A 233,228-nucleotide genomic window follows, 5' to 3' on the forward strand; every position below is an offset into this window, starting at 1 on the left:
CCTTGGGAGCGGGAGTGCCCCTGGCAACCGGGGCCAACATTCCATGCCCAGGGAACAGGTGTCCGCTTTGCTCACCCATGGAGTTCCAGCACGCCACGGAGGCACCTCAACCATCACCCGGTGCTGCTGCCACCCACTAGATCAGGGTGCTCAGGGCCCTGTCCAGCCTGGCCTGGAACGTTCCAGGCACGGGGCACCCACAGCTTCTCTGGGCAGCCCGTTCCAAGGTCTCCCCACCCTCACGGTGCTTCCGAACATCTGGTCCCAATCTCCCCCGTTCTGGTCCCAAACCCTTCCCCTTCCCCCGTGCCTCTCTGCCCCCTTCAGGCATCGGGAGGCCGCAGGGAGGCCTCCTCGGGCCCTGCTCCCCTCCAGGCTGCTCAGCCCCGGCTCTGCCAGCCTGGCTGCACAGGACAGGGGCTCCAGGCCTCCGCACATCCCCACGGCCCCTCCGGCCCTGCTCCACAGGCACATCCTGCTGCTGCTGGGCACTGCCAGGCACAGCTCTGCACATGGAGCCTCACGGGGCACAGAGGGCCAGAGCTGCACCTCCCGCCGCCTTCAGCCTTAGGAGTCTGAGCGCCACTGGAGCCTTCCTGTGCCTAAAGAAACCCCACCAGAACACTCCTCCCTAAGGATAAAGGAAATTTAAACCCTTCCTTCACCCCCCCGCCCCTCCAGGATGATTTGTCTACTGCTGTTTTAACACTTATGGGAGTGTTTAACTCTAGTAAACAGCAATTAAAACACAATCAAAGGTTGTTGGTTTTTTCCCAAACTGTTGAAACTCTAACAGTTCAGATCCTTAGTTCAAGTCTCCAAAGTCTTGGCATTTTCAGGTGTCCAACTACTGCTCTAGCAGGAATTCCCAACACAGGGTTGAGGAGGTTTGCTCTGCTCCTGGGGACAGCACCTTCCTCCTGAGGCCCTGCTCTGCTGTGAAAGTGACACAGCAGAAAAAGCAGCATTAATATTCCCTTTTCCTTCCAGCCAGTCTGCCATGGGGCCTGTGTCCACAGGGATGGTCTGGGGATCCTGAGAGCAGCAGGGAACCTGTCTCAGCCCTGCCACATCCAGGGATGCCCCTCAGGCCCTGTTCCCGTTGGGTGCTCTGCGGTGTCGGCAGAATGGTGGAAATCGATGCGGTGCTGTGGAGAGCACAAGCACATGTTCAGCTCACGCTCTGCATGAGGAGACTCATTTCTTACAGAAATTTCTCTGTTATCACAATTCATCCTTTTGAGTAATTGACAACATATTGAGTGTTGAAGAATGGGTGGGGATTACTTTTCCAATTTTTCCATTGTTTTGGAAAAACCTAAAGGAGATGTAACGCTTTGAATAAAAATACTAAGATGCTAAAGCAATTCCAAATATACATTTAATAGATGAATAATTAAGCACCTTGTATGAGACCCAAAGCACAGATTATGAGAAATGGACAATGCAAATAAGCTGTTTCTCTGGTCTGGGCTTCGAAAGCTCAAAAAACTCCAGTTCCTCTATGCCTACAGACCAATGATGGAATGAGCTGAAAATGTGCTTTTCTGTCTGCTGACAACTATGCACCAAGACCAAAACCTCTGCTTCAACCATTGCTACCTTTTGCTAATCAATGCTTTCCTAGATCAATACTTCTAAAAATTTTTTTATATATGTACCCATTGAGAGGGTTAATTACTAATCCTAAACCAAATTTTTAAAAGAAAATTGCCACAGCTGATGGTTTTGAGCCAAACTAAGTTTGGGTTAAATGTATTATAAAATCAGCTGACTGCCATTTTGTTGCAGGTTACTGAGGATCAAACTTACCTGACCATAAATGGTTTCTTTAAATGCTCTTCTCATTATTCAGAATACCTGGCATGGCATGTCACCTAGGAATACTGCCACTTAAAAAGACATTTCTGCTTAATGTCATTGCATCCACCAAGTATCTAGAAGTCTAGCAACAATCAGAAACAGAAAACATCGGTCTAATATTTATGGCCATCCTTTGCTAAATCATTTTATATGTGTCTATTAAAGGATTATCTTGGAGTAATTTTGTACATCTCAAGTAGATTTCATTAAAAACGAAAATCAGAAGATCTCTTTATCAGGCTAATACTAATGTTTTCATTTTTTTTATTAAGATCAAGCCACATAAAAATTAGAGGGTACCATTAACCTTTTTTATTACTACCTCTGCCTAAATATGGCAGTTCTAAGACACCTTGAACTATGACTGAGGAAGCAGATAAATAACACAATAAAGAAAAAAAAATGAAAAACCAAAAGTAAGGATATATATCCACACAGATGACAAACTTTAACACACAGAGGACCTCAGCTCAGTTTGGTCGTCTGAATTTTCTTTTTCATGGCACAATGAAGTTACTGTTGCATTGTATACCTGAGATCTGCCCTTGCCTCTTTATTACTTTCATAAAACAGAAGTAGTTTTCTTTCCTTTCTTACATCCAGTTATTATAATTCTGGATAATTGCATTTCTTTTCAAGGTAACTTAGGATTATAGTGCCGTAATTGAAGGCACTGGAGCTACCACACAGTTGTACTGCTAACAGCTCCAAGTCAGTAACCAACTCCATCCATTCAAAAGCCTCCAGACTGTAATTCTAATGAAACCTTACAACACTAAATGCAGCAGTTTGTTTATGTGCCAGTTATTCCCAAAACAAAATGCTTTCTTTGGACGTGTGCACAACCTGCTCCTCTTTCCACCTTCTGAGCAATGGAATCCCGACATTTTCACCAAAGCGTCCACCAGAGTCTGGCCTGAGAAATGGAACCCCTCACACCCCAAGCAGGGCCGGTTTCTTTTTCCCCGTACAACACACGCTGGCCACAAGAACTACAAAGCTTATGGCCTTAGCACCTTTCCCCCAAATCAATGACTACAGTGTGATGAAAAGAATGAGCTGCTGACTGCTCAAACCAAGAGCCTTACTTCCACCTCTCCAACATCTCTGTCTCTCAGCAGAGTCTGTCAGCACGGAAGAGCAGACCGACTGTATTTAAATCAACCAAAACTTTATTTCTAATTGAATTCAACAAAAAATGAAACTCTACACAGGAAGAACTATATACCTAAACAAACAAGTCTCTACATTGCCTATTGTCTAAGATCAGTATGAGTCTGTCCGGAGAAAGCAATGCACTCATAAATAAATGGGATGGTATTCATCTGGCCAGAGGTACTCCCTGCAGGTTGGGCACACATAAGTAATCTCCAGGGCATTAGGGAGGCATCCACTGCAGAACACATGGCCACACGTGGTTGCCACAAGCTGTCGTCCACGGTGCATAATCTGGAAGAAAGAAAACCACAACATGCATTGGGACGAAAGAATTTGAGTTTGCTGCTCCATTGGCACCAGGCAAATGAGACTGGGATCAGAATAATGAGGGCCCCACAGCTCTGCCAGTGCCATCTCGGCAAGGGCTTCTCCCTCTACGTTCATCACCAAGAGGTGACTTGGGGAGCTTCCCAGCAAGGGCTGTGCTTCCCGCCAGCTGCCCACAGCATCCCACGTCAGCCAGCTGACTTGTGCAGCTCCCCTTCCGGCTTCCTCCTCCTCCTCCCACAAGGCAGAAAGGATGACTACAGGTGGATCCTTACCTCTGAGTAAAAATCCCAGCAAATTGGACACCTAATGACAACTCCTTGCTGGGCACTAGAGGGAAGAGAACCAGAAGGAATGTGCAGCTGTTAGTATCACCACACTTCAATGTTTATTGATACATAAAATCTCACATAATCATGCAACTGCACCGACTAGATATGACAGGTTTCCTTTGAAGAACCCTGCTGTCTTCAACTCTGTGGCATGTAGTGAGGAGTTGGGGGGAAGAGTTTTCCTGGTTTTGACCAGAAGAAAGGTGCAGTCAGTCACCCGGCCATGGGATTTGAAGGAACAGCAGTGTCTAGCACGGACAGTTTGTGTGTGACAATACTGACTTCCAGCAGGTCACCAGTAACAGCTTGTAACTACCACATCCAGCTGGGATCCAGCCACATCCCAGTCCTCTGGGAACTATTCAGCCCAGAATATTCATTCCAGGACCCAGTTCTAAACGACAGAATTGTTGCCTGGCTCTGGCAAGATCCAGCCCCAGGAAGGAGCCTTTAGTCAGCGTTAATTGCTGCAGCCCTGAGCTCTTTCAGCCTTACCTATACAGAGCGGTTACATTCAGTAACTCAGAAGCTTGAGACTGCAAGAACAAAGTATTCCTTTTTTATATTAACCTAGTGGTGGGATTTGTTCACCTAGAGACTTAACAACCAAACTTAAACATCTACAAATTCACTGGCAAAATGCAGTATGGTTTAGAATAGTAGAAGCCCTTTAGGTGGCCTATTTAAGACCTGACACCTCAAAGTTCCATGCTCAGGTTCTCTCCTTCACTGCCTTTCCAAAAGGCTCAGAGCACACCAGCTTCATTAAAGCCTGTGTTTTCCCTCCGACCCCAAAAAACCACTTTAGAAAAGCTTCTACCATAATTGTCATGTCTTTGTCTTCCCTAGTGACACAGACCCCTTGTTTGATTGAATCAGTCTAATGCATTGCATTTTCCTTTTACTGATGAGTGCTCCTACAGCAGAGCTTTCCTGTTTCTCTGCAGAATGAGGATTTTATTGTGCAGGCACCCAACTTGAACTACAAGGTCTCCATCACAGAAGCAAAGGAATCACGGCTGGTGGCAACCAGCACTGGCCATAGAAGCGTGACCTCTACAACTGCCCGTGTGCAAGGCCACCCTGGGGAGAAGGGCTCCAGCTCCAGGAGAACAGCAGCCAGCTGGCACCATTCCAGCAGGGAATCTCTGCTGCAGTTTGCCTGGCTGCAGCCTGCTGGCCCCATGATGCCAAGCCTCATTGATAACAATGGCAGTATTTCCATATCTAAGATTGATACTAGAGCTTGTCAGAAAAAGCAAAGAAGTGCAAATGGTATCATTTGATCATCATGCAACTTGGGAGAAGACAGGAAATAAGCAGAGGATGGGGAGGCTTCAAAGATAAACCAGGCATAGCAGTATCACTTAGTCCTACGCAGAAAAGAAACAAAGGCACAAAGTTCCGTGTTTGGTAGGGCAAGAGCCGCACGTACTCCGAATCTGCAGTGTCCTCCTCCTCTGATCCCTGTCCTGCAGGGGCTGGGCCAGCCACAGGTGCATCGTTGGCTCCTGTTGGGTTACCAGAGCCATCCACCTGTTCCTGGTTGTTCAGCGGAACATTTCTCCTTTCTCGTCCACACACTGCAATTTAATTTTCAGAAGTTACATCTACTATTCTTTCTCTCCATAGAGCTATATTTTAACCGAGTTAAATAAATAGTCACTAATGGTTCCTATTTTCCTCTATTCAGCTGGGTTAAAGACCATCTTAAACTACTTTCCCTAATACTAAGGCTGAACCCTTCCACATATTGTGACAATTCTGCTATGAACCAACACAAAATATTTGCTCTATTGCTCTGTTAAAGCCCTGCCCTTTGCCTTTTGCTAAAGGCAGTTTCAATCTCTGCTGCTTGAGTTTCTAGAAAAATGAAAAAACTAAGAAGTAACATTACATTTAGGACAATTCCATGACCAACTGTAAAACATCAACTCACCTGCAGGAAGCTTCCATCATTGCACATGGGAAGGGAGAGAAAAGAAGATACAGTTAGCTTGGTTGAGCCCCCCTGTGCTGCATGCAACCCTCTGCTCAGAAAGCACTTAAAGCAGAGCAGGTGAAGAAGTGTTGGGTATCACCCTCTCAGTTTGGTTAAGAGCATTCAAAGCAGTAGCACAAAGAGCTGCTGCCCTGAAAACAAAGAAGTGGGAGCTGCTGATTGTGCACTCACTGCTGCAACTGGGTAGAAACAGAGGCAGCTTAACGAACCACAGGAACACCCTCTTCCCTCCTCCCCTGTTCCTGTCCCCTATTTCCATTTGACCTGGAGCTGTTTCTTTCCCTGGTTCTCCCTCAAACTGGCAAGTTCTGCTGTAATAACCCTAAACACTTCACGTTAGATGAACAGCTGCTGAAGAATGGAAACCACAACAGAGATTTGGGAGTAAATAATTCTATCAGTCATCATTAGATCTACAAGGAACACAGAGATGTGTCACAGCCATCCTGGCAATGGCTTCTCCCTCTACAGACGCCATCAAGAAAGGACTTGGAGGAACGTGCAAGTTGGAGCTTCCCAGCAAGGGCTGTGCTTCCAGCCAGCTGCCCGTAGCATCCACCTCAGACAACTGAGTTGTGCAGCTCCCCTTCTGTCCCCTCCCCTCCCACAAAACAGAAAGGATAACAACGTGTTGATCCTTACCTCTGCATTGTCATCCTCCCAATCTGGAGGACTAGGAAGGCCTCCTGCTGGTTCACTAGAGGGAGTAGAACCAGAACAACATGATGCCATCAATTTCACAGAGCACAGAGGGTAACCAAATCATATAATTGCAGAAATGGAAATAATCCCTTGTTCTGATTCAGCAACATCCCAGCCCAGAAACACAGTCTAGTGCAAGAGTTTTAGGTACTGCAAGCATTTCAGTATCTCACAATCCATAATATAAGAAACATTCAATATTGACTTCCTGACAGAGAGGAAATGTTTACTCCTGGATTTTACTAGGTTTTAGGGGCTTTTTTCTGTTACTTTTCTTCCTGACAGGCCACTATGTTTCAAGTCAGAATTTGCCAAACAGAATCAAGTAGAACCCAAAAGATTGGCAAAAACCTGTGTCTACAGTACAACAGAAATTACACTTTGGAGAGACATTTTATGTGTTACGTACAATTCAATATCTCTTGGTTCCTGTTGAAGGTTGCTCGCCAGTTCGAGTGAATTGTCTGCTGATCTGGAACCACATGAGTACTGCTGGCTCCCTTCCCAGTCCTGCATTGGGGTAAAAATGGAGACAGATTAGGAACTACTTGAAGCAACCCTGTCCCACTTCCGTGATTCAGTTCCTTGACTGGATTTGGGCTAGAAGCTTTCCCTTGTTAGCCCTAAACACTTCATGTTGGATGAAGAGCTGCTGAGAAACCCCAACCACAGGAATATGGGGCAAAATAGTTTGCTGCTCTATTGGTGCCAGGCAAACTGAACTTGGAGTCTGTGCAGTCTGTCACTCAATGCTAGAACTCCAAGGAACACACAGATCTGCTAGTGCCATCCCGGCAAGGGCTTCGCCCTCTACAGACACCATCAAGAAAGGACTTGGAGGGACGTGCAAGTTGGAGCTTCCCAGCAAGGGCTGTGCTTCCAGCCAGCTGCCCGTAGCAGCGGAGACAACTGAGTTGTGCAGTTTGTCCTCTGTCCCCTCCCCTCCCACAAAACAGAAAGTACAAAAACATGTGATAAGAGCATGATCCTCACATCTGTAATGTCATCCTGCGACGTCCGAGGGCTCTCAAAACAGTCTGGCCATTCACTAGAGCTAACAGAACTAAAAGAACATGCAGATTAATTTCACAGTGCACAGAGCGTTACCAAGACATAAAATCGCAGAAATTTAAACAACCTCTTATTCTAATTTAGAAACATCCCAGCCCACAAACACACTCAGTGTGGTCAGTCAGTGCACGAGCTTTTATGTACTGCAAGCATTTCAGTGTATTGCAATCCATAATGTAAGAAACATTCCATATTGACTTCCTCAATGGAGAAGAAAGGTTTCTCCTGGATTTTGCTGGTTTTTAGGGGTTTCATCCCCACTAGTTCCCTTCCAGACAGGCCACTATGTTTCAAGTCAGAGTTTGCCAAACAGAATCAAGTAGAACCCAAAAGACTGGCAAAAACCTGTGTCTACAGTACAACAGAAATTACACTTTGGAGAGATGCTTCATCTGTCACATACTCATTGTTATCTCTTGGTTCCTCTTCACTGTCACTCGTCCCTAGCTCAGCTGAATTCTCTGCCTCTCTGGAACCAAGTGGGTACTGCTGGCTCTGCTCGCTGTCCTGCACCTCTGTGTCCTCATCCTCGCTAGCTGGAGTACTAGCAGGACCTGCTGGCTGTGCACTAACAGAGTTCAGAAAGAACATGCAGCCATTTGAACTTGGAGCAAATAATTTCAATAGAGACAGCGAGTTACCAACACATAACATCTATTCTGATTAAGAAACATCTCAGTCCTACATCACACTTGTTCCCTGAGCTGCTATGTACTGCAAGCATTTCAGCATGTATCAAGCCACACTGTCTATAAATATTCAACCATGATTTCCTGAGAAGAGGAGAGGAGATTCGAGGAGAGGAGATTCGAGGAGAGGAGATTCGAGGAGAGGGGTACGGAAAGGAGACGGGAAAGAGGAGAGAGGAGGGGGACGGGGAGGGGGAGAGGGAAGGAGAAGAAGGAGAAGGAGAAGGAGAAGGAGAAGGAGAAGGAGAAGGAGAAGGAGAAGGAGAAGGAGAAGGAGAAGGAGAAGGAGAAGGAGAAGGAGAAGGAGAAGGAGAAGGAGAAGGAGAAGGAGAAGGAGAAGGAGAAGGAGAAGGAGAAGGAGAAGGAGAGAGGAGGACAGGAGAGAGGAGAGAGGAGAAGAGGAGAGTGGAGAGGAGAAGAGATTCGAGGAGAGAAGATCCGAGGAGAGGAGATTCGAGGAGAGGAGATCCGAGGAGAGGAGATTCGAGGAGATTTGAGGTTCGGTTCGGAGAGGAGAGGTTCAGAGAGGAGAGGTTCAGAGAAGAGAGGTTCGGAAAGGAAAGGAGAGGTTTGGAATAGAGAGGTTGGGAAAGGGGAAGGGGAGGGGGGGGTCAAATGAGGAGGGGAGGGGAGGGGAAAAGATAAAGATAAAGATAAAGATAAGATAAAGATAAAGATAAAGATAAAGATAAAGATAAAGATAAAGATAAAGATAAAGATAAAGATAAAGATAAAGATAAAGATAAAGATAAAGATAAAGGAAAAGGTAAAGAAAATAAAAAAAAGAAAAAGAAAAAGAAAAAGGAAAAGGAAAAGGAAAAAGGAAAAGATAAAGAAAAGGTTTCAGCTGGATTTGGCTACAAATTTTTTTGGATACTTTTACTTACTTGTCTGCCAGACAGGCCGCAATTTTCCCAGTCTAAAGTTTCTGCGCAGACTTTAGGAGAACGCAGAAGCTTGGCAAAAACCTGTTCCCACCATATATCAGAAATTAGAATCTAGAGAGACATTTTACTATTACATACCCATCATGTCTTGGTTCCTCTTCGTCAGGAGTTGTCAGTGGCCCAGCTGAATTCTCTGCTGATCTGGAAAGATGTGATGGCTGCTGGTTCTGCTCCCTGTCCTGCAGTGGGGTAAAGATAAAAACAGATTAGGAACCACTCAAAACAACTCTGCCCTATTTCACTGTTTCAGCTCCCTGACTGGATTTGGGCTAGAACCTTTTCTTTCCAATGTTTTTCCTGAAAAGTGAAACTTCTGCAGGCATAGCCCTAAACACTTCATGTTGGATGAACAGCTGAAAAACGGAAACTCCAACAGGCATTAAGAGCAAAGAATTCCAGTTTGCTGCTCTATTGGCGCCAGGCAAACTGAACTTGGAGAATGTGCAGTCTGTCACTCCGTGCTAGAACTCCAAGGAACACACAGATGTGCCACAGCCATCCTGCCAAGGGCTTCTCTCTCTATGGACACCGCCAAGGAAGGACTTAGAGGAATGTGCAAGCTGGAGCTTCCCAGCAAGGGCTGTGCTTCCAGACAGCTGCCTGTACCACCCCACTGGACACAGCTGAGATGTTCAGCTCCTCCTCTGTCCCCTCCCCTTCCACAAAGCAGAAAGGACAAGAACATGTGGATCCTCACCTCAGAGTCCTCAGCCTCACTGCTAGGAGGTCTAGCAGGACCTGCTGGCCATGGACTAGAGAGAACAGAACCAGAAAGAACATGCAGCCATTAATTTCACTGTGAACCAAGAGTTACCAGGACACAAACTGTCAGTAATTGCAGCATCCCTTACTCTGATTTTGCAATATCCCATCCCAACAACACAATCATTCCAAGAACTTTGATGTACTGCAAGCATTTCAGTGTGTATGAAGCCATTCTGATCAATGGCTTTATGAACAGAGGAGAAAGGTTTCTGCTGGATTTTGCAGGTTGGCTTTTTTGTGGTGTTCTTTTTTTGTTCCGTCATAGTTGTTGTTGTTTTTATTATTACTTTTCCAGACAGACCACTCTATTCCAATCCTGGAGTTCTGGCACAGAATCAAGCAGAACACAAAAGTTTGGTAAAAAACTCTTTCTGTTATGTATCAGAAATCCGAGTTTAGAGAGTCAATTTATCTGTCACATACCCATCCAAAACAATTAGCAAAAAATCTTCTTCATCATCCCTTGCCAGTGGCTCGGCTGAATTCTCTGATGCACTGGAAACAGGTGGCTGCTGGCTCTGCTCCCTGTCCTGCAATGGGGTAGAAATGGAAGCTCTTAGGAATCACCTGAACACACTACTTTCTGCTCCCCCATTCCATTTTCCCATTGCCTTTGGGCCTGCAGCTGTTTCTTTCCCTCTTTCTCCCCCAAACAAGAAAATTCACTGTGGTATCCAAAAATATTGTGTATTACATTAACAGTTGCTAAAGAGAGAACCCCAAACCTAAGCCCATTCTTGCTTTTGACGGAATTGGAGCTGGGTCATGAAGGCTCTGTTGTAAAGTTTGAGGCCTTTCCTTTGCAAAGGCTTAGGAATAGTGCTGTCAGGAGGTCCCCTTGATGCTACGCCTGCTGCATATTCTGCTTTGCTTGGCAGCAGTGGCATCCCCAAACTGACGGGATAAACTACACTTTGGGCTGGATGGAGAAGTATTCTTTCCCATTGGAGGGGAAATGAAAAGAAAAAACAGTGACTTTTTAAAGACTTCCTGGATTAACAAATATACAACTAGTTTGTGTGCCCGTCACTACTTACCACAGCAGACTCATCATCACTGATAATGATGACCTCAGGCTCAGAAGATTTGCCTGTGAGATCTATGACTTCATTGACTGTGAGATCTATGAATTCTGCACCAGGTGAAAAACAGAATGTTAGAATCAAGATCAGAGACTGCAGAGGAATGGAATGGGCTGCCACAGTGGAACAGGCTGTGGTTGGATGCACTATGCCCTAGGTCTCTCTGTTTCAGGAATGTGTCCAACATTCCAGTCAAGCTTTGGCCTCAGCCATCCAAAGGGAGCATTGCTAGCCCTGTCCTCAGAAGGGGCAGCACAAGAGGAAGAGCAGCTTAACTCCTCACAGTTTCTGCTGGATGAACCAGCTTATGGGAGGTTCACATCAATAGATGATGCATCTCACATAGGGGAATGTTTAACACACTGGAGAAAAAAAACAACCAACGACTACAGGGAATCCTAATTTTATAGTACCATGCTGTACATCTTCCCCTGAAGGATGGGCCACAGTTGATGACAAATTTTCTTTCTCTTTGTCCAGCTTGGCACATCCCACACTCAGCTTGCCACCCTTCACTGTGGTAACTGCAGTGACTGCCAGCTTATCAGAACACACATTCAGGTGTTTGAGCAGCACTTGAGGACCTTTGCTACACACCTCACCCCCCACTAGCAGCCAGTGTATCCAGCTCAGTAACAAAGCAAAACAGTTGTCACAAGGCTTGTTGTGTAGGGATGCCATACCAGGCTCTCCCTCAAGCCCAGGCTTTCCCTTCCTCCCTGCTAAAGGGCCTGGCAAGTGGCAAGAGCACATGGCCAGCAGGTCCTCACGCCCAGAAGCAGTTTCTGTTCTTACCAGGCTCCAGAGCAGCGGTGCCACTTGGCTCAAGGTCTCTTGGCCGTGTGTGCGAAGTTGCAGCCGCGCTGGAGGGCAGCAGCCTGCTCCGCTTCTGAGCTGGTCCGGAATCAACTGCTCCTCCAGGGCGCTTTCGCTGGCGCTGAGAGAGAGCAAAGCCTTAGCATTTCCTGTGGCAGTAAGATTAACACGGCCCTTGTTCTCTGCAACACCAGTGACAGCACACACGCATACAGGAAACACTCCTGCACAGGCTGCAATATGCATCCAATGCTGCTACAGGCCATTCCCACTTGAGCACACGACTGCAGGGAACAGACATCACCCCTGATCTCTGACAAGCCGCCTCACCAAGAAAGAGCCTGTCCCAGTGGCTTGAGAATCGGGACAGCAGTTCACAATTCTATCAGGTTGCGGCTCACACTGTAGGCATTTTTGGACTACTGCCAACACCCACAGAGATTCAAAACCTTCCCTATTCCAGAACATCAAGTTACATGAAGTTTTCAAAGGTTTCTGCTCATGTGCATTTGCTCCTAACTCTTGAAATCCCTTCTAGAAGTACGCTGGAAAACGTTTCAAGAATCAGATTTGTGGTAATCTGTTTAAATGGTTTATCCTTTTCCTCCCTGTTAATGGTTTTGTCCTGGTGTCACTCAGTTAAAAGCGTTACTTTACCCCACTCCCACTGTTTGTCCATCCCCCAGAACCAAGCCCAGCTTTCTAGAATGTTCTCCCCAGTTTGATGTTTCATAGGCTGGCTTGTCCCAGCCACTCCCCGGATTAGTTCATCCCTATGCCTGTTATTCCCTTCCTCCTCCCCTTATGTTATGTGATTGGCCCAAGAATGTATCCTCTTGTCTGTACCACCCCTGATCAAAAAGGCTGTGCAAGCCTCTGTCCCTGGCCTGTGTAGCCTGGTTCCCTTTGGATAATAAAGTTGGTCCGGAATTGCCAGCACACTGGTCCTGTGCAATCCTTTGCCAATCCTCAGCCGTGCAGCCACTGCCTGGAGATCTTAAGGACCTTATCACTCCCCGCCTTCTCCCTGGAGCTAGTCGGAATCAGAAGGAGAGGACAGTGATACAGATTTGTATTGAGTAGCAAAGTACTTACTGAGCTCATGGTGTTTTGTGATCAAAAACCAGCGCCAAAGTAAGTGGGACAAACACCCACAAAGGAATGTCAGGGATGTGATCAATCCCTTTGGTTCCTTTAGGTAGCCCACTGCAGAATTTTTGGAGATACAGAAAACTGCTCTTGCAAACCTATCAGAAAAGTAGAGGGGAAATTATCTATTTGGAGTGCCACTTTTCTTGAACACCCCCATGCCGTAAGGCTCCCCTTCCCAAGCCTCCAGTCCAAAGCTAGAGGGGGAGTCCACGCCTTTGGCACTTGAGCCCCCCTGCAGCCCATGCTGCAGCCCAGCCCAGCCGCTCAGCATCAGAAGCCTTTTCCAGAACAGTCTGCACTCACCTCTGCAGTCAGTCCAGAGTTTGGCTCGCAAGTGTCGCCAAATCGCTCTCTGTTCGCAAGCGGGACGGAGAAGACGGATGCTCCACGTCTGCTGCGCAGCAGAGAACCCGTCAACTGGCTCAACAGACTCCGTGCCAACAGAACCTTGGGAGCGGGAGTGCCCCTGGCAACCGGGGCCAACATTCCATGCCCAGGGAACAGGTGTCCGCTTTGCTCACCCATGGAGTTCCAGCACGCCACGGAGGCACCTCAACCATCACCCGGTGCTGCTGCCACCCACTAGATCAGGGTGCTCAGGGCCCTGTCCAGCCTGGCCTGGAACGTTCCAGGCACGGGGCACCCACAGCTTCTCTGGGCAGCCCGTTCCAAGGTCTCCCCACCCTCACGGTGCTTCCGAACATCTGGTCCCAATCTTCCCCGTTCTGGTCCCAAGCCCTTCCCCTTCCCCCGTGCCTCTCTGCCCCCTTCAGGCATCGGGAGGCCGCAGGGAGGCCTCCTCGGGCCCTGCTCCCCTCCAGGCTGCTCAGCCCCGGCTCTGCCAGCCTGGCTGCACAGGACAGGGGCTCCAGGCCTCCGCACATCCCCACGGCCCCTCCGGCCCTGCTCCACAGGCACATCCTGCTGCTGCTGGGCACTGCCAGGCACAGCTCTGCACATGGAGCCTCACGGGGCACAGAGGGCCAGAGCTGCACCTCCCGCCGCCTTCAGCCTTAGGAGTCTGAGCGCCACTGGAGCCTTCCTGTGCCTAAAGAAACCCCACCAGAACACTCCTCCCTAAGGATAAAGGAAATTTAAACCCTTCCTTCACCCCCCCGCCCCTCCAGGATGATTTGTCTACTGCTGTTTTAACACTTATGGGAGTGTTTAACTCTAGTAAACAGCAATTAAAACACAATCAAAGGTTGTTGGTTTTTTCCCAAACTGTTGAAACTCTAACAGTTCAGATCCTTAGTTCAAGTCTCCAAAGTCTTGGCATTTTCAGGTGTCCAACTACTGCTCTAGCAGGAATTCCCAACACAGGGTTGAGGAGGTTTGCTCTGCTCCTGGGGACAGCACCTTCCTCCTGAGGCCCTGCTCTGCTGTGAAAGTGACACAGCAGAAAAAGCAGCATTAATATTCCCTTTTCCTTCCAGCCAGTCTGCCATGGGGCCTGTGTCCACAGGGATGGTCTGGGGATCCTGAGAGCAGCAGGGAACCTGTCTCAGCCCTGCCACATCCAGGGATGCCCCTCAGGCCCTGTTCCCGTTGGGTGCTCTGCGGTGTCGGCAGAATGGTGGAAATCGATGCGGTGCTGTGGAGAGCACAAGCACATGTTCAGCTCACGCTCTGCATGAGGAGACTCATTTCTTACAGAAATTTCTCTGTTATCACAATTCATCCTTTTGAGTAATTGACAACATATTGAGTGTTGAAGAATGGGTGGGGATTACTTTTCCAATTTTTCCATTGTTTTGGAAAAACCTAAAGGAGATGTAACGCTTTGAATAAAAATACTAAGATGCTAAAGCAATTCCAAATATACATTTAATAGATGAATAATTAAGCACCTTGTATGAGACCCAAAGCACAGATTATGAGAAATGGACAATGCAAATAAGCTGTTTCTCTGGTCTGGGCTTCGAAAGCTCAAAAAACTCCAGTTCCTCTATGCCTACAGACCAATGATGGAATGAGCTGAAAATGTGCTTTTCTGTCTGCTGACAACTATGCACCAAGACCAAAACCTCTGCTTCAACCATTGCTACCTTTTGCTAATCAATGCTTTCCTAGATCAATACTTCTAAAAATTTTTTTATATATGTACCCATTGAGAGGGTTAATTACTAATCCTAAACCAAATTTTTAAAAGAAAATTGCCACAGCTGATGGTTTTGAGCCAAACTAAGTTTGGGTTAAATGTATTATAAAATCAGCTGACTGCCATTTTGTTGCAGGTTACTGAGGATCAAACTTACCTGACCATAAATGGTTTCTTTAAATGCTCTTCTCATTATTCAGAATACCTGGCATGGCATGTCACCTAGGAATACTGCCACTTAAAAAGACATTTCTGCTTAATGTCATTGCATCCACCAAGTATCTAGAAGTCTAGCAACAATCAGAAACAGAAAACATCGGTCTAATATTTATGGCCATCCTTTGCTAAATCATTTTATATGTGTCTATTAAAGGATTATCTTGGAGTAATTTTGTACATCTCAAGTAGATTTCATTAAAAACGAAAATCAGAAGATCTCTTTATCAGGCTAATACTAATGTTTTCATTTTTTTTATTAAGATCAAGCCACATAAAAATTAGAGGGTACCATTAACCTTTTTTATTACTACCTCTGCCTAAATATGGCAGTTCTAAGACACCTTGAACTATGACTGAGGAAGCAGATAAATAACACAATAAAGAAAAAAAAATGAAAAACCAAAAGTAAGGATATATATCCACACAGATGACAAACTTTAACACACAGAGGACCTCAGCTCAGTTTGGTCGTCTGAATTTTCTTTTTCATGGCACAATGAAGTTACTGTTGCATTGTATACCTGAGATCTGCCCTTGCCTCTTTATTACTTTCATAAAACAGAAGTAGTTTTCTTTCCTTTCTTACATCCAGTTATTATAATTCTGGATAATTGCATTTCTTTTCAAGGTAACTTAGGATTATAGTGCCGTAATTGAAGGCACTGGAGCTACCACACAGTTGTACTGCTAACAGCTCCAAGTCAGTAACCAACTCCATCCATTCAAAAGCCTCCAGACTGTAATTCTAATGAAACCTTACAACACTAAATGCAGCAGTTTGTTTATGTGCCAGTTATTCCCAAAACAAAATGCTTTCTTTGGACGTGTGCACAACCTGCTCCTCTTTCCACCTTCTGAGCAATGGAATCCCGACATTTTCACCAAAGCGTCCACCAGAGTCTGGCCTGAGAAATGGAACCCCTCACACCCCAAGCAGGGCCGGTTTCTTTTTCCCCGTACAACACACGCTGGCCACAAGAACTACAAAGCTTATGGCCTTAGCACCTTTCCCCCAAATCAATGACTACAGTGTGATGAAAAGAATGAGCTGCTGACTGCTCAAACCAAGAGCCTTACTTCCACCTCTCCAACATCTCTGTCTCTCAGCAGAGTCTGTCAGCACGGAAGAGCAGACCGACTGTATTTAAATCAACCAAAACTTTATTTCTAATTGAATTCAACAAAAAATGAAACTCTACACAGGAAGAACTATATACCTAAACAAACAAGTCTCTACATTGCCTATTGTCTAAGATCAGTATGAGTCTGTCCGGAGAAAGCAATGCACTCATAAATAAATGGGATGGTATTCATCTGGCCAGAGGTACTCCCTGCAGGTTGGGCACACATAAGTAGTCTCCAGGGCATTAGGGAGGCATCCACTGCAGAACACATGGCCACACGTGGTTGCCACAAGCTGTCGTCCACGGTGCATAATCTGGAAGAAAGAAAACCACAACATGCATTGGGACGAAAGAATTTGAGTTTGCTGCTCCATTGGCACCAGGCAAATGAGACTGGGATCAGAATAATGAGGGCCCCACAGCTCTGCCAGTGCCATCTCGGCAAGGGCTTCTCCCTCTACGTTCATCACCAAGAGGTGACTTGGGGAGCTTCCCAGCAAGGGCTGTGCTTCCAGCCAGCTGCCCACAGCATCCCACGTCAGCCAGCTGACTTGTGCAGCTCCCCTTCCGGCTTCCTCCTCCTCCTCCCACAAGGCAGAAAGGATGACTACAGGTGGATCCTTACCTCTGAGTAAAAATCCCAGCAAATTGGACACCTAATGACAACTCCTTGCTGGGCACTAGAGGGAAGAGAACCAGAAGGAATGTGCAGCTGTTAGTATCACCACACTTCAATGTTTATTGATACATAAAATCTCACATAATCATGCAACTGCACTGACTAGCCATGACAGGTTTCCTTTGAATAACCCTGCTGTCTTTAACTCTGCGGCATGTAGTGTGGAGTTGGGGGGAAGAGTTTTCCTGGTTTTGACCAGAAGAAAGGTGCAGTCAGTCACCCGGCCATGGGATTTGAAGGAACAGCAGTGTCTAGCATGGCCAGTTTGTGTGTGACAATACTGACTTCCAGCAGGTCACCAGTAACAGCTTGTAACTACCACATCCAGCTGGGATCCAGCCACATCCCAGTCCTCTGGGAACTATTCAGCCCAGAATATTCATTCCAGGACCCAGTTCTAAACGACAGAATTGTTGCCTGGCTCTGGCAAGATCCAGCCCCAGGAAGGAGCCTTTAGTCAGCGTTAATTGCTACAGCCCTGAGCTCTTTCAGCCTTACCTATACAGAGCGGTTACATTCAGTAACTCAGAAGCTTGAGACTGCAAGAACAAAGTATTCCTTTTTTATATTAACCTAGTGGTGGGATTTGTTCACCTAGAGACTTAACAACCAAACTTAAACATCTACAAATTCACTGGCAAAATGCAGTATGGTTTAGAATAGTAGAAGCCCTTTAGGTGGCCTATTTAAGACCTGACACCTCAAAGTTCCATGCTCAGGTTCTCTCCTTCACTGCCTTTCCAAAAGGCTCAGAGCACACCAGCTTCATTAAAGCCTGTGTTTTCCCTCCGACCCCAAAAAACCACTTTAGAAAAGCTTCTACCATAATTGTCATGTCTTTGTCTTCCCTAGTGACACAGACCCCTTGTTTGATTGAATCAGTCTAATGCATTGCATTTTCCTTTTACTGATGAGTGCTCCTACAGCAGAGCTTTCCTGTTTCTCTGCAGAATGAGGATTTTATTGTGCAGGCACCCAACTTGAACTACAAGGTCTCCATCACAGAAGCAAAGGAATCACGGCTGGTGGCATCCAGCACTGGCCATAGAAGCGTGACCTCTACAACTGCCCGTGTGCAAGGCCACCCTGGGGAGAAGGGCTCCAGCTCCAGGAGAACAGCAGCCAGCTGGCACCATTCCAGCAGGGAATCTCTGCTGCAGTTTGCCTGGCTGCAGCCTGCTGGCCCCATGATGCCAAGCCTCATTGATAACAATGGCAGTATTTCCATATCTAAGATTGATACTAGAGCTTGTCAGAAAAAGCAAAGAAGTGCAAATGGTATCATTTGATCATCATGCAACTTGGGAGAAGACAGGAAATAAGCAGAGGATGGGGAGGCTTCAAAGATAAACCAGGCATAGCAGTATCACTTAGTCCTACGCAGAAAAGAAACAAAGGCACAAAGTTCCGTGTTTGGTAGGGCAAGAGCCGCACGTACTCCGAATCTGCAGTGTCCTCCTCCTCTGATCCCTGTCCTGCAGGGGCTGGGCCAGCCACAGGTGCATCGTTGGCTCCTGTTGGGTTACCAGAGCCATCCACCTGTTCCTGGTTGTTCAGCGGAACATTTCTCCTTTCTCGTCCACACACTGCAATTTAATTTTCAGAAGTTACATCTACTATTCTTTCTCTCCATAGAGCTATATTTTAACCGAGTTAAATAAATAGTCACTAATGGTTCCTATTTTCCTCTATTCAGCTGGGTTAAAGACCATCTTAAACTACTTTCCCTAATACTAAGGCTGAACCCTTCCACATATTGTGACAATTCTGCTATGAACCAACACAAAATATTTGCTCTATTGCTCTGTTAAAGCCCTGCCCTTTGTCTTTTGCTAAAGGCAGTTTCAATCTCTGCTGCTTGAGTTTCTAGAAAAATGAAAAACCAAAGATGTAACATTACATTTAGGACAATTCCATTACCAACTGTAAAACATCAACTCACCTGCAGGAAGCTTCCATCATTGCACATGGGAAGGGAGAGAAAAGAAGATACAGTTAGCTTGGTTGAGCCCCCCTGTGCTGCATGCAACCCTCTGCCCAGAAAGCACTTAAAACAGAGCAGGTGAAGAAGTGTTGGGTATCACCCTCTCAGTTTGGTTAAGAGCATTCAAAGCAGTAGCACAAAGAGCTGCTGCCCTGAAAACAAAGAAGTGGGAGCTGCTGATTGTGCACTCACTGCTGCAACTGGGTAGAAACAGAGGCAGCTTAACGAACCACAGGAACACCCTCTTCCCTCCTCCCCTGTTCCTGTCCCCTATTTCCATTTGACCTGGAGCTGTTTCTTTCCCTGGTTCTCCCTCAAACTGGCAAGTTCTGCTGTAATAACCCTAAACACTTCACGTTAGATGAACAGCTGCTGAAGAATGGAAACCACAACAGAGATTTGGGAGTAAATAATTCTATCAGTCATCATTAGATCTACAAGGAACACAGAGATGTGTCACAGCCATCCTGGCAATGGCTTCTCCCTCTACAGACGCCATCAAGAAAGGACTTGGAGGAACGTGCAAGTTGGAGCTTCCCAGCAAGGGCTGTGCTTCCAGCCAGCTGCCCGTAGCATCCACCTCAGACAACTGAGTTGTGCAGCTCCCCTTCTGTCCCCTCCCCTCCCACAAAACAGAAAGGATAACAACGTGTTGATCCTTACCTCTGCATTGTCATCCTCCCAATCTGGAGGACTAGGAAGGCCTCCTGCTGGTTCACTAGAGGGAGTAGAACCAGAACAACATGATGCCATCAATTTCACAGAGCACAGAGGGTAACCAAATCATATAATTGCAGAAATGGAAATAATCCCTTGTTCTGATTCAGCAACATCCCAGCCCAGAAACACAGTCTAGTGCAAGAGTTTTAGGTACTGCAAGCATTTCAGTATCTCACAATCCATAATATAAGAAACATTCAATATTGACTTCCTGACAGAGAGGAAATGTTTACTCCTGGATTTTACTAGGTTTTAGGGGCTTTTTTCTGTTACTTTTCTTCCTGACAGGCCACTATGTTTCAAGTCAGAATTTGCCAAACAGAATCAAGTAGAACCCAAAAGATTGGCAAAAACCTGTGTCTACAGTACAACAGAAATTACACTTTGGAGAGACATTTTATGTGTTACGTACAATTCAATATCTCTTGGTTCCTGTTGAAGGTTGCTCGCCAGTTCGAGTGAATTGTCTGCTGATCTGGAACCACATGAGTACTGCTGGCTCCCTTCCCAGTCCTGCATTGGGGTAAAAATGGAGACAGATTAGGAACTACTTGAAGCAACCCTGTCCCACTTCCGTGATTCAGTTCCCTGACTGGATTTGGGCTAGAAGCTTTCCTTTCCCTTGTTAGCCCTAAACACTTCATGTTGGATGAAGAGCTGCTGAGAAACCCCAACCACAGGAATATGGGGCAAAATAGTTTGCTGCTCTATTGGTGCCAGGCAAACTGAACTTGGAGTCTGTGCAGTCTGTCACTCAATGCTAGAACTCCAAGGAACACACAGATCTGCTAGTGCCATCCCGGCAAGGGCTTCGCCCTCTACAGACACCATCAAGAAAGGACTTGGAGGGACGTGCAAGTTGGAGCTTCCCAGCAAGGGCTGTGCTTCCAGCCAGCTGCCCGTAGCAGCGGAGACAACTGAGTTGTGCAGTTTGTCCTCTGTCCCCTCCCCTCCCACAAAACAGAAAGTACAAAAACATGTGATAAGAGCATGATCCTCACATCTGTAATGTCATCCTGCGACGTCCGAGGGCTCTCAAAACGGTCTGGCCATTCACTAGAGCTAACAGAACTAAAAGAACATGCAGATTAATTTCACAGTGCACAGAGCGTTACCAAGACATAAAATCGCAGAAATTTAAACAACCTCTTATTCTAATTTAGAAACATCCCAGCCCACAAACACACTCAGTGTGGTCAGTCAGTGCACGAGCTTTTATGTACTGCAAGCATTTCAGTGTATTGCAATCCATAATGTAAGAAACATTCCATATTGACTTCCTCAATGGAGAAGAAAGCTTTCTCCTGGATTTTGCTGGTTCTTAGGGGTTTCATCCCCACTAGTTCCCTTCCAGACAGGCCACTATAGTTCAAGTCAGAGTTTGCCAAACAGAATCAAGTAGAACCCAAAAGATTGGCAAAAACCTGTGTCTACAGTACAACAGAAATTACACTTTGGAGAGATGCTTCATCTGTCACATACTCATTGTTATCTCTTGGTTCCTCTTCACTGTCACTCGTCCCTAGCTCAGCTGAATTCTCTGCCTCTCTGGAACCAAGTGGGTACTGCTGGCTCTGCTCGCTGTCCTGCACCTCTGTGTCCTCATCCTCGCTAGCTGGAGTACTAGCAGGACCTGCTGGCTGTGCACTAACAGAGATCAGAACCAGAAAGAACATGCAGCCATTTGAACTTGGAGCAAATAATTTCAATAGAGACAGCGAGTTACCAACACATAACATCTATTCTGATTAAGAAACATCTCAGTCCTACATCACACTTGTTCCCTGAGCTGCTATGTACTGCAAGCATTTCAGCATGTATCAAGCCACACTGTCTATAAATATTCAACCATGATTTCCTGAGAAGAGGAGAGGAGATTCGAGGAGAGGAGATTCGAGGAGAGGAGATTCGAGGAGAGGGGTACGGAAAGGAGACGGGAAAGAGGAGAGAGGAGGGGGACGGGGAGGGGGAGAGGGAAGGAGAAGAAGGAGAAGGAGAAGGAGAAGGAGAAGGAGAAGGAGAAGGAGAAGGAGAAGGAGAAGGAGAAGGAGAAGGAGAAGGAGAAGGAGAAGGAGAAGGAGAAGGAGAAGGAGAAGGAGAAGGAGAAGGAGAAGGAGAAGGAGAAGGAGAAGGAGAAGGAGAAGGAGAAGGAGAGAGGAGGACAGGAGAGAGGAGAGAGGAGAAGAGGAGAGTGGAGAGGAGAAGAGATTCGAGGAGAGAAGATCCGAGGAGAGGAGATTCGAGGAGAGGAGATCCGAGGAGAGGAGATTCGAGGAGAGGAGATCCGAGGAGATTTGAGGTTCGGAGAGGAGAGGAGAGGTTCAGAGAGGAGAGGTTCAGAGAAGAGAGGTTCGGAAAGGAAAGGAGAGGTTTGGAATAGAGAGGTTGGGAAAGGGGAAGGGGAGGGGGGGGTCAAATGAGGAGGGGAGGGGAGGGGAAAGGAAAAGATAAAGATTAAAGATAAAGATAAAGATAATGATAAGATAAAGATATAAGATAAAGATAAAGATCAAGATCAAGATAAAGATAAAGATAAAGGAAAAGGAAAAGGAAAAGGAAAAGGAAAAGGAAAAGGAAAAGGAAAAGGAAAAGGAAAAGGAAAAGGAAAAGGAAAAGGAAAAGGAAAAGGAAAAAGAAAAGGTTTCAGCTGGATTTGGCTACAAATTTTTCTGGATACTTTTACTTACTTGTCTGCCAGACAGGCCGCTATTTTCCCGGTCTAAAGTTTCTGCGCAGACTTTAGGAGAACGCAGAAGCTTGGCAAAAACCTGTTCCTACCATATATCAGAAATTAGAATCTAGAGAGACATTTTACTATTACATACCCATCATGTCTTGGTTCCTCTTTGTCAGGAGTTGTCAGTGGCCCAGCTGAATTCTCTGCTGATCTGGAAAGATGTGATGGCTGCTGGTTCTGCTCCCTGTCCTGCAGTGGGGTAAAGATAAAAACAGATTAGGAACCACTCAAAACAACTCTGCCCTATTTCACTGTTTCAGCTCCCTGACTGGATTTGGGCTAGAACCTTTTCTTTCCAATGTTTTTCCTGAAAAGTGAAACTTCTGCAGGCATAGCCCTAAACACTTCATGTTGGATGAACAGCTGAAAAACGGAAACTCCAACAGGCATTAAGAGCAAAGAATTCCAGTTTGCTGCTCTATTGGCGCCAGGCAAACTGAACTTGGAGAATGTGCAGTCTGTCACTCCGTGCTAGAACTCCAAGGAACACACAGATGTGCCACAGCCATCCTGCCAAGGGCTTCTCTCTCTATGGACACCGCCAAGGAAGGACTTAGAGGAATGTGCAAGCTGGAGCTTCCCAGCAAGGGCTGTGCTTCCAGACAGCTGCCTGTACCACCCCACTGGACACAGCTGAGATGTTCAGCTCCTCCTCTGTCCCCTCCCCTTCCACAAAGCAGAAAGGACAAGAACATGTGGATCCTCACCTCAGAGTCCTCAGCCTCACTGCTAGGAGGTCTAGCAGGACCTGCTGGCCATGGACTAGAGAGAACAGAACCAGAAAGAACATGCAGCCATTAATTTCACTGTGAACCAAGAGTTACCAGGACACAAACTGTCAGTAATTGCAGCATCCCTTACTCTGATTTTGCAATATCCCATCCCAACAACACAATCATTCCAAGAACTTTGATGTACTGCAAGCATTTCAGTGTGTATGAAGCCATTCTGATCAATGGCTTTATGAACAGAGGAGAAAGGTTTCTGCTGGATTTTGCAGGTTGGCTTTTTTGTGGTGTTCTTTTTTTGTTCCGTCATAGTTGTTGTTGTTTTTATTATTACTTTTCCAGACAGACCACTCTATTCCAATCCTGGAGTTCTGGCACAGAATCAAGCAGAACACAAAAGTTTGGTAAAAAACTCTTTCTGTTATGTATCAGAAATCCGAGTTTAGAGAGTCAATTTATCTGTCACATACCCATCCAAAACAATTAGCAAAAAATCTTCTTCATCATCCCTTGCCAGTGGCTCGGCTGAATTCTCTGATGCACTGGAAACAGGTGGCTGCTGGCTCTGCTCCCTGTCCTGCAATGGGGTAGAAATGGAAGCTCTTAGGAATCACCTGAACACACTACTTTCTGCTCCCCCATTCCATTTTCCCATTGCCTTTGGGCCTGCAGCTGTTTCTTTCCCTCTTTCTCCCCCAAACAAGAAAATTCACTGTGGTATCCAAAAATATTGTGTATTACATTAACAGTTGCTAAAGAGAGAACCCCAAACCTAAGCCCATTCTTGCTTTTGACGGAATTGGAGCTGGGTCATGAAGGCTCTGTTGTAAAGTTTGAGGCCTTTCCTTTGCAAAGGCTTAGGAATAGTGCTGTCAGGAGGTCCCCTTGATGCTACGCCTGCTGCATATTCTGCTTTGCTTGGCAGCAGTGGCATCCCCAAACTGACGGGATAAACTACACTTTGGGCTGGATGGAGAAGTATTCTTTCCCATTGGAGGGGAAATGAAAAGAAAAAACAGTGACTTTTTAAAGACTTCCTGGATTAACAAATATACAACTAGTTTGTGTGCCCGTCACTACTTACCACAGCAGACTCATCATCACTGATAATGATGACCTCAGGCTCAGAAGATTTGCCTGTGAGATCTATGACTTCATTGACTGTGAGATCTATGAATTCTGCACCAGGTGAAAAACAGAATGTTAGAATCAAGATCAGAGACTGCAGAGGAATGGAATGGGCTGCCACAGTGGAACAGGCTGTGGTTGGATGCACTATGCCCTAGGTCTCTCTGTTTCAGGAATGTGTCCAACATTCCAGTCAAGCTTTGGCCTCAGCCATCCAAAGGGAGCATTGCTAGCCCTGTCCTCAGAAGGGGCAGCACAAGAGGAAGAGCAGCTTAACTCCTCACAGTTTCTGCTGGATGAACCAGCTTATGGGAGGTTCACATCAATAGATGATGCATCTCACATAGGGGAATGTTTAACACACTGGAGAAAAAAAACAACCAACGACTACAGGGAATCCTAATTTTATAGTACCATGCTGTACATCTTCCCCTGAAGGATGGGCCACAGTTGATGACAAATTTTCTTTCTCTTTGTCCAGCTTGGCACATCCCACACTCAGCTTGCCACCCTTCACTGTGGTAACTGCAGTGACTGCCAGCTTATCAGAACACACATTCAGGTGTTTGAGCAGCACTTGAGGACCTTTGCTACACACCTCACCCCCCACTAGCAGCCAGTGTATCCAGCTCAGTAACAAAGCAAAACAGTTGTCACAAGGCTTGTTGTGTAGGGATGCCATACCAGGCTCTCCCTCAAGCCCAGGCTTTCCCTTCCTCCCTGCTAAAGGGCCTGGCAAGTGGCAAGAGCACATGGCCAGCAGGTCCTCACGCCCAGAAGCAGTTTCTGTTCTTACCAGGCTCCAGAGCAGCGGTGCCACTTGGCTCAAGGTCTCTTGGCCGTGTGTGCGAAGTTGCAGCCGCGCTGGAGGGCAGCAGCCTGCTCCGCTTCTGAGCTGGTCCGGAATCAACTGCTCCTCCAGGGCGCTTTCGCTGGCGCTGAGAGAGAGCAAAGCCTTAGCATTTCCTGTGGCAGTAAGATTAACACGGCCCTTGTTCTCTGCAACACCAGTGACAGCACACACGCATACAGGAAACACTCCTGCACAGGCTGCAATATGCATCCAATGCTGCTACAGGCCATTCCCACTTGAGCACACGACTGCAGGGAACAGACATCACCCCTGATCTCTGACAAGCCGCCTCACCAAGAAAGAGCCTGTCCCAGTGGCTTGAGAATCGGGACAGCAGTTCACAATTCTATCAGGTTGCGGCTCACACTGTAGGCATTTTTGGACTACTGCCAACACCCACAGAGATTCAAAACCTTCCCTATTCCAGAACATCAAGTTACATGAAGTTTTCAAAGGTTTCTGCTCATGTGCATTTGCTCCTAACTCTTGAAATCCCTTCTAGAAGTACGCTGGAAAACGTTTCAAGAATCAGATTTGTGGTAATCTGTTTAAATGGTTTATCCTTTTCCTCCCTGTTAATGGTTTTGTCCTGGTGTCACTCAGTTAAAAGCGTTACTTTACCCCACTCCCACTGTTTGTCCATCCCCCAGAACCAAGCCCAGCTTTCTAGAATGTTCTCCCCAGTTTGATGTTTCATAGGCTGGCTTGTCCCAGCCACTCCCCGGATTAGTTCATCCCTATGCCTGTTATTCCCTTCCTCCTCCCCTTATGTTATGTGATTGGCCCAAGAATGTATCCTCTTGTCTGTACCACCCCTGATCAAAAAGGCTGTGCAAGCCTCTGTCCCTGGCCTGTGTAGCCTGGTTCCCTTTGGATAATAAAGTTGGTCCGGAATTGCCAGCACACTGGTCCTGTGCAATCCTTTGCCAATCCTCAGCCGTGCAGCCACTGCCTGGAGATCTTAAGGACCTTATCACTCCCCGCCTTCTCCCTGGAGCTAGTCGGAATCAGAAGGAGAGGACAGTGATACAGATTTGTATTGAGTAGCAAAGTACTTACTGAGCTCATGGTGTTTTGTGATCAAAAACCAGCGCCAAAGTAAGTGGGACAAACACCCACAAAGGAATGTCAGGGATGTGATCAATCCCTTTGGTTCCTTTAGGTAGCCCACTGCAGAATTTTTGGAGATACAGAAAACTGCTCTTGCAAACCTATCAGAAAAGTAGAGGGGAAATTATCTATTTGGAGTGCCACTTTTCTTGAACACCCCCATGCCGTAAGGCTCCCCTTCCCAAGCCTCCAGTCCAAAGCTAGAGGGGGAGTCCACGCCTTTGGCACTTGAGCCCCCCTGCAGCCCATGCTGCAGCCCAGCCCAGCCGCTCAGCATCAGAAGCCTTTTCCAGAACAGTCTGCACTCACCTCTGCAGTCAGTCCAGAGTTTGGCTCGCAAGTGTCGCCAAATCGCTCTCTGTTCGCAAGCGGGACGGAGAAGACGGATGCTCCACGTCTGCTGCGCAGCAGAGAACCCGTCAACTGGCTCAACAGACTCCGTGCCAACAGAACCTTGGGAGCGGGAGTGCCCCTGGCAACCGGGGCCAACATTCCATGCCCAGGGAACAGGTGTCCGCTTTGCTCACCCATGGAGTTCCAGCACGCCACGGAGGCACCTCAACCATCACCCGGTGCTGCTGCCACCCACTAGATCAGGGTGCTCAGGGCCCTGTCCAGCCTGGCCTGGAACGTTCCAGGCACGGGGCACCCACAGCTTCTCTGGGCAGCCCGTTCCAAGGTCTCCCCACCCTCACGGTGCTTCCGAACATCTGGTCCCAATCTTCCCCGTTCTGGTCCCAAGCCCTTCCCCTTCCCCCGTGCCTCTCTGCCCCCTTCAGGCATCGGGAGGCCGCAGGGAGGCCTCCTCGGGCCCTGCTCCCCTCCAGGCTGCTCAGCCCCGGCTCTGCCAGCCTGGCTGCACAGGACAGGGGCTCCAGGCCTCCGCACATCCCCACGGCCCCTCCGGCCCTGCTCCACAGGCACATCCTGCTGCTGCTGGGCACTGCCAGGCACAGCTCTGCACATGGAGCCTCACGGGGCACAGAGGGCCAGAGCTGCACCTCCCGCCGCCTTCAGCCTTAGGAGTCTGAGCGCCACTGGAGCCTTCCTGTGCCTAAAGAAACCCCACCAGAACACTCCTCCCTAAGGATAAAGGAAATTTAAACCCTTCCTTCACCCCCCCGCCCCTCCAGGATGATTTGTCTACTGCTGTTTTAACACTTATGGGAGTGTTTAACTCTAGTAAACAGCAATTAAAACACAATCAAAGGTTGTTGGTTTTTTCCCAAACTGTTGAAACTCTAACAGTTCAGATCCTTAGTTCAAGTCTCCAAAGTCTTGGCATTTTCAGGTGTCCAACTACTGCTCTAGCAGGAATTCCCAACACAGGGTTGAGGAGGTTTGCTCTGCTCCTGGGGACAGCACCTTCCTCCTGAGGCCCTGCTCTGCTGTGAAAGTGACACAGCAGAAAAAGCAGCATTAATATTCCCTTTTCCTTCCAGCCAGTCTGCCATGGGGCCTGTGTCCACAGGGATGGTCTGGGGATCCTGAGAGCAGCAGGGAACCTGTCTCAGCCCTGCCACATCCAGGGATGCCCCTCAGGCCCTGTTCCCGTTGGGTGCTCTGCGGTGTCGGCAGAATGGTGGAAATCGATGCGGTGCTGTGGAGAGCACAAGCACATGTTCAGCTCACGCTCTGCATGAGGAGACTCATTTCTTACAGAAATTTCTCTGTTATCACAATTCATCCTTTTGAGTAATTGACAACATATTGAGTGTTGAAGAATGGGTGGGGATTACTTTTCCAATTTTTCCATTGTTTTGGAAAAACCTAAAGGAGATGTAACGCTTTGAATAAAAATACTAAGATGCTAAAGCAATTCCAAATATACATTTAATAGATGAATAATTAAGCACCTTGTATGAGACCCAAAGCACAGATTATGAGAAATGGACAATGCAAATAAGCTGTTTCTCTGGTCTGGGCTTCGAAAGCTCAAAAAACTCCAGTTCCTCTATGCCTACAGACCAATGATGGAATGAGCTGAAAATGTGCTTTTCTGTCTGCTGACAACTATGCACCAAGACCAAAACCTCTGCTTCAACCATTGCTACCTTTTGCTAATCAATGCTTTCCTAGATCAATACTTCTAAAAATTTTTTTATATATGTACCCATTGAGAGGGTTAATTACTAATCCTAAACCAAATTTTTAAAAGAAAATTGCCACAGCTGATGGTTTTGAGCCAAACTAAGTTTGGGTTAAATGTATTATAAAATCAGCTGACTGCCATTTTGTTGCAGGTTACTGAGGATCAAACTTACCTGACCATAAATGGTTTCTTTAAATGCTCTTCTCATTATTCAGAATACCTGGCATGGCATGTCACCTAGGAATACTGCCACTTAAAAAGACATTTCTGCTTAATGTCATTGCATCCACCAAGTATCTAGAAGTCTAGCAACAATCAGAAACAGAAAACATCGGTCTAATATTTATGGCCATCCTTTGCTAAATCATTTTATATGTGTCTATTAAAGGATTATCTTGGAGTAATTTTGTACATCTCAAGTAGATTTCATTAAAAACGAAAATCAGAAGATCTCTTTATCAGGCTAATACTAATGTTTTCATTTTTTTTATTAAGATCAAGCCACATAAAAATTAGAGGGTACCATTAACCTTTTTTATTACTACCTCTGCCTAAATATGGCAGTTCTAAGACACCTTGAACTATGACTGAGGAAGCAGATAAATAACACAATAAAGAAAAAAAAATGAAAAACCAAAAGTAAGGATATATATCCACACAGATGACAAACTTTAACACACAGAGGACCTCAGCTCAGTTTGGTCGTCTGAATTTTCTTTTTCATGGCACAATGAAGTTACTGTTGCATTGTATACCTGAGATCTGCCCTTGCCTCTTTATTACTTTCATAAAACAGAAGTAGTTTTCTTTCCTTTCTTACATCCAGTTATTATAATTCTGGATAATTGCATTTCTTTTCAAGGTAACTTAGGATTATAGTGCCGTAATTGAAGGCACTGGAGCTACCACACAGTTGTACTGCTAACAGCTCCAAGTCAGTAACCAACTCCATCCATTCAAAAGCCTCCAGACTGTAATTCTAATGAAACCTTACAACACTAAATGCAGCAGTTTGTTTATGTGCCAGTTATTCCCAAAACAAAATGCTTTCTTTGGACGTGTGCACAACCTGCTCCTCTTTCCACCTTCTGAGCAATGGAATCCCGACATTTTCACCAAAGCGTCCACCAGAGTCTGGCCTGAGAAATGGAACCCCTCACACCCCAAGCAGGGCCGGTTTCTTTTTCCCCGTACAACACACGCTGGCCACAAGAACTACAAAGCTTATGGCCTTAGCACCTTTCCCCCAAATCAATGACTACAGTGTGATGAAAAGAATGAGCTGCTGACTGCTCAAACCAAGAGCCTTACTTCCACCTCTCCAACATCTCTGTCTCTCAGCAGAGTCTGTCAGCACGGAAGAGCAGACCGACTGTATTTAAATCAACCAAAACTTTATTTCTAATTGAATTCAACAAAAAATGAAACTCTACACAGGAAGAACTATATACCTAAACAAACAAGTCTCTACATTGCCTATTGTCTAAGATCAGTATGAGTCTGTCCGGAGAAAGCAATGCACTCATAAATAAATGGGATGGTATTCATCTGGCCAGAGGTACTCCCTGCAGGTTGGGCACACATAAGTAGTCTCCAGGGCATTAGGGAGGCATCCACTGCAGAACACATGGCCACACGTGGTTGCCACAAGCTGTCGTCCACGGTGCATAATCTGGAAGAAAGAAAACCACAACATGCATTGGGACGAAAGAATTTGAGTTTGCTGCTCCATTGGCACCAGGCAAATGAGACTGGGATCAGAATAATGAGGGCCCCACAGCTCTGCCAGTGCCATCTCGGCAAGGGCTTCTCCCTCTACGTTCATCACCAAGAGGTGACTTGGGGAGCTTCCCAGCAAGGGCTGTGCTTCCAGCCAGCTGCCCACAGCATCCCACGTCAGCCAGCTGACTTGTGCAGCTCCCCTTCCGGCTTCCTCCTCCTCCTCCCACAAGGCAGAAAGGATGACTACAGGTGGATCCTTACCTCTGAGTAAAAATCCCAGCAAATTGGACACCTAATGACAACTCCTTGCTGGGCACTAGAGGGAAGAGAACCAGAAGGAATGTGCAGCTGTTAGTATCACCACACTTCAATGTTTATTGATACATAAAATCTCACATAATCATGCAACTGCACTGACTAGCCATGACAGGTTTCCTTTGAATAACCCTGCTGTCTTTAACTCTGCGGCATGTAGTGTGGAGTTGGGGGGAAGAGTTTTCCTGGTTTTGACCAGAAGAAAGGTGCAGTCAGTCACCCGGCCATGGGATTTGAAGGAACAGCAGTGTCTAGCATGGCCAGTTTGTGTGTGACAATACTGACTTCCAGCAGGTCACCAGTAACAGCTTGTAACTACCACATCCAGCTGGGATCCAGCCACATCCCAGTCCTCTGGGAACTATTCAGCCCAGAATATTCATTCCAGGACCCAGTTCTAAACGACAGAATTGTTGCCTGGCTCTGGCAAGATCCAGCCCCAGGAAGGAGCCTTTAGTCAGCGTTAATTGCTACAGCCCTGAGCTCTTTCAGCCTTACCTATACAGAGCGGTTACATTCAGTAACTCAGAAGCTTGAGACTGCAAGAACAAAGTATTCCTTTTTTATATTAACCTAGTGGTGGGATTTGTTCACCTAGAGACTTAACAACCAAACTTAAACATCTACAAATTCACTGGCAAAATGCAGTATGGTTTAGAATAGTAGAAGCCCTTTAGGTGGCCTATTTAAGACCTGACACCTCAAAGTTCCATGCTCAGGTTCTCTCCTTCACTGCCTTTCCAAAAGGCTCAGAGCACACCAGCTTCATTAAAGCCTGTGTTTTCCCTCCGACCCCAAAAAACCACTTTAGAAAAGCTTCTACCATAATTGTCATGTCTTTGTCTTCCCTAGTGACACAGACCCCTTGTTTGATTGAATCAGTCTAATGCATTGCATTTTCCTTTTACTGATGAGTGCTCCTACAGCAGAGCTTTCCTGTTTCTCTGCAGAATGAGGATTTTATTGTGCAGGCACCCAACTTGAACTACAAGGTCTCCATCACAGAAGCAAAGGAATCACGGCTGGTGGCATCCAGCACTGGCCATAGAAGCGTGACCTCTACAACTGCCCGTGTGCAAGGCCACCCTGGGGAGAAGGGCTCCAGCTCCAGGAGAACAGCAGCCAGCTGGCACCATTCCAGCAGGGAATCTCTGCTGCAGTTTGCCTGGCTGCAGCCTGCTGGCCCCATGATGCCAAGCCTCATTGATAACAATGGCAGTATTTCCATATCTAAGATTGATACTAGAGCTTGTCAGAAAAAGCAAAGAAGTGCAAATGGTATCATTTGATCATCATGCAACTTGGGAGAAGACAGGAAATAAGTAGAGGATGGGGAGGCTTCAAAGATAAACCAGGCATAGCAGTATCACTTAGTCCTACGCAGAAAAGAAACAAAGGCACAAAGTTCCGTGTTTGGTAGGGCAAGAGCCGCACGTACTCCGAATCTGCAGTGTCCTCCTCCTCTGATCCCTGTCCTGCAGGGGCTGGGCCAGCCACAGGTGCATCGTTGGCTCCTGTTGGGTTACCAGAGCCATCCACCTGTTCCTGGTTGTTCAGCGGAACATTTCTCCTTTCTCGTCCACACACTGCAATTTAATTTTCAGAAGTTACATCTACTATTCTTTCTCTCCATAGAGCTATATTTTAACTGAGTTAAATAAATAGTCACTAATGGTTCCTATTTTAAATGGACTCTATTCAGCTGGGTTAAAAACCATCTTAAACTACTTTCCCTAATACTAAGGCTGAACCCTTCCACATATTGTGACAATTCTGCTACGAACCAACACAAAATATTTGCTCTATTGCTCTGTTAAAGCCCTGCCCTTTGTCTTTTGCTAAAGGCAGTTTCAATCTCTGCTGCTTGAGTTTCTAGAAAAATGAAAAACCAAAGATGTAACATTACATTTAGGACAATTCCATTACCAACTGTAAAACATCAACTCACCTGCAGGAAGCTTCCATCATTGCACATGGGAAGGGAGAGAAAAGAAGATACAGTTAGCTTGGTTGAGCCCCCCTGTGCTGCATGCAACCCTCTGCCCAGAAAGCACTTAAAACAGAGCAGGTGAAGAAGTGTTGGGTATCACCCTCTCAGTTTGGTTAAGAGCATTCAAAGCAGTAGCACAAAGAGCTGCTGCCCTGAAAACAAAGAAGTGGGAGCTGCTGATTGTGCACTCACTGCTGCAACTGGGTAGAAACAGAGGCAGCTTAACGAACCACAGGAACACCCTCTTCCCTCCTCCCCTGTTCCTGTCCCCTATTTCCATTTGACCTGGAGCTGTTTCTTTCCCTGGTTCTCCCTCAAACTGGCAAGTTCTGCTGTAATAACCCTAAACACTTCACGTTAGATGAACAGCTGCTGAAGAATGGAAACCACAACAGAGATTTGGGAGTAAATAATTCTATCAGTCATCATTAGATCTACAAGGAACACAGAGATGTGTCACAGCCATCCTGGCAATGGCTTCTCCCTCTACAGACGCCATCAAGAAAGGACTTGGAGGAACGTGCAAGTTGGAGCTTCCCAGCAAGGGCTGTGCTTCCAGCCAGCTGCCCGTAGCATCCACCTCAGACAACTGAGTTGTGCAGCTCCCCTTCTGTCCCCTCCCCTCCCACAAAACAGAAAGGATAACAACGTGTTGATCCTTACCTCTGCATTGTCATCCTCCCAATCTGGAGGACTAGGAAGGCCTCCTGCTGGTTCACTAGAGGGAGTAGAACCAGAACAACATGATGCCATCAATTTCACAGAGCACAGAGGGTAACCAAATCATATAATTGCAGAAATGGAAATAATCCCTTGTTCTGATTCAGCAACATCCCAGCCCAGAAACACAGTCTAGTGCAAGAGTTTTAGGTACTGCAAGCATTTCAGTATCTCACAATCCATAATATAAGAAACATTCAATATTGACTTCCTGACAGAGAGGAAATGTTTACTCCTGGATTTTACTAGGTTTTAGGGGCTTTTTTCTGTTACTTTTCTTCCTGACAGGCCACTATGTTTCAAGTCAGAATTTGCCAAACAGAATCAAGTAGAACCCAAAAGATTGGCAAAAACCTGTGTCTACAGTACAACAGAAATTACACTTTGGAGAGACATTTTATGTGTTACGTACAATTCAATATCTCTTGGTTCCTGTTGAAGGTTGCTCGCCAGTTCGAGTGAATTGTCTGCTGATCTGGAACCACATGAGTACTGCTGGCTCCCTTCCCAGTCCTGCATTGGGGTAAAAATGGAGACAGATTAGGAACTACTTGAAGCAACCCTGTCCCACTTCCGTGATTCAGTTCCCTGACTGGATTTGGGCTAGAAGCTTTCCTTTCCCTTGTTAGCCCTAAACACTTCATGTTGGATGAAGAGCTGCTGAGAAACCCCAACCACAGGAATATGGGGCAAAATAGTTTGCTGCTCTATTGGTGCCAGGCAAACTGAACTTGGAGTCTGTGCAGTCTGTCACTCAATGCTAGAACTCCAAGGAACACACAGATCTGCTAGTGCCATCCCGGCAAGGGCTTCGCCCTCTACAGACACCATCAAGAAAGGACTTGGAGGGACGTGCAAGTTGGAGCTTCCCAGCAAGGGCTGTGCTTCCAGCCAGCTGCCCGTAGCAGCGGAGACAACTGAGTTGTGCAGTTTGTCCTCTGTCCCCTCCCCTCCCACAAAACAGAAAGTACAAAAACATGTGATAAGAGCATGATCCTCACATCTGTAATGTCATCCTGCGACGTCCGAGGGCTCTCAAAACGGTCTGGCCATTCACTAGAGCTAACAGAACTAAAAGAACATGCAGATTAATTTCACAGTGCACAGAGCGTTACCAAGACATAAAATTGCAGAAATTTAAACAACCTCTTATTCTAATTTAGAAACATCCCAGCCCACAAACACACTCAGTGTGGTCAGTCAGTGCACGAGCTTTTATGTACTGCAAGCATTTCAGTGTATTGCAATCCATAATGTAAGAAACATTCCATATTGACTTCCTCAATGGAGAAGAAAGCTTTCTCCTGGATTTTGCTGGTTCTTAGGGGTTTCATCCCCACTAGTTCCCTTCCAGACAGGCCACTATAGTTCAAGTCAGAGTTTGCCAAACAGAATCAAGTAGAACCCAAAAGATTGGCAAAAACCTGTGTCTACAGTACAACAGAAATTACACTTTGGAGAGATGCTTCATCTGTCACATACTCATTGTTATCTCTTGGTTCCTCTTCACTGTCACTCGTCCCTAGCTCAGCTGAATTCTCTGCCTCTCTGGAACCAAGTGGGTACTGCTGGCTCTGCTCGCTGTCCTGCACCTCTGTGTCCTCATCCTCGCTAGTTGGAGTACTAGCAGGACCTGCTGGCTGTGCACTAACAGAGATCAGAACCAGAAAGAACATGCAGCCATTTGAACTTGGAGCAAATAATTTCAATAGAGACAGCGAGTTACCAACACATAACATCTATTCTGATTAAGAAACATCTCAGTCCTACATCACACTTGTTCCCTGAGCTGCTATGTACTGCAAGCATTTCAGCATGTATCAAGCCACACTGTCTATAAATATTCAACCATGATTTCCTGAGAAGAGGAGAGGAGATTCGAGGAGAGGAGATTCGAGGAGAGGAGATTCGAGGAGAGGGGTACGGAAAGGAGACGGGAAAGAGGAGAGAGGAGGGGGACGGGGAGGGGGAGAGGGAAGGAGAAGAAGGAGAAGGAGAAGGAGAAGGAGAAGGAGAAGGAGAAGGAGAAGGAGAAGGAGAAGGAGAAGGAGAAGGAGAAGGAGAAGGAGAAGGAGAAGGAGAAGGAGAAGGAGAAGGAGAAGGAGAAGGAGAAGGAGAAGGAGAAGGAGAAGGAGAAGGAGAAGGAGAGAGGAGGACAGGAGAGAGGAGAGAGGAGAAGAGGAGAGTGGAGAGGAGAAGAGATTCGAGGAGAGAAGATCCGAGGAGAGGAGATTCGAGGAGAGGAGATCCGAGGAGAGGAGATTCGAGGAGAGGAGATCCGAGGAGATTTGAGGTTCGGAGAGGAGAGGAGAGGTTCAGAGAGGAGAGGTTCAGAGAAGAGAGGTTCGGAAAGGAAAGGAGAGGTTTGGAATAGAGAGGTTGGGAAAGGGGAAGGGGAGGGGGGGGTCAAATGAGGAGGGGAGGGGAGGGGAAAGGAAAAGATAAAGATTAAAGATAAAGATAAAGATAATGATAAGATAAAGATATAAGATAAAGATAAAGATCAAGATCAAGATAAAGATAAAGATAAAGGAAAAGGAAAAGGAAAAGGAAAAGGAAAAGGAAAAGGAAAAGGAAAAGGAAAAGGAAAAGGAAAAGGAAAAGGAAAAGGAAAAGGAAAAAGAAAAGGTTTCAGCTGGATTTGGCTACAAATTTTTCTGGATACTTTTACTTACTTGTCTGCCAGACAGGCCGCTATTTTCCCGGTCTAAAGTTTCTGCGCAGACTTTAGGAGAACGCAGAAGCTTGGCAAAAACCTGTTCCTACCATATATCAGAAATTAGAATCTAGAGAGACATTTTACTATTACATACCCATCATGTCTTGGTTCCTCTTTGTCAGGAGTTGTCAGTGGCCCAGCTGAATTCTCTGCTGATCTGGAAAGATGTGATGGCTGCTGGTTCTGCTCCCTGTCCTGCAGTGGGGTAAAGATAAAAACAGATTAGGAACCACTCAAAACAACTCTGCCCTATTTCACTGTTTCAGCTCCCTGACTGGATTTGGGCTAGAACCTTTTCTTTCCAATGTTTTTCCTGGAAAGTGAAACTTCTGCATGCATAGCCCTAAACATTTCATGTTGGATGAACAGCTGAAAAACGGAAACTCCAACAGGCATTAAGAGCAAAGAATTCCAGTTTGCTGCTCTATTGGCGCCAGGCAAACTGAACTTGGAGAATGTGCAGTCTGTCACTCCGTGCTAGAACTCCAAGGAACACACAGACGTGCCACAGACATCCTGCCAAGGGCTTCTCTCTCTATGGATACCGCCAAGGAGGGACTAAGTGGAATGTGCAAGCTGGAGCTTCCCAGCAAGGGCTGTGCTTCCAGACAGCTGCCTGTACCACCCCACTGGACACAGCTGAGATGTTCAGCTCCTCCTCTGTCCCCTCCCCTTCCACAAAGCAGAAAGGACAAGAAGATGTGGATCCTCACCTCAGAGTCCTCAGCCTCACTGCTAGGAGGTCTAGCAGGACCTGCTGGCCATGGACTAGAGAGAACAGAACCAGAAAGAACATGCAGCCATTAATTTCACTGTGAACCAAGAGTTACCAGGACACAAACTGTCAGTAATTGCAGCATCCCTTACTCTGATTTTGCAATATCCCATCCCAACAACACAATCATTCCAAGAACTTTGATGTACTGCAAGCATTTCAGTGTGTATGAAGCCATTCTGATCAATGGCTTTATGAACAGAGGAGAAAGGTTTCTGCTGGATTTTGCAGGTTGGCTTTTTTGTGGTGTTCTTTTTTTGTTCCGTCATAGTTGTTGTTGTTTTTATTATTACTTTTCCAGACAGACCACTCTATTCCAATCCTGGAGTTCTGGCACAGAATCAAGCAGAACACAAAAGTTTGGTAAAAAACTCTTTCTGTTATGTATCAGAAATCCGAGTTTAGAGAGTCAATTTATCTGTCACATACCCATCCAAAACAATTAGCAAAAAATCTTCTTCATCATCCCTTGCCAGTGGCTCGGCTGAATTCTCTGATGCACTGGAAACAGGTGGCTGCTGGCTCTGCTCCCTGTCCTGCAATGGGGTAGAAATGGAAGCTCTTAGGAATCACCTGAACACACTACTTTCTGCTCCCCCATTCCATTTTCCCATTGCCTTTGGGCCTGCAGCTGTTTCTTTCCCTCTTTCTCTCCCAAACAAGCAAATTCACTGTGGTATCCAAAAATATTGTGTATTACATTAACAGTTGCTAAAGAGAGAACCCCAAACCTAAGCCCATTCTTGCTTTTGACGGAATTGGAGCTGGGTCATGAAGGCTCTGTTGTAAAGTTTGAGGCCTTTCCTTTGCAAAGGCTCAGGAATAGTGCTGTCAGGAGGTCCCCTTGATGCTACGCCTGCTGCATATTCTGCTTTGCTTGGCAGCAGTGGCATCCCCAAACTGACGGGATAAACTACACTTTGGGCTGGATGGAGAAGTATTCTTTCCCATTGGAGGGGAAATGAAAAGAAAAAACAGTGACTTTTTAAAGACTTCCTGGATTAACAAATATACAACTAGTTTGTGTGCCCGTCACTACTTACCACAGCAGACTCATCATCACTGATAATGATGACCTCAGGCTCAGAAGATTTGCCTGTGAGATCTACGACATCTTCACCTGGGAGATCTATGAATTCTGCACCAGGTGAAAAACAGAATGTTAGAATCAAGATCAGAGACTGCAGAGGAATGGAATGGGCTGCCACAGTGGAACAGGCTGTGATTGGATGCACTATGCCCTAGGTCTCTCTGTTTCAGGAATGTGTCCAACATTCCAGTCAAGCTTTGGCCTCAGCCATCCAAAGGGAGCATTGCTAGCCCTGTCCTCAGAAGGGGCAGCACAAGAGGAAGAGCAGCTTAACTCCTCACAGATTCTGCTGGATGAACCAGCTTATGGGAGGTTCACATCAATAGATGATTCATCTCACATAGGGGAATGTTTAACACACTGGAGAAAAAAAAACAACCAACGACTACAGGGAATCCTAACTTTATAGTACCATGCTGTACATCTTCCCCTGAAGGATGGGCCACAGCTGATGACAAATTTTCCTTCTCTTTGTCCAGCTTGGCACATCCCCAACTCAGCTTGCCACCCTTCACTGTGGCAACTGCAGTGACTGCCAGCTTATCAGAACACACATTCAGGTGTTTGAGCAGCACTTGAGGACCTTTGCTACACACCTCACCCCCCACTAGCAGCCAGTGTATCCAGCTCAGTAACAAAGCAAAACAGTTGTCACAAGGCTTGTTGTGTAGGGATGCCATACCAGGCTCTCCCTCAAGCCCAGGCTTTCCCTTCCTCCCTGCTAAAGGGCCTGGCAAGTGGCAAGAGCACATGGCCAGCAGGTCCTCACGCCCAGAAGCAGTTTCTGTTCTTACCAGGCTCCAGAGCAGCGGTGCCACTTGGCTCAAGGTCTCTTGGCCGTGTGTGCGAAGTTGCAGCCGCGCTGGAGGGCAGCAGCCTGCTCCGCTTCTGAGCTGGTCCGGAATCAACTGCTCCTCCAGGGCGCTTTCGCTGGCGCTGAGAGAGAGCAAAGCCTTAGCATTTCCTGTGGCAGTAAGATTAACACGGCCCTTGTTCTCTGCAACACCAGTGACAGCACACACGCATACAGGAAACACTCCTGCACAGGCTGCAATATGCATCCAATGCTGCTACAGGCCATTCCCACCTGAGCACACGACTGCAGGGAACAGACATCACCCCTGATCTCTGACAAGCCGCCTCACCAAGAAAGAGCCTGTCCCAGTGGCTTGAGAATCGGGACAGCAGTTCACAATTCTATCAGGTTGCGGCTCACACTGTAGGCATTTTTGGACTACTGCCAACACCCACAGAGATTCAAAACCTTCCCTATTCCAGAACATCAAGTTACATGAAGTTTTCAAAGGTTTCTGCTCATGTGCATTTGCTCCTAACTCTTGAAATCCCTTCTAGAAGTACGCTGGAAAACGTTTCAAGAATCAGATTTGTGGTAATCTGTTTAAATGGTTTATCCTTTTCCTCCCTGTTAATGGTTTTGTCCTGGTGTCACTCAGTTAAAAGCGTTACTTTACCCCACTCCCACTGTTTGTCCATCACCCAGAACCAAGTCCAGCTTTCTAGAATGTTCTCCCCAGTTTGATGTTTCATAGGCTGGCTTGTCCCAGCCACTCCCCGGATTAGTTCATCCCTATGCCTGTTATTCCCTTCCTCCTCCCCTTATGTTATGTGATTGGCCCAAGAATGTATCCTCTTGTCTGTACCACCCCTGATCAAAAAGGCTGTGCAAGCCTCTGTCCCTGGCCTGTGTAGCCTGGTTCCCTTTGGATAATAAAGTTGGTCCGGAATTGCCAGCACGCTGGTCCTGTGCAATCCTTTGCCAATCCTCAGCCGTGCAGCCACTGCCTGGAGATCTTAAGGACCTTATCACTCCCCGCCTTCTCCCTGGAGCTAGTCGGAATCAGAAGGAGAGGACAGTGATACAGATTTGTATTGAGTAGCAAAGTACTTACTGAGCTCATGGTGTTTTGTGATCAAAAACCAGCGCCAAAGTAAGTGGGACAAACACCCACAAAGGAATGTCAGGGATGTGATCAATCCCTTTGGTTCCTTTAGGCAGCCCACTGCAGAATTTTTGGAGATACAGAAAACTGCTCTTGCAAACCTATCAGAAAAGTAGAGGGGAAATTATCTATTTGGAATGCCACTTTTCTTGAACACTCCCATGCCGTAAGGCTCCCCTTCCCAAGCCTCCAGTCCAAAGCTAGAGGGGGAGTCCACGCCTTTGGCACTTGAGCCCCCCTGCAGCCCATGCTGCAGCCCAGCCCAGCCGCTCAGCATCAGAAGCCTTTTCCAGAACAGTCTGCACTCACCTCTGCAGTCAGTCCAGAGTTTGGCTCGCAAGTGTCGCCAAATCGCTCTCTGTTCGCAAGCGGGACGGAGAAGACGGATGCTCCACGTCTGCTGCGCAGCAGAGAACCCGTCAACTGGCTCAACAGACTCCGTGCCAACAGAACCTTGGGAGCGGGAGTGCCCCTGGCAACCGGGGCCAACATTCCATGCCCAGGGAACAGGTGTCCGCTTTGCTCACCCATGGAGTTCCAGCACGCCACGGAGGCACCTCAACCATCACCCGGTGCTGCTGCCACCCACTAGATCAGGGTGCTCAGGGCCCTGTCCAGCCTGGCCTGGAACGTTCCAGGCACGGGGCACCCACAGCTTCTCTGGGCAGCCCGTTCCAAGGTCTCCCCACCCTCACGGTGCTTCCGAACATCTGGTCCCAATCTCCCCCGTTCTGGTCCCAAGCCCTTCCCCTTCCCCCGTGCCTCTCTGCCCCCTTCAGGCATCGGGAGGCTGCAGGGAGGCCTCCTCGGGCCCTGCTCCCCTCCAGGCTGCTCAGCCCCGGCTCTGCCAGCCTGGCTGCACAGGACAGGGGCTCCAGGCCTCCGCACATCCCCACGGCCCCTCCGGCCCTGCTCCACAGGCACATCCTGCTGCTGCTGGGCACTGCCAGGCACAGCTCTGCACATGGAGCCTCACGGGGCACAGAGGGCCAGAGCTGCACCTCCTGCCGCCTTCAGCCTGAGGAGTCTGAGCCTCACTGGAGCCTTCCTGTGCCTAAAGAAACCCCACCAGAACACTCCTCCCCAAGGATAAAGGAAATTTAAACCCTTCCTTCACCCCCCCGCCCCTCCAGGTTGATTTGTCTGCTGCTGTTTTAACACTTATGGGAGTGTTTAACTCTAGTAAACAGCAATTAAAACACAATCAAAGGTTGTTGGTTTTTTCCCAAACTGTTGAAACTCTAACAGTTCAGATCCTTAGTTCAAGTCTCCAAAGTCTTGGCATTTTCAGGTGTCCAACTACTGCTCTAGCAGGAATTCCCAACACAGGGTTGAGGAGGTTTGCTCTGCTCCTGGGGACAGCACCTTCCTCCTGAGGCCCTGCTCTGCTGTGAAAGTGACACAGCAGAAAAAGCAGCATTAATATTCCCTTTTCCTTCCAGCCAGTCTGCCATGGGGCCTGTGTCCACAGGGATGGTCTGGGGATCCTGAGAGCAGCAGGGAACCTGTCTCAGCCCTGCCACATCCAGGGATGCCCCTCAGGCCCTGTTCCCGTTGGGTGCTCTGCGGTGTCGGCAGAATGGTGGAAATCGATGTGGTGCTGTGGAGAGCACAAGCACATGTTCAGCTCACGCTCTGCATGAGGAGACTCATTTCTTACAGAAATTTCTCTGTTATCACAATTCATCCTTTTGAGTAATTGACAACATATTGAGTGTTGAAGAATGGGTGGGGATTACTTTTCCAATTTTTCCATTGTTTTGGAAAAACCTAAAGGAGATGTAACGCTTTGAATAAAAATACTAAGATGCTAAAGCAATTCCAAATATACATTTAATAGATGAATAATTAAGCACCTTGTATGAGACCCAAAGCACAGATTATGAGAAATGGACAATGCAAATAAGCTGTTTCTCTGGTCTGGGCTTCGAAAGCTCAAAAAACTCCAGTTCCTCTATGCCTACAGACCAATGATGGAATGAGCTGAAAATGTGCTTTTCTGTCTGCTGACAACTATGCACCAAGACCAAAACCTCTGCTTCAACCATTGCTACCTTTTGCTAATCAATGCTTTCCTAGATCAATACTTCTAAAAATTTTTTTATATATGTACCCATTGAGAGGGTTAATTACTAATCCTAAACCAAATTTTTAAAAGAAAATTGCCACAGCTGATGGTTTTGAGCCAAACTAAGTTTGGGTTAAATGTATTATAAAATCAGCTGACTGCCATTTTGTTGCAGGTTACTGAGGATCAAACTTACCTGACCATAAATGGTTTCTTTAAATGCTCTTCTCATTATTCAGAATACCTGGCATGGCATGTCACCTAGGAATACTGCCACTTAAAAAGACATTTCTGCTTAATGTCATTGCATCCACCAAGTATCTAGAAGTCTAGCAACAATCAGAAACAGAAAACATCGGTCTAATATTTATGGCCATCCTTTGCTAAATCATTTTATATGTGTCTATTAAAGGATTATCTTGGAGTAATTTTGTACATCTCAAGTAGATTTCATTAAAAACGAAAATCAGAAGATCTCTTTATCAGGCTAATACTAATGTTTTCATTTTTTTTATTAAGATCAAGCCACATAAAAATTAGAGGGTACCATTAACCTTTTTTATTACTACCTCTGCCTAAATATGGCAGTTCTAAGACACCTTGAACTATGACTGAGGAAGCAGATAAATAACACAATAAAGAAAAAAAAATGAAAAACCAAAAGTAAGGATATATATCCACACAGATGACAAACTTTAACACACAGAGGACCTCAGCTCAGTTTGGTCGTCTGAATTTTCTTTTTCATGGCACAATGAAGTTACTGTTGCATTGTATACCTGAGATCTGCCCTTGCCTCTTTATTACTTTCATAAAACAGAAGTAGTTTTCTTTCCTTTCTTACATCCAGTTATTATAATTCTGGATAATTGCATTTCTTTTCAAGGTAACTTAGGATTATAGTGCCGTAATTGAAGGCACTGGAGCTACCACACAGTTGTACTGCTAACAGCTCCAAGTCAGTAACCAACTCCATCCATTCAAAAGCCTCCAGACTGTAATTCTAATGAAACCTTACAACACTAAATGCAGCAGTTTGTTTATGTGCCAGTTATTCCCAAAACAAAATGCTTTCTTTGGACGTGTGCACAACCTGCTCCTCTTTCCACCTTCTGAGCAATGGAATCCCGACATTTTCACCAAAGCGTCCACCAGAGTCTGGCCTGAGAAATGGAACCCCTCACACCCCAAGCAGGGCCGGTTTCTTTTTCCCCGTACAACACACGCTGGCCACAAGAACTACAAAGCTTATGGCCTTAGCACCTTTCCCCCAAATCAATGACTACAGTGTGATGAAAAGAATGAGCTGCTGACTGCTCAAACCAAGAGCCTTACTTCCACCTCTCCAACATCTCTGTCTCTCAGCAGAGTCTGTCAGCACGGAAGAGCAGACCGACTGTATTTAAATCAACCAAAACTTTATTTCTAATTGAATTCAACAAAAAATGAAACTCTACACAGGAAGAACTATATACCTAAACAAACAAGTCTCTACATTGCCTATTGTCTAAGATCAGTATGAGTCTGTCCGGAGAAAGCAATGCACTCATAAATAAATGGGATGGTATTCATCTGGCCAGAGGTACTCCCTGCAGGTTGGGCACACATAAGTAGTCTCCAGGGCATTAGGGAGGCATCCACTGCAGAACACATGGCCACACGTGGTTGCCACAAGCTGTCGTCCACGGTGCATAATCTGGAAGAAAGAAAACCACAACATGCATTGGGACGAAAGAATTTGAGTTTGCTGCTCCATTGGCACCAGGCAAATGAGACTGGGATCAGAATAATGAGGGCCCCACAGCTCTGCCAGTGCCATCTCGGCAAGGGCTTCTCCCTCTACGTTCATCACCAAGAGGTGACTTGGGGAGCTTCCCAGCAAGGGCTGTGCTTCCAGCCAGCTGCCCACAGCATCCCACGTCAGCCAGCTGACTTGTGCAGCTCCCCTTCCGGCTTCCTCCTCCTCCTCCCACAAGGCAGAAAGGATGACTACAGGTGGATCCTTACCTCTGAGTAAAAATCCCAGCAAATTGGACACCTAATGACAACTCCTTGCTGGGCACTAGAGGGAAGAGAACCAGAAGGAATGTGCAGCTGTTAGTATCACCACACTTCAATGTTTATTGATACATAAAATCTCACATAATCATGCAACTGCACTGACTAGCCATGACAGGTTTCCTTTGAATAACCCTGCTGTCTTTAACTCTGCGGCATGTAGTGTGGAGTTGGGGGGAAGAGTTTTCCTGGTTTTGACCAGAAGAAAGGTGCAGTCAGTCACCCGGCCATGGGATTTGAAGGAACAGCAGTGTCTAGCATGGCCAGTTTGTGTGTGACAATACTGACTTCCAGCAGGTCACCAGTAACAGCTTGTAACTACCACATCCAGCTGGGATCCAGCCACATCCCAGTCCTCTGGGAACTATTCAGCCCAGAATATTCATTCCAGGACCCAGTTCTAAACGACAGAATTGTTGCCTGGCTCTGGCAAGATCCAGCCCCAGGAAGGAGCCTTTAGTCAGCGTTAATTGCTGCAGCCCTGAGCTCTTTCAGCCTTACCTATACAGAGCGGTTACATTCAGTAACTCAGAAGCTTGAGACTGCAAGAACAAAGTATTCCTTTTTTATATTAACCTAGTGGTGGGATTTGTTCACCTAGAGACTTAACAACCAAACTTAAACATCTACAAATTCACTGGCAAAATGCAGTATGGTTTAGAATAGTAGAAGCCCTTTAGGTGGCCTATTTAAGACCTGACACCTCAAAGTTCCATGCTCAGGTTCTCTCCTTCACTGCCTTTCCAAAAGGCTCAGAGCACACCAGCTTCATTAAAGCCTGTGTTTTCCCTCCGACCCCAAAAAACCACTTTAGAAAAGCTTCTACCATAATTGTCATGTCTTTGTCTTCCCTAGTGACACAGACCCCTTGTTTGATTGAATCAGTCTAATGCATTGCATTTTCCTTTTACTGATGAGTGCTCCTACAGCAGAGCTTTCCTGTTTCTCTGCAGAATGAGGATTTTATTGTGCAGGCACCCAACTTGAACTACAAGGTCTCCATCACAGAAGCAAAGGAATCACGGCTGGTGGCATCCAGCACTGGCCATAGAAGCGTGACCTCTACAACTGCCCGTGTGCAAGGCCACCCTGGGGAGAAGGGCTCCAGCTCCAGGAGAACAGCAGCCAGCTGGCACCATTCCAGCAGGGAATCTCTGCTGCAGTTTGCCTGGCTGCAGCCTGCTGGCCCCATGATGCCAAGCCTCATTGATAACAATGGCAGTATTTCCATATCTAAGATTGATACTAGAGCTTGTCAGAAAAAGCAAAGAAGTGCAAATGGTATCATTTGATCATCATGCAACTTGGGAGAAGACAGGAAATAAGTAGAGGATGGGGAGGCTTCAAAGATAAACCAGGCATAGCAGTATCACTTAGTCCTACGCAGAAAAGAAACAAAGGCACAAAGTTCCGTGTTTGGTAGGGCAAGAGCCGCACGTACTCCGAATCTGCAGTGTCCTCCTCCTCTGATCCCTGTCCTGCAGGGGCTGGGCCAGCCACAGGTGCATCGTTGGCTCCTGTTGGGTTACCAGAGCCATCCACCTGTTCCTGGTTGTTCAGCGGAACATTTCTCCTTTCTCGTCCACACACTGCAATTTAATTTTCAGAAGTTACATCTACTATTCTTTCTCTCCATAGAGCTATATTTTAACTGAGTTAAATAAATAGTCACTAATGGTTCCTATTTTAAATGGACTCTATTCAGCTGGGTTAAAAACCATCTTAAACTACTTTCCCTAATACTAAGGCTGAACCCTTCCACATATTGTGACAATTCTGCTACGAACCAACACAAAATATTTGCTCTATTGCTCTGTTAAAGCCCTGCCCTTTGTCTTTTGCTAAAGGCAGTTTCAATCTCTGCTGCTTGAGTTTCTAGAAAAATGAAAAACCAAAGATGTAACATTACATTTAGGACAATTCCATTACCAACTGTAAAACATCAACTCACCTGCAGGAAGCTTCCATCATTGCACATGGGAAGGGAGAGAAAAGAAGATACAGTTAGCTTGGTTGAGCCCCCCTGTGCTGCATGCAACCCTCTGCCCAGAAAGCACTTAAAACAGAGCAGGTGAAGAAGTGTTGGGTATCACCCTCTCAGTTTGGTTAAGAGCATTCAAAGCAGTAGCACAAAGAGCTGCTGCCCTGAAAACAAAGAAGTGGGAGCTGCTGATTGTGCACTCACTGCTGCAACTGGGTAGAAACAGAGGCAGCTTAACGAACCACAGGAACACCCTCTTCCCTCCTCCCCTGTTCCTGTCCCCTATTTCCATTTGACCTGGAGCTGTTTCTTTCCCTGGTTCTCCCTCAAACTGGCAAGTTCTGCTGTAATAACCCTAAACACTTCACGTTAGATGAACAGCTGCTGAAGAATGGAAACCACAACAGAGATTTGGGAGTAAATAATTCTATCAGTCATCATTAGATCTACAAGGAACACAGAGATGTGTCACAGCCATCCTGGCAATGGCTTCTCCCTCTACAGACGCCATCAAGAAAGGACTTGGAGGAACGTGCAAGTTGGAGCTTCCCAGCAAGGGCTGTGCTTCCAGCCAGCTGCCCGTAGCATCCACCTCAGACAACTGAGTTGTGCAGCTCCCCTTCTGTCCCCTCCCCTCCCACAAAACAGAAAGGATAACAACGTGTTGATCCTTACCTCTGCATTGTCATCCTCCCAATCTGGAGGACTAGGAAGGCCTCCTGCTGGTTCACTAGAGGGAGTAGAACCAGAACAACATGATGCCATCAATTTCACAGAGCACAGAGGGTAACCAAATCATATAATTGCAGAAATGGAAATAATCCCTTGTTCTGATTCAGCAACATCCCAGCCCAGAAACACAGTCTAGTGCAAGAGTTTTAGGTACTGCAAGCATTTCAGTATCTCACAATCCATAATATAAGAAACATTCAATATTGACTTCCTGACAGAGAGGAAATGTTTACTCCTGGATTTTACTAGGTTTTAGGGGCTTTTTTCTGTTACTTTTCTTCCTGACAGGCCACTATGTTTCAAGTCAGAATTTGCCAAACAGAATCAAGTAGAACCCAAAAGATTGGCAAAAACCTGTGTCTACAGTACAACAGAAATTACACTTTGGAGAGACATTTTATGTGTTACGTACAATTCAATATCTCTTGGTTCCTGTTGAAGGTTGCTCGCCAGTTCGAGTGAATTGTCTGCTGATCTGGAACCACATGAGTACTGCTGGCTCCCTTCCCAGTCCTGCATTGGGGTAAAAATGGAGACAGATTAGGAACTACTTGAAGCAACCCTGTCCCACTTCCGTGATTCAGTTCCCTGACTGGATTTGGGCTAGAAGCTTTCCTTTCCCTTGTTAGCCCTAAACACTTCATGTTGGATGAAGAGCTGCTGAGAAACCCCAACCACAGGAATATGGGGCAAAATAGTTTGCTGCTCTATTGGTGCCAGGCAAACTGAACTTGGAGTCTGTGCAGTCTGTCACTCAATGCTAGAACTCCAAGGAACACACAGATCTGCTAGTGCCATCCCGGCAAGGGCTTCGCCCTCTACAGACACCATCAAGAAAGGACTTGGAGGGACGTGCAAGTTGGAGCTTCCCAGCAAGGGCTGTGCTTCCAGCCAGCTGCCCGTAGCAGCGGAGACAACTGAGTTGTGCAGTTTGTCCTCTGTCCCCTCCCCTCCCACAAAACAGAAAGTACAAAAACATGTGATAAGAGCATGATCCTCACATCTGTAATGTCATCCTGCGACGTCCGAGGGCTCTCAAAACGGTCTGGCCATTCACTAGAGCTAACAGAACTAAAAGAACATGCAGATTAATTTCACAGTGCACAGAGCGTTACCAAGACATAAAATTGCAAAAATTTAAACAACCTCTTATTCTAATTTAGAAACATCCCAGCCCACAAACACACTCAGTGTGGTCAGTCAGTGCACGAGCTTTTATGTACTGCAAGCATTTCAGTGTATTGCAATCCATAATGTAAGAAACATTCCATATTGACTTCCTCAATGGAGAAGAAAGCTTTCTCCTGGATTTTGCTGGTTCTTAGGGGTTTCATCCCCACTAGTTCCCTTCCAGACAGGCCACTATAGTTCAAGTCAGAGTTTGCCAAACAGAATCAAGTAGAACCCAAAAGATTGGCAAAAACCTGTGTCTACAGTACAACAGAAATTACACTTTGGAGAGATGCTTCATCTGTCACATACTCATTGTTATCTCTTGGTTCCTCTTCACTGTCACTCGTCCCTAGCTCAGCTGAATTCTCTGCCTCTCTGGAACCAAGTGGGTACTGCTGGCTCTGCTCGCTGTCCTGCACCTCTGTGTCCTCATCCTCGCTAGTTGGAGTACTAGCAGGACCTGCTGGCTGTGCACTAACAGAGATCAGAACCAGAAAGAACATGCAGCCATTTGAACTTGGAGCAAATAATTTCAATAGAGACAGCGAGTTACCAACACATAACATCTATTCTGATTAAGAAACATCTCAGTCCTACATCACACTTGTTCCCTGAGCTGCTATGTACTGCAAGCATTTCAGCATGTATCAAGCCACACTGTCTATAAATATTCAACCATGATTTCCTGAGAAGAGGAGAGGAGATTCGAGGAGAGGAGATTCGAGGAGAGGAGATTCGAGGAGAGGGGTACGGAAAGGAGACGGGAAAGAGGAGAGAGGAGGGGGACGGGGAGGGGGAGAGGGAAGGAGAAGAAGGAGAAGGAGAAGGAGAAGGAGAAGGAGAAGGAGAAGGAGAAGGAGAAGGAGAAGGAGAAGGAGAAGGAGAAGGAGAAGGAGAAGGAGAAGGAGAAGGAGAAGGAGAAGGAGAAGGAGAAGGAGAAGGAGAAGGAGAAGGAGAAGGAGAAGGAGAAGGAGAAGGAGAAGGAGAAGGAGAAGGAGAAGGAGAAGGAGAAGGAGAAGGAGAGAGGAGGACAGGAGAGAGGAGAGAGGAGAAGAGGAGAGTGGAGAGGAGAAGAGATTCGAGGAGAGAAGATCCGAGGAGAGGAGATTCGAGGAGAGGAGATCCGAGGAGAGGAGATTCGAGGAGAGGAGATCCGAGGAGATTTGAGGTTCGGAGAGGAGAGGAGAGGTTCAGAGAGGAGAGGTTCAGAGAAGAGAGGTTCGGAAAGGAAAGGAGAGGTTTGGAATAGAGAGGTTGGGAAAGGGGAAGGGGAGGGGGGGGTCAAATGAGGAGGGGAGGGGAGGGGAAAGGAAAAGATAAAGATTAAAGATAAAGATAAAGATAATGATAAGATAAAGATATAAGATAAAGATAAAGATCAAGATCAAGATAAAGATAAAGATAAAGATAAAGGAAAAGGAAAAGGAAAAGGAAAAGGAAAAGGAAAAGGAAAAGGAAAAGGAAAAGGAAAAGGAAAAGGAAAAGGAAAAGGAAAAGGAAAAGGAAAAGGAAAAGGAAAAGGAAAAAGAAAAGGTTTCAGCTGGATTTGGCTACAAATTTTTCTGGATACTTTTACTTACTTGTCTGCCAGACAGGCCGCTATTTTCCCGGTCTAAAGTTTCTGCGCAGACTTTAGGAGAACGCAGAAGCTTGGCAAAAACCTGTTCCTACCATATATCAGAAATTAGAATCTAGAGAGACATTTTACTATTACATACCCATCATGTCTTGGTTCCTCTTTGTCAGGAGTTGTCAGTGGCCCAGCTGAATTCTCTGCTGATCTGGAAAGATGTGATGGCTGCTGGTTCTGCTCCCTGTCCTGCAGTGGGGTAAAGATAAAAACAGATTAGGAACCACTCAAAACAACTCTGCCCTATTTCACTGTTTCAGCTCCCTGACTGGATTTGGGCTAGAACCTTTTCTTTCCAATGTTTTTCCTGGAAAGTGAAACTTCTGCATGCATAGCCCTAAACATTTCATGTTGGATGAACAGCTGAAAAACGGAAACTCCAACAGGCATTAAGAGCAAAGAATTCCAGTTTGCTGCTCTATTGGCGCCAGGCAAACTGAACTTGGAGAATGTGCAGTCTGTCACTCCGTGCTAGAACTCCAAGGAACACACAGACGTGCCACAGACATCCTGCCAAGGGCTTCTCTCTCTATGGATACCGCCAAGGAGGGACTAAGTGGAATGTGCAAGCTGGAGCTTCCCAGCAAGGGCTGTGCTTCCAGACAGCTGCCTGTACCACCCCACTGGACACAACTGAGATGTTCAGCTCCTCCTCTGTCCCCTCCCCTTCCACAAAGCAGAAAGGACAAGAAGATGTGGATCCTCACCTCAGAGTCCTCAGCCTCACTGCTAGGAGGTCTAGCAGGACCTGCTGGCCATGGACTAGAGAGAACAGAACCAGAAAGAACATGCAGCCATTAATTTCACTGTGAACCAAGAGTTACCAGGACACAAACTGTCAGTAATTGCAGCATCCCTTACTCTGATTTTGCAATATCCCATCCCAACAACACAATCATTCCAAGAACTTTGATGTACTGCAAGCATTTCAGTGTGTATGAAGCCATTCTGATCAATGGCTTTATGAACAGAGGAGAAAGGTTTCTGCTGGATTTTGCAGGTTGGCTTTTTTGTGGTGTTCTTTTTTTGTTCCATCATAGTTGTTGTTGTTTTTATTATTACTTTTCCAGACAGACCACTCTATTCCAATCCTGGAGTTCTGGCACAGAATCAAGCAGAACACAAAAGTTTGGTAAAAAACTCTTTCTGTTATGTATCAGAAATCCAAGTTTAGAGAGTCAATTTATCTGTCACATACCCATCCAAAACAATTAGCAAAAAATCTTCTTCATCATCCCTTGCCAGTGGCTCGGCTGAATTCTCTGATGCACTGGAAACAGGTGGCTGCTGGCTCTGCTCCCTGTCCTGCAATGGGGTAGAAATGGAAGCTCTTAGGAATCACCTGAACACACTACTTTCTGCTCCCCCATTCCATTTTCCCATTGCCTTTGGGCCTGCAGCTGTTTCTTTCCCTCTTTCTCTCCCAAACAAGCAAATTCACTGTGGTATCCAAAAATATTGTGTATTACATTAACAGTTGCTAAAGAGAGAACCCCAAACCTAAGCCCATTCTTGCTTTTGACGGAATTGGAGCTGGGTCATGAAGGCTCTGTTGTAAAGTTTGAGGCCTTTCCTTTGCAAAGGCTCAGGAATAGTGCTGTCAGGAGGTCCCCTTGATGCTACGCCTGCTGCATATTCTGCTTTGCTTGGCAGCAGTGGCATCCCCAAACTGACGGGATAAACTACACTTTGGGCTGGATGGAGAAGTATTCTTTCCCATTGGAGGGGAAATGAAAAGAAAAAACAGTGACTTTTTAAAGACTTCCTGGATTAACAAATATACAACTAGTTTGTGTGCCCGTCACTACTTACCACAGCAGACTCATCATCACTGATAATGATGACCTCAGGCTCAGAAGATTTGCCTGTGAGATCTACGACATCTTCACCTGGGAGATCTATGAATTCTGCACCAGGTGAAAAACAGAATGTTAGAATCAAGATCAGAGACTGCAGAGGAATGGAATGGGCTGCCACAGTGGAACAGGCTGTGATTGGATGCACTATGCCCTAGGTCTCTCTGTTTCAGGAATGTGTCCAACATTCCAGTCAAGCTTTGGCCTCAGCCATCCAAAGGGAGCATTGCTAGCCCTGTCCTCAGAAGGGGCAGCACAAGAGGAAGAGCAGCTTAACTCCTCACAGATTCTGCTGGATGAACCAGCTTATGGGAGGTTCACATCAATAGATGATTCATCTCACATAGGGGAATGTTTAACACACTGGAGAAAAAAAAACAACCAACGACTACAGGGAATCCTAATTTTATAGTACCATGCTGTACATCTTCCCCTGAAGGATGGGCCACAGCTGATGACAAATTTTCCTTCTCTTTGTCCAGCTTGGCACATCCCCAACTCAGCTTGCCACCCTTCACTGTGGCAACTGCAGTGACTGCCAGCTTATCAGAACACACATTCAGGTGTTTGAGCAGCACTTGAGGACCTTTGCTACACACCTCACCCCCCACTAGCAGCCAGTGTATCCAGCTCAGTAACAAAGCAAAACAGTTGTCACAAGGCTTGTTGTGTAGGGATGCCATACCAGGCTCTCCCTCAAGCCCAGGCTTTCCCTTCCTCCCTGCTAAAGGGCCTGGCAAGTGGCAAGAGCACATGGCCAGCAGGTCCTCACGCCCAGAAGCAGTTTCTGTTCTTACCAGGCTCCAGAGCAGCGGTGCCACTTGGCTCAAGGTCTCTTGGCCGTGTGTGCGAAGTTGCAGCCGCGCTGGAGGGCAGCAGCCTGCTCCGCTTCTGAGCTGGTCCGGAATCAACTGCTCCTCCAGGGCGCTTTCGCTGGCGCTGAGAGAGAGCAAAGCCTTAGCATTTCCTGTGGCAGTAAGATTAACACGGCCCTTGTTCTCTGCAACACCAGTGACAGCACACACGCATACAGGAAACACTCCTGCACAGGCTGCAATATGCATCCAATGCTGCTACAGGCCATTCCCACCTGAGCACACGACTGCAGGGAACAGACATCACCCCTGATCTCTGACAAGCCGCCTCACCAAGAAAGAGCCTGTCCCAGTGGCTTGAGAATCAGGACAGCAGTTCACAATTCTATCAGGTTGCGGCTCACACTGTAGGCATTTTTGGACTACTGCCAACACCCACAGAGATTCAAAACCTTCCCTATTCCAGAACATCAAGTTACATGAAGTTTTCAAAGGTTTCTGCTCATGTGCATTTGCTCCTAACTCTTGAAATCCCTTCTAGAAGTACGCTGGAAAACGTTTCAAGAATCAGATTTGTGGTAATCTGTTTAAATGGTTTATCCTTTTCCTCCCTGTTAATGGTTTTGTCCTGGTGTCACTCAGTTAAAAGCGTTACTTTACCCCACTCCCACTGTTTGTCCATCACCCAGAACCAAGTCCAGCTTTCTAGAATGTTCTCCCCAGTTTGATGTTTCATAGGCTGGCTTGTCCCAGCCACTCCCCGGATTAGTTCATCCCTATGCCTGTTATTCCCTTCCTCCTCCCCTTATGTTATGTGATTGGCCCAAGAATGTATCCTCTTGTCTGTACCACCCCTGATCAAAAAGGCTGTGCAAGCCTCTGTCCCTGGCCTGTGTAGCCTGGTTCCCTTTGGATAATAAAGTTGGTCCGGAATTGCCAGCACGCTGGTCCTGTGCAATCCTTTGCCAATCCTCAGCCGTGCAGCCACTGCCTGGAGATCTTAAGGACCTTATCACTCCCCGCCTTCTCCCTGGAGCTAGTCGGAATCAGAAGGAGAGGACAGTGATACAGATTTGTATTGAGTAGCAAAGTACTTACTGAGCTCATGGTGTTTTGTGATCAAAAACCAGCGCCAAAGTAAGTGGGACAAACACCCACAAAGGAATGTCAGGGATGTGATCAATCCCTTTGGTTCCTTTAGGCAGCCCACTGCAGAATTTTTGGAGATACAGAAAACTGCTCTTGCAAACCTATCAGAAAAGTAGAGGGGAAATTATCTATTTGGAATGCCACTTTTCTTGAACACTCCCATGCCGTAAGGCTCCCCTTCCCAAGCCTCCAGTCCAAAGCTAGAGGGGGAGTCCACGCCTTTGGCACTTGAGCCCCCCTGCAGCCCATGCTGCAGCCCAGCCCAGCCGCTCAGCATCAGAAGCCTTTTCCAGAACAGTCTGCACTCACCTCTGCAGTCAGTCCAGAGTTTGGCTCGCAAGTGTCGCCAAATCGCTCTCTGTTCGCAAGCGGGACGGAGAAGACGGATGCTCCACGTCTGCTGCGCAGCAGAGAACCCGTCAACTGGCTCAACAGACTCCGTGCCAACAGAACCTTGGGAGCGGGAGTGCCCCTGGCAACCGGGGCCAACATTCCATGCCCAGGGAACAGGTGTCCGCTTTGCTCACCCATGGAGTTCCAGCACGCCACGGAGGCACCTCAACCATCACCCGGTGCTGCTGCCACCCACTAGATCAGGGTGCTCAGGGCCCTGTCCAGCCTGGCCTGGAACGTTCCAGGCACGGGGCACCCACAGCTTCTCTGGGCAGCCCGTTCCAAGGTCTCCCCACCCTCACGGTGCTTCCGAACATCTGGTCCCAATCTCCCCCGTTCTGGTCCCAAGCCCTTCCCCTTCCCCCGTGCCTCTCTGCCCCCTTCAGGCATCGGGAGGCCGCAGGGAGGCCTCCTCGGGCCCTGCTCCCCTCCAGGCTGCTCAGCCCCGGCTCTGCCAGCCTGGCTGCACAGGACAGGGGCTCCAGGCCTCCGCACATCCCCACGGCCCCTCCGGCCCTGCTCCACAGGCACATCCTGCTGCTGCTGGGCACTGCCAGGCACAGCTCTGCACATGGAGCCTCACGGGGCACAGAGGGCCAGAGCTGCACCTCCTGCCGCCTTCAGCCTGAGGAGTCTGAGCCTCACTGGAGCCTTCCTGTGCCTAAAGAAACCCCACCAGAACACTCCTCCCCAAGGATAAAGGAAATTTAAACCCTTCCTTCACCCCCCCGCCCCTCCAGGTTGATTTGTCTGCTGCTGTTTTAACACTTATGGGAGTGTTTAACTCTAGTAAACAGCAATTAAAACACAATCAAAGGTTGTTGGTTTTTTCCCAAACTGTTGAAACTCTAACAGTTCAGATCCTTAGTTCAAGTCTCCAAAGTCTTGGCATTTTCAGGTGTCCAACTACTGCTCTAGCAGGAATTCCCAACACAGGGTTGAGGAGGTTTGCTCTGCTCCTGGGGACAGCACCTTCCTCCTGAGGCCCTGCTCTGCTGTGAAAGTGACACAGCAGAAAAAGCAGCATTAATATTCCCTTTTCCTTCCAGCCAGTCTGCCATGGGGCCTGTGTCCACAGGGATGGTCTGGGGATCCTGAGAGCAGCAGGGAACCTGTCTCAGCCCTGCCACATCCAGGGATGCCCCTCAGGCCCTGTTCCCGTTGGGTGCTCTGCGGTGTCGGCAGAATGGTGGAAATCGATGCGGTGCTGTGGAGAGCACAAGCACATGTTCAGCTCACGCTCTGCATGAGGAGACTCATGCACTAACTTTAGCTGAGCCTCAGTCATTAGGCACATATGATTTTATTTTCCATAGCTGTGTCTGACATATTTAATTTTGTTATTTTGCCCCTGTGCGTTGGAAGCAGCAGGAATTAGTGTACAGTATAGGCATCATACCTGGTACAGCAAAATATGGAAAAGGTCTAAAATTACTACAGCAAGAATTTCAAGTATTCAAGGCTGGGAAGAAACCCTATTATGATAATAAACGAACATAGAAAACTATTATTAATCAAATAATCTCACAGCTGTCAGAGGTCTCTTTCCAACAGAGCACATAAATACTTAGAGACTGTGCTTTTTAATAGAAATTGAGTGACATTTTTCCCACATTACCCACGGGAAAAAACAAGAGTGAAAGAGCTTCAAGTTGCCAAGGCAGGGCACATGCCTGTGCTGGGGACAGGGACAGCAGCCATCCAAAGCTCACTCCTGTTTTGCTCTGCAGGTTTCATGCCCAGGAAAACACCTTTCAGGCCTGAAGTCCTTTGAGTGAGACAGAAAACAGGGAAAATTGTAATGTGTGATCATCTTTTTAGAGGCTAATATTAGGATAATGTTAATTCCTCTACTTCTATTATTTTAATTGACCTATATGATTTATTATAAAGCTGCGCTGAACATCCTTATCTATTTTGAAAATTGACGTATTTTCTTAAATTTACTTTGGGAAGACTGTTGAGAAGGGTACTTCTTTACTCATGTAATTTCTGATTACATAAAAGCTACAAGCAAAGAAAATTAAGTTGCTTTCAATTTTATTCTTTGTATAGAAACTTATTATTGACTTAGAAAATGGAATTTCTTTTAATGATAATTGTAGTAAGCTGAAACTTGCTAGGCACTAGCTACTGAACTGAAACCTTGATAACCAGGTAGTTTAACTGCAGGTCTGAGCATGGAAAGTTCAGAGGTTTTCTTCAAGCAACACTAGACATATAGATAGTTAAAAGCATGATAACTAGGTTTTAATTTTGTTTAAAAATGGTAGTAAAACCACAGGAACTTAGACTGAGAGTACAAGAGGAGTTTGTTATGACAGGCAAATGGTGCAAGGCAAAAGCACTGAAAGCAGTACTTGATTAGTATTAAAGGAAAGTGTGCTTTTCCTTCTGCCAACAACCCTGCACCAAGACCAAAACCAATGCTTCAATTTTTGTTACCTTTTGCTAATCAATGCTTTCTAAAAATTATATACATATATATACATATATACACATTGAAAGGGTTAATTACTAACCCTAAACCAAAATTTTAAAAGAAAAATTGCCACAGCTGATGGTTTTGTGCCAAACTTACACTGGTTTAAACCTATTATAAAATCAGCTGACTGCCATTTCATTGCAGGTTACTGAAGATCAGACATACCTGACCATAAATGATTCCTTTAAATGCTCCTTTCAAAGAGAACACCTGGCATGGCATGTCACCTAGGAATGCAGCTACTTAAAAAGACATTTCTGCTTAATGTCATTACATCCACCAAGTATCTAGAAGTCTAGCAATAATGGGAAACAGAAAAACATCAGTCAAAAATTTAGGGCCACCCTATACATAAATAATTTTATGTGTGTTTCTCTAGTTATTATCTTTAAGTAATTTTGACCCCTCACGTAATTTTCATTAATAGCAAAAATCAAAAGATGGCTTTATCAGAATAATAGTAACATTTAACCTTTTTTTGGTAAGAGCAAGCCACATAAAAATTAGGGGGCTATTACTGGGAATTACCAGGAATGTCCCTTATTTATTACTACCCCTGCCTAAATATGGTAATGCTAAGACCACTTGAAATATGGCTGAAGAAGCAGATAATTAACACAATAAAGACAAAAATGAAGAATCAAAATTAAAGATACATGTCCACACAGATGACCAACTTAATAACACACAGACCTCCAGCTTGGTCATCTGTTTCCTGCTATAAGGTTATTTTTTCCAGCGTTACAGGCTACAGGGAAAACAAGAAACTGTCAAGATAATGGAAAATCATGAGTATGCTAAGACAGCATTTTGTTCATCCTATAGCTGGTCCCAATGGGCCAGACAAATGAGCAACACAAAGAGTATTTAGATATGGACCTTGGACATCAGGATAGCTCCTTGCATAGCTAGCTGCTAGAAAAACAGTCCTTCATTCGCCAGGACCACACTGTCTAGTCATCTTGTTTAGGCAATTTTAGGCTCTATTAATTCCATACCATTTATGTATACAGAAACACAGGGCAAAGCAACATACCTAAAATTTAACACAATTGACTTAATATTTTTAGAGAAAACTACATGCTACAGATTAGTAATTTAATCTGTGGTGAATTAGCTATTATCTTTTGCTGCAAATCTTGATTTTTATGCTTTTTTTATCTGCTTCTTTTCCGTTTTCAATAAGCATCAATTCATCTCAAGTATAGTTCAGGCTTTACTATTCATAGTAACCTAACTCCATCCTTGAACATGAGAAAGATTCTGTTCTCCTGGGAAGAAACCAGAGCCCATTGATGCCAATAGCAACAAGCTCACACCAGTATCACAACTGGAATGCAGTCTCACTAATCCTGTAAGCCATTGTCTCGGGCTGAAAAATGTAACCAAAAATGTGTACTCTATACTCTATTTTCATCTGTTGAAATCAGTTGGGAGATATTGTTCTTTACCTCTTGTAACTCTAGGGGGGCGGGGGAAGAGGGCAGATACCCTATGTTAATGGGATACCTGATAACACCAGATAAGGCAGTGCCTTCTTATCTCCTCCTCCACCCATCCTCCTCTGAGGGACATCACCTGTGAATGGGCCATTTAAGGCCTCTCACATCACTGATAACATCACCTCATTCCACTGTGAGATGCTCCACCCAGTGGGAGGAGCCAAAGCCTTTCCAGCAGGATAAAACCAGCAGTCCCAAACACCAAGGGAGGCTGTTTCCACTGGATTCCCAGAGGATGACTGGACTCTCTCTTGAGGATCATCTCTGCTTCAACGGAGCCACAACTACCACTCCAGGAGGACTTATTCTGGACTGCTTCCAACACCCTAACCAACAGGGTGTCAGGTTTGCATTCTGACTCTGTCAGTGGTCTTTTGTACTACTGCATTTATTTTATTTTTATGTTTTTTGTTGTTTCTTCTCACTCTATTAAATTGTATTTCTGACTTGGAATCTCACTGGTTTTGCTTTCAAACCAGTACAGCCATCAAGATAATGGATATTGTGAGATGCCATTAAAATATTCCAGATTTTGGGAAGGAAAAGAATTTGTCATAAACTCACTTTGTATAGTTTGGCTCATCCAAGAAAAAATGGGATGTTCTCAATTATATAAACACAGCAGCACTTTTGCAAGTTTTCTCCCTTGCTTCTATAAACCTCTTCCTCCTCTGAAGCCTATTTCTTTGTGGGGTTGCAGATGCAAAATAATTTACTTAAGTCACAACTAAGCAACACCTGTGGGAAAACGTCATTCACATGAAAACAGGTACTTTTAATAAAATGAAAAAAAAATCAACAACTGAAACAGATATTGATATTTGGATTCTTGTGTGACTCCACCTGTTTTTCTTGACCATCTGAAGAACCTAATAAACTCTTGGACATCTGTCCAAACAAGGTTCCTTTCCCATCTCTCTTTTTAAAAAATCCTGGTTTTACTTGCTAAAAAAAAAAATCTTTTATTCCGTAGCATACATATTCCCTGTTGCACATGCCAAATCTATTCCTTCTTTTCAGGTAGATCCAAAAAACTATTACAGACTATTGATACAGATATTGTAAAAAATGTGAAGCATGTAAGTGCACAGTATTTTGCTCTACTGAAAGTTCTGTATTATTGCCCAGTATCACACCATTAAAACATTCACATTTCCACCCACTGCCTGGAGCACAGCAATGTGAAAACCCTTACTGTAAACAGCGTAACAGTGTCCAACAGGTGCCTCACCTTGACAAGGTGAGCTCTTCCTTCAGCACAAAAACGTCATGGAGAGACATTTGCTTGCTCCAGGAAAGTAATTTAACATGACTAATGTTGAGACTGACATACCGCTAATTTAGAAACTGAATTCCCGCTAGGCAAGTATTGCAGAAAACTCTGGAGGCATCTGGTATTGCCATATATTTTGTATTTGACATATATTCTTCAAAGCTCCACTTACTCCTGTAACCACAAACAGTTGCAGAAAAAGTATTCTATCATTATCTATGGAACAACTCAGGATAAAGGCAGGAATTCACTCCTACTTGCTCACTTTTGTGCTTTTTAAGTAAGTGGCTAGTGTTCCATGTGTTCACATTAAAAAAACCCCCAAGTATTTTGATCTCTAAAATATCTAGGTTTCATGAATAGTAAAATACTTTTGTCTCTTTTTCTTGCTCCAATACCTATTGTTTGTAATTCAGTTTGCCATGTCCCAAAGCTATGTTCACAGTTTTCAAATTTCAGATTATTTAAACAGAAATATGGCAGAATTAACAGATATGTAAAACCCCTAAACTTGCAGTAAAAATCTTACTAGGAGCTATCTTCCACTGTGTTTGTGTCAACAGGTGATTTAAAATTATGGGGAAAATGGGGCAGAGGAGAAGACTTATTTTCATTTTAGAGCAGTGTAACCACAGTTATTTTTTCAAATGGTTCCATGCTGCAACTTTGGTCTCAAATTTTACACTGAATAAAAAAATCAATGAAGATGATGTATGTACACACACAAACTGTTCTTAAATATTTCTTCTGGCAGCAAGTTTCTTACGAATGGGAATCAACACACTTCTATGATCAATGCAACAGTGAAGCATCCATTCACTAACATCATGTCTAGCTCCCACTTTCTGGTCAATCGATAATGAGGAGTTTGGTTTCTTTAAACCCAATGTCAAATGCCTGGTTTCAGAATCCTTGCATAATATTTAAAGGGAATTCTTAAGTCTTTATAAAAAATGATTGGCAGGTTAGAATACATCTCTAATAAGCAGATTGAGGCCCAAAGTGTTCTGATGAACTTTTATTAAAAATAATGTTCCTACAGTAGTATGGAATTCTTTAGCAAAGTGAGGCCACCACCTGTTCAGTACAGGTGCAGCACAGCATCTTCAGTAACACAATAAATTTCATCTTCTCTGTTTTTCCGGTGATCAGCAATGCTGGCTGATAACTGCTCTGCTTATGAACACAAATGCTGTTTCGACCACGAATGCAATTTCCAAGCAGCCAAGACATAGCTTTACTGAAATTCAGTAAATCACCTTTCCTTCAGCAAAGCCTGTTTTTTCAACTTTACAGATGGATTTAATTCCATGCACAGTCGTTAGATCCAGAAACTTCTCAGTATGAGAACCAGAAGTTGCTTAATGACACATTACAAGTTGATTTGTGATGCTCTGCATGCACTTTGATTTTTAGGACTTTGGGGGCTGCTTCCCTTTCCAAAGGCAATGCGTTCGAGATGCGGGATGTCTGGTTCCCAGCGCCGCTTCTATATCCTGGATGTCATTTTGCACTGAAGATTTATGTTCAGCTTCAAACCGAATGCAAGTTTCACACTCTAAGTAGGGATGCCCACAAACATATTGTTCTTTGGTGAACAACTCTCTGGCTCCATAGATATAACTTGGACAGAGTAGTTATGTTCTTCTGCAGCCCATGCCCGATCCAGATCCACAAGTCCCATACACTGCTTTCCTAAAATGAGAGCAAGGGAGAGCACAGAAACTCAAAATGTAGAAACATTATCAGAAATGTGCATGTAAATATTCAATGTTAGGAAAACACATCAGTAAGCCATCTAAAAAATAAATTCCAAATCTACTTTAAAAAACATCTTAATCTGGTTTACGTTCCAAATCACATCTGTGACTTGTAACCCATTTAGCAAAGACCTTGAGGAGATTATTAACTCTTTATATATGGAGAAAGGCACAACAATTCAAAAGTATTCTCAAAACTTACAGAAAAAATATGCTTTAAAGTTAAATGGGAAGAAGAAATATGCCTGGTTTACGCCTTAGCTCTCTGAATTGCCAAACTTCTACTCCCTTTATAACCAGAACTGTTTTCCTTCTGTACTTTCAGCTAAAATCTGAAAATCTCTGGTTACTGAACATAAACAATAGACTAAAATACCAAAAAGTGATCTAGTGTAATTGATTTGAGACATATTACTGTAACTACTTATAAACTACTTATATAATGTTGTATAAAAAACCATTCTAAATTGGTAATTCAAAATAAGCTTATTTCAGATTTGCTAAAAAACCCATGAAGAATAGAGGGTTTTCTTCTGCTTAGAAGTCTTTTATTATGATGTGGCCATGACAAGATGATGGGACCATTTGTCTTTACTTATTTACTCACTGTGATTGATTATTATGTTCTGAAATATCGAATTGACTTGTCAGACTGTATTTTCAGCAGACTGAAACTACTGCAAGAAAAATTTAATGCTACTTTGAAATGTTTTATCACTAATAGTTACAGTCTCAAGTCAACAGGGCACAATCCTGCTTCAGTCTCAAACACAACGATCCTACCTCTTCCCTTGCCCCTGACAGTATTATGTTGTAAAATGTATTTGGCATCTCAGATGAAGAGACAAGAGCATATCTTGTTTACCTTTGGAATAGGAGGAAACTACCCTCTGGAACAGCTTACCTCTCTTCCCAGAATATATAAAGAGCTTTTGTTCCTGTATCATTACCAGCCCTGTTATGCAACCTGGTCAGGTGCCTGTAGAAGTTTTGGGCAGGTGGCACCAACATACCCTGCAGTATTCTTGTATTTCGGAGCTGCTGGTGCTCATCACAATTTAATGCAGGGCTCAGTCCAAACTACTCTGTCTGTCCACAGTGAGCCCGTAACCAGAGCAATCTTCTCCTTCTTGACTGGATTCCTTAGTTACAAAGGAATTTTGCTACTTTGAATTCACATTTGGACTCAGTTCTGTTGGCAGCTTGAGATTTGAGAGGGGTAGTAATTGGGTTGGAGACAATTTAAAAACACAATAATAAAGGAGGGCCTGAAACAGATCTTTCCAACTCAGTCCTGTATGATTTGTATGTTACAGGGAGAAATTGCCAGTTTATATAACCAACCAGGACAGAACTCTCCAAATAACCTTTTGTAGCCTTTCCTCCCAAATTTGTGGTTTCACAGAAAATCACCTTCTATGGCTGGTTGAACAAAATGGCCACTGACTCCAATATTATTATTACAAATAATAATTTGGGCAAAACATTTAACGGTTACATTTGTGGAAAAAATCCTGCAGTTTCAGACACTGAGAACAGACAAAAGTTAGAATCTCTCAGAAAAAATTTGGGGTCCTATTTCAATTTTCAGTGCACAATGTGGGGGTCTGACACTAGTAAGTGAATACTGACCTTTTAATTTTTTTTTTCAAATACTGTGATGATGAAAAAAGAAACTGACCAATTTATTGTCGGCTTTTATATAGGATCTCTATTGTTTTCTTTTTGTGCAGTGAGTATAAGAAATACTTTCTTCAAATTAAGCTTTTTTAAAACATTATGCTTATTAGCTATTACTGCTTTAATATACTTCGTAAATGTTTCTTCTAAGCCAAAAATGCAGTTATTTCCTTAGAATTCCTAGTCCCTTCTGGTTTTTTCTGACCTTGAAGTTTGTTTACAGCTTCCATCAGAACAATTAGGCCAGACGGGAAAATGCAAACTCTTTAATACTGATGATTTTAGAAGAAGAAAAACATTTCTATAGCAAGAAGAGAACAGCAAGAGGTGAAATATGACAAAACTTAAATTTTTCGACTGTTATCTGAAGACATCTACTTAATGCCCCATTCATAAATGTCCTACTTCTTAATGGATCAAGGTAAAACAATTACTGGGATGGTTTACACAACAGCTACAGCAATTCCTACCAATTAGCCTGCGCTCAGGTGGAAGCTGAACAGCTGTCTGATCTGCAAATCTGCAAAGGATCATGTGCTCCTATAAAAAAGACAAAAAAATGATTAATCAAGAAAAATCTGAATAAATGCTTAAAGGTATCAGAAATGCTACCATGTTGAAGACAATATTTCTAAAAAAAAATACCTGTGCAGAAATCCCAATTTTTACCCTGCAAATATGTTTGTAAGTCAAGTGTTTATAATCACTGTCTCATTTCTCCTCATGAGTATTTGTTTCTTGCTAAACCTTCTAATTCTTTGCAGCCATTGAATGGGATGCAGTGTATACAAGTCAACATTCTTCAAAGACATCCTGCAGACTAATTTTGCCTTCAATAACTGATGAGCAACAAAGCCATCTTTTAGCACAGTCATTAATAGCGCAGCCTCCCTGCATCAATAAGCAGCCAAGACAAAATCCTTTAATAGTTGATTTGAACATTTCTCCCAAGAAGTGGTTTTGAATCCCAGGATAGGCTGGTGGGTCAAACTTCCTCTGCCCTGCCAAATTCATTCAGATCCTGAAAGCAAAAAATACCTCGCTGTGAACAGGAAAGTTTCCTGCATCAACAGGAGCAAAATTTACCTTCCAGCAACTACCCCTGTTCCATTAAAATTTTCTCCCTGCCCAGTCAGCCAGGGGGATGGTGCAGGGGAGGGTGCACTTTGCTCCCCGCTCAGAGTGGCAAGCAGAGCCCCATCCTCACTTGCCTTCAATGCCCACCGCCTGTGCCAGCACAATGGCTCCTCAAAGACCAGCCAAGCCAAGGAAGGCAGGTTAGCCAGGTGGTGAGCGCAAGAGCCTTGCTGATGTGGCAGTGGAATTACTGCTCTGATGACAGCTGTGCTTTGTGGGACAGCTGCAATACCCTGTACAGGGCAGAGTAGATCAGAACCATCTTAGAATCACACAACATTTCCAAGTCTCCCACAATGTCACGGGGAGAAAACAGAAACAGGCAACAACACACAGTGCTGTCCTAAGCAAAGCTTCCATAGCTATAGTTCTGAATCAATGACATGTGTCTTGCATCAAAAAGACTTTTTTTTTTTCTTGCCTGATATAAAATTACGGTTTTAAAGATTTGGTTCTTGTAACAGGTCAAGAGAGCAACTTTACTGAGGAATACTTCAATTTCTTTCAGTATTCTGAAGTAAGGATACTAACTCCAGCTCTTTTTTAGAGGGCCATAAACATCCAAGTCTTCCACAAAAAACCTTCATATTAAATCAGGACGATAATTCCCCCCAGTACACTCCATCCAATTCATAAATAGACACTTGACTGCAAAAAAATTTTCCCATATATTATTAATAAAACATTATCACTGCTTGATACAAAAATATTGTCATTTAAATACATTTATAATATCTTGATGCAAGGATATTTGGTTCCTAGTACAGCTCATTGACATGAAGGTTTCCAGCTAACAGCTTCATAAAAAATATGGAAGCAAAATAGGAACATGTCATAACACACTTAGGCCTTAAATATGTTACACCCAGCCAGTTCAGTTCAAAAGTGGCTATTCTTGTAGTACAAAAGAGCTGAAAATGTTAAACCCAAACGTGACTATGGAAGAACAGAGAAGAAGGGGTGCCATGGACAATGTGGCCACTATTAGAAGAGAAGCAGCAGTGACAGGCAGCCTGGGGAGGAAAAGAGGGATTTAGAGGAGAGGGAGAAGATCCATGTTAGCACACAACTCCTCACCAGCACCTGAGGCACCTGATACAACTTGGCTCTTTGCAACAACAAATTCCTAGCACCTTGGACCAGACCAGAGCCAAGGTAAGTCTTGTCACTTAACCTGAAAAGCTGGACTGACTCCAATTCTTGGCTGCTTACAGAGTGATCCAAAAAGATAAACTAGAGCCTGTTATGAGTATATTGTTTCCCCCTGACACAGTGATTAAATTGTCATATTCCCTGTTGGCTGAAATAAGAAAAGCATTTCTAAAATAATGATTAGAAACTTCCCAAAGTGTGCATAAACACTAGAACACCCACATGCTCAATTCCTATTAAATTTCCAAAGCTGTATTTGCAAATTTATACTATTCTACTTTCCAATTCTCCTTGTGTCTTGACAGAGTCTCAAAATGTATTGTAGCAGAAAACTACAGCTATCATAACCTTATCCCTTGCAACTATAAACTAATGAATTACAACTTCATGTTCTCATCAAAAAAGTTTTGGAGCTGCTCAACTTCTGGATGTCTTTTTAGATCTCACTAAAATGCAAGATAAGAGAAATTAATTTAAAATGGGAACTGGAGTAGGTGACACAGACAATGTCTGGCTAACACATGGCAACTTTGGCTGCTAGCCAATAATCTGTAAGAAATTATTAATATAAAATATAAAAATACATACAGCTAGCTGCATAACAGAAGTTATTTATAACTATGATTATCTGAGGCACCAATCATCCTAGATCAATTGTACAGACTCTTACATTACGAAGAGCAGCAATATTTTTTAGCCTTATCTTTGACTCCTGTGCCTTTCTGCAACACAAATAACAAAATTCCACAGCTTTTACAAATTGAAAATCCCTATGATTCAAATCTCTGTGGATTAACAGATTAAGAAAAAATTCATTGAGTTGCAATGAGGTTATACACGCTATCCTAATCTAGGCATCCTTGACTTTATAATTGATGCCATCTCTCTCTGTACTGTCACCAGGTTTAATAAGTGACAGTAAATAATTTTTTTTCTGAACTGAAACCTGAGTTCTTTGTGATTATGTCTTAAAGATGTTGAAAAAACCATTAATCGTGGAAAAAAATAATGGCAGCTCCAAATCCATCATGTGGCTTTTGCCATCTCAGTCATTGGGCATTTATTACCTGATAACTGAACTTCCCTTATAAGATGGCTGGAGATTTTCTGAATTTTTAACACCCCCTCTAATTTAGGCATTAAAAAGGATAATCTCTATTTTCCTGTCACATACATTATCTTTCCATTGCCTACTGTCCCTAAAAGCATTTAGATATTAGAAATATCCTCCTTCATTTGCATATTTCTATTACAACAAATTGTTCTGCACCTCCAAAAATCAGTTCTATATTGTAAAAGCCAATAGTCCTGTCTAGGATTTGAGGTGTAAATCTTAGTAAATTTAATATTTCTATATAACCTTGCTTCTCTTAAAAGGAAACATGTTCTTTCCATGCCACATTAAGCGCCTCTAACCTTTCTGGATTGCTCATCACTAACTAGTTTAAACTCACAAGACAAAACTTAACAGATCAGTACCAGATTTCTGCTGTCCACCTCTCTACCCTTGCGCTTTTCCACTCTCCTGTTACCCTTCACTCTGTCAGATCAGAATGCTTCAGTGATAATTTCTCCCACATTTCTCTCCAATTATCTCCACACACCCCAGCTGCTCAGTCAAAACACAGTTTAGTATTTTAAAAATAATTTTGAACAACATTTTAAAAACTGTATGAAATATAAATACTGTATTAAATTCTTTCTGATCTGTTCAAGGTCTTCCTACTTACTATGTCCAATGTTTTAGATATTAATTAGAAGGAGGAATCTAATGTTTATTACAACAGTTGTATTTAACACCTAAACAAATTGATAACCTGTAATTTTTAACTGATACATGTTGAAGTACCTTATGAATGGCTCACTTATTAATTATGACAAAAAATGGGTTTTTTTTTTGTGGAGAAACTATTTAATTTTATTGAAGAAAAAAGCCTTTAAAATGGATGGTGGAAGAGAAAACACAATGACACCTGCATTAATAACAAACATTTCACTTAACACATTGCCCTCCTCACAATTAGAAGATAACCACCTATATTTCATTTGATAAGAAGACCCAGTGAAATTCAAGACACTGCACAACAACATCTTCCTTCTGTCCTTTTACATACCTTGTAAGACAAAATTTCTTTGAACTGATGACTGAAAAAAAACCCAGATAAATAAGTTCAGTTAACATCTAAAAACAGCAAAGGTGGAAAATAGAAGCAATCATTACATAATTGAACATATTTTAAAGAAAACAGCAATATCTGTATTATACAGAAAGGCATTAAAAATACCAAAACCCATTACAGTTCCAGTTCACTAGAAAAGTGTGTTTAGTGGAGGGTTTTTTCCTAGTATAATAAAAATTCTCTCTTTAAATCATTATAAATGCCAAATACATACTGTGGTTTTCTCACTGTCACACAAACACTTTACATATACTTAATAATACATATATATATTTTGTTTGTATCACAGAGATAAAGGGTCTTTACAATGGAATTGAGTACAGATCACAGCCACTGTGGGGAAACGGCCAGGCTATCATGTTTTATGATCAAATAACAATGAAAAAAAGAAAAAGCAAACCCTAAAATATAGCTCAAGATCAGGTTGATAGTTTTTTCATAGACTTATGAGTTTAGATTCAAACTTTCAGCAAACACATTACCTAAGAAAGAACAGTTAAATGCAAAGGTTATCAAACTCACAAGTTATAAATAATTACTTTCTATGCACTTCTGTGCCAGAACACTTTGTCATTATAGGAAAGTATGAAAAATATTTCATATGGATGCATAATAGCTTTTCAGATTTGTTGATTCCTTTTAAAACTGCATGTTTCAGTTTCTTATTTTAGCAAATATATACTTAAGTCATTGATGTAATTCCTAATAGAATTAAATCTAATTCATCTTGGACACCCAAAATGCAAAGCTCAGTTTTATGGAAAGAAAAAAAAAAAAAAAAAAAAAAAAAAAAGGGCGCCAGCCAAAACACAACCCTTTTTCTCCACCTAGTTCTGACTCAGAAGGCTGTTTAATCTCTTATCTTCTGCCACTTTATGCTTATCTTTTACATTTTGTTTATATCAAAGGCATTAAAATTCTTAAGCATAAGATATATTGGTATCTCCCACAAGGCAGATTTGAAGACAAAGTGTGTACACAAGCCATTGAAAAAGTATTAAAAATATGAACTGAAACACAGGAGAGCTTATCTACTTGGGAAGATATCAAAGGAGTTCCACAAGCAGTAAATTGTGGTATAAAGCAGACCCATTTCTTTAAAGTGATTGCTTACATCTTCCTCCAACATTAAAATGTCAATTCCCCTTCTCAGAGTAATTTTCATTAGTTTTCTATAAACTTTGTGATTTTAACGTAGAAGGTCTGCATATTAAATACTGTATCGACTATATTGATTGTATAAAGTCTTCTGAACCATGAATAGAGAAATCCAGAAAAGAATAATCCAGGAATTACCAACCTGCCTGTGAGGATGGGCTGACAAACAGGAGGAAACAGTTTGTTTCATTCTAAGTGTGAATCAGCTTAGCCTAGTCACTCACAATGTCCCTCAAATGATTAATTCTATACTCTTTTAGGATTTTATTCCCTCACTTAAGTTGATATTTTAGGGTTTATCTTGCAAGCTTTAGTTTACCTTCGTGGATACTTGAACTTGACTGTATTTTGGATGAAGCCGTAGCAGCAGGGGGAGATGACAAAGGCAGCCCGTGCCCTGAGGCAGTGTTCAATCACCATGTCTGTGGCCACCCCGCAGGCGTGCAGGGCCACCTACAGCAGGAACAACAACAACCAAGGAAACAAGAAAATTTATCATTGGAACACTGTAAACACAGTCCAGCATTTTTTTGGTTGGTGAGTTAATTAATGCACGACAAAGTTTTTGCAACTACAGCTGTTAACACCAAAGGCCTGATCCTTAATTCTCCAACTTTTCATTCCTCTCACTCGTATCTATGTTGGAAAAAATTTAGGGTTTATTTCCTTAACAAGGAACTAACACTGAAGAAGGGTCACTCACCAAAAGCACTCAAAAAGCACATGCACCTCACTGCGATATCAAATAAACTTAAAAAAACCCTCCAGGAAAACAGCAGTTGTGGAATACAAAGTAAGAGAAACACTATGTAGTGATTTGTCAAAAGTTTTTGTCAAGCAAAAAGGACTTAGAAATACAAAGAACTATGTCAAAACTGGATTTAAGCTAAGCAGTAAGAGAAGAAACAGATATAACTGAAGGTCACATTTAAAGGAGAAAGCGATAATTAAAATGATAATCTAAATTATAAATTTAGATAATTTGATTTTCAAGTATTTAGTAAAACCTATAGGAAACAAACACTGGAGCTGGAGTAGGCACCAAATACAACTTGCCCTCCTTTAATTTCCCCCCCCCTCCTTATTCTTTTATTTTTTTCTTAGTGAGGGGCTCTTCAACTAAAGCTATAGTAACATTTGATCACAGCTATCTGCAAATATTGACGTGTTTGGGCAACGCACAGGTTGCACCCAAATTCTTCCTGCTCTCCTACAGAAAAGCAAGTTACTGCAGTACCCAAGAGACTGCAAGGGAAGAGTCAGCTCTCTCCAATCTATACCTGGGATGCCAAATGCACCACTGAAGTGGGGCATTACCACCTCTGCCTCCTTCCATGTGCTCAGTACCACAAAGAGTAGGCTTGGTGCACACTTAAGTTAGGGACAGTTTTGGGGCATAGTTTTGATTTTATGCAGCAGTGTGGATTTATAAAACAATATTGTTTCCTCTGCTTTTTTTCCACTGTACATTTAGAGAAGAGGTTTAAGACCGCACAGCTCAGATTTCAGGGTTCAAAGCTGTTTCTCAAGGCAGAGCAACTGGAAGATAAAACTTTGCTCTCAGATATAGATTAAAACAAAGTCTTTTTTGTTTCCAGTCTGCTTGCTGTAAGCTCAGCTGAGGAGACCATTAATCATCAACTGAACTGTAATTGGATGCAGATGGAAACAAATATTCTTGTCTCAGGCAGAACATTAAAAATTAACAAGAAAATAAATTCACAATGAAATTTTCTGCTTATATGAATTCAACAACAAAAATAAAACTAGTTTAAGATCAGGAATAGATTCTTAATATCACAGAAATCAGATTATCATAGAATGTAATTATAGTTCCTTCCTCATCTATCCAAGTAGAAAACAAAGCTCTCTGCTTTGCTTGCAAAAAAGAGACCTTAAAACAGCATCAGATAAACCAGTGGCTTTGCTGGGCCTGTATGACCTGCTACACCAGCTGATTTCTTCTTTGGCTTTCTGAGAACCCATTTAGTTAAGAAAAAATCCCAAATAAAACTAAAGACAAAGCTTTCTTAGGATATACTATATACTGAACCCACTACCTGAAACAAAATAAATTGTGAAGACTAATGCAGATATTTGGAAATGAAGGCCTGGAAAAGAAGAATTTCCAAGTGAATTCTTCTGACATATGCTTTTATATCTCCCTTGTAACAAAACTTGAAAGACAGAATATAATATTTTTTATTAAATAAAAACTCCACAGGGTTAACATTGTGTTAACCTTTAAACTAGGCCACCAGAAATTAAGACAGGAATTCCAATGACCACAAAATTGGAGACTCATTTAATAAAAGAACTACTAAACTTTTCACACACACAATTCAATGTATTATTCATGAGATCCTGATATTCTAAAATACCTCTCTGGTTTACCCACTGAGATTTATATCGCAATGTAACACAGAAAATAAAGCCACAGAATTGGAAATTTACACTTGGAAGGACTGCGCTAAAACCATTTATTCTCTCTTTCTCCTGCACTAAATTTCTTTTCCTTTCTTAAATAAACCAACCAAAGTATTAAACAGCACTGTTCATGTACCATAAACCTTCAACATTACCCATCCTCAGCTAAAGTCAAAACAGGCTTTTAGATGGATGATTTAAAGAACAATCAGTCTTGCATGTAAAGCTTGCACCTTGCCATAGATGCTCATATTAACATCACAAAAACACTAGATGACAGGAATATTTTCAGAGCTACAAAATACTATTTATGCCTTATTCTTCACTAGGGCTGCAGAATTCTAAACAGCACATTAATTTCATTTATTTTCACAGTCTGTAAGGACAGACAGAATTTTATTCTGTCATGTGTATCAGTTCTTTTAAGAATAATTAAACAGACACTGAAGTTTTGAAGTGGAAAAGTTATAATCACTTACCCCAATGTTAAAAGTCCCATTAAAATAGTCCAAATTTGCTTGAATGAACCAGATGTTGTTTAAACCTAGTTCATCACTTCTGTCTTTAGCACGGATCAGAGACAACTCCTTATTTTCTATGAGTACCACCTAAATTTCACACACAGGAGAAAGTAAGGCAAAAATAATACTGAGAAATCAAAGTACAACATTACCAAGCAGAAAACTTTGTAGTTTGTTGAGAAAACCTCTGAATCTCTTGTGGCGGAGTCTGACATCTACAAAATGTTCCTGGAAATCTAGGAACAATTGAAGGCATTTAATACTTGCCAATGTTAATCAGCTTGAAAGTATTTTGTATTTTCCTACAACTTTTGTCTTCTCTGGAAAGCACCACACACATTTGGGGATTATGCTGAAGAATTTGCATGTTTCCAACCAAAGTCCTCTGCTGAGACAACTGTGACTCCTATGTGTCCTCTCTACATACATATCTTTTAAAGATGATTACCAGAAATCTTTTTATTGAAAATTTACCTGACACGATGGCATCATATAAGCAAGAACAATTCCAACGTGGCCCTGTCAAAACAAACAGAAACAACAAAATCTGAGTTACTCTTCAGCGACTGAAACAGTTCTCTGTTGTTCACTCATTATGTGATGAGTATCCCCACACCAATGAGAGAATCTTTGAAAGCAGCTAAAATTTCAGCATTTGCACTTCTACTTTCTTTGTGGCATCAACCACCTAGAACTGCAAAGGTGAAAGGTGACAGAAATTGCACCACATAAAAATACACATTACCCCTCCACTGCAAAAATCGACAATCAAATCTCCAGGTTTTGCGAGCTTTGTCACTGCTGCTACCAAATTATTCAGCTGCTGCTGCTTCCTGAGAGCCCGGTCTTTAGACATCTTTCCTAGGGATGACAGAGAAAATGCCTTAGTAGTAATCAGCAGTTCTCAACATTGACAATTTTATTTGGGTAACTGCAAAGCACTGCAAATGCCGTTTTATAGCTCAGATTAAAAATGACTGGAACACTTAGGAAAATCATATTTAATATGTTAAATATTTGGTAGAACCTTCTCCAAAATTAACCTTCTAGTTGTTGCTGTTAATGTATCCTTACTAATAAACTAAAAATATAAACTTAATGTAAAACAATCAAACTCCTGTAAAGTCTGGCCTAATTCTCTTCCAATCCCATGATTCATGCCCAGAGACAGAGTTCAAACACATTCACAATAAGGTTGCCAAAATAAATCCTCATTTACTGTATCTATATACACTATCCTTAAGCATTTTGGTTTTAAAACTTGTACTCTTCCTACTGTCAATTTTTACTTTTCATACTAACCAGCCCTATTTATTTAAATGACTGCATATGCAAGGAGGTATTTCTCAAAGTGACTATTTCTACATAGCGAAGACTGGCTTTCCATCACATCTGTAACTACCAGAACTGGAAAAACTATTAATTTCTTTCAAATGTGCTTGATAAAGTCCAACACAGAGTCGCTTCAGATATAATGAATTTGTTGAGTCAGCACTCATGTATTTGTAAGGCTGTACTTTGTCTCAGTGGGGCTGAGTGCTGACAGACCTAGTAAAGACTACTTTTGCTTGTTCAGACTGCAGAGTTTGACATAGATATTGACAGCTCATCTTCACAGTAAGAAAAAAAGTACTGAAACAACTCTTCAGTATTAAGTACAACTGCTAAAAATGCCATCAAACTTTCATACTGTGCAAAATTAGCAAACAGATTCTAGGATCTCTAAAAATTAAAAAATAAAATAGTAACAGGTTTCATCAGCAAAAACAGATGCATTACTTTGTACTCAGTCAACCTCATGAGTATTAAATTAGTAAGAAAAAGAATTTTTAAAGAATTAGCCTATAGTCTTCAAAAACACTAGCAAATTAACTCTTCATAGCCACCAACCAACAAGGTTCATCCACCTTTACTGTGCAGGCAGTACGTAGTAATTATTCCTTGAAAGAAAGATAAAATCAAGCTTGAATCAACAGGTCTTTTGCCTGCTCTACCTCTGTATTTTGAGCTTGGTAGCCAGAATTACAGAACCACAGCAAGCTGTGATGTGGCCTGCAGAGAATGTTTCTTAGCATGGCTAACTAGTCCTTCATTACTTAAGAACAATAATAAACAGTGGTCTGAAATTTAGCCCTAAAGGGCAAAACCATGAAGAACTTGACATTTTTATACAAAACACTGAAGGACCTCCATAAAATGATTTGCTCCCTTCATGAGAACCCAACTAACAGATTGCCATATAGCCCCAGAAAAATTAATTTTCAATAAATGATCACAACAAAAAATATTTTATTTGGCTTCACAAATCCAACATTAGTGTTAATTCAGCCAACGTCAAGCAGAACTTCAAAGTTTCTGTGGCATTCAGAGGTCTTGCACTTTGGCACAAACAAATATTAACTTTTCAGAAAGCAAAGCCCCCTTTATTTCTGTATTGCCTTGGTCAGCATTCAAGTTCATATAATCCTTTAGTCCTCAAATAATCCTTTCCTATTTCTCAAGTTAAACTTGAAAAGTCACTAAAGTACCCTTAAAAAACCCAAACCCCATATATCACCTCTAAGACTTTATCACAGTACATTGCAGCTACCTACACGTACATATAACACACAGTATGTGCATTCTCCTATTGCATACAGTAGGATTGCACATTTCTATTGTTTTAGCACAGCTATCTTTTTTACTTTATATAAGCCTTGGTTAACTAATTCAAATAATGAGTCTACTTTTCATGGAAATTAAGGTAAGTGCATTCATTGCTATACTGTTTAAGTACAGCAAAAAAGGCTCAGTGACTACAAAACAACAGATGCAGTTTTACTGTTTTATACTAAGCTTAACAAGTTTTTCTGAAACCAATGTGGATTTTTTAATAAAAAAGGTAGTTCCTTATGATAATTCAGGATATTTTAATTATTTCATAACACCCACAATATCTTCCGTTAAACTCTTTCTGAATCTTGTTGGCAGGTAAGGGGTGTTATTTGCTTCTTTGTTGTGGGGGTTGTTGTACTTTTGTGTTATGGGCTGGTATTTTGTGTTTAGAGAGTTTTAGTCACATTAATACAGTGATACAGTGGTTCCCATGCAACTACTAGAAAAAGCAGAATTCAAAAAGAGGTAAGGAATCCAGCTCAGCTGACATTTATTTAAAAGGAAATACTCTCAACAGTCAAAAATAATACCACCTTCTTCTAACAAACTCGGCCAAATCGTGCAATAAATACAATTAGCAAAGCCAGTAACTTTGTTGAAGCCCATTGGTCACCATGGTTACTTGAACAATGTTCTTCTTCAACTTCAGCTGCTTTTATTAAATCTGTGTGGGCCAGTGCTGGAAGTTGAAGTTCTGCCCTCCCCTTCTCCAGCCTGGGACTACCTTCCAGTTGTCCCCTCTCACTGCACTGCCCTTTCTCCCTTCCCCTCCCTCCCAAGCAGCAACCTGTTAGCTTTCAGCAACATCTGTTTCCTACTTCGTACTTGTTGCATGACCACACAGAGGAGAGAGGGGATGTATCAAGAGATGGGTCAGACTGTCTCAGAGTCATCTCCAAGTATGCCCTGGCAAAGACCCAGTAGAATCAATCGGAAATACACACTACATCAAAAGGCAAAGAGGCATGCAGGAGGCAAATGTGTCTCAATTCTCCTCTATTTTTATAATAGTGGAGTGAGGCAATTTTGATTGGGCAAAAAGGATGATACAATTTTTTGAGCACTACTTGAATTCAATACAGCAAATAGTGTGTCTGTGGGTTGTTCACTTGCGCATAACTCAAATTAGGGGACCCAGCAAGCATGGCTACTGAGAGAGAAGTCAGATCACATCCCATATCGAGAGTAAATACCTCCTCATTGATATAAATCTGTCCATCTAAAAGAAAAAGTTACATTCTTATGGTTTCAGCATTGGGAATAAAGCAGACTTTCACTCCCGAGTAGCTATAAAACTATTAACTCCACAAAATGTCTCTAACCAATTCCTCAATGCAGTCTACATTGTTGAATGACACTGACCTTCGTTCTCCACTTGTCAGGTTCAGTATAAATTGTTTTCCTTATGTTCAACTCCCTTATAGTTGTGAAATAACTCAGTCTGGCTGTTTGAGTGACACTGTACTAAAAAGTATCTGTCACTGGAAGTCTGCCTCTTAGTTACAAAGAATATACTTCTTTACTATGTGTGTTAAGCCTAAGGGTCAGACTTGACCTGAATGCCGAATTCTAAGGCTGGGCTCTAAAAGAGCAGTTTAAAAAAACTTGTTGAATTTGATCATTACAGTATTTCTTACAATGTGGGATAGCAAATCTGCTGGAATTCACAAAGAAAATATTATCAAATTATAAAAAAAGTTTCACCGCTTTTACATTTTCCCCTCCTAAAGAACTCTTTAGAACTTAATGCAACTTCAACGATAGGTGAATTTTCAAGAATCACTCTCATTGAAAAGTACATGGAAACATTTAACTCTGAACAGCTTCATGAAATTTTAAAGTAGGTATTTAATCAGCATTTTCATTATGTTGAGATACTTCTGTGTTATCCTACCTTCAGCAATGTAAAAGTCTAATTCACATTTTGGGAGACCAGGGAAAACAATCATCAGAAAGAAAAAATAAACCCGCTTTGAAGCATCACAAAATATCAACTATCCTAGCAACCAAAGCTCTATGCTAGACTTTATTATTATTATTATTTATTTAGAGAAAACTACAGCAAACTTTAATTTTTTTCATTTTCATTTTCTTGATCTTGTTGCTTTACCAAGACTTTAGTCCCAAGGTATACCCAACATGAACTTCTAGGTGGGAAAGTATATGCTTTCTGGCCATGCAGAGAATCTCACAGAGTTACAATGTGCTATGAAGACAGAGGTGCCAGAGATCTGTGAATACCACCAGGAAAACTAAATTCTCATGCCTTTTCAAAAGGCACATCTACAAGCTGCAGCAGAAAGATGCAGTTAACATGAGATGATTCAGGAACTGTGCTGGCTTTCTGAGCAGTCTGAGCCCTGTTACTGAAGAGGTAAACGACAAATTCCTTTCTCTACCATTCCTTTCTCTGTACTATTACTTCTAGGGATGCCCAAATTCTCTGTGGGGTGCGATACACCACTCCATATGGCATGGGTCTCTCACTGCTTGTTGAGCTATTTCCCAGTGCTGCAATCCACATTTACACAGCACATGTACAGTTCAGCTTCCTCATAGGCCATCTCCAGGCATTGTGATGCTGGCCATGAAAACCAAACAGCTTTTGACACCTAACAGAATTGTTTTGTATTTACAAAGAGAGACTGCAATAATTCTTGTAGGTTTTTTGATGGACAAAGTCATGAGTGAAGCCCTCAGAGTGCAACTTACTACTTCTCTTTAACCAGGTAGAAATTCCTATGCAAAGACTTAAAGATATGCTTTAGTATTTGTGTCACCAAGAGACAACATTTACCAACCTTTTATTTTTCCCCAAATTTGGATATAATCTTAAAAGAATTGCAAGGTACAAAAGGAAGCTTGCTCACTGAACAATTCTCAAGAGAAAACATAGTGTACAGCAGAACAGCATCTATGGCAATTGCCTGCTTCCTAACTCTGCTAACACATATGACTCACAACAATCTATCATTACATTTTAGTTCTCAATGAAATAGAAGTCTACTGTATTGTAACTAAATTGATGTGCTTGTTTACAAAGGCTAAAACTCTTGTTCAATCAGATAGCTTAGGGTTATTATTGATTCATTTGCTCTTTCTTTACATTTGAAAATTGCTATTCTGATCTCTCTTTTAATACAGTGGATATGAAAATATCAGTTTCCTCTTAAAACATTTTTCTGATTTAAGTTCAAAAGTAATGGAGTTGGAAAAGATCAAAAAAACCCAAACCGTCTACCTCTGATTGTATCAGTATTTCCTTACTTTTGCACCAGTTTTAATGTGTCAGTCCTATCACAAAATATACCACTTTATCACAGACATTGCAGAAACACCCAGCAACACTAACTAAAGGGCTGTGCTTTTATTACTGTCCTCCAGACCTCACCTCCTCCCATTTTTAAGTTCACTCTCTCTATTCACTCTTGGAGAATTAAAAATATGAGCTAGAGATTCAGTAAAACCAGTTTTATAGATGAGGTTGCAATGTAGAAAACCTAATTTTCCTTTCTTTTAAATACTTTTTATGGAATAGCTTGCTTTATAATATGCCTGTTTGAAGCAGAAGCAAACATATCCTGAAAGCCAGAGTATATTTTTATGAATAAAAGCAATCACCAGTCACATTTATCCACACAGCTCAGATGTAGGTAGTTGGGCTTTTTTGTTGTTGTTGTTTTTGTACTTTTTTTTTCCACCCTGACTGGATGTTTATCCAACATATTCTGGAACTATGAGGTTTTGAAACACCCCACATGCCATTACTAGTTAGTAAAAGGGTGTGTAAATGCTTACTTTTTAAAGAGGTAACAGGCACATATGTCAACTCTGCAGCTTCACATATTTCTAAAAGCAGCAATCTTTATTAAATGAACAAAATTGCTATTAAGTTGTCTTGGCATAGGTGGGCTGTCTCTTCACATTTCCTATTAGAGCACTGTATTAATTTAGTTCATCCCAACAATTACTAGATTTTCAGGAAAGTTGTAGTTTGTTTTTTAACTAACCTCTGAGAAGCTTAAGACTAACAAATGGCTTGATAAAGGCCAACACTTTTTACCTGGAACCTCCTTACAGCTGAGAACACATGGCTACTCTGCACTTGGCAGAAAGCATCAGTCTCCATCAGTCTCCAGACTTTGAACACTTGAATGTTCCTGAGAAGCCTCAGAGAATGAGCAGCATTCCTAAAATTATTGATGTGAACATACTGTAAAAATGGCCTTTGCATTCACTGAGCTGGGGGAAAACAAAAAACAAAACCTCCTAAACATTACAAAGGAAGCCTATAAACTACCCCTCTGGAGAATGTACAGCATGCACCTTGAATCAACAGGTAAGGCCAGAAAAGAAAATCCCAGAGGCCACATCATTTTTTATTACATAAAGTTTTTTATGATGAAATGTGATGATGTTTTAGCTACAATCAAGGGAACAGAAGAAGAGAATGCTACAATGCATGATTTAAAATATATTAGGCAATAATCAAAAGGACAGGAAAGCCAACTGCACTCCATGAGAGCACTTCATTGGGTTTTTTTAGATAGGAGTTCCTCCTGATGTTACTAACCAATCTGCTCTTTATTAAAACACGCTGTGCAAAACAGTTTTATCACTCTGGGCACAAAAAAACCCCTACATCTCACATACACTATCTTGGTGTAGTCTGAAAAGGTCAGACAGCTATGAAAACTGACCCTTGACAGCCTAAGCAGGAACTTGGTCTGCTTTCTTTTTTTTGCATTAAAGTATTTCAAGCAAGAAAAGAGTAAGGCACCTTTAAAAGCCATAAAGACAAACAGATAGTAAAAAGAAATCAAAATTAACGTTAAGGTCTCCCTGAATGTAGCTATGTTCTACTTTAAAATGATTTGTTGGGGTATTTTTTCCCCAATTGCTTAACTTCAAAACTTTTCTTCTAAATATTGAGCAAAAAGGAAACTAGAAAACAAACACCTAACATAATGTTAACACATTAATCTACTAGTTATACTGTTTTTAAACTACTTTGCACTAGATTATGAAGCCTTTATATATACTTAATGAGTGCTATCCATACTAGTATGTATATGCTAGCCATGCTCTTCCAAGTTTCTCACATTAGAATACTGCCAACAGCAATCTTCACGAAAATCATTTGTCAGCACCTTTCCCAAAACATTAGATTAGTTCCAAAGTTCTCAGCTCCTACACTTTTAAGCTAACTGACAATATCTGTTCAACCTTCTTCTCATTCTGAAGCCTCTGAGATTCATACTTTCAAGCTATTTTTCTAGAATCCCAAAGATTAAGGAATTATTTTGTTTCAACATGTCATGACAGAATTATGGTCAGAAAAAAAAAAAAGACTCTGCAATCACCCTTCTTTCACTTCTTTGCACACATATTCATACACTGCCTCTCTTCCACTCTTCTTTCTTCACCTTTCTGCCTTACCTTCACTCCTTTAGGGTCAAGATTCCTTTAAGTCAGCTATTTTGCCTTTATCTTATGCTCCTGAAGTGCCCTAACACACCTATCAGTTATCGTGAAGTGTTTAAGATGTGAGGAAGAAAGCACTGCAATACAGAGCTTAAAAATGAAAGATGATAAAACATTTCGGGAAGAATAAAGGAAAGGAAAAAGCAGCCTCTGCTGTACTAAATATGGGAAAAGATCTCTAACCCCAAAAGGAGTGCTGTTCTACCTACACTCAATATTATACCAAATGTCAGCAACATCCAGGCTTGGGAGGCAGCGGTCACTTTCTGCAAAATACCTTCAAATGAAGATGTCACTGCCTGACAAGGAAACCAGAATCAAATGTTTTGTTTACCTCTCACAAGCCTAATATACTGATTAACAGCTACTGTCTTGCTGAGAAAGGGGAATTGAAGTCAGTTCTCACCAGGGACTGAGAGTGCTTGTCCTTGTGAAAACAGGAGAGGTCGTTCCCCAGCAGGAACCAGAGGCTGCTGCTGAGGTCATCGCAAGGGCCAGAAGCTCCTGCCATTCACACTCACAGCTGGCCAGCAGCAGCTTGCCTGCAGGGGACCAGCTCTCAGCAGTTAAGAGGCAGCAGGAACAGAGATTTCCCTTTCTGACCTCCTTAAGCTGAATTGTTTACAAGTGATTATTAAGGGAAAGGTAAGGACTGAATTGCATCCGTACAGGAAGCTGTGAATTGCAAAGAATTAAAGGAAGGCCCAAAAGAACCCTTCTGATATGTTATATATACACCAACTCATTAATTCCCATCACCACCTCTAATTAAGAGAAAAAATTATATATTAGCTATATTAATAATTTGGATGATTCCTGCCTTTGATTTGCTTATCAGTAAGAGTACCTGAAATAATAAACCAGAAACAAAAAAAAGCTGCTTGGAAGACAGATGTGCTTCATTTAGTCTTTATGTGTCAAGCAATTGGACAATTGGCTGTAGGACAAACAGCAGGACTTTCAGCTGAACTTTACATACTATGCCTGTTTACTTTACAAAGATGAATGGCTGGAGGAATTCATCCAGAACATCCTGATGAAAAGAAATTTCATCCTTGAAATTTCATTCTGAATTTCAGTCATTACAAAAATTAAATCCTACACTGCAAAGGTTTGATGACTGACATTTCAATATGCAAGTAACATCATTTCACAATGGCTGTATATAACATCCAAACAAAGGCATCCAAGTTGCACATGGCAAGGCCAAGGTTACACATTTCTCCATTCTATGAATTCTGTCTGATCTACACACTACAATTATCTCAGCACTTATAGCTTGATCCTGTAAAAATCTGCAGTTTATGAAAATTTTAGGAAATTCAATCAAATTTGTTGTATGAAACGAGTGTCTTTGCTATTCATGTGGTTTATGTTAGCTAAAAAGGCTGAAAAAACATTCAAGAGTTCAGAGGAAATATAGGAATTACAGAACTCCATCATAAGGTTTTAATTATTAAGTAATTGTAACTGCTTGACCACTCAGCTTTTTTTTTTTGTTTCATTTCTTTTTTTCTAATTAATTTTTGAACTAAATTTGGGGCAGAGGGGAATCTAAATGAACTGTAGTTTAGATAGCAAACACAACTATTTCCTTTGAATACATAGCTAAGTAGGGTATTTTCTACACAATTTAAGTAAGTCACCAGCTTCAGTTAAGGATTCTGGTAATCTCTGATGTTGAACATCAGTATCTGCTTGGTGCAGATTGTGCCAAATTACCATTTTATCACTGTAAATGCTGATGATCAACATTAAAATTTGTTTAACCTCCAGAGCTGCACTCTGGAATAAATTAACTTTTGCCATTAGTATTATTTCATATGACAGAGTTTAGAAGAGCAAATAAACAAAACCACCACTAACAAAACATTTCAATCAGCACTTCTCTTTCCACAGTCTTTTCCCTCCAGAGCTTTTTCAGACTATGAAGGCACAATGAGTAAGCCAAAAGTTGCTGAGATGGCAGTGCCTCATGTGGCTTACTCATTGTGCCTTCATAGTCTGAGAAAGTCTCACAGTTAAGTGCCTGTTACAGAATGCCTGCTGTGCAACTTTGCAGGTAGCACGCCACGGCCAAGTACAGTTACTAAATTGTCCTTTAGTATGTCTATGGCACTCTTAGTAACCAGTTTGGGTTGAAACCAACATGTATCTCAGCACTCTGGGCTTGAAGAGGTTGTGTAACTACGTAGAAAGAACCAGACCACTTGTTAATCAAGACTGGCATTTACTGTTAGAGAAAAAACCCCCAGGCTTTGTAACAACGTATTCCCAAAGACGGCCAGTCCATTGGTACCCCCATCAGCTCTAAAGTTGTACAGATATTTATCCATACTAACAGAACCAAGGCATTTTGCAGAAAGCTTCTGTTCAAAGTGCTCCTTTTCATTGTTGTCAGTAATCCAAACCACTCATTCAAATCCTGCCAAGTTAGGTGAACACAAACTGACTATAATCAGCACAAACACATTATGATGCAATGACATAAACAGAATAAATATCCACTTTTTCCTTTTAATATATAAAAATAATGGTGTGGTCATCTGGATCATATTATATTATATTATTACAGCAATAATCACCCATTACCAACTAATGCTACTATATTCCATACTTTGTGTCAGAAAGACTGTGAAACAATCCTGCCATCAACAGAAATTCTTCATGACAAGTCAAAACCATGCAATGCCTCCATGTAACATTTTACATCAAGTTTAGAAGATGAAAACAAAAAAAATTGTAACATGTTTTAATGCATTTCTGAAGAACTAAACTAAAAAAAGGGGGAAATGCCTCTCAAATAACACAGACCTGTCAGCTTATGACACACAGCACGTCAAAAATACATTCCTAGGTTTTCAGAGCATGTATAAAATACCAGCTAAGAGACAAGCTGACTGTATCAATTCAAATGCTGCCTATTGTTGAATTTTTTTTTTTTTAAATTCTGGCTAATCCAATGGAAGATAACCTCAGAAACACTGATGAAAAGGCAGTTGTGCACACAGTTCTCCACCACCTACATATATGCTTGACAAAAGAGCAGAAGAAGGTGTTCTGCTACTAAAAGGAATAAAAGTACCCAAGCTTGAAAATACTGCCACAGGTTAACTAATTTTGCCAAAATCCATAGCAGAGGCAAAAGTGAGTTTCCATTACAACAAATACACTAAATTGGCAGTTGTTGACCAGTGGTTCTAATAATAAAAGGCTTCTTTTTCTTGTGTCTTAAGCAGCTTTGTGCCAGGTGGCCTTTTGTATTATCCTTACATAGTTTATGAAAGAAAACAATAAAAAAAATCCATAAATCCTTTCAGCCACCTTTGAAACAGAGACCTGGATTGGAATGGGAAAAAAAAGTTAATGAAACTGTAGGCACCAGCCAAGTACTGCACTCCAGTTCCCCAGGCTCTACAAGCAGGAGCATTAGGACACGAAGTCATTACTTCATTTGGCGCTTCTACAGCAAGTGACTCAGAGCAGCTGGCTGTGGACGAAGAGCAGCGCTTTCCGCTTTACACATCACTTCTGTTTCTGCTTTACACATCACTTCTGTTTGTTTTACAAACTACCAGCATACTTAAAAGCCACCTAACTAAACAGAAAGGTCATCCATAAACTTATCTCCCACACAAAAACTCTGTACTAATTAGTTTAGAGGAGAAAATGTACAAGAATATCCTCCTCCTTTCCATGTCCTCATTTTGTTGCCTTATAATATGTGAACAGAATTAGACAAACAGTTTTGAGGGGATGGAGAGAGAAAAGCTGTGCAGCATGAACCAAAGTCAATTCAAACAGCTTGCTGAATTTCTGTACATTGAAGCCAACAGAAATGAAAAATTATGAACTCTTTTCCAAAAGAAATTAATCAGCTCCATCAACTAAACAAAGAATCAGACTAAAGAAATATCTGCCTTCAGAAACTTAAAAAGAAAATGTATCTCCCACTAACTGTTCGTGAAACATCTGCCTTAATGAAAAAGCACATGAGTAAACACAGACTTATGAATCTAAGATATTCAAACAACAGACAGTGATTTGTAGTGTGTTGTGTAGCAAATGGGCTTTGACACAAACTTTATGTGCCACTATAATGTCAGAGGAGCCAAAAGCTGGAAAACAAACAAAAAAACCCAGCACAAAAAGTCACCACAGCAGTGTTTTTTGGATAAGACCTCTGGAGGCTCTACTGCCCTTCTAGCACAAAAGCTGGAAAACAAACAAAAAACCCAGCACAAAAAGTCACCACAGCAATGTTTTTTGGATAAGACCTCTGGAGGCTCTACTGCCCTTCTAGCACAAAAACTATCTCAAAACTCTTTCTCCTTCACCCTCACCAAATGTGGATAAAGAGCTGTGGTCCTGGAGGTCATACAGACACATTTACTCTGTCGTCATCATTTAATGCTGATGCAGAAATTGATCTAATAGGTCACCAAGTATCTGTGGCTACATACCCTGCCATCACCTAGTAAGTTTTAAGAGGGGATGTCTAGCATTGAAACAAATGAATAGTTTGTAGACCTTATAGCAGTACCTGTCAAAGACATGCCTCAGTAGTTCATCTGCTAGACAGTGCCTCAGTTAGCAGTTCTTAAACATAAAATCCGTTCTGCTATTTATAAGAACACATTTTTGATAAATGACTATAGGAATGCTTCGCATCATTTATAAATGAGGGCATTCTAAAATCACTACATAAGGAGGAAAATAAAACCTCTCCACTGCAAGGACTGTTTGGTATATTTGAACAAATTTTGCCTGCCACATGTACACACACAAATTGGGCTTAAGCAAATACATAAGACACTCACACAGCATTAGAGTCGTCTTCTTCAGAGTGGGGGCAATAGTTTGTATGTTCTGTTACCCTAATGTCCTAAGTCTTCCCATTCACAAACTCCACACAGAATAATCTGCAAGATTCCTCCTGCATCCCATTCAATGTACAATACATACACTGACAGCCAGCATGCCTTCTCGGGACTTAGAACTGTGTGCGGAATGGAGAAGGAAAGATCCCAGTAACACTGGTCTCAAGGAAATCAGAACTCCCCTAAGCAGGTGAAAGGAACTGAGAAACACAGGGATCCTTCACCTTTGAGAGCAGGGCACATCCACACTCCTGTTGGGAGCTCTGAGACAGATGTTCTGCAGATGCTCAAGCCCTTATTCACCCAGAGAGCAACGGAAGCCTTTGGAGAAGAGTAAGCTAATGGGGTATGGATGTTGTGTGCAAATTCTCCTCAAGCCGAAGGCACAAAACTGTCCTAACTGTAACTTTGTGCACTGCACAAAGTGAGAAGGGTCATCAGTCAAATCAGTGTTATACAAATAAAATCCTTAAAATGGGTGTTTCTGCTTTAAGAGTGGGATTATTTTGAGGCAATTTGATGGGATTATTTTGCTTAGGTTAAAACACTTCTGGAGTAAACCAAGCTGAGAAGACCCAAAGCCAGAACAAGCATATCTGTACTAAAAATTATATTGCAATTACATGGAAAAGTGTTTATTACAATGGGAGTAAAAAGACTATCTAGGACTACAGAAAATCCTTAACTGAGTTTTCAGTTATTTTAAGAGGTATTTTTAATTCAAAAAGCCATGGAAACTCGAGCTGCAAAATAGTAATCACAACCTCTATTGTATACCTGCATAATGCAAGTATTGGCAGAAAAATGCAAGCTAGTCTACTGGCACTGAAATTTGAGGATGGAAGAGAATCAACGGTTTTCCATTCAATTCCCCCCTTAAGTACAAAGGAATGCAAGATTCTTTGATAAATCAAAGTCTGTAAAGCCCATTTCTTCTCTTGTACTTCAGCTTTATACAAAAACATAGTAAAAAAGTATGCTTCTAATTTTACTCATGCAGCAGCCACTGGATGTCTTATAAATGGACAACAGACCACATTCTATCAGATTTGATTTCTCCATAAAGCTGTTGTGAATTAATAACTAAAACATTACAGTGCTAAGGTTTTTCTTTTGATTAATTAATTTGTACTGAAAATACTTCAGAAAAATTAGTTGAGCACTGTGCTCTGTCCCTGTCTGACACACAACAAAATAAATGAAATAGAAATTCTTGCAGTAGGGAGCACAGACCTATGCACCATATTTGTGATACAAAACTGAAAGAAATAACTACTCTTAATGCTTATTTCTTCAACATTGTGTATAGTGCACAGTAGCAAACCTGAGTCACCTTAATGAACAACATAAAATTAAAAAGTGATTCTACTAAAGCTCTTGTTGCTCAGTTTTTAAATGACCTCAGCAGGACTATTTCTACTCCGAAACAAAGTACACATGTGGTTGCAGTGAGGAAGAGTAAGCTCTAAAAGCCACTGCAAAAATTAAATTTACTAAATAAAAACAACGTCAAAAGGAAGTTTCCTTATATCTGTTTAGCTAGCTTAAGAAATAGATGATTTTTAAGCAACTATTTCCATATTTATTAAAATTATCAACAACTTATTCAAAAAAAGCTCTACATTCTTTAAGTGTCTTGAACTAGATATGAGATACTACCTAATTACTCAATATTAATTTATCCTGCAGGAATTCCTGTAAAAATATATCAAAAAATCTGCTCAACTTTCTGTCAGCACAAACATGCACAAGTGTGTCCACCTAAACCCGCATATTTTGAACGTGACACAAACCAAGGCAAAGTGCAACCTACAAGCAACTACCGTGTTTTGCAGAAGTTACTCCTGTGATTTTCAGCCCCACTGTTTGTCATTGCAACAACCTACAACTTTATATAAAATTTATGACCTTATGACTCAGATAGGAGTTTCAATATTGTTAATTTCTGTCATATGTTCTACTTGCTCCCTAAAGTGAGAATCAGCTCTGACTGTGATCTTCATGCCACAGTTAAAAACATACAGAGGTGCAAAATGCATGTATTTAACATAAAAAACCCCCTGGGAGACAGGGTTACACAAACATAGAAAGAACAGACTAACCTTTGCTTATAAAACAATTAAGATCCAAAATGTCAAGAAAGCTTGACTGAAGATATGATTTATTTTCAGCATTATGTCTTGCCTAACATGATCCAAATAAGTTACAGAGAGCTTATAATGCAAATATACATCAAGAGATCACAAGTGGGCTAAAGCATCTGGTAACAAGCACCAGCAGAGGAATGTCAAATACGTGCTGCAGATAAGATGGAAAGTAATCCATTTGGCAGATGTTTTTGAGTAGCATAAAACAGAGGATTAAGAAGTGTCCTGTCTCAGTTCAGGCTGGGTTTTTCTGGGGAGGTTGTTTTGTTTCTAGAGAAGCAGATTATTTTAATGAAGAAATAATTTCCTGTCTTTCAAAAATGATGAGAGCATACTGAAGAAATAATGGCAATGCTTCACAAAAACTGTGCTCAAAAACACAAAAATTCTAGAACACAGGGCCACTAAGGATCTTGGAAGGTGGCTATATATCCATTTATGTTGGCTTTCATAATCAATATTCCTCAATATTCAGCATTAGCACCCATACAAAAGCTATATTTCATAGGTAAAGAATCAAATTAGCTACAAGAATAAATTCAGAAGCTGTTCAAGAGTAAATATTCTTTCTTAGCCCTTGATTCTAAAAGTTACATACAAAAAAAAATCCTCCTGGTTAAAAGACTTTTCACAGTACTTGCTTACAGTTTTGTATTTCCATTATAAGAAAAATGGAGCACATCCATAAACCTAATTATTTTAAAGGATGTCGTAAATATCCTACAATACAATTTCACAATATACTTGGGTGTTACTACTACTGAAGCAAAAAATGAAGGTTCCTCCTATTGCAAAGCATTGATTCAACATCACTCTGGGAACTCAAACAACACTTCTAATTTCACCTCCCTCATCCCAACTTTTTTTCAAGAAACAATTAACTTGTTCTGAAACAGCTTTTATTTAGCCACCATGATCTCCACTGCACTGTTGTTAAGCCTAGCCAGGTTTCAGGTGTCCTTTCAGGACTAGCACAGCAGTATCCAGGCACAAGTTCCGAACTGTGTACTAATTTGTCACAGTTGCAGCAGCCTGACAATGTCTAATTCAGATCAGACATATACTGCAAAGAGATCTGACAGGAAGACCATTGCTTCTGTTGTGAAGCTGAGGTGCTACACAAATAGGGAAGTCCCTGGCCTTCAAACGCTGCAGACCAATAGATGACTACTATGATAACAAAGCTCAAACTTAGATTTGTAGCAGTTATATGATACTTGTTAAAAGTAAAGCCAGTAGTTCTTCCTGTTACTGTTGAAAAGATCTAAAGAATCTAAGTAAAAAAAGCCCAAATCATCCTTAAACTATTACAAATACTAGGAATTTATCTATATTCATGTTGAATTTGTCATTAAAGTCCAAAAAATTCACCTTGTGAAGAAAGTCTAATAACCTAGTTCATTTTTTCAAGTTACTATTTCTAAACAAAGATTAAACAACATCCTTTTCCCTGTACGAGAAGGAAGACGAGCTACAAGCACCAAATCCCTAGTTACATTATTGAAGCACACATTTCGAGATCAGGCAACATTTATACATGTAGCTTCTGTTGACAATACAGAAACACAACATTTATATAGATAGATGCCTAAAATTTGGAGCAAAATATACCCATTACTACTGTAAGACACAACAGAAATGTAAGGCATAATTCAAGACATTACATCTATAAATTGACTTATTTCTTGCATAAAATTAGCAAATATGGGGCAAGTAACATAATCCATTTTCATTTTTGCAGTGGTTAATTAAGTCCCCTGAAATTTACCAAAACGCATGACTCCATCCAGGATGTAGCATGAAATGCTAGCTCATGGCAGTCCATGACATGCACCAACTTTTCTCCCTGTCTCAAGCAACAAAGGATAGGGAAAGAAAACCAGTTTCCACATGCCGCCTTGAATGTTATGCATCCAGTCTAGAACTGCTTCCAGCCTCAGCTGACGCCCAGTGTAGCCTTCAAGGTATTGCGTACAAAGTTTAGGACAGCAAAGAGTGTTTGTATAAAACAGCACAGTGTAAGAGTCTGTTTTTACTTTTGTCCAGCATACTCTGATTACTAACAAGTGAAATTCTGCAGAAAACATGCAATGCAACCACAAGACAAATTAAAACTTTGTCCAGTTGATCTTCACAGAAGCACTCAGAACAGCTTATACTGCTAAGAAGTATCTTAGACTGTGAGGTGGGTGGATGTTCTTATTTCTTGTCACTAAAATCACAAGAATACATAGAAGACCTGCAAGTGGGATATTAATGAGCATTTAAGCAGATATAAGAGCCCTTCACTAATCAGATAGATCAGAAAATTCCAGGGAAAGCGTGCTGATGGAATGACTACATTAATATCTCAGCTGGTCTACTCACACTACTTACAAGAACCATTTAAAACACCAACAGAAGGACCAACAACACCACGATAGACCTGCAAAACTTTTAAAACACAAGCTGAAATACAAGCACCATATCCCTCTCCATTATCTCTGGATGTTTAGATCAATGTTCTGCACTAGGAGGGGACAAATCTTATTGCTTCAGATTAGTTTTCACTCATTTTAAAAATCAAGATTATTCTCCAACTCTTCTATGCTTACAAAATGATTCTACAAACAGTTGAACTTCCTACTTGCCTTTGCTCTTCAATACTTTAAAAGCTTCCAAAGGATGTGAACTCCTTTTGATATTGCTTTGGTAAAATGCCAGAAATTTGACATGAGACATGAGCTAAAAATTAGCTTTTCAGAAGCATTTCCAAACCATCTGGAGAAGAGGCATTTAGAGTACAAAATAATTAATACCACCTTCAATAAAACACTAAACATACAGTAGCCTGGCCTTTCCTTTGTGTAATTAAAAGTTTTGAAAGCATCAAACTACTCAGAACAGATTATGAATAATTCAAACTAATTTTAGCTTTTTTTTTTTTTTTTAACTTTATGAGGTTTGGGGTTTTTTTCCTAAACACAGCAGTACTGACTTACTTGAAACTGCTGATTAGAACTTTCAATGAACTGTGCATAGAAACTTGCCTTCAGAAAAAGCCAAAATCAAACTCGTGACCTTATCCAATGTAAAACTGTATCCAAATCAAGTAATGCATTCATGGTTCTTAACACGAATATCCAAACCAATGAAAGTGCAGATGGAAGCCATAAGCAACTCCGAGAGACAGAAAAATTCCTCCTTAACTCACACTTTGTCACAGCTGATTTATGGTTTGGAAACAAATTTCGTTCCGCAACTCTGCCACGTAGCAAGACTGGGGGAGGGGGGAAGAAGGTGCGCGCAGCCCCTCGCACCGTGCTCACCTTTGAGCACAAACATTACGTTCAAGGTACGGCTTACGTGCACGAGCCTATTGTACTGCTGGGATGAAACGTCCTGTGATCCATCCACTCCTTACAAAATGGCAATGAAGAGCCCCCAGAAATTCACTAATGCTGCACAAAACCTGACAACACCTCAGTAATGATTCTGACCTTACAATGAGGCAGCTCTATGCTTACAATGTACAAAATCCTGGAAAATAAGTTGCTCAAAACATGTCTGCCTACGTTTCTGATGGAAACTGTTTATTTAATAACCACAAAATAAACTTCCATTTTTTAAGTATGATAATTTATGAATGCACATGAAATCTGGGCAATCAACTCTGGAAACTACCAGCAGCCTTAGAAATAACTACATAAGGATATTAAATATTAAGTAGGACAGATTATTAAGAGTTTCAATAATCAGGTAAAATCAAAACTGCAAATTAAGAACACAGCTTGAATTATCTATTCACAAATAATCTACAAATAATCTAATGGGTTCTCCAAAGAACATGACAAAAAAAAAATCTATGAATTATTTCAACTTCTAGCAAGTCCTACTTTCCCCCCAAAGAAACAACATATAACGTTTTTAAAGGACCTAGCCCCAGAACAAAGTATGAGTGGCAATAAACTTGAGTGAGAACATCATACGAATTCTTTTGCTGTGTTTGCACTATTTTGTTCCTGAAAAAGAGAAAAAGACACACTTGGGCTGAGTTTCATTTGCTTTCTAGGTTGTAGCCTTGTCTGTGGATAAGCAGAGAGACTATACCATCCTTCTCATACTTAGTCATTCTGATCTTCTCCTCTGTATAATTTCCTAGTGCGTTATTTTTGAAAACAAGATTATATCAGGAAGATAATACATAAGAGGTTCAATTAAGAGAGAGAATCTTTTTGCCTTGTTTCTGGGGTTCATTTTCAATGTTTTGTTCCTGTGCAATGTTTAGGCCAAACAGCTCTTCACATTTTGACTTTCTTCCCTTCTGACTTCCACTTCTACTTTCCTACCATCTTAATAAGGATGGTCACATATTCTGGTGCACTCGGAGTGTTGCTACAAAACCAAAAATTAGTGAATTAGGTTAGCTTTACATCCTTTCTTTTGTCTATTTTTTCTTCTAACATATTCAATAAATTATTTCCCTTTCCTTTGAATCCCAGCCATAATCTAGCCTATAATACTACCTTGTTCTTTAATTCTAAAACATTGGCCCTTGAACTAATGCAGTATTTATTGACCAATTATGAAAAAATACATCTCTTGCACAAATCTCCGCATGTTGTTACTTGCAAGCCAGAAAAAAAATCCAGAAATTTCCATTAAGCTCCTCATTTCCTTACAAATATCTTCCCAAAATTACTCCTTTTCCCCAAAGCATATAAAACTCCAGTAGACGTTGAGCTGATCAACTTTCCCTCTCCTTCACTCCCTGCTCAGCTGTTACCTTTTTCTTAGACTTGAAAACATTCAAGGCAGAAGGGAGTTGCTCTGCTATGTGTTCGTACAGCCTCGGCAATTACTGCTTTCAGTTGTACTCCAACACAATTGATGTGTAAAATGTTAAATTATCAATTCTAATTCAAAGAGTGGAGGGGAAATGTTTTAAATCACTTTTTACAACAGGTGGTCCCAAATTCTGGGACTATAGATTACTGAGCTGAAAACTACCACATAAAAAGCATCTTTCCACAGGATGACTCCTTAGTCCAGGGCACAGCTCCATCCATCCAGGCACTGTTCCATATCCAAAGAGATTGTGCTGCCCTCCTGTGGTCCGTGAAGATTATAAGCTCCAGAAGCCATACACAGAGGCAAAAAAACCTCTGGTTCTGCTCTTGAAAGACAGATTACATAGCTACACATTACACTTCGAAGAAAAGTAAAAAAGCCAAAGTGCTGTTGCAGGAATGTCAAAGGTCTCCTGGATGCCTCTGCCTGAAAGGACCCCTCAGGCCTTGTAGAGGAAACACAGAACAGCCATGTTAAAACTCAATTAAGATGTCCAGAAAACAGCAATGTAAGTGACCCACAAAAATACTACAAGGACAGGTATAAACCCTGTAAGTTTAAATTCTTATGTTGATTATGCTACATAGGCAATTGAATTATGAATCCCTACAGTCTGGGATATGGCAATTGGGTGACACAAAAGGGCTAATGGACACAAGCTGCATCCTATCATTGATGTAACAAGGATTTAAGTCTAATGAGAAAACTTACAGAACAATCTTCAAATAAGCAGTGAAGCCATTTATCTGTAAGAAACACCTGATTACTGAAGCAGATCAAATATCCCTTTTAAAGTCAAGTTTGGTGCTACAGAAGATCCATTTAAATTTTACAGTAACCGGAAATATTAAGATATTAGTATGTTATGGAAAAAGATTATGAAGAGTAATGTCAACAACAATTTAACATTTTATCCAATAGCATATCTAGACTATTTGGAGACAGAAAAGTCTAAACTTCTCCTCCTCCTCCTAAATCTTTCTAATCAATACAAATATAATAAATATGTCATCACTGCCTTCTCTACTCTATAGCACAGCATCATTCCTAAGTGCACCTTATTTAACATTAAAGGTTATTAATTTCTATATTTCTATTGCCCAAAAATATCTCTGATGATGGTTTTGGGCCATGTTCAAAAGAAAATGTCTTTTTGAGTCATATTAATCATCTGGATATTTGCTGAACATTGTTCCAAACCATAACTGCTGGAATGGATCAGCATTCCTTCACTCTTCAATAGTAATCTTCCACAAAACATGGCCTGCACCCTCCATGCTATGGAGTACTTAGTACACACCTAATCTCTAATCCTCTGGTTTAAGAGATGAATAATGTAACTTTGGGGCTCTGCATGAATAAGGAACATAGAAACATAAAAGGGACAAGAAAACCAGTAAACTCTCCTAAAATTATATCGGAGTAAAAGAAAGACCAAATAATTTATATGAAGTGAAGTGCATAGTTACTTAGCAGGCTACTTAATATTTATTAAAGGTTTCTGATTAAGAGATGAAAAATTATTTTAACAACCTTGTTAAAAAAATCTGCTAGGCAGCCATGAGTTAACGTTTTTGGGGTTCATGCCCTTCCACGTGTCTAAGAACTTCAGAGACAAAAGAGAAAAAAACCTCACAGCCTAACAAATGAAACTACTTTTTCTATCTAGGGCAGATCACACTCAAATTCTAAACAGGTACAGTCAGTTTAGGCCACTGACTGCCAAGTGTAGACATTTTGTCAAAGCTCATTGTGGATTAATCAAGAACATGCTTCAACCATCAGAAACAAGACAACTGTGAATTTACAAAACAAATCATTATGACTTGTCCTCATTGCTCAAGCCATAAATCTGTAAAACATTACAAATGGCAAACTGCGGTATTTAATTTTAATTCTTTAGTATGTTCAGTAAACAAACACAAACCACAACAGGACTAAAAAAAGCAAACACTGAACTTTATGTACAGTACTCTACAAAACAAATCTCTCCAAAGCCTAATAAACTCCCAATTAACAAGGACTTGTGAACTGTAACTATCACACCTCCAAGAATTGGATCTCACCAAAACCTGAACTTTTGTTGTAGGAGATATTTAACATGAAGCATTAAGGCTTCAGAAGTTCATTGAAAGCTTACACTTAGTCCACAAAGCAAGGCACTGAAACAAAGGTGACACTTTCCAGCACAGCTATCCGGCATATGAAAGTCCATCAACCACTCATTACACAACAGGATTTTACAAAGCACACCAAATAACAAGGAGAATGTGTTCTCACTGAATCAAAATGCAGCTGTTACAACTTGGTGTCCTTCTTTCTAGTATGATTTTCAGTAAGATACACTAGCAATTGTTGGCTTTTTTTGTAAATTTTGAGTATTTCAGAGGCTGTCGGCATGTCATTTAGACAAACATCATTTAAGAAAATGCAACAGACTTCAAGCAGATATAAAGATACTGTACTTGTATTCCTTGTAATGCATATGCATTGATTTCATGAGGAATGGAAACCAGCTATGATTTTAAAGAGCTATGATTTTAGTAAATCATTGTGCCTAAAAATCATTACTACATACTAATTGAACTTCAGTGTATAAGAGCTTAGCCTCCTGTCTCCAAACAGGTATTATAAAAATATAAAATAATTAATTCCCTTCCCTTGTTCTGCTTGGTAACCCAAGACAATCACAAAAGAAAAAGGGAGAAAGAGCACAGTAACAGCAGGAACAGTGTACATTGTCAACCATGAGTTATCTGGTTTGGTGACATGCCTAAGTTATTATTTCCAATTAAACCTGAAGAATATTTTGTCTAAAAATTAGTAATTGCATTCAAACTTCCAAAAAAATTGTCCTCAGGCTAACTACGCATTATTATATCCCTGAACAGTGAACAGATCCTAACAAGTCAAGTATGAAATATGAAGTTTTGCAAGAATACCCTTTTCAAGGCAAGCCAGTAAAAGAAGATACACCAATATTGCCTATATTTTAAAAAAGAGCACTTTTGCTTTCTGTGTGTCACTGAAAATTATTTACTTCTCAAGTATGTATCAAGAATACAAGGCAACCCGGCTGTATTGCCATCACAGGTCTTCCTGATCTTGAACTGCAAAATATAATGCACATATAAATGTGGTTTAAACATACTTAAATGAGTGCAGCAAAACTGTAACTTTAAGGAGAAGTTAATGAGAAGCAGCTTCAGTTGAGTTTCCCTTGGATTATTACATCCATGTGGTTTGCAGGCAAAGATCTCTCTGATACGGAAAAATCAGCTGAAGAAGAAGGATGAGTTCCTGCTTCAGGATGCCTGAGACACTGAAATAGCCTAAAATACTATTAAAAAAAATCTTCAAAGTCTTTCAAAACGTTCTGACAGGCTTGAAAGGGAAATAGAGAACTTTTAAGTGTTTCTTTTAACTGTTTTTGTTTTACAGAATAAATGACTGTCTGGATTTAATTTTAAAAACACAGTTGCTTTTAACTTTTAAAGTAAAATACATTATTTGCATCTCTTGACTAGCAAAAGTTTTCATAAAAATGTCAGATTCCCTAAAGCGTCCTTGATTTTTAAGTATAATGTATTCTCAATTCAATGTATTCAAGTCAAAATATTCAAAAGGTCATACCAATATAAAAAGCAGAACAGAATGAGTGATCTAGCCTCACAAAAAAATCCCAGAAACAACATGGCTATATTGAATCCATTTTGACAATTTCAAATCAAATAACTCTGCATCTAATACACACTTTATTCTACAATTATAATAACATTCAACTCTATGAGCAATTACAAACAACTTTAACATGGACACAAAGTCACAAACTTTTATACTGGTTAGAAGATAATAACATCATTAAATGCTGTTTCTTTCATTAAAACTAATTTTGTTTATGATGAGGGTTAGAAAATTTTCAAAATGTTCTTCTTTCTCTGTTGAGAGGCCACACTACATTAAAATATCCTTAATAACAGTTCTGGAAGTTGAAGCTAACACTAATCCTTCAGGATTGTTGTTTGGTACCCACCAAGACTATTTAATAAAAACATCAGTTAATTCCACAGAACTGGAACATTATGCTGTGTTATTGTTCTAGCCTGTATTATTCAAAGGCACTTAAGTTTCAAAGATGTTTCTAAATAACAAACATAAATGTTGTTTTACTCTGTAAGTAAATCCATCTCATGCATACTGTTAGTGAAATGATGGGTCTTTTCAGATGTAATGCCACAAATAAAGCACTTCATTTAAGTTCTTTTACTTCCTGTTTAAAAAGTGTTTCAACTCATGAGAAAGTAGTAAGGGTTTGCAAGACTGTAGGGTAGTTACATCTCATTCTCGAATTTCACAGTTGGATAAAAATAGTCAATAAATAAAAAGCTGTCTTAAAAAAAATCAATTCCTGTTTTAAAAAATTCTCTTTTTTAATTTGTTTCACAGTGAATACAATGTTTGATGAAAAAATGTGACCAAAGTACCAAAGGCTTCTATCTCCATATATCCTCAGAGTAACAAAGCAGTGACAAGGGTTATCACCATCCAACCCCACATTCACACACTTTCCCCCTCTCTTTAATGTGCTTTGGATGAGCCTAAAGGAAGCACCTCTAATAATATCCAGCCAAACTGATCTTAATATCCACAAAGCCTTTGCAGCGAGTAGGAAATGAACCTGAAGACCATGAATCCATTCACATACACAGGACCAGGAACACAAACAAAGACTCCAAAATTGACTGAAGTTCCAAAAAGGAATGAAACCCCCTTTCTGATGCTGCCTAATAAAACCCTGAGAACACATTGCATTTCTTTATTGGTAACAAGCTAAATATTATCTCCTCTTTCCCAAACCTCACATATAATCAGCAGTAGCATTGTATTTCCATCCAACAGTCTTATTTCAACATGCCCCTCTTCCCAAAATTTTCAGCCTCTGCCTTGCTAGGGAAAAAATGAAAACATTTCCTATTATGCTATACATCAGTATAGGGAAATAATCATGTGATATATCTCATTTTCCTTCTGCCTCACATTATGACCCCCTACACTTTTCTATTCCAACCTGCCATCCTCTTTTTATTAGTCTGTACATACTGACAACCACAATAACTTTATTCCTATGGCAAGTATCTATAGATGTCTTTACTTCTATGGAAAATCAGCACAACCAAGCACTGAGCTTGGTTAGGATTTCTGGGTTGTGTCAACTGCAGACTGAAATCAAGGCCAATCTTTTGTTCGCAGTGTGCTCATCAGCCGGTGATGACCCGAGGGAAGTTACATCACCATGTGACACAAAGAGACTGACTTTCAATACAGATTTGAAATTGCTTACCTGTCTTAGTTCTGAAACATACTGAAAACTGGCATATTTTCTTATGAAACAGTTAAGTAGCTTCACCAGAAGAGGACCCTGTTAAATACACACACAGACATACAAACCCTCACCTTCCCCAGGACTGACTGCAGATGGAAGACTGGTCCAGTCTAGGGTCCAGTTGGGGCAAGGATGAGGAGAAAACTTTGCTTCAATTCCATTTTCCTGCATGAAAGGAGGAAAAAAATAAATTAAGACCCTTTACCCACTTAAGAAGGTATCAAAATTCTCACTGAATTTAATGGCATCACTGTCAGCCTAAGTGAAACTGAAGAGGCAGATGACTCTACATTATACAACATTCAAATTATGTATTTCTCTCATTCTCACAAAAAAGCCCTGCTCATTTTTTTAGGAAAATGCTGTCAGCTTCTATGCAAAAAATACTGAATTATGGAACATGATGGACAGTTTTCTTTAACAAAACTCATTAGGGTTCCCAGATGTTCAAAGCTTTAATCAAACAGCAAAAAAACAAAACAAAACAAAAAATCCAACAATTTAAAAGGTTGGACAATGAAGCCAAACATAAAAGCATCAGTTTTTTTGTCATTCTTTATATAAATACCTTTAAAAGATAAATACAATATTGCAGTTCAAACAAAAAGTTACTTTGATTATTCAGAATTATTGATAGGGCTCCAGCAGTCCTATCTTTGCCCAATTCCTGAAACAATCAAATATCAGAAGAGAAGAAAAAAGTAAAATCACTTCCAAGTCAATGTGTATCAGATTTAAGGCAAAGGGTATTAAACTGTTTGAGGCTCTCAAAACTAGCTTGTAGAATTCTAATAAATTCTACCTACGTCCAAATCAAGCAAATGTGGCTATAAAAATAACTTATTACAAAGCTAAAATTACCATTAACTTAGTCATGGTTGGCCTTGGACCACCTATAAAATGACTGTCTTCATTATCCTCCTCTAACTCATCAGGAGCTGCAGCAGAGTCCTGTAGCTGCTCCTTGGGAGCAGACATCAACTCTGGAAGCTGGAGAAACTCCATCTTGCATTTGCCAGCAGCTTTCTTTACTCCAGGTACTTCTTGAACTCTTTGATACCAGCTGGCTATCAGTGGCAAGTCTACCAGATTTTTGCCTCGTTTCTTGCTGGAAACCTGGAATAATAAAATGAGAAGGTTAGTGGCTACCCTAGATTTCTTGCTACAAGCCACCAAAAGGCACGAACTACAGGAGTGAGCTCAGCTCCATGCTGAGCAAATGCACTCACAACATGATGGCAATACAAAAATCAGCTGGTAGACTATCTGCAATTCCCATTTGCTTAATAGGATGAAAAAGTTTACATGACCAATTTCAATCATGACTTCAGTCAGCAACAGAAAAACTCCATATAAATAATACTATTACATATATGCTGTTTCCTAACATAGGAATGATTTGTTTTGGTTTGTCATTAGACAAAAAAACCCAGTATAGCAATTTGCAATGAATACTGAACTCTAAACATGACATTTCAGTACCTGAATGGTCTTTCCCACAAGTATGCCTTAAAAGCTCATCCACCAACAGCTGTTTTGTTGGGAACTACGAGCCTGAAACACCTTCGACTATGTGGCAACAGACATAGGTTACCCCGGTCTTTACTCAAGTATTTGCACTAAACCTGTGGGGGTTTTTTTTAATTAGTACTGATTTTTTTTTTCATTCGTATATTACTTATTAGAAACATATTAAATTTCATTAGATTTTTAGAATCATATTTAGAATCATAAGTTATTATTATTTATACAATATCGGTAACCAGTATATTTCTTTTCTGAATTAAGTGTATGTGATTCAGTTAATGTGGCCTCCAATAGAAACTAGTATTTTAAGTGTAAAAAATGAAATAAAAACATTTCTTAAGTTAGAATATGTTGCACATATTAAAAAATATATACCCAAATCACTTTTTAAGATGAAGTCCAGCTACTTTTAAAAACATGCATTTGATGAAATTAGATATCTTTTGTTTAGATTCCCAAATGTTCTAGAACAATGGAGATCATCCTCTTACAGAGGAGGTTGTGAAGTCTCCTTAGAGACACTCAAAATATGACTGGACACGATCCTGGGCAACCAGCTCTAGCTGACCCTGCTCTAAGCAAGGTTGTTAGACAAGGTGAGCTCCAGATGTGACTTCCAACCTCAATTATTCCAACTTCAACTATTCTGTGATGCTGTGCCTACTTTAAACAGAAAATGAAAAAATCACGATTACAAGAACAGGCAGAAAAGGCCACACAAAACCAACATTCCTCCCCAGATCTGTCTGCAGTGTGGAAACAGAAACTGGTAAAGAACACTTGAAATCACACGTAATTTCCAACAGCTCTCCTGCATGCTGTGTTTATAATATACTTGGGGTAATCATAAGTAATTAGCAACAGCTAAAGAAGCAAAAGAAGGATGAACTGTGTAACTTTAGTATCTAATTTAATATCCTAATAGTAACATGGGCAAAAACACATTAATTCAGTTAGGGAAGAAGTCTTTTGGAAAGCAACTCTAAGAGGCACTGTTACACTTGTTATCAAGTGCTCTAAATTGTATTCTAAAAAGTGAATAGTGGTTTTTCCCAGATGAGAAACTGAGCTTTTGTTATACTTCTATTAATTTTCAACAGTTACAACTAATAGAAAGCATAACAAAGGTAAACTCAGAATGATAACAGCAGTGAAATGAGGTAATGAAAAACAACACTACAGCTTCATTATCTTATTTTTGGTAATTATAATTCAAATCAGCTAGTCAGGTCTCCTCACATTTACAGGATGATATTTTCCAGACACACACTCACTTAAGACTTCACTATTATTCACACCTTTAGTTCAAAGTGGAACGGCAACTACAGTGATTTTTTAAACACAATCCAGGAAGTCCAGTTACACAGGTGACAAATAACACTTTAATACAGAATTAAACTCTGAGACTTCCATAACAACAGCAGTTTCAACTCGCTGCCTCCAAGAAGCTTTCAGATGCAAGTTTTTCAATTTTGACGACAACTGTAGGCATCAAGGTATACTTGCTTAGAAAATGATCATTCACCAGAGAACAGAAATAAACAAACATTATCACAGAGCTCTCGTAAATTAGGTAGTAATGAAAATGAAAGCCAGGTTTTCAGGGCAACCCTTGTCAGCTAACATAAGTGTACCGTAAAATACCTAGTTCATGAGCTGCAGAACACCAGGGCTCAAAGGTAACATATAAAAAGTCAATAAATGCAAAATTTTCAGCTGCTTACAATACATCCACAGAATGATTCCAACTACATTACCAAAAACAATTAAGCATTTGATGCAAAAATCCTCTCATGCCTAGCACCAATAAATCAAACAGTATTCTACAAAGTTACGCTCTTATTTAAAGAGGTCTTGGAAAATGAATGGCTGAAATATTTTAAAGTTTTTTAAGTAGTAAGAAAGCATTTTGTCGTAATACTTTTGTTTAGTATCATCCATACAGAAGTTGCTGTTCACCTCCAATTATGTGATTTGCAAAACAAACAAAGTAGATCTGAATTAAGAAGCATTTTTGTAAAATAACTCATCCTCTCAATTCAATGGCAGCATATTGCTTTCATCATACAGAAATCCACTGAGGATGAAGATACTGGTTAAAGAGGTTATAAAGCGGACATTTGTCACACTATTAATATCTGATAGTCATTATCTTGATTTTCGAGATTGCTATCCTCAATAAAGACTAACAGCATCTTCTCCAGGAAATCTATTTGTTTCCAAACACCATATGGGAAATTTGACAAACCAACTTGCAAAATCAAAACGCAAATGTTCCTGGAAAAGACACCAGCTTAGCCATAAATGTCATAAATAACTGCAGGAGTACTGGAAGAAGAGAAACTCATTGTATTATTTTACTGTGATGGGAAATAAAGACATAGCTGTCATTTCCTTAAATCTCTCCTGTGCATCTATCCTCATAAAACTAAACACACAAATTGTGCAGAGCAAGACCCTTGCACAGTCTTGCCATAGAAGATTTTCCCATTGTAGAATTAGTTTTTAAGTTGAGCTTAGGTCACCTGTACTAGTATTTTTAATTTATTATTTTCTGGGGAAATTGGTGCCAAAATACTTCAGTATATTTTAACAGTTGTGTTTACTAACCATTGATATTCTCTGTATCTAGAAGTAACTCTAGTGACCTCACTAATCCCTGGTTTTGGTGTTTGTACCAAAACAAGACAAATATTTGATTTTGGGTTAAGGTCACACTGTAAACACCACAATATATCTCAAATTAATATATTTTACAACTTTAAGGCTCTTAAAAAACATACATGTACTATTAACACTAGTTAATATTTACAGAATTTTTCAGCTTACCAAGAACTGATGGATGCATGGCAAAAGCACAAGATCTGCCACAGTAAAATAAAGCCCTTCTGCAAAAATGTGGTCCAAGAGCGGAAGATCAGAGGTTTTTGTTCTCCTGATGTGAAGGGCCTCCCTGTTGATTGCATCTGGCTCTTCCTGGGCAAGTAGTTTAGAGAAAGCTACACTCAGTTCCAAACTTGAGGGTGGATGTTCATGGACTACCCCTGGTTTTAATTCCTCTATTGCTTCTTCACCAGGCACAGGAACTGCAGCCTTGGCACCTGCCTTCTGTTGTTGAAGTTTCTGCCTTCGAATTTTGTCATCATTGTGTACTCGGACAGGTTCTCCAAGCTTCCTTTCAAACAGTAAAATGTCAGGAGGAATAGCCTGGCAGTGCTCAGGAGAGGCCGTCAAAAATCTTTCAACAGCCAGAGGTATGCTGATCTCACACAGCCTGGTCCACTGGCTAACCTGTCAAATAAATTTACATAATGAATGCCTCTACAGAAAGAGAAATGAAACCCAGGGTAACTTTTGATTACTTTGGTTACTTAATCACTTCAAGCAAGGAATTCCAGCTTTAAATACATTCTTTGTTAATCTTAGAAGCTCAGATATTTCTGTATTGCTTTTACAGCAGCAAAGTTAGGAAGCTAAACCTTACATATGTTTATGTATCCACTATGGAATGTTTATCCACTATAGTACATTTTAATTCCTTATTATTGATAAGCCATTAGGATGGCCGTGTAACTCGTAAGAAACAAAGCTGTGAACTGAGTTGAAGGCACCATAATCAACGGCAACCATGGATATATCAATCATGCCAGGGTGCAGTTTATCCTCTTGAGAGGCAAGAGGAAGGCAAGAATAGATGGATGAGCTGCCAGGTGAGTAAATTGCTATATGATAAATGGGCTGACATCTCAACTTAAAGGGTAGTGTTGGTTAATAGTTCACACTCTACCCGAAGGCCAGTTAGAAGTGGAAATCTTTAAGGGTCTATGCTGAGGCCTATCCCATTTCATCATCTTTACCTGGAGAGGGGAGCTGGAATACACTCCTATCACAATCTCAGACTCCTAAACCCCGGCAAACTCGGTGGAGTGGACTGTGGTACGGTCCAAAAGAAGAGGGGCGGCGACAGAGGGCTGATAAAGGACCACGCGGGGTCTTAAGTGTGGGCAGCTCCGGAGCAACTTTATTATCCAAAGCGAACCGACCACAGAACAAAGGAATGCAAGCCTTTTTAAAGAGGGGCGGTACAAAAATCAGGAACCAGTCAGTAACTTTCAGGGGTGGGGTACGGGATCCCCCCATAGGGGGAGAACCAATCAGGGAAAACACGAAGGTGTGATTTGAACATATTGCCAAATGGGGAACAGAGTTGGGGGGAACATTCGAGAACTGGGAGGTGGGTATGGGATGATGGACATGGGATGGGCGTGGGATGAGATAACAGTTGGGTTTGACAGACATGGGGGCTGAACCATGGATGGGGTTTGGGGGAATAAACCATTTTCAGGGGATGCCACACACTCCCATCAAGGAAGACAGGGAACTGAGAAGAGCAGGCAACAAATTCCCAGCAAACTCCATGGTAGAGCTGCTACTCACATGAGCCTGCACAGGCTAGAGAATGAGCAGAGAGAACTGATGTGAAACTCAGAATATTCCACACCTAGGAGGGACTTATCCCCTGGAATGGTACAGGCTAGGGACTGACCACCTGGCCAGGTAGCCACTCTGCTGAAAAGACACTGGACAACCTGGTGAGGATAAGCTAAACAAAAGCTCGCTTGACAGTGGAGGCTAACAATACATAGTGCTCTTGAAATCAAAATTAGCAAGAAATTAGGTATTTCTTAGTACTTCAAACTTTGTAACTCATTTATACTGCTAGACATGAAACAAAGATCTGACCTACTTTTAAACATTAAGATTCTTTTTGTGCTGCTAAAAAGTAGTATCTTCAAAAATAATTATTTTTCATCTTTGTGCCAAAATTCAGGTACTTCTCCATAAAGGAAATTGCATTTTCTAAGCAAATTAAGTTTCTTACTTAAAGAACTTACTTGACATGAATATTAAGAGTCTACTTCAGAGCATTTAATATTTATTAAAAAACCAGTCAACGTATCTAAGAGAGAGACACACTCACTTCAGCACAGGCTTTTAAGCAAGTCTTCTTAAAGCCCAAGAGTTCCAAAACATCCTTTTTAGACGGATCTGCCTCAAATGTTTTCTGTATTATATGTCTTAAGACCACAGAAAGCCCAGCTCGGCAGAATTTGTCATCTTTCACGACAACAGCAGGTAAACTGCAGCTCTGCACAACCACTGGAAGCTGACACCTGGAGATTAAATGGACCTCAAGATCGCCACCGAGGTTTTTTGTCACACACTGATCACCCACATCTTCGCCTGTTGGCACTAAAAAAACTTTAAATAATTTGCAGTCACAGTAGGATAGCAAAAACAGTGAGATAGATGTATGAAGAGGAAAGATACTGTCTCTGTACTGATGTGAAAAAGCCAAATATAAATGTTCTTCAGGAATATTGTCTTTCATCTTCTTCCTGAGATGAAATTCCTGAAATAGAAATCAGAGTATGACATTCATAAAAAAATACAGAATTAAAAAAAAAAAAAAAATTAAATCACTGGTTCTTCCACTATCTGCTGCAACTGATTTTAACATGAGACACTACTAAAGATATCCTGCCTGAATAATTGGCAGGCTCTTTTTGAGAGAAAAAGTAGTTTCACATCTACACTGTCTCTTTATATGCAAGATCATGGATAGGAAAATGATCTCTGTAATTTTTCTTCTGACATCAAAAAAAACCTAAAGAAAATGTTTCATTTTCAAATTTTAAGTGCATAAATATTTTAGAGCAAGGCGCTTTTTTTTGTACATTAAAATGTCCCATAATATTAACCATGCGTTATTAAAAAAAAAACAAGTTCCTGAGCACATATCTACAACAGTCAGTTCCCTAATATAAATATCTGTCTTTTTGTAACTGCTAAAAAATGTTTATAGCAGTATTTAGGCAATGGGAAATAATATTAGTTTCTGTATTAAAAATTAATCTAGAGTTGGCTGAGATAATAACTGAAGGACTAATAAGCAAATAAACATTCATCTCATGACAACATGAACATCTCAAACATATAACTACTTTAAAGCAGTCAGATTCAACAGCAGCAGACCTGAAATTAACATCTTCTCAGTATATTAAAAACTCAAATTAATTTTCCTTACAGTGGGTTGAAAGCTCCATTTTTCCTACCACAATATTCCATAGGAGTTTAACATGAGGCACTGACGCAGTAATTTTTCTGCTCCATCACTCAGCAGAATTGCCCATTACCTGGTGATGCCACCCATGACAGGTGGCACTGAAAAGCTTTAGACACTAGATGGCCCTCTTACAACGACTGTCACAGACCACGGCTCGAGCACAGTGAGGAGAAGATGTTGCTAAGAAGGCCAGAATAGGGTTTTATATACATATATATAAAGCACGAGTGACACTGCAACAGCATCAGTCTTTCAGATAATGGTCTAGATTACTAAGGTCTTTGCACAATTACATGAACGTAATGCAAGTTTTTTGGGGGAAAAAAAAGTTTTCATTTCATCATCTTGATTATTCAATTTATTTTCTTCCATGTAGACATGTACATCACACTTATTACTTTATACTACCTACCACAGGACCAAATCAATTGCCCAAAAAGAGGGAGTGGAAGAATAAAATCAAGTCCACATTAAGAACATACTAGTGCCAGTCACAGTGAAACATTTTTAAAACATTAAATGACAAGAACAGTGACTTGCTCTACTATGAGCACTGTTCCTTTTCTTTAATTAATACAATGTCACACAAAGAACAGGACAATACACAATAGGATATCTACTTTACCACAAGGTATTTTATTTAGGTAAATCTTGACACCGTGGAAGTTGAGACAGACTCTATATCCTCTATATCCTACAGCTCAGTGGCAGAAATCATACAGTAAAGGCACTGCCAGAGAGGTAAATCAAGAAGAGTTACTGCTACCATAGTCACATCCATAGCTTCTAGCATTTAAACTGCCATTCTTGACTACAGTACCTATTTCAATATTAAAAAGTACTCTTACATGCATTTAGGTTATTAATTTTGTTTTCCATGGGAACTCAAAGAGCTCACAAGTCCATCTTTTGCTGAGTATGCAAACCATTCAGACACACATTCACCTCATCACTCAATTTTTTTCTTCTACTTGATGCTCCTGGACTCAATCAGCTATTTTGGTTACTTCCATCTTATGCAAAACTGCTAAATATTTTGGTAAACTCTGACAAGGCTTCTATTTCCAAAGTACATTATTCTATAGTTTCCATTTATTCATCACCCATTCTTACAATTTATTTTTAAAAACTTTGTACAAGTAATTTTAGCAAAACGGGCTTCCGTAATGACTGCAACTTGTTACATAAGTCATTAGAATATCAAAGCATTGTCCAGATTTATTTGAATTGTTAGTTATTGCAAACATTTCTATGTCCCTCCACCACACCAGTAATTGAACATCTCATAGACTTCCCTCTCAAAGAGCCTTGCAAGGTGGAAGTTTCCTGTGTTCCTATTACACATGTGAAAAAGCAAAAGAAAGGACAAAGAGAATTTTTAGTTCAGTGTCACACTGGAAGTCTGTCCTAGGGCAAGCCAAAAATTCAGACTTTTTTTCTTAAAGACTTTGTTGTTTGGTTGATTGTGAGATTTTGGGGTTTTTTAAGGTCAGACTGTGACAATGAAAACTACAGTCAGGCTAATTTTATTGTCAAATCTCTCACAGAGAAACTAAAATAATGTCCAGGAGTTCTGTCTATAAGTCACTTAACCTCTGTTTCCTCATTGATTCCTGTGAGAAGAAAAACCTTGAATCATCAAGAACTGATCATCATTCAACTGAGCTGTACACCCTCACACTGCCACACCCCATCCCCCTCCTATATTTTACTTCTGAGAATTCCTTCTAACCTTTTGTCTCTAAGCACTGACATCATAAAGTTGCTTCCTGTATTTTTTGTTTCCAATACAGGTGCTTTTCCACATTGTGTTGGCTTTGCAGAGTCTATATTCCTTGTGGATTTATGCACAGATTTTCAATGCAAAGACTTAGCAGCCTACCTGGCTGCCCATTCTCACTTAAGTACTTTTCATAACTACTACCTGTCCATTAAATGTGTTTATTAATCCCTTGGCAGCTTACTGAGACAAAAGCAGACGCAGATATACACAATAAAATGAAATGTGCAATACAGAACTAACCAAACCGAAGAAGACATTCCACTATTTGCTCACAGTATTTTTTCCCTACACTTTTTTCTCTAATTAGACTGTAAATTCTGTGGGAAGAGATGGATTTTTATTCTATTGGTCTTATTTACAGTAGCCACTGTTTGAAAGAGAGAAAATGAAAAGCAATGATCAATACAGGTTTTGCACCGTAACTTAAAAGACACAGATAAATAATGTTGCCTACCTTTGGTATCAAAGACACCTCCTTAAAAATTATAAATAGTATGTAAGTATAACTTTCACTGTTTCCTTTCAATATGCACTAAAGAACAGTTAGTTTCACTCAGCTGCCCTATTATCAGCGTAATATAGAAAACCGCTGCTTTAAAAAGAAGTGTTTCCCATAAAAATTAAAGACACATGAATAAGTACATAAACATCCTCCTACTTTTAGTCCCTGAAAAATATTCCGTTCAATTGTTAATTACTACACGGTAAAACGGAACTATTGTTAAGCACACGCATTAACATTTGAGAAATATTTACTATAATGCCATTTAAAAAAGTGGCAAATATTTAACTTAATGCAAAGTATTATTTGTGCCTTAAGGCACATAACTTGGCGCCTGGAGTTACATTTCTATCCAAGAAAATCCATTTATCGGGTGCGTTCAGGGCCACCCCTCCACCCGAGGGGAGCACAGAAGAGTTTCGCACTCGAGCTTCAGGCGGGTCTACCAAAATAGTGAAAGTTGTGCACGGCTCTGGAGAGCCAGATGCGGGCGGGCCACGGGGGACAGGAGCGGGGCTCAGGACGGCAGCACACACCTGAGCTTGGCTACTGCAGAGAGCGGCACCACCGCACCAGAACTCCCTCGCAGATCCGCTCCCTAAAGCCTCTGCTTCCAGCTGCTCTTAGCACCGGCTGAGCACTGCCAAGCCAGCCCCAGGACTCTGCCACTGCCACGTTCCGCTCCTCCCGCCCTTTCTCCGGCTCCTTTTCCTTACCCCGGCGCGGCCGCTTCCGCCCCGGCTCCGCCCCTTCCTGCGCCGCCCCGGCCCGCGCACGCCGCCCGGAACTGCGGCCCGCGGCCCGCGCTGCGCGGGGGGACGGCGGTGGCGGCGGACCCGCCTGGGCGCCTTCCTCCTCCTCCTCCTCCTCCTCCTTCTCCAACTCCTCCTCCAACTCCTCCTCCTCGTTCTCGTCTCCGGTAAGACACCAGCGGGAGGTTCTGCGGGGCCTGGAAGAGGGGGCTTGGGAGGAGGAAGGCAGGATCGGGAAGAAGAAATTTGGGGTGGGAAGGGGGAAGGGAGAGGGCGATTGGGGGAAGGCAGAGGGCGATTGGGAGAAGGCAGAGAGCCATAGGGAGAATGAAGGAAGAGGGGAGTTGAGAGAGGGAACAGGAGGTTTGGCAACAGGAAGAGGGAATTTCGGGGTTGGGGGAGGAAGAGGGGTTTGGGAGGAGGGAGGAAGAGGGATTTAGGAGGAGGCAAAGGGGGTTTGGGAGGGGGGAAGAAGAGGGAGACTGGGAGAGGGCAGAGGGGTCTGGGGAAGAGAAAAAGAATTGGCGAGTGGGAGGAAGAGGGGGTTCGGGAGCGGGAACGGGCCTTTGGGACAGAAAAAAGGGTCTGGGAGAGGACAGTGAGGGTAGGTTTGGGTGGAAGAAATAGGGTGTTTGGCAGGAGGGAGGAGGAGGGGAGCCCTGGGGCCGCTGCTAGCCTCGGGCCCGGGTGAGCTCCGGGTGTCCCGCGGTGCCGGGAGGGCCCGGGGGCAGCGGCGGCCGCGCTGTCCCCGTGGGATACGGCCCCGCCTGGGCACACGGGCACGCCCGGAGCCGCGGCCCGAGCAAGGCCTCAGTGCGGGGCAGTAATGGTGGTAGGAGGGTGGTATTTTATTCTTTAGAGCATTCTGAAGTGTTGCTTTCGGATGAGAGGCCTTTCCTTCTCTCGTAAAAAGAAATCCCACGGAGAAATTTGCAGCAAGGAGGTTGCAGAGGGTCACGTCGTGGCTTTGCCATACCTGTTTCAGAAATTCGTTTTTAACTAAAGCTTGCTTCTCTCTCTAAGAAATTACGAGGAGGAATAAAATTACCCAGGAATTTGTACAGTTGATAAGTTTCAGTGTAGACATTGATTAAGAAGGGTGGAAGCAGTGGAGGTGTACTCAATTTACCAATAGCTTAAGCCAATGAGCAGTGACGTGTTGCAACATCTTCAGGTCCATTTTCTGCAGCATATTGAAGCTCAGTGGTACTAGGGCTCAGCAAGTCTCAGTTGTGCAGGTACAATATCACAAAAAACTCCTGAATTGGAAGGCAGTCACAAGGATCATGCCATTTATCAGGAAAAGGATTTACAAGGAAAATATGTCACCACTGCTGCATGGAACAAGTGTGTTAGTGACAGCAGACATAGATAAGGGTCAAATAGTTGATGTCTTCTTTGCCCCAGACTTGACCTGTAAGGTCTCCCAAGGCCTATTGGCACAAGGCAGAGCTTAAGAAGAGGAGGAACTACAAGTTGTGGAAGAGGGTTGAAGCAGGATTGTTTCCCTGGTAAGTCCATGGGCCCTTGCATTCAAGGGTGCCAACAGCTGACAGGATCTTCACAAAGCTGCTTTCTGTCATCTTTTAAAGGCCACGAGACTGGAGGAGATCCCAAACACAGGAGAAAGGCAAATCTTATGCTCATCTTCATAAAGGGCAAGAAAGACAAGCAAAAGAACTACAGACTGGTCAGCCTCATTCCTTCCTCCTGTGGAAGGATTGTGGAAGAAGCCTTTTGTGGCATAACAAGGAACAGGTAGAAACTGGGAAGAGCCAGATCTACCAAGCATAAATCGTGTCTGATCAATTGGCTTGTCCTCTGTGACTAAATAGCTAGATCTGAAGATGGAGGGAGTGTTGGATACCATCTGCTGTGGGCTTTGGGGGGATATAATGGAAGCTTTGATTTACCTGAGGATATTGTTGGAAAGATAGAGCCAGTCTTCGTACTCAGATGCACAGTGGGAGAATAACAGACAGCACAAATTAAAACCTCCAGTTCAAACCAAGGAAATTAGGACAGTGAGGCATTGGGCCAGATTGTTCAGAGGGATTTTTGCATTCCTGTCTTTGGAGATTTTCAGGATCCAGCTGGAAAAGTCCTGAGCAAGCTGGTCTGAATTCATTGTTGACTTTGCATTGAACAGGAGGTTGCACAAGGGATGTTGTGGGATCCCTTCCATAGGGAATGATTCTGTGATTCTTAAATAATTCCCTGTTTCTGTGGAGAAAACAGCAAATATAGAGCATTAGTGTAATTTTTAAAATGTTGGATAAACTGGTTACAGTGATATTGATTGAAATACTAATTTAAAAGTACATTATGAAATATGTTGTAGAATAGAATGTAAAACTAAGGCTGCCAGCAATAGTAACTCCATAGCAGGAGATCTTACACATGTCTTAAAAGATTCTTTGAAGAAGATGACAAGTAAATTAGAACTGATTAATACAATTGTTCTCATTGATACAGTTATCCAGACTACTGAAGTGTGTGAGTTTTGAAATGTCCCTTGTGGAAAGTAACTGAGAAATTATGCTGTGATAAATCAAGTGCTGATTAAGATACTGTAGCAGAACCTGAAAATAGAAGTTCATTTTTTCCTGCTTTTAAGATTTTGCTTGATCTACTTTCTTAGGATCTTCATCAGACCTGAAAGTGACCTGGAAGAGGCATTATAGGTAAATAAGCAAAATTTGCAGCTGTCACTGTTAATGGATGTATTCAGGAAGAGGATAAATTCTGAGGAACAAAAGGATCCAAAGGGACAGGAAAAAGTGAATTGATTTTATGGTGGTAAGTGAAAAACAGTGCAGTGAATGTGTTGGAAGGAATTACAAGATGTTGATTCACGTGACTGTGTTTTAAGGTAACTGCTACAGATCTTGAAGGTAGCTCAAAGGAATATGTGAGTGAAAGGCCAGTGGCAGTAAAAAATAAAAATATTGATGAGTCTATAAAAGGATGGCATAATAGGAGAAGTCTATAATAGCATTGCAATATAAATAGAAGATGTGTACTTTTTAGAAAAACATCTTTAGTAGTACACCTGCCTCAGCAAATAATAGGAATAGGAGCTCAGAAATAGATGGTTGAAAATATGACCATATCTGAAAATGTAATGGAAGTAGATCCATTTAGCTGCAAGTTATGATGAATAAGATAATACACGGGCAGGCATGCAAAATAGTAGATGGCAAATGAATGAAAAAAAGAAGAGGGCTCCTACACCCTGTAAATCTAATAAGTCTTAAATTGGAAGACCACATATTCTATAGAGTGCACAGTTAAAGCTCATAGTATTTGAGAGAAGACCATAGTATGCTCAAGAAATGGAGGAATCCAAAACTCCTTGGATGTTTTAAGAGTAGTAACTCACTGATTAATAGCTGTGTTTCCCCATGGATTTCAACCACTTAGAACAGTCCACCTTGGGAGGTAACAGGGACCTAAGTTAAGAAAGGTGCTTTTAGGGTTAGGCTGATGGGTGAATGCTGGGTTGCAAGGGGCTGTGCTTGCTGGGTGCAAAACCTGTTCTGCTTAAGGTTCAAGGGTTTTAGCACAGCCCTCTGATCACACAGCTGCATTGACAATCTGATACAGAAAAGACAGTGTCATACTCACTCTTTTCTAAACAGCACTTGAATTATTTCCTGTACAAAGATTCCACTTCAAGAAGAAAGTCAAGGAGGTCTGTCTTGCAGAATAGGCTATGGCATCATCATTGAAACACTCTGCTGTCTATGTCTCAAGGCTGTCACATTGCTGTATGCTGACTTGACTGCCAGAGGAGCAGTTTGTGCATGAAAACATGAATGAATGAAATTGGATCTTAGGTTTAAAAGTGTCAAACCACTGTTTGATACTTAAAAACAGTTTGATCTGTAAATATCTGGAAAGGACCACAAAAGCAATAATTTGCCTTTTGGACCTGGACAGATATTAGTTAGTTAGTAGCCTGTTTGACAGCAGTGTTATTATGGTCCCATAAGGAGAGCATAATCATCGATTTGCTTTTTTCATATGATGCTATTTTTAAGACAGTTGTTTATGTGTTTATCTTTCTGTTGAATGTACTTCCCTTCTCTAACTCATTAATAGATTTTTTGAAAATTTAAAAGTACAGGCTTAAACTGGACGTACTTGGACTGTTTACTAAGCCCAGTTTTCATATATTCTCATGAGAAATTTTTGCAATATGTTAGTCATAACTGTAGTAGCCTGGGACATTATAATTGTCATCAAGAACAGAGAAAGAATTGCTGCAATTACATAGCAAATAAAAGAATAAATATAGAAAACCCTTTTGAAATTTGGGGGTTAACAGTTCTGGCTTTAAAAAGCTAGAGCTACAAACAAACCTGGGAAGATTTTACCTTCAGAGAAATGAAAATTGAATTATGATTGCATTTATTCTCTAACTATTAGAGAATGGCTGTGAATGACTGTTGAGGCTGCCTGTTTCTCATGTTCACAAGTACATATTCCCAGTAGAATTCCTCTCTCCCTCAGAGAAGAACTTAAAGGATTTTTTTAAACAGGAAGTTCTACCAAATTTCTGAAATTAGTGTTTCAATTCTGCCATTTTCATTCAACAGAGGGTTTAGCAGAGTCCTGGTTAAAGACTATGTGGTGCTGACTCTTGGAAGGCATGTGAACAGAACAAAGAAATGCGGGACGTAATCTGCCCACAGATCTCAAGAACAGCCTGAACATTTGTCAGAGGCAGATGCATAAAGAAAAGAGGGCATATGCTTTCTGTGCTCCATGAATTCACTTTCTGTAATCATCAGAGAGAGACTGAATTGCTGGGACGGGGCTTGCGCCACAGTCTGTGCTTGATCAGTGATACAGCAGAGTAGCTGGTGTGTAGCACTTCCTGGCAGAAGTTCTGTGGCCACCAGAAAATGATTTGTCAAGTAGCAAAGATTAAGGAAGAGAGAAGAGGCTCTTGAAGAGGTTTCTTAACTCCCTGTTGGGTCCATTGATAAAATCCCTATGAAGTTCTGTAAGTTGAACTGCTTGATGATCTCAGTCAAGCGATTCTCTGGTGTCTCGTGAAAGCTCAGCATGAGATAAAGGTTCCTAGGGACTTGTAGGAAAGTGTTGAGGGAGCAGCCTGCCAGTGCTGGTGTTTTGGCCAGAGACATAAAAGTTCACTGCCATGAATATCAAAAGGAGTTCGTCAGACAAAACCTTGGAAGCTTCAGCTGAAAAAAGCTGTCCAGGCAGTGCTTTTAATGAAAGAACTGATGAAAGGCTTTTCGAGAATGTCTTCTAGATTATTGTAGGTAAAAATCCCACAAACATCCCGTTGCATTTTAAATTAGATTTAAAGGGATTATTAACAATAATACTTCTCATACAGTCTCAGAAAAGATCAGGGCCCTTCCCGTGTTATTTCTTAAATTATTGTCATTTACTGATTTAAGTTAGATATCTATTTTTGTAGGAACAATTTCTGGTGTAAATGCTGTTCCTTGGAGTTTTTTAAGGAAATTGACACAGAGTGCTCCAGAGTGCAGGAATGGATTGCTATGAGGCAAACAGTTTTTTGAAGTCCTTGTAACCTTTTCCTCAGTTTATTCCATTTCCATGGACACTGGGGTATCTCACAGCTCTGGATAGTCATTAGCTGACATTACACTTAGACTGTCACATGAGTATGTGGATAAGTCACAGTCTGAGTTATTAAATTTTTGCACTGCTTCAGCTAAATTTAAAAATGTATCTTCCAGTTATTTTATATCTATAAAAATAATACACAAGCTGTTTATATCTTATATGTTACCATGAGCTGTTCTTTTCAGAAGTTTCAAAAGTTAATTTTTCTACAAGTAAGATTTTTCCTAGTTTCTCTTAAATGATCAATGAGTTAGAAATCACTGTATGTGCAAAAATTGTTAAGGAGAAGGGTGGTGATTGCTTTTCTTGAAGTTAGTTCTTATTTTGCATACTTTTCAATATTTTTATGTATGAAATATCAAGAATATGAAATATTTTTTCATTTTTGTAAGTATAATGAGCTTTATTCCTGAATATCATGTATGCTAAAGAATGAATTTGATATTTCCAATGCCCAGATGCAGTTCTGCAGCACTGAAGTCCACAGTCATCTTCTAATGATAATTAATTCACATATAATCTTTGCTCCTTAATATCATTTCATTTTAAAAGAAATCTTCTATTTGCCACATGCTGTTTGAATTATGCTCCATGTGAATAAAATTGTCATTGCTTTTCTTTTCTTTTAGCTCCTGTTGAAGGCACAGCTATGGCTGCTACAGTGAACTTGGAGCTGGATCCCGTTTTTCTGAAAGCCCTGGGCTTTTTGCACTCAAAGAGCAAGGACTCTGCTGAAAAGCTGAAAGCACTTCTTGATGAGTCGTTGGCCAGAGGAACTGACTCGAGCTATCGTCCCTCTCAGAAGGTACTGGTGTTGGGGAGCATGGCTTCTTTTTGTGTGCCTTAATAAAGCTCTTCCTGGTTCCTCTTTCACAGCTGAAAAGTTAAAAGAGAATCAGAGAAAAAAGAAAAAGTAATTATGGAGTGTTCGTATTCATCATTCCTCTTTCCATACAATATAATCCAATCAAATTAATGGAAGTTAAAGGGAAAAAGATCTCTTGTTGATGCACCAAGACTTAAAAGAGATATTCAGCATTATATCAGACATGCTGTGTAAGGTGCACCCAAACTTCTGTATTTCTGCAGTTACATTTCAGAGCTAAAAGGCCTTTAAAATATAAATTAGATTTGCCATAGATAAATAAGAAACAAAATAAGCTATTTACCAGTAAAACTGTATCTCTTTCCTTGAAATTGTGTTGATGAAGTCATATGAGAAGAAGACCAAATGGTTCAAAGCAGAAATAATTTACAGGCTGAAACCACTTCTGTCCAATGGACAAACATTGCTTTTCATCTACTGAAAATCACTGAACACACCTGCTAGAGAGAGTATTTGACTCTGAGATGACCATATGGAAATAGCCAAGCAAGGGCATCCTTGTGCTGCTGTGTATTGCCATATGGATAATGAGGTCTTGTTCTCCCCTAGGATGCCTGCAAGTCAGTCTGCTGTGTTCTAGTGATGATCTGTGTGCTGATACATTTGCAATATTTCATTTCTACGTGGTTCCAAATAACTAAAAGGTGCTAGTACTGCTCAGCATACATCATGCTTTACTGTGTGGTCTAACTCCGTTGTGTTCATATTGTTAACTCCCTGAAACCTGACACAGGTCTCAAAACTCTCAGGTGCCCTTTGTATGTCAGAGTTCAAAGAAGCAATGTGTGGTTTAAGGAGGAAGCAGAGAGCAGAACAACAGTGCAAAGAGGTTTGGGAAGCCAATGCTAATAACCATTTGGCTGGCAGGCACCTGCCCTCGGGTGCAACTGAGGCTCACGCCAGAGGAAGAAATCTTTTGTTCTCCTCTTTTCAGTATATCTCCAGTATCTACAGGACTGCAAAGGTCAGAAGTGGAAAAAAAAGTACGAGAATTCCTTTCCTTGCATTCGCAGGCTGCAGGGTTAATTTGTGGTTGACCATGAAATCCAAGAAGAGTAGGAAGCACAGGATTACCACAGCCAAGTCAACAAACTTCGGAGGGCTGAAGCTCAGGCCTTATGACCTGTCCCAGTATACAGCACAGAACTGCTCCCATCTTACCAGCTGAGAGGGGATACCTTGCTGGTGCCCATTGGTGTGACTGGTCACTCATTTACAGACTCTCCTGGTCATTATCCATTTGCTGACACTTATGTGTCATTAATGAGAGCCACTGATTTCTGTTGTGGTCTAAATGTATTAATCTGATAGATGAATATGGACTGAGATTAAGAGGAGGTCAATATTTGTCTCCATGAAGGAATGAACTATTGATGTCTGGTTTCATCAGTTGTCAGCTTACGGTTTTAGCTGATTTTGTCCTCAGAACTGTCTGAAAATTTGTGTTCATTACCTCCTTGAATTTTAAAAGCAGAAATGTCTCCTCTTTAATGTTCCCAAGACAATCTGTCTTTGTAAAAGGAGCACATTTTCCTCAGAAAGGTGAGTGGTAAGGAAAGATTTTATTAATTCTCTGCAATTTAAACACTAATTTGTTGATGTGATATGAAAATATTTTAAGAAATTTTTTTTGCAAAGTGTTTATGTAGATGATCAGTGTTGTATGGCATAGTGTTTGCCTGTCCTGTTATCTCACTAATTGCAGATTAGGTAGGAACTCAGTTGCAGAATTTGCCTTCCATTTTATTTTCTGCTTCCAGGAAGTGGAACAACCAAAAGTATCTGTCACCAAACCCACTAAACAAGAGCCTAAAGCTTCATCCAGTTTGCCTTCTGGCAACAACAACGGCAAGCCCACTGCATCGGAAAAGGTGAAAAAAGAAACAGAAAAGAGGTCTGCAGATAAAGTAAGTTGTGTTTGTTCTCCAGTGAAATAACTTGGTTTAATAAACTTAAAGATGTTTTAGACAAAAGCTCCCCTTTTCAACTCATTTTACAGTGCCTAGCCTATGAGGTGCATTACCCAGTCATGTTGCCATTTAGGCAATCTAATAAATGTCTTCTTGTAAAATTATTCTGTGATTGTTTTCCCTGCTCATTGTGTGGAGGTTGGACTTAAGGGGTGCCTTCCAAACCATTTTTTGTTTTAAATCATAAGAGATTATCTCATAAGAGATTACTAAAATGTAGCATATTGAAATGTGATATTCCCAAAACTTTTTGCAGGATTTTGAGGTGAAGTAGAAAAAAGGGAGTTGAGCTTCTAGTTCATAAATATTTTGAAGAAAATACGTAATTAAGAGAATATGTTGTGTGTATGCTGCGTAAAGAACACTTTCTTATACTGCTAATCTAATGGTTCCATTTTAACTCATTTTAATAATCTGTCATTTTGTTGCATTTCCACATTCTCTGTGCGTGTGTTTAATAGACAAAAGGTGATCCTGCTGAAGGAGCTGATGCACCAAAGAAGCCCAGAGTAGAGAAGCAAGAGGCTCGTTCCTCTCCTATTACAGTTCAGACCAGCAAGGATTTATCTATGCCTGATTTATCTAGCTTTGAGGAAACCAGTGCTGATGACTTTGCCATGGAAATGGGATTAGCCTGTGTTGTTTGCAGGTAAGTTAACATTGCTTCATTCCAGCTAGGTGTAGTTACCTTTTTTTTTAATTGTGTACCGTTGAGTTAATGCTTCTCATAGTTTTTATTCCAGAAATCACTTAATCACTTAATATCCAAAATTAATCATACATTTAAGGTTCCTTCATGGATAAGAATAGTTTCTTGAAAATGGAACCCTTAGAGAGTGAACGAGCTTTTCTTCTGCAGGAAAGGACAAGTGAAAAATAACATTAGATATGATGCAAAACCTATCATGACAAATACAGTTTTTAATTATTGGAACACAAAATATTAATGGCTACTGATAAGCATTTTTTAAAAAATCCGTTCTCATCTGAAAGCATTTTTAGGTAGTATTAATATGAGATCTGTATGTGTTGGTCTTCTTTTCCTAATTGTTTGACATTACTTTACACATAGCCGTGTTTTACCGGCAGATATATCTTGCAGTGAAGACAGGTTGTTTTTACGTTCCAGTAAGTGCTCTAAAACTGGACTTTAAGATGGTACTAGCAGTACATTTAGTATAACAGATGTATAAAATACTTTTGAATAGCTGCCCTAGGATCAAATCACTCACATCAGATCATTCATATCCTTGTTAGGCCCCCACTGCTGCCAGACAGAACAGTTTGGCTCTCTCAGTTGTACCTCCTTCCCTGGACTTTTTAGGAGGGTGTATTGCCAGTACAATTTGTGATCAGCTGAATCAGCCCCTGGATCAACTCTACACATGGGTTTTTCAGTAGGTTTAGGTTTCGGTCAGCCCAGTAAGAGTAAATGCTTATGCTGGCACATGTTTGGATGCAGGAGTGTAGAGCCAGGACAGAGAAGAGGGAGAGGCCTTTTGGCAGCAGGATGTATTGTAGTTCAGCTTGAGTCAGTTGGGAAACAGTGCCTTATAATTTTATTCCTTCATCGTTTCCGTGGTTATTCCTGTTGTTGAGTTGGGGAAGTTTGTCAGTGCATGGAGGATAAATTCCTGTAATTACAGCTGAATGTACTGGTGACCAGTTGGGGACTGATGGATTTCATGTTATTCCCATGTGTTAGCTCAAATATTTAGTTTCTTATTATATATATTGAAAAAGGAAGAAGTTTATAAATATCTGAACTTTACCTTTTTTCCTGCAAATTCAATTTTTGCTGTCTACTAAAAGAGGCAAAGCCCTGCTCGGTGGTATGTTAAAATGCTTCTAAAAATAGTAAGGTATTAGCTTATTTGGAGGGGAGAATGAAATTTTGTTTAGACAGTCTTGACCTGCTGTGGATGATTAATTCTGTGTCTTCCCTGGCATTGAGAAAAACACTTACAGGCAAGATGAGAAATGCCTGCAAAGTAAAGAAACTGAAGAAAGAAAATGCAACTCCTGTGCCCAGTGTAGCCAAGACTTGGAAAAGCAGATCCATTAGCTGTTCCACAATCCATGTTTAACCTGGCTGCTGAAGGCTTTGCTTCTACTAGTTCATGGCCACCAGCTCCAGTGTTCTTGCAAAAGATGTATCTCCCCTGGCTAACTAAAATATCTCTGATGCCAGACAGAGGGGGAAGCACTGCCAGGGAAGGAACAACTCAATAGAGAGAGAGTGGCAACAGTCACCCCAACACTCTGGATTGTTTTCATTTTACATGGAACCTGCTGAAACTGATGTCACATGGTTGTCTTATCTCCAGTTCATGCTGGACTGGATGTTTTTCAGAGGAATTGTGCTTTAAAATTCTGAATCCAGCACATTGGTCAGACAGTATTCCTCTATTTATTGCTTGCTTTCAAAATTTTTTGGAGTAATATCTTGAGCCAAAATAATAGCATCCCTGTACTTTTTTAAAATTACATCTTTTAATAACTCAATTATTTAAACAGTTATGAATGAAAACATAGCAGAGTAGGTGGAGTTCATAGCAAAAGGGTTTATATTTATACTGCTTAAGAAGACAAGCTAGCAAGAACCCAGCTGTGGGTTCACAAATGCCAAAAATGCAAATGCTTTTGAATATTAACTATTCCTTTTTGTAGATGTGAAAACGGAAGAAGAGGCATGAAATGTTTCTTCAAGATTTGCCAAGTGTCACATGTATTTTCATAGTGATAAGGAGTAATTAATGTTGATGCCTGTGGTGTTTTTCGTCTTGTTCTTTTATATCAAGTTAGTTGTTCTTTTTACTAAGTTAGGCATAAGGAGGGGGGAGGGAGGGAGTATTAAAATAACTTCATCCTCTCCAGTACTTGTAGGCCTTGGAAAAACAGGAGAACTCGCCAGTTATGGAGGCTCCTCACTGGCTCCTCAGTTGTACAAAGAGAAATACTACATGCAGTTTGTAAATAATAGTGAAGTCTTCCTCCCAAAAAATATTTTATAAGACTGGTTTGTAAATAACAACCTAATTTTCTATGAATAATTGTTTGATTGGTTGGTTTTTGAAGGTAAAAATCATTATGTTTGTTTCATAGGGATTTTATAATTTAAAAGTAAGTGGTTTAACTTGTTTCATGAAGAGTTCATGGGGTTCTAATCAGTCAGGGATGGGTTTTTGTAATTTTAAAATAGGGTGAGTCTCCCTCCTTGAGACTGTTTGTTCTGATAGTTTATTTAGGAATAAAAACCAAACAAAATGTCTTTTAAGTATCCTGAATGTAAAATAAAGGGCCCTAAAATTTCAGAAAGGTTTCCTCTTCTGTTTTTAAGTAGCCTGTTTGAAAGAGAAATCTTTCTTAGAAAATGTTCCAGTATTTACATCGACAATACCTTCAGACTCTGTTTTTCTGTTATATAAAGAAATAAGGGATTACCTTTCCCCATGTATCTACAAATAGAGTTTCCATGGTTACCTGGGTACCTGCTCCTCGGGGATATCAGCAAAAGCAGCTTAGCAATTAAATAGCTTGATTTGTCATCTAAAAGAAGGAATCGTTAGGAAAATGGTATTTGGGTAATTCACAGGCAGACTCCCAGCCATGTATATATCACTAATGTGTCATTTATACAGCGTGATTACTTTCAGCAAGGCCCACGCAAAATGAAGCCCTCATCACCAGCTTGCATGTTTGCTTCGAGGCAGGACTGCACAATTAATCCTTTCTATTCCATCTCTCCATGATTCTGGTATTATCTCGAATTCCCTGTGTTTGTTTATGTGGTAGGGACCAAAGGGGTGGCTAATGAAACATCTTCAAAGCAGCATAGAGCTTGGTTTCATTCAAAAGATGATGCTTTTGAATCCTTTAGCAGAAAGCACTCCTACATGCTTGTCATTGGGAAATTATTTGTTCTTGAACTGTATTGCTCTGCAGCTGACAGCAAAATTACCCAAATGGAGACCAGGCTCTCATATGCTATTATAATGAGGAAGTCGTAATTGGCATATTGTGATGTATCCATAAAATGCCCAGGTGAACCAAAGTGGGCAAGACTTACATTTCTAATCTAAAAATCAAGCAGGGAAATCAAGACTGTCATATACACATGTATAATAGAATGGAAGTATTCAAATTTCCTGAAAGACATTATCTTGAAAAAATACCAAATTTCTAAAATACTAGTTAGGAAGAGCTGACACAGGAAGAAAAAGAAGACATTCAATTTGCCTCAGGTAGAAAATATATGTGAAAGAAACAATATTTTTATTTTCTATCTTAAGCCTTGCAAAATTTTCAACAATTGGATAATCCTGTAAGTGCTTTCTCCCATAATCTGTTCTTAACTATTTGCTCTGCAGGCAAATGACAGTTACTTTTGTGAATCAGCTAGTGGAGTGTCAGGAGTGCCATAATCTCTACCACCAGGATTGCCATAAACCTCAGGTGACAGACAAGGAAGTGAATGATCCTCGACTTGTCTGGTATTGTGCCCGCTGTACCAGGCAGATGAAGAGAATGGTAGGAGTCAGTTTTTTGTCTTGTGTGAGCACTGTTTGAATACAGCAGGCTATTTCTACTGTGGGAGAATATTTCCTGGGTTAGACAAATCTTAGGAAACATGTTGGAGAACCATTTTTCTCAGCAGTGCCTCCCTTGCTGCAGCTGTGGTTTTTAATGTAGCATCTCAAAGAGTATTCTGTAATGAACATCTTAAACAAAGCTTTTTAAAAATCAGAAGGTGAGTTAAGAAGAGTGAAATAAGATTGTTTCCTTCTTGGTAAGCAGAAGTTAAAACCCCTTTTTTTATTATTTCAGGTGATACTTGGCCTTTAGTAATAGCCCTGCAGTTTAAGTTTTCTTCTCAGCTTTGGATATAAATGGTTTTTTTCCTGTAGGACAAGACTGCAAATTTCAACCTGACATGTTAGGGTCGAAAATACGCTGGGGGTAGCATATTCCAGTTAAAAAAATATATATATATATGTATATATATACACATTTAAAACCCTTTATTTTGATTTATCTGTATGACTGAACAGTATCCTACCAGAATCCCACTCATCTCACTATGAGAAAGAAACATAAGACAGAACCTTTGGGTGCATGCAACGTTAGTGACTTTAGTTCTGGTGTTTTAAGATCACACCCAGAATACAGAAAAGTACAGCAGAAAATGTGTTTTGAAACTGTTCTGCCATAACTTAGCAAGTGTTATCTGTTGAAATGGGTCCACTAAGAAGAAGGAAAGAAGGCAAAGTAAGATGCTGGCCTAGGATGTACCAACATAGACTGAAATACATGATTATTCTGGTGATCATCAGGCTTTTGAACTCGGAGGAGTGGTTGCTTGAGGTCAGTTCTGCACAGGGTAGCCAATTTAGGCATTGAGCAGTTGCCTTCAGTATGACCTTTCCTTGTTTTGTTTCAGCATGAATTCTGCCGTTTTGCCTGCCACTTCTTAGTAGAAGAACCTTGCAGCCTACGTCCCAGTACTGTTGGACTATGTCCTTGTCTTCTGCAAGTTCACCTGTCTTTGCCTTTTTCCTGTAAAGGCCCAGTGCTTTCCTGCTTTACAAGCATCAACACTGCCACTCTTTCCATGCTGAACTAGCAAGTTCTATTCAGAATGCTTTTTGGCTGGACCCTGCCTCCAGTACCATAGCCAGCACATATCCACATCCCCTGTTGCCTCATTTTAGGGACCATTAAACCTGAAATTATAATGTCTAGATAGCAATCTTAAAATGCTCATGCTTTTTGTTAATAGTCAAAACAGTCCATGTTATGTGGCCTGTAAGTAATTCAGGGGTTTTTTTTCCTACCACTTATACAGGCTCAGAAGACACAAAAACCACCTCAAAAACCAGCTCCTGCAGTGGTTTCAGTTGCACCAGCTTTGAAGGATCCTTTGGTCAAGAAACCAGAAATCAAGTTAAAACCTGAGACCCCACCAGCTTTTCTGGCATTCAAGAGAACAGAAGTGAAGGTAAGGTAATTTAAATTTACCAGAGGAAGAGTTTGTTTCGCTGCACAGATAATAGGGTTTTTCTCAATTACACCAATCTTTTCACATAAGAACCATAACTGAAAACAGTCTCCTAGACCATGTGGACTGAGTACCACAGCATAGTGGGTTTGCATGAGCAATGAAAGAAAGGGGGGAAAAACCTCACTTCACATCCCTGGAAGTGTTCAAGACCAGGCTGGGTGGGGCTCTGAACAACCTGGTCTAGTGGAAGGTGTCCCTGCCTGTCGCAGGAGGTTGAAAATAGATGATCTTTAAAGTCCTTCCCAGAACCTGAACCATTCTATGATTCTGTGAATCATACAAAATACATTATTTGCTCTCTCTGGTCAAGTAACTTAAGTGTGACACTTGGAAGGCTTTTTCTCATGGCAACAGTGGCCTTGGATTTAATGATCTTGAAGGTCTTTTCTAGCTAGATGGTTCTGTGATTTCATGAGAGGGAAAGTGTTGCTGACTCTATGAGATTTAATTTAGGAGCTTCTTCAATATAATCTGATCTAGGAGGTGGCATTCTTGCCCATGCTAGCAGGGTTGGAACAACATGATCTTCAAGGTCCCTTCCTGCCCAAATCGTTCTGTGATTCTCTTCTGTGATTCTCTTCTGTGATTCTCTTCTGTGATTCTCTTCTGTGATTCTCTTCTGTGATTCTCTTCTGTGATTCTCTTCTGTGATTCTCTTCTGTGATTCTCTTCTGTGATTCTCTTCTGTGATTCTCTTCTGTGATTCTCTTCTGTGATTCTCTTCTGTGATTCTCTTCTGTGATTCTCTTCTGTGATTCTCTTCTGTGATTCTCTTCTGTGATTCTCTTCTGTGATTCTCTTCTGTGATTCTCTTCTGTGATTCTCTTCTGTGATTCTCTTCTGTGATTCTCTTCTGTGATTCTCTTCTGTGATTCTCTTCTGTGATTCTCTTCTGTGATTCTCTTCTGTGATTCTCTTCTGTGATTCTCTTCTGTGATTCTCTTCTGTGATTCTCTTCTGTGATTCTCTTCTGTGATTCTCTTCTGTGATTCTCTTCTGTGATTCTCTTCTGTGATTCTCTTCTGTGATTCTCTTCTGTGATTCTCTTCTGTGATTCTCTTCTGTGATTCTCTTCTGTGATTCTCTTCTGTGATTCTCTTCTGTGATTCTCTTCTGTGATTCTCTTCTGTGATTCTCTTCTGTGATTCTCTTCTGTGATTCTCTTCTGTGATTCTCTTCTGTGATTCCGTGTTGCTTCATGTTTCTGTTTTTTCAAGTTAAAATATTGTCGAAAGGTCAAATCGGTCAAAGGTGGTAAACCAGAAGCAGTGTAATAAATAACAGAGTAGTGTAATAAAGCATGACCCTTTCTTAGGAAAACACAACTTTAACTCAAAATCAAAGCAATCATTCATGTGCTCAAAGTCATGTTTGCCATTGCTCTGCCCACATGCAAACCATCACGGATACTAGGATGGGTATTGCTCTAGCACTTACACTTGTGAATGACTTTTTCCCCTTCAGCAGAGTGATTTATGTGCCTAAACAGGTTGTAAGACGCGAGGCCTGATTTCTTCCATCAACTTTACTATTCAGGAGCTGTCTGGGTATCCTATAAAAGAAGTATTACTTGAATAGAGAGGTTTAGTTTTTGTTTTGATTCTGCCATTTGGTGTAACTCTTACTTAAATCAAGAGATGATTCTCACCTGTAGCCTGGGGACTGTAGGGTTTAAGGGGTGGGAACTCAGTGTGGATAGCACAGTGCTCCGCAGCCAAAGGGAACCCATCTTTGCAGAAAGTTTCTTTTACAGTACCTGAATGGGAAGAGACTATAGGATAGTACTTTTTTTTTTTGATTCTATCTGTGGTACAAGCTGCTAAGAACCAAAAAGAAAGGGAACAATTTAGATACTGCTACTTTGACAATAAGACTGTAATAAATGCAATACTTAATTGCTCAGTGTCTGATTTTTGTCTGAGCATCTGTCAGCTTGTTAAAAAGTGACACCTCGGAACACCAGTAAAAAAAAAAGAAGGCAAGCCACCACCTGTCATATGGGTCACAAATTTAGGTTTTTATTGTTTGTGGAGGGATCACAGTGCTGTGTGATGGTCTGCTAAATGTACGGAAGAAAGGGGACAAAAGGTATTATTTGTTTTGTGTGCCTGGAAGATTAAAAGTTGGCTGCACCTGGCATCCTTTCCTGTTCTTGTTAGTACTTTTCAACTGTGATGACCAGTGATAAAATACTGTCCCCTGGGTGTTCCTGGGAAAAGAACTGAAACAGAGGCTCAGTGTGTTCCTGTTACACAAATAGATGCTGCTATAATAAGAATGCTTATCTATTTTAGACCTCAGCAGCAGTTTCGGGGAACTCTGCCAGTACAAGCGTTTCCTCTTCAGCAACGAGTGGCCTTACAGGATGGGCTGCATTTGCAGCCAAAACCTCCTCTGCCAACCCATCGACTGCCAAACTGGGATCAACAGCACAGAGTGCCGGCGGGAAACCTGCAGCTTCTTCAAATAACCAGAAACCCGTGGGTTTGTCAGGCCTGGCAACTTCAAAAACAGGACTGGGGGCCAAAATCGCTTCTGCCAACAACAGCACGAACCCCGTTCAGCTGAAGCCTCCCCCGCCGCTGACGCTGGGGAAGACGACGCTGAGCCGCTCGGTGAGCAGCGACAACGTGAGCAAGGCCGGGCTGCCCAGCCCCAGCAGCGCCGTCCCCGGCACCAGCGGCCCGGCCGGCGGCGGCAACAACGGCGGCGGCTCCGCGGGGAGCAGCGCAGGCGGCACCGGCAAAGCCGCGGCGGACACCGGCAACCAGCCAGCGTCCCTCAAGGGCCCGACCTCGCAGGAGTCCCAGCTCAACGCCATGAAAAGGCTACAAATGGTCAAGAAGAAGGCTGCTCAAAAGAAGCTCAAGAAGTAGTCTGGCTGCTTGCTGATGTCGTCGGTTGCATTCTGTGAGACAGCAGCGTAGGTGTTTTTCTTAAAGAAAATCCCCCGGGTACTGGACGGAAAGAGGTTAAATCAGGGAAGCCGAAACCCTATGTTATACAGAAGGTCAAACTTTAATAACTCTAGTGTTCCTTCTGCCTTTGCAAGTCTGTGAATTGAATATGGAGTTCATTATTACAAGCTCCTAGTTTTGTAGCTCAAAGCACCGAAACTTGAAATTGCGAAAGTTGGGTATTTTTTAATATTAAAACCCCCACATTTGTGTAGATACTTAATAAATTGAACTTTCTGAAACCGTCATTCTTAAATGTTAATAATAAAAGGATTATTAATCTGGGAAGTCATTGCCACTTTTCTTTCACCCTGTATTCCAATACTTAAATTGCTTCAGATGTTCAAAGCTGTCTGTATTATGCAGAGTTCATTACCTCATATTACAAAGCTTGTTAAGGGAAAAAATACTTTCTTCTAATTTCAAAATTTAACTGTTCAACAACAGTGTATTTAAATTGAGATTTTTGGTTTGGCTGTTTGCTGAATAGGCCTATTTTGGTTTTATACTGTGAGAAACTTAACTGAAAAGAGAGAATAGAGTCAAAACTGTCTTCAAGTTTTCCTAAAATGTAGGGAACCATCCTGTATTTGAGAAGTATCAGGTTACTCCAGCTCTCCACTCTTACCCCTGAGCTGTTTGTGCTCCCTCTCTTCATCCCAGCTGCTCCAGGTTGTGTTCAGCTGAGAACTGGCTCCAGGTGGGCACTGGAAAATGACCTTGAGTCTTGCTTTCTGTGACCAGCACATGGCAATTTCCCTCCATTCCTTCTGTGATGAGGGGAGCATCTCTAAATATGAAAACATCTTGGGACTGTATTGGGTTTGCATGGCCAGTTTTATTTTCTCATCATACTCTGATTTGATGGGTAGTAAGTCACATTAATCTTCCCGAGGCCGAGTCTTGTCCATGATAATTGGTGATTGGTCTCTCACTTCCCTTGTTTGACCCATGACCTTTCCATCTTGTTTTCTATCCTCCCCACCCAGCTGAGGAGGGGAGTGAGTGACAGAGCAGCTGGGGTGGGCATCTGACATTTGTCCATGATAAACCCACCACACAGACTGGCATAAGTAGGTGAAAGCTACTGTTTTTCTTTGTATTATTATCCTGTATTTTAAATGTGTGTAAAGCTTGATACATAGCAGCTATTTCCCATACCTCATTTCCTTTCTCCACAATTAAGATTTAGGCTAAAGTTCCTTAAACAGCCAAAGGAGTAGTTTCATTTACTCAAGATTGCCTCAGCTGCCTGGAAAATCTGCATATTTTTTTAGCTATTATTTCCTGTGGCGGGAAAAAAGTGCAAGGTTTTATCTTTGTAGTACCTGCAGCTTCCAGGGCTATGTAAAAATAACAGCATGAGGAGGAGGAGTCCAGAACTTTTACTGCTTTTTAATCAGCCCATCCTTCTTCCTTTCCAGCACAGAGGGTTTTTAATGCTAGCATAGTAGGAAAGACACTGTCACAGCTTCCATTAGCAAACAGAAGTCTTTTTCTTTTTTTCCTAAGTGTTAATCAGAAGACTGTTGCCTACACTAAGAAGTAGTGTGAAGACAGATCCTTTAAATGGCTGATGTTCCTATGTGAAATGTTCATTCCAGTAGTAAAACCTGCTCCCAGAGGATGGTTCAATGTGCTAGCTGTCTCTGTCTTGTCTCTGAACATACATAAAGCTTTGCTTGTGAGAGTGCAGGACCTTACATCTCAACTGTGCTGATTACTTAAGGTACCACCGGGGGGTGAACACAGGCAGAAAAAGAATGATCCTTGTTTTCAAATTGTGGTAGCCAGTGCCATGTAGAATACTCCTGAGTCCTGATTCAAGTGTGCCCTAATGTCTTGGCACACAGAATCTATAATTCTGGCATGGGTTGACTGTGGGGTCCCTCCCTTCAGAATGAGATAAGTGATACTGTGCTTTTCCCTCTAATAAGGCCAAGTCTGACTGCATTTATTGATAGCAGTGCATTAGCAAAGTCGGCAATACAGGTACAGTTTGCATCAGCAAGAGACTTCCACTGCAACATTCCCAGCCTCCTAAATGAAATACAAAGTCTTCTGTTGGTATAAAAATGTCAGTTAGGATTGTGATTCTTTGAAGTATTATATCAGAAAGGATTTATAGCGCAGACCAGGTCTTTTAAATCAAGTGTTTAGCTTGAATATGTTAGATAGGCTGTGCTGAAAAATGGAGACGACTGAAGGGAACAGTTGCTTTCTACTTTGATGTTATAGTTAGAATGGAATTAACAACTGTATTTTCAGGAAAGGAGTCTGTTCTACAGGCTTGTTTGACTGAAGTTGTGTGTCAGATCGAGGAATGTAGTGTAAGGCAGGAAGAAGGAATGCCTGTCCGAAATTTGAGAAGCATGCTTCCTATTAGTAAAAATAACGAAAATAGTCCTGTGATTTTTCTATCCCCAAACCAAATTGCTCTGTATTCTACTATAAAAATAGCTACCTGACTTTTCTGAAATGTTTTAGAAATTGGTGTGGTAGTATTTTACTTCCACTTAAGTATGATGGTTTTTTCATAGAAGCCCAACTTCTGATATTGTCAATAATGTGAAATGATAGGTTACTCTGGTTCTAGGAGTGCTCCCTCTGGCTGGACTAGGGGATGCTGGTGACACCTGTGTCTAAAAAGAAAGATCTAACACAAGGCTCTGCTTTACAAACTTTTATCAACTACAGCTCATAGTAGTCACAATCTCTGGAGCAGCTGGAAAAGAACAGAGCTATGCTGACATTTGGAACCTTGAAGTGTATTTTTAAACCTGCTTAGTATTTTTGATAGTGCTTGAAAAGTTCTAATATATTGATCAATTAGCTAGGATGCATCCTAGAAATGCATCATTTTATCTGAGGGAAATATTTCCTCTGCTAACTTTGCAAGCAAATCTTGGATCACATATAAAGCTCTTTGCTTCTGAAAAACATCGTGTTTTAAAAAATAAATAAGAAGAAACATCTTTACAAAAATAGATTTTTATTATTACAATAATTTAAAAGATTTTTTTTTTACTATTTCTCAACAAACAATATTATAATAGGAATTAACAGTAACAGATCTGTGGGAACAAGGATTATCATGGCTGTGTTTCCTAGTGCAGGTGGTAGGTCCACTTCATGTATCTTCATTTTAAAAAACTCTTAAAATGACAGCAGAAGTATACTTTAGTGTTTGAGGGAGGTAATTACTCAGTGAAGCTTCCAAAGATGAAAATTCAGAAGGAATAATTCTTCAATCTGTGTTTGCATTGGAAAGCTGAACCCCTGCTTGAAGATCACGTGCACCATCCAGCCAAAGGGAAGATGGTGAAGCACAGAGGTGCCAGAGGTCAGAGCCTAGGACTCTGCTGTGTGCTGGCTTGGGCATTTCCTGGGGTTCCAGGTGACCAATGGCAACAGGTAAAAATACTCCCTGGAGAAACACTTCAGTTTGAGTGGACCCAATCTTAGAAGTAGTTGTACATATTTATTGTGACAACAGCTCAAGTAAAACACACATTTGAACAAATGGAAGATCAATCCAGTAGACTGCAGCCTGTCCCTGCTTCAATCAAAATAAATTTGTCATTAATGAGAATAAGAAAGCTCTTAGAATACTGTAACCTTCCCCACATTGAAAAAATCCAGTGGCAAAACCATTGCATATTCTTAGGAATTTCTGGAGCCCTAACACAGCTCAGTTTCTAGTATGTTAAGCACTATCTTAACAAAAATATAACTGAGCAAGTCTAATATGAATTATTGTAAATCTCTTTAATTTGGAAGGCTTTGGATTCACGGAGCATCTCTTCATTTTCTGCATTTGCTGTTTGCCTTCATCTAAACAAAAATAAAAGTTTGTGATGTATTCATACAAATGATAATGGCTAACAATTCAATTTCTGAAATGGAGTAAGCCAATCCACCTGGGTTTCTAATTATGTACTTTTAGTGGATCTCAAGTTATGAGGCTATAATAAAGTCATATAATTCTCCCACAGTGTAAAAATTATTACGGATCCTAATCCTACACTGGAATTCCATTTGGCCTACTAGGAGTTCCTTGGTTGCCCCAGAAATTCAAGGAAATTTAGGTGGTCTACTCCAGTATATTCATCCTTCATTCCTTGTTACTTCAGGATCAGGATATCTAGCAAATATTTTGGAGAGCAGCATTTGAGTACGCTTTGAGACACCTTCACAGAGTCTGATTTTTCATGGGAAATGTACCTAACACTCAAAATCGGAGCTCTCCCTGTGACTCAAGCTGAGTTCTCAGTGCTAAGATTTCAGAAATCTTTTTTTTTTCTGACTCTTTCCCTTGATTAATTTCGCTGTCTGAAATACAAAACTTCATCATTGTGCTTACATGACTGCATTAAGCTTATGAAGTACAATTCAGTAATTTCTAAAACTGTTTCAACTATTGCAAAGTACAGATCATCTCCAAATAAAATATTCTAAATTGTAAGACAGAGCTGAAAACCTTCTTGTGTATATCTTCCCCATAATCTCAAAATATAAAAGCCAAAGCACTAAAAGGGTGGGGGTGAGTCTTTCAGTCCATTCTTCCAAGCTGATACTGCCTCTGCACATTACATTTAACTAAAGGTGAAGCTTTCCATAAAAGCAGCTAAATCCATTCATAAAATGGTTGAGAATCCTTTTTGCTTGCTATGGGGACAGCAAGATTTAAGTGCCTGAGGTGATGTACAATAAGGCAGAATAATGCTCACTGGATGGCAGTAGTTCACAGAGATTCCCACACCAGATTCTGGATATCCATCTCCAAGAACTCTAAAAGTTTCTCTATCATCTGATTTAATCCAGCACAAATTTCAGGTTTAATCTCTGTGATCCCCTGCATTCAGTCTCTGAGCAAGACTGGCAAATTTTTCTACCCTTTTATGAAAATAACCTGAAAATTTAGGACATTAAAGAAAATCAAACCAGGTTCTTTAGCATAGTGGAAACTATTGTGTGTAGCAATGGCCCTAACTTTTCTAATCCTTTCTTTGCTGACTCTTCAAACTATGGGAAGCAGCAACTCAGACAAAAGCTTTAGAACAGTATTTGTATACCCTTGATCAGCAACACTACCTGCCCCCCCTGCCCTTGCTTTTGACAGTGTTGTCATTTTTATCATCAGTACAAGCAATTATGCAACACAGAAAATACCTGATGAGAGTTTACTTTCACTGACACTATTTGCAGAAGGCATAATCACTTTTTTGTTTCCTTTTTGCACCAGGTCTTCACTAATCACTAGGGGACCTTGGCATTGATGTGGTGAAATACCTTGTGATGAGCACTTGGGTATCAGTGAGAATCAGAAGGAGGTGTTTTCTGTTTGCTGTCACCATTCAGTCTATTTTAAGTGCAGGGCATCAGCCTGACCTAGGAATCACTGCAGTCAGTGAACTTAAAGACACTTATTCCCTAGATATTATGATCTCTGCATCTGACTTAAGGAATCAGAGAGGCATTAAATATTCATTTAGAGGCACCACTTGACTTTTTTTTTTCCTTTTTTTTTTTAAACAATAAATTTCCCAAGACTAATTTCATTTCACTACACATATCTTGCACTAAAGCAGTTAGTGTGGAGACATGTGGATTTCAAACCTGGGGCACTTCCATATTGCTACAAACTGTTTCTACCATATGAAGCAGTTGTGTAATTAATTGAAAATTATTACTTCTTTATGTCACAGTACCTGTTTCTAGTGTCCCCTCTTTTCCTTCCTGCATTTCCATTTTATCTAAACATACCTTCTTCCCTGGGACTAGTCACTGGTACCACCACACCTGGTATGTTTTAAGTTGAAAAGTTTCCTTAAAATTTAAGCCCTTTTTCTTTTCCCAATCCAATAATCCCCATTGAGAAAAAGGGTTCTTCTCAAAAGCAGCTGAGGATAAAAACAGACAATCAAAAAAGCTCAAGTTTTAAGATGTGTCTGTGTTCACTGAGATAACAGTTCTGGAACAACTCAGCCTACAGTATCCCTGATGACTGAATTTGTCCTTTTTCAAGGCTAATTCTCTTCATCTTGAATATTATTTGCTAAATATCATGGAAGAAAAATGTAATTTCATCTGTGATTTGTACTTGTAGGTTGAATCTTGATGTACGACACTTTGACAAAAGAGAAAATTATGGAGTAATAGAAAAGCAAGCTCTTCAGCATGTTAATCAGAATCACTCTTCCTGTTAAATGTTTCCTCCCTCAGGTCTTGACAAGGTGATGGCTTTTGGAAAATGGAGTTTCTCAGTATCATCTGTGCGCTGCATACCATGGTTTCTGTCAATCACTTGTGAGCTTGCTTTGCTTGCAGCAAACCTAACAGATGATTATTCTGTCTGCTTCAGAGAGTCTGGCTCAACAGGCCCTTCCCCTCCTAAGCATATGTCATCTTCCCTAGATAATTAGATGGTACATATCCCTTCTGACCTTTTGCTTCAGCTAACCACCATTCCTTATTGCCACTCAGGTCGGAAAAGCGAAGTATCCTCACCCTCTGGTACTCCTGAAGGCTGAGTTCTTGATCACTTCTAGCTTGAAATGCATAAACAGCATAGAAGATCTGAAAATGGAAAGCCACATAAACAAAAATCAGAACTGAAAAGTGTAGCCACTTGTTACTGTGTAGCTGTGTGTCAGTAGCAGTTCTGTATACAGAAAACAGGTAATAACATGTACAAACCAACATGGCGTGCAATTTATAGACAGGGCCAAAATAAAAAGTAGAATTGAAGCATCTGGGGAGTTTTGCATGATGAACAAACCAAACTCCAAGACCTCATCACCTTACAACACTGGCAAGGTTTTCAGCTCACACCAAGTGGCCATGGACTGGATGAAGAATTTCCAGCAAGGTTTCCTCATGCAGAATCACCTTTCCTAAAGCTCCTGTACTCAAATGTGGCACATGGGTCACTTCTGTGCCTTGCTGATCATCACTCTTGTCACAGCTTTCTTGTCAGCAGTAAGTTGAAACATGCCCCCAGCTGAGCTATTTTGCAGGGTCCTGCTCTATATGAGAACCTTGAGGCATACATGGCGTGGGATAATGCAAGTGTGTTTCCTGTGACACAGGATGCAATTCACAGTTTAACCAATTCTCTTTTCCTACCTCACAGCTGTTGGAGTCTAGAACATCCCTCTGGCCACCCTGGAGGGTTTGGAGACCAGACAGGGGGGTCTGGGATCTGTACAGGGGGGTCAGTTAGACCCACACGGATCCCAGGAGGACACTGACTCTGATTCCTGTCCATGGGAGTGAACACTCACATGCAGGAAGAATCACAAATCCTAAGAATTTAAAATAAGTAGTGGATGGTTTATTATAGAATATAAATATAGAAATTAGGATTCTTAGTATATGGGGCTGAAGAGACAAGATGGAGGAATTGGGGAGTGGCCCCTGTCCTCCTTGTTCTTGTTCTCGTCCCCCATCTTGTGCTGAGTTGGGTTTTAGAGATTGGCTTAGAGTAGAACTGACATGTTAGTATAGGTAGTAGGTATTGGTACAATTTTGTAAATAAAAAGTACGTTGTGGACGGTGGTTGGGTCAGGGGTACCATACTTGAGGTGCGGGGCTCTCTGATCCGCCCAGTCTGCCGCGTGTCCTGCTCTGCTGGGGATGCCTCACAGAGCTGAGAAAGAACTAAGATAAGGTACCCTGCCAGGGAGGCCTGGCAGAGCTGAAAAAGGACTGAGATAATGAAGAATAAACAACCTTGGAAATGTGCACTGGCGGACTCAGCTTGTCGTCTCTACCTCTGGTGTGAAACACTTAGGGCAAAGAGAAGACTGAAAACCTTATTACCTCTGGGAACAGCAACCCAGAGGAAACTCCCAGGGAACAGCAACCCTGGGGGAACCTTAGTACCTTGGGGAACACCAACCCCAAGGAGAATCTCAGGAAATCAACAACCCTGAGAACAGCTGTTTAAGAGCAGAGAATAACAGATTCCTATGTCACACTGACAGACTGGTGCAATTCTTTTCTGGTGTGAAAGGAAACCATTTAAATGACTAACAGTATAATTTTAGGTTTTAAATGGGAACAACAAGAAGACAGACACAGTGCGTATCGTACTTACATGCTGATCATCCATACCCTGAAGAGCACTGGTCCCTGAGCCATTAATTGCAGGATTTTCACAGAAGTGAAAAGGTAAGCTGCTGTCAGTAGGGGGCCGTGAAGAGATGAAGAGGCTGATGTCATCAAAATCATCATCACCAAAGCCATTTTCTGCTACATCCTTCTGCGCTTTGGCTGGATTGTAAGGCCTCAGGAAGGAGGAATACACGTACCCTGTGAGGACTAGAAACCAGAATAAAGAGACAGAAAATAAACAGCAAAACATTGCTAAAATAATTTCAAAACCAACTGTTTTATGCAGCTGTCAGTATGACAGAGGCAAACAGATGGGGCCGGAATGAAAAGAAATCAGTATCCCAAAGGGAAGCTGTTATTGGGATATTTGTGCAGAGAACATACTTCCTGTGTCAACAAGCCATCTGCTTGTGCTTCCAAAGGGGTCCTTTTGCTCCACAACAGCCACCAGCTCTCCCTCATGCAAGTCAATATCTAATTCCTGCGCGGCATTGCACTTGCGCTTAGCCTGGTACAGCGACTCGGTGCTGTACGTGGACAACAGTTTGGACCTGTGGTCCTCTGTTTGGCGTGGGGACTCCAGCTGGAAACAAACAAATCATATTTGTCCTCAGTAATGCCGGGGCCATTCCCAGATAAAAATCTGTGTATGCTGCATGTGGCAACTGACCCAGCGTTTCTACACACAGGCTAAGGAGTTACTTACACGGGGACCAAAGCTCCTCTGCATATGCAGGAAGAACCTGTCCCACTGCTGTATTAACAGGTGAGCAATAAAGGGCAGATTTATAAGAAATGTAGGAATTTCACTAATTAAACACCTCTTCGTCTGTCCTCTGCTCTCAGAGAGGTGGTGTTCCGTATGTGAACTGTCTCCTACTTAATTCCTTTTCCGCAGCCATGACCTTTGAATTCCTATGTAATATCACAAAAAAAGCATAATCCAAAAATGGGCTGAGGTATGCTAAGACCACATAACAACTTACATGATAAGGCATTAGGCAAAAAAGTCAGTGGTACCCAAACTGGCTGCTTTTTGTGTGAAATTACCTCTCTAAATGAGGGCAAGATGCCATTAACTGCTGGAAGCATATTCATTTCAGGGTTTGGTTAGAGGGCAGGGAGGGGAGTGCTGCACATCAGTGGGATCTTAACATACCACAGAAGCAAGAGCATCTGTGCCTTCACTGATGCTAAAAGGAATTCTACAACTGCCCCTGCTTTTCCTGTAAACGTGTACCCAAGTCCTTATTTTACTGTAAACTAAACTCTTAAAAACCTCCAGAAACATCTGATGAGACTGGGAACACAGATTTCATGGTGGGCGTTCTGAATCTTCTGCTGTGGTGTGTATGTTTGTGCATATACGTGTAAACACCAGTACACATAACCACAGCTGAGCACAAGGAAAAAAATCTGAATCACAAGACTAAGATGCACTATAAGAGTATTTAACAAAAGAAGTTACCAAAGTTTACATATACCTTAGCCTTACCATGTGCTTAAAGGCCTAAGGGCAATCAGAGGAAATTTCAAGTGGATTTTCAGTATAAACATGAAAAAAAGTGAAATATTTTCAGAAATTACTGGTCAATGAAAAATTCACTCCAATAACCTGATTCTGAGCCACAGAGATGAGAAGAACCCCAAACCTTTAGGTAGCATAAAGATGGATTTGTTTCAAAAGTGATTGAAAGAGGATGCTTCATACACAAGTTGGATGTATGGTACTCACCGGAGAAGGAACAGGTTTCTTTTTTTCCAAGCTCAATTTTCTCTCAATAAAGGTTACACTGCTGTTTTCTTTTACAAAATTCAGCTTGTGAACCTCCTCTATCAATTGATTTTGCACTTCACAGATGCTTGAGGAGGACAGCTGCAAACACAAATGTGGGTTAGATCTCATGTACAAAATGGTAGGGAGATTGGAGAGAGCAGATTTAATTGGTTGAATGCTAGGAGTCAGGAAATCTGACAAGTTATGCCTATTTTCAGTAGAGCCCATAAGCAGTGCACTCTCTACATGTATGACATGTAAAGAGAAGAAAGGTCCTTGCTTAAAGAAAGTTTCTAATAGATGCTATTACATTTAAAAGACATAGCAATTGAAGTTAAATCATTAAAAATATTCTAAATGGTGATAAAAATGAAGAGCTTTGCATTTATGCTACTGAGCCACCTGCTTTCAGATGCAAATGGGCATATAAGCAGCAATCAGAGTGGCCAATGTGCTGCAAGCCTTGGAGTAGTTTACCCCACAGCTGTGTGTCTGTGCAACTGAGAGCTGCCAACAGGTTAAAAATTGTTGGGTAACTGAGTCTCTCTCTGTGGCACTGGATAAGTGCTTTTCATCTATGCCTAATACCAAATGCATTTGCTGATGTAAACAGGAAAAAAAGAAAAATAAGGTAATTTTGTAGCCAGACCCTCACAGAAAATGATGCCCAATACAACAGCTTTCAAGACATGAAAACAACAAATTACAGGGATAACATTTCTTCATGTGGAAAAAGCCTTCATTTTCCCATTAAACACCATAGCTCTATGTTTTGATCCTGACCTCGTTTGCTTAATTCTTCAGCTGCCCCTTACTATGCTCTGTTCCAGCCTTGATGGTTAGGAATACTCCAGAATTGCCTTACTAGAGTGTGTTTCCCAAGCAGCCTTGCTTCTGTTCAGGTGAGTGTATTTGTATGTGTGGAAGGCATTGTTGCAGCCCTGTTTCTCAGCGGTTCAGGTCCTCCAGGCAAGGATATTCATTACTGCCAAGAGATATCTGCAGGAGCTTCTGCATCATATTTGGGGTTCAAAGCAACTTGATTTTCATAAAAATTATTTCATCAAATCTCCTAACTTGTTTCTCTTTTGCAGTCATCTGTGGATCTGCAGTTCTAGCAGCAAAGGAGGTGTTCATGTACTTTCTTAGAGTTTCGTGTATTTTCTGGGCTAGTCAAGCTACATGCTAAGAAATACTAGCAGCTGCGTTCTTTTTGCTTTGTTGTAATATTCTTGCCATTACTGTCACTGCAACAGCAGGAACAGTTCCATTAGGATCAGTCTCCATGAAAAGCCCAGGTCTGAGAAAAGTTCAGAACCCAATTTTCTCAAAACCCACTCTTGAGTGACCTCACTGTGGCCTTCAGTACATAAAGGGGACCTACAGGAAAGCTGGAGAGGGACATTTTACACGGGCATGTAGTCACAGGACGAGGGGGAATGGCTTTAAACTGAACAAGGGCAGGTTTACATTAGTTTACTGTGACCCTGGTGAGGCACTGAAACGACTTCTGCAAAGAAGCTGTGGTTTCCTTATCCCTGGAAGCTTTAAAGGTCAGGTTGCACGGGGCTTTAAGCAACTTGGTCTAATGGAAGGTTTCCCTGTTAATGGCAGGGGAATTGGAACTAGATGGTCTTTAAGGTCCCTTCCAACCAAACCATTTTTATTCTATGAACTTAATCTTTGAGTTTGCAAAGAAAAAAACCCAAATCTGACTGTGCTCAGCAGAACAAAAAAAATCACAAAATCAGCAAATCAGTGTAGCTTTGTAGAAATGTGTCCGACATAATTTTAGACAAAGCATACAGAATGAAAAAAAAAGACAAATTAAGGCACAGCTACACCTGTTTCTAATGTACTTACTGGAATAGGCACCACAACAGCAGAGTTTGATTGAAGTGCCGCAAACATAATATTCCTGAGGAGGGTGATGAAGCAATGTAGACAGTTCAACACAATCATTTTCGCTGCTCTGTTGAATACCTGAAGTTCTTCCACCAGCTGTGCATTTAGAGCCTCATATTCTTTCTTTGCCAGGTCCAGCTCTTCTCCAGCTGACCTCTGAAGGCAGCTGTTGTAATCCAACAACTTGTCGTAGCGCTTCTGGATGAGCTTCTGAGGGCCTGGAAACAGGGCTTGCAGTGCTGAGAGGGGAGTCAAGACAAGCTTGTCCAGCTGAGCCATCTGTAAAGTATAAACCAAACCTACTCATTACCTTATTCACACAGTCCTTCAGATGCCACAGGGGTTGAGCCTGATGGCAGCCATCAGGCAATCTGTTAATCACTCTTCACACAGCATTGCTGCCAGTAGCAGTGCCAAGCAGGGTCCAGCACGACTTAGGATCTCCTTCGTGTTGGGAGAAGTATCACATTTTCAGCTTACAGTGTCTGCTAATGGCAGTGGTCCCTTGGAGCATGCAGCTTCTGCCCTTAGGGAGCTGCCACTGGGGGAAAACAGCAAGGACTGGTCAAGTGGTCAGATAAAACTGGGATTTCCTTAGCTGGAAGGCCCATACCAATATATAGTCTAAAGGCAATGAGATCTTATTAAGCGGCAGTCTTGAATTCTCTCAAAGCTGCTTTTATTTTTTTCCTTCTCTCCTGGAAACAGCTGTAACTCAATTCCTGTTTAAGCAAACACAAACAATCACTTGATTTGATTAAATTAGGCTATGCTTGTTGGTTTTATATCTAGTAATCAACAAAATTAGACACCTGGTAAAAAAACAGTCTTCCTCAGACTTTTCCATTAGTCTCTAATTGTCTCAAGGGATTAATATTGCATGAAATAAAATTTATTTTTGTAAGTAATTTGTTCAAATACAGCACAGGCTTGTAGTGAGTGAAATTCATCATCATAGTAAAGATCTTGGACATTCTGTGTGTGTTAAGTTGTTGGGTTGGAAGTGAGAATAAAAAATCAGCTGCCTCTGCATTTTCAAAAACAAACCAGAGTTGAGGAGAGATCCATTTTAGCCACAGAGTTGCTCTCCAAGGCCAAGATGATGTACACTGGCTAAACTGCTCCTATTTTATTTCCACACGAAGAACTGGGCTGTGTTTAGCGAACCAGTTTTTGATGCATTAAGAAAACAATTCTTCCAAACTGCTGGACTTGATTTCTGAAAAAGAGACTACTGGGAATTTCTGCCCTGAAAATTTTCCAAAAAATCTAATGAGAGAGGAAGGTATACATTATTGACAAATGCACAAAGGGAAAAAAACCCAAACTATTAACCTGAGTCCTTTGCTGAGATTTCCCTTGATAACAACCTTTCAGGAAAACCCTATGGGTTGTTCAGTGAGAATACCTATTCATTGTGCAATGTCAAGCCAAGGGTGTTTTAAAAAAATCTGTATGCATAGGATAGACAATCCTTGTAATTTTGTACATCCAAGTCACGGAAATAAACAGATATTAAGTATAAATTAGCAATGGTTAATAAAAATGTCTGCAGTTAAAATAACTAAAATTAAGTTGTTGTTTTTTGGGTTTTGTTTGTTTTGTTTTTTTAATTACATAGACCTTCAGAGTAGCTAGGTCATGAAACAATAGCTGTTAATTTTTTTTCCATAAAAAGTTTTCTGTTTCATCTATTGTGGAATTACTTCTACTTTTGTTTTATGCTTCTGAATATGGGGGCAGCTTCCATATTGGACACATTCACCACTGTAATGATGGAGAGGTCATATCTTGCACTTTATGCAACCATTCATTGTAAAGACATTGAAAATATTGTTTTGCTTACTGAGATTAATTTTTGAGATAGTTTTCAGATGTGGGAATTTCAAAGGAAAGGAAATACATCATCTTTCTTCCCTGTCACTATCCTCGAGGTTGTAGTCTGTCAAAGAGCCTTCTGTTTCTTGGCAGACTTTCAGTATTTTGGACAATGAATGGCTATATTTGAGTCAGGACTAAACTAGGAAAGTGTAAGGAAATCTCCACCTCTGAATTTTTCCAGCTTGAGCAGCTGTTTAAAGAAGCAGCATGTCCCATTTTGAAGAGACATTTAAGTAGCTTATTAGAGCCAGGCATTAGAGTTCATTTTAATTCTGAAAGCAGAAGACTACTTGAAAAACTATTACAATTTTTAAAATTGCTTTATTAATTACTATGGGCTATATTTGGATTTTTCAAGGTTTCCCTATATGAAGGATTTGACAGCACTATATTAATATCTGGACTTGATATTCCGAGGCCTTTTTCCAGTTAATAAATCTGAGATTTTTACAGATCTGTGATTCCAGGATCTAACAGTACATAAGCATAATATCAATCACAAAAGTCACTCAAACTGCAAGTACTGGTAACAAAACTAGCAAGACAACAATATGCTGCTCTTTTCTGAAGTTCAGATGACACAAATACAGGATTGTTCAGGTGATACAAATTTAACACAACAATTTTAGTATAAACCCAGGAATTTAGCTTGACAAGTTTTCTTCAGTTCTAAGGAAAACACAATGTATTTATATTGTATTTTATCTTAGTTCTTGCAGAAATTCAACCAAACCCCCCCACTTATCTTTCCCAAGAGATTCCTAAGCCTTTTTTTTTTCTCTTCTCTTCTCTGTCCTAGTCTTCCTCACATACAGTTGTTTTCTCAGACATACAGATAGCTGTGTAACACTGGACATTGCATTAACTTACAAAGTCTTCACACAGATTTGCAGTGTTGGTCTGTTCTTCTGAACAGTCATTGACTTTGTCATCTTTATCTTGCAGGATTTCCTGAAACCCAATTATATTTTGGGCAGCCAGATGTAAAGAATCCTAAATGAAAAGATGGTAGGAAGATGAAACTATTACAATCTCTTTTAATATGCTACATTCACTCATGCAGCTATTGCAATACTGATGGAATCAGAAATGTTTTCCATCTCTGACACCTGTGCAGCTGCTGTGCAGTTTCCAGTCATTGTGAGGTTGTTTACTGTGATAATATTTTCCTGTGCTTTGTCTATTTTCAATGAAAACTACTTAAGAATCAAGCTGTTAATGTTCAACTGAAGAACTATGCCCTAAACTAATGAATATCCCACTGGAAGTCAGCTACTCCTCAGCAAGAAGACAGCTTACCAATCTCATTTGGGGGATTAAATAGGACTACAGTGGTGTATTTCAGTTACTCCGAATTTAAATCTTAATGAAGTGCGGATCCATTTGGATAAGGAGCTGTCAGCACCATTCCAGGCAAAAGCCCTCGTTAGCTGATCTCCCTGGCCTTTCCCTGTCTGCAGAACCAAAGAAGGTGTGTTTGTGATAAGCCCCAGCCAGCTGGTTACTGATCTTGACTGTCAAACAATGTCCCTGCCTGGTTAGGGCACACTTATACTTTTCCAGGCCTCATGCCACCTACAAGGCTGGCAAGTAGTCCATGGGAGGGACAGGTTGATAAATCACAAGCCAACCTTCATCTCTGGAGAGGAGGAATGAAGCAAAGGCATTTTAGAGAACTCAAGCACTCTGTACATCTAATGCTAGCCCTCAACACAACCTAAACATAGGATAAGGGAAGGAGTCCTTCCATCCAGAATATGTATTTTAGGATGTTTTAATTCATGTGGCTGCAGCTCAGTTCTCCAAAGTTTAATGAGAAGCAGTTGGTCCTCCACTGCAGCAGATGGGGGTGACAGCTTCACACAGAGATTCAAAGTCACAGAGATTCTGTGCCACCAGACAGCACCTTCCTCTCTGCATCTGTGGGTCTCCAAAGAACCTGCTTCTGTCAGAGGAAAATCGCGGAAGTGTGGGCTTCAAAACTTCCTTGCCATGGTAATGCAGTGGCAGCACAGCTTATTTATTTGATATTCTGATGAAGACAGCCCTGCTTATAAATAATTTGGTGTTGCTCAACCTGTGGCAGAAATGTGTGTCAAACTGGTTATGGACAGGGTTTGTGACCACAGATTGCAAAAAGGCCTGTACCCACCTGGAGATGTTGCAAACAGAGCGAAATGTTTTTCACACACAATTTCACAGTCTTCTCTAGACTTTGAAACAACTTTTCTTCCTTATTAAAAGTTTGATCTTTCACCTAAAATAGATATTTGCATGGTCATTTTGGCAGCCCCAAAGAGCCTGGCTAATAAAAGAAAAACACCCAGACAGCTGCCGGAAAAATCTCTGAACTCCTCCCTTTGAAAACAGATCAACCCTTAATTCTCCGAAGCTCCAGCTCTAATTCAAGAAAAGTCAAAACCTCTGGGCAACGCAGCAGAGAATCTAATTTTTAATCCTTGTAGAAGCAGGGAGTCGCTTCGCTACAAGCCCACCGGCGTGTGCCGACAAAAGGCTTCCCTTCCCTGCGTGCTGCCGCGCAGGGAAGGCGGGGGGAAAAGGCGGGGGGAAAGGCGGGATGTGCGGGATACTTCGCGCCCGGGGCGCTCTCCCGCAGGCCGGCTGTAGATGGAGCTGTTATCCCAGAGCAGTGCCAGCCTTCCCTCTGGAAACGCCGGCAGCCGGGAATGGCCTCAGGAAACTTCTTTATGCCGTCTGGGAACACCCTGGAGACGCGGTCATTTCTGTCCGTCTCTTCCTGCAGGGCCTCCAGAAATCTCGAGTCACGTCTTAGTGTTTTTGCCGTGAGAGCCTCAGCGTGTTTCAAGACGTGAGTTGGGAACTTTCTCAGTTTAATTAAGCAGGAGAGATGGCTGAATCTCTACTGGATGCATTCTGATACTAAAATGATCCTTGAAAGTTTTAAGCTTAATTAGAAACAAACCCAAAAAGACATAAACCAGAAGTTTCTAAAGTTTAAAAAAAAGAGAGAGAGAGAGAGAGAGAGAGAAAGAAAGAAAAATCATATATCCTCCTTATCAAATTTAATTCCCTTTTCCTCTGATTTTATAGCCTTGCTGATGTCTCTCACATTCTGAATACAAAAATTTCCACCGTATAAATAAATGAACAGAAAAAAATATATGTGGGTGGTTTGGATCAGAGAAAGAGGGGAAACACTGATAAAAAACAAACCAGGGAAAAATGGCATGTGTCTTGTAAAATCACATCTGGAAGGGCAAGTGACCTTGTGTAATCAGCCACCTCATGCAGTGAGCTGCAATGGATATCACTTTCAAGGTCATTTTTAATCGATTTTCTTTGAGATTTCGGTTTAGGCTTTCCTGAAAATGTTTATCCTGCTAGGTTTTGAATTACAACTTTGAAATTATGAAGGAGCATTTTACTTTTGGCAGCCCATCACCCATCAGACTCATCACAGGGTTCTTTGTCTCTGTAGTTTTGATGGTTCCAGGTCTTGCACATGTAGAGGCAAATCCTGTGGCCTTTCCTAATTAGAGACATTGCTCATCTTCCTTGGTGGATTCCAAACCTTAATGCTACAACATGAGCAAGATGGACTGAACATGTTCTCAGCCCTAACAATAATTATTGCCAGGGTATCTGCAAAATGCTGACCTCAGGCTGAGGTTCACAAAACCACCACTCACTTCCTCTCTGCTGAAGACCAGAAGTTTGAGAAACTCTTGTGTAAAAAAGGAAAAGGTGGAGAACACATTACATTATCTTCTATTTCAATCACAAAGATCTTTCCTGTCTTCTGTGACAGTCAGAAAATGACTTTATGAATTAGGCAGGAAAAAAAAGCAGCACCACAAACTCCATTTCCAACATGTTTTGAAAAACACCCCATGCAAAAGCAGAACTGAAGCTGGCTGCAGGATGAGTAAGTACCTGAGGTTCTCCCCTCGTCAGTATTTTCAGATGGCTGGTGACCCTCTTGGATTTCTTGCTAATGGAGTGAATATTCAGTCGGGAAAACTTTTCTTTAAGGGTTTCATCATCATCATTCTTCCTATACTTCAGCACTGCAGACAGAGAATTTCATTACATCAGTAGTCTGTATTCACAGGACTTTTCACAGGGATAGGCACACAAATATGAAACCATTTGAGAGCAGATACTTTGATGCCATTTGCTGTAATCTTGTGTGAAAATGCTCAAGAAGATGAAAACCACATTATCAACACTAACCTTGGGAAGAGTAAAGTTAGGGCTTCGATCTGGCAAGTCAAAAAAAAATGTTGCTACTACTGCATAATCTTAATTATTATGAATGTTTGCAACTGCATTACAGACACTATCACATGAATACTTTCCCTGTTTTCATACTGGAATTACCAGTCAGGTAAGATAGTTGGCTGACGACAAGGGACATTAAGACACTGTTACCCTCTTGAAACTCAGTGTGTTATGCAACTTGGGTAGCAGCAGCCAAAACTGATGTAGTGAAATATCTGGAGCTGAAACATGTCTTGTAATGGCCAGCGCAAACCTACAAAGACAAAATTTGCTGTGTTCTTTTCTTACCTAAATCTTTCCTCCTTTTAAGTTCATTGATGTTCACATTAATGTTTTTCATAGCAAAAAGGGCATCTTGTAGCACCTCGTGGTCAGGGTGAGAAATAGGAGTTGAGTTCAAGAGCTCCTGGAGTAACAAGGGATATTTCATCAGCCGTTGCACTGGTTTGATCAACAGGGATCCCAGGTCCATTAAATTTGGCTTTCCTCTGTAATTTACACAAAAATAATCATCACAAAATTAGAAATTCTTTGAACTGCAATTACCACTCAAGTCAAAAAATATGCTACATCTGTGAGGGAACAGGGGTGTTGTAAATGAAACCCTCCTGTCGCCCCCTCAGTGAGAAACACACCCCAGGTCTCTGAATTTTCTGTTTTCAGAACTTTGCTTAGGCATTAGCTCTGAAACTGTCCCACTCAGTTTAAAGGTGCATGTGGTATAACTTACACATCACAACACCCAGGAAGGGAGATGTAGGTGGAAGAACAAATAACAGGAAGTTTGAGAAATGCATGTAAGCAGGGTTGTTACATCCTGCTCTGGGCCCTCAGGCTTAAAATTGCAACATCTCCATGCTGTGAGTAATTGGATGCCTGTTCACAGTGCATCCCTTCTCACAGCATGCCTGACTTGGCACAGTGACCCTTAAGCTTTACTGCCTTTCACCTGTGGTTTTTCTCTGCTGGCTGCCAGTCAGTTACTTCTACTGATGCTTCCAAAGGGTACCAAATCTGGCCTGGGGAAATGTTGAGCATACAGGATATTCACACAGGCTTGATCCAACCTGCTGGAAGGCTCCTTTACATAAAGGCAAAGCAGGCAACCGGCCAAGGTGGCAGAAGGATGAGAGTAGGACAGCCTTAGCTTCCAGCATGGGCACAGGGGTGCTCTGTGGCTCTAGGCTCAATCCCCACTGGCTGGGCAGGGACAGCAGAGCAGCATCCCCAGGCATTCACGTGGCTCAGGCCATGAAGGCCCCCCTGAGCTCTTGGGCCCCAGCCTGCTGAACTGAGCTCCAGCCCTTCTCCAGACAAAAGCCTTTGCTTACACTCCCCAGGCTGGAATGGGAGGGGCTGTGCAGTTTGTAGGCTGTCACAACAGCCTCGAAGGAAAGAGGACAGGACTGAACCACATGTGCATTCATTGCTTTCTGTGTGGCTGGCAGTAACATGGTGTCTCCCCAGAACAGCCAACACCCGGTGGCCAAGACCAGGGCCAGTCACTGCTGAGGTTCCAGCAGCAGGACAGACATGTCCACGGCCTCCCCTCATGACAGCACACTCCTCAGCAAACCAGGCACAGCTCCAGCACCAGTTACCTGGCACCTCCCCACTGAAACTACACATGAGCTGCTGGTAACAGTGTGGAAGGCAGTAATGCAGAGCAAGCTTTCCATGTGTGTGCCCAAAAAGGCTCTTTTGGAGCAGAAAAGATTTTCTGACATTAACTATGCAAGAGTTAAGGGTAGACAAAGAAGGATTTCTGCATGTGGAAAGATGAAATAACACAATGTAGAAGGAAAGTGCAAAAAATAGGGAACAGCCACATGGTTTTGCAGGCTGACATCTATTGTTTTGTGCAACAGAAAGAGTAAAAGAAAAAAAACCCCTTCATTCTTACTTTTGTATGTGTAAAAAGTAAAAGAGACAATCCTTACTTGCTGACTAATTAACTAACAATTTGAATGCCTTTGAGAAGAGACATCTGCATATTTAAAACATCTCTTTCAAACAGCCATTATCTGTAAAAAAGTTCTGCATGAAAAAAAAATTAACAGTAGATGCCTTTTAAGGCTTCTTCATGTCCCGAAACCTTCTCATCATTTCAATTCCCCTCATTTCCCCTGTATCTTACATTAAAAAGAGAGCTGTTTTTCCTTCTTTCAGCTTCTGGCAGCAATAATGAAAAAAAAAATCTTAAATTGTTATTGTTTTCTCTGAAAAGCCCTATGAATGCAAATCTATAAAAGCTGCCTCATGAATGGAAAAATCTTAAAGTGTCTTCTCTTTATATAGTTGCACTTTGGACAGCTGCCCAAGTGATAAACAGCCCTCTGTTTGGTATCTGCATGACACAGTCTTGCAATATGGTGTGAGAGATAGCAGGTTCGTTATAAGATAATGACTCCCTGGGGCACTAAATGCCACAAAGTTCGACTCATCTAATTCTCCCCAGCAAGATTAGCTGAGATAGCCACTCTCCCTGGAGAGTCCCATTTGCAATGCATCCTGTTAGGACCCACCGGCGCTGGGCAGGACGTGGCCTTGCCACAAAGACTCAAGCAGGAGAGTAACACCTTGTGACATCTATTGTGCAGGAAATTAAGTTGGTAATTCATTTGTGATGCTACTTCAGCCTTCCCCACATATTATTTTGACTTTAGCAAGTGTTCTAAGTCACATGTAACTGCACTAATCTCACAGCAAATTATTAGTAGTGCGTGTAGTGCACTACTAATATATATGTATATATTATAATATATTACTAATATATATGTAGTATATAGTATTATAATATAATACTAATATATATGTAGTGCATAGTACTGCACTACATGCAGCTGGCAAACTGCAGTGAGCTTCACTGCATAGCCTCCCTCCTGCCTCCCAATAAAAAAAAGTCACTGATACAGACACATTCCCACTGGTTTAAAAAGCCTGTGGAGGTGAGCTACACAAAGGCAGGTGGGGCAGGATTTAGTTTCATTTGTTCTCACTACAAAGCAGCTTTGTCCAGTGGCAAACATGACAGCCAGTGTGGTGCAGCCGGGCTGAGGCTGGGGTGCTATGCAGCTGCCAGTTCTGAAATGGTGTGCAGGAACCAGGCTGTAGCAGGACTCAGAATCTTGGGCTTCATGGTCTACTATGCATGGCTTTATTTTTGTACAAGACATGCAGGGCAAATAATTCACTGTGCCATAAGTCTCTCAGGCAAACCCAGGGAATTCACTGAGGCCGCACAGTTGTTAAGCCAAGCAGAATTTAACCTATTGAGCTGCTAGCAAAGGGCAGCACTGTCTGGTATTTACGTAATTGTTTTCTTGATCATGCTTGAATGAAAAGCAGTCTGGGAGCAGCAACATCACAGACGATTTGGGGGGATTTATGCTGTATTTTCTAGTTCAACAGTAATCCGATTTTTGGGTGCAGTCCTGCTCAAGGACAGTTGCAGCTCTGCAACCTCTGATTTGCAGGTGCTGGGACTTCTTGAGTGCCCTGCCAGTGAGGTAGCCAAGCTCAGGAAGGGTCCCACAGCTAAACTGCTCATCGCACTCTGAACAGCTTTGTAAGAGTCCTCTTAAACTCAGAAAGTGAGTTGTCTCCTACACCCCACTGAAAACTGTTTGAAGGAGAAACCAGACATTCATATCTATTAGGGTTACACAAGGCGGAACAGACAATCTTGTGTGATTTCTCTATATGTTGGTGTCTCACACGACCATACTGTGACCCTCTGGATATTTTTACCTCTTGGAGTCCCACTCCTTGTGGCACAGGAGTACAAAGGAATATCCTTTATCAAAACAAAGTGCAGAAAAACTATTTCCTATCACAGACAAAAGCTTGAAACCCCCCAAAGTAGAGTTTCAACTACTCTTGAAGTTTTTCAAAGTGTATTTTATGCAGATCCTAGTTATAACATGCAATTGATTGACTGATTAACAAATTCTCTGACTTAACAGGTCTATGCCTGTCCTGCCAGTATAGACCACACTTGCTCCTCCTTTCTCCTAACATTTTGTCTGGGGTTGTAATCTTTCTCTTCAGTTCAGACAACCCCTCCTCTGACCTCTCGCTGCAGGTAACTACAGGCAGTGCTGCATTTCAATGAACCCAACCAGCTGGATGCCCAGAAACTGCAGCTGTGATATATTCTCCTTTACAACTTTTCAAAGATGTCACATTTGGCACAGAAGTCCCTTAACCACAACTCATCAGTGGCCGGGGGAGTTTTCTGACTAAGTTGCAATGAGCATATTCTTTTCTGATGTTCTTCCAGCCACCATTGGGGGAAGATGCAAAGGTGGGCTTCTCATATAGGGCTACTGAAGAAGTTGTAAGCTTAGAAATAGCTTTACATGAAGGCCTGCCTGAATTGTAGCAGGAAATTGGATTTCAAAGACTGATATTATGCTGTTGACAAACACTCTTGCAAACCTCAGAGCATTCTGTGTATGTCCTGGAAAATTCTCCAGGTTATACTGACATAAAAGGCTTAAAAACTCCACCTCTATAGCTGTAAACATACTAAAGATAAATTAAGGATATTTTAAAGATTATTTTATATGTAAAAAAATAGTACTTACTCTTCTTCGTATCTCTTTCTGCAAAACAGAAGAAAACAAAGCATGCATTAGATTCCTCCTAAGAGGATTTATACCGATCAGGAGATTCTCAGATACACTTCAGTGACACAGAGTAGCCCTGACTTAGGGCCACTTAACTTAGGTTTATGGCTGCTATGTGTCAGCAGAACTGCACAAAACAGCCAAAGGGCACTGGTGAATCTGACCCTATAACTTTTTGAATGGACAGCCCCAAATGAGAAAAGACTGTCAGAAACGTGGCTTTGGCTGTGAGACCCAGCCTTGTCCTCGCATTGTTAGAGAAGGAAGTTTGGATCACTCTGCTAACATTAATACAAAAAGTAAAACTAAACGTCATTCTTACACTTTACATACATTTCTGTCTACTCTCTTTAAACAGAAATGTATTTTTAGAAGAAAAATAATACATTTCAGCCTTTTAGTGTATAGAGTCAATGAAGCTGTGAAGTTTTTTGTAGACTACACATCAACTGAAACCTCTCTGGAGTAGGATGGTGCTGATGCATCAAGGACTTGAAAACTGTAGTTTGCAAACATGTGCATAGAATGTTTTCTTATGGTATGAATACACTCAAATGCAAGAAAACCAAACGTTTCCATCTCTGTATCAGGCTTTCCTGACGTCACATCCTCAGCCACAGTTTTTTGACTGCCTGCACTCTTACCTCCTGGCCCACCAGTGCCTAGCTGAGCATCTGGAAGCTGCTGCTTTCATTGCTTCTGCACTGTCAACATTTTGTGTGCTTAGGACGTCCCTCTCTCCCTGTAGTAGTTGACCGAGCTACTTCAGGCTGAAAGCTGAACAGGTAGTTGCCAGCATCCTTTCATTTTTACCAGCTGCATTTCTTTGGCTAGGCTAGCAAACAGTTTGCATAATTGCTGCTGAAACAAGGGACTCTACAGAAATTGGATTTGCACGTCTCCAATGCAGACACCTACATTTTGGGATAGATTTTTTCCTCTTCAGTCAAAATTAACCTAGCTAATTAAATCTGATTTGTCTGTACAGATGTGTAGAGTGCCACTCTCAAATTGCTCCTGATATAGAACAGGTTTTTCACATATTTCAGATATTACTCCCAGGAGAAACTGAAGCCCATACTAATGTCAGCTCATTTAAGATTTTTTAAAGTGGAACAATATTCTTTCCAAGAGAAAAGAAAAATATTTAACAAGTAAACATTTTTCAAAGATAGTCGGCACCAGCCCCCACATTTGTTATGTCTCACAATGGAAAACAGCCTTGTTTTGGTAACAAACCTGCATAGTTTTCTTCCTAGGGCAAATATTCTCCAATGAGTACCAACAGTTTTAGATGACCACAGTTCTGAATCTCAGCATGCACTTTCAGGTCTTAATAGTTGAATTGACTGCAATCTTTAGCACTGGGAAAAATCACAACATAATATACACACACCAGTGCTTTTATTGCCGGTTCCTGTTTAAAGGCTAATCAGGAAAGAATAAGACAAAACAAGGCTTCATTGTAAGGAACTCCTTGTCACTTCCTGCTAGCAAAGGCTAGAGTGGCTTAGCACAAAATATCCTTTCTCTTCACAAAGCCCAGCTGTGATTTTGGAACAGGAGCATCTCTTGCTGGCTCTGGAATTCAAGTGGCAACACCCACCCTAGGATGTACATGGATGTAATTTTTTATCTTTATTTCCTTCCATGTCCCCTTGCCTCAGCAGCACAGATAAACAAATGACAGTAGGGGCTTCTCTTGATTAGTCAAGAAAGATTATTGTAAGCATCAGCACTAAAACACCCACTTAGGGTAAAACCTGGCCATCCATTAGCCTGAAGGCCTAAGTTTACATGAAAATTTATTTCTTTCATTTTCCAGGGTAGATAAAATTTGAGAACCCTGCACATATACTTTGTTATATATTTAACAACCAGACACATTGCACAAGATAAACTTCATTTTCAACATAACCTGTCTTCAAAGCAAATATTCCTCTTTTAATATTTTTAATATTTTCCCTCACCACTCTTTATAGATTTCATTTGGACATATTTCCCATCTTCTAAGTATTAACAGATCTCTGCAGACCAATCACAAATTAGGGTGTGGTTGAAATATCTGTTGCTGATGAATACTCTTTTATTTGTGACAGCTTTACATCTCTCCTACAAGTGTGCAGCATGGGCCTTTCCTGGAGCTGGAGACAGACCTCTGGTCTGAGTCTGTGGCATGTTCCCTCCTGACAGCTCTGTGTGATGCTTTCAGGAAAGTAAGGGGCAAGGGGATTTATGGGTGGGAAGAGAAGAACTCTCCATGAAGTGGATGAGCTCTGCCACTAGCTGCAGGAGGAAGCTGTGTTGGAGGACAGATGGATCTGTTATTTGGCAACATCCCCAGTTCTCTACACATTTTCCCAAGGTGCTGCCGTTGGAACCAGTGGCACAACGCACCTCCCTCTGGTGGGAACTGGCAGCTTGCTCCACCACCATTTCCTCTCAGATACCCCCATCGGGAGGAGTTGGGAACTGCACAGCGGCTCCAGATCCTGGGGCCTTGTAGCAGCAGCCTGGAACTGCCAGTGCACTTGAGTAGCTCCATAATAGGCTATTGCAATTCAAGGAGCAGACTTATTGAAGACAGGGGGCAGCAAGTTTCCTGGGAGCTGGAAAAGGTGTTCCCAATAGCCCATAATATGATGCAGCGCGCTTTTTTTTTTTTTTTTTTTTTTTTTTTTTTTTTTTTTTTTTTTTTTTTTTCCCAGTATGGGGCACTGAAACTAAGGAAAGAGCAAAAGACCAACCTTTCTTGTGCTATTTTAGGCCATCTTAGAGAGAAAGAAATCTAATCATGGCCCCTGGCTTGTCATCTTTTCATGAAAGCAGCATAAGCCAGAGCTCCCAGCAAGCCATATAAAACTCCAGATTTACAGGGGATCTTTCATCTACATCCATTTAAAATGTTCCCTGCCAGGCAACTGACTATGAACGAAAATCATCATTTGAAAAGACCTTACTTTAAGGACTGTACACAGTCTCTTAAATGCTGCTTCAGTTCTTCATCCTTTTCATAGTATTCCAGCATGGTGTGTGCATCATCATGGTGATAGCAATAGATTTTATATGTGTCTTCTAGTGGGCCTTTAATCTGCAAGAACACTTCCCCTGTTAAGGAGAAAAACAAAGCGTGTCAAGTCAGACAACAGCATCTCAGAAGGAGTTTTATTATTCCACCACATTAGCCATGAGCTAGAAAGGCTGGCTTCCACTTTACTTCCCTTAGAAATGATCTTGCGTGTTTATGTGCATTATTTATTACATGTATTTCTCAGCCGCTCATCTTTGTCATAGCCAGGCACCATTATATCAGTGTTAATGCACAAAAATTCCCTCAGGGGAAAAGCATGAAATCTCTATACCTCACACCCCTTCAAACACCACCTCCTAATTCACTGCCCCAGATTAATGCCCCTTCATTGGAAAACACACAGGAGAGCTTAACTAATAAAGGGAGACCATTTTTGTGTCATGGGCTGGCAGGAGGGATGAATGTAAGCTTGGTAGTTTTCCTTTTGACTTTTTTTATGAATATGAACTTAAATGGGTAATAACAGGAATAATGACTCTATCTTCCATTAGACATTTCAATTTTATCTGTTTTGAAAAACCCTGAAATGGCAATTGTTATGACTGAGAATAGAGAATTTTCTCCTCACGACAGAAGAAAAACCTCCACCCTCCCCTAATTAAATAAAACCACCATGGATTACAGATATTTTTATATAATATCTAGGTTTACATAAAACTGAAGAGGGAGAACACTTCAATTTTCAGTCCTCCACACCATCATTTTCCCATAAAGAACAGTTGGGAAATTTAGAGGCACTAAAGTAATCCTACACTCATTTCCCATTTACTTCTGGAGCCTAATTCTCTCACCCTAAAACTTTTGTGTCTCTTTCTGTGTATGTAAGAAATCTGGGCAGGGAAGACATGCTTTATCTTTTCTGCTGAGATATTAGTTCAGTTCTTACATCCTTATGCAGCAGCCCCCTGATCAGCATCTTTGGAAATGCATATAATAAACAACAGCAATGCTGAAAACTCCTGTCGGGCATTTACCGAAAATTATATCTATGAGGCAACCAGTCCAAATAGATGTTTATAAACATTCCTGTTGAGTTATAGCAATGACTATTAAAGTTAAAAGCTGAACACCGCATTAATTGGGTGCTCTCCATTCACAGAGCAAGCGCTGAGCTGTCAGGCATCCTGCATGTTTCATCCTGACCAGAGTGTGCTGTTCCATAATACATTGCATTGAACTGCTCCATCTTAAAGTGAAAAATGATTCAGTTTCCACAGTAACACAGCCCTGGGTTTTCTCCCCTAGCAGCGAAGGTTAACTGGGCTGTCTAAGGCATGTTGGTTTCAGCATGCGAATAAGGGGAAAAACAATGAGGAGCTAAGACCACCGCAGTACATTTTAGTTACTGTAAGGGCACAGCCAGAAAAGCACCAGCATCCTAGAGTTAAATGCTCTTTTATCTGTCTTCTCTACCTTATGCTTACTGCTAATGCTGGTGCCTAACAATGCACATAACATCCTGGCTTTCCCATGAACTCTATACAGGTCTTTATTAGCCAACAACGTAAGGGGAAACCTTAACAAGCCTTAACCTTGACCCCACATGCTTTGCATCCAATCCTAGAGATCATGAGCTCTCACAATTTTCACTAACATTCATGATCATGAGCTCTCATAATTTTCACTAACTCACTAACAAGAGTTCCAAGTGCTTAGCATGATCTGTATTACACTAGGCCCTCAAGTGAGGTCACGTTTTCAGTAGGAAAAGTGCAATGTAGCCTTACAGCTCATCTCAGGTATACTACAGGCTGAAAATTAGCTTCTCCGGGAGGAAAGAGTTGGGTAAGCTCTGTTCACTGAAGTATTGTGCCATGGTGACAGATCCTTCCATTGATGCTCAATGATGAGAAAAACTATGAGCTGATTTCATGAACAGGGCCTTTTAACAGCAGATGGATTTCTAAAACCTAAAGCCCTTCTTGGTTCAGAGCTGTATGGACCAAATCAGATGAGTTTTGAGCATATCACTGTGAGAGCTTGCTTTATGGACCAAAACCACATTGTATTTGGCACAGCTTTAAAAATACTCTGAGAGATGCAAATCTCCCTGATGCCTGTTCTGGAGTATGGTGGTCCTCAGTTTCAAAGAGAAATTCCTAGGAGGAAGGCTTGAGTAACAAAACAGTTTCTCTCTTCTGCTCTCAGTGGTGCTTCCAGTGCGGACAGCAGTAGGAGAGGGAGGAAGAAGTCTAATAGGTAAAGCTAAGTCTTCATATTCCTCCATACACAGAGGAATATGAAGAATATATATCCAGAACAGGGGGGAGAAAAAAAATCAGGAAAGAACTACAAAAGGTATTTAACCTGTTTTAGCTCAGATTAAGAGATGGATTTTGAAACCAACCACTCATTAGTCCTCATCTCCCACGCTTTGGCTGTGTGGTGGAGCAGTCACAGTGACACAAAACTTTTGAGGATGATAATTACCAGAAGACACACTCCAAGGGCACATCTTATGCAATCCAACCATAAGGGGCATCTCAATCCACAGGCACAGGCTAAGCCAAACTGAAGTAAAACCTTTTAAAATGTGTAGTGTGGATACCATCTCCTTAGGCAGAAACTCTTACTCTGCAAGTCTGTTCCTATTGGACATGACCACTTGTCAATGTGGACATAGCATAAAGTGTGGAGAACATAGACTAAAATAAGAAGAATACTAGCAACTACATTGTTTTGCTTTAAAAGCAGTGAATTATCAGTACTTTTGAACCTCACCATGGTTGGGTTCCTTTCTCAAGTAAAATACTCCAATGCAAGATTTTTAAATACACTCAACACGACAGAATATGAAGTGTGCTTTTTCTATAGACTGGCTTTAACAACTTTTACACTGAAGATCCTGAAAACAAAATTTTTACTTTGATGTACTTTCAGAGAGCAATAAACCCACTGACTTACTGCTTATAGTGATGCAATTATTCTCCCTATTTTTGTCTCAGGCTTTGGAAGAATGTCTCACACCTTGACAACCTTTTTCCTGTCATAAGTTAGCTAACTCAGTGATCAACGATCCAATGCATTTTCACGGTTCTTTGTCTCATTCTGGAGAAATACACCCTAATAGATGGATGAAATTGTTTGTCTTTAGTTCTGAATGTGGCAGGGAACTAACAGAATTATTCTCTTGACTGTGAGAAAGGCACTTCCTGCTAGAATAGAACATTGCTTATTAAAAGTATGACTCATCATGATGCACTTTTACTGAAATGCCGCCAAACAACACAGACGTATCAAACTACGTTAAGCTGTTGCCTTGGCAAACCAGATTGAGACGTGCTAGGATTAATACTTTTCCCAAGCCTCTTATGCTTTAATATCCTGTTTCTTAGTAAAGTGGCAACCAATATTTTTTTTTATCCAATTATTTGAGATAAGGGTTGGACTTCTTATAAGGTGTTACCTGTGGTATATGGTCAGGTTAGGAAAGAAAAAAACCTCTCTTTACCTCTGAGTCACAGTTGGAAGTTTCTTAAAACTCAACTGTTTAATTTTTTAAACAAAACTGTCTGACTTTGCACTGAAGCAAATTTAGAATTCTCATCTGATCCCTTAAGGTGGCTCTCCCTAAGGTGCTTCTGCACTGACAGTGCAGTCATGGGAGAGCTGATGTGTGCTGGTAACTTCTTAAATCTCTCCAGCTGTGCCAGAATGTCATATGAATCACAGCCTTAATGTTCATGACCTGACCTGCAGAACTCGTGACTGTTGTGACATATCCAGGGCCAACCTGTTTGCTGAAATACCCATGATCCCCACAGACATTCCCACACAGAATCCCACAAACTTCAGATTCATTATATCCTTCTCTACTGCCCATGTCCCTGTCAAGCACATTTAACCACCTCTTAGTGAACTGTATCACCAGTAGATACATGTTTAGAATGTTTGGGGTGGATTGGGGATTGACATGCTTGTTATTCCAAACATCTTTAATGCTTTTCCTGAATGGCACAATATGAATATACAAAGTAAGAGTTTGAGTCAGCACAAGTGGAATTAGGTACGTGATATCAAACTAGATGAAACAGATTTTAGCAGTAAGTTGTATAACTCAGTGCAACAGGTTTTTACTCATTCTAAAACCATGTTTTCGTTCCTTCCTCCCCCTCAGCATCCAGATGGGTGGGAAAAAAAGCATCATAACCATACAAGTGCAGTACAGCAACTGGACAGGTTTCATATGTCATTTTTCCTGTATCATTTTGGACAGCCTCTAGTATGCCAGCTTCTGAGAGGGGTACTAGTTAAGTCTGAGGAGAGTAGAGGACAGGAGAGTGGTATGTTTATTCTTTCACGTAGCTTTGTAGAACTCAAGAGGACAGTAAACATACCGATTATTTGCATGGATGGTTCCACATCTGTTGTGGCTTCTTCCAACAGTGACAGCAGTTTGGCTGATAGTTGATGGACCAATTCAATGTTGCTAAACAAGCCATCCACGTCAAAGCGAGCAATCTAATGGAATACAAATATTAAGCAGCTACTGACAAAGGATAAAGAAGGACATTGTGCATTACTCAGCTTCTGTTGCTATGCCCTGAGTGTTAACACTCCAGGAAGCACCCCTTCTGCAAAACTTCATATAAACATCCTCCTTGTGACTTCAAGGACACATACACCGTTTTCACATTGGTTGATGCAGTTGACAAAGTATCTGTTATCGAGTGCTTTTAACCTTACTTTGAACTAACCCTAATCTGAAACTGTTTATCTAGGAAGGAAATAAATATTATCATCTGAATAACTAAAAGATCCTTAGCTGGCTTTGAAATGTTTGTTTACTTTCCCACTGGGGAAAACAATAGCTGACAGTGGGTTTGATTCCCTGATAACCACTCACTATCAGAGGCCCTACATAAACTGAGAGCTTGGCAGTGTGGTGCCAGCTACCAGGTACAAAGACTTCTGGATGGTGCCACTTTAAGTTAGTTGTCCTATAAATCCAAAGTTAAGATCATAAAACTTCCACTAAAACAAACACATTTACAATTCCGGATATTAATACAACCTAAAGAACTTACAGAGACTGGGCACACTACATGGACTACAGAGAATTGTATCAATTTCTACCAACAGAAATTTTGGTTCTGTTATCTGTGAATTTGGTTCTGTCCTGTGTCCCTATTCATTTCAGATGAAGTGAAATATTTTCAAGACACATACTTTTCATTGCACAGCAGGGCAATAGTTACTATTCGGAGACCATTGGCGATAACCAGTGGTAATGTGCTCATAGTGAGAACAAAGACAAGACCAATTTCATTACCTGTATCAACACTCTCTGAACCTACCTCTGCATTTGGAATAGAATTGCTGATTTACATAGCAGCTTACCACTTGCCTGGAGGATCAAATTGCATACTATTGTAACAAAATCCGAAATACACTTTCAGTACTGATGCAGTTAATTTCTTTATAAACATTATAGGGGCTAAAACATGTTTTATCCATTTGGAAATACGAAACAGATTCATTGCTAGACCAATTTTCTAAACACATTACAAACTTTCAATATGGTAGTTTATTGGAGAGCTACCATTAGAAACATATTCCGGAAAGCCTTTGAAAAATGCAGAGGTTATTAAATTAAGACAGTTATAATCTCTAAATTACTTTTCCTGGATACATCTAGCACAGGACTTCTGACCTCCTTTCCCGCATGTCTACATGGTATTTGGAACTATGTTGTGCATGGACACTTCCATACATCAACACAGTGACAAAGGACAGAATCAAAAAGAATGTTTTCAGTTGGGTGAAAAAGAGCAACAGAATACGGCACATTTGTCAAAAAATCCCAGCGAGTTCAACCAGGGAATATTCTTGCTCGGTGCTCGCCAGGCTGGGGAGGAAGTCAAGTGGAGACTACTTCTAAGTGGATGAATGAGTGAGGGAGGAAGAAGTCAAGAACTCCTTAAAGTTATGTCAGCAGATGCCAGCTCTTCTGAAAATGTGTTGGAACAAATTCTGACAGAGTTTTTAGGAAAGCAAAAAGGTCCCACAGGAGTTTTAACAGCACAGGTTAAGGGGCACTGCCAATGTCACCTAAAGACACTTTGGCCTCTGCACCTGTATTTTGTCACCAGTTAAATACAAAACCCTACATAAAGAATATGTGGGTTAAGGTCTGTTTAAAATTATTTTTATTCTACTTTTACAGCAGATGTCATTTCTGCAACTTCTGAGAATGCTATGTTTCAGGCCTCACAAACACAAATTTTCTCTGCACAATCTCCTCTATTCCCAGCACTATTTTTCTACAAATTGAAATACTGTTGAGGAAAAGATGCTCTTTGAAGTCTCAACTGAAAAAGAAAATAGGTATTGGCCTAATAAGATCTTTCCCATGAAAGGTAGTTTATGAGCCTTCTTTCTTAAATGTACCTCTTTTGTGTGGAATACAAATTTCCCAAGTCTTCACTAGTCTGTCAAGCATGGTATTTATCCACCACAGCTGTCTGAAAGGCTAGATAAAGTTATCTTAACAACTGAATTTTACCTTGATGCAGATGTTCATGCCATTATGGTAAAAAACTTCATTTTGGAGATACCATTAAACATCTGCCATGGCATGTAACAAGGGTTATAACTACAGAGCAGAAGGGAGAGCTGGAAGCTGCTACAACAGCCCATAGGCAAGGATGTAATATCCCAGCTGACCTCTGGACAGGTACTTCGATGTAGGCTTTACTTTACCCAAGTGCAGCACAAGTCAGGAGCATATCTGACCGTCCACTCTTTTCACCAGAGCCCTGACACATCAAGTTCTGGAGCACTGGCTCCAGACCCACTTCCAGCAACATGTCACTCTTGTGCTGACACTTGTGCTTGCATGGAGATTGTCCGCAAGCAGAACGTGGCTGAGTTGAGACCTTGCCATGACCACCTCCTCCTCTGCCCCCGGCACTCACCTGCTTGTTTCTCAAGGGCTGAATCACTTCCTTGATGCAGAGATCCAGGTCGCTGATATAGTCCTTCTCTGTCTGGATGAGTTCCGCAATGATTTTCACCCTCCTGGCCATCATGCGCCTGCTGACTTCTTCTTCACCCTCCTGTGGTGGGGTGGCAGGGGTTGAGGACACCTCCTGTGGAGCCATTTTTTCTGTTTAAAAGAGGGAGAGATTTGTGAGGAGTGTCGTAATTCCACATGCTCGCCCAGCTTGCCCTGCCTGACCATAGGTGGTGGACAAATGGCCATGGTGAGCAGGAAAAGAAGTGTAAGAAATGGCAAACCCAAATCAGGCTGAGTGTCATCCCATCTCCTTTTAAAAGTGGACAAGGGTATGCCAAAGCAAGTCATCCATTTGGCATTGAGGGGATAACCCATCATTGGCTCCCCTGGCTTAGATGTCATGTATCATGCAGAAATTTTCTATGGAGCATCGGAGAGTCTGATTCTTGTCACACTGAAATTCAAAGGTAGCTGATGCCCTTCTACTCCTTTGAGAACACATTCATGGTCTGACATCTATTATGATTTGGAAGATGAAAAAAAAAAAGTGCTCCTGTGAAAGAAAAAGGCTGTTTACCATAAAAAAATCTTCACAATAATAACCTTTGTTCTGTACAATGTAACGTTGAGTCTATTCATGGGAAATTGAGGACTGCAAGTACTGGATGACAAACTTTCAAGTGAAGACAAAGAAAGCAATGATGATGAATCCTCCAGCTCTGTTTACAAATAAGTTTTTGAAAGAGACAAAGGAATTCAGGGAAAATATGGGAAAACCTTTAACGATCAATAACAACCATTTCATGGGACAACAGAGATCACTGGGATTAGGACATTCCTCATTGTTTTTCAGTACTTAACACCTAGAATATCTGATTTGTTTCAAATACATGAAAATGCAAGCGACTCTTCTACAGATGGGTAATTTATGTACATTACAGTACATGCACACAAGCTACTTATCTGTAATGATGGTGTTCCCACTTGCTGGTCTGTAAGCCAGCCTGCAGAGATCCATGTCAGCTGTAAAACGGGCACTGAATTTTATCTGTGTATACTGGCAATTTATATTTTTCATTAAGAAACACACACACAAAACCCCAAAACAAACAAATGAGCAAACAAACCAAAGTAAAATATTTCAGAGGCTATTCTGGTGTTTTTCTGCTAGCCACAAGATGGTGCAGAGTACCAGCAAAGATGGACATATCATTAGTGTGCTTAAGTCTGCATTACTCAGGCTGAGCTTTGACAACACCGGCTTTTATTTCCCAGCAGCAAAGGATGGGAATCTCTGCTGACAAACAGACTGCTACACCTTCATGTCAACTTCTTGTAGGGACTGAAGGTACTGAAGATACTGAAGGAGGTATTAACATGCAGTATCAGGTGCTTTGCTCACTGATTACATTGCAGCTATTTGAATTGATTGTTAAGGGTAAGTCATAAGCACTCCAGTGAGCATCAAACACACAGCTGGTCTGTACAGTACGAGCCAAGGTTGTAGAGGATAATCCACAGCTGGACTTGTGGGAGCCAAGCAGCATTCAGAACAGAGGGCTTTGAGCCATCTTCCAACCAGAGGTGTAAAATACAATAAATCCAATGTAAGATCTTTGCCCACTCCTTCTACAATAATGCTGACCACTAATATTCAGAAAAGACATGTTTGTTATTAATGATCTCCCACCAGGTTTTCAAGTGAGACTGATGTGACCACAGATAGTTTTAACTAGTTGCTTTTGGGACTGCAGCTCTCTCTCTACACCACTAATTTTAAACAGTGAGGACAAAGAACCTCAACAGACCTGGGTGGGGGGATGGAAGGCAGAGGAGTAGGGGAGCTGTTTTCTCAAACTTTTTGTATTTAGATACACTTTTTAGCTTGGAGTTTTTAGCCTTGAAGTTTGTGTATAACACAGGCATGAACATTTTGTACTCAAGTTTGTACAGAGACATTAAAACAGAAACATGAAGAGGATGTCTCCCCTCTGCAAGGCCTTGGCTATCAGAAGAATTTTAGGCTTAACCTTGCCCTGGTGAGTTTGTGCTGGTGTGCATGAACTGCACAAGAGCTTGCACTGCTGCAGAGTTCATCAGGTGCTGTGTGCTGGGTATTACAGACTCTGCCCTTTAGTGAGGAGAAGATCAAAACTGATACCAGTATCACTTCACAGCTCCCTTGGAGAAATTTCCTGCTAGGGCTGCAGAAGGGGACCACCTTGCCTACTGCTGCCATGCTAAAGCAGCAGATACTTTTTCTTTTAAAAACTTACAGTATGTAACCACATTTATAAATTCACAAGGAACCACATGAACAATCCATTTCTATTCTATTTTTGCACCAAAATCAGGATTTTTCTTGAGAGTGGGTGTAAAAATGTTTGCATGCATGTAACTGTGTGCAAAGAGTTCAGGGCAACTCCTGAGAAAGCACAGAGAGGAAGATCTCAGAAGTATTGTTTTGTCTCAGACACAGATGTTATGATATCAGATGGAATTTTAAGGTAAAAACAAGATGCTGTGCAAAAGAACTTTCTAATCTTTTATACTGGTGGCAGTGGAGGCCATTATATGAGCAAAATAAAGCCACTGTATTTCACTTCAGGCTGGAAGTCACAATGCCTCGAGAGGCTGTTCTTTCAGTTTGTGTCATTAGAAAGCCCTGATCAAATTTGATTCTTGAATTATGTCAGGGCTCATCTATTATCATTATTGCATGATAGATAATAATGCCAGGAAAGAAAAACTATTCTCAACAGGAAGAAATAATCACAAGAAATATCAGTTAGATACTGTTTCCTTACAGAAAACATGTTTTTTAATAAATGTTTCCTTTTGTTAAATGTAATATAATTTTCCATTTTTACTCAATACATTCACTTTTTCATTTCAGGCATATCTGTCTCTACAGAATGCGACAGCAAGATCTTGAAGTGATGATTACAGCCAAAACGTATGATTTCATGTTCAGCTGATTGCTTTTGACCAGTCTGAGAACACTAGTAGTTTGCGGAAATCCTTGTGGAGTAAGTGCAAGTTTAATGAATGCACAAACAGTGAGTGCATATCTGGAATACAATCAGACTCATTTCTACCTGGTAATGTGCACCAACCCTGGAACAGCTGAAGAGAGGATTAGCAGGAAAAGTCATCCCTGAGGATTAACTGCTACAGTAAGAATTTGACTCATTCGTCCTCAGAGATACCAGGTATAGAAAAATTAAAAAATAGTCTGTTGAATAATTATTCAAACCATTGCATCTTAAGCCCAGTTTACAAAAAACTAACTGCTGTTTTTACTAGACATAAGAATAAAAAGTAGAAGGCAATGTTTGTAATTAATGCTTTTGTGATGTCAGCTATCTGCAGGAGTTGCCTTTCTGGAGGACATTCCTTTGGAGATGACTTGGGTTTTTCAACTATGTATTGAAGTACTTGTCTCTAGCTGCATGAAAAAGAGGTTCATTATGTGATGACAAGAAAGGAGCCACATGTCTTACAAAAACAGTTCCTTGCAAGCATGAAGTCTAAAGATGTTCCCCAGATGGAGACATCCCACAATGTGGTGGAGGAACAGAGCTTGCAATGTGCAAATGCAGCTGCTCTCTTCTCGGCCCAGGGAAGGTACTGGGGGACTGTTCCAACCTGCCTAAAGGGAGGAGGGGCACGTTTGCCTCAACCCACAGCTGCAGAAAGGAACCAGGTTCTAAACATACCTGAAAGCAAGATTAAAACACAAACGAGGTTAAATGTTAGGATCCAAAGTGATAATGCAACTTTAGTTTTCACAAAAGAGGAAAGAGAGAGAGAAAATCAGAAAAGTAAGAGAATGCCAGAATAATTACAAGAAGCACAGGAAAGGGGTTACCACCATCATGGGTCCAGTGCTGGTCTAGAGAGTACGATCGGGGAGATCCGTGTGGGTGCAATGGGTCTTCCTCTGATGAAGGCTCTCCGAGAGCAGTCCAGTGACCCAGTGAGGGAGCGGGGCCACAGCAGCAGGACCACAGCGGGACGGGGAGCATGGGCGGCCTCATTGGAGCAGCCAGGACAGCAAAGGTTCCAGCACTGTGTAGATTTTTGCAGCGCAGCCCCCGGTGACAGCTTAGGCACTTGCTTTCAGAGGGTTTTGAGAGTGGCAATCGTCACATCCACTTCATAAAGCTCATTGGCTGGCTCCCTGGTGTATCAAAAAGTTTCCTGCTTGCTCCCTTAATGTATCAAAAGTTTGCGGCTCACTCCTTCGGTGTATCAAAAATCTGCTGCTCCCTTAGTGTGTCAACTACAAGCTCTATTAATAACTTTCAACAGGATGCCTCCTTTTCTAAACTAAAGCAGTTTCTAAAGTTATTGTTAAAGGTAATTTAATACTTTAATTTTCAAACCTTAGTTCTCAAAGAGGTAATGGAGAAACATTTTTACTCGTTCACTACAGGGACCCACAGCAAGCGACCAGAGAAGCCATCACAGGCCTGCAAGATCTCTGTGCATAAATCTCCCTGGTTTTCATGCCTAGAGAGTGAGCAGCTCCAAGAGGTCTGTTCTATCCATCCTTTCTCTGCAGGTAAGATGCTCTGATTGGATATTATATTTGCTCTTGGTGAGGGGACCCAGATTTCTCCCCATCCAGTGCTTCCCATGTGTAACCAAAGGTACTAGCACAGAATATAGGAACAAGTACAGTGATGCTGGTGGAGTGAGTTACAGACCTTTTTGTTACCTAGGCAGCCTTTGAAAGATGCCAAAGGAACGTGAGTTCTGCATTTGCACTGTGCAGATACGAGGATTTTGCCTGGCACAAGGGACTGGTGAAGGCATAAGTTATCAAGGTATAACAAATAAATTACAGAATTACTGTGTTTTCACACATGAAACATGAGTCTTGTATTACCCTGGATAAATTATCCCTCAGTGAAAGCAAGTCCTCAGATAGCCTGTACCCTCAGATAACCTAGCTATTACACATGGGAATGTACACCAGCTTTTATCAGCTAATTTGGGAATGAAATGCAGGCAGCCAAGCCCAGAGCCTGCTGCCATGGCAGCTTTCCTCTCCCTCCTCATGCTGTCGCTCTGGCTCTGTTCTCTACACCCCTGCATCCACTGCAGGGGCTGGGAAGGCTGCAGGGCACTGCGACTGGGATCCATGGAAGTGAGGGAGCCTGAAACAGGACAAGCAGTGGGGAAGGATGGAGTGTGACTCTATGTGCAGACAAAGTGCATCACATTGGATATCACATTGGATATCACATTGGATAACACACAAGAGATTTACTCCAGATGCCACTCCCCTTGTGAGGGACCACATGGGGTGTCCCTACAGTTTCCACCATAGTTCTTACAGTGTAACAATATGGTAAAAACGGTGCGAATTAGAACACTGAAGACCAAGTTGGGCACTGAAGTAGAAAAGTATTGGGAGGGGCTTGAGGAAAACCTTTTTTTTTTTCCTTTTACTGAGAGGCTTATAACAGCAGCATCGTTCAGGAGCGGGTTTGCCAGTGCACAGGCTGTGAGCAACACATGCAAAAAGCCCCTCTTCTGAAGCCAGGAGGAAAACACTGCAGGACCAGAATGACCTTGCACCCGTATTCCTGGGCAACAGGCTTGCTTATAAAATCTGTATCAGAGACTTCCGTGCAATTAGGTCATTCGATCTTTGATCATTTCTCTGTTCCATAAGGTACAGAGAGTATTTACATTCAACACGCAGGTTCTTTCTTCAACTCCTTGACAGCAGACCGCTCTAATTATGTGTGTGCTGACAGGACTACAGAGAGCTCCCATGTGACCGCGGTGGAAGGGAAGAAAGCTTATCATCAGGTGACAGAAGAATGCCCTCATTGTTAGCGCCAATACTTACAAATAAACCTTTCCATGGTGTCACATACCGGTATAAATGCACCACCCCCATGGCACTGAGCTAATGCGTTAATAAGGCAGGAACTGAGGAAGGGTTGTACCTCAACCACTTAGTCTGGGACACAAGCACCTCAAGATTTGGCATGGATTAGCTGTATGAACTGTGGGCTGTGCGGCCCACAATGCAAAGTATCCCAATTAATAAAATGTTTGCTAATATGCCCAGAGGAGGATCTGTAACTCTCCTTGTGTCCCAGTCTTCCCTTTAGCTGCAGTTCCCTGTTCTGCTGTGGCAGCTCCTAAAAATCCTCGGCCCCACAGCAGGGCTTGGCTGTGCTAAGTGCTGTGCAAACACTGTGGCACAAAATGGATTCTGCTCTGAAAAGATGAGCTCGCTTCCCAGCCTGACAGACACTGCAATAAGTTCAAGGAATAACTCCAGCTTTATTGCAGCACAGGTTAGCAGAATTAGAATCCCCGGGCCTAAATTTGCATGGGAGAAAATAGAAGTATTTGTTAGATCGTGACTTCTCATCACAGGGCACAGGGGGGAGAATTTTCATCGAGCCATCTCCTGCACTTCAGGAAATAATCTGAAATTTTACTCTTTACTGTACTTTAGCAAACCAGCTGCTCCACAGATCAATACTTTCTGCAGTGAAATAAGATATTATCTGCATTGTAGTCCATAGAAAGTTAGTCAGTACAGCACAAAGCAAATAAGGAACTGGGGAGTAGCACAGAGGATCTTTACATCTGGTGGGAGGTGCAAGAAGCTGAGATCATGGGCAGCCCAAGCAGGAAGGAGTGGTGTGCTCTGCAAGCAGGGAGGATGGTGGGATGCAGAAAGGTGCCCTGCTTGAGATGGAGCAAAGGTGGATGGGTTGCCTCTGACTGGGCTTTTGTATACCAAGGGATAGTAGCTTATACAAGAATTCGTATAATTTTGCTTGTTTCTGCATCATTACTGGTTCTACTTACTTCTCATAGCTACATTAGACAGAGAAAACACATGGCATTCAGGGTTCAGACACAAGCTCTGAGGCAGTGTACTGTGGCAGCTGCGTGATTTGAATCACTGTCTAATACAGGTATTAGACATTTTAAACTGAAGTGTGTGCAAATCATTTACCAGGGCAGTTGACCCATTCACAGCCAAAGTTGTAAGGGAGTTAATATGGAATAATTTCTAAGACAAGGTGCTTTTTTGAGGCATGAATTGTCTCGCTGAGCACTGCAAATGTGATCTCTGATTCCTTCAGGAAACCCACCACTTTCTATAGCTCATTTTTCACAGCAAGCACTAGTCTGGCATACAGTTATTAACAAAACCCAGCAATCTGCCCAAAACCGAACAGACAGTGAACTATGCTTTAAATACCTTTTCACGGTGTGCCCTTTTTAGTTAATAGCATCTATCCCCATGACATACTGTATGTTAATCTGCCCTGATCTTGCAAACATTTATGTGCCAAGAACTGCATCAAGCAAACTCCTTTTATCGAAATACACAGGTACTCACAGATTGGAAGCTTTGGGTTAGTTCAAAGACTGAGCCAAACATTCATACAACACATAAATATTAATATAGTTACTTTTACAGCTGCTACTGATGGATTTTCACTGTAGAAAAGATAACTCCTACCAGCTAAACAGCTATAGATAATACATTTGAAAATAGATGCTAAATATCACTTTTTATTTTGCAGCTTCTTCATTTCTCTTGAAAGAACACACTTGCAGAATTTTCTAGTAAATGTAAAGCAGAGCAATGCATAGAAATGTCACAGGAGCTCTTCCTTAGCTCTCATAATGATTCTTGATATTATTTCTGTGTCTCCACCACAGATGCTAGTGAATATATCTTCCTCTACCCCACTCTTCCCTCTTCAGAGAAGTAATGTCCAGTTGATGGAAGAAATATATATGGCCTGATCAAGGTATTCCTGGACTTTTCCAAGTATGTAGAGTACAATCTGAGTTCTAAATGACTGCATGGCTTTAACATGAACCTGACATTTGATGGCAATCACCTTATCTTCCCTTATCTAGAATGAGGCTGGCAGGCATTTGGTTATCGCACAGGATGAGCTGAAGTTACAGGCACGAATGTTGGCCAAGCTCTTTGAGAATATAATAGTTACTTTGCATCTTATTTCCTTTTTAAAAAGAGTACAGTCAGGAAGCATTGCATGGCCATTCACACCAGATAAGCCATCGAATAGATGCATCTACTATAGTCATTAACCAGGAAGATGCTTTCCTGTGTCTTAAGGAATCCTTAATTTTAAAGTGAAAAACACTTGAAGAGGTTTTCACCTTTGGCAATGTTATTGTGCACTGCTGTTTGTAGACTGACAGAACAAACCACCTCGATTACCCTGGAGATCTAGGCTCTTTCTCACTCTTCATAGAGAACATTGGTTTACTGTATAAAACAAAACTTAAAAGAAATCCAAGCGCAGAAATTGAATTATGAGGAGTTTTTATGTCTGACTGCTTACTCTCTTGGGCTTTTTGTTTTGTCTTCTTTACAGGCTTTTATTTGGGGGCCTCTATTTCCACCACAATGAGCTGCATTTTGAGCATATCCTTCAGAGCTGCTGGAAATGGCTGTGGAGGGGAACAGCCCGATTCCTACTCAGGGAAACCTTTAGAGTTTGCAAGGGGGTGGAAGGGCCCTTGGAGAGGTGCCTCGTCCCTGCTTCACCTTGCACAAATGTGCTGCAATGCTGATGTAGGCGCCGGGGTGTGTAAAGACACATTGGTCCCTGTGCTCTGCCTAGGCTGCCTGCCACTAGCACAGATCGGAATCCTGCAGCCCCTGACTTTTAGCTGTGCCACACTCACAGATTTCCTTCTGCAGAGTTTGCTGCTGTTGCATTTCTCATATATCCTTGTCTGTGCTAATACCTACCCCAGGTCTGCAGAATATATGTCAGAGAATATATTAACAGGAGACTATAGAAGAGAGGCAACTAAACACAGAGCTTTTCACACAATTCCTATTGGAAGCAAGTGCAAATTACCATTTGTATCTTTTACAAAGCATTTACCACTCTAGGGTGATCAGAAAGTCCCGACTAGATGACACACAACAAACTAGCTGTCACCAACAGAGCTGCTGGGTTTTCCTAACAAGAATGGAAAGCTCAAAAGCTTCCATTTGAGCAAAACCACTTCCTTCACCTTGCAGAGAGCTGCTTCGCATCCAAGGGCTACAAGAAAAATGCAGAACATAAAGGTGTACAACCACAGCACATCGTCAGTGTTGGCAGGTAGCCAACATTAGGTCCGGGATCCGTGATCGTTATCAGATTCAGGCACATCTACCTCAGAAAAATTTGATCCAGGTCAGGCCTTGGCACACAACTGCACTTCTATGGCGACTGCAAATATACTTTATAGGAATTTCTACTGCTTTTGTATTTTCACTCTGAGGACAGGCAACTTCTAATCCAATGCAAAGCCTGCAGGTACCTTGTTAACCCATCACTGTTTTTCTCAAACAAATGCAAGCAAACAGAGTGAGCTGATACCAGACCGTGCTTTGCAATACGTGGCCCTGGCGGTCTCAGCAGCTGGCAGGAGCTGTAAAGCTGGATTTACTGTCTCCTTGGACTGCTGCCATAAACATAACCTCACACTCTGCCATGACTTCCTGGGCTTCCACAGAGCCTCTGCTTCAGATTTTAAACAGGAGACATTCATGGTTTGAATATGGTTGATGCAGGACAGAAAGATTTCACACCTTTTTGCTGGATATTTCTCTGATAACCTTGCCCTCACCTGGGCAACCCCATTCACGAGTTAAAATCTGCTGTTCTGATGGGACATGTGCCAGGAGCTTGTCACAGCAATCCATGCTTGTGCCCTGAAACACCCCTGCCAGATTCCTGAATCATTAACTGAGTATTTTTCACCTTCTCATTGATTAGCTATCATGAGGAGGGAATAGCACAATTGATGAACCTCTCTGTTCTCAGCATATGCAGTCCCCCTAGAAAACCTGTTATTTTCAGGCTTATTGTTTTATTTTCTGCTTTTATTGTCTCTCTGAAGCAATGCTACTTCCTAATTAAGTGCATCAAAACCACAATACAGCAATCCAAAGTATTTTTCTATTTTATTTCCTCATAAAGGATTATGGTTGCAAGAATGACTGTCACTAAGCAGTTATAGCACTATTAGTAATACACGCTTAAGAGTCTAATAATACTCAAACCCTGTTGTTCATGACTCTGGAAACCCACAGAAATTCATCAGCTGATATTCCAGAGCACTCCCAGAAATTGCCACTCACATTCTTCATGCTTTTCCTCAATTTGTGGCATCGCATTTAATTTTTGATTGACAAGCCCAGTGCTGACATACTTTACTACAACGTGTGGTCCATATGCAATTCTGTTATTTGAAAAGCAACTCTCTCCATAATCACAGAATGGTATAATTTGCATCAGTATATCCATCCAAGCATGTATTTGGACATACTTTATTCCAGGCTTGTACAATCTATACAACAGTTTACAGACCACAATATTTTTTAATTGACAAAAAAAAAAAAAAAAAAAAAAGCCCTTGATGCTTCTAATGACTTGGCACATACCCCACTTAATACGACAGCCAAAGACAGATAGGATGGAGCCATCCTATATTCACATTACTGTTTGTGTTGCAAATGCATTCTGGTGAATGAGAAAGATTTTGGTTGCATACGAGTTTTGCAGGAACTCACCAAACCCTTCAATTATATTTTGTGTCCCATCTACAAAACACTATTTAGAAATGTTAGGGGAAACATCTCACAGTCTGGAGGTGGGGGCAAGGGTGAGAGGGGCCATTGCTCATTTCAGCTGTGGGTGTGGGGAGGGGAAAGCCGGCCCTTCCCTTCTTTATCTGAAGGCTGCAGTGTGGCGGGCATGGAGACACCATCACAGCTCAGAGCATCCCTGGCAGCAGAGTACCAAATAAGCTTCCCCAGTACCTTGCAATTTCTGGCCGTACTCTGTCCTGTCGGACTGACTCCTCCTCAAGTTGCCGTGGTCCCCGGCGGCGGTGGTGCTCTCCACCACGGGCTCCGTCCTCCTCCTCTGCCCCATATAGAGCTTGTTCCTTAGCAGGGTCAAATTCCTCTTCCTTCCCCCGGTGCCTTCCTTCCCCGGACAGTCCATGCTCGCCACGGACAGCCTTGCGTGGTGATGGTGGTGGCGGGGGGACAACGGCCTGATTTTCGGGGAGCTGACCTCGATGCCTGGGTGAAGGCAGCCTGCTTTGGGCTTGGGTTTGCAGCAGGGCTCGCCGGGCTCCGCAGAGCCCCAGGCTCAGCCCTGCCACCTGTGCCGGAGCAGCCCCACCCCCGGGAAGCTGCCGCCCCGGGCAGCGTTTGCATTCACCTGCCCTGTGTGTAAGCGCGCCTGGCGGGGCCGCTTTCAGAGCCAGCCCCAAACTGCAGCCATTCCCGGGCCCTCTCCCCCTGCAGGGCACGCTGCTCGCCCCGCCGCAGGGCCGGGGTGCCGGCACACAGGAGCGGGAACTGCCTGCTCCCCTCTGTCTGGCAGAGAGATGCCCGAGTGAGGCCCGGCACCGCCATGCTTCCACCAGAGCCCTGCCCTGTCTGCACTGCCGGGTAGCGGGAAGCAGAGGGCAAGGCAAATGGGAAGGGGAGGCCAGCTACCCACTCGACCCTCGCTCCGGCAGCCCGGTCAGGACCCCAGCTCCTTCCATATCAAGTTGCATCTGCCAGTCTCCTGACCCCATTGAGAGGTGTAGCTTTTGGGCTGGAAACTCCGGATCTACAGGTTTGAAAGGTGACCAATCCCCCAGGACAAGGAAGAAAAGGGCTGAGAAGAACATGAAAGCTCCTTTGGGAGGTAGGAAGCAGCATGAAGCTGATGCTGGTCTCAAACCAGGCTCTGTCCCACTTTACACACAGAGAAGCCAAAGCCAAGCTGAAAGCCGGCCAAGGACCTATGAAGGATACCACAGCCAAACATGCTGTGATAGCCAGGGGAGTGGACACCAAAACACCTGCTCATAATACCTCTGGATTAGCCCCTGGAAGAGATCTTATTATCCTGTCTGCTAGCAATGGCCTCTGGCACAGATGTACTGTCTAGTGATCCTCTGTAGCGCTGGTCTAATCAAGCTCATGTCAAAACAGCAGGAGTTGCTGGCATCTAAGCTTGGACCAGACTTATCCTGGGAAGAGCCCCAACAGCCATCATCAGCAATCACTGCCACTGCTGTGATACCCAACCCTTTGGGCCTCGCTGCTGTAGGAAATGCCTGCTGGGAGCCCCATGGTGCAGCCTAATCGGTGTCAATCTCATGCACAATCATTGCCACAGCATCTGCCAGGGGACACAGCTAGTGTCCCTCTGACAGATGCTGGCAGAGTGTTCGTTTGGCTTCAGCACTGCCGCACTGTGTCCCTGAAGGACTGTCTAGTAAAAAACACGCTGGGATGAGACGTAGCAGTGTAAGCTCATTTCCAAGTTTTGTTTTTCTTTACAAAACTGGTCCTGTAATGCAATCTCCTCATCAAAGCCCTTCATTTCTACCCAGTAGTGAAAAGAAGAGGTTATGAAACTGTTAAGCAATAAACTACGTCAAATAGCAGCACCATGCCAGTGCTGCACAAAGTGTCCAGCCCAAACACAATCTGGCAGAGGAATAAAGTGAGGGGAATACTGGGAAGACTTTGTGCTCACACAGAGAAGTCACATATTACATAGGCAATTCATGTGTTACGTCCTGCCTCCTCTTTGGTATTTCCCAAGAAACTCTTTATTCTGCAAGTCAGACCACAAAAGTTCCTTGAACAGCAGAGCAGTGGTGACAGCAGGGAGAGGCGTAGGCAGGGACAGACTGGTGACACACTTGTGACAAGCATCAAAGCTCCAGCAACAAGTAGTACACAGACTAAAGTGGGAGTTGAGGGAAATCAATCAAACCATTTCCTTACACTGGGGACTTTGGGAAGAGCTTTTTTTTTTTAAGCAATAGCTTGGTATTCATCGAGGGTGGTAAAACTGGTTTAAACAGTCACCACCCTGACTGCCCCTTTCTCCAGATGAATTTGTTCCCATTATTGCTGCAGGGTGTAAACACATGCATTTGAGATGAGATGGAGGAACTGATCTGGCAGAAAACTCCTTCCCTCGCCCCTTTTCCCTGGGCTATTTTCCATCTGGATCTGTGCTCCTGATTTGTTCCTCAACCAGCTACGGAAGCAGTTGTGGCAGCATGAAGCAGGGGATGACGCAGGGCACATATGAGCAGCTGTGGGTAGGGCTGATGGTTGCTTAAGCTAGAATTACCCAGAGAAGGTATCTCTCCCCACCAGGATTTTAGTGTCATGCTTCTCAGAAAACAGAGGTGCCATCATTTTATATGAGATTTCATTATATTTATTTAAATTAAAACGATTCAGAGGAGAACTGGGGAACATATTTTGGCCGGGTGAAGGTAGAAGAACAAACTTAATAGAATTCTTGGCATTGTAAGTTCTGACACGTGCAGAGTTACAGCTAAGATAGGATATTGTAAAGTTTGCTCAGGTGTTTATTATGACAGCAGTCTACCCACATGCAAAAGTTGTCTTTCTCTTCCTCTTCAACTCAGTCACAGGGGGCGAAAAGATATGTGTTCATTCAGCAAGAACATTATTACGGGGAAAGCCAGCTGTAGTTGCTGCTGCTGTTGTACTTGGAATGGTTTGCCTGGCTTTAGCCAGCAGCATTATTTTGGAGGCAGCCAGGACCCCAAATCAGGCCTACACCACAGTTCAGAATGTAGATGAGAACTTACTGCAGCCTTAAAATATCTCCTCTGTGCCACCCAACATAGGAAAGGCTGAAAATACCATATCTTCTGTGATCCTCCACATGAGTGGGACATGTTCAGGACTGGTGGCTTCCCTATCGCCTTTGGAGGGAGGGAGATTTGAGACACAACTGGGTTTATCCATCATCATGTTAAGTCCCATCATGGATTTACACCAGTGGCTATGCTTGTGTAATCAGCAGGGGGATTACATAAAAACAATCAGATGTGCATTTGAGCAAGACCCCTATAAACTCTTATTACTGTTTGCTGATATTTACCAACTATAATAAAACGCGGGGTCAGAGCTGTGTGTACTCACTGCCACTCACAACAGTAGGAGGAACCTTCTCTCAATCTCAAATTATTCCTGCTCTCTTCTGACCCGCTACCAACTGGTGGGAAAGCAGTACCAAAGTCACTAATTCGTAAGATATGAAGAAGATTTGGTATCTACGTGGACAAAATGCTCTTTTTACAACAAATGCATATATCTCTTTTACCACTTGGTTATGCTCAGTTCTACAGAGCAAAATGGAATCCAGTTGATGCAAACACTCACAGGAGTTATTTGCACTGAAGCCACCCTGCCTAAGAAACAGAACAGGTGCTGGTGTCAACACAGAAAATATTGGCACTGTGTTCCCCAGCAACTGTATTGGCCACATACAAGAGCTGATTGTTGTATGGTCAATGACAACCTTTATCTCAGTCCTCAGCTATAAATGAACCAGAAGCGCCATAAAGACTGGTGGCCATTAAGTAAGCAAACAGTTATTTGTTTTCTTGTCATACCTCACAGCTGTTACAGAAGATTTCTTTATAACTTAGCATCCCAGAAGTTCTACAAAAAATACCAGTGTGGGTTGACTGCCGTGCCTGGTCCCTTTGAGTGGATGCACAGACCACTGCTGGAGTCCTGTAGCAATGGCATTTCCAAGTTTGGTCACTGCAATGGCCAGCACAAACACCAAGGAAAGTCTCAGTTCCCAGCTGCAGAGTGACTTTGCCAGTTTCACCTATGTAAAAAGATCACATTTGACAGGCAGTGGAGAAACAGAAAGGTACCATGGTATTGCTGCAGAAAGCTGTCCTAGCTTTCCCACAGGTGGAGCATGACAGCAAAGAGTGCAACTGTCTCTGTAGCTCCCCATCTCCATTCAGAGAAGCCTCCGTGCATATGAAAGCAAGCCTGTACCTTGTCACTCAGCCTGTATGCAGGAGTCATAGCAAAGATGTCTTCTGCGGGACAAAAACATAGAGGCTTTGATAAGAACAATCCTGTGTAAGGCCCATTGAGGACTTTGAGAACAGGAAAGTTGCTGGTACGTACACTCTACCTGTTTGCAACAGTACTGGTAAGATAAGAACAGTGTGACAGGTGAGAAAAAAAGCAATAAAAAGATAAGACTTAGGGACAGGTAAAATGGGAGTCTACATGCTGATTCTTCACAATGAATGAATCAAAATTACTTTGAAATATACATAGGAAAAAACCTTCAAACACCTTTCCATAGTACAAAAAGAGAAAAAAGCCTGTCTTGTAGGTGAAAAGTTATTTAGTGTGGCAGTCTCACCTTCACTTCTACTGTTGATCTTGCCAGACTGGTGATTCCTGTGGAGAAACAGGTCTTTAGAAGTAAGTGCACAGTGATAATTTCTTTAAGGCCTGTCTACAGTGTTTTTGTCTAAATATTTGTAGGAAAAATTCATAAAGTACATGCCTGCTGGGGCTCAGGCTAGGCTGTGGATATTTCTAAGAAGGAATGGCTCAACCTTTCAAGCTATGCAATCCATCTCCTCTGACTGCTGTGATGCTTTCTTACTCCAAACAAAGCCTCTGCTCCAGTTTACACACACAAAAGGCTGATGTGTTTTCTGCCTACTGAGGGGGACCCATCTCTCAAATGAAAATACCTGCCAGAGAGGAGAAGGGGTGCTGGGAAAAGGGTCGGCAGGGCTTGAATTGTCCTCGCAGCGTTGTGGATCTGTCACTATCCAGCCAGGGCTTTGTGTAGTAGGTCTGACAGGCTTGGAGCTGGGCCAGCTCCCAAAGAGGGACATCTAAGGGCAGTGCTCCTTTGAAAGGGCTGGGAGGTGAGAAGGAGAGAGAACTTGCCAGGAAACCGAGCAACCCTTTGATTTCTTCGGTGCTACAGCCGTGTAATTTCCTAAGGAAAATAACCTGACTCTGTTGATCAAGTAGATGGCACTGTGATATCAAAGCTAATGAGGAAAGACAAGCAGGAGAGCGAGTCATAGGTAAAAGAACAAGAAGATGATTCTTCATTATTGGTGTGTTTCAATGTAAAGTAAGAGGGCATAGATATTACCAAAATGAAATATTTTCTGTGGAATTCTTTTGAGAACCTTATGTCTGGCAATTCGCAAATCAAGAGAGGAATGGAACCTAAAACTGGACTATGCTGAGCAACTGGAAAGATTTTCCTTCTAGGTCTCTATTTTGCATCATTATAGATTTGCAGCTTCACACTAAAATGTCATATTTCCAGGCAGTATTTTTATAGCTGAACTAGAGCCTTTTTTTTTTTTATGTTCCTATTTGTGCACATTTGTGAAAGAATGAAAGAAAGAATGAACCAGAGAGAATACCATTTAGTGATTTTTGTTTTGTGATGAGGGAGTTGCCTTGGAGTAACAAAGATAAGAGTCTTAAAAAAAAATTAAGCTTCAGTTTATACTCACAAACAAGTTCAATGGGAGTTAGGGCAGGCTGAAAATCCTTGGTTCACAGAGCTTAAAATTAACTCAGTACAGATGCCTAGGAGGGAAGAACTGGACATATCAGACATAACTAGATTCAGTCCTGGTGTCTTGGCCTCTTGACAGGCAAATCACTTTCTAGGCAGAGGTCCAGAGAAGTTAAGTCTGGCAAGCGAATCCTAACATACCTTACCTAACAAAAAGCATGGTTAAAAAAGAAACAAACAGCTTAGACAAAACAGCTCATACAAACAACTTATTCAGGGAAAAACAGGGTGTAAACTTGAAATCTTCCTAACAGTAATGAGTATTATGACTAAATCCAAATTTTGCATAAATACAGAGGATCAGTCTCTTTAAAGCAATTGGGTTACTGAAGTGAGTTCACTACTACAAAACAAGGGTTCATAGTCTGACCCAAAGTACTTAATGTCTTTGGGATAGGAGCCTCTGTTCTTATTCACATTGAGATGGAAAGTAATGTAACCTGATAAACCTAATTCTGGTTACTGAAATGCACAATGATTCCTTTCAGTTAGATGATGTAGTCTTTCGTTGCCATCAGGCATCCATCAGCGAGCAATATACAAATCCGTATGTGAGTTAGCTGCTTGTAGACATCCTCTCTGGACATCCTCTGCCAAACCCAGCTGTGCCAATGAAAGAGGTCACTGACTCTAATGATTCGTCATCCTTCTCCTGCTGAGGACCGTCAGTGCAAAGATCTGCAGGAGTTGTTCATTAACTTGCTTTGGCTGAAAAGCAGCCTGAATAACTTAGTCCAAAGTCCCTTAACTGCTTCAGCTAGCCTTGCCTGGCTTGATCTGCCCTAGGGAGCACTGGTTTCAGCTGATCCATTGGCAGTGGGGGAGATGGTGCTGGCTGAAGAAGTGAGCACTGGCCAGCAGGCCCAGGAGCGGCCTGTTCCACCGAGGTGGCTGGGCAGGGAGGATGCCTGGCTGTGACTTTTGCACACAGGTAGCTGCAAAACAGAAGGCTGGCAGGAACTGATCCCTTCAGATTAATGGTCTTATAAGCCATGGAGATAGAACTTCTATTACAGCAAAATTTAATGATAATGATGTGATCACCAGTCAAGAGCAAATGCACTGAAATAGTACATAGTTGTACTCATGAAATTCTTCAAAGCCTTATTAGGTGAAAAGATGAAAATTATTTTCCTTCAGGAGAATGGGTTTCCTTAAATTATAATATAGGTCATATTTTCTGCACTTAATTTGCACAGCATTTTAATGGGCAAAATATTAATTTTTAAGTGTTTATGTGTGTATATAAAAATTTATCTAAAATCAATGTAAATGTACACTGCAGAGAACAAACTTTTAAAATAAGGACGTCCTTCAGGCTTAGATGGTTATATTGCTGCTGAGTTTTTGCTATACTCCAGTGGCATTTTGCTGGAATGAGATTCACCCCTGTGCAGGGGGCAAGCATAAAACCAAAGCACCATGTAAGTTCTACTTAAGTCTTAAGGACCTGGCTCTAATTCCATTGAAATAAATAGCAATATTTTCATTGTTTTTCAGTGGGAGCTGTTACAAGGTCGATGAATGGGATCAGTCCTATAAATGCCTTTTGCTGGTCCAATTGGAACGATATGCAAGGAGACAAATGCAAAATGCTTGGGAATGAATGTGAAAAAATCCCTTGGCAGTAAAAGACTTGGTAATTCTGGAGAATTTGCTCAAGGTAAATACTGGAACCAAAACATTAATTTGTTTCAAGGACTCAAGGATGGTAGGTCAATTTATTCTAACCAGGGAGCTGGTCTTACCCAAACATGACTTGAGGAGTACTGGGTGTACTTTAGCCATATTCTGTGTAATAAAAAGCACAATACTGAAAAATACAATCAAACCTATTTAAAGCATTATTATTTCTGCAATACTAAAATAATTTTGGATACCTTAGAGTACTAAAACATCATGTTCTCTGCTCTGGTAGCATTAGCAGGGTTTCAGTGTGGTTTTCTGCTGTATCATCTACCCTTGCTAGCTAACATGATGGCATTTATTTATGCAACTAAACAGGGTCTGCGGAGAAACTCGTTTATATTTCATAAATTCTAAGTGCTTCACAGCTGATTTCCCATTACAGATGAGAGAGTTTTAGGTAAGACCATGTTCACAATGCAAGGCAATGGAAAACTCTGAGCTCAGACTTTGTGCATCTTACCGGGACACCTGGCCACTGCAGTGTATTTCACTTTCCAGCTTGTAGAGGGAAATAAATATGAATTACACTCCTACTAGAATTACCTTACACCCATCTGTCAGCTTTGAAAGTGTAAAAATTCTAACTGTACTCTCAGTAAGTGATTTTCAAAGGCTCTGACCTTCCATAAATGAAATCCGGATTCCTCAGAACTAAGCAGAGGTGGAATGCTAGGCCTATGGCACAGGTTTTCCTTTTAACCTTGCCCAATTCAGCAGCAGGCTAACTCAAAGAAAGCACGTAACAGATTTTATTATAATAGAAAAAATGTTATATAGGTTTTCCCTTTTTAATTACTCCTTATGAAAAACAGATTGTTTGCCCTCTAGAAAAACTTAAAGATTTTAGAATTACAGAGACCTGCTGGTATCTGAGGGAAGCCTAGAAGAAAGATGGAGAGGAACTTCTTACAAGAGTATGTAGTGATGGGACAAGGGGGAATGGCTTCTGACTGAAAGAGAGTATGTCTAGGATTAGATATTACAAAGAAATTCTTTACTGTGAAGGTGGTGAGACACTGGAACAGGTTGCTCAGAGAAGTTGTGGATGCTCCATCCCTGGAAGTGTTCATTGCCAGGTTAGATGGAGTTCTGAGCAACCTGGTCTGGTAAAAGGTGTCCCTGTCCATGACAAGGGGGAACTACATGATCTTTAAGGACCCTTCCCCCCAAGCCTGTGATTCTGTGAAGGATTTCACCCCTATGTGTTTAATTCAGGGGAAAACCTTGCTTTTGGTGGACTCAGATGCCAACTCCTTTGGTAAAGTATGAAGTACTATTTTGTAGCTTCTGCAGAAGTGGGCAATGGCCATGCAAAATTACCTCTCTGTTCTCCTGAAGAGAGACATCTATTGTCACAAATACGGCAAGCAGTGGTACAAATCAGAGGAGACCATAGCTTCTTTTTTTCCCCCAGAGCCTTCTTGTAACGGGAAATCCACACACTCGAATACGGCTCCGTCAAAGATGCAGAGCACCAACTGACACATTTCAGAGGAGTACATGGGGGAATGGTAGTGAGACCAGAATGAAAATCTCCTGTTCTACTGTAAAATAATTGTGTCCTTGCTGCACACTGAGCAGACAATCCTGACTCTTGATCTCTCTTTGAAGCTTGATCTACCAAAGTAGTAGAGGGAACAAATAATGAGAAGTAGTTATATGCTGTTTAGATCCGAAGGAAGATACTGACTTAGCCTTTCTGCTGCAAATAAATAATTCCCAATAACATTCAAAATAATGTATAAAGTAATAAGGAAAACATGGAATTATCCTGCATAAATCCTTCAGGGTAAATCATATGAGTTAACATTCAAAGCTAATATTGATCACCTTTCAAGATGAATACACAAGATCACTGGCTTGAGATTTAAGAGTGATGATGCAACAAAAGTTATTCTGCCTCAGTTTCCCCATCAATGAAATGCAAACATTGGTATTTGCCCCTTTTCAGGAATTTTTGAAAGATCCACAAAGAAGAAGCGCTACTTCAAGAACTACCATCCATATCAATAGAGGAAATTCATTTGAAATCATCCTCAAGGAGCAATGAAAAGGGAATTCAAAAGAATCAGATCATATGTAGAAGTATTAAGCTTTAAAACCAACACAGGATGAATACAGAATCTAACTGAAGTATCAGCAGGGTTCAATATAAAAAATTATCTCTGATTTGGAACACATGCAAATAGCCCAGCTATGAGTGGAGCAGAGACAGAGTGGCTCGGGTGACATAAAAATGTGCGCCAAGAAACTAACATTTCCCTACCTAGGAAGCAACAGGGTAGAATCTTCATTCTGCCATGGGTATCAGGTAAGGATACCAACCCTTGGTACCATCACCCCTAATTTTGCATCACAGAATCATGGAATTGGTCAGCTTGGAAGGGTATGCAGCAGCTCATCTGGTCCACCCACCCTGCTCAAGCAGTGTAATTCTAGTGCACATGGCACAGGGTTGTGTCCAGACGGTTCTTGAGTATCTCCTTTTACGGACACTCCACACCCTCTCTGGGCAATGTGTTCTAGGGCACAGTAAAGAAGTCTTCCTCTTGTTTTTCTGTGTGTCAGTTTCTGCCCACTGCCTCAAGTCCTAGTGCTTGGCATCACCGAGAAGTGCGTGGCTCCATGCTCTTGGCATGCCCCTTTCTGGCAGTTCTGGTGGCCTGCGAGCACCTCAGGCTGGGTGCACCTGGGCTACCGCTGGGGCCACCTGCCACCTCAAGGAGTGGTGGCAGTGGCTTTCGTTACTGTTAATTTCAACCCGATGGAGCCCTCCCTCGCGGCTGGGCAGCCCCAGAGCCTCTCTCTCCCCCGCGGCGCTGCCCCGAGCCCGGCCGGGCCGCAGCAGGCGGGGCAGGGCCGGCGCGGCGCGGCGGCCGCAGGAAGGGGAGGGGAGGCGGCGCGCGGCCGCCGCCATCATGCGGGCGCCGCCGGGGCTGTTGCGGCTGCTGCTGGCGGCGCGGGGGTGGGGGCGCCTGGGCGCTATGTCCCGCTACAGCACGGAACAGCGGGGCCGGCCCAACACGCCCGATTACCGCCTCTACTTTAGTAAGTAGCAGTCCCCGGGCTCCATAAACCCCTTCCTTCCCCGTCCTGCGGGGCGCACGGAGGGGGAGAGGTGGTGACGGCGCTCCCCGCTCCCGCTCCTCGGGTTGGCTGAGGTGTCGCCCCCGAGCCTTCCCACCGCTGCAGGGGAAGAGGAATGTTTTTGTAGAGAATGACGGCGGATCTTGTAGACATCCCGGCTTTTGGAGGGGATGCTGGGCCTGCTCAGCCCCGGCCCAGCCGTGCCCTCGCTCAGCCCCGGAGGACGCCGGGGTGAAGCGCCGCCGTGGTGCCGTGTAGTGGCGGCCTGGCCGCGGGGCTGTGGCACCCCAGGGACAGCCATGAGAGGCTCTGTGGTGTGACAGCGCAGCCTGTCCCCTGCGACCAGGGCAGCTCTCCCTCTCACCAGACACGTCACCGAGGCGGGAGGCTGACATTCAAAAGGTGGGGCTCCGGTCCCGAGCGGGGGCCAGGAAGTGGCAGTGTGAGGGCACGGGCAGTGCTCCAGGAGGCGCCTCGAGAGCCAGCGGGAACTGAGGGTGCGCTGTGTTCAGTCAGTGTGTTACGCATTTTCGTTGTCTTGTTTGTGTGCCAGTTCTATCGCAGTGGGTTTGTACGTTTCTGGTCCATTGACCTACAGTTCACTCTGACGTCTGCTGTTGTGGGAGAAGCGGAGGCAGCGTGTGCCCGCTTGGCAGCACTGCCGGAGCTCCCTTGTGCTCATTCATGGGGCTGCCAGCATAGGAGGGCGTCTAGAGAAAGTCACTTTATTTGGTGGGAATAAACAGCCTACCACTAAACTTTGTTTTATTTGGGAGGAGCATCTAGGAGGTTTCAAGGAGCTGCAAATCAGCTCCAAATCAACTCTTTTTTGCTTAGGTGGTCAAAAGTCCATAGCTAAATGAGGTGTCTTGTCTGCTTTTTCCTTTACTGTGAATAGGGGTGCTAGCAGAGGAGAAATTCCTTGGGATTTGAATTGGTGTTTGCACTATTTTGATGTGATATTTGGACTTGAAAAACTTAAGCATACACTCCCGTGAAATTAGTTTCTAGAGCAGGAGCAAGACTGAGGTGCATATTAGGCCCCCATTATATTAACATTAATTTCTGCTGATTTCAAGATGTGGTGTTTCGTGTTGAGGAACTAGAGCAATTATCCCATCCCTCGCTTACTTTTCGTCAGACTTTGGCCTATTACGTTGGGGAATTGCAGCCATGAAACTCAGTTTATTAGAAATACAGTGCAGTCATGGGGGCAACATTGCTAGAAACCCAGAGGAATTCACTTACCACTGATGGAAATTAGGTTACCCTGGATTTGTTTTTTTTTTTTCTTTTTAATTAGTTAACGGTTGTATATGGCCAGGGAGTAGAAAAGAATGAAAGAATCTTCTCATTCTTGTATAGCTTGTATTGCCAGGTAGAAGCATAGTGTTGAATGCTAAAGCAGTAACTTTGATTCTAATGAATCCTTGTCAAAACAATCAAATTCCTTGTCCTCCATGTATGTACGTACTTGGTATTAAACCTCAGAAAAAGTTTAATCAATGCCCAGTCATAGCATATATATATATTTCTGTATTGTGTGATGTTTAGCAACACCAGTATCTAACGCCATATCCTTAGGTTTGCAATGCTACTTCGTTTTGTCTTTCAGAGAATGCAGATGGTAAATATATTTCCCCATTCCATGACATTCCCCTGTTTGCTGGATCTAAAGAGGTATGTTTTTATGCCTTGAAGCACAATTAATTTCAAAATGCTAATTGTTTTGTTAGTGTTCTCTAGATAAAAGTGCAGGTTTTAAAAGCTTTTTTTTTGGTAATCAATAGAGAAATGTATTGTGCCAGAAAGGACCACTCTAACCCAGACTGATGCCTTATGTAATATAGGCGTGGTGATTACACCAAATATTCTCTGCTGAGTTCAGTAAGTTGCAATGAAACATAATGGTTGCTGTGTATGCAAGCCTAGGTGTCTCTCTTAAGTGTCTTAAGTGTCTGAGGGCAGGAGGAACCCTTACTGTATCATGTGATAATTCTCTGTGTTTAGGGTTTGTGGTTATGTGTGCTTGAATTAATTTTCTACTGTTACTCTTTCTAAATTAGCAGTTTTCTACGCCTGCCGTTAAAAGCATACATTTCATTGTCGTGGATGTACAGCACACACTTGCATAACTTATGGTGTATGTCTTTAATTCCCAAAAGGAGCATTAGAATTGGAAGCCAACAGCAATGCCCAGGAGATAAGTGGTAATGACACCTTTGGAGATTCATAGTGCAGGAGGTGCAGCTGAGCACTGTCACGTCTTGTTAGCCGCTCTCCCTGGGGTTTCATTACAGCAATAATGAAACGGCTGTTTAGTCTGTCACTGATGGGAGAACTGCCAGTCTTTGGTTTAGGCTGAGGTTTGCTTATCACAGGGTGTTTGTGACACAAACAGGCTGGGGGAGTTTTAGTCATTTTCTTGTTTTGTTGCTGAGTCTCTATGGGTAATATGAGTGGTGCAAAAGGTCAGTAGTTTGAACATGTTCAGTTGGAGACTTCTGAACTGATTAATCAATCTCTTGAATTATTAAATCTGAGAGATTAAAAATCTGGATGAAACTTTTTTGATCAGCAGACCCAAGTACCAGTCAGTGGGAGAGGCAGGTCATTCGCAGTGTCATTCGAAGATGCCATTTTCAGTCTGTGCTATTGCTGCAAAAGCAGTGGGCATTTTCATCACATGTTCCCTGGAGGCCTTGCTGTCCCTGCATACAGAGTTAAAAGTTTGGAGGAGTAGGTTATAGCCTGTGATTTTATCAGTAGGTTAAATTAGAGTACAACAGTGTCTGATGTGTGTGGAGACTTCCATTTTGGTGTGTGAATGAGGAAATAGCATTCCACCCAATATAGGGCCTGAAGGGTGAGCAATAAGGGAAGTCATGATTAAGGCCTCTGTTAATTTTGCCTTGTCTGCAAGAGGATGACTTAAGGAGTTGTATGTTAGAGTCTTTCCATCCCCTCATATAAGTTTTGTGGACTTTATGATGGATAAGTCCAGCCTCATTTTTCGTACTGGTTTTATTTATTTTGGATTGATTTTTGTTTTCTTCAACTGAACAGAAGAATGACTGTTTTTAATCAGTTGAGTACAGACCTACATTGCTGCTTAAATTTCTTAGTAGCTGAGAGAAAGTAGATGTGTCCTTGTACATTTTTTATCTTACTTTGTTAATGTCTCAAAGGTTAGAATTTCGCAATGAAACAGAGCTGACTACTTACTTTTAAAATACATAATTGAGGCCTTTGTGCTCACTAAGGGATGTTTCAATTGCATTGCAAAGTACTGTTGCATGTGTTTATGTGAATACAGTGTTGCTCTCTAGTGTTCTTTATACACTTCTTCACTTCACTCTTTCCCTATAGGATAAAGAAATTCCTGCAAAGAGGTCAAAGACTACTGGGTCTGAGGTACAGCTAAGTCTTTTTTCTTGGGTTTTTTTTTTCAACTATTTCCTTCCCAACATCACATTTCTGCAAAGCAAACTTGCTCTCACTGAATATAGTTGACATATCTTCAAATGCAAGTCTTTTAGGAGAAGATTTAAAAGGATTTAATATTCTTCTCTTTGAATGGACCAGAAATGTCAGAATGCCTTTATTCATCAAGATGTTCATAATGGCAAACACTTATGCCAGTCTTTCAAAGGTTTGTTATGACTTTTGTAATGTATACGTGTTATCTTTTTTGCTATTGCGTTCAGAAAAATTTGCAATAAAACCTCTCTTAATGAAATATTCATTATTCTCTGACTGTGGATAATCTTTGGCTTATATACAGAACTTCAGAAGTCCTAAGTATGTTAGGGCAGAAATTATACTGAGTATCTGCTTTTTAGAACTGAGGTTGTTTTCTGTACTCAGCTGGGAAACCCAAAGGGAGAAAAACCACATCTGCTAATGGTTCAGCATTATCCAGCATTGAAGTTAAGGCTAATAGAAGCCTAGAAAACATGGAAGATCTGCTCAGGCTTTTTCTGTGAAACAAGATTTGTTTATGCAAGTGTCTTTTCCAAAATATAACATTTTTAGCTGTGGTTTGCCTGGCATAGGCTCATCTAAAACTTACTAAAAGAATGTGATAGGAAAAAAGTGAGCTACAGTATGCTTTAAGGCCGTGATATGTGTGTGGGCGGCTGTGTGTCCCATCCTTATCTTCTCCTATCTGTTTGGCCAGTCATATTGCAAAACTGTAGGTACCCACTGGATGTGAAAGAACTGTCCTAACTGTCTGGGTTCTCAGTTTTGCAGCCAGTGTGTGGTGCACTGGTGCTTGTGCTGTACAGCAGTCCCCACACAATCCTACACCATGTGTTTCCTCTCCCTTTGCTCTGTGATTTATTCAAGCTACTATGCCTAAGTAATGCTTCTTAGATTTTCTGTAGCTTGATGCCCATTTAGGTTCTGTTTAGTAAATGTAGAATCATGCCTGAAAGAGGAATTATTCAGGAGAAAGAGTATGTGCCAGTGGACTTTTATCAAAAATTGTCTTGCAACATCAATTCTTACTTACAGCTCCTGCTGGCAAGTCAAGTATTCTATGTCTTAGCTGCTTATAAATACTGACTGGTGCAAAGACATTTCGTGCAGCATCTGAAACTGTTCAAAACTGCATTTGTCTGGCTGTGAGAAGCATGGTAGCTTGTTGAAAACCATGTTTCTAGTAGCTTGTGGAAAAGGGGGGCAAAATGCTAGCGAGGATGAGCAGCTCTTGTTTCCGTGGCCAGTGTAGCCTTCAGAGCTGCTTCACATAATTCCTGCTGTGAGACAGCTCTGGACTGTGGGTAAATAGAACTATAGAAAATGAGCAAAGGCAAATGTGCATTTCAATCCTAGCAGGCTTTTGATACAATTAAGCGAACATATGTGCAGGCTGTAAGCTTACCGAACTTGCTTGATCTTTACTTAGATAGTGAATGTGAGAACACCTATTTCATCCTGATCCTTGGGATTTAGGGAGGAGAGAGAAAACAGGAAGATCTTTGTATTTCTTCTTACAGTGGAAAACAATTTCTTCTTAAACTGGTCTCTTCAGCAGCTCTCCTCACCTTGCCAGATGAGAGACTCATCCTTGTGTGCTTGTATGCAGGGAAAGCATAGCTTAATCAGGGAATAAACGGAAAATGAGGAATTTAATGTCATGTACTGATTCCAGAAGACCTTTGAAGCCCTGGACTCCTTGTTCTGGTCTAGGAATGCAAAGGCTGCTCTTGATAAGTGTTACTCGGTTGATCCTTGCACTGAATTTGACCAGAATTCGAAAGTGGTAGTTCTTCTTGCCCTGAAAATGCATCTTCGAAACTTAAGCTTTTGGGGTGGCAGTTGTTTGTTACTCTGGACAAGAGCTTCTAAGACTTAAATTAAATTAAGTTTGTACATTATGCTGAGCTGGTGTTTATCAAATGGCAGTCTAGCTATGGAAAACGAAGATAATTTTGCAAGAGTCTTTTTAGTCAGTCTGATCTACTTTAAATTGTCCTTGGTATCTGATGCCAGAAAAAAAAGCCTCAAAGTAGAGGACTTTCGGCTGTCAATGTTAGTAGGATAGAGAACTCACATCCTACAAGTCTGTGTCAGCTGTTTTGCAGTCTCAGTTTGTAGTTTCTAAGGGAAATACTTTCGTGTTTCTGTATTAACTGTTTTCACTAGTTCAACTGTTTCTTGTAACATTTTAGACCTTCCCAAATCTCAGTTAAATTTAGCTTTGCAGGCACTGCTGACAACTGACCTTTTTGTTTTTGCAGATGGTTTTTGGCTGTTCGAGGACGAGAAAGAAGTTACTTAGAGGTAGAAACTATGCTGAAAGAAGTAGTAGTCAGCTCCAGTCTTGAAATTACTAGCAGCTTACAGTCTGAACTCCTACATTGCCTTAAGCATTGCAAGCACTTTGGAATCCACTCCTGTCTAAATGAATCTCTGTGACAGGTTTCAAAAATTGCACATCTCTGTTTGGAAAAGTGGATGTTTCCACTAGGCTTACAGTCAACACTGTCAGACCCTGACTGTTGAATGTGGTCTTCCTTGTCTGGCAGGAAGAAGGTTTGAAGAGGTCATAATTTTCTTTTCAAGGCAAATGTGATGTGTTGTTCCCTGCTGTAGGAGGGTTTCTTATCTAATTGTCATTGTGTATCTTCGGAAAAGTATTCACATGTGGTGTCATTCAGAGGACCCAGGTGTTCATGAAATACAGTGTTTCATATGTTGGCCCTGGTAGGGAGTCTGTCCAAGCATGTAGAGTTTTATAGTCCTCTAACTTGCAGATATTCACAAAAGCATTCGGAAAAAAAAATAGAAAGAAAGAAGAACAAGGCAGCTTTTGTTTTGTTGCATCCTGGGGATTGCACAGTGCTAGGATGCCCTTGCAGACTTCAGCTGAAATACTTCCATGAGCCAAAAACTTAAAATACAGTCTGATTGATAGATTAGTTAGTCAGGTGAGATTTAAGGGTCATTAGAGCGGTTGTGCAGTCTGCATAGGTGATCTGTGACCTTGTGCTTCCAACACTGTTCAAAGCTGGTGTCAGAGATATCATTTTGTAAAGTTGTATGCTTCATACAAAAGGAGAAACTGTCATCATTTTCCATGCAGAATGGGTGCGCACTTTGTACTGACTTTGTATTCTGCCTTAACTACAGCCTCTGTAACTGTCCTTGGTGATGTTAGACAGTTTTTCAGTATATTTAACCTGGGCTACAGTGTGTCCATTATGTGGTCAGGGATTTGTGTTCCAAATTTTAGGTTATCTCTGAATCTTTCACCCTGATGCTTGAACTTGCCCATGGGTTTGTCCATTAGATGCAGCCTTTCTTTGTGTTCTTACAAATGAATAAATGGTGAGAGTAGAAGTAATCTTCACTCATCGGTCCAGTTAAAATCTACCCAGAGTACTGTTGGTTTACTGAGAAAGTTATGATTTTAATGATTTGATTCAACTCAACTTCAAATAAATGGTTCCTTAAACTTGAGAAAAACGAGATTTCATATTTATCCATGTCAGGGTTGTACACTGTGTAGTTTTGCAGGTGAATGTGTTCCATAACTGGTTTATCAGAGGACAAGCCTGACACCAGTGAGATTCTTGTGTGTAAAGCCTACCTGTACCTACATAGTGTTCATGATTCCCTTTCCAGTGTAACAGGAGGGAAGTACACTGTGAAGAGACTGCAGGCACTCTGCGTTTATGCTGGACATTGCATTCCTCTTTTGCTGTGTGGCATGTTAATTTATATTGGACAAGTTCCACGTTCTCTTTGGTGTCCAGATGTTGCTGGCATCTGGTTTGTTGTTTTAATTGGCAAATACCTAATAGCAAGTGTTACATTGGGAATGCTTATAACATGGCTACTCATTTTATAAGTCCCACTCCATGTATTTTTGGATATATTTAATGACTGTCCATATTTAGCTTCTCTTGGGTTTTTTTTGCTTTTTTTCTTTTCTTTCTTCCTTTTGAACATCACTCTTTGTTCACACAACTGCTAGATTGTAGCTTATTTTTTCATTCTTGTTAGTCCTCAGGTGCATGCTGCCATGTTCAGTTGATGGCTGATGAGAATCCCTGCCATACTGCAAATGACCAGACAGGAAAAGAAAGGAAATGGTAGATGCTTTTTCTTCTCTCTTTCTTCGGGACTCAGAACTTCTCTATGATGAAGAGTCAGCGGCCCTCAAATGCTGCCTCTATTGCTTTTGGAGGTTTTTTTAAGCATTTTACTCTAAAAACTAAGAAAGTAACTGTAAGCTTTAGCATATCTTGTCGTGCATGGGGATGGCAAATTGCAATTTATAGAAATTACTCCATTTCTGCTTCAAATTATCTGAACCTTCAAAGCTGAGCATTAAGGGTTGCAAGCCTTGAGCAAAATCATACCTATTCAAAAGCCTTCCCTCAAATGTATGAAATAAGGGACTTGGAATGACTGGGAAAGAAACTGGTTGAACAAGAAAGAGACAGTTAGGTAAAGAAGAATTGATTTTGAGAGGGATATAGGGCTGTCCAGAAAGGCAAGCATTTGAAAGGTCATGAATATTTTTTTTTCCTTCCAATACTCAGGTTTCTAAGAGCAACCTCAGATCAAAATGAGTTATTTTCTTTAAGAATCTGTGCAGCCAGAACTAGCTGTTTTTTTGACCATTAGCCTTAGAGGAGAAAATGATGAGTAACTGTTTACCTGGGTACAACAGTCTGTATTTTCCTTGCTTTTCTCAATACTTGCTGTGTAAATATGCTGAAGTATTTTTGTATATCTTTTTATCTTTCTGTGTTTTTTTAATTTCAAAAATGAAAAACTCTTCCTGTTTTCTCTGTGAAAGAGAGACATTTTTGCTTGTCTCAGCAAAAACTATATCACGATCCATTAAAAATTATGTTCAGCTGAAATGGAATGCAGGAAGCTACCAAGAAGTGTTAAAGACAACACCCCAGTAAAGCAAACAGTTACAATCTACGTGAGTTCCCATGTAATCTACGTACGGTGTAGTTCTTAGGAAATGAAAGGTATCGTTTAGATGTACTGGCTGTTCCCGCTGATGTAATTTTCTGCTGATTTTCCTATGCAGTTGTAGGAATTAGGAAATGTACTTTTAACTTCCCTGTGTTGAGGAAGTAGATTCCACACCTCCTCTGCCCCCATCACCTCTTCAAGGTATAATACAGTTTAACTACAAATACTTGTCTTGTGTTCGCACTGACCCAAAGTCAAACAAGCTATACAATACCCTGGGTTGGGTGTCTCTCTGGGGTCTTCAGCTCCCTTTCTCTAGCGAGGGATTCTGTCCCTTTTCTGAATTTAGGACACTGTTTCCTCTTCTTTTCTTGCGTGCTCCAAGAATAGTGTCCTGAGGAAACCGTCAGCCGGCAGAGTTGATATGAGGCTGTGTTGGGGGTTAGATTTGGTTTTTTTTCTTCTCACAGAATTTTTTCCCATAAGTTTCCAAGAAGCCTTAATGACTACTTAGTCAGAACAAAAAGGGGTACTTGAGAGATATAGCAGCACGAGGCTACACCTATTGTTTATGAGTCCCTGGGAGTGTCCCTCAGAGGGGAGAGATGATGAGCTTTGGGAAAGGCAAAAAAGACAGATCTGGGGGAGGGGGAGGCACTCTTGCTCTCAGCGCCGAGGAGGACGGTTAGGCTGCCCTCTGCCTCTGCCTCGTCCTGGGAAATCTATCGTCATCTGCTCCTGTACCCGGGAATCCTGAACTCGCTTTCTCCAGCCTCTCCCCCCACCGCCGCTGCTTCTTCGGACCTTTGATGCTCTCCTGCTACTCTGTAGCCCTGCACTGCCCAGCCCTGCCGGGACACCCCTGCTGCTCCAGCTGCCAGCGCAGAGCTCCTCATCTCATCCACCAGCCCGGGACTTTTCCTTCCTTCCAGTTCGGCCTCTCGGAGTCCTGCAGGGGCACCCAGATCAAACTGCTCTGGGCTTTTGTAAAAGAAAGCCCTCAAGGTTCTTGGTTCTGTTTATTATTGATGCTGTAGTTGTTGTTTGTTTGTCGTTTTGTCATATATACTAGTAAAGAACTGTTATTCCTACCCCCATACCTCTGCCTGAAAGCTCCTTTAAATTTTTTTTAATCGGAATAATTTGGAGGGAGGGGATTTGAATTCTCCATCACTAGGGAGATCCTGCCCCTTCCTAGCAGATATCTGTCTTTCAAACCAAGACAGGCTGCCTGGAGGAACTTCTCCTTCTGGCCTGTTGCACGGTCAGTTGACACTCATGGAGTCCCTTCTACATCAGGCACTTGCAGAGCTGGGTTAAATCTGGACTGCAGTGATCTCAGGCAGCCAGTTGACTGCTGTTGTACTAAGGCAGTTAAATGGTAAACTTCGCTAGCAATAGTTTTTGTTTAATGAGAGATCTTCTTTCTGTGATTTGAAGGTGTGTCAAATGGGCCGTTGAAAGACTCTTGCCATTGCTTCAGGGCGTAGAAGTGCTTACTTAGGGGGTTGGTGAGGTGGAATTTTTTATTTTACTGATCTAAGATAAAAAAATCAATTACCAGATGCATTCACCAGCCAAAACTAACCACTGAATGACACATGCATATGGTAATCTGTGAAGACAGGTGGTGTCTAACAGATTTCTGTTTTCAGCTGATGCTGAGACAGTTTTCAGCAAGGTATGGGACACAACTTTCAAACTGTGAGAAAGAATAGGTGCTTGGTCTGCGAAAAAAAGAGTGATGGAAACATTCCTGAGTGATACTTAGTCAAGGAGGAAAACAAGATAGGAAAGAGAAGGAAAAAAAATCTTAAAAAGCTAGGTAGTCTAGTTCTCTTTCAATCTGTCAAAATATCTAGTTTGTGCTCTCCTTTCTATATGAGTGAATCTAGTTTCACCACTCTGAAAATTTGATTGCCCTATAAATAAAACTTTTTATTTTTAAATGTAAACACTGAATGAAGTCATTAATCTTTTGTAAATGTTTATGGCAGCTTAGCATTTGAGAGGATACTTTTGGGGATTTTTTTTGCATACCGATTAATCTGTCAGGCTGTCACATTTCAGACTCTTGACAATTCACATTTGACTGATACCACAAATTATGAGGGCCTGATCTTCAAGCTGTGTTGAATCCAAGTGGTTTTGTTATGTTTATGAGAGTAGCATTTCATTAATTTCAGTCCAGTGTAGTCCAGCTCTGACAGTTGATTTGTTGAAGACCTGGACTAACTGTTGATTAATTAAAAGCTCAAAACCAAGCATAGAGGCTGCTGAAGCCTTTGCATTCCACATGGTCAGGAAAGCACATGGCAGCATCTAAACAACAAAAACACAGGATTGTGGTGGGGAGGAAGATATCCGGTATAATTCTAGTAGTTTGTAAGTTTCTGCGTGTAGCTACTAGTCAGAACAATTATTTGACTTGCTTGGCAGTTCCCTAAGAATTTCTTGTCAGCAGTGGCTTTCATACTGTGCATTTCTCTTTTCCAAGTGTTTCCCAGATGGACGTGCAGACTTTATTTGGCGCTCTTCAAACCTTCTCTTACCTGGTCATGTGTGTATGTTGCTTTATTTGATCTGCTTGCTCAGTGTTGACATTTTTGAACCCTCTTTACTTTTATTTCAATTGTTCAATAAGGCGTGTTTCATGAAACTGAGACTTATCTGAAACCTTTCTCCTTTTTCTCTTTCTTTTTTTTTTTAATCTTTTTTTATTTGACCATGACCTGATTGGGAGAAGTGACTCCATTTAACATGCCATTGATTGCAGTATGGGCACAGTACTTATGGATGGCAAATATAGTTTAAATTTACTGGGAATTGGCTGTCAGTATTGTGCATAGCTTGTGACCTAGTAGAAATGCTGAGTGACAGTTGGGATTTTCCTTTGCTTTCTTGCTTTCCACATTCCAGATTTGTTTGGCAGGAGATGATTGTAGAACCATTGGAATTACTTTGGTCGGACTGTGACATTGACCCCGGTAATGCTGTTTGTTTGTTGCAGCTGTAGGGAACAAGGACCAAAAATAAAAGTATTTAAGGGTTCACTGAAGCCTTGATTGTGGTGTAGTTAAAGAGTCAGTGCAAGTCTTCACTTGGTTCAACTTTGTATTTTTTTCTTACAAATTTCTGCAAAAACTTACTTTTTATTTCCTGACCTGTTGCGATTGCTAATACCAATATGAGTTTTCCTTAGCTGTGAAGAGATGTCTCAGGCAATGTGATATTTTGGGGTTATTGTAGTAGTCTAAAACAGTTTGAAGACACTGCTTGATGGTTTGTTCTTGTTACCCAATTCAGTAATACTCTACTCCTTGGTAGTGCTTAACTCAGCTTCATAAGAAGAAATCTTATGGCAGTTACACAGAATTTTTCTCTTTGGAAAGTGTTGTTTTAATCTCCTCAGTAAGAGGGTGTAGGCAGCTTATTTTTCTTCTAAAAATACGGAAGTTTACATGTTTGTTGTTTTTTTTCCTCTCACATTGCCTTCTTAAAAGACTTTCACTTTATTTCTGTCAGGAAGACGGCTAGTGCAAATGTGTCTATGTCCTTCCTCTGCGATCACTTTTGGATTACTATCAGCTCACTTGAACCAGATTTTTAAAAGTTTTTAAAAAATAGTAAGGCAAAAGATGAGGGCCTGAAAGAAGAAAGGGTTTTTTTTTTGTTTTTTTTTTGTTTTTTTTTTGAGGGGAAAAAAACCCAAAACATTGTCCTTTCCACTGCTTAAGGGAAGCTAATTCTATCCAATAGTGTCGTGGTTGCAAGGGAGGTGAATTTTTTTTCTAGGGGGATGTGGGTAGTCTAATCAGTAATCAGCTTTTCTGCTGGTACCTGGATTGGTCACTCGGAGGTTTGGACACGCCTCTGAGGACACAAAGAGTTAAAAGCAGGAGTCTAGGGGGTTCGGCTTCTTTTGGGTTCTGGTTTTAGCAGTGGAAACATCTCTTCTCCCCTGCTCAGCTCTAGGCTGAGTGGGGGAGGGGGAAGCCACGTGGCCAGGCTCAGGACAACCACGCGGTGGAACTAAAGTAAGCTGGGGCCCGGGGGGAGAAGAGAATGGACAGGACTGGAACTGAGCTGCCCTGTCCAGGATGGAGGGGTGGAAAACTGTGGAAGTGCCTTCTGTGTGTGCTCACCCCCCTCCACTCCCCCCAAACTCCGGGAGGAAGTGCCGAGCCACGTGAGATTTGCTGAGCCTGAGAGTGCCTTAGCCTGCAGCACTCTGCCGAGAAAAAACTGTTAACCCTTGCTTAGCAGAAAGAAACTTTTTTTAGACATTGATTCTCATGACTGGTAGTTTTGGAAAGAGAGAAGCGGCCTGGGACCGAAATGATAAAGCATGATTGGAAGGAACCCGATAGAAGAATGAGAGGAGTAGCCTTCTGAGCTAAACTTCTCTTGCATAATATCAGCCATAGACTGAACTTAAGTCTCTTTTGAACATAAACTGCATTTTTGAGTAGATACAGCTGCCCTTGCTTTTGCTACAGTGACTGGCACTTGAAGAGTAGAGCGAGCAGAGAAGAGAGGGGGAAGGTAAAGTGGCGCCCTCTGCCCTCAGGGCAGACCTGCTCCTGGAACCCCGGCCCCTGGGTAAAAAAGGGGAGAGCTCGGCATGCAAGTATCCTTAAAAGAGCCCTGTATGTAGTTTTGGCCTATGAGACAACAGTGAGAGCGCTGGACATAAGAAAAAGAGAGAGTCACCCGACTTCTCTAGGCGGTGCCACGGGTGACATAGGAACACATAAAGAGTAGACCTGTGTGTTCTGGAGAACAGTCTGTGGTGCCAGAGAGACTCCTCTCTCCCTTGCTGAATTGAAGATTAGTTTTTTTTGAGTAGTGATTGTTTGATCTAAAACCCAAAGGTTAGTCTAAGAAAAGTGATAGGTGGGGAGGTAGAGACTGAGAGAAGAAATGTTCTAAGAAGTTTTTATTTCTGTTTCTGTGTGTGTTTAAGAGTATTTCTGTCCCTGTTCTTATGTAATTAATAAAGTTTTAGTGAGTTTTTTTTGTTTTCAAGATTTAAGCCTGCTCTGCTCTGTTCCTGATCACATCCCACAGAAGTTGTTAGAGAAAAAACATATATTCATAAGTACATTAACATCTAGCCAGTACCAACCCATGACAAATAGAAACATTCAGTCCTCTTTGACTAATAGGCTGAACCACTGCCTCGTGGCAAACCATTCCATGGACATCCTGAACATTTTGTGAAGGGTAATACTGACATGGGAACAGAAATATTAGGTGTATTTCCATTGCTTCTTGTTATCCCTATTCTTAAAGGGGTGAGGTGGTGAAAGGCTGAACCACAGAGGTTGAACTAAAGGAACTGTACAAATAAAAGTGTGTGTAACACAGAAATTATGATGTTGCTGCTGAATGCACAGGAGAGAATTTGTGTTACTATAAAATACTAATTGCCAAGTGGAATTTATTTTCAGTTTTGTCACTATTTTTTTGTTTTAGGTCCTGTTTAATATGATTGTAGAAGTGCCTCGTTGGACTAACGCAAAAATGGAGGTAATTAAGAAAAATACCTTGATTATCTAGGTATTTGTGGAAGTTATGACAATGCAGTGGCTTCCAGTAGGACGAGTATAATCACAGTTTGGATTGCTCTTTGCACATTAAAATGTTCTCTGTTAAAAAATTGGTTTGAAGTTGGTGCATACACTTTCCTTGCAATTATAAAAAGTGTTGAGCTTCTAATTGTTTTCTTGGTGGAAACAGGAAAAGCAGGTGGGCCCTGCTTCTTGACAGCCCTCTGACTGCAGAGTGCAGCATATCTGCAGCAGAGTCCTGGAGTACTGACTTTTAGGATGTATTCCAGTGTTTAGACTAACTCTTGCTTGCTTATAGAGCATTCCACTCAGATGATTTAATTCATCATTTATACTGTATAGTGTGCTAGGCCAAATCCCAACAAATGGAGTTGCAACTAAAAGAGCATTTCCTTATGACCAAAAAAAAAAAAAAAAAACCAAAAACTTGGGGACCTCACTGACTGAAAGTATGAACTCCTGCAGGGAGATACTTCACAAGTAGTAAAATCATCTAAAGTGTCTGTGAAACAACAGATCTCACCAGGAAATGTCCTGTCTTCCTTAACATTTGTATTATTTTTAGGGATGCTTCCCAGATGCTTTTAAGGAAGTTTGTGGTTGAGCTATTAAATCTTTTAGTTCTTGAAAATAATACCAAAGAATCTCCTTAGCCTGTTATCTGAGAATTTTTTCTCCTTTCCCTGATGATAGAGCTGTGTTTGCCATCACAGCTGTTCCTCTTCAAGCGGGGCTACCTCAGATATTTACCCTTTGCTTTAAGCTCATGGCTTATTGTGGCAGCTGAGTTCTCTTTTGCAGAGGATCCCTTTGACAGTGCTACTTGAACTCTGCCTGAAGCTCAGATTGGTCTCCCTCTGCTTCTTTCAGCACATTATGTCAAAGGTAGAAAAGTGTGTCCTGTTAGGTGTAGAAATCATTAATTTTAGACTTTTGGGTTTGATGGAGGAGACTAGGTGTAATTCCCTAATATTTAACTTTTAATGTCCTTAAAATTTGCTGCATCAGTCATCCTGGCAGTCCTTCAGTCCAGACCATGGTAAGCTGCTAATGTCTGCTGTTACCAGGTCTTGTCTGCTGGTCTCACATGTGATGGAGACTGCAGGACATTAAGCCTTGCATTAGGATGAATATAAACCACTGTTACATTTCCTACAACAGATCTCCTGCTCATCACCTTGTTATATTTCTGTTCTTCCCTTGCTGCTCTCAGTTACTCCTCTTTGTCCCAGTTCCCATGAACTAAACACATTGCTGAGCTTCATTCACTTCTGTCAGTGTCCCAGGTGGCATAGGTGAGCTCTTTACTGTTAGGTTATGACCAGAAGCAGGTGGAATCCGGTGTGAAGCCAGAAATGTGTGAACCTTCCTCTTGGTTCTTGGGGGAGGTTTACTTTTGGAATGAGTACATACTATTGACAGGTTAGTGTGGTTTGAAAAGGTGGAATTTCTTTGGGAATGACTTTGGTGATGGTGCTGCAGATAAAGGATAGAGATATAAAATGAACGTGGACCGAGGGCAGCGTGCTTGTGCAGGGAAGCTATGCACCACTTGGGTGTAATCACTTGAGCCTGTAACAGATGTTTTGCAACTCAGATGAGTGTTTGTAAGCAAGAGCCAAGCTAACATGGTTTGGACTGTGGTGTGGAGTGTCAAGGGGTGGTTACATTGTGAATTAGCTGTGGTGGGTAACTCAGGCAGTGGCTATATGTGTGTGGTTTGTGTATGGGCTTTGGGAGAGGATGTTACTGTTCAGCTGTGGTTCAGCTCTTCTGTCAGTGCTTCTCTAGGAATAAGAATGCCCTCTTCGAATGGTAGCTTAACTTGTTCCAAATCTGCATTAACTTGGCATCTAGTGACTATGAGGAACTTGTGCTTGTGGAAATGCATTTGTATGCTGGGAGGTGATGGAAAGAAGGGGTGTTTGCAATTGGAGAGCAAGGAGCAGAGGGCAAGAACATGAAATATTTCCTCCGCGGCTGTCACAGCCCCTGTTGTTGGAAGATGTGCCACCATTTGCATGTCTGTTGGACTTGTATAAAGTGCAAGAGCTTCTGACTTAAGTTCCTTTCAGTTTTTATGTTTGCCCATGACAGTCTCCTTAGAAATTTATTACTTTCTCTTCTAGATTCATTTTTTCTTGCATACTTTACAGCATTATTTAATACCTTAATAAGCTGCTTTTTGAATATGACCCTTGAGATTCAGAGTGAGGCTATCGTACTTTTAATAATCCTCAAACCACAAGCATGTGCTGTCAGATGGATCTTCCTCACTGGTTGTGTATGGAATGAATTGCATTCCATTTTAACATTCTCCTTCTCTCTCTCCCTCTCCCCACTTCCCCTGCCTTTTTTCACGTTCTGCTTAGATTGCCACTGAGGAGCCGTTGAATCCCATTAAACACGATATAAAGAAAGGCAAGCTTCGATATGTGGCAAATATCTTTCCTCACAAGGGTTATATATGGAATTATGGTGCCCTCCCACAGGTAACATTTTTGTTATAATGGTGAAAGTTTTCTGTCTTCAGTGTAAATTGCCTTGTAAATCTTGGATACTGCCTGAATGCAAATCAGCTGCAAGAGGGGTGATTCTCTTTGATACATTTGTAAATCAGGATTTTTTTGTGTTGAACTTTATTGTGTCCATAAATTTTGACCAGAATTTGGGTGTGGGAGTAAATATGAGCTGTGTTTTCAGGAAGGAGTTAAATGATCAAGCAGTCTCAAATCTTTAGTCTGTGTCTCTGTACTGTAGTGACAGAATTAAACTGTCATGGTCTGCCATTCAAGAATACTTTGTCAAGTAGACCTTTTCAGCTTGAACAAGGCATTTATTTAAAACTCATTTAGGATTTTCAAGTACTGCAGCTTAATTTTAACTGGGATTTCTTAATATCTTTAACAAAAAGGAACACAAGGGCTGTTCTTTTTTAGATTAAACATCAACTGCCTCCCTTTAACTTTCCTCTGAACTGTGAGACTTTACTGATCATGACACATTCAAAATTTGAGCCTTGAAAAAACCCAACTAATGGCTGAGATTTTGAGTATAATGAAAAGTTAAAAAATTTTCATTTCTGTGAATGGCACTTTAGACTTCACTCAGTACTGAGGAATTTGATGGAGCTTGAAAAGAGTAGTGTATTTTCTTTGCACTTAACTGTAAAAGCAGTGGAAGTTGAGTCTCAAAAATCTGCTTACATGTTTCATCTCCGGAGAGGAGATACTATGCAGATGCTTGGATATACCAGTCAGCAGTGCCAGTAGACAGAGTTTCCAAGCAGGTATAGTTGGAGACAAACAGTTCCATTTAAAGTTTTGAAAGTCATATGTTCCTTATTGTAAAGCCAGAATTATTTGAAAATGTGACTGTTTTCCTGCACAAAGTGCATTATTTTGGACTTAGAATATTTTCCTCAGGAGAAATGTTTGGCATGCCTTGTTACCTTGTGAGCTGGGGAGGGCTGAACATAATTACCATTTTTATTTTTTAGTTATTAGACTATTTGCTGTCATAGCAGAAGTTGCTGTGTGGTCCAGAGAACAATACTATTCCTTCCTTCTAACCTAGAGGTGAAGAGGTGTGACTGGGCAGAAAAGAAGTACTGGGATAATGCAGCCCTAAATAAAAAGCATTTTGGAAGGACAAGACACAGTCTTAAGCTGTGCCAGGAGTAGTTTAGCCTAGACATTAGAAAAAAAATTTTGCAGAAAGACTAATCAGGCACTGGAATGGGCTGCCCAGGGAGGTGGTGGACTCACTGTCTCTGGAGATAGTGTCCTCTAAAAAGAAGATTGGATGTGGCACTCAGTGCCATGGTTTAGTTGATGAGGTGGTGTTGGGTTGGACTCGATGATCTCTAAGGTCTTTTCCAACCTAGTTGATTCTGTGAGGAGTACTGGAAAAATATATAGTAAGTTTAAATTCTCTTTTGATTCCACTTCAGCAATTTTTTGATAATGATTCTACTACTTAAATACCTGAGCATATTCTTTTCACCATTTTGCCTTCCAGTATCAGCCAAGTTCTCAAGAACAAGTTTGAGGTGGAATTACGATCATGGACAGCAGGAGTAGAGCTCCTTGGAAAAGAAAGTTTTATATAATCTTTTCAACAAGACTTAATCAGGCTCACAATTATTAACAGAAAAGCTTCTTAACTGTAGAATGAGTTAGTCATTACTTGCCAGTAAAAGTAAAAACAAGTACCTGTGTAGTAATGAAGTTATACTGACGTGGCTAGGGTTCCTTGCTTGTACAGTGCTCAGAGCAGGGGTTTAAACTTGCCTCTTTGGTCTTAAACACTTAGCTGTCCTTTGGAATGTACATGTCTCAAAATACTCTGCAATACTACACACCTAAACCTAAAGTCTTTAAAAAGCTTATTGGGTGCTGACAAATCTATTCATAGGAGTGTAGGAGTTAACTCAAGCTTAGATGTTTTAGAAAGCAACTTATGTTAACATCATCATATTTAACAAGTATGACAAAATGTAATTGTAAGATGTCCTAACTTGATACCACTATCACTAGTAACTAAAAAAATGAGTATTTAGGGTCCTCTGATACCTTAATAGTTGCAATTGGGTGAAGTGTATACGTTGAGTCATTGACATAGGAAAAGCATGTCCTCATGATACTTGTCCTTAGTGTGAGTTACTCAGTGTCAGTCCACTGGCTGTTTGTTCTTTCTTCTTCCATTGAGCAAACCTATTCTCAGAAAGCTGATGTTTTTATTGTTGCTTTTGCTAATCTGTGTAATTTACTGGTAAGATGAGTTGTAATTGCAATTCAGCTGATAACTGATGGTTCTCTTTCCTCTGGCAGACCTGGGAAGATCCAAACCATACGGATAACAGTACAGGATGTTGTGGGGATAATGATCCCATTGACGTTTGTGAAATAGGTTCGAAGGTTGGTATTTATCAGGATTAACTTAATTTATCAAGGTTAACTTAATAATTTGGTAGCAACTTTTGAAAGAGAAGCCCAGACGGAAAACAAGAAAAGATGTGTTAATAATGTTACGGACTGACAAAAGTATCAGTAGAGTATCTAAGGAGAGAATAGGTAAGGAAGTGGTGGATTTTTTAAAAGGAGGGGGAAAGTAGGATTTGATAAAGTGTTTGTACTGATTAAAAGGGAAAATAAAAACATCCTGAAGTTGTGGACTGTGGCTGGACAGTAAGTTTTGAGTTAAGGAGGTGCAGGTTAAGATTTTTGAGGGAGGAAAAGATTTACTTGTTTTTTCCCTGTTAGCAGTATTGGAGGTAGGAATAGGTTGCTGAAAGGTGAGGAAATATGACAGCATCATGCACATTAGAATTACAAAGTTAGACCCACAAAGCAGGTAGGTTTCAGTTTACTCATGGGTGCAAACAGAAGTAGATCCTCTTTTCTAGAGAAGACAGGAACCTGCTGCAGTGTTGCAGAGTTATCAGTCGTGGAGTGGATGGATGGATGGAAAAGAGGTGCAGCAAACACCATTAATAGGTCTAAATGAAAGGTTTAGCTCTCTGAAAGAAAATTCTACATATCTAGAGGAATGGAGCAATGCTGTGTATCAGAAATGGGGTTATGAAATGGATGAGTTTGAAAGAGGGATCTCTTAGGATATTTAGATAAGGGGAAATTTAATAGGTGACCTCAGTGAAAATGGCTTTATTAGGGGTAAGAAACCTAAATATTAATTTCAAGGGATCCAGAAAGAGTTAAAGAGGAAATGTTAGCTGGCAGGGAGAAAGTTCTAAAGAAAATGCAAAATCTGTTGTGTTGGTATTTCTAGGGGAGTGCTATGTGTTTATATGTGTATATTTGAGTCGAGAGGAAGGAATAGCAAGACAGAAATTAGGACCCTGAGTTCAGAAAGTAGAGAGTCAAGGGACAGGAAGATGTTAAAAAATGAGTATGAGACACATCTGACTTGCAGTTTGGAGGGAAGACCAAGAAAGTGTGGGGGAACTAGGGTAAAAGGGAAGGAAAAAAATTAGCTACTTGTCTACTTAAATTAATGCTTACTGGAGATTTGACGATTGGATAATAGTAATGATGGGAGAAAGGCTAGAAATACTATAGAGATGTATACTGAGTCTGCAGATCTATCTTGAAATTCTGCTACTGCCTGCTGGTCAAAAATGTAAAACTGTTTTTTTTGAAAGGTAAAAGAGAAATTCTATATGTTGTTTTCCAAATCTTTATGGTCTTACATTATGTTTCAGATTCATTCTTCTGGTGAGATTGTTCAGGTGAAAGTCTTGGGTGTTTTAGCTCTTGTTGATGAAGGAGAGACAGATTGGAAGATAATTGCCATCAGTGCAGATGACCCAGAAGCTCAGAAAATCCATGGCAAGTATCTTCGTCTTTCTTAATGCAGCTGTGTCAGAAACGTGCACAGCAGAATGGTACCTGAGTTTAGGCCACCCAGGATAAGAAGAGACAGACAGTGGAAAGGCAAGACTTTTCTTTTTGTTGTTGTTGTTGTTCAGCTCACGTGCTTCTTTCAAGGAGGGCATATTCGCTTTCATACTAAACTTCTGAAATGGTTTGCTTGGACTTCCAAGAGGACATGTCATGCAGAAAGTGTTACGACTTCTGAAGCACAACTGCCTTAGAAAGTGACCTCCAATAACTACAGTCTTATCTCGTGTGTAATAGTGCATATTTACCCACTTACATTATGTAGCACACTACCATCTTCCTTTTTGAAACCATTTGTTCGTTTTATATTTGCAGGTGTTGCATTCTGAAAAGGCTGTACATTTCCAGTGTCTTGCCACTTTTAAAAGGATTGCTTCTAGAATTTGTTGCTTAGTATGAATAATTAGGTTTCACCTTTTAGCTTGAAAATTTGCGAAGTAACCTGCAAATGCAGCTCACCCTAGTCAGCCTTGATGATGACTAGCTGTGCAGGGGGAAATATCCTACTCAGACTTGTCCTCCCTGTGATCGTCATTCTGCAATCCAAATGAAACTTGAATACTGAAGTGTGTCCATATGAATAGCATATGAGGTGTAATGCGGGTTGCAGATGTGTTAAAACTGCAGGAATGTGGATAAATGGAGGTTTGCTTCCTCAATGGAATATTACTGGGAATCATGAGAATTAAGTGACAATGTTCATCTAAAAGTGATTGTTAGGAGACCAAAAACCATATGTACCATCAGGTATATAGGAGAGCCTGCTCTTTACTGGTAAGAGAGCACCAAGGTGCAGAGTGGCCTTTCTGTAGAAATAGAGCAATCCGGTAGCTTTTTAAGGAAGTATTTTTCTCAGCTGTTGAGTTTTTTCATGCTTTCTGAATGTCACTGGACTAGCCCTTCATTCTCAGTTTTCTTGCAGGTTACTTTCACATGGAGAATACTTGATTTGTGGGGAAAGAAGGGGAGAAGAGGAGATGAGGAAAAGGAAACTCTTGGGTTGATGCTGATTAAAATCATTGGGCAGATGAATTACTGCATAGTGTTTATGACTCTTTTACTACTTTGGCAGTTAGAGATTAAGAAGTTCAGCTTAAGGAAAGAGTAAGTAATAGTTAGCTGTTAATATCAGTATCAATTTAAACCACTCTGTAATGTGCAGTAAAATGCAATGTAAGTGTCAGTAGTTAAAAGTGAATAGCACTTCATTTCTAGACACTGTTCTGCTTAAAGACTTACCTTTTCTCCCTAGCAATTTCTGAAAGAATGTGGTCAGAAAAATGACTGAGAGTACAGAAGGAGTTCACTAAATTGGGGCAAAACTGTGGCAGTTTATTCCAATATTATTTATAAATTGGGCTTAACTGTCTGTATTTGAAAGCTTGCTCTGGTTTTTTAAAGAAGTGGAAGGAATAGGCAAACCATTGCCTGTAGTTGATTCCTTTGTGCATCCTTTCTTACCGGGGAATATGTGCAAAACTTGTAGAACTGTCCTGAGATTCAGAGAAGTGTAGAAATATTTATCCAGTTTAATATGATTTCCCTTTGGGATTGCAGTTGCAGCCCAAGATTTAAAAAAGAAAGAAAAGGGAGAGGAAAAAAAGCCCCCATCTGCTTTCAGAGAATATGACTGGCTTGCAGTGTTTAACAGCAATCATTCTTTGGTCTGAAAACAAACAAATCTGTCAGAGCAGGCAGTACAGTATGTCCTTTTGTACTTGTTTTCCCCCCTTCCCAAAGTTGTTAATTATTTCAGCATAAAGGGATGGCAGCTATGGATAAAACCAGTCTCCCCCTCTGTAATTGATGTGCTGCTGTGTTACGGAGGTGGACTCCTGGGGAAGATGAGGATAAGTGTTGCCTTCTAATATTGTCCAGTCACTTCTGTATCGTTTGTTAAACATTTCCGACTGCATTGAGAATCATTACATCTGTTTTCAGCTCAGTATGTGCAGAACCCCCAGTGAACATTTGGAAAAGATAATTCCAAGACACCACAGCAGTGATTACTTGCAAACCCCGTCCTGAGCCCGCTCCATGTCTCTTTAAGCACACCCCAGGTACCTGGAGTATTCTCCTGGGATTGTGATTGTTCTCATAAGTGCAGTTGATTTTTTGAGACTTCACAGAACTCAAGACTGAGAAGTCACAACTTCTGAGTGTTTCTCATTGTTTATTCATAGCACTCCACTGCACTATGTCCTGCAGGCATTTATTGATAAATACTGTTTTAAATTGGAAACCCTGCCTAGAACTCTCTCTTTCACACAGAGCAGTGAGAAACTCTTGTTTATAGTGACAATGCCCAGGAATGATAGGCCATACTTAGCACTGTGTTGAAGTGGCAGCTGTGTCATCAGTAGGAATGGCAGTGTCTTTTTGGACTCTTTGTAAGGTAATCTGAAATAAAAGCACTTAATTCTGGTGAGCATGGGGACAGTCTCTCACCAAATACAAGCTGAATGTCAGATGCAGACATCTATGTGAGAAAGTTCCTTTTATACTACAATTAGACATCTTCAGATTTATCTATTTCAATAAGATCTGTCTTTGTGGCTGTTGTGTTTCTGCTCAGGCAGTTGCTAGGCAGGTGGCCATTAGTGGACCAGTGGAGCAACTTCAGACCAAGCGACTTGGAGAAAGGACCTAAAAGCTCCTTGCAGACTGAAACACTAAAACTTGGTGTTTAGTGTTGGCCTGATTGTTTTCTTTATTTTGTTGTTGTTGTTGCTTTTTGTTTGTTGCACTTTTTTTGTAAAATAGGCAGGAGGAGAACTAAATTCTTGGAGTAGAAAGGTTGCTTGTCAGCTTATCTCATAGTTTGGATTGAATTTAATGTATTAGATTTCACTTGGGTATTTGATCAGATTCGGGGTCAGAGAGGATGAGTGATACTTCTGTGCTGTGATTTGGTCAAATGTATGTGGCCTCTTCATATTGGTCAAGAAATTTTAAAAATCACTGGCAGTGGATGCAGGAATTGTGTTTGAAGCAGCTTATGAAGTCTGACTTTCAGAAGGTCATCTTGTGCTTCTTCAGCAAATTGGACTAATCATGTATGCTGGATGGCATTTTGGAGGTGATTTACTGGCCTGGAATCTTAGCAGCCATTTGTGCTGCCGTTGCTCACTGGAAGGATGCCAGGATCTATTCAACAGCAGTTGGTGATGTCTGCTGGCTTTATTGTGCTGCCATTTGCTGGCACTGGTGTAGTTAACTGTGCCGTGTTGCCGTGCTACTTTTGTAATACACACTTCAAGATAGGGTTTAGTGATCAAACCCTAAATGGTAAAACTAAGGCATATTGTGTATTTTGTACCATATATTGTTACAGATCTGAGTGTATTTATTCACAGAGAAGCAGCAGAGGCCCAGAAGACTTCTGTTGTGGATTTGTGTAGGCAGTCAATATAAAGAAATTAATTAACTGTATCAAGGCTCCCCTCCTATCCCCTGCACAAAATACACCAAATGCCTTTATATGGAATGTAGCTTCTGCTTCCTGTAAATGTTTATAAGATGTTATTAAAAACATATGTCCTCTCTTCTCACAGACCTTGTTTAGAAAGCTTGCTGCAAACATGTTGTTTTAGCTCTGCTTGCAAGAAGCAGCATCTGTTGTACTAAAAATGGTAGTTTTGTACAAATGCTTTTGTTGCTCTCTTCTGTAAAGGCAGCTAGTATTGATATCTGCATTCATGTTGGCACACTCCCTTGACAGAGAGCTAGCAGCAGTTCTTGGTGCCAGCCTCTAGAGATTTTCCATATGGACACTGAACTGCAACCCTTAATGTGATCTGCTGTCTCTTTTTAACCCTTGGTGCTTAACTTTGGTGCCCAGAAAAATTGACTTATGGTTGTATACAGGCAGTATAGCAAAATTCCCACTTAGAGCCCTGTGGGGATATGCTGATAACATTCCTGTGGGAGCTTGAGCTGCTTTGCCGCTTTGAGCAGGGCTTGGTAGCAGAGAAGAAACTTTTTTGGGCCATGTACATGCTTGCTGCTCCCAAACCTGCCCCTTTTAACATCAGTGTAAGTACATAGTTCTAAGGGAAGATAAGCAGTCAAGGTCAAAAAAGAGTGTCTTAACAGTGTTTACTGCAGAAAAGACATCTAAATTGTTTGCTTATTTAAAAATCATTATAATTTGAATTTATCTTCTGTAGATATTAGTGTAACAAATTATCATACTGCTTATTGTGGGGTTTTTTTCTACCTTTCTTTGCTTACTTTTCTATTTACTGAGTGTTGTTTTTCTCCTTTCCCCTCTGATATCCCAAAGAGGCTGTTTAAATTTCAGTGGAAGGCAAACTGTCTTTTACATTTTTCTGTGGTAACTTTTAATGAACTGAAGAGGTGGCTGTTGAGTGAGTGATGCAAGAACTGCTGTTTTCCTTCTATTTTGTGTTACATGCTGACTCGACAGCAACAGGATTGATTCCTTTTTGGGGTTTGTTTTGTTGTATTGTTGCACTTTTTTCTTCTGCTTGCCACCAACTTCCATTGTAATACTGATGTTCTGGAGTTGTTTTTTTTTTTTTTTAATCAAGCTTTTGAATTTCACTTGATTTTCTATAGCTGTCCTTTATAAGTAAAGAGTAGTGAAGTGAAGCGTAGGGATGAAGTAGAATGACTTGCAAGGAATCCAGGAAATAAAAGCAACTAATGCCCCCTTTCTTTAGTCCTCAAACCTAGAATATACAGCATCCATATAATGCTGTAGTATAATTGTGTTTAGTCATTTTCCTTAGGCAGGGTATTTTCCAGTAGGGAGAGTGTGAAATTCAGGGAGATAATTCTATCCATGAGGGTAAAATCTATAACAAAAGGAGAAAATGAAAGTCTATCCCAAAGCCTGTCCTAATATTTGAGTCCTTCAAATAAGTATAAATAAAATGTATAAATTAGGGACAACAGATGGAGAAAAGTACCAAGTGCCAGTTAGTAGACTGTAAAGCACTTTTGGTGAACAGTTTTTATGGGAGTAGGAGACAAATAACCAAGTAGGGGGTGTGGAGAAACAGTTAGGAGAGACTTTTGCTGTAACAGGAAGCAGAAAAAAGGAGCAGCAGTGTGAGAAAGTATGCTTGAATTTAAGTAGTGTCTGGAGATGGAGGTCTGGAGTTTGTCCACTGCTGGGAGCTAAGGAAGTTGCTGCAGTACCCTGGTATGCTTCACAGACTTGAGGAGACACTGTCTCTTCAGCAAGTGTTAGATATTGTGAATTCAAACCTCTCAGGAGGAGGAGATGACACTGGCTCAAGCTGGAGGAGGAACATTCTCTTGCTTGGAGAGAACAGGATGATACATTGGAGTCCTGAAATTGATTTGAATTGGAGCTGCAGTTCTATTAGTGCCCAAATGAAGCATTCTTCCTCCAACCAAGATCCCACCCTTTTCTAAATCATTCCTTCTTGGTTGGTCTTGCCCACCCATCCTAGTGAAAAGCTTCTTGTCCTCTTGAACACGTATTTCAACTAGAAGACCTGCCTCTAGCACAGCCTTATGTGCCCTTGCTTTTTTCTGGGATTCTGCCAGTGAAATTCCCTGATCTCCTACAGGCAGATGGCCAGCAGCCAAGTTCAAAATGTGTTTTATTCTGAGCCCATAAACACGTAGCCCTGTTAAGTGTGTGCAAAGATAAAATTTACATGGAGTTTTTCAAGGTTTTGTGCTTTATTATTTGGGTAGTGGCAATGCAGTGGAATTTGGGAGTGGCATGTATGATATGCCTATTAACACTCAGAATGTCTTGTCACATAGGTCTGGTCTCCCCATTCAGTCTGCATGTCATCTCTCTTGGTGGTCTGCTGAGAATTGAATGGTCTGTAGCACAAGATCTTTTTTCTTCTCTTACTGTTCTGTTCAGAAATACTTTTATGTCCTTGTCCAGGTTCACAGTGAAATTTTAAAAGACATTTAGGTGCTTAAAGATGGAAAGCACGTGACTAGGTATCAATTCCACGGACTAAGCAACTCTGACTGGACTGGATAGACAGAAGAGTATCTTAGCAAAAATCACTGCCAACTACATGTCATCAAGTAAGGCATATGGGAGAAGATAATGAAGTAACCTGGCAGTATTGAGAGAGAGCAAGAAGGAATAATGAACGGAGACATGAGCGAATGACTTGCAAAATACTAGAGGAGAGTAACACCATGGAAGGTGGCCTGAGCAGAGTGAGGTTATGAAATAGTTGGTAGACTATAGCAGTAAAAAGTCAGCTCCCATTTCCATCAGAAGTGACTGTGGAAAGGAAATCGAAGTTTACACCAGTTACAAAATCCTTTATTACAAAAATAATTAGAAAAGTGTTGGAAGCTTATCTATGTAAACATGTTGCCAGGGAGATAATTTGTTAAGGGGTTGATAGGACCACACCATTCCAAGTGACAGAAGTGGTGGTAGTCTCAAAGGACAGCCCGTTAAAGTTTCATATGCACAGTAGGCAAGGGCTGTAAGATCAAGAACTGCATTGTTAATATGACAGTGTAGTCTTCAAGCAGAATTATGTGATGTTTCATCTCTCTGTACACACCATAGCAGTATTCATCTCGGCCTCATGAGGGTGTCCCACAAATGGAATACATTCCTTTTTGTGTCCTGTCAAATCTTTGTCCATCAGGATTGTAGAAGGAGAATTGTTTATCGCTGTGAATATGCAGATACCACAAGGTTATCAGTCAAGTTTGTGTTTTGAGCTCCTGGCACATCTCTGTCATGTCTTGAAGGGAATGAATTTGGAACTAATGTGAGCAAATGAGTGCCTTTTAATATAATGTTGACAAGTCATGCCTGTATTTTGTTTAGAAGTGATGGTTTAAAGATCCATGTGTTGCAATTGTTTTTATAACTATTCTTTCATTATCAAAAAAATGCTTTTAGTCCTTGCAGTTGCTGGAGGAAAAAATTGCCTCAGTTAATAATCTTAAGTATTTCAAGAGCTACCTACTGAGATAAATATGGAATTTTCTTCTCCTGTCACAAGTATGGTCCTTCTATTCATTGTACCTTTGGGTCTTAATTAATGGCAGGCAGGAGATGACAGGTTTACCTGCTTAGAGTGGTTGTGAAATCATAAGGTAGCAACTATGGGCAGCTAATGTAATAAAGTGAAGTTTACCAATGACTTTGAAAGTATTCAGTGAAATCAAATTGCTGCAGATTCTTTAGGAAAATTTAAAAAATTAATGTTCTGAAACCTGTGAGTGAAAATGATCGGTCCTTACTTTTTTCTTTTTCTTTTTTTTTCCTTTTTAACCTACAGATATTGATGATGTCAGGAAGCATAAACCAGGTTATCTTGAGGCGACACTTGACTGGTTCCAATTATATAAAGTCCCTGATGGTAAACCAGAAAATCACTTTGCGTTTAACGGAGAATTTAAGAACAAGGTGAAGATAATGCAAAATTAAAAATGCATCATTCTGTCATGTGTACTCCATAATACATCCTAGAATTTTTGGAGTTGTAAAGGAGGAGGCTTAACAAAAAGGATTTTGATGGAAGCGACTTTTGCATACAATTTATTAGGCTAAGATTAAATAATATTTGCTATATTCCACTTTGTTCAGGGAAAATGCACAGGTCATTAAAGAAAGTCTGAAAAGAAAAATTGTCCTAGGCCTGATGAGATTTACACATGCATTGGTGTGGTTTTTAGCTGTTTTTCAATGCATTTTCATTCTCCATGACAGAGTAATGAATAGATTGTCTTTCGAGGGCTTTTTTTAATCTGGTTGGTAAATTTTTCTTACTTTTTTTAAGGGTATGCAGTTTAAGACAATAGGTTACAGATATTTTTCTTATTTGGTATGTGCTCAAGGCATACTTTTTTCTGGTAAATCTTTGTAAAAACATGTGAAGTGTTTGGCTTGAAGGCTGAGAAATTATTTTCCTTTTTCTTTTTGACTGCTTACAGTAAAAGTGGCCAGTGTTTGAAAGGAGATCAGACCAGTGAATAGACCTTGTTGAAGGAAATACCTGGATTTTTCCAGAGAAGCTGGATGTGATTTGAGTAGAATTGCTTTGCAGCTTGTGTATTGCATGCTCTGTGTAGATTATTCTTGGCAAAGAGTCACAGGTTTCTTGTGAATGATGTCCATGTGTCGGCCAGTTCTGCCTTGTAGTTCTGCCTATCAAAGTTACATAATGCCTTCTAACCAGCACAGACAACTTTACATGTTTTGCCCTGACTCCCCCCTCTGCACTAAAACTGCCTTTTAAATCTGTCAGTTGTGGAGTTGTAAGGCTTGATAACCTGATTCCCTGTTCTCCCAGGAACTGCTCTTAGAGGTTTTCCTGCACTGTAGAGTGACAATAGAACAGTGTATCCCTGTCAGGCCATTGGAGTTCAGCCTGGAGGAACTAAATGCCCTGAGATAGCTAGTTTGGAGCACTTGAATAATTCTCAAGCATTTCTAGAGACCCAGGATGTGGCAAGGCGGCTGTGGTGGCTGTGCTCCAGCAGCTCTGGTGAAGTTCACAATGTTCCAGTGGCACTTTTCCAAGTCACTCCTTGTTAACAAATGTGAATGTTCAGTTGGCAGCTTTTTGCAAGTCTAGCAGTCATCATCTGGACACCAAAGGCTTATTTTACTTTAATTTTTGGAAGAGTTTTCATCCTAGCCCCACCCCCAATATTATTTTTGTTTCAAACAAGCAGAAACTGTTAAGCAGCTGACATGTTACATTCTTGCAAGTGCTTAAGTATATGACTGAGCATTAATGAAGTAAATGCAAATTACATCTCTAGAGGGGAAACCCAAACTCTGACCTGCATCTGTAAGGGTGGAGTCATAGCTCACACACTTAATCCCATTTAGAGCCTGGTACAGTTTTCTACAGCAGTAGGGATCTCGTTAGCATCTAGTGCTGATTTAATTTCTTTCATGTATGGTTCGTGTTTTGTGGCTGCAGACTGAGGGAAAGTCCTGAATCAGTTGCCAGTATATTTGACAAATAGTGATGTTTGTTTCTTTGCATAAAAAGGGTGTTATATTCTCCAGAAATTTAATGAGGTTTCAAAGGTGGTGCCTTAAAATAACACGTGAAATAGTAGGTTTTAATAAACTATTTCTGTGGGGGTTTTTTCTGTTTAATAACATTTAAATTTACAAAACTTTCCTTGTTGTAAACTAGGATTTTGCTGTTGAAATTATTAAATCTACCCATGAACACTGGAAAGATTTGCTTCATAAAAAAACTGATGGAGGTACTATAAAGTGGTATGTATCCAGTCACATCTCTTGCTCTTCATATTGTGCTGTACTGGTGCTATTCAACAAGCTGCAGCTGTCCGTGAACTGCTAGATTTTTTTTTTTAATTTGAGATGACAGGAATATTCATGGGTTTGATAATTCACTGATAATAAAGCATGGTTGACTAATTGCACCTTTTATAATGATGATGATTTACTGTTAAGTGGTTCCAGAAATATATTGATTACATAGATGTGACATTCATTACTTCAACTTTTGAGAAATGGCCCCAGAGTGTTTGTTCAGAATTGTTTTGGGAGAATCTTGGTCCTCTTGTCACTTTTCGTTCTGTTGTATTGGGGAATTAAAGTTCATACAGTTTATTCTGTAGGACCTTTAGAACTCATGATCAAGCTCATTTTCTGTGTAAAAGGATACAGATTCATAGGGGAACATTTCTGCCAAGTATATGGTCCCAGAGTTTGTCTGGAAATACTACAGATATCTACTGCTTTATGTGGCCTGTTTTTCCTTTTTGTTAGATACTGCAGCTAGATTGCTGAATTAACCTGTAGTTAATTCCATGATCTGCCACAGAATCTGGCCGTCCTGCAAGGCACAAGAGATGGAATATACTAACATCATCTCTGTTAGCCATCTAGGTGTTCCTCAGCTCCCTCAGGGAGTGTCAGTTTAATTCTACTGACTTCTTGGGGGGATTTAACTTCTGGACTGTGGTCCTCTGCACTGTACCCAAGGTAGCAGCCAGAAGCACTGAGTGTGAGCACTGCTTGCATTAATACAGAATACACAGCCTAGACACCTCTTCAAACTCAAAGAACGCCCCTCCACACACCTGTTCCTTCCAGCATTATTTTGTGGTTTTGACTTCCTTATTTCTTGGAGATACACATTTCTGAGCTCTTTATGTGACAGTGGTTTTTTTCCGTAAGTACTTTATTGTGCATAGCTCTTTTCCACTGATGGATAAAGCATGTGTTTAATTTTATTTTTCAGCACAAACGTTCTGGTGAGTGGCAGTCCATTTTGTTGCAGCGAGGAGGATGCCCGATCAATTGTGCAGTCAGTAAGGATATTTACTTTTTTTCTACCCCTTTTTTTCTTTCAATGATTATTGTAAAAGATTATTCAGACCTCCAAAACTGAAATAAAACAGCTAAATTGAAATAGCGCTTCCTTAAGCAAAAATTTAAGTAAAAAGAGGAAGAGAAAGGTTGTGGGGAAGTAAAAGTGCTGTGATACAAACCTTTCATTGCAGTTGTCCAACTGTGCTTTTTCAAAGGTTCATTACTGTTCTGTTGGAGTTTTGTTTTGTTTTGTTTTTTCTTCTTCTGCGGTGCTGTTTCTTCTGATCCTGAATAGCAAGAGGGACTGCTATTTGTATCTAGCCTGCTGTCTTCTCTGTCTCCCCTGTTGCCATGAGTTACCACCCAGTGTTAGAACTCATTGACTAGCTGACTGTAGTCCCTAATCACTAAACAGATCCTTTGTTTGTCTACTTGCATAATTAAATGCAGTGCTTTTAGACAGGGAGTGCTTATTTGAATGTTTCTTAAAGAACACCTGTCATATTCTGAAAATTAACATAAAATTAAAACATGCAGGTTTCCTGTTCAGGCAAGAAAAATGTCCTGCAGGTTTGATGCTTTCTTGTGCAAATATTAGTGGAGGAGAACTTTTTCCATTTTAAAATATGCTAGTTTGGATGCCAGAAATTAGGCAAGGTTACCAGAAATTACATGGAGAAATGTGCCTCCAAGTATTACTTTTTCTTTTCTAACATAGGCTGTTATTGAGCCTGTGCTCATGACCACATGAGGTATTTTGCATGTGTGCATGGCTGCTGGGGAACCCAGTGTTTCACCTCACCAGTCACAGTAATTATGCAAGGAGAGGTGTCAAAGGACATGCTGTCCACTGTCTGTGCAGTTAACATTCCAACAGCATTTCTAGTAAGAGTGTGTTGTCCTGGATGCTGTTTTGTCACAAGCCAATAAGACTCTTAGTTGCAAAGAAATGTTGGTTTAAGCTGTAGAGATGTGTCAAACCAAACTTTTTCCTATTCAGATACCTTGCTTTCAGCACTTCTTTAAAAAATATCTCTATGTTGTATTTGTGAATGTTGATTAATGGGACTGTAAATTTTAAATGAAGGAAAAACTCATTTTGGAATTCAAATATATTTTTAGACATGTCAGTCACAGCTATAAGCAAGTAATTACCTCCTCTGTACTTTAAAATCTGCAACAACTTTGAGTCTTTAAATACAGCTAAAACTTCGAGTCTAAATGTATTTGAATGGTAACAAATGTGCAAAGGAATATTTCCTTTTGCATTCTCTGCTCTTTGAGGCATGCGGGGTAAATAATTATTAAAGCAGCTGGATGTCTTATTTTGTTTCTCAATAACAAATCTTCTTTTTCCCCTGGTTTTCAGGGAGAGGAGGAAGTTAGTACAATCAGTTCATAAAATAGATACCTTGTATCAAACTTTAATGCCTTTTTAATTTGAAAGCTTCCCTTTTAATCAAATGTTATCACTTCCTGTCTTTTTTTGTGCCTCACGTTCTTCTAAGTGATAGTGTTTTTGTGAAGTATGTTTCCACATACTCCTTTCCATCATTCTGTTTCAGTTCAGTCTAAGTATTTTAATTATGTCTTTGTAGGATGCTGCCTCTTGGTGCTTTCCAGATAGGGAAAGTATGCAATACTCTATTATAAACACTTTTCATGCTGCATGCAGTTGCCAATCTGCAAAAACTAAAGAAAGTAAAATGGCCTTGAAATGGGAATTGTGGACAGTTGAACTCTAAATATAAGCAGGGAGATTGACTTGCACATTTTAAGCAGGTATCTTTTTGTCTGGTACACTATACTGCATGCTTTGGTTGTCAGACATCCATGTCTTTCACACTGAAGTGAAAGTACATGAGTGTTGGCTGCAGAATTTTAATGGCTGTGGTGATTTCAAGTGAAAGCTGCCTGTGTTTGCAGAGGGTTTTGTTTGCTTTTGGTTTTTTTTGGTTTTTTTAATTTAAACTAAAAGCGGATATCTTTTCTTCTAATTTATATCCAACTATTAGTTCCTGGATTAAAACAAAATAATGAAAGGTGAAGCAGAGTTCTTGTATGCAAGTACATGGAGAGACATCTACCAGCTCCTGCAAAATTTCTGAGCTATTTCTGCAGTGAGAGCTGGTTCCCTACAATTCTTCTTCCAGATGGATTCTGAAATCCATCAGATTTCAGTTGCAGCATTTTTGAGTGAGTGATTGTTGCCTTAAATCAGATATATTGAGTTCTCAGAAAAGCCTGGAACAAAACAAAACAAAAAACCAAAAAAGACACCAAAAGGCAATACTCACTATTGCTATAGAACAGTTTTCATGGTGAGCAAGAGAACTTTAAGAGAAACAAATGGAAAACATTCAAATATTTACCAAATGTTTACCAAGCATGCACTTATCAGAATTTCCTATAGATTTTGGTTGGGTGTAGTCCAGTTGTTTTCAGAATTATTTGACCTTTTGTTAGTTTACAGATGAGGAACTAGAATGGCTTGTATGGGTTGGGGAATTTCCATTCCACTGAGCGAGTTTCTAGATGGTTGGCATATGTACCAGCTGCCAGCTGTACTGGGGGCAAACTAAGAATGATTCCACAGCAGGTGAATTGCCGTGACCAGTCAATTCCAAAGAGACAGAAGATAATCTGTGTGTATAAGAGCACATATTGAACGTTTGAACCAGCCATAATTACACCAGACCCCTGCAACTACAAATCTAAATGAATTTTAACACTACATGTTGAAAATTACTAATGTTCTCTAGCCTCTTAAAGATGTTCTGTCTATCCCAACTCCAGTGTCAGTGGTAAAGGTTGCACACTAAACCCAGGAGGAGTAGAGCTTTGTAGATGAACATGTTAGTGCTAAGATACACTGTTTATTTTAGGCTTTTAAGTGTTGCCATCTGTAAAACTGACCAGAACCGCCAAGCCTTTGTTTAATATTAATCCTAAGAATTGCTTGCTCTGTGAAGAGGCTGCTGAGGACTTTGCAAGTTGGAAAATCTCCAAGACAATCTATATATAGTTAGTAGAGCAGTGTTTCTCAGACTTATCACATAATTCTTTCCTTATAATACTGGAAAATGAACTGGGAAAGCTTTGCTAGATGATGTCTCTTTTGATAAAATGCAAAACAGTGTTTTACAGGGAAAAATATTTGACTTGTCCTGATAATTTAAAAAAATCCCCAACCAAACTTGAATCTGTATATTTATTGATGTGTTTTGAATAATTCAGACCAAAGCAGGAAAGTTTGTTGACTGCCTTTCTCCCTACACACTTTCTGTAAGGACATTTCCATTTGGGATTTAGTAAAGGTTGAATTTTCTGTATAGTGGCCAGTTGTGAAACAAAAGGTTGGTGGGGTTGTGTACTCTGGGATTTGTTTTTATTAACTAATTTGTTCATTTGGTTTTTAAATGGTGTTCCAGATGAAAGCGTTGTGTTGTGAAGAGATTCCTGGTTCAGTGGGATTTTGATCTGGTCATGGTGGGAAAGCACTGAGTCCATATCTCAAGCTTTTTGAGCAGTTATCCCAGAAGTGGCAGGCACCTGCTTGTAGATGTTGACCTCTGGTTCTCCCTGTCTTATGAGATAAAGCTTGGGTTTTGCTGGAAAGAGGGGATATTCTGGTGATATGACCTGGGTTATGTTTGTCATACTGGTACGTCCTTTCAGACCAGTCACATAACGCCCCCCATGCAGGTAACTATCATGGGTAAAGTGGGAAGGAGAATCCCACTTCTTCCTTCTTGGCTCATGGGCTTTGTATTGCTCTTCAGTGTTGAGCGCCCTGTGCCTGCTCAGATGCAGGAAGGCTGTGTCACACCAGTGTAGCTCAGCCTGCGTGCTGCTGTGCCTTAAGGAAGGGCAGTGGAACATTTTTACATCCTCATCATGAGGCAGGGTGATTCTAGATGTGTTAAAAGTATCTTTAATTTTGTGCTTTAAGTTACAAGACAAGACAGGCTGTGCACTTCTGTGATTGGGTAGTGGCATATCCAGCTTTGAAATGCTAGGCCTGAATTTTAAAACAAATAGTCACAGAACTGAATTTTTCTGTCAAAATGGAATTGTAAAAGAGTGTCATCACACATTTATTTTAAATTGTTTGTCAGTATTTAATGTAAATTTTATGTATTCACATGCATACCTGACAGTGAAACATATAGTAACTAGAAAGGCATTTTTACTCTTCAGATGTAAACAACAAATCCTGTTATTGTCAAAGACGATAGTCATCAAAAATCCCCTTTGCATTAGGTAAGGTGTTAATCTGTCACTCATTGTTCATGTGCTTGTTTTGTCATTTATGAGGAACAGAGATATTTGTGAAGTGGGGGTAAGAAGTCTGCAAGATAGAACATTGTCCTATGGGGGCAACAGAAAATTATGATTTTGTTAGTATCTCTTAACTTTAACATTAAAATACCTTTGTATTTGGGTACTATCTGTGAAACCTTAAGTAAATACTGAGATGTTGGTTTGGGTTTTTTTCCCTATCTTTTTTTTTCCCTCTTTTTTAGGCACCAGCGTTTACGAATGGAGATTCTGTTTCCCCAGAAGGTACCTTTTTTCTCAGATGTCATGTGACTTAAGTGCTGGCTTTAAAAATTGACATGAGGACTACTTTGTTGCAAAAAGGCAGTTTTGTGTATTTGAAAATCATAATAGTTATATCCTGTCATATGGTATTGCCTATCTCCTGTTAAATAGAACATGAACAGAAATTCCTGGATGCTTTGTGGGAGAAAATTCTTTTGAGTTAAAATGTAGTCCACACAAAAAGATAAGACAAAATTTTTTTCTTACTGATCATGCAAGGCAAAGTCATGACATTTATCCTTTTTAAAGGAGATAGGGTGCTTTGCCTTAGTTTTTGTCATTCCTCACAGTAGCTAACTAATCCTAACTAAACATCTCCTTTTCCTAAAATGGACATAACCATACTTGCTTTTCAAGTGTAAGTTCTAAAGACTAAATTTTATCCTTTTGCTGTTATGACTATTTTTCGTGTTAATATAACATGTGTTTTTCTTTAAGAAATAAGAATGCATCCTACGTTTCCAATTTTAGCTACTTTAAAAAGGATTTTTCTGCTGGCAGGAACTATAGAGAAGGAATGTGCTTTAAGAGATGGAGAGAGTTACAGAAATACTAAGTTAAACTTAGTCATGAGCCAAGTGCCAAATTGTTTGAGAAGCAACATCTGTGTAGCCTATGTCATGGGAAATCAAGTAGCATTCCATTTACCTTTATATGGCATGCCAATAAATAGCGTTTATTTACCAAAGTATTAGATCTCAGGCCTCTGGCAGACAACTGAACATAATCTGCCTGATTTGTGATGTTTTCCAGGGATGGTCACAACAGTGTTGTAACTTGTTGCTGGATTAGTACAGTCAAACTATTAAAATGAACAGATATTTTGAGGCCATGCTTTTCACAGGGTGGGGAATAGAGCTAACATAGCAATATTATTATGGGAGGGTAGGTAGCTGAAAGAGCAGAATGTTGTTTTTCCAATTGTTAGAGTGCAACTAGTTGTACAGAACTAATGTCAATCTTGTATTTTTTTGCTTGTTTGTTTTAGTTGATTCCTGGTACTTTTTTCCCAAGTGATCATGAAGGTCTTCTGAACGTGCATCATTAAATCTTAACAATCATCCCTTTCTTTGAAGATGGGCAAAAGCACTGATTGTTGAATTCTTGTTGAAACAACTTTTCAACTAGTGTAAACCTTCTCTAATGTAAATAAACACTGCCATTATAAAATGAATGTTTCCTTTCTGTCTTTGTAGGGTGGAGCAAAGGGAAGAGGAGGGGCTTGCTTGCTTGTTTGTTTCCAAATCTCAAAACTGCAGAACTGCTCTTATCCACTCATAAATTGTACCGAATGAGATGAGAGATAAATTGTCTTCAACCCTGTTCTCCAGATCTCTGAATAATTGAACCATTGGGTGTTAATTTCTCCGTCTCAGGGCTTTTCTGGCCACCCTGACTAATCCGTTTGAAGTCAACAGTAATCTTTATGTAAGAGGCTTAGGAGTTTGTTCTTTGACAGGTGACTGTTTCCCGAGTTGCATTCACTTTTGTGCCCAGTTGTCTCTGCAGGCTTCATAGAGTTAGGAACAGAGCATGCTTGTTTTAAAAAAAAATATGACATTCCTCCAAAGATTAATTCAACTAGCAAGGGCTAATGCCATAACTGTTGAAGTAAGGATTGCATGTGTGCTCTCTGTTCTACATCCTGTTTTGATAACTTCTGTGTTTCATCAGACAGGAAGGATTTTCCTTATGGAAAACTTCCATTTTTAGAACTGTGTATGCTTTTGATAATTACTTGTTCAATGAGCCAAGATTAATAAAAATGTACAGAACTGAGCTTTGTACTTTCATGATACAAATATCTGCCTGTTTTTCTTACTGCAGGATTATGTCTGGCCTATCTCTACCAATGTTCATAAAAGACAAAAAAGGCAGCTATTAAGTAGAAAGAGAGGAAATGATAATATAGACAGATGCTTTATCCAGCTTGTTACTGCGACCAAAGGTGAGCTGCTTGTCTGCTTTGTCTGATGATGGAAACAGAAGGTTACTGGCGCTGGCATAGGGTGGAAATGGAAGACAAAGAGCTGCAAAAATTAGGCTGTGGCTTGCCAGAGAGGATTAACTTTTCCTTACAAAGAGTAAGTTTTTAGTAAGAAAGGTATGTCACTTTGGGAATGTCTCTTTGATTTTAGGATACAATTTCCCTTCTCTAGACTCCTCTAGTGTATTGTTTAGTGTACAAGCACCAGTCACTTTGGAGATTCCAGTCTGGGATTCAGCACTTAGGAGGAGATGAAGTTCTCCCATAGTTTAGCATTGTTTTATACACAGGGTTTAGGTGTGATAAGAGAAATGCAACATAAACCTCAGATTAGGGGCTACTTTAATTCTTTGTAGTCAAGAGACTAGTTGCATCCAACATACACTTTGAGCAATGATTTCCCATGCTTTATTTTATACTTTAGAATTCTGAGTACATGCAGCATTATACCTCCCAGGTTTTCTTAAACAGCGTAAATGTTTCTTGCGTGCCTTGTGTTCACATGCAGCCTCTCAGGGTGAGATTCCTCTGGTTAGAGGTGAGCTCTTGTGGCTCCCAGAACAGCTGCTGTATTTGCCCATAAGGTAGTACACCTAGGAGGCTTGCTGTTTTGTGAAGTGCTTAAGGACAGCTGAGCAATGAAGGGCACTGTGTAAAATCAAATTCTTTTCCATCTACATAGTCACTGCTGTCCTTTTTCTTACCATTTTTTTAAGACATAGAGTGAAAAGTTGTACCCATGTGAAAACCAAATATCGAATTACAAATGTACCCGAGCTGAACTGTCAAGGGCAGATGATAAGTTACTTCATTTTTATTTCAAGTAAATTTTAGCATATCTAAATTTTAGTATCTAAGTATATTTATGGAATGTGATTATGAATCTCAGAAGCAGAAATAAATTTCTAAATCAGATAAGGCTTTGTGAAGGGAAATAACTAGTAACACTTGGGAAAATGGAAAACTGACTTGATCGAAGATGCCTAACACTACCATAAATATGAAAATGTTTAAGTATTTCTTTCATATTGAATATATAAACAGATGACTCTCATGATGAAAGTAGTTTGAAGGAAAGGAAAGTATTCATGTTCATTCTCTGAAGATTTTTTCCAGGCGGGATATAAAGATGTGCTGTTACACGTAGCCTTGCTGCAAGAATGCACTGAATGCCAGTAACGTGGATTTCAGAAATTAACCATAATGAAGGAGCTGTAGAGAGATGGGACAGAGAAACTAGAACATATTTTTCAGATCCCAGGACAAAAAAAAGTCTGAAATAAGGTTTTTTTTTCATTTTTTTCACAGGCTAGGGCTTCTGTTTTTATTTATTTGTGTATATTGTTCTATTTAAAGTTGATTTCATTTTAGCAGGAAGGTAAGTGTAGTAGTGTCCACTTTTCAATAGTTTTGTGAAAGGAACTTTATATCTAGTACTGATAGGTCCTGGAAATGAGGACATGAAGAGAAACATTTTTTTAAATCCATCTTAACTGTACTTTTTTCTGTGTTGAATATATAATACTCACATGTACATACTTCTTTCAATATGTATTTTCATCTTGATTTCCTCTCTGCAGAGAAAGGAGAGGTTACTTTTTTTTTTCTCCCCTTGCAATTGTGACAGTGAGGGTTCTTTTTACTGGTGTAAGTCATTAGCTGCTGCTCAAAATAGTACCTTTCACTGGGATGGAGTTCACATATCAAATCCCCCCCAGTCGAAAGTGGGGCTTGAGTTTTACTTACGTGGAAGTAATGTTCATTATTCTTTAAAGTGTGAAAATAAAAGGGCTGTGAGAATAGGATGGTATTGTCCCTGTCAGGATGTTATTTTCATGCTGTTAGTAATAATGGATATACTCTGAAAACCTCCGGAAGAATAGGAAGTCATTCTGAGGTATGTTTGGGAGAACTGTTCACAGATGTTATGCAAGGAGATGTTATGCCTTGCCATAACTTTTCTGTGGTTAATACTTGTGAGCTACAGCATAAAGCAGTATTAAACTGATTGAAGTATTTCATGCTTCCCTTGCTTTTACTGAGACTGAATCTTTTTAACAGCTTGTAGTTCAGTTTTTCCAGTGCAAAGGCAGACCCAGTGTTACATCAGTAAGGTAGAAAGGGTTTGTTTTTTCTGTCCTTGCTGTAAAGTGTTAAGGTGATTTTCTATCAAGTTTGACAACCTGGGTTCTATTCCCAGTGGACAAGAGTTCTGGGATTTAGAGAACAAATAGGAAAAAATCTTGCTTGCAGAGAATAGGAAGAATCTAAGAGGTACAGGCAAATAAAAATAATTAATAGAACTCTAAATAGGAGTGACTGAAAAAAACACACCTAAAAAAATAAGGGTGATATGTAACAATGCTGACTTCATGCAGCTGGAGAGGTCAATAGGATGCACTTGGCAAGGAAAAAGGTTTACCTACCACACAAAATGTAGTGATGATGTAATTCCATCCCCCAAATGCTCAGAAATAGTGCATTAAGCTTTGGCCACCTGAATGGGGAAAGATAATGGAAAGCAGTAACCGTATATACTGTTGAGTTGACTTCCTGAGAGTCTCTTGGGTTGTACCAATACAGACTGGGTGCTCAGCAGTGTTGACTGACTGATGCACCCACACAGAGTCTTTGATTTCTCATAGCTCACTGTTACTGCTGCACTCTCTTTCCGAACCTGCATATGGGATCTAGAGAGCAGACCAAAAAGAGTGAAGCTCACTGCAGTAGATTATCACTTTGCAATTATTTGTCAGCTTTGGCTAATTAATTCTTCACTACTGCTTGTAGCAGAAGTTTTAAAATGTTCTGGTGCTGAAGGCAGAATTCAAGTAGTGCTGCATGTTTTTTTAAATTTTTCATTCTAAATCTGCTGCATTACAACTGAGTCAGTTTTGTCAGTGATTCAGTATGCTAACTCAGTATGTAAGATTTTCGTTGATGATTTGCTCTACTTGCAAGGGTCAAAAAAGGGTTTCTCTTTGTAAGGGAACATGCAGAAGCCAAAAATAATTTCAGTGTTCTATGTGTGAAGAATATTTCTTATGTGCCAGAGCACTTCTGCCCTTTAGCTTTTTCCCATAGAACATCCTCATAAAGTTTGTAGATTCTTTACAGATGTCACCAAGTTTAATACTAAGTTTCTTGTTCATGATCCTTGGAAGAAAAATGCTTGTATTACTCAGATGTACAGCACATAATGCAAATTTGTGTTGAGTTGCACATTTAGTCGTTTGCTTCTGTGTACATAGTAATACTTGCCTGGAAACTAAGGGGATTTTTTTCAGACCTGAAAGTCAGGTTTTTGTGCAGCGTCCAATTCTAACAGATCACTGAATGGTCCTGTAGGCTTCTCTTTTGAGATGAAGAGAGTAGGTGTAGTCACTGAAATCATTGCACTTTGTAGCTGCTACTAGTCTCGTGCTCATTTATTGGCATGTTATGCAACTGGGTGATGTACTGTGTAATCTGCCTGCTGCTGTTATACCAATTACAAGTTTGGGGATTCTCTTAAGCATTTTGTATTTCACATTTTTAATTTGCTGAAGAGTAAACATTTAGCTGTAGTCAAAAGATTTATGTTGGAGTACAAAGAATTAACTTTAAATTCAGCTTCTCCATGTTTTGTGGGCTTGGGCAGTCCAAGTCGTCTTTATTCTACCTGTAAAATGGGTAGGAAACTTCCTTTTATGAGTTGTCTGATTTTTAGTAGAGACTTGCCCCAGCATTGAGAGGGGAGCTCCTTCCGGTGTCACGGAAAACACAGGATTCATTCAGCTTTGTTTACAGTGAGGAGTGGGCTATACTGACAGGCTTTCTGCAGGATTTGACTGAAGATGCGGGCTTTGCCAGTCAGACTGATCTACCTAAGGGTTGTTCAATGATATAAGTGTGCTAAGGGTGAAGAGCATCAGTGATGATGAAAGTTAAAGATGTAAATTAACATCTTGTCCTTATGAGTACTTCAGGAGACTAGACTCTGTTTTTAAGCAGGCCTTTAAGTCCCCTAATGGGCCTGTTCATGGTGGGGTTTTGAGTGTAGAAATGCCAAATTCGAAGTTTAACTCCTGACCACCTGGGACTTTTGAGCCTTTTAACTTTAAATCATAGGAGACCTGGGAACAAAGCTGTTAAAGATTCAAAGTAAAAATATCCTGCTTTAAAATATATGATGTAGTAAAAAAATCACATCTGACTGAGTGGGAACCTGCATTCCTTGAAGAGCTGGGATGAGAGGGAAGATACAGTCAGGTGAGGACAAAATTCCCCTGATAGCTGTTCTCTGAAATTCACTTTTTGCCTCATATGGCCTCGCTTTAACTAAATTCCTTGTATGTTATGATTTGGGAATCAGGAACTTTCTGACGACAAACTACACAAACCTCTCTCTCACTTTTTGTGTCTGTAAACAGGGATAGTATCTGTTTATGTTACAGTAATGTTGTGGGCATTAGTGGTTTAAAAACTTTAAAGATCAAATAAGTCTAATTACTAACAGAAGTCTCTTTGACCCTCTAGGTTGGCAGCACGAAACTTTTAAGTGTTCAGGAGTTTTGGGTCCTGTCAAAGAAAGTTTCTATTGTTGTGTGTACATAGAAGGGAAATCGTGCAAGAGAAAATAGTCAGGGTAAGCGCTATGGTGAAGTGCGTATGAAAAGAAAATTGTAGCTAGTCATGCAACTGGGAGAACAAGAGGAGAGAACAAAGGGACTCATGTGGGAAAGGAAATGGCATCTCCTGTCCCAATACGAGAAGAGATTGGAGATGTATTTTGTGGACCTAAGTGCCACTGGAACCTCTTTGTCCCTTATTTACAAGCCCTGTAAAGGTGTGCTTCACTGGTTACTAATCTGCTTTGTAATCTGCTGCTCTCGGATTCACTGAGCACTTCATCTTGAGCTGGAATGGTTCAAGATACCTCCAACTGAAATGCAAATCAGTCTTAGATGTCTCTCTTCAATTCACACTTCTTGGAAGAAGTGACACAGTTCTTGAAAATATCATAATGATATTTCTGTGACGTACAGGCTCTTTGTTGTGTGCACAACACAGCTAATCTGAATCATACCAATATCATTATGGTCTGCCTGAAAGTGAGGTGTATGCAACTTGCCCAGCACGTGATATTTTTCACTGAATGTGTGATCTGGGGATCTCGTGTAAAAGAAATTTTTTTCAGAGAAAAGGAGGAACAATAGGGATGAAGGGCTATGTCCTTTTCCAAGAAGGGACCAAGCAAGCTGTAGCAGTTAGTGAACATATGCATGCCAACTCCTAAAACTTCAGGATTTTTTCCTTTTAACTTAAAAGCCTAATCCATTTCTAAATATAAGTGTATTAAAATAAGTTTAGCAGAAGTGGTTTCTTTATTATGATTAGTTGCATAGTGAATAGATGTAGCTGACTCATTCCCAGTTCTTTTTGGGTTTTGCTTTCTGAATTTTTAAATTATAAATGTTCCTATTTAAAAATGCCAATGTTTAAATTACTCATTTCAAAACCATGTTACACTGAAATATTCTGACCCATCAAATAATACAGAGCATCCATAAAAATGAAATTCTCATTCTGTATAACATTTATGAAGCTGGATTTTTTCTGGTTTTAAAGATGCTATTTTCCAGAATATGGATAATGGAGGAACCTAATTTTGCACCCATAACCATTTTCTGCATCTATTAAAACTTGTAATCATGATCAGCAAGCATTGTAGGGGGTACATCAAAATATACATAGCACCCCAAAGAGCTAACACTCAGAAGCATAAGAAAAAGGTAAGATATTATGGAAGAATTAAATACTATTCCTGCTGTGCTAGGGACAGAACTTGAGGAGCCGTGGACATCAGTTGGTTACTGAGGGTCAGTGGCTGGTATGTGAAAGAGGTGAGCTCTACACAGACCCTGCCTCCTCCGCTTCCATACTGCAGTGTCATGGTGCTATTGTTTGACAGGTGTTGTGGGGAGACTGGCTGCTTGTAACACAGCATGTAAGCAGGATAAATTTAGCATACCCTTAATAGTAAAAATGTAGGCTATTGGGACTTTAAATGCATGCTGTTGTATCTTAATGTCTTGCTGAGCTATGTACCACGTGTTGCAGAGGTCCAGAAAAGGAAGCTTTGCTTTCACAGAGGAGGTAAAAGTGCGACTCAACTTGAGGAAGTTTTTCCCTGAAACAAAACCCTATCTGTTGTGCGCTTTTGTCAGCTGAATCCTGGAGCTTTCAGGAATGACACCAACCTTCATGTATTTCTCTAACATGAAACCAGACTCTGAATAGTCTGAATAGTGAGTGAAGAGCCACTGCCTTTTAGGGGTTAAGCTAGCGTTCACTTGAATTGTTTTTGCAAATGCTTTGAGCTGGCGTGGAGATTACTGACCTACCTAGCCTGGGTTACTGTAAAATACTTCTACAGCACTGATAGAGCTTCTAGAGCACTCTTCATATCACACACGGTGGCAGGGGTGGGAAGTTAAAATCTTCTAATACACAAAGAAACTTCTGCACATAGTGCAGACTTCCTGTAGTCCTTTCTTTCATCTTACTTCCAGTCTTGTATCTTAATGAAAGTATAGCGTATTCCTTTGGCAGGGTGGCTGAAAATATTTGTATGATGAGACTTTAGCCATCCAAGCTAAACTATTCATAGAGTCCCGGTAAGTAAGTATATTTGTTAGCAGTTTCCCACTAATAAGATGTTCTGGTGTAGGAATCCGTGTATTTGGCTTTTTGTTCAAGCTGATGATGTTTGTTTTAGTAGAAGTGTGGTGTTTCCACCATATGCTCAAATGTTAACATGTTTAATGCCAGCAGCAGATTATTTACATTAAAGGACATGGAGCCAAGTTAAACTCAGTTGCAACTTTATTAACTGAATTACAGTATTACTAGCAAAAAACATCTGTGATAATCAATTAAGTATACCTTGCTTTTTTTCCTCTCTAATTTTTCAAATGGGCTGAGGCAGATCTGTCCTTGTTAGAAGTTGTGCTCTAATCACTACTTTAATCCCTGGTGCAGCAGTGTAGAGGGGGAATGCTAAGAGGTATTCTGCTTGAATTTGAAGTTCCTGAGAGGCAAGTATAGAAAGGTATATATATCCAGAATTTTATTCCATCCTCCCTCCTTCTTGTTAGGGAACCAGAAAATGTTATGTCTTTCCTTTGACACTATGTTAAATTAAGCAGTAGTTCTGGAAGAGAGATTTTATGGGTAAGATTGAGGGAGTTGACTAGACTGTCCCCAAAAGGCTGTTGATGCAAAATATCTGATTATAGCAAATGCCTCATGAGCTTTCAACCTCTCAGATCAGGGTTTCAAAGTTTTATAGCTTTGATTGTCTAACTGAAGCAAGGGCAGTTTTATAGAAATGTCTGTCAGAGGGATAATCAGACTAAACAAGTCAGCAGATTTGAGGAAGTGGTAACTGGGCAAAGCATGGTGTGAACAGTTAGTGATGGACATCTCTTCTGCCCTATTGCAACCAGAGGAAATTATCTGTTCGTAGACTGTGTCAGAACTGAAACTGCAGTGCAGGAATAAAATCTCTGTTTTAAACAGTAAGGAGCAGGGCATTACTTAGTGGGGTCACAGCTAGTGGTAGGATGACATGACCGTGAAGTGCAGAATTTGAATAAGTGTTCAGCCTTCAAAAAACAGCAAAATCCTACTCCCTAACAACAGCCTCAAAGCCTGGATGATCATTAAGCCTGTTTGGAAAGAGGATCAGAAAAGTCTTTCTTTATACAGTTCCCCTTTCCATCTGAAAAAGAGAACCATCTGAGGAAGGCAGAAAGGAGAAGTCCAACGGAACTTTTATGGTTTGTTGGCAAACACTAGGGCATTTTTTTCTTTCTTTTTTTTCCTCCTCGCTTTTCCCCTCCCAAAGTTGTTAATCCCAGCTAGGGCCATTTCAGATGTTCTTGGAGAGGGTTGACAGTGACTTGGCATCAGAGTATGATCCAGCCACAATGATTTCTGTAGAAGATGGACCTTTGGCATCCCCTGTGTATTTTGTATGAAATATGTCTGCCTTCAGAGGCATTCTGACTGTTTTTTAGACAAGAAAGCAGCAGAAGAGCTGCACAGTGGAGAATGAAAAGCTAAGGAGTTTACACAGAGGAAAAATAGATCTGCCGTGTGGATTACGCAGCAGTAGAGCTCTAGAGCGTTTTCTCCTTGCTGAGCTGATGCTTCTGAGACTGGTCAGTCAGTGTGCAGGCAAGCAAGGACTTGTGCACTCTTTTTTGGAGAATATAGATTTTTAGGAAGTGGGATCTATGAAAACAAGAGATTATGGAGTTGAAAGAAAGATTTTTGTGAGGGATTTTTTTTCCCATCTTATGCATTACTGTTCTTTCTGATTTTGTACTTGTCAGTGGGAGTGAATGAAAAAGAGCCCTTTTGTCCGGGTTTGTGTCTCAGAGGCCATCATCTTTTCTGTATCATTTGCAAAACCCCGTGACATACACACTGACCACAGCAGCTTGTTTCTCATTCTGAGAACATGGTCAGACTATGGTGAGGTTTAGAGAGGTGGTAGCTCCAACTTCCCTAGTTATTTTAGGCCCCAACCACTTCTGAAAGAAGGCTGATCTTAGGGGGAACAGTTGATTCATTCCCTTCTTAAAGGCCATAAAGCTCTCAAGCTACCTTTTGTTAAGAAAAGACCCTGTAGGATGCAAGCTCTGATGCAGGAAGAAAAGCGGTAGTTGGAAATGTCGGGTGGAACAGAAGGAGTACTTCCATGTTTGCAGAAACCTTTGATCATGCATTCACTGTGTTTTTTCAAATTTTTGTAAATGGCTTCTTTTTTTTTTTTTACTGCCCTGTATCCAGTGATCTGGTCCAATTCCTTGTGTTGAGTTAGAACAGATAATGGTTTATTCTATAACATGATCACTTACAGAAGTTGAGTGGAAAGCACAGTTCAGTGTTGCAGGCAAATGAAATATATTTGGGAGAGGGAGCTTCATAAATATTAAGTCCAAATTAAAACTATGTAAAACAAACCGTGGGCTCAAGTCTGAGGTAATTTTCCCTCCTGAAGTCCTTGGAAAATTGTCTCTTGCATTCCAGACCCCAAATTTGAAGCGTGGTCGTGCTTTGTGAAACTGAAGACTTACTACAGATGTTGATTTCTGTATGTGATTTAGTGGTTTCAGCAAGTGGCAGATTTACAGCATCGGGACTTTAAAGTTTTATTGCAGGCGGAGTCACTTAGTGACCTTCAGGTGACTCGGTTAAACACCTCCATACGGAGCTTAGCCGTGGGCAGTGGGGAATGGCAGCCGCTTCCCCGAGCGCAGAGCCGGCCGCGCCCCGCACTTCTGCCTGCCAGCAGCAGGTGTTGCTCAGCCGCTGCTCCCGGGGCAGCCCGCTCCCCTCCCTGCCTCGCTCCTGCTTCCCTGGCAGAAGGGGCCAAGGCAGTAACCACAGAGCTTCTCCCCCCTGGGGACGGCGACAGCAAAGGGGAAGTGGTGCAGGGTGTGAGCTCAGAGGATTGCTTTTCTGGGAGCATGCTGCCTATGGAAGTGTGCATGGAGATGGGAGTTACCACCGTTGCTTCTTTCTCACACCCCCCAAGCAGGACTTGGTTGATGAAGTTTGCTTTCTTGATGTTGAAATGAGTTTGTGGCAAATGCTGCAATATCCTGAGCAGGAAAATGGCACTTGAACCTATAGGAGACTTTCATGAGGTATGGAAAGAAGGAAGGTGAGGTGAGGAATGAGAAGCAAATGACAGCTTCATCCAGTTTAGCTTCCAAGTTAATGCTACACGGCAGTCAAATGATTGAGCACAGCTGCATGGCTGTGCAGTCACTTTATTCACATCCTCCCTTAGTAGTTTGTTGGTTACTTCAGGACAAGTCAGGGAAGGGGAAAGCAGAGGAACTTCTGGGATGCACTGTCATGTGGCATAGGAGAATCTCTGGTGCTATACTTCATGCTGGGTAGTGAAAACAGTGAACAGTGAAATAAATACTTCTGTGCACACACCTTGGTTTTGTGAAAACCCAGGCCTAGAGGACAGCAAAAGAAGTCTTGTCCAAATGAGTAAACACTCAAAGATTGTTAACTTCCACCTTCAGCACTGACTTTTTTCCACACAGAAGAGACCTGGTGGCAGGTCTGGGACTGCTGGCAGGCACAAGAGGAAGTATTGAGCTGCATGGGCAGTATTTACTGGCCCTATTTCCTCCACAGAAACAACTGTGGGTGGGGCTGGTTTTTGTGCATATCTCTTCGAACTGGCTTTGCACATCATGCATGGTATTGGAAACCACAGGTTGGGAAGTCCTGACCTAGATGAAGGGAAGCCAGTGAATTACTGCTCTCAGCGTGTTTGAAACTACAGTGCCACAAGTGAATGCTGCTTCTAAAAGGAGTTGTTACCATTTAGGTGCAGCAGGCTGGTAGTGGTGTTCCTTGTGTGATCATTACCAGAACTGCTGAATCAGATGGAGTTTTGCTAAACTTAGTCCAACACTAAATGCAGAAATTGGGTAGAGAAGGTAGAAGCAGACAGGGTAGTGGCTAATTTAGTTCTCTTGCTATAATTCTTTGGCTTCATGGAACTCTTCAGAAAAGGATGTGAGAAGCACGTGTGGCTTGTTGTGATGGAGCAACTCCTAAGTGTGTGAATTTGAAAGCCACGGAGAAGTTGAGACATCAGCTTCACTTCCTGTAATTACAAGGGGAGAGAAAACTGGAATAAGGGGTTAGACCCTGGCTAAAGGCAAGTCCTGGGAGGCAAAGGATATCCTCAAGGGATGTTGCACTATTGATAGCTGTGGCCATTTATGTGGAAGGGCAGGAGTGAGAGGCTCTTCACTACTGGCTGCATAATATTTCACTGCTATTCTGGAAATGCTCCAAATTTTCAGTACCTTTTGCTGAATGTAAATATAAAACAGCCTTGTTTATTTCATGAGACTATTATGATGTGTCTACCCTGCTGTTTTTCGTGAAAGACTGCTATGCTTTGGTAAAAGAGGAGTGGGATTTTATGTATTTGAAAAATCTCATATGAGTTGGTTGTGAGCTCTTCATTTTTTCTTGAAAAACACACATCAAACAAGCCTCCTCAAAACACAAAAGACATTAAAAACAAAGGTTATTTCTCATTGGGGAATTTTGAAATGTTCAAGCTAAGCAGCTGTTTTTTCAGCTTTTGCAGGTATTAAACAACAGCAAGAAAATCCTCTGCTATGACCTGTCACAGGAAATAATCCTTTCTTGATCATGCTGAACAGCTGGGTTCATTGCTTTTCCTGCAATAGTTCTCGACTTGTTACCTGCACAATGACTCGTCAAAATTTTAAGCTAATGATACAAAATATAGAATAATGCAGTTGCAGATGTTTAAGTGTATCCTTGGGATTCATAAATTATGGGAGCTGTAGTGAACTGTTAGGAATGAATTAGTTGTTTAGAAGTGAGAAATTTTGGAGATATTTTTGCTTTTTAAAAATGCTAAATGCTTTTGACCTTTCTCCCCATTGCAATGAAAGTGAACACCTAATAACACCACTTCAGTTTTGTTGTTTTGTGTGATAATAAATAACATTTACTTTCCATGGTGATGCTTTAATTATGTAAATCAAATTCTCACTAATGGCTTTTTTTCAGACCCCATAAATCTGGAATGTAATTTGTTTTTTACTAAATAAGTCAGAGGAAATGCAGCACTAGCAAAGGTGGACAGATGCATTTTGGATCCTCTCCTTAACTGCATCTATGCTGTATAATCACTTAGGAAAAAAAAAAGCAAAACAAATGCCAGAAAGCCCAAAAAACTGGTGATCTCCATAAATATTAGGAAATGGAAGTCATGATTGGAATTACTATGGTTTCTGTTGTTATTGTCAATAAGGGAACTGTTGCAAATTTATTCCACTTAACATGTATCAGTGGAACCAATCCTGAAGAATATTACTCTGGGAATATCCTGTAAGATTCCTTTACTTGGAGACCAACATTTATTTCTGGCTTCAATCTGCTTATTGTTTAGATTAAAATCTGCTTTGCATGGTCAACATAGTTAAAAGCAAGCAGATTGACTTCTGACTCCTACATTATCAACATAGGAGTAATTGCAATCACAAATAAAAAGGCAGGAAATACCTTGCATTACTTGAAAAAGAACACACAGCTTTCATGGACACAGATTTTTAAGGATAACAATTACTTTCCCTTCTCTTTCTCCTGTTTTCAAATCAAAACAGAATCCTTTCTGTAAAAAGCCCCAAAAACTCAGGAACAAGCAAAGCACCCCAAAAGCTGAGAAGCAGGCAGTGATCAGTAATTGTTGGTACAAATAAAAATGGACTTCTGCTGTGTCATTTCTAGAATCATACTTAAGAATGGTACAGTGATTGAATGGTTGCTGCAGTACAGAAATAAAAGCATAGGCATGTACTGAGGCAGAGCTGCTTGAGCCAGACAGACCAGAAGCACAGTGCACTGCAGCTATGTTTAAATTCCATATGTAGCAATATAAAGTGATTTCTGCACCAGCCAAGGTCACTTCAGCTGGATGAGAGTCTAGAGGATAATATTAGAAATGCAAGATTGTGAGGAGGGGACTTGGGAGGAGTGAATATGCTGAGGGTCCTGTGATAGCCACAAAAGGTGCATTTGAACAGAGAAGATTATATGTTCTCCATACTATGCTTGTACTTTCCCTTTACCATCTTTTTGGCATTCTCAGAATTTATAAAGAAAATTAGGAGGTAAGAGCATGAGGTGCCTTAAAGAATCAGTGGGTGAATATCAGTTCTTTGAAGATAAGCACAGTCTGGCTCAGAGGCCCTGCTGATTATCCGACAGCAGTTTGATCTTGTGTTCTGTTGGTTCAGTGATTTGACACGTGGTGTTGGCATTGTTATTTAGGGTGTTTTATGTAAACCGGTAGGAGCTGGTTTATCCTGTTCAGAGTGTAAGCTAGTTCTCCCATTCTCCCAGCTGAACCTAACAATTCCCATGAGTGCTTTCCTTATTTGTCTCTGAACTCTTAACTGTGATAACAGAAAAGCAGCTATGACCTCTCTCTTTGACATGAAGTTGTCAGACTTTTCTTAACACACGATGAGATATTGCTTGCCAGGCTTTGGATAGTTGTTCCCCATTATCATCAGAAATTAAACCTTTTTAAAAAAGGATGGTAGTATTTGAAGAACCATCATTATTTGAGGTTTTCTCAGGCTGCAATCCTAGATTGCTGGTTGGCCAAAAAACATGGGAAATTATGGGCAAATTATTAGCAGATACACAGTTTTAGCATTGTTTCTTTTTGAGAAATTTTAATAAGTAGCAGGGAAGCAAGCATGGCTTTGGATATTGTTTGTTTAATCTTCTGAATGAACAGATAGTCCTATGATTTATTTATGTCTGGGTTGTTGGGAAGCACTGTGCTTGGACTCACTTCTAATCTGGTGAGCCTGATTATCATGGACATGAGATGCTGTCCATCCGGCCTCTGATCTGTATCATAGAAGTCACAAGCACTGGTCTGCAGGAAGAATTAATGCAGCTCCTCTTGCAGCCCGCTTGTGGCCATCTAAATTTGGAAACTATATGATCCTTGGTTTTCATACATAAATCCTTGGACTTGGACAGTCCTACTATTGCCATTCTCAGAAATACCTCTGTTTTTTTCTTCATGGCTAAGTGCCATGGCACATCTTTGTCAGTTGGGCCATAGACAGGCTGCTCTCCCTGCAGTGCTCCATCCGAGCAGCTTCCAGACAGGCAATTTTATACAATGGTTCAGAGTGTTCAGTTGGCCAGTTTCTGAGGAAATTCAGCCCTTGCAAAACTGAACAGATGGATCTAAGTTCCAGCATGTAGACACGGAACTATGTTTTATTCCCACATCCTGAATGAGTGCTGTAACCACTAAGGAAGGGCAAGGAAACTGCTGCTTCCTCTGCTCATGCTGTGTAGTGGAGATGTTGCCCTTCCTCATGAGAGCAAAGGGGTAGACAGGGCAGAGCTCAGCATGCTGAACTGCAGATGAAAAGCAGGGCCTCCTGTTGCCCAGTAGGAACAGCCTGAGCCCCCTGAAGAGGGGGATTTAAGGAGCTTCTCCCTCCTCGGTGCTCCCTGGTTGAACTGCAGAGAGCAGTTTGCATAGATTGCGCTCTTTCCTGCACATTGCATGGGGAACTTTCTTGCTGAAATCACAACTGTTGTTTCTGCTGCAAAATCTGGAGCAATAATTTTTTGTCCGCTTGTGCAGCCCTGCTGTGCCAAAAACCTAGGTCCACAAATAGATTAACAGCTTGCTCCTTAGGGGACATTTACACCACAATACTCTGGAAGTATGTGCTTGTACAGAGGAAAAGTAGCGTTTGGCACTGCTTTCCTCCCAAACCTTCCTCCCAGCAGGCTGCATATTAAATATACATTAACTCCCCCAATAACTACACAATTATGACAATTGAAATAGAATTAGAGGAGCTACCATAAAGCCCAGACCCCATGTCCCACCTTCACTGCAGGCTGCCAGCAGAGTACCTGTCAGTTGTGATTTGCATCTGTGTAGTTGTTTCTTCCCTGTAACAAAAAAAAAAAGCAGGCTTGCTTGCAGCCAGCTACCCTGAAAACCTTGTCAGTCACAGCAACAGCTCTGAGACATAGCCAGGATAGCTTCTAATGTGTGCATCATCATGCTCTTAGAAGCACAGGTGACACAGCACTGGCAATCAGTTCCTTGCATCCTGTTGCACTTCAGCTGCTGGTGGGACATCTACCAGCTGTTACAAAAAATAAATCCAGGTGTAGCATATCCAAAGTCTGCACTGATATTTTTTGTCAATCAATTTCTTAGTCTTCTATTTGTATATGGAGTACACAATAGAATAGTCATACAAGAGAAAATAAGTCCACTTTCTCTAGAATGCTCTAAGCTGCCTGAGATGGTCTACCACCCAGAGTCCTGTGATATATGCATTAGCATGATTCAAGAATAGATGGCATCTTTCTCTTGAATAAGCAACATGCTTAGCAGAATAAATAAGAAAAACTGTCTTCCAGATACCTGGTATAATGTATTGGCATTTTCAGAGGCTGATGTGTACTTTCAGCATTTGTTCTGGTAGCCCTAACTGTGAAATTTCGGGATATTCATTGCTTTAGGTGGATCCTTTCTTTCTAAGCTAACCAAGAACCAAGGCAGTTGCAGTTTAAAGATTATGTCTTTAGTTAAATAAGCCCAAGACTGCAATTTTTTTAAAAAGTAGCTCTAACCCATTTGTTGCAAATGATAACTTTCTGTGTTTGCACTGCTACGACTATGTTCCTGATGTGGGCTCATTAATAGATTATTTCCTTGTTAGCTGTAGGTACAGCTTTGACCTAGAGCTGATTAGGGAAAAGAACTTCTGTATCTATTATCTTTTCTCTCTCATAATTAGTATAATTATGCTTCTGTGCCCCAGAGAGCATTCTCAGACAGTCTGCTGTGGAGCCACAGAAACCGTCTGGACTCTCAGAATGGGATTTTGCTGTTAAGCAAAGTATAGCTGGGTTCTGTAGTGTCAGGGAAAAGCTGAATTACACCATTACAGGGAAAGTAACCAAATCAGCACAGAGAGATTTGCCTTCCTCCCCACCTAGTTAAATCCAATTAACTGTGAGGAATGCAAAAAACAGGTGTTGTCACTTCCACTTTTTTAAAGGTAAACTGGCACACCTATGAGACAGCATCAGTCGTGGGCACAATATTTCAGTTTATTGGTGAAAATGACAGGCTTTCTTGAGGAGGAGAGTACCCAGCTGAAACTGCTCTGGTTTTGACACAATACTATAGATTTTAATAATGTGTTCACCTGCTCTCCATTAGCTGATTGAGAGGGTTTGCAGTTGGGCAGAGTGAGTGTGACCGGGACTAGTCCAGCACTGGGCTGGGGGCTGTTCTCCAGCAGTGAGGGGAGGGTTTTCCCTTCCCAGGGTTTACCTGCTACCTCCTAAGTGGGGGTACAAAATAAGAGCAAAGGAGAGGAGGCCTCTTTCCAAGGTACAGCATGGCAGCTTTTAGGGGAAAACAAGCTAAGAAGGTGAGTTCAGTTTAATACCGATGAGTGTGGAAGGCATTGAGCAGTGTAACTGGCAAGAACTCTTGAAGCTTAAAATTTGAGGTATTCTAAGACTGTGTTGGAGAGCTGTAACAACTGGCTTTTCTGTTGCCTCTTACCCTTCCCACCATATTTGCACATCAGAGCATGTGTAACTCTTCCTTGTAGTGTGAGTGCTCTGATAGGATTTAGCAGAACTTGTTCTTTATGGCCATCTTGGGTGTCATTGCACTGGTGCTGTGGAAGTGTAATTCCCATCATGAAACGGCAGCTGTGCTAAAATGCAAAGCTTAATAAAAGGGGAAAGGAGATTATGGTAGTAGGTAATTGGGAGGAGGCAGCAATTTAACTCCTTCCTTGAGCTCAGTGCTTGGAGTCCTTGCCTTGTGCCTTCCAGTGGAGTTTTCAGTAAAGTGGAAACAATTGGTTGTTCAGTGTGAGCAGCCTTCATCCAACTTCTTGAATTAATCCTGCAGCCTGAGAGATTTGTAGTGTGAGTGCCTGTATCTGAAGTGAAGAGGGAGGCTCTAGTATTTCATGCTTTTCTCCATATAATGATAAATGCATAAGCAGCCACTGGAAGAGAGGAGGAAGGTCAGGCTCTGGGATACTGTTAGCTTAAGTGTTAGAATGCTTTCTTGGGAGCTAAGAATTATAGAATTGGATGCCCTCCCAAACAGAAAGGGTTTAAGGCCTAACCTACCACATCAGCTAAATGCCAAATTAGTCATGGTCTAAAAGCAACGATTCTTGCCTTTAAAATAGGACTAGAGGCATTTTCTTTTAATCAGAGAATGTTCATTATAGACTACTGATGCTGCTTCTTCATAAAGACCTGAAGGTCCCAGGGAGGCTGGGCTCTGCCACTTGCCTGCATCTCCTGAGGAACCTGATTAATTGTCTTTGGACTTTCAGTAAGCTCAGTGATTCTGTTCATACAGTCCCAAGTTCCACTCAAGGCCTAGTCTTTGATTGGACCCTGCAATGCTACCTGTGGAGCTGCTCGAGTCCCACTGTGGCTGAATTATTGCTGTTAGCCCTCAGCACTGTCAGAAAACAAATCACTGAAACATGTGAAAATACTCTGTGTAATAAAGCACCTGGTAATTGATACGGGATAGTTGGATTTTGGTTTTGTGGTTGATTGTTTTTACTATATGACTTCTAAAAGAAGACATTTTAAAAAAATTAAGTGAAAACCCAGTTGGAAAATGATGAAACCACTCTGGGTTGTGCTGTGGTGTAACTATCTGTGTTCTTTCTGTGCTCCACATGTGATAAAATAGCCTGGGAGAAGGTCTGTAATATCGTCCCAGGCTCCTTGCCTGGAGGTGTTCTCTGAGCCAACCCAAGGATGGGCTGTGATGAGGGGTGTGGCATCTGTTGTGGTTTGATGGGCGAGGGAATGAGTGTGAGACTGTGATTAAGGCTCTTCTGGCCGTGAGAAAGTGAAAGGCTTGTCTGTGTTGTCACTGGAAGATGAAAAGGACTTTTGTGATGTATAGACAAGTCTGCTCCTGCATTTAACCTTTTTCAGGCTGTGATTAAATGCTCTTACAGCTAATGATTGCTGGGTTTTTTG

At 41.4% G+C, this 233,228-nt stretch overlaps 4 protein-coding genes across 15 annotated transcripts; 2 read left to right on the top strand and 2 right to left on the bottom strand.

Moving 5' to 3' along the window:
- Nucleotides 1-59,791: 59,791 nt before the first annotated feature.
- On the bottom strand, nucleotides 59,792-106,960 carry GSTCD (glutathione S-transferase C-terminal domain containing). 2 transcript variants are annotated; one of them, XM_063421421.1, is made up of 12 exons: nucleotides 106,838-106,960; nucleotides 102,691-103,122; nucleotides 100,539-101,000; nucleotides 97,044-97,298; nucleotides 96,254-96,347; nucleotides 71,549-71,664; nucleotides 71,278-71,322; nucleotides 70,762-70,890; nucleotides 68,175-68,308; nucleotides 66,632-66,662; nucleotides 62,699-62,768; nucleotides 59,792-60,483 (listed from the first exon to the last, which is right to left on the bottom strand). In XM_063421421.1, the coding sequence occupies exons 2-12, from the start codon at nucleotides 103,099-103,101 to the stop codon at nucleotides 60,347-60,349; spliced, it is 1,884 nt and encodes a 627-aa protein (XP_063277491.1). In that variant the 5' UTR covers nucleotides 103,102-103,122; nucleotides 106,838-106,960; the 3' UTR covers nucleotides 59,792-60,346. The 2 variants fall into 2 exon arrangements, with proteins under 2 accessions (XP_063277491.1, XP_063277490.1); XM_063421420.1 differs by lacking the exon at nucleotides 106,838-106,960 and adding an exon at nucleotides 106,658-106,829.
- INTS12 (integrator complex subunit 12) lies at nucleotides 106,902-124,655 on the top strand. Of its 10 annotated transcripts, none has more exons than XM_063421423.1 (10): nucleotides 106,902-107,040; nucleotides 108,281-108,384; nucleotides 108,466-108,631; nucleotides 109,515-109,672; nucleotides 113,131-113,306; nucleotides 115,148-115,294; nucleotides 115,819-116,006; nucleotides 119,728-119,887; nucleotides 121,203-121,355; nucleotides 123,713-124,655. In XM_063421423.1, exons 5-10 carry the CDS (start codon nucleotides 113,151-113,153, stop codon nucleotides 124,292-124,294), a joined length of 1,386 nt encoding a protein of 461 aa, XP_063277493.1. In that variant the 5' UTR covers nucleotides 106,902-107,040; nucleotides 108,281-108,384; nucleotides 108,466-108,631; nucleotides 109,515-109,672; nucleotides 113,131-113,150; the 3' UTR covers nucleotides 124,295-124,655. The 10 variants fall into 10 exon arrangements, with proteins under 10 accessions (XP_063277493.1, XP_063277497.1, XP_063277495.1 ...); XM_063421424.1 differs by lacking the exon at nucleotides 106,902-107,040 and adding an exon at nucleotides 107,074-107,124; XM_063421427.1 differs by lacking the exon at nucleotides 108,466-108,631.
- A 154-nt stretch (nucleotides 124,656-124,809) lies between these two features.
- ARHGEF38 (Rho guanine nucleotide exchange factor 38) lies at nucleotides 124,810-168,309 on the bottom strand. Its single transcript, XM_063421419.1, has 14 exons — nucleotides 167,849-168,309; nucleotides 156,959-157,149; nucleotides 154,379-154,502; nucleotides 149,911-150,058; nucleotides 146,909-146,926; nucleotides 142,608-142,807; nucleotides 141,972-142,105; nucleotides 140,209-140,313; nucleotides 138,927-139,049; nucleotides 136,134-136,454; nucleotides 134,229-134,369; nucleotides 132,878-133,076; nucleotides 132,477-132,700; nucleotides 124,810-130,954 (listed from the first exon to the last, which is right to left on the bottom strand). The coding sequence occupies exons 1-14, from the start codon at nucleotides 168,033-168,035 to the stop codon at nucleotides 130,769-130,771; spliced, it is 2,301 nt and encodes a 766-aa protein (XP_063277489.1). The 5' UTR covers nucleotides 168,036-168,309; the 3' UTR covers nucleotides 124,810-130,768.
- A 9,718-nt stretch (nucleotides 168,310-178,027) lies between these two features.
- On the top strand, nucleotides 178,028-214,747 carry PPA2 (inorganic pyrophosphatase 2). 2 transcript variants are annotated; one of them, XM_063422415.1, is made up of 12 exons: nucleotides 178,028-178,196; nucleotides 179,851-179,915; nucleotides 181,605-181,649; nucleotides 192,162-192,215; nucleotides 194,629-194,748; nucleotides 197,089-197,175; nucleotides 198,480-198,606; nucleotides 205,950-206,077; nucleotides 207,825-207,910; nucleotides 208,902-208,971; nucleotides 213,499-213,538; nucleotides 214,566-214,747. In XM_063422415.1, exons 1-12 carry the CDS (start codon nucleotides 178,067-178,069, stop codon nucleotides 214,592-214,594), a joined length of 981 nt encoding a protein of 326 aa, XP_063278485.1. In that variant the 5' UTR covers nucleotides 178,028-178,066; the 3' UTR covers nucleotides 214,595-214,747. The 2 variants fall into 2 exon arrangements, with proteins under 2 accessions (XP_063278485.1, XP_063278484.1); XM_063422414.1 differs by lacking the exon at nucleotides 181,605-181,649 and having other exon boundaries at nucleotides 178,029-178,196.
- The last annotated feature ends 18,481 nt before the right edge of the window (nucleotides 214,748-233,228 follow it).

Source organism: Prinia subflava, chromosome Z (genome assembly GCF_021018805.1).
Source record: "Prinia subflava isolate CZ2003 ecotype Zambia chromosome Z, Cam_Psub_1.2, whole genome shotgun sequence".
Lineage (NCBI taxonomy): Eukaryota > Metazoa > Chordata > Aves > Passeriformes > Cisticolidae > Prinia > Prinia subflava.

What these genes read in the sequence shown, in the direction of transcription:
- GSTCD (XM_063421421.1), bottom strand. Translation starts at nt 103,101, where the DNA reads ATGAAAGACAATATTCCTGAAGAACATTTATATTTGGCTTTTTCACAT. An exon ending in AAGTTCAAGTATCCACGAAG is followed by an intron (nt 66,663 to 68,174) that starts GTAAACTAAAGC and finishes GTTTTTTTTCAG; the next exon opens with TCATCAGTTCAAAGAAATTT. An exon ending in ACCTGAGCGCAGGCTAATTG is followed by an intron (nt 60,484 to 62,698) that starts GTAGGAATTGCT and finishes CTCTCATTTTAG; the next exon opens with GAAAGCAGTGTATGGGACTT.
- INTS12 (XM_063421423.1), top strand. Translation starts at nt 113,151, where the DNA reads ATGGCTGCTACAGTGAACTTGGAGCTGGATCCCGTTTTTCTGAAAGCC. An exon ending in AAAAGAGGTCTGCAGATAAA is followed by an intron (nt 115,295 to 115,818) that starts GTAAGTTGTGTT and finishes TGTGTTTAATAG; the next exon opens with ACAAAAGGTGATCCTGCTGA. An exon ending in CCAGGCAGATGAAGAGAATG is followed by an intron (nt 119,888 to 121,202) that starts GTAGGAGTCAGT and finishes CCACTTATACAG; the next exon opens with GCTCAGAAGACACAAAAACC.
- ARHGEF38 (XM_063421419.1), bottom strand. Translation starts at nt 168,035, where the DNA reads ATGGACTGTCCGGGGAAGGAAGGCACCGGGGGAAGGAAGAGGAATTTG. An exon ending in AGCCCTTGAGAAACAAGCAG is followed by an intron (nt 154,503 to 156,958) that starts GTGAGTGCCGGG and finishes GTATTCCATTAG; the next exon opens with ATTGCTCGCTTTGACGTGGA. An exon ending in ATGGCTTGTTGACACAGGAA is followed by an intron (nt 132,701 to 132,877) that starts GTATGTTCTCTG and finishes TCTGGTTTCTAG; the next exon opens with TCCTCACAGGGTACGTGTAT.
- PPA2 (XM_063422415.1), top strand. Translation starts at nt 178,067, where the DNA reads ATGCGGGCGCCGCCGGGGCTGTTGCGGCTGCTGCTGGCGGCGCGGGGG. An exon ending in TGTTTGCTGGATCTAAAGAG is followed by an intron (nt 179,916 to 181,604) that starts GTATGTTTTTAT and finishes CTTTCCCTATAG; the next exon opens with GATAAAGAAATTCCTGCAAA. An exon ending in ATTATGGTGCCCTCCCACAG is followed by an intron (nt 194,749 to 197,088) that starts GTAACATTTTTG and finishes TTCCTCTGGCAG; the next exon opens with ACCTGGGAAGATCCAAACCA.